At 46.1% G+C, this 285713-nt stretch overlaps 3 protein-coding genes and 1 long non-coding RNA gene across 6 annotated transcripts; 3 read left to right on the top strand and 1 right to left on the bottom strand.

The window, feature by feature from the left end:
• Window positions 1-3049: 3049 nt before the first annotated feature.
• LOC137305446 (leukocyte antigen CD37-like) lies at window positions 3050-36225 on the top strand. 2 transcript variants are annotated; one of them, XM_067974266.1, is made up of 7 exons: window positions 3050-3113; window positions 5725-5849; window positions 9659-9733; window positions 10209-10316; window positions 23791-24000; window positions 26026-26109; window positions 34372-36225. In XM_067974266.1, exons 1-7 carry the CDS (start codon window positions 3056-3058, stop codon window positions 34447-34449), a joined length of 738 nt encoding a protein of 245 aa, XP_067830367.1. In that variant the 5' UTR covers window positions 3050-3055; the 3' UTR covers window positions 34450-36225. The 2 variants fall into 2 exon arrangements, with proteins under 2 accessions (XP_067830367.1, XP_067830368.1); XM_067974267.1 differs by lacking the exon at window positions 34372-36225 and adding an exon at window positions 30476-30501.
• A 23695-nt stretch (window positions 36226-59920) lies between these two features.
• On the bottom strand, window positions 59921-137185 carry LOC137305444 (transcriptional enhancer factor TEF-1-like). Of its 2 annotated transcripts, XM_067974264.1 has the most exons (15): window positions 137017-137185; window positions 136656-136778; window positions 104108-104361; window positions 86269-86333; window positions 85603-85665; window positions 82111-82122; window positions 78391-78522; window positions 75943-76007; window positions 71025-71089; window positions 70430-70563; window positions 69431-69604; window positions 67952-68092; window positions 65295-65447; window positions 61794-63065; window positions 59921-60052 (listed from the first exon to the last, which is right to left on the bottom strand). In XM_067974264.1, exons 3-14 carry the CDS (start codon window positions 104253-104255, stop codon window positions 62952-62954), a joined length of 1266 nt encoding a protein of 421 aa, XP_067830365.1. In that variant the 5' UTR covers window positions 104256-104361; window positions 136656-136778; window positions 137017-137185; the 3' UTR covers window positions 59921-60052; window positions 61794-62951. The 2 variants fall into 2 exon arrangements, with proteins under 2 accessions (XP_067830365.1, XP_067830366.1); XM_067974265.1 differs by lacking the exon at window positions 82111-82122.
• Window positions 137186-142726: 5541 nt separating this feature from the next.
• LOC137305308 (dickkopf-related protein 3-like) lies at window positions 142727-185113 on the top strand. The gene is made up of 4 exons (XM_067974153.1): window positions 142727-142976; window positions 150175-150309; window positions 153300-153383; window positions 184909-185113. The coding sequence occupies exons 1-4, from the start codon at window positions 142911-142913 to the stop codon at window positions 184936-184938; spliced, it is 315 nt and encodes a 104-aa protein (XP_067830254.1). The 5' UTR covers window positions 142727-142910; the 3' UTR covers window positions 184939-185113.
• Window positions 185114-256945: 71832 nt separating this feature from the next.
• On the top strand, window positions 256946-259355 carry LOC137305438 (uncharacterized). The gene is made up of 3 exons (XR_010958713.1): window positions 256946-257025; window positions 258362-258418; window positions 259295-259355. It is a non-coding gene; the product is annotated as an uncharacterized lncRNA (long non-coding RNA).
• Window positions 259356-285713: the final 26358 nt, after the last annotated feature.

Here is a 285713-nt window from a genome sequence, read left to right as displayed (position 1 = left end):
TCGGTGTAGTGGGAGTGTTTGATGGGACGGTGTGGAGGGAGTGTTTGATGGGACGGTGTGGAGGAGTGTTTGATGGGACGGTGTGGAGGGAGTGTTTGATGGGACGGTGTGGAGGGAGTGTTTGATTGGACGTTGTGGAGGGGAGTGTTTGATGGGACGGTGTAGAGGGAGTGTTTGATGGGCCAGTGTGGAGGGAGTGTTTGATGGGACGGTGTGGAGGGAGTGTTTGATGGACGGTGTGGAGGGAGTGTTTGATGGGACGGTGTGGAGGGAGTGTTTGATGGACGGTGTGGAGGGAGTGTTTGACGGGACGGTGTGGAGGGAGTGTTTGATGGGATGTGTGGAGGAGTGTTTGATTGGACGTTGTGGAGGGAGTGTTTGATGGGACGGTGTAGAGGAGTGTTTGATGGGCCGGTGTGGAGGGAGTGTTTGATGGGGACGGTGTGGAGGGAGTGTTTGATGGGCCAGTGTGGAGGGAGTGTGTTTGATGGGACGTTGTGGAGGGAGTGTTTGATGGGACGGTGTGGAGGGAGTTGTGAGTGTGGACGGTGTGAGGGAGTGTTTGATGGGACGTTGTGGAGGGAGTGTTTTGATGGGACGGTGTGGAGGGAGTGTTTGATGGGACGGTGTGGAGGGAGTGTTTGATGGGACGGTGTGGAGGGAGTGTTTGATTGGACGGTGTGGAGGGAGTGTTTGATGGGACGGTGTGGAGGGAGTGTTTGATGGGACGTTGTGGAGGGAGTGTTTGATGGGACGGTGTTGGAGGGAGTGTTTGATGGGACGGTGTGGAGGGAGTGTTTGATTGGACGGTGTGGAGGGAGTGTTTGATGGGACGGTGTGGAGGGAGTGTTTGATTGGACGTTGTGGAGGGAGTGTTTGACGGGACGGTGTGGAGGGAGTGTTGATTGGACGTTGTGGAGGGGAGTGTTTGATTGGACGTTGTGGAGGGAGTGTTTGATGGGACGGTGTAGAGGGAGTGTTTGATGGGCCGGTGTGGAGGGAGTGTTTGATGGGACGGTGTAGAGGGAGTGTTTGATGGGACGTGTGGAGGGAGTGTTTGATGGGACGGTGTGGAGGGAGTGTTTGATGGGACGGTTGTAGAGGGAGTGTTTGATGGGACGTGTGGAGGGAGTGGTTTGATGGGACGGTGTGGAGGGAGTGTTTGATGGGACGGTGTGGAGGGAGTGTTTGATGGGCCGTGTGGAGGGAGTGTTTGATGGGACGGTGTGGAGGGAGTGTTTGATGGGACGGTGCGGAGGGAGTGTTTGATGGGACGGTGTGGAGGGAGTGTTTGATGGGACGGTGTGGAGGGAGTGTTTGATGGGACGGTGTGGAGGGAGTGTTTGATGGGACGGTGTGGAGGGAGTGTTTGATGGGACGGTGTGGAGGGAGTGTTTGATGGGATGTGTGAGGGAGTGTTTGATGGGACGGTGTGGGAGGGAGTGTTTGATGGGACGGTGTAGTGGGAGTGTTTGATGGGACGTTGTGGAGGGAGTGTTTGATGGGACGTTGTGGAGGGAGTGTTTGATGGGATGTGTGGAGGGGAGTGTTTGATGGGATGTGTGGAGGGAGTGTTTGATGGGACGGTGTGGAGGGAGTGTTTGATGGACGGTGTGGAGGGAGTGTTTGATGGGATGTGTGGAGGGAGTGTTTGATGGATGTGTGGAGGGAGTGTTTGATGGGACGGTGTGGAGGGAGTGTTTGATGGGACGTTGTGAGGGAGTGTTTGATGGGATGTGTGGAGGGAGTGTTTGATGGGATGTGTGGAGGGAGTGTTTGATGGGACGGTGTGGAGGGAGTGTTTGATGGGACGGTGTGGAGGGAGTGTTTGATGGGACGGTGTGGAGGGAGTGTTTGATGGGACGGTGTAGTGGGAGTGTTTGATGGGACGTTGTGGAGGGAGTGTTTGATGGGGATGTGTGGAGGGAGTGTTTGATGGGACGGTGTGGAGGGAGTGTTTGATGGGACGGTGTGGAGGGAGTGTTTGATGGGACGGTGTGGAGGGAGTGTTTGATGGGACGGTGTGGAGGGAGTGTTTGATGGGACGGTGTGGAGGGAGTGTTTGATGGGACGGTGTGGAGGGAGTGTTTGATGGGACGGTGTGGAGGGAGTGTTTGATGGACGGTGTGGAGGGGAGTGTTCGATGGGACGGTGTGGAGGGAGTGTTTGATGGGACGGTGTGGAGGGAGTGTTTGATGGGACAGTGTGCAGGGAGCTGTGTTTGATGGGACGGTGTGGAGGGAGTGTTTGATGGGACGGTGTGGAGGGAGTGTTTGATGGGACGGTGTGGAGGGAGTGTTTGATGGACGGTGTAGTGGGAGTGTTTGATGGGACGTTGTGGAGGGAGTGTTTGATGGACGGTGTGGGGGAGTGGGAGTGTTTGATGGGACGTTGTGGAGGGAGTGTTTGATGGGATGTGTGGAGGGAGTGTTTGATGGGACGTTGTGGAGGGTGGGGAGTGTGTTGATGGGATGTGTGGAGGGAGTGTTTGATGGGACGGTGTGGAGGGAGTGTGTGATGGGACGTTGTGGAGGGAGTGTTTGATGGGATGTGTGGAGGGAGTGTTTGATGGGACGGTGTGGAGGGAGTGTTTGATGGGACGGTGTGGAGGGAGTGTTTGATGGGGACGGTGTGGTGGGAGTGTTTGATGGGATGTGTGGAGGGAGTGTTTGATGGGACGGTGTGGAGGGGTGAACTCGGGGAGGTACAGTTTCCACGGTCACTGTCTGCCCACCTGGTGAGTGATATTCGTTCAGGTGGCATCACAGACTTGGCCATCCCGTTCTGGACTGATATCCATAGACGCACATTCCCGGAGCTCTTCCCCTCCCTAATTCGGACGCTGAGTTGAGCACCGCATTGGATGTTGGGATCTTCCTCGTCTGATTGGATCAGCCCTGTTGGTGAAGCTCATTCCGTGGATTGAAAGCTGTAAAAATTTCCATAAACGCTGCTTTATTGCATAGACAGCACAGGTTAGGAGTAATTAGAGAAGAAATAATATAATGTAATTGATGAACTTTGTGTTTCACCTGTTGCAGTGTTTGGTGGAGTCATGTTGGCTTTGGGGCTTTGGATCCTGTTTGACAAAAACAGCTTCATCGCAGTTCTGGGTAAGTCTGATTTCCAGCCCATCAGTGCCCGGTGTGGGACTGAGACCAGGAGCAGGAGAGCAGCGCCCGGTGTGGGACTGAGACACGGAGCAGGAGAGCAGCGCCCGGTGTGGGACTGAGACACGGAGCAGGAGAGCAGCACCCGGTGTGGGACTGAGCCCACAGTGAACAGCGCTCAGACTGATAGCCCAGTCATATTCACTCATTCTTTCCATTTTCATAATTATCTTAATACTCCATTTCTGTTTTTGTTTAAAACTAATTTTAAGTTGTTACAAAGATTGTATTCTGAGCCAGTCAGCCTGGTCAGGGTATGAACACAAAGCAGAAACAGACTCCACATTAAGCACTGTGTCCTTTCGAGAACAAAACACCTGACAGGCTGAGAGCGAGAATGGGAGTGTTAATTAATGGAGAGAGACATAGGGTAAGAGTAAGAATGGGAAGTATAGGAGGGAGACGGGGGGAGGGAGGAGGGAGACGGGGGGAGGGAGGGAGACGGGGGGAGGGAGGGAGACGGGGGGAGGGGAGGGAGACGGGGGGAGGGGAGGGAGACGGGGGGTGGGGGGAGGGAGACGGGGTGGGGGAGGGAGACGGGGTGGGGAGGGAGACGGGGCGAGGGAGGGAGACGGGGGGAGGGAGGAGGGAGACGGGGGGAGGGAGGGAGACGGGGGGAGGGGAGGGAGACGGGGGGTGGGAGGAGGGAGACAGGGTGGGAGGAGGGAGACGGGGGGAGGGGAGGGAGACGGGGGGTGGGAGGAGGGAGACGGGGTGGGAGGAGGGAGACGGGGTGGGGGAGGGAGACGGGGGGGGAGGGAGACGGGGTGGGGGAGGGAGACGGGGTGGGGGAGGGAGACGGGGGGGGAGGGAGACGGGGGGAGGGAGGGAGGGAGACGGGGGGAGGGGAGGGAGACGGGGGGTGGGGGGAGGGGAGGGAGACGGGGGGTGGGGGGAGGGAGACGGGGTGGGGGAGGGAGACGGGGGGAGGGAGGGAGACGGGGGAGGGGAGGGAGACGGGGGGTGGGGGGAGGGAGACAGGGTGGGGGAGGGAGACGGGGGGAGGGGAGGGAGACGGGGGGAGGGGAGGGAGACGGGGGGGGAGGGAGACGGGGGGGGGAGGGAGATGGGGGAAGGGAGAGATCACATGGGCAAACCCTGCTATCAGGGATTGTAGAAAGTGAAGACTGGAATTTTGAACTTGGAACAGAAGCTGCTGGAAATAAGCAGAGGTTAGTTTGTCCCGGAGAGCGATCGCCAGGCTGCATTGAGCTGTGTCCCTTCCTCTCTGTCAGAAACTGAGCTCCCTGCGTATTTCCAGCATTTTCTGTTTAGGAAGTGACTGTTGAGAAATAAAGTTTGTCTTTAACCATGGGAGGAATCTGAAGTTTGTTGGTTCTCGAGAGGAACAAAGGGCAGGAATGGAGAGAGTTTGCTCAGGAAACACTCTCCCTTATCAGCGACTCACAGTAAGGAATAAACGCAACAGCCCTTCCTGTGAGCAGGAACTGAGCTCCGTTTCTGCTCTCATTTAACGTAGATTTTAAATTTGAAGCTTCTCCAGGAGGGAGGAGGGGTCAGAGACCCTGATATGGGGAGGGGGAGGTGTGGCAGAGATGGTGATAGACCTCCTGTATCTCTTTACTCCCCTCCTCTCCCGAAGGCCCCGATCCTACCTGGGGTGCAGATTCCATGTCTGACCCGCGCCATCAGTAGTTCAGCCCGGGGCCCATTCCTCACCTGTGAGCCCAGACAGGCTGCAGGTTACAGGACTGAGTGAGGCCCACCCGCCAAGGCCAAGCTCAGTCCCACACCAGGCGCTGCTCTCCTGCTCCGTGTCTCAGTCCCACACCAGGCGCTGCTCTCCTGCTCCATGGGGCTCAGTCCCACACCGGGCGCTGCTCTCCTGCTCCGTGTCTCAGTCCCACACCGGGCGCTGCTCTCCTGCTCCGTGTCTCTCAGTCCCACACCGGGCGCTGCTCTCCTGCTCCGTGGGGCTCAGTCCCACACCGGGCGCTGCTCTCCTGCTCCGTGTCTCTCAGTCCCACACCGGGCGCTGCTCTCCTGCTCCGTGTCTCAGTCCCACACCGGGCGCTGCTCTCCTGCTCCGTGTCTCAGTCCCACACCGGGCGCTGCTCTCCTGCTCCGTGTCTCAGTCCCACACCGGGCGCTGCTCTCCTGCTCTGTGTGTCTCAGTCCCACACCGGGCGCTGCTCTCCTGCTCCGTGTCTCAGTCCCACACCGGGCGCTGCTCTCCTGCTCCGTGGGGCTCAGTCCCACACCGGGCGCTGCTCTCCTGCTCCGTGTCTCAGTCCCACACCGGGCGCTGCTCTCCTGCTCCGTGGGGCTCAGTCCCACACCGGGCGCTGCTCTCCTGCTCCGTGTCTCAGTCCCACACCGGGCGCTGCTCTCCTGCTCCATGGGGCTCAGTCCCACACCGGGCGCTGCTCTCCTGCTCCATTAATCATGTAACGGCCCCTCAGTCTGGTTCTATTTCATAAATCCTCGTGGGCACACTGGTGTGCACGGATACAAACATGTACAGAGGTAAATCTCTGGCCACGTGTGTTGTGGGGTTGGGTGTGTGTTTTGACTGGACCTGTTTTGTGTGTAGAGACGGCCTCAGCCCCCCTGAAGATGTGGTCCTACCTGCTGTCTGGACTCGGCACTTTCACTATGATGATGGGCTTCCTTGGCTGCCTCGGGGCCCTGAAGGAGGTGAAATGCATGCTAGGAATTGTGAGTATCAGCTTGTGGTGGAAATCCAGGCAGAATCCGGTTGCTATGGAGATCACGCGCAGCACGGGATTCACAATCGGGAACCCCAGCGTTGAGCAATGGGTGATGGGATCAGTGACATTGGGGAGTGAATCTGTCCGACTGTTAATATTTCACTCTGTCGCTCTCATCTTTCCAAGCTATTGGGTCTCTCTCCCAATTGCAATTCAGTTTCAAGTATAAACCATTGAGAGAAGAGACCCTGAGGGACATCAGGAGGGGTAAAGGACATACTAAAAGAAAGATTTCTTATCAGTTTAAATAGAAAGTTGGTTTAAGTGTCCGATCTCCACTGTTTGATCTGAGAACCACGGGTTATCGGTGTAGCAGCTTTAAACAATAATAGTTTTGGTGACTTACCTTGAATCAGACTCGATGGGGGGGTGTGTTCCTCCCTTGGGGCGGGACTGAGCTCTCACTGCCCTCTCAGGTGGGTGGAAAAGATCCCACGGCAGTACTGGAAGAAAAGCAGAGGAATTCTCCCCAGTATCCTGGGCCAATATTTATCCCTCAACCAACATCACTAAAACAGATTATCTGGACATTTTTCTGATTGCTGTTTGTGGGATCTTGCTGTGCGCAAATTGACTGCCATGTTTCCTACATTACAATAGTGACTACACTTCAAAAAAGCTTTGGGACGCCCTGAGGTCGTGAAAGACGCTATAGAAATGCACGTTTGTTCGTTCTTTTCACTGGTCCTGTGCTGGCTCTGATTGCTCTCCAGGAAAGTTTTTAATGAGGAGCTGTGATTCTCCGAGCCTCGTGCAGTTTGAGGAGTAAATGTTTTGTTCCATACTGAGAGGAGTGACACTGGTGAGGCCCATTGCTGTCTCACCAGATGGTGTTGAGCGGTTTCACTGAGCTCCTCAGAGACTGGTTACACCCGAGTCAACAAATGGGCCGGCCACACAGCAGCAAACAACAGGATGCTGGACAGCAGCTCCCCTCCCCCTCCCCCTCCCCCACACCTCGCGTACTCTCCCTGCAGCTGCGTTACCAGAAAGGGTGGGGGGGGTGTCGAGGGTCACGCAGGGAGGGTGGAGGAGATTCGGGAATTCTCGTCGGATGGTTGGAGGGGGGGGTGCAGCTCTCAGCTTGGGAGGGTGGGGGTCAGAGATCTCTCAGTTTTCATACTGACGACCTTGGTTAGGACAGAAGCTTCGAGCTGGCACATTATTTGAGGGGCTTTGAGAAGCACCAGTAACGGGTCTGAGGGAATCTCCTTCTCTCAAGGATCGGGTGAACTCAGGAACCTGCGAGAAGGAGAGGTGGTCTGAGAGGGAGATTAAAGAGATGGTTTTGGGTTAGGATTAAATTTGGGAACAGGCTGAGATCGGCTGAAAGGAATCTGATCAGGAGCTGAGGTCCTGCAGAGATTAAACAATTAAACAGACATGGGAGAGGTAAACATTGAACAGAGTGGGGCAAAGGAGGAGAGGATTATTGAAATTACAGGTGAAGGCAGCTCTAGGTTATTGTCGGTTTTACTGAGAGAATTTCCCAGTAATGGGTGGGTGACTGTCACAGTTTCAGTGTGTAAACACCCAGATATTTATAGGCCAGTCCAGCACTAAATAAAGGAACAAAGACCAGTACTTAAAACATCTGCTTCTGACAACAGGCCCCAAATCTGCCAATCATCTCGGTATAAAATATCAATTTTCTCTTCTAGAAAAAAATATACCCCGAGTTTTGCATAAAAGAAATGGCAGTTTCTGAGAAACTGATGGCGACCCTGAGTGTTCGAGCCGGATACAAACTGTCCTTGCTGCTCACCATCTCCTGTCAGTCTGAGCCCAGCCACACTGCTCCTCAGTCTGTTTCCTGCAGGAGTTCGAGTAAAATGACAATTTTGGCCCAGTTCCTAGTGGATGTGAGACCACAACACAAGACTGGCGATAAAATGGCAACTTCACCTGAGTCCAGAGCACGTTGGGAAGTGGAGATGTCACATTGCTGCAGTGAGAATTTGGGGGTCACAGCATATTTCATGGGACAGTGTAAAGAGATCTTTACTCTGTATCTAACCCATGCTGTACCTGCCCTGGGAGTGTTTGATGGGACAGTGTAGAGGGAGCTTTACTCTCTATCTAACCCGTGCTGTACCTGCCCTGGGAGTGTTTGATGGGACAGTGTAGAGGGAGCTTTACTCTGTATCTAACCCTGTACCTGCCCTGGGAGTGTTTGATGGGACAGTGTAGAGGGAGCTTTACCCTGTATCTAACCCTGTACCTGCCCTGGGAGTGTTTGATGGGACAGTGTAGAGGGAGCTTTATTCTGTATCTAACCCTGTACCTGCCCTGGGAGTGTTTGATGGGACAGTGTAGAGGGAGCTTTACTCTGTATCTAACCCTGTACCTGCCCTGGGAGTGTTTGATGGGACAGTGTAGAGGGAGCTTTATTCTGTATCTAACCCTGTACCTGCCCTGGGAGTGTTTGATGGGACAGTGTAGAGGGAGCTTTACTCTGTATCTAACCCTGTACCTGACCCTGGGAGTGTTTGACGGGACAGTGTAGAGGGAGCTTTACTCTGTATCTAACCCTGTACCTGCCCTGGGAGTGTTTGATGGGACAGTGTAGAGGGAGCTTTATTCTGTATCTAACCCTGTACCTGCCCTGGGAGTGTTTGATGGGACAGTGTAGAGGGAGCTTTACTCTGTATCTAACCCCTGCTGTACCTGCTCTGGGAGTGTTTGATGGGACAGTGCAGAGGGAGCTTTACTCTGTATCTAACCCTGTACCTGCCCTGGGAGTGTTTGATGGGACAGTGTAGAGGGAGCTTTACTCTGTATCTAACCCGTGCTGTTCCTGCCCTGAGAGTGTTTGACGGGACAGTGTAGAGGGAGCTTTACTCAGTATCTAACCCTGTACCTGCCCTGGGAGTGTTTGATGGGACAGTGTAGAGGGAGCTTTACTCTGTATCTAACCCGTGCTGTTCCTGCCCTGAGAGTGTTTGACGGGACAGTGTAGAGGGAGCTTTACTCTGTATCTAACCCGTGCTGTTCCTGCCCTGAGAGTGTTTGACGGGACAGTGTAGAGGGAGCTTTACTCAGTATCTAACCTGTGGTGTACCTGCCCTGGGAGCGAGTTACAGGCTGGAATTTAATCGAGCGGTTCAGTTGGTTTTAACACAGATAAAAAATGGTGTCCGTGGCATGGGGTGTTAGAACTGGTGTCACTAATCAAATTTATCCCTGCCCCCCATCCTTCGCCCCCACCTGTACTGATTCGATCGTTGTACGAGGGCAGATGAGGGGACGATGCTCTGGGCTCACTAATCGAAACAGGCCAAATGATACATTTCCCTTTTTAAATTGTTTGGAAATATTTGCTGTGGTTTTTCGACTGGTCACGTTTACTATTTTAATCTTTCATTTTGTTTACACTTCACTTTTCTGCCGATCCGCTGTTCCTCTTTTTAATGATGGGGGTGAGTGGTTCAGTAAACAGACTAGAGTGGAAACTGCCTCTGATCAGGAGCAAAAACCCAAATCCTCTTCCTTTGGTCTCTGGTACTTAGTGACTTAGAACCCAGTTTAGATGAAACTGACCCTGTCGGGGGTTGGGCTCCGTCGGCGGGGTCGGGAGTCAGGTTGTGTCACCAGGGTTGGGATCCGTTGTCAGGGTCAGTGATCATGCTGTGTTGCTGGGGTCGGGCTCTGGGGTCGTGTGTCGGGCTGCATCTCAGTATTGCTGTCTCTCAAGCAAAGGTGCTGAAATGACTCGAGCTCCATCCCTTACATTGAATTATTTTGTCTCTTTCCCAGTACTTCACGTTGCTCGTATTCCTCCTGGCGTCACAGATTACCATTGGCGTTCTCATCTACACACAGAGGAACATGGTGAGGTTTAGTAAATGTGAGTAATGTATCAGGGAGACAGGGCTGCTTCACACAGATCCAGGCTGTTAGACTATCATTGATGGGAGGGGGACGTGGTGATGGGATGTGGGACATGGTGATTGGGTCTGTGCCTGCAATTCCCCCACATGATGAGGTCCTGATTTCAATACCTGGCTGTAGGTAACTGTTACAACTGGAGTGAGGCATTTCCCCCCTGGGACAGACAAATATCTCTCCATTCGTTCTACTGTCTTTGGGTCTTTTTCATTTCTCTACAGATGCTGGGATAATTCAGGAATTAATCTTGGGACCTTCCTGTTCTCTGTTTACTTGAGCGTTTTTCCAAGTGATCTTAATAAAAACTGTGGGATTGACCCTTTCTGAAACAAAGAGCTGTGGAAACCTGGACCTAGTGACTTTCTGGTTCTTGTGTTTCTTACAGTTTCGTTTACAATTCCATCTCGTTTTTCTTCAGATTGAGAAACAACTGAGCTTTGCCGTGAAGGACTTGATTGAAAAGTACAACCAGAACGATGAGATACAACGGAGCCTGGAGGAAAGCTGGGACTTCATCCAACTCCAAGTGAGTGGGTAGAAATTCAACAGCAGCGCTCATTCCTTAAAGGCACAGTGTCATCACATCCAGGAAGATTTAGGAACAGATAGTCTGGGACACGTCTGAGACAGCAGCACGTTTGTGGCACTGTAACTGTTAATATTTAGGGTTTAATGGGTTTTGGTAAAGGGTTTGATTTCCTGAAAAAGTGTTTGATAATTAACCAGTCTAGATTAACTTTAGACAGAGGGTGGTGAATGTAAGGAGCAGACTCTCCAAAGAAGACACAGGAGGTAGATAGTATTAGGGAAATTTAAGAGGATTCTGGATAGATCTTTGGCAGAGAAAGTGATTGAGACTATGAGAGAGAGAATAATGTATTGCATTTCTCAAATTGCAACCAGGTGGACTGCAATAGTCTCTTCTGAACCTGTATATTCCTATATTCCTTTGAATTCAGCACAGATCAGCACTGCACAGGTTGTTGTCCAGTCTTCGTCTGTTCTTAAACCTTTGCTTTGGGAATGAGAATAAAGAGTATTTCAGAAATAGGAGGGATCAGATAGGGGGGAAATGCGAGGCAGACTAAGATGGGTTTAGAGTGCATGTGCTTAAATGCACAGAGCGTGGTAAATAAGGTTGGTGAGCTTTAGGCACAAGTAGCTACATAGGATTATGATGTAGTGACAATAACAGAGATCTGGCTCAAACAAGAGGAGGACTAGGCACTTAATATTCCTGGCTACAATGTATTCAGGAAAGATAGGGAAGAAAAAAAAGGAGGGGAGGTGTCAGTATTGATCAAAGATACTGTTACAGCACTAGAAAGGAATGATGGATTACATAGAATGTACAGCACAGAAACAGGCCATTCGGCCCAACAGGTCTATGTCGGTGTTTATGCTCCACACAAGCCTCCTCCCTCCCTACGTCATCTAACCCTGTCAGCACATCCTTCTATTCCTTTCTCCCTCATGTGTTTATCTAGCTTCCCCTTAAATGTATCAATGCTATTCGCCTGAACTACTACTTGAGGTAGCAAGTTCCACATTCTAACCACTCTCTGGGTAAAGAAGTTTCTATTGAATTCCCTATTGGATTTATCAGTGACTATCTTATATTTACTGCCTCTAGTTCCGGTCTCCCCTGCAAGTGGAAACATCTTTTCTCCAATCAATCCCTTTCATAATCTTAAAGACCTCTCAGGTCACCCCCTATGTTCTTGAGGGGTCAAAGACAGAATCTATTTGGTTAGAGTTAAGGAACAATAGAAAAGCTATTACATTGCTGAGTGTATACTATAGGCCACCAAATAGTGGGAAGGAGATAGAGGAGCAAATTTTCAGGCAAATTGCAAGAAAGATGCAAGAACTATAGAGTAGTGATAATGGGGGACTTCAATTATCCCAATATAGACTGGGACAGTAACAGTGTAAAGGGCAAAGAGGGGGAGGAATTCCTGAAATGTGTACAAGAGAATTTTCTTGATCAGTGTGTTTCCAGCCCAATGAGGAAGGAAGCAATGCTGGATCTAGTTCTGGGGAATGAAGTGGGGCAAGTAGACCATGTTTCAGTGGGGGAGCATTTGGGAAACAGTGATCACAATATCATTAGGTTTAGAATAGTTATGGAAAAGGACAAGGGAAAATCAAATGTGAAAATACTCAACTGGAGGAGGGCTAATTTCAGTGAGTTAAAAGAAATCTGTCCCAGGTGGATTGGCATCAAAGATTGGCAGGTAAAACAGTAAACAAGCAAAGGGAGGCCTTCAAAGAGGAAATAATTCGGGTACAGAGTAGACACATTCCCACAAGGGAGAAAGGAAGGACATCCAGAGCTAGAACTCCCTGGATGACTAAAGATATAGAGATTAAAATGAAACAGAAAAAGGAGGCTTCTGATAAATGTAAGATTCATAATATAGCAGAGAATCAGGCTAAATACAGAAAGTACAGAGGAGATCTGAAAAAGGAAATAAGGAGGGCGAAGAGAGAGTCTGAGAATAGATTAGCTCTATATCTTTAGTCATCCAGGGAGTTCTAGCTCTGGATGTCCTTCCTTTCCCCCTTGTGGGAATGTGTCTACTCTGTACCCGAATTATTTCCTCTTTGAAGGCTTCCCATTGCTTGTTTACTGTTTTACCTGCCAATCTTTGATGCCAATCCACCTGGGACAGATTCCTGTTCATCTCACTGAAATTAGCCCTCCTCCAGTTGAGTATTTTCACATTTGATTTTCGTAAAAGGGTAGTCAAAGGAAGAATGGGCCAATTAGGGACCAAAAAGGAGATCATCTTGTGGAGGCAAAGGGCATGGCCGAGGTATTAAATGAATACTTCACATTGGCAGCATCCTCTTTAGTGAAGGCCAATGTCACAGTAAAGGAATAATCTTACAACACCAGGTTATAGTCCAACAATTTTATTTTAAAATCACAAGCTTTCGGAGATTATCCCCTTCGTCAGGTGAATGAGTGGAAGGTTCTCAAATCGCATATCTTATACTATGTTGGGACAGCATCACACCAATCAAAAGGTGTCGTTGTTGTTCAAACAGGCCAGTCACGGAGAACAGCACGTCCCAGTACCCTGGATATACATTGTGTCAATTACACAGACAGAAAGAAAGAAACTCAAATGGCAGAGAGAGAGAGAATATTAAAACGCATAACTTTTTTTTCCCCTTTTTGCTGGTGGGGTTACGTGTAGCGTGACATGAACCCAAGATCCCGGTTGAGGCCGTCCTCATGGGTGCGGAACTTGGCTATCAACTTCTGCTCGACGATTTTGCGTTGTCGTGTGTCTCGAAGGCCGCCTTGGAGAACGCTGACCCAAAGATCGGTGGCTGAATGTCCTTGACTGCTGAAGTGTTCCCCGACTGGGAGGGAACCCTCCAGTCTGGCGATTGTTGCGCGGTGTCCATTCATCCGTTGTCGCAGTGTCTGCATGGTCTCGCCAATGTACCATGCTCCGGGGCATCCTTTCCTGCAACGTATGAGGTAGACAACGTTGGCTGAGTCACAGGAGTATGAACCATGTACCTGGTGGGTGGTGTCCTCTCGTGTGATGGTGGTATCCGTGTCGATGATCTGGCATGTCTTGCAGAGGTTGCCATGGCAGGGTTGTGTGGTGTCGTGGACGCTGTTCTCCTGAAAGCTGGGTAATTTGCTGCGAACGACGGCGAGGAATCACTGAAGAGACTACACGATAACATCAACAAGTTCCATCCCACCATCAAACTCACCATGGACTACTCCTCAGAATCGGTTTCTTTCTTGGACACACAAATCTCCATCAAAGACGGGCACCTCACTCTACCGCAAGCCCACGGACAACCTCACGATGCTCCACTTTTCCAGCTTCCACCCCAACCACGTCAAAGAGGCCATCCCCTATGGACAGGCCCTGCGAATACACAGAATCTGCTCAGACGAGGAGGAACGCGATGGACACCTACAGACGCTGAAAGACGCCCTCGTAAGAACGGGATATGACGCTCGACTTGTCGATCGACAGTTCCGACAGGCCACAGCGAAGAATCGCATAGACCTCCTCAGAAGACAAACACGGGACGCAACCAACAGAGTACCCTTCGTCGTCCAGTACTTCCCCGGAGCGGAGAAACTACACCATGTTCTCCGCAGCCTTCAACATGTCATCGATGACGACGAACACCTCGCTAAGGCCATCCCCACGCCTCCACTACTCGCCTTCAAACAGCCACCCAACCTCAAACAGACCATTGTTCGCAGCAAATTACCTAGCTTTCAGGAGAACAGCGTCCTCGACACCACACAACCCTGCCACGGCAACCTCTGCAAGACATGCCAGATCATCGACACGGATACCACCATCACACGAGAGGACACCACCCACCAGGTACATGGTTCATACTCCTGTGACTCAGCCAACGTTGTCTACCTCATACGTTGCAGGAAAGGATGCCCCGGAGCATGGTACATTGGCGAGACCATGCAGACACTGCGACAACGGATGAATGGACACTGCGCAACAATCGCCAGACTGGAGGGTTCCCTCCCAGTCGGGGAACACTTTAGCAGTCAAGGACATTCAGCCACCAATCTTCGGGTCAGCGTTCTCCAAGGCGGCCTCCGAGACACACGACAACGCAAAATCGTCGAGCAGAAGTTGATAGCCAAGTTCCGCACCCATGAGGACGGCCTCAACTGGGATCTTGGGTTCATGTCACGCTACACGTAACCCCACCAGCAAAAAGGGAAAAAAAAAGTTATGTGTTTTAATATTCTCTCTCTCTCTCTCTCTGCCATTTGGGTTTCTTTCTTTCTGTCTGTGTAATTGACACAATGTATATCCAGTGTACTGGGACGTGCTGTTCTCCGTGACTGGCCTGTTTGAATAACAACGACACCTTTTGATTGGTGTGATGCTGTCCCAGCCTAATATAAGATATGCGATTTGAGAACCTTTTATTCATTCACCTGACGAAGGGGATAATCTCCGAAAGCTTGTGATTTTAAAATAAAATTGTTGGACTATAACCTGGTGTTGTAAGATTCCTTACATTTGTCCACCCCAGTCCATCACCGGCATCTCCACATCACAGTAAAGGAGGACATAGTAGAGAAATTGGAGAGGATAAAAATAGATAGAGGTACTAAAAAGGTTGGCAGCACTCAAAAAGAAAAGTCACCCGGTCCAGATGGGATGCATCCTAGGGTTGCTGAGGGAAGTAAGGGTGGAAATTGCGGAGGTTCTGGCCACAATCTTTCAATCCTCCTTGAATATGGGAGTGGTGCCAGAGGACTGGAGGATTGCAAATGTTACACTCCTGTTCAAAAAAGGGGAGAGGGAAAAACCCGGCAATTACAGGCCAGTCAGTCTAACGTCGGTGGTGGGGAAACTTTTAGAGATAATAATCCAGGACAAAATTAATTGGCACTTGGAAAAATATGGGTTAATAAATGAAAGCCAGCATGGATTTGTTAAAGGCAAATAGTGTTTGACTAACTTGATTGAGTTCTTTGATGAAGTAACGGAGAGGGTTGATGAGGGTTGCACGGTTGATGTTGTGTATATGGACTTTCAAAAGGTGTTTGATAAAGTACCACATAATAGACTGGTGAGCAAAATTAAAGTCCATGGGATTAAAGGGACAGTGACAGCATGGATATGAAATTGTCTAAGGGACAGAAAGCAGAGAGTAGTGATGAACGGTTGTTTTTTGGAGTGGAGGGAATTATACAGTGGTGTTCCCCAGGGGTCAGTATTAGGACCACTGCTCTTTTTGATATTTATTAATGACTTGGACTTGGGTATACAGGGTGTAATTTCAAAGTTTGCAGATGACACAAAACTCGGAAATGTAGTAAACAATGAGGAGGATAGTAACAGACTTCAGGAGGACATAGACAGACTGGTGAAATTTGATGCAGAGAATGTGAAGTGATTCATTTTGGTAGTAAGAATGAGGAGAGGCAATATAAACTAAATGGTACAATTTTAAAGTGGGTGCAGGAACAGAGAGACCTGAGGGTGCACATACACTAGTCTTTGAAGGTGGCAGGACAGGTTGAGAAAGCTGTTAAAAAAGCATACGGTATCCATGGCTTTATAAACAGAGGCATAGAGTACAAAAGCAAGGACGTTATGCTAAACCTTTGTAAAACATTGGTTAGGCCCCAGCTGGAGTATTGTGTCTAATTCTGGGCACCACACTTTAGGAAGGATGTCAAGGCCTTAGAGAGGGTTCAGAGGAGATTTACTAGAATGGTGCCAGGGATGAGGGATTTCAGTTATGTGGAGAGACTGGAGAAGCTGGGATTGTTCTCCTTAGCGCAGAGAAGGTTAAGGGGAGATTTAGTAGATGTGTTCAAAATCATGAATGATTTTGACAGAATAATTAAGGAGAAACTGTTTCCAGTGGTAGAAGGGTCGGTAACCAGAGGACACAGATTTAAGGCAATTGGCAAAAGAACCAGAGGCGACATGAGGAAACATTTTTTATGCAGCGAGTTGTTATGATCTGGAATTCACTGCCTGAAAGGGTGGTGGAAGCAGATTCAATAGTAACTTTCAAAAGGGAATTGGATAAATACTTGAAGTGGAAAAATTTGCAGGGCTTTGGGGAAAGAGCAGGGGAGTGGGATTAATTGGAGAGCTCTTTCAAACAGCCAGCACAGGCGCAATGGGCTGAATATCCTCCTTTTGTGCTGTATGATTCTGTGAAGCCATGATGTGGAGATGCCGGTGATGGACTGGGGTTGACAAATGTAAGGAATCTTACAACACCAGGTTATAGTCCAACTGTTTTACTTGAAAATTGAAAATTTTCAAATAAAACGGTTGGACTCTAAGCTGGTGGTGTAAGATTCCTTACATGATTCTGTGAAAGAAGAAGCAAATGAAGAATAAGAAGAGGTAGCCCATCATTTTTCTCACTGGTTAAATGCAAGTGACAGAATGATGTCTTTTGACCTGAATTCATGCTGATGTATCAATTGTAAATGGCTGATCTCGTTTCCTCTTTATGACCCTAACCAGTTGCCATCGGCGATGGTAAAATGAATCATACGGCACATTATCCTGGTGGCAACGAATCCCTTTAGTTGGGGTGTTTTGCAGCTCAAATCTCCCTTTGAAAGTTAATTCCCTAAGAATTGTAAATGCCCGATGGCTGATTGGGAGACACTCGGGGCCCTGGACCCAGCTCGGGGCCTCGGGCTAGGGAAGGGAGAATCATCCAGGGCTCCTGCTCCTGATCACTATCCAGATATTCCTGTGCGTGTGGGGACAAGGGTGTGGGCAGGTTCGGGCTGGGCTGTGATGTCCTCTACAGTCAAATGGCCCGACTGTACCCACTGATTGGGCTCACGTGCAAAGAGTAGCCACTTGGTGAGGTACCCAAGGGGGCCTGGGCACCAGCCTGGACTCAATGGAAGATCTACGGCTGCAGTGCCACTACCTTTCTGCTGGTGGCGCTGCCAAGCTTGGCGATGCTGGTATTCAGCGCCACCAGGTGGCTCCCCCGGGTACTGCAGTCTGAATTTCCAACCATTAAAGGGACCAATAGAATCAAAAGCAAAAATACTGCAGATGCTGGAAATCTGAAATGAAAACAGAAAATGCTGGAAAAGCTCAGCAAGTCAGGCAGCACGTGTGGAGAAAGAAGCAGAGTTAACATTTCAGTTGATGACCCTTCATCAGAACTGGAAGAGGTTGAAGATTAGACAGTTTTTAAGCAAGTAAAGAGCCCGGGAAAGAGGAGAAGGGGTGGGGGGGGGGGGAAGGAAAGAACAAAAGGGAAAGTTTGTGATAGGGTGGAAGGCAGGAGTGATTGAATGACAAAATGGATAATGGTGCAAGGCAAGGAGGGTGGTAATGGGACAAGTTAAGAACAAAAGATGGGTCTAGAGGAGCTGTAAATGGCAACAGCAGATCCATTCCCAGCACCTGCTGCCCAAAAAAAAATGGGAGCAGTGGTTATGATCTGAAGTTATTGAAATCAATGATGAGTCCAGAAGGTTGTAAAGTGCCTAATGGAAAGATGAGGTGCTGTTCCTCGAGCTTCCGTTGAGCTTCATTGGAAGAAGGAGGCATATGACATGCATAGACAGCTGGGATCAAGTGGATCCCTTGAAGAGCATAGAGATTGCCGGAGTAGAGTTAAGAGAGAAATCAGGAGGGCAAAAAGGGGACATAAGATTGATTTGGCAGATAAGGCAAAGGAGAATCCAAAGAGCTTCTACAAATACATAAAGGGCAAAAGGGTAACTAGGGAGAGAGTAGGGCCTCTTAAGGATCAACAAGGTCATCTATGTCACAACATTCAAGTAGCATTTGGATGAGCACTTGAAATGCCATAGCATACAAGGCTACGGACCAAATGCTGGAATATGGGATTAGAGTAGACAGGGCTTGATGGCCGGCGCGGACACGATGGGCCGAAGGGCCTCTATCCGTGCTGTATAACTCTATGACTCTATGACTCTCTGAGACGGGTGAGATCCTGAATGAATATTTCACATCGGTATTTACGGTTGAGAAAGGCATGGATGTAAGGGAACTTGGGGAAATAAATAATGATGTCTTGAGGAGTGTACATATTACAGAGAGGGAGGTGCTGGAAGTCTTAACGCGCATCAAGGTAGATAAATCTCCGGGACCTGATCAGAGGGACGGTAGCATAGTGGTTATGTTACTGGGCGAGTAATCCAGAGGCCTGGACTAAAATCCAGAGTCATGAGTTCAAATCCCGCCATGGCAGCTGGCGAATTTGAATTCAATTAATTAATTCAATTAATTAATTAAATTCAATTAATTAAAATTAAAATCTGGAATTAAAATACTAGTATCAGCAATGATGGCCATGAAACTACCGGATTGTCGTAAAAACCCATCTGGTTCACGAGCGTCCTTTAGGGAAGGAAGCCTGCCGCCCTGACCCGGTCTGGCCAAGATGTGACTCCAGACCCACAGCAATGTGGTTGATTCTTAATTGCCCTCTGAAATGGCCCAGCAAGACACTCAGTTGTAAAATCTCGCTACGAAAATTCATAGTAAGAATAAAACCGGACGGACCACCCGGCATCAGACCACTAGGCACCGGACACGACAACGGCAAAACACCAAGCCCAGTCGACCCTGCAAGGTCCTCCTTACTAACATCTGGGGACTTGTGCCAAAATTGGGAGAGCTGTCCCACAGACTAGTCGAGCAACAGCCTGACATAGCCATACTCACAGAATCATACCTTTCAGCCAACGTCCCAGACTCTTCCATCACCATCCCTGGGTATGTCCTGTCCCACCGGCAGGACAGACCCACCAGAGGTGGCGGTACAGTGATATACAGTCAGGAGGGAGTGGCCCTGGGAGTCCTCAACATTGACTCTGGACCCCATGAAATCTCATGGCATCAGGTCAAACATGGGCAAGGAAACCTCCTGCTGATTACCACCTACCGTCCTCCCTCAGCTGATGAATCAGTCCTCCTCCATGTTGAGCACCACTTGGAGGAAGCACTGAGGGTAGCAAGGGCACAGAATGTACTCTGGGCGGGGGACTTCAATGTCCATCACCAAGAGTGGCTCGGTAGCACCACGACTGACCGAGCTGGCCGAGTCCTGAAGGACATAGCTGCTAGACTGGGCCTGCGGCAGGTGGTGAGCGAACCAACACGAGGGAAAAACTTACTTGACCTCGTCCTCACCAATCTACCTGTCGCAAATGCATCTGTCCATGACAGTATTGGTAGGAGTGACCACCGCACAGTCCTCGTGGAGATGAAATCCCGTCTTCGCACTGAGGACACCATCCAACGTGTTGTGTGGCACTACCACCGTGCTAAATGGGATAGATTCAGAACAGATCTAGCAGCTCAAAACTGGGCATCCATGAGGCGCTGTGGGCCATCAGCAGCAGCAGAATTGTATTCCAGCACAATCTGTAACCTCATGGCCCGGCATATTCCTCACTCTACCATAACCAACAAGCCAGGGGATCAACCCTGGTTCAATGAAGAGTGTAGAAGAGCATGCCAGGAGCAGCACCAGGCGTACCTAAAAATGAGGTGCCAACCTGGTGAAGCTACAACTCAGGACTACATGCATGCTAAACAGCGGAAGCAACATGCTATAGACAGAGCTAAGCGATTCCACAACCAACGGATCAGATCAAAGCTCTGCAGTCCTGCCACATCCAGTCGTGAATGGTGGTGGACAATTAAACAACTAACGGGAGGAGGAGGCTCTGCAAACATCCCCATTCTCAATGATGGCGGAGTCCAGCACGTGAGTGCAAAAGACAAGGCTGAAGCGTTTGCAACCATCTTCAGCCAGAAGTGCCGAGTGGATAATCCATCTCAGCCTCTTCCCGATATCCCCACCATCACGGAAGCCAGTCTTCGGCCAATTCGATTCACTCCACGTGATATCAAGAAACGGCTGAGTGCACTGGATACAGCAAAGGCTATGGGCCCCGACAACATCCCAGCTGTAGTGCTGAAGACTTGTGCTCCAGAACTAGCTGCGCCTCTAGCCAAGCTGTTCCAGTACAGCTACAACACTGGCATCCACCCGACAATGTGGAAAATTGCCCAGGTATGTCCTGTCCACAAAAAGTAGGACAAATCCAATCCGGCCAATTACCGCCCCATCAGTCTACTCTCAATCATCAGCAAAGTGATGGAAGGTGTCGTCGACAGTGCTATCAAGCGGCACTTACTCACCAATAACCTGCTCACCGATGCTCAGTTTGGGTTCCGCCAGGACCACTCGGCTCCAGACCTCATTACAGCCTTGGTCCAAACATGGACAAAAGAGCTGAATTCCAGAGGTGAGGTGAGAGTGACTGCCCTTGACATCAAGGCAGCATTTGACCGAGTGTGGCACCAAGGAGCCCTAGTAAAATTGAAGTCAATGGGAATCAGGGGGAAAACTCTCCAGTGGCTGGAGTCATACCTGGCACAAAGGAAGATGGTAGTGGTTGTTGGAGGCCAATCATCTCAGCCCCAGGGCATTGCTGCAGGAGTTCCTCAGGGCAGTGTCCTACGCCCAACCATCTTCAGCTGCTTCATCAATGACCTTCCCTCCAACATAAGGTCAGAAATGGGGATGTTCGCTGATGACTGCACAGTGTTCAGTTCCATTCGCAACCCCTCAGATAATGAAGCAGTCCGAGCCTGCATGCAGCAAGACCTGGACAACATCCAGGCTTGGGCTCATAAGTGGCAAGTAACATTCGCGCCAGATAAGTGCCAGGCAATGACCATCTCCAACAAGAGAGAGTCCAACCACCTCCCCTTGACATTCAACGGCATTACCATCGCCGAATCCCCCACCATCAACATCCTGGGGGTCACCATTGACCAGAAACTTAACTGGACCAGCCATATAAATACTGTGGCTACGATAGCAGGTCAGAGGCTGGGTATTCTGCGGCGAGTGACTCATCTCCTGACTCCCCAAAGCCTTTCCACTATCTACAAGGCACAAGTCAGGAGTGTGATGGAATACTCTCCACTTGCCTGGATGAGTGCAGCTCCAACAACACTCAAGAAGCTCGACACCATCCAAGATAAAGCAGCCCGCTTGATTGGCACCCCATCCACCACCCTAAACATTCACTCCCTTCACCACCGGCGCACTGTGGCTGCAGTGTGCACCATCCACAGGATGCACTGCAGCAACTCGCCAAGGCTTCTTCGACAGCACCTCCCAAACCCGCGACCTCTACCACCTAGAAGGACAAGGGCAGCAGGCGCATGGGAACAACACCACCTGCACGTTCCTCTCCAAGTCACACACCATCCCGACTTGGAAATATATCGCCGTTCCTTCATTGTCGCTAGGTCAAAATCCTGGAACTCCCTTCCTAACAGCACTGTGGGAGAACCGTCACCACACGGACTGCAGCGGTTCAAGAAGGCGGCTCACCACCACCTTCTCGAGGGCAATTAGGGATGGGCAATAAATGCCGGCCTTGCCAGCGACGCCCACATCCCGTGAACGAATAAAAAAAAAAAAAAAAAATGTATCCCAGGACGTTATGGGAGGTTAGGGAGGAAATTGCAGGTACCCTAGCAGAGATATTTGAATCATCGACAGCTACAGGTGAGGTGCCTGAAGATTGGAGGGTAGCAAATGTTGTGCCTTTGTTTAAGAAGGGCGGCAGGGAAAAGCCTGGGAACTACAGACCGGTGAGCCTGACATCTGTAGTGGGTAAGTTGTTAGAGGGTATTCTGAGAGACAGGATCTACAGGCATTTGGAGAGGCAGGGACTGATTAGGAACAGTCAGCATGGTTTTGTGAGAGGAAAATCATGTCTCACGAATTTGATTGAGTTTTTTGAAGGGGTAACCAAGAAGATAGATGAGGGCTGTGCAGTAGACGTGGTCGACATGGACTTTAGCAAAGCCTTTGACAAGGTGCCGCATGGTAGGTTGTTACATAAGGTTAAATCTCACGGGATCCAAGGTGAGGTAGCCAATTGGATACAAAATTGGCTTGACGACAGAAGACAGAGGGTTGTTGTAGAGGGTTGTTTTTCAAACAGGAGGCCTGTGACCAGCGGTGTGCCTCAGGGATCGGTGCTGGGTCCGCTGTTATTTGTTATTTATATTAATGATTTGGATGAGAATTTAGGAGGAATGGTTAGTAAGTTTGCAGATGACACCAAGATTGGTGGCATTGTGGACAGTGAAGAAGGTTATCTAGGATTGCAACGGGATCTTGATAAATTGGGCCAGTGGGCCGATGAATGGCAGATGGAGTTTAATTTAGATAAATGTGAGGTGATGCATTTTGGTAGATCGAATCAGACCAGGACCTACTCCGTTAATGGTAGGGCATTGGGGAGAGTTATAGAACAAAGAGATCTAGGAGTACAGGTTCATAGCTCCTTGAAAGTGGAGTCACAGGTGGATAGGGTGGTGAAGAAGGCATTCGGCATGCTTGGTTTCATTGGTCAGAACATTGAATACAGGAGTTGGGATGTCTTGTTGAAGTTGTACAAGACATTAGTAAGGCCACACTTGGAATACTGTGTACAGTTCTGGTCACCCTACTATAGAAAGGATATTATTAAACTAGAAAGAGTGCAGAAAAGATTTACTAGGATGCTACGGGACTTGATGGTTTGACTTACAGGGAGAGGTTAGATAGACTGGGACTTTTTTCCCTGGAGCGTAGGAGGTTAAGGGGTGATCTTATAGAAGTCTATAAAATAATGAGGGGCATAGATAAGGTAGATAGTCAAAATCTTTTCCCAAAGGTAGGGGAGTCTATAACGAGGGGACATCGATTTAAGGTGAGAGGGGAGAGATACAAAAGGGTCCAGAGGGGCAATTTTTTCACTCAAAGGGTGGTGAGTGTCTGGAACGAGCTGCCAGAGGCAGTAGTAGAGGCGGGTACAATTTTGTCTTTTAAAAAGCATTTGGACAGTTACATGGGTAAGATGGGTATAGAGGGATATGGGCCAAGTGCAGGCAATTGGGACTAGCTTAGTGGTATAAACTGGGCGACATGGACATGTTGGGCCGAAGGGCCTGTTTCCATGTTGTAAACTTCTATGATTCTATGAATGCAAGAGGCCGAGGTCAGGGTGGGAGTGGGACGGGGAATTAAAATGGCAAGCAACCGGCAGGTCAGGGTCACACTTGTGGACTGAGCGGAGGTGTTCAACAAAGTGAACCAACAGTCTGCTTGATCGTTTCAGTGGGAGTAAAGCTGCACGAAACACAGGCTGGGGCTGCGCATAAGTCCGTGAGTTTGAAGAAGGGGAGATTCCGACCAATGGCAACAGTGAACAGAGCAGGGACTGAGATCCACTCGGATGTCTCCGTGAGGGACTCTGCTCCAAGTTACACCCCATCCATATCTTAGTTTGATATTTGAATATTTATCCCCTTTATTCTGTCCACAAATATTAATATAAAATTCAACTGCTGTCACATTGTACAGTAACTCAGCTGGCCTTGGAATGTGATGTTTAACACCTCCTTCCTATTATCCTCCATCTTTTCCAGTTCTCTTGTTGTGGTTGGAATAGCTCTCGGGAGTGGATGAAAAACCCAAACATCAGGCGGAATGATTCTCGAGGATCAACGGAAAACAATAACTATCCTTTTCCCTGCTCCTGTCACAAATCTTTCTTCCAGAATATCACATTCTTCAACATCACCCAACAAACGGGATTCTGCTCTGCTTCCATCAACCCACTGACTGAAACGGTGAAGGTACGGTTCCCTTGTGTGTTGGCTGCTTACAGCCCTCGCCCTTGAGACTTGTACCTAGGTATATCTTGCACGTCATGTCCCGGGGAGGGGCCGAGGCCCAGGGGAGGAATATAGGTACAGGAGTAGGCCATTTAGCCCCTTGAGCCTGTTCTACCATTCAATGAGATTGTGGCTGATCCAAATACCTGCCATAGCCCCATATCCCCCAATACTTTTGGTTAACAAAAATCTATCGATCTCGGTTTTAAAATTAACAATTGAGCTAGCATCAACTGCTGTTTGCGGAAGAGAATTACAAACTTCTACCACCCTTTGTGTGTAGAACTGTTTCCTAACTTCGCTCCTGAAAGTCTTTTTTAGGCTGTGTCCCCTAGTCCTAGACTCTTCAACCAGCAGAAATAGTTTCTCTCTATCTACTCTATCAGTTCCCCTTAATATCTTGAAAACTCCGATCAAATCACTCCTTAATATTCTAAATTCTAGGGAGTACAACCCTAGTTTGTGTAATCTCTCCTTGTAATTTAATCCTTGGAGTCCAGGTATCATTCTAGTAAATCTATGCTGCACTCCCTCCAAGGCCAATATATCCTTCCTAAGGTGCGGTGCCCAGAACTGAACACAGTACTCCAGGTGTGGTCTAACCAGGGCTTTGTACAGCTGCAGCATAACTTCTACCCCCTTGTATACTAGTCGTCTAGATATAAAGGCCAGCATTCCATTATCCTTGATTATTTTCTGTATCTGTCCAAGACATTTTAGCGATCTATGTACATGGATTCCCCCCTCTCACCCCACCACCAAGTCTCTTTGGACCTCCACTGTTTCGAACATTTCCCCATTTAGAAAGTACTCTGATCTATCCTTTTTAGGTCCAAAGTGGATGACCTCACACTTGCCTACATTGAAACTCATTTGCCACAGTTTTGCCCATTCACTTAATCTATTAATATCTCTGTAATTTTATGCTTCCATCTACGCTGCTTACAATGCTGCCTATCTTTGTGTCATTGGCAGACTTGGATATGTGGTTCTCTATCCCGTCATCTAAGTCATTAATAAATACAGTGAATAGTTGAGGCCCCAACACAGATCCCTGTGGGAAACCATTAGTCACATCTGCCAATTTGAGTACCTGCTATTATCCCTACTTTCGGCCTCCTGCCGCTCAGCCAATTTCCTAACCAGGTCATTAACTTGCCCTCAATTCCAAGAGCTTCAACTTTAGCTAACAGTCTCTTATGTGGGACTTTATCGAATGCCTTCTGTAAGTCCACATAAACAACATCCATAGACATTCCCCCATTCACTGCTTTAGTCATTTCTTCAAAAAATTCAATCAGGTTTGTCAGGCATTAGGGTTAGGGTTAGGGTTACCCTTTACAAATTCATGCTGGCTCTCTGATCAGCTAAAAATTTTCAAGATGTTCAGTCACTCTATCCTTAATTAGACTCTAGTAATTTCCTGACAACAGATGTTAGGCAAACTGGTCTGTAATTCCCTGATTTCCCACTCTCACCTTTCTTAAATAGCGGAGTGACATGAGCAATTTTCCAATCTAAAGGAGATTATAGTTAGGGCCTGTGCAGTGTTTTTACCTACTTCCTTTAAAACCCTGGGATGGAAACCATCTGGACCTGGAGATTTGTCACTCTTTTGTGCCATTATTTTCTTCATTACTGTTAATTTGCTTACGTTAATTATGGTGAGTCCCCGTCCCTGATTCAAAATTACTTTCCTTGGGGTATTCAGCATACTATCCTCTTCCTCTACTGTAAATACTGACGAAAAGTAATTATTTAACATGTCCGCCATTTCCTTATTTTCATTTACAATATCACCATTATCTGTTTTTAAGGGAGGGGCCGAGGCCCAAGGTCAGGGCCCAGGGGAGGGGTCTCACCAAGCTTGGAAGAATAGGTTAGGCAACGCCTGAGGTAGGCCGAGAGCAGCACAACTAACAGGCAGAGAATGTAAAGCTGCTGGGACTGACTGACTGAGAGTTTCTTTTGCTGTTCTCTCCCCAGAGCTGCAAGTATAAGGTGTTCGAATGGATGCAGGATAATATCATCAGCATCATGATTGTCTGCATTGGCGTCAGCTTAGTGGAGGTGAGTCAGATCAAGAATGCAGAGGAGTCCTGAGCCAGCCAGTGCGATCCAGTGGCGGGCAGCCCTGAGCCAGCCAGTGCGATCCAGCGGCGGGCAGCCTTGAGCCAGCCAGTGCGATCCAGCGGCAGGCAGCCCTGAGCCAGCCAGTGCGATCCAGCAGCGGGCAGCCCTGAGCCAGCCAGTGCGATCCAGCGGCGGGCAGCCCTGAGCCAGCCAGTGCGATCCAGCGGCGGGCAGTCCTGAGCCAGCCAGTGCGATCCAGTGGCGGGCAGCCCTGAGCCAGCCAGTGCGATCCAGTGGCGGGCAGCCCTGAGCCAGCCAGTGCGATCCAGTGGTGGGCAGCCCTGAGCCAGCCAGTGCGATCCAGCGGCGGGCAGTCCTGAGCCAGCCAGTGCGATCCAGCGGCGGGCAGCCCTGAGCCAGTGTTTGGGCCCCGTTTGGGTTGAGTGTCAAATTTGCAACTTTTAATCTGGTTTGCCGTTTTTCTGATTTTCTCTAAATGAAAAACAACCCGAAGGTTATTCCAACACCGGGGCCCCATGGACTGGGAAGGGGGGGGGGGTTTAATGGGTTCTGATTGGGGGAGAGAGAGAGGCCACAGGGCAGGAGAGGGCTGCTCATTTGAACGGGTGGAGGGGAATCCGTGGCGAGTTACTGAGCTTGGTGAATAGAGCATTGAGTGGAGTGGGACTGCCCCCCTCCCCCGGTGCTCCGGAGTGGGACTGCCCCCCTCCCCCGGTGCTCCGGAGTGGGACTGCCCCCCTCCCCCGGTGCTCCGGAGTGGGACTGCCCCCCTCCCCCGGTGCTCCGGAGTGGGACTGCCCCCCTCCCCCGGTGCTCCGGAGTGGGACTGCCCCCCTCCCCCGGTGCTCCAGAGTGGGAGCATCCCCCCCCCCAAGCAGTGGGATATCAGATGGAAACGAGGGCAGGCATCGTGTGGATGCCCTCCATGGTGGAATATCCTGCTGACACATGCTGTCCTATTTCAGACGTGAAGGATGGTGACTTGTGACAATCAGTGTTCCAGGAACTTTCTCCACAGAGAGGGCAACAATTCTTTTTAACTATTGGGGAGGGTAGCGGGCCTTTTTTTATTCGTTCATGGGATGTGGGCGTCGCTGGCGAGGCCGGCATTTATTGCCCATCCCTAATTGCCCTTGAGAAGGTGGTGGTGAGCTGCCTTCTTGAACCGCTGCAGTCCGTGTGGTGAAGGTTCTCCCACAGTGCTGTTAGGAAGGGAGTTCCAGGATTTTGACCCAGCGACGATGAAGGAACGGCGATATATTTCCAAGTCGGGATGGTGTGTGACTTGGAGGGGAACGTGCAGGTGGTGTTGTTCCCATGTGCTTGCTGCTCTTGTCCTTCTAGGTGGTAGAGGTCGCGGGTTTGGGAGGTGCTGTCGAAGAAGCCTTTGCGAGTTGCTGCTGTGCATCCTGTGGATGGTACACACTGCAGCCACCGTGCGCCGGTGGTGAAGGGAGTGAATGTTTAGGGTGGTGGATGGGGTGCCAATCAAACGGGCTGCTTTGTCCTGGATGGTGTCGAGCTTCTTGAGTGTTGTTGGAGCTGCACTCATCCAGGCAAGTGGAGAGTATTCCATCACACTCCTGACTTGTGCCTTGTAGATGGTGGAAAGGCTTTGGGGAGTCAGGAGGTGAGTCACTCGCCGCAGAATACCCAGCCTCTGACCTGCTCTTGTAGCCACAGTATTTATGTGGCTGGTCCAGTTAAGTTTCTGGTCAATGGTGATCCCCAGGATGTTGATGGTGGGGGATTCAGCGATGGTAATGCCGTTGAATGTCAAGGGGAGGTGGTTAGACTCTCTCTTGTTGGAGATGGTCATTGCCTGACACTTGTCTGGTGCTAATGTTACTTGCCACTTATCAGCCCAAGCCTGGATGTTGTCCAGGTCTTGCTGCATGCGGGCACAGATTGCTTCATTATCTGAAGGGTTGCGAATGGAACTGAACACTGTGCAATCATCAGCGAACATCCCCATTTCTGACCTTATGATGGAGGGAAAGTCATTGATGAAGCAGCTGAAGATGGTTGGGCCTAGGACACTGCCCTGAGGAACTCCTGCAGCAATGTCCTTTGTGCTAGATATGACTCCAGCCACTGGAGAGTTTTCCCTCTGATTCCCATTGACTTCAATTTTACCAGGACTCCTTGGTGCCACACTCGGTCAAATGCTGTCTTGATGTCAAGGGCAGTCACTCTCACCTCTCTTCTGGAATTCAGCTCTTTTGTCCATGTTTGGACCAAGGCTGTAATGTGGTCTGGAGCCAAGTGGTTCTGGTGGAACCCAAACTGAGCATTGGTGAGCAGTTTATTGGTGAGTAAGTGCTGCTTGATAGCACTGTCAATGACACCTTCCATCACTTTGCTGATGATTGAGAGTAGACTGATGGGGCGGTAACTGGCCGGATTGGATTTGTCCTGCTTTTTGTGGACAGGACATACCTGGGCAATTTTCCACATTGCTGAATAGATGCCAGTGTTGTAGCTGTACTGGAACAGCTTGGCTAGAGGCGCGGCTAGTTCTGGAGCACAAGTCTTCAGCACTACAGCCGGGATGTTGTCGGGGTCCATAGCCTTTGCTGTATCCAGTGCACTCAGCCTTTCCTTGATATCATGTGGAGTGAATTGAATTGGCTGAAGACTGGCTTCTGTGATGGTGGGGATATCGGGAGGAGGCCGAGATGGATCATCCACTCGGCACTTCTGGCTGAAGATGGTTGCAAACGCTTCAGCCTTGGCTTTTGCACTCACGTCCTGAACTCCGCCATGATTGAGGATGGGGATGTTTGCAGAGCCTTCTCCTCCCATTAGTTGTTTAATTGTCCACCACCATTCACGACTGGATGTGGCAGGACTGCAGAGCTTTGATCTGATTTGTTGGTAGTGGAATCGCTTAGCTCTGTCTATAGCATGTTGCTTCCACTGTTTAGCATGCATGTAGTCCTGAGTTGTAGCTTCACCAGGTTGGCACCTCATTTTTAGGTACGCCTGGTGCTGCTCCCGGCTTGCTCTTCTACACTCCTCATTGAACCAGGGTTGATCCCCTGTCTTGTTGGTAATGGTAGAGTGAGGAATATGTCGGGCCATGAGGTTACAGATTGTGCTGGAATACAATTCTGCTGCTGCTGATGGCCCACAGCGCCTCATGGATGCCCAGTTTTGAGCTGCTAGATCTGCTCTGAATCTATCCCACTCTGTCCCTGTAGCCTGTCCTACAGTGAGCACTGAGCCTGGTGGGTATTACACAGTCAGTTTGTCACATCATGGGCTCCACTCAGCTTCTTGCTCTTTTCACTGTTGGTAGCAAAGTTGTAAATGTGAGTATGTTTTAAATAAAAAAGGTTCCAAATCCACTCCATAAATAACAGGTGAACTCTCCCCATGTGGGGGTTTGGGGGTGGGGCGAGTGTGGGGGTTTGGCGGGGGGCAAGTGTGGGGGTTTGAGAGGTACCTGATAATAAACCCCATTCTGTTTAGTTCCTCCAGCTGCTTGGTATCGTTCTGCGATGTACCCAGACCCAGACACTGAGCAGAGGTTCCTCCGTTGACATCCTGTCCATTCCTGTCAGGTGCCCATGGTTTCTGTTTTGAGTGGAGTGGACTCTCCAGAACTAGTCTGAATTGAGCTGATAGTAGACGTTGTGCAGGTGCAGGGGGGCTGGAGATGGGCGCTCCACTATTTGTAAAAAAATTGTGAATGGAAACCAGCTCCAAGCCATCCCTGGGTAGCTGTAGAATCTGGTGTAGCACCAAGGAGGGCAGCTTTGATTAACCTGCTGTCTGGGGTCATACAACAACAAATTCCATTCACATTGTGTCTTTAATGTAAAAACAAGTCCCAAGAGGCGTCATGGATGAGAATCAAACCAGAGTGAGCGATTCAGAGGGGGATCCGAGAGCCTGGTTGGAAAGATCGGTTTTGAGAAGGTTTTTAAAGTAGAGGAGAGAAGGATTTAGGGAAGATGTTCCAGGGGCTAAGGCTCTGGAAACACCCATCCCCCGGCACCTGGGTTACTCGACGATGCACCAACATGTGTGTGTGGCCTGGTTAGGCTGCCCCTGTGTACTGGTTCCCTCTCAAGATTGCAGTGTTTCAAATAGAGGGAGAAAACTACTCTGAGCGTTGTGCGGCGTGTGAGCGGACGGTGTGTGAGCACGCAATGCATGGTGTTTGTAGCAGGTTAGTGGTGTGCACTGTAGCAGACTTCCAATTCCCCTCCTGTTGAGAATTGCCTGAGTTTGTTGATGATTCCAGAGCTTTAATGATGAGGTTTGTGTAAGGTGATTGGCAACATCTGACTGAACTAATCTAATTTCCTTTGGTTTGGATGTATTCTGCTCCCAGGGATTTCTACGTTGAACATTGGCAAGGTAATTTCCGTATGTGCTCATGAATGTGAGAGTGTGCGCTCGTGAATGTGAGAGTGTGCGCTCGTGAATGTGAGAGTGTGCGCTCGTGAATGTGAGAGTGTGCGCTCGTGAATGTGAGAGTGTGCGCTCGTGAATGTGAGAGTGTGCGCTCGTGAATGTGAGAGTGTGCGCGCGTGAATGTGAGAGTGTGCGCTCGTGAATGTGAGAGTGTGCGCGCGTGAATGTGAGAGTGTGCGCGCGTGAATGTGAGAGTGTGCGCTCGTGAATGTGAGAGTGTGCGCGCGTGAATGTGAGAGTGTGCGCTCGTGAATGTGAGAGTGTGCGCTCGTGAATGTGAGAGTGTGCGCGCGTGAATGTGAGAGTGTGCGCGCGTGAATGTGAGAGTGTGCGCGCGTGAATGTGAGAGTGTGCGCTCGTGAATGTGAGAGTGTGCGCGCTGGTTTTTGGGTTTTAACTGATCACTGATCTATTTCAACATGTTACAGTTAACTTAATTGCTGTTGATGAATTGACTAAATTCACCATTCAGCAGATGTGTCCACTACAGTGAGAGTCAGTGTCTGTGGGGCTGTACCCCAGCGAGAGTCAGTGTCTGTGGGGCTGTACCCCAGCGAGAGTCAGTGTCTGTGGGGCTGTACCCCAGCGAGAGTCAGTGTCTGTGGGGCTGTACCCCAGCGAGAGTCAGTGTCTGTGGGGCTGTACCCCAGCGAGAGTCAGTGTCTGTGGGGCTGTACCTCAGCGAGAGTCAGTGTCTGTGGGGCTGTACCTCAGCGAGAGTCAGTGTCTGTGGGGCTGTACCTCAGCGAGAGTCAGTGTCTGTGGGGCTGTACCTCAGCGAGAGTCAGTGTCTGTGGGGCTGTACCTCAGCGAGAGTCAGTGTCTGTGGGGCTGTACCTCAGCGAGAGTCAGTGTCTGTGGGGCTGTACCTCAGCGAGAGTCAGTGTCTGTGGGGCTGTACCCCAGCGAGAGTCAGTGCCTTCAGGAGATGAAAAGAAAATGTTGCATTAGCAAAAATGAAAACACATTGAATTGGAGGCAATCTATTGTCATAGGTAGGTAATTGATTTGGTGGTAGAAGATAGAGAGTAGGGATAATGTCTAGAGGTGTCCTCCTGAGATCTATACTGGGGCCTCAGCTTTTCACTATATTTTTAACAATGACTTATTTGAAGGAATAGAGAGCCGTATATTCACGTTTGCTGATGACACTGAGTTAGGTGGCACAGTAAATAGTGTAGATGGGAGCAGAAAGTTTTAAAGGAACATTGATAGAGTAAGTGAGTGGGCAAAACTGTGGCAGATGGAGCTTAATGTGGGAAAGTGTGAGGTTATCCACTTGGGACCTAAGAAAGACAGATTACAGTATTTTCTAAATGGCTAGAAGCTAGGAACTGTGGATGAGTAGAGAGATTTAGGGGTCCAAATACAGAAATCACTTAAAGCTAGTGGACAGGTACAAAAAATGATTAAAAAGGCTAATGGAATGTTGGCCTTTATCTCAAGGGGGCTGGAATACAAAGAGGTGAAAGTTATGTTACAGTTTACAAAGCTCTGGTTAGACCACATCTGGAGTACTGCATTCAGTTTTGGTCACTGTACCTCAGGAAGGAGATATTGGCTCTGGAGAAGGAGCAGTGCAGATTCATCAGAATGATACTGGGGCTAAAAGGATTAAATTATGAGGTTGCATAGACTAGGCTTGTGTTCCCTTGAATATAGAAGATTAAGGGGTGATCTAATTGAGGTGTTTAAGATGATTAAACAATTTGATAGAGTACGTAGAGAGGAACTATTTCCTCAGGTGGAAGAGTTCAAAACAAGGGGGCATAACCTTAAAATTAGAGAGAGGCCATTCAGGGGTGATGTCAGGAAGTACTTCTTCGCACAAAGGGTAGTGGAAATCTGGAACTCTTTCTCCCCCCTCCCCCCCCCCCGCAAATAACAATTGTTGAGGCTGGGGGTCAATTGGCAATTTCAAGACTGAGATCGATAGAGTTTTGTTGGGTAAGGGTATCAAGGGATATGGAACAAAGGCGGGTAAATGGAGTTAAGATACAGATCAGCCATGATCTAATTGAATGGCAGAACAGGCTTAAGGGGCTGAATGGCCTCTTCGTTTTTCTAAAATTAAATTATGAATGCACCAACTTTATTGCAAAAGGCGGAGGATCCTGCACGGTGAAGGAGAGAGAGGCTCTCCTTGAACCTCTGTCTGATTTGCCAGCAGTTGATTATAAAACAGCTTGGGGGAGGAGGTGACGAGGGGACTGGGAGCCAGAGATGGTGTGTAATGGAAAATGAAACAGAGGAATTCGTGAAAAGGATATTAAACGTGGGCTTCTCTACTGAAATAAAACTGCTTCAGTGAAGCCAATTAATTTTGTGTCGCATGATATCTGTTCTCTTTCCACCATTTTTCGATCAATCCTGCCTCGCCTTTCCTGCCTTCACTTCTAGCTGGAACTCCTCGTACTCTCCTTCATTCTGTGGTTCAACCAATTTCAGGCCAGTGTTGAGACCAGGCAGCTACAGATTTTAAGACCATCCGCAACCCCCTCTCGCGTTTTAGTAGATGTGCAGCAACGAGGAGAGAGCGCAGAGACAGCCTCAGACCTGTCCAGTATAACAGCACAGACTCAGGGACAAGGAGAGAGTGGAGATTCAGGCACTGAATCACCCAGTACTGCAGCACAGACTCAGCGACAAGGAGAGCGCGCAGAGACAGCCTCAGACCTGTCCAGTACTGCAGCACAGACTCAGCGACAAGGAGAGCGCGCAGAGACAGCCTCAGACCTGTCCAGTACTGCAGCACAGACTCAGCGACAAGGAGAGCGCGCAGAGACAGCCTCAGACCTGTCCAGTACTGCAGCACAGACTCAGGGACAAGGAGAGAGTGCAGAGACAGCTGCTGAACCACCCAGTGTAACAGCACCACCTCAGGGACAAGAAGAGATGGCATGATATTTATTACTGACTGGACAGGTCAGTGAGTTGCTTACAAAGTTGAGATCTTGTCTTTTGAAGCTGTAGATCTATATTGTACCCAATAAAAACAAAGAAAAGAGGCAGAACTAAAGAGCTGCTGCATTGTGGGTTTGTGGTGTGAGAAGAGCCTGGAATCTAACCACAAAGTGAGTATTATGCAGCAGCTGCTGGCTGGCTCCTGAATCGATGAATGTCTAATGTGGTAGCAAAGTGTTTAGCCTGAGGGTCTATGGTTTGATTGCTGGTTTATGCTGATTGGCAGTTGGCTGAATTGGCTTCAATGCCCTGAATTTGGGAGAGGAAAGATCACTCCCATCCAAGGTGCTGGGATCTGCGAATGGAGGAGCACTGAACTTGGCTGTGAAGTCTTTTGCAATTAAATGCCCTACGAAATTCAGTCTAGGTTCACACCTGACAAATGGCCACTTGGGTGAGTAGCAGCCAGCTGTGGAACTGCACCCAGTGAGGAGTCATGAGAGAACTGAGGGTAACATCCACTAGTTCACAGATGGAGTAATCACACTTCATAGTACAGTGGCTGGAAATGTGATCAGCTGGACATACAGCCCTGGATTTTCCACTTGCAAGTCAGACAGACTTGGGCAGGCGATTCTGTCCCACCAGCACCTCACTCCTTCTCTACTTCTAAGAGTGACAGGACATGTACATCCATATGTATATGGGTGCTCACTGTCACTGAGTATCTGTACACAAGGACTGGACTCGCTCTCCATATGGGGACAGTGCTCATTATCACTATGGATATGTATACGTGGGGACGGTACTCACTGCTGTATCAGGCCATGCTCAACTGTGCCAGTCTGTATTGGGTGGTGTGTATATGATATTCATACTCTCACTCTTGCTCTCTCTCCTTTCCCACAGCTCTTTGCGATGACATTATCGATGTTATTGTGTAGGAATATCGACCCAGATTACGACAAACTCATTCGCTTTCAGTAACCGCAAGGTTTGCATGCAGGTCTGGAAGGATGGAAAGCAACGTGTTTATTTTTCTTTGTTTATAATTTCCTGCAGTAACTTTACTTCCAGTTTGTACTTAATCCCTTTTGAGGATTGCAGCTGGGACTGGCATCTACACTTCAGGTACTGAACCATCAGAGGAGCAGTCATTATTCAATGTTGGCACTTGACCGTGGAAATCAACTATCGATGGACAACCTAAACCCACTCAACATCAATTTCAATCCAACCATTTTTACCCAATGCCAATCTCAATCCAACCAATTTTACTCAATGCCAATCTCAATCCAACCAATATACCCAACACCAATCTCAATCCAACCATTTTTACCCAACACCAATCTCAATCCAACCATTTTTACCCAACACCAATCTCAATCCAACCATTTTTACCCAACGCCAATCTCAATCCAACCATTTTTACCCAACGCCAATCTCAATCCAACCAATATACTCAACACCAATCCAGTCAAGACTCATGAGCCCAAAACGAACCCTGGGTTTTATTAATTCTTGCCTCTCAGAGTAGAATTAGCCCACTACACATGCACTGGGTACTAGTGGGCTACTCCATGTTGGAGAGGTGAAAAAGGTGCAAAGGACAAACCCAGGCCTTCACTAAGGAATCATGCCACCTGCATGAGACACCAGCCTCTTCATGGCAGGCTTACTATGGAGGTTGGAAAATGGTGACAGCTAGCAAGAAACCTTGTAAAAGTAACTTTCTTGGGGTTTTACTGAATGTGGGCTCACTTTTGAGGTTTTTTTTAATGTCAGTGCCCGGATTTGTTTGAGTTTATTTGTTCTAGGGCTGCGTGCTGGCAGAGTGACCAGATAGATAGTAACTCTCTCCTGGTGCGGGAAGGGCAACTTGGGTAATTGTTCGTGGCTCTGGTTTATTGGGAGTGCAACACACGCACAGTGGCTGTAACTACACAACTAGGCCATCCAGGACTATCCCAAAGACTCGGGGATTAAATGCAGTGTGATACTGAGTGATTCAGACCCAGATGGGCTTGGGTTCAATCCATGGTCAGTGCTGATCTGAGCCTGTATGGTGGTAAGGATGCTACAATTTGCCTCAGTGTCCTTGAGTTACAGAGAGGAAAATTAGCCAGGGGACCTGCTCTTGACCACTGTCCAGTATCTGCTGCTGGCAAGTGTAGGCGTCTGGTGAGGGCACGAACAGGCTCAGCGTCTGGTGAGGGCACGAACAGGCTCGGCGTCTGGTGAGGGCACGAACAGGCTCGGCGTCTGGTGAGGGCACGAACAGGCTCGGCGTCTGGTGAGGGCACGAACAGGCTCGGCGTCTGGTGAGGGCACGAACAGGCTCGGCGTCTGGTGAGGGCACGAACAGGCTCGGCGTCTGGTGAGGGCACGAACAGGCTCGGTTGAGATGTCCCCTATGGTGGAATATTCCACCAACACTCACTGATGAGGCTCAGACATGAAGAATAGCCAATTGGATGAGATACTGGAGGAAAGCGGGTGTCCGTGGACCTATACCCAGCGAGAATCAATGCATTAGATTAGAGCCTAAGGTACTTTTTTGGGCTCATGATTTAGTTGGGGAGCTTGCAGTTTTAAGTGAACAATTTCAAAACCTCCTTTGGCCCACATCCCACTGATGATTTTCCATATTTATCAGCGTATTGTAAATATAAACAGACCCAGAGCTGTCTGCACCTCCTCAGAACCCGATTTTTTTCTATGTCTTCCATCCAAGGGCTGACCAGCACTGGCCAAGTGGGGGGGAGGGGGGGAAACCAGCACTGGCCAAGAAGGGGTGGAGGTTGGAGGGAGGGAAGCAGCGCTGGCCAAGGAGAGGGGGGGGAACCAGCGATGGCCAAGGTGGGGGGAGGGAAGCATTGCTGGCCAAGGAGAGGGGGGGAACCAGCGATGGCCAAGGTGGGGGGAGGGGGGACCCAGCGATGGCCAAGGTGGGGGAAGGGAAGCATTGCTGGCCAAGGAGAGTGGGGGGGGAACCAGCGATGGCCAAGGAGGGGCAGGGGGAGGGAACCAATACTGGCCAGGTGGGGGGAACCAGCATCTTCATGACAGGAAGGCAGGAAATTAGTGAGTAATAAAATAGTTGTTGGTGCAAAAGGTACAGGAAGTGCTCCACACGCAGCCCATGTAGGACCTGCCATTGTTACTTAATTTACCTGAACAAATTCAAGTTGTGAGCCGAGGTTATGGTGCCATCTGTGTATAACCAGCACCCAACCGTTCAGCTCCTCGGTCTCTGCTGCTTGGTGTCCATAACTTGCCAAAATGACTTGACATCTGGTGGCAATTCCTGGTAACTGTAACCCTGCCGTCTATTTGCCCTGTAATCCTGCCGTGCAGGTTTACACACTTACAGGGGAATAGAAACTACTTTTTGCTGGAAATATACTGCAGCTGTGTCAACATCTGAAAGCGGAAATACAGGTTAATATCTCAGTTGGGATCTGATGTAGGATTGGCTGCAGACTGATCTGCACTTTGTGTTTATTTGCTCCATTCTCTCTACCTTCTCACCAGTCTCTTGAGGTCCTTCAGCAGGGTCAGGCTCGTGGGGAGTGGGATTTTTAATCCTTGTTAGTACAGTAGGTGTTGAATTGGGAAAAGACGCAGTGTGTGATGAATTCTACAACTGAAGAGGTGAAGACGATCACCAGTGAAGCATGATGCCTGTCCAGAGCAAATCAAGACTCCGGTGGTTGTCATTGAGTGAAGTCTGTCTCATTTCTACATTTTATATATATTTTGAAAGTTTTATCATACTCTGTGCCCTGGTATTAGATTGTGGAAGAAAGTCTCTATTTCAGCAAAAAGTGGTACAAAATGTCACTGCGTTATGTCACCGCTTAATTCCATTTTCACCTCCTCATCTTGACCTCCTCATCTTGCTCTCCTCTAGACCATTCCCATTTTGATCTTGTCTGTATTGTAGAGAGCACCACTGACAGCTCAGTGCGAGCATTCTCTCCTCTGAGTCAGAAGGTGTGGATTCAGCCCGCCAATCCAGACTTGGGCACATGATCCAGGCTGACGCTCCAGCACAGTACTGAGAGAGTGCTGCACTGTCGGAGGTGCCGTATTTCAGATGTTAAACCAAGGTCACGTCTGCCTTCTTAGGTGGACATAAAAGATCCCACGGCACTATTCAAAGAAAAGGGGAGTTCTCTCAGTGTCCTGGCCAATATTTATCCCTCAACCTACACCTAAAAACAGATTAACTGGTCAGTCATTCATTAACTTTGTGTAGGATCCTACAAAACAACAGTAACTTCAAATCTAATCCATTGGTTGTGAAGAGTTTGGAAAATCCTGAGGATTTGAAGGGCATCTTATAAATGCAAGTAATTCTTTTTAACTGTAAATTTCACGTCAGTGAAACTGTTGTGGTGGGTCGGGGAGCAGGCACTGTGGGAGCTCGTAACCGGCTCGAGCTTTGCTGTTGCATACGGTTTCAGGACTGTCTGTGGATGCTGTGTAATTCATCTATAATGTGACGCTCGGTGCATTTAAAGGTAGGGACCAGTGTTCAGTGCCAGGTACAGCTGGCATAATGAAACCACCAAACAAAAATCACAGTGTCTTCTGATCTAAAAGTACCGCCCTGCTCCTGGGGACCTGTTAAATGTGATTAGCAGTGCGATGTAATTTGTGATCAGTTCTGGCCCCTTTAATATATCAGAGCACTGTGGAGGCTATATCTGTATTCCTGTATTAAAGTCCCAGGACCCCATTCTGATCTGATTTATATCTAATAAAAAACCTCAATGGATGTGTCAGACTCTATGCTTTCTGTTTTTTCCAATATTTGAAATTTCAGATCAAATTATAGGGGGAAAAAAATCTGTTCATGTTTTAGGGTTTCTGACTTTAGGGAGTAACCAGTAAACCTTGACAGACACCCAAGGGGTCAGCAAGTTATCTAGACCCAGGTCCAGTGCCCGGTCTCTGTTGGGTTAGCTCTCAGCTGGGGTGGGGTGGGGAGGGGGGAATAAATCAGCCAGGGTTCCTGCTCCTGATCTCTCTGCAGTACCCCTGCTGGAAAGTGTGTTTGGGGATGGTAGGTTGGATTGTGCTTTGAATGTGATGCCCCATGGTGTTAAATACCACAGAATGGCCACTTGGACAAGGTACCTGAGCTAGCCTGGGGCAGGTGTGAAATTCAGGTAGCCAAGTTCAGCTTGGCTAGTAACTCGAACTGCTCCACTGCCCTGGCAAAGGAATTGTAAACAATTTTACAACACCAAGTTATAGTCCAACGATTTTATTTTTAATCCCACAAGCTTTCGGGGGCTTTCCCCTTCCTCAGGCAGTGTGGAAAAGACAATTTCGAATCCTTTGCATTTTAAGATCACAGAACAAAGCCTGGTGATTACTGCCCGTTGCCAAGGCAATCACAGTGAGCAGACAGAAAGGTGTCATCTAAAAGGCCACTGAATATACAACCCCCCAAAAAAAAGATGTGGAGATGCCGGTGATGGACTGGGGTTGACAATTGTAAACAATTTTACAACACCAAGTTATAGTCCAGCAATTTTATTTTAAATTCACAAGCTTTCGGAGATTTTCTCCTTCCTCAGGCAAATGTTTCAAGAACTCCTTGAAGCCTACGCATTTATACATATAGAACAATACATGGTGTTTACAGACTGCCCCTGCAACTGCCCGTTGCCAAGGCAATCACCGTGTTCAGACAGAGAGGTGTCACCTGCAGAACCCCCGAATACACATTCAACAAAAAAACAAACAGGGAAAAAAAACAGAGAAAAAAAACACAGAGAGAGGCAGAAACATCCGGAAGGCAGAGAGAGCCAGCAAATGACCCATTATATTAAAAACAGATAACATTTGTTCGCTGGTGGGGTAACGTGTAGCGTGACATGAACCCAAGATCCCGGTTGAGGCCGTCCTCATGGGTGCGGAACTTGGCTATCAATTTCTGCTCGACGATTTTGCGTTGTCGTGTGTCTCGAAGGCCGCCTTGGAGTACGCTTACCCGAAGGTCGGTGGATGAATGTCCATGACTGCTGAAGTGTTCCCCGACTGGGAGGGAACCCTCCTGTTTGGCGATTGTTGCGCGGTGTCCGTTCATCCGTTGTCGCAGCGTCTGCATGGTCTCGCCAATGTACCATGCTCTGGGGCATCCTTTCCTGCAACGTATGAGGTAGACAACGTTGGCCGAGTCACAGGAGTATGAACCGTGCACCTGGTGGGTGGTGTCCTCTCGTGTGATGGTGGTATCTGTGTCGATGATCTGGCATGTCTTGCAGAGGTTACCGTGGCAGGGTTGTGTGGTGTCGTGGACGCTGTTCTCCTGAAGGCTGGGTAATTTGCTGCGAACGATGGTTTGTTTGAGGTTGGGTGGCTGTTTAAAGGCGAGTAGTGGAGGTGTGGGGATGGCCATAGCGAGGTGTTCGTCGTCATTGATGACATGTTGAAGGCTGCGGAGAACATGGCGTAGTTTCTCCGCTCCGGGGAAGTACTGGACGACGAAGGGTACTCTGTTGGTTGCGTCCCGTGTTAGTCTTCTGAGGAGGTCTATGCGATTTTTCGCTGTGGCCCGTCGGAACTGTCGATCGATGAGTCGAGCATCATATCCCGATCTTACTAGGGCGTCTTTCAGCGTCTGTAGGTGTCCATCGCGTTCCTCCTCGTCTGAGCAGACCCTGTGTATTCGCAGGGCCTGTCCATAGGGGATGGCCTCTTTGACGTGGTTAGGGTGGAAGCTGGAAAAGTGGAGCATTGTGAGATTGTCCGTGGGCTTGCGGTAGAGTGAGGTGCTGAGGTGCCCGTCTTTGATGGAGATTCGTGTGTCCAAGAAAGAAACTGATTCTGAGGAGTAGTCCATGGTGAGCTTGATGGTGGGATGAAACTTGTTGATGTTATCGTGTAGTTTCTTTAGTGATTCCTCACCGTGGGTCCATAGAAAGAAAATGTCGTCGATGTATCTGGTGTACAGTGTTGGTTGGAGGTCCTGTGCAGTGAAGAAGTCCTGCTCGAACTTGTGCATGAAAATGTTGGCGTATTGGGGTGCGAATTTGGTCCCCATGGCTGTTCCGTGTGTTTGGGTAAAGAACTGGTTATTGAAGGTGAAGACATTGTGATCCAGGATGAAGCGGATGAGTTGTAGGATGGCGTCTGGAGATTGGCTGTTGTTGGTGTTGAGTATTGATGCTGTCGCAGCGATGCCGTCATCATGGGGGATACTGGTGTATAGTGCCGAGACGTCCATCGTGGTGAGAAGTGTTCCTGGTTCAACAGGTCCGTGGGTACTGAGTTTTTGTAGAAAGTCTGTAGTGTTGCGACAGAAGCTGGGGGTTCCCTGCACGATGGGTTTCAGGATGCCCTCGATGTATCCAGAGAGGTTCTCACACAGGGTTCCATTGCCTGATACGATAGGACGTCCGGGTGTGTTGGCTTTGTGTATCTTTGGGAGGCAGTAGAAGTCTCCCACGCGGGGAGTACGTGGGATGAGAGTGCGTAGGATGTTTTGAAGGTCTGGATCGAAGGTCTTGATCAGTTTGTTGAGCTGATGGGTGTGTTCTTTGGTCGGGTCTGCGGGTAACCGTCTGTAGTGTTCCTGGTTGTCCAGTTGTCGGTATGCTTCTTTGCAATAGTCCGTTCTGTTCTGTATGACGATGGCTCCTCCTTTGTCCGCTGGTTTGATGACGATGTTGCGGTTGGTCTTGAGAGCTTTGATGGCGTTGCGTTGTGCTCGGGTGACATTCTGGACTGTCTTCCGAGTGCGGCTGATGAATCTGGCATAGACGCATTTCCTAACAGCTTGAGCATACATGTCAAGCTGAGGGCAGCGACCCTCTGGAGGAGTCCAGTGAGACTCTTTCCTCTTCGGTTGCTGTATCGCGGATCCCTCTGTCTGCTGTTCCGGATCATTGATTGTCTCATTGGGTTTGCTGCTGAAATTTTGTGGTTTGTGGTAGAATTCCCGGAGCCTCATTCTCCTGATGAATTCCACTGTGTCTGCCGCGAGACTAGTGGGGTCCATTTTGGTAGTGGGGCAGAAATTGAGCCCTCGGCTGAGAACTTCGATTTCGTCTGGTTGAAGGGTGTGGTCGGACAAATTGACGATAGACTTCCCTGTGGTTGCAACCGTGGACAGGCCCTGCGAATACACAGGGTCTGCTCAGACGAGGAGGAACGCGATGGACACCTACAGACGCTGAAAGACGCCCTAGTAAGAACGGGATATGATGCTCGACTCATCGATCGACAGTTCCGACGGGCCACAGCGAAAAATCGCGTAGATCTCCTCAGAAGACTAACACGGGACGCAACCAACAGAGTACCCTTCGTCGTCCAGTACTTCCCCAGAGCGGAGAAACTACGCCATGTTCTCCGCAGCCTTCAACATGTCATCAATGATGACGAACATCTCGCTATGGCCATCCCCACACCTCCACTACTCGCCTTTAAACAGCCACCCAACCTCAAACAGACCATCGTTCGCAGCAAATTACCCAGCTTTCAGGAGAACAGCGTCCACGACACCACACAACCCTGCCACGGTAACCTCTGCAAGACATGCCAGATCATCGACACAGATACCACCATCACACGAGAGGACACCACCCACCAGGTGCACGGTTCATACTCCTGTGACTCGGCCAACGTTGTCTACCTCATACGTTGCAGGAAAGGATGCCCCAGAGCATGGTACATTGGCGAGACCATGCAGACGCTGTGACAACGGATGAACGGACACCGCGCAACAATCGCCAAACAGGAGGGTTCTCTCCCTGTCGGGGAACACTTCAGCAGTCATGGACATTCAGCCACCGACCTTCGGGTAAGCGTACTCCAAGGCGGCCTTCGAGACACACGACAACGCAAAATCGTCGAGCAGAAATTAATAGCCAAGTTCCGCACCCATGAGGACGGCCTCAACCGGGATCTTGGGTTCATGTCACACTACACGTAACCCCACCAGCGAACAAATGTTATCTGTTTTTAATATAACGGGTCATTGACTGTCTTCCTTATCTCTCTCTCTCTTTTTTTTGGGGGGTTGTATATTCAGTGGCCTTTTAGATGACACCTTTCTGTCTGCTCACTGTGATTGCCTTGGCAACGGGCAGTAATCACCAGGCTTTGTTCTGTGATCTTAAAATGCAAAGGATTCGAAATTGTCTTTTCCACACCGCCTGAGGAAGGGGAAAGCCCCCAAAAGCTTGTGGGATTAAAAATAAAATCGTTGGACTATAACTTGGTGTTGTAAAATTGTTTACAATTGTTAACCCCAGTCCATCACCGGCATCTCCACATCCTGGCAAAGGAAGTACTAGGAGAATCCAGGAGCAGCAGCTCAAATCCAGGTAAACTAAAGCACGGAGAGAACACATCAGAGGTAATGTGAGCTAATGATAGGGGACAAAGTAACTGAGAATAATACAGTGGGCAGGGCTGGCTCTCAGACCTCAGCAGTCCAACGGGTAAGAAAAGCCATTTGTTCAACGGAAGGATCAGCTTCTCAGCTGTCTGAGAGAATGTAAATTTTTTAAAATTTTTTTATTTGTTCACGGGATGTGGGTGTCGCTGGCAATTAAGAATCAACCACATTGCTGTGGGTCTGGAGTCACATATAGGCCAGACCAGGTAAGGACGGCAGGTTTCCTTCCCTGAAGGACATTAGTGAACCAGATGGGTTTTTACGACAATCCGGTAGTTTCATGGTTATCATTACTGATACTAGTATTTTAATTCCAGATTTTTATTTAATTAATTGAATTTAAATTCACCAGCCGCCGTGGCGGGATTTGAACTCGTGACTCTGGATTTTAGTCCAGGCCTCTGGATTACTAGCCCAGTAACATAACCACTACGCTACCGTACCCAGGCTTCCAAGTGCCAACCAAGGCCACCACTTCCACCTCCTTCCCCATCCCGCCCCCGCAATATGGCATCCAATCACAGGCCAGCCTATAAACGGATGCTTGCAATTGGGGTGGGAGCTGTGGGAGTAAAGACTGCAGAAGTGGCAACATTGATTTCTGTTTTAAAAATTGGACTTTGCAAATCCAGTTCACAAATTTCCACAGCCCAATGTGATACATCAAATCTGCTTTTAACTGTCAAGTTCAGGGGAACTGTAACCCAGTGAGAGTCAGCATCTTCAGGGGAACTGTACCCCAGTGAGAGTCAGCATCTTCAGGGGAACTGTACCCCAGTGAGAGTCAGCACCCCCGGGGGGAACTGTACCCCAGTGAGAGTCAGCACCTTCAGGGTAACTGTACCCCAGTGAGAGTCAGCATCTTCAGGGGAACTGTACCCCAGTGAGAGTCAGCACCCCCGGGGGGAACTGTACCCCAGTGAGAGTCAGCATCTTCAGGGGAACTGTACCCCATTGAGAGTCAGGACCCCCGGGGGAACTGTACCCCAGTGAGAGTCAGCACCCCCGGGGGGAACTGTACCCCATTGAGAGTCAGCACCCCCGGGGGAACTGTACCCCATTGAGAGTCAGCACCCCTGGGGGGAACTGTACCCCAGTGAGAGTCAGGACCCCCGGGGGGAACTGTACCCCAGTGAGAGTCAGCACCCCCCGGGGGGAACTGTACCCCAGTGAGAGTCAGCACCCCCCGGGGGGAACTGTACCCCAGTGAGAGTCAGCACCCCCCGGGGGGAACTGTACCCCAGTGAGAGTCAGCACCCCCCGGGGGGAACTGTACCCCAGTGAGAGTCAGCACCCACAGGATGGGAGAGAAGATTGGCTATAATTTAATGCTGGATACACTACAGATTTTGGATATGCAATACGGTCAGATATTTGGATGAATGATTACTTGGGGTTCATCAAAAAATAATTTGCAGATTTATCACATTAAAATTCACCAGTTGTTTGTGTGTGCAGTGTGCATAGTAATGTCAGTGAATGGGTTACATGAAGCTCGGTGCAGCTGCAGGTACAATTTGAAAAGGTCGAGCTGCTTTGTTCTACACGATTCTTGGTGCTGATTTTGTGAGCTGACACAGTTCAGATGAAGTGTAAGAGTGTGTTGGAGGGAGAGTCCACAGCTTTGAAATGTATTAGCCGGCGTTGACACTCGCTGAGACCCAGCTGGGCTTACTCGACATGAGAGGCCTCATGAAATCTTGCTGGACTACTCAGTTCACTTGAGACACCTGTGGCCCCACTTGTGTCTCTTGTGCAGCTCGTCTGTGTGTCACAAACCGCATTAACAGGAAGAAAGAGCTGGCTTTGAAAGTGTAATGAGATGTGGAGGAAAAGTTTAACCCTGTATGTGTGAAGTCAGCCTGTTCCCACCAGAGGGGTTAACCCTTTCATCACCTTTTCTTATTTAGAGCAGTCATTTTACTGCTTTATACACTGTGATGTGATTGGCTCAAGTAAAGGTGCCTTTTCCGGGACAGATACACCCTCGCGACCGGTAACAGAGGGTCACGACCTCGCGACCGGTAGCAGAGGGTCACGACCGCTTGACCGGCAAAAGAAACATAGAAAATAGGAGCAGGAGTAGGCCATTCGGCCCTTCGAGCTTGCTCCGCCATTCAATATGATCATGGCTGATCTTCTATCACAATTCCGTATTCCTGCTCTCTCCCCCTACCCTTTGAAGCCTTCTGTATCTAGAAATCTATCTCCTTAAATATATTCAGTGACTTGACCTCCACAGCCTTCTGTGGTAGAGGGTGGTGAATCTGTGGAATTCTCTGAGTGAAAAAATTTCTCCTCATCTCAGTCCTAAATGTCCTACCCCGAATCCTGAGACTGTGACCCCTCGTTCTGGACCCCCCATCCAGGGGAAACATCTCCCTGCATCCAGTCTGTCTAGCCCTGTCAGAATTTTATATGTTTCAATGAGATCCCCTCTCATTCTTCTAAACTCAAGTGAATACAGGCCTAGTCGACCCAATCTCTCCTAATACGACAGTCCTGCCATCCCAGGACTCAGTCTGGTGAATCTTCGCTGCACTCCCTCTATGGCAACTATATCCTTTCTTAGGTAAGAAGACCAAAACTGCACACAATACTCCAGGTGTGGTCTCACCAAGGCCCTGTATAACTGCAGTAAGACATCCTTGCTTCTATTCTCAAATCCTCTTGCAATGAAGGACAACATACCATTGGCCTTCATAACCGCTTGCTGCACCTGAATGTTTGCTTTCAGTGACTGGTGTACAAGGATACCCAGGTCACTTTGTACATCAACATTTCCCAATCTATCACCATTTAAATAATACTCTGCCTTTCTGTTTTTCCTTCCGAAGTGGATAACTTCACATTTATCCACGTTATACTGCATCTGCCATGTATTTGCCCACTCACTCAACTTGTCCAAATCGAATTGAAGCCTTTTGCATCCTTCTCACAACTCACGATCCCACCTCGTTTTGTGTCATCAGCAAACTTGGAAATATTACATCTGGTTCCCTCATCCAAATCATTGATATATATTGTGAATAGCTGGGGCCCAAGCACTGATCTCTGCGGTACCCCACTAGTCAACGCCTGCCACCCCGAAAAAGACCCATTTATTCCTACATTCTGTTTCCTGTCTGTGAACCAATTTTCAATCCATGCCAGTATATTACCATGCCAGTCTACTCTCAATCATCAGTAAAGTGATGGAAGGTGTCATCGACAGTGCTATCAAGCGGCACTTACCAATAACCTGCTCACCGATGCTCAGTTTGGGTTCCGCCAGGACCACTCGCCGCCAGACCTCATTACAGCCTTGGTCCAAACATGGACAAAAGAGCTGAATTCCAGAGGTGAGGTGAGAGTGACTGCCCTTGACAGCAAGGCAGCATTTGACCGAGTGTGGCACCAAGGAGCCCTAGTAACATTAAAGTGAATGGGAATCAGGGGGAAAACTCTCCAGTGGCTGGAGTCATATCTAGCACAAAGGAAGATGGTAGTGGTTGTTGGAGGCCAATCATCTCAGCCCCAGGACATTGCTGCAGGAGTTCCTCAGGGCAGTGTCCTAGGTGCAACCATCTTCAGCTGCTTCATCAATGACCTTCCCTTCATCATAAGGTCAGAAATGGGGATGTTCGCTGATGATTGCACAGTGTTCAGTTCCATTCGCAACCCCTCAAATAATGAAGCAGTCTGAGCCCGCATGCAGCAAGACCTGGACAACATCCAGGCTTGGGCTGATAAGTGGCAATTAACATTCGTGCCAGACAAGTGCCAGGCAATGACCATCTCCAACAAGAGAGAGTCTAACCACCTCCCCTTGACATTCAACGGCATTACCATCGCCAAATCCCCCACCATCAACATCCTGGGGGTCACCATTGACCAGAAACTTAACTGGACCAGCCATATAAATACTGTGGCTACAAGAGCAGGTCAGAGGCTGGGTATTCTGCGGCGAGTGGCTCGCCTCCTGACTCCCCAAAACCTTTCCACCATCTACAAGGCACAAGTCAGGAGTGTGATGGAATACTCTCCACTTGCCTGGATGAGTGCAGCTCTAACAACACTCAAGAAGCTCGACACCATCCAGGACAAAGCAGCCCGCTTGATTGGCACCCCATCCACCACCCTAAACATTCACTCCCTTCACCACCGGTGCACTGTGGCTGCAGTGTGTACCATCCACAGGATGCACTGCAGCAACTCGCCAAGGATTATTCGACAGCACCTCCCACACCCGCGACCTCTACCACCTAGAAGGACAAGAGCAGCAGGCACATGGGAACAACACCACCTGCACGTTCCCCTCCAAGTCACACACCATCCTGACTTGGAAATATATCGCAGTTCCTTCATCGTCGCTGGGTCAAAATCCTGGAACTCCCTTCCTAACAGCGCTGTGGGAGAACCTTCACCACACGGACTGCAGCGGTTCAAGAAAGCGGCTCACCACCACCTTCTCAAGGGCAATTAGGGATGGGCAATAAATGACGGCCTCGCCAGCGATGCCCACATCCCATGAACGAATTTTTAAAAAATTACCTTCAATTCCATGTGCTTTAATTTTGCACACTAACCTCTTATGTGGGACTTTATCAAAGGCCTTCTGAAAATCCAAATATACCACATCCACTGGTTCTCCCTTATCTATTCTACCAGTTACATCCTCAAAAAAGAGGGTCACGACCGCGTGACAGGTAACAGAGGGTCACAAGCGTGAGAACCATACCAGAAAGCACCAATAATTACTGTCATTGAGTTTTGGGCTGGTCCTCACGTGAGAACCTCCTGTGATTGCTCCGTGTGTCTCTAACATCAGTGGTAGGAAAATTATTGGAAAAAATTCTGAAGGACAAAATTAGTCTCCACTTGGAGAAGCAAGGATTAATCAGGGATAGTCAACATGGCTTTGTCAAGGGAAGATCATGTCTGACTAATTTGATTGAATTTTTTGAGGGGGTGACTAGGCGTGTGGATGAGGGTAACGCAGTGGATGTGGTATACATGGATTTCAGTAAGGCCTTCGATAAAGTCCCGCACAGGAGACTGGTCAAGAAGGTACGAGCCCATGGAGTCCAGGGTGCCTTGGCACTTTGGATACAAAACTGGCTTAGTGGCAGAAGGCAGAGGGTGATGGTCGAAGGTTGTTTTTGTGACTGGAAGCCTGTGGCCAGTGGGGTACCACAGGGATCTGTGCTGGGGCCCTTGCTGTTTGTGGTCTACATTAACGACTTGGATATGAATGTAAAAGGTATGATCAGTAAGTTCGCTGATGATACAAAAATTGGTAGGGTGGTAAATAGCGAGGAGGATAGCCTCAGTCTGCAGGACGATATAGATGGGTTGGTCAGATGGGCGGAACAGTGGCAAATGGAATTTAACCCGGAAAAGTGCGAGGTGATGCACTTTGGAGGGACTAACAAGGCAAGGGAATACACAATGAATGGGAAGACCCTAGGCAAGACAGAGGGTCAGAGGGATCTTGGTGTGCAAGTTCACAGATCCCTGAAGGCGGCGGAGCAGGTAGATAAGGTGGTAAAGAAGGCATATGGGATACTTGCCTTTATTAGCCGAGGCATAGAATATAAGAGCAAGGGGGTTATGATGGAGCTGTATAAAACACTGGTTAGGCCACAGCTGGAGTACTGTGTGCAGTTCTGGTCGCCACACTACAGGAAGGATGTGATCGCTTTGGAGAGGGTGCAGAGGAGATTCACCAGGATGTTACCAGGGCTGGAGCGCTTCAGCTATGAAGAGAGACTGGGAAGATTGGGTTTGTTTTCCTTGGAGCAGAGGAGGCGGAGGGGGGACATGATTGAGGTGTACAAAATTATGAGAGGCATAGATAGGATGGATACTAAGGAGCTTTTTCCCTTTGTTGAGGGTTCTATAACAAGGGGGCATAGATTCAAGGTAAAAGGCGGGAGGTTTAGAGGGGATTTGAGAAAGAACTTTTTCATCCAGAGGGTGGTTGGAGTCTGGAACTCACTGCCTGAGAGGGTTGTGGAGGCAGGAACCCTCACAACATTCAAGAAGCATTTGGATGAGCACTTGAAATGCCATAGCATACAAGGCTACGGACCAAATGCTGGAATATGGGATTAGATTAGACTGGGCTTGATGGCCGGTGCGGACACGATGGGCCGAAGGGCCTCTATCCGTGCTGTATAACTCTATGACTCTTCCTGCTCCCTTCAGCAGCCATTCTAACCTCTCCTCAACGTACAACTCAAGGTCCAGGGAAGCCGATTGCAGTCCTGGTGTTATAACTGTGATACACTTGGATGCCCATCTCCCTCACTAAGGTCAAGTACTCCAACATGGACAACTTCAGACATTATTTTCATATTTAAAGCAGTTTTACTACTCAAGTCATTTCTCTGTTTTTGTCTCGAGTACATATACCGTGACACCAGCAGCACCAATTCTTTAAACTCACCTGCGGGTGGAGGAATTTAGAGTACATCATTCCAGGAGTGCGCAGGGGGGGGTGGGGTGGTGGCATTCCCGGAGTGCGGGAGGGGCGTCACTCCCGGTGTGCAGGGGGTCACTCCCGATGCGGGAAGGAGGTGTCACTCTCCACTTGCCTGGATGAGTGCAGCTCCAACAACACTCAAGAAGCTCAACACCATCCAGGACAAAGCAGCCCGCTTGATTGGCACCCCATCCACCACCGTAAACATTCACTCCATTCACCACCGGCGCACAGTGGCTGCAGTGTGTACCATCCACAGGATGCACAGCAGCAACTTGCCAAGGCTTCTTCAACAGCACCTCCCATACCCACGACCTCTACCACCTAGAAGGACAAGAGCAGCAGGCGCATGGGAACAACACCACCTGCACGTTCCCCTCCAAGTCACACACCATCCCGACTTGGAAATATATCGCCGTTCCTTCATCGTCGCTGGGTCAAAATCCTGGAACTCCCTTCCTAACAGCACTGTGGGAGAACCTTCACCACACGGACTGCAGTGGTTCAAGAAGGCGGCTCACCACCACCTTCTCAAGGGCAATTAGGGATGGGCAATAAATGCCGGCCTCACCAGCGACGCCCACATCCCGTGAACGAATAAAAAAAAACTCCTGGTGCCGGGTGCGGGAGGGGGCATCACTCCCGGTGCAGGGGGGGGGCGGCATCACTCCCGGTGCAGGGGGGGGGGGGGGGGCGGCATCACTCCCGGTGCAGGGGGGGGGCGGCATCACTCCCGGTGCAGGGGGGGGGCGGCATCACTCCCGGTGCAGGGGGGGCATCACTCCTGGTGCAGGGGGGGGGGCCATCACTCCCGGTGCCGGGGGGGGGGGCATCACTCCCGGTGCGGGGGGGACAGATCAGGCACAGAGGGTGTGACAATGTGCGAGGATGTGGTGGGACACATCCCCATTGTATTTTCTTCCCCTCCTGTGCCAATCCTCCGAGGAATTGACGGAGGGTGGAAGATGTTGCCCTCCGTGTGTAAGAAGTATTCAGTGTTTTATTGGAATGAATGATGTGTGAACTGGATAAAGGAATCTGATTCCTGTGCCAACCCCAATTGCGCTGATTCTCGCTGGCCTTTGATTACCTCCCCAAGCGGCCATTCTGCCTTTAATAAGTTACTCCAGTATAATTTTAACAGGATGTTTGTGTACAACATACTCAGTCGCAGTCGACTAGTGCACTAACCCTGTGGAACAGAAGGTCGTGGCCAGGTTTGCTCTGCTAATTGCCACAATCAAGTTCCCGTTCTGGAAAGGTCTGTGATGGATGTTCTTTCACTTTGTCGCAGCTGAGGAAAATATCTGTGCTCGTCCTTTTGATGGAGAAGTGAACACAACACTGCGGTAGAAGGGAGTTTAATAGAAACACCAACTAGACAGGGAAAAAAAAAGGGACCAGGGCTGAGGCACGGAACAATAGGGAACATTATCCCAATATGCAGCGTGATAATTTGACAGCTGCTGAGAGATCCGCCTCTGATGGAGGTTTGCTCCACCTGTCGATTCATCGTACCTCTCCAAATAAATAGTGCAGCAAAGCTGGAATCGACACGAGTCCCAAAGAAGACGCCAGTGAAAAGAATTCCTGGAAGAGAAACAGACCAATTCTCAAAGATCTCCAGCTGCTCCAAGGCGTAAAGGTAAAACTTGTTTGCAATATTTTTCCCTCCTCTCCTGATTGCTCTAGCTCACGCAGGAGTACGGGTTCCAAAGGCACTGGTCGTCCTTTAATACCTCATCCGTGGCCGTGTTTCAGGTGAGCTGGGACAGTGACCGCTGGCAGGCTATTCGTCCATAGAGGCTCTCATAGTGATCCCGATCTCCCAATCACTCTCAGTGATCCCGATCTCCCAATCACTCTCAGTGATCCCGATCTCCCAATCACTCTCAGTGATCCCGATCTCCCAATCACTCTCAGTGATCCCGATCTCCCAATCACTCTCAGTGATCCCACATAGATATCCATGCACTTTTTAAGCAGGATTCACGTATAATGATCATGAGTAGGAACCCTGGCCAGGGGTACTAAGGTTTATTATCATGCTTGCACTGTTGCACAATAGTGCTTAAAATAAAAAACAAATTGGGAGAGCAGTAGAGACGGGGCAGACAGCTAAAGATGTTCAGAACGATTTAGATTAGTTAAGCATTTGGGTAAAAATTAAGTGACACGAGTCTACAATGAATGGAGTAGAATTACGCAGGGAGGGAGCAGGAGTTATCAATGTCCAGATATTGGCTGTAAAGCGCTTTGGGACATCCTGAGGCCGTGAAAGGCGGTATATAAATGCAAATTCTTTCTCTTTCAATGTAATAAAACAATTAAAAAAAGCAATCAGTATGTTGGATGTGTAGGCAGAAAGTTTTACAAGTCATAGAATCATAGAAGGTTATAATACAGAAGGAGGCCATTCGGCCCATCGTATCCACCCAACAAAAAAGAGCTATCCGGCTTAATCCCACTTTCCAGCACTTGGTCCGTAGCCCTGTGGGTTTCGGCACTTCAGGTGCACATCCAAGTACTTTTTAAATGAGTTGAGGATTTCTGCCTCTACCACCCTTTCAGGCAGTGAGTTCCAGACCCCCACCACCCTCTGGGTGAAAAAATTTCTTCTCAGCTCCCCTCTAATCCTTCTACCAATTACTTTAAATCTATGCCCTCTGGTCACTGACCCCTCTGCTAAGGGAAATAGGTCCTCCCTATCCACTCTATCTGGGCCCCTCATAATTTTATACATCTCAATTAAATCTCCCCTCAGCCTCTTTTGTTCCAAAGAAAACAACCCCAGCCTATCCAATCTTTTCTCATAGCTAAAATTCTCCTCGTAAATCTCCTCTGTACCCTCTCTAGTGCAATCATATCTTTCCTGTAATGTGGTGACCAGAACTATACGCAGTACTTAAGCTGTGGCCTAATTAGTGTTTAATACAGTTCTAACATAACTTTCCTGCTCTTATATTCTATGCCTCGGCTAATAAAGGAAAGTATCCCGTATGCTTTCTTAACCACCTTATCTACCTGTCCTGCTACCTTCAGGGATCTGTGGACATGCACTCCAAGCTCCCTTTGTTCCTCTACACCTCTCAGTATCCTTCCATTTATTGTGTACTCCCTTGACTTGTTTGCCCTCCCCAAATGCATAACCTCACATTTCTCTGGATTGAATTCCATTTGCCACTTTTCTGCCCATCTGACCCATCTGATATCTTCCTGCAGTCTACAGCTTTCCTCCTCACGATCAACCACACGACCAATTTTTGTATCATCTGCAAACTTCTTGATCAAGCCCCCCACATTCAAATCCACATCATTAATATATACCACAAAAAGCAAGGGACCTAGTACTGAGCCTTGCGGGACCCCATTGGAAACAGCCTTCGTCACAAAAACACCCGTCAACCATTACCCTTTACTTCCTGTCACTGATGATGGTAAGAATATGAGAGTTGAAATTCAGCTCAGTGTTGAACATGATTCCAAAGCTTTGCATAGTTTTGTTCAGCCTGAGCAACTAGCCAAGGTGGGGACGGAGTCAGTGGCAACGGAATGGAATTTATGGCTGGCGCTGAAAATCATGGCTTCCATCTTGCCAGCGTTCAGCTGAAGGAAGCGGTGACTCAATCAGGACTTAACAAGGAGACAGGTGGACTGGTTGCAAGATCAATACAATTGAGAACAGATAGAGCTGAGTGTCACACTTTTGGAAGCTGGCTTCATGCTTGTGAATGACAACAACTTGCATTGATATAGTGTGCTTAATGTATTGAAACAACCCAAGGCATTTCACAAATAGGCTTAAGGAAATGGACATTGAGGCATGAAGGGAGAGAATTACAAGAGGTGACTAAAATCTTAGACAAAGAGAGCAGTGAAGAGGCAGAGGCATTTAGGGAGGAAACTCCAAAGAGTAAGGCAGAGGTGGCTAAGGTTCTGCCACTAAAGGTAGGGTGGAGGGAGGGGAGTCTACAGTGGTTATGCTATACAATGTACTTGGGACTGAGTTCAATTCTGGCCACATACTACAAAAAGGAGGCACATGAATTGGAGAGGGTGCAGATATGAACAACAGGAATGATTCCAAGTGTAAAGGGGCTGAGCCACGAGGTAAGGTTAGAGAAGCACAAGCTCTACAACCTAAAGAAAAAGGTGAAAGGGGCACTTCATCAAGCCATATCAAATAATAAATGGTATAGATTTATAAGGTAAAGCTAGGATACTACTTGAAAGTAAGCCAGGCTAATAGGAATTTAAATGAGTGGAAAAATAAATTTAAAACAGAAATTAGAAATGCAGTTGGGTGTCAGGGTGGCAAGAGTTGGGGTACTAGAGAGGGGCTTTGATGGGAGAGTTGGGGTACTAGAGAGGGGCTTTGATGGGAGAGTTGGGGTACTAGAGAGGGGCTTTGATTGGATGAATGGCCTTTCTGACCCCTGACCTGATTCTCGTGTTACAATGCACCTTGATCCCAGCTGGACCAATCTCCACTAAAACAAACAGAAGTGACAGGTTCTGACACTGAGACTATTTAATCTGTTCCTGTACACTGAATGTCCATGATATTGGGTTAAGTTGCAGATGGGAGCGATGATACACATTAAAATAGATAGAGTTTCAGAAGTGCTGACACCAGAACTGCTCGGACCAGAAGCACTGAGACTAGGATTTCTGGGGTCGGAAGCACTGGGATCAGGAGTCCTGGGAGCGCTGGCATGAGGAGCTCCCAGTTCCATAAACTAACTGTAAATATTCAAGAGGTGGATGAAAAGTTTAAACCCTCCACTGAGGCGTGTTTGAATATTTACAGCAGCCAGTACTATTGCTCAATGACACTTGTGTACAATATTTGATGAGGTTTCATTTTGGAAGGGCCTAAGGGACTGCCACAAACATGTAAGAAAGATTTTAGGTGCAGGTCATGTTGCTGATGCCCATCTATTGGGGTGGATCTGGGGACATTATTTAATCTGACATAAAACATTTTTAACAGCAAATTCATATAATGAGACACCATATCTAATTTTAGAATCTATTCAGCCCATTTATTTGACCATAGTTTTGTGTTTTTATTTCCAGGCGTGGCTGTCATGCGGTTTAACCCGTTGTGCATGATCGGAATCCTTGTCGGAATCCTTGGAGTTTTCACAGGTGAGAAACCACCTGACCAAATGGCCCAGTGAGACCCTTTGTGTGGAGCAGCAGAAGGATGGGAGGGAGGTCAAATCTAGAGAGGCTTTTCTTCAATCCCAGGACATCTGGTCACTCCAATCTGCCTGCTACAGTGGGGCAAATTTATCAGTTTACCTCCCAGCCGTTTTAACACAGACAAATCACTGCAGATAGGAGGTAAACTGACATGACTCTCACAAACCATTCAGAAGCAGAGACCGGCGGTCCCGTGAATTCCCTCTCTCTGCCACCGAGATCACATTGTAATGATATGAGGAGTGGGGACTGAGCAGTAACCCAGTGTATGAGGAGTGAGGAGAGGGTAATGCGCAGTAACCCAGTGTGTGAGGAGTGAGCAGTAATCCAGTGTGTGAGGAGTGAGCAGTAACCCAGTGTAAGAGGAGTGGGTAATGAGCAGTAACCCAGTGTAAGAGGAGTGGGTAATGAGCAGTAACCCAGTGTAAGAGGAGTGGGTAATGAGCAGTAACCCAGTGTAAGAGGAGTGGGTAATGAGCAGTAACCCAGTGTAAGAGGAGTGGGTAATGAGCAGTAACCCAGTGTAAGAGGAGTGGGTAATGAGCAGTAACCCAGTGTAAGAGGAGTGGGTAATGAGCAGTAACCCAGTGTAAGAGGAGTGGGTAATGAGCAGTAACCCAGTGTAAGAGGAGTGGGTAATGAGCAGTAACCCAGTGTAAGAGGAGTGGGTAATGAGCAGTAACCCAGTGTAAGAGGAGTGGGTAATGAGCAGTAACCCAGTGTAAGAGGAGTGGGTAATGAGCAGTAACCCAGTGTAAGAGGAGTGGGTAATGAGCAGTAACCCAGTGTAAGAGGAGTGGGTAATGAGCAGTAACCCAGTGTAAGAGGAGTGGGTAATGAGCAGTAACCCAGTGTAAGAGGAGTGGGTAATGAACATGTTGAACTAATTGACATGGTCACTGGCAATGACTGTTCTCACTTTCTGTAACATTACAGCTGACACCATTTCCATTAGTCTCCATTATGTCTCTGGTCCAGTATCACTGACTAATGTGTACAGGAAGGTTCTCTAAAGATTCATTTACCAGCATAGATGCATTTAAGGAGAAGCTAGATAAACACATGAGGTAGAAACGAATAGAAGAATATGCTGATAGGGTTAGATGAAGTAGGGAGAGAGGAGGCTCGTGTGGAGCATAAACAGCGACATGGGCCGAATGGCCTGTTTCTGTGCTGTACATTCTATGTAATTCTCTAAGGTTTATTTGCTTTTATCTAGAGGCCCAGCTGCCTTCAGTGATGACACAAAATTACTGTGCTGGTTTGCAAAATTCACACGTGAGTATTTGTTTATTAATTTAACACTTTTTGGTGGAAAGATAAATCTTAGCCAATTAAGAGGCAACTTGAAATCTGGAATGAAATTGACCAGAATCCTTTTCCACAGGACTCTGGCTCACAGCATTCCTGGAGCCCAAGGTCCTTGGGGTAAAAGATCGATGTTATAGTACACCGAGTAAAGCCACAGTGGAAGAGCGGAGCAGCTTTCCATCATTTGAAGGCACATTTCGGTTTAAAATGCAATATCATTGAAAAATAAAGTCTTTCTGATCATAGGTCTCCTTCCTGACATTTTCCTTATGCAGAGAGAGAGAGAGATATCCCTGTCCTTCCTATCTGTAGGCATTGGGCTTAGTGCCACAGTGCCAGGCCCCGACCAGTACATCTTCCACACAGACATTCCTTGTGTGTCAGCCCAAGGACTGCCAGTCACATATTCAACCAAGGGATCCATCAATCAGCCTGATCCTGTCCAGTAGGATTCACTGGATAAAGATAGGAAGAAAGGACCAGGGGGAGTGAGATTAATTGCACCATCCCTCCCCTGCCGTCCCACTGAGGTTAATTGCACCATCCCTCCTGCCGCCCCACTGAGGACAGCTAACTCGCTATAGACCAGTGATGAAATCTGGGATTTTCTGATCGGCATGATGCAGTAACCTGGGGAATTGAGGAGTTTGAATGTTAAAACCTAGTCATAATCCAATTCCTAAAGTGAACTTAATAGTGGGACCACCTATTTAATGGAGGGTTTGCTGGTGGGCTTGCCTCTTTATTGGGGGTCCTGATGAAGGAGTATTTAATCATTTCCCACAGGCGCTGACTCTCGCTGGGGTACAAGTCCCACAGGCGCTGACTCTCGCTGGGGTACAAGTCCCACAGGCGCTGACTCTCGCTGGGGTACAAGTCCCACAGGCGCTGACTCTCGCTGGGGTACAAGTCCCACAGGCGCTCTGGTACCTTACACAAGTGTCCATTCTTCATGCGTGAGCCTAGATGATGAGTTTTGTCAACATAGTCCACCATGGAATGCATCGCCAGCACATGATCTAGCCTTCACCCATACCGTGCACTTTCCTGCAAGCATCACTGGGTAGTGAGCAGGAGCAGGAACCCTGGCTGCCTTTTCCCTTCCTTACCCAGGGTCCCTGACGCCAAGTATAGGGTCTGTACCCTTGCCTTGGCTACAATCGGCAGAACATCAGTCTGTTCCTGTAGTTCAGGTGAATGTTAAAGATTCCATGGCCCTATTCAAATACCAGTGAGTTCCCTAGTGTCCTGGGACCAACATTCCTCCCTCAAACAAAACCACCAAAAACAGATTAACTGGTCATTCACTTTATTGCTGTCGGTGAGATCTTGCTGTGTGCAAAATGGCCACCACCTATGCTTACATAACACTTACAATCAGTTACGTTGGAGTGCAGTATGTGTTGTGCTAGATGGGATGTCTCTGAGCAGTGCTAAATAATTGTAAGGTTTTCTTTCCCTTCCCTTCCCTCTCCCCTAATTCTGAATGTTTCTGTCCCCAGCTCCTGCTGTGTGAGGCATGGAATCGTGATCAGAAGCGAGCACTGAAGGAATCTGGCAGGCGGAAGTTACCTTATATTCTGAAACGGCAGCTGAATTTCAGCAACAAATGGCCTTACATCCTATGGCGCCTCCTTGGGCTCCCGCTCTCGCTCCACTGACGCCTGCTGCAGTTCCATGAATGGTGAAGCCTCCTACTGTGTAAAATCACCCGCAAAGCAAAACATTAAATAAAATCACTTCATGGATGTAAATGAGTCATGTTGGAGCAGAGACAGTATTCTCTGTAACACTGAGAAGACAATCTGTGCACCGATGAAGAACTGGTTAATGGTTAAAATGTTTTAATCATTAACCGCCGTGATACGGTGTGGGTCCTCGTGTCCCATTAACAGCCGTGGTATATCAATCAGATCAAGTTTGCACCCTACTCATATAGTACAGAGCAAGGTGGGCACAGGTTCCATCCCTGGTCTATGTTGAGCTAGCTGACTCCAGCGAGGGAAGTAGTTATGGTGCCAGTTAGATTCAGTAGCCTTGGAATCAGCCAGTGATTCCTGCTCCTGGCCGCTATCCAGTGATTCCTACCTGTACCATCAGGTACTGCTCTGAATCAGGCACTCCAGCGGAGGGAAGGTGAAAGAAGATGAGGGACTCCCACACGGTACTTACTTACCTGGGAACAAAGAACTTAATACAAGTCAAACTTTTAAACATCTTAGATTCTGGTTTCTATTAGCTAATGCCATCAGAACCACAGAAAGCTACTTGAATGGTGCACTATTGCTGTAAGGAATTGACATGAAGGGCCAGCACTGGCCCTCCTGTCTGGTTAGGGAACAGGAATGGCACTGACCCCTGTCTGGTTAGGGATCAGGATGGCACTGACCCCCCCCCCCCCCCCCAAGTCTGGTTGTGAGCTACGTACTTTAAATGACAGTTTTACATTGTTGTGGTCTTGTCTCTTTAACAAAAAAAAATTCAAAAATTAAGAAAGCCGACCGTGTCCGACGGTACGAGCCCAGACAAAAGCTCTACCAGCCCAATTCCCAGTGCCTACCTGTCACCAGGACATCTGTGCCTCTGTGTAGGAGTCCTGAGGGATGATAAGACATGTAAACCAAGGTTTCATTCTCTTCCAAAAACACTGTCTCCTTTGAAACAAAGTTTCCCAAACTCTGCAAGGGAGATTTCCCAGCGACCTTTCTAATTCATGGAGAGAAAGAGAAATGACGAGTGCCAGTCTTTAGAGATCAGCCTTATTCACTCTGCTCACTAGTAAAATAGCATAACTGATGATCACCACTGCACATGCACACAGCTGGCATGATTGCTTGGTTTTTACATTTTTCTCCATAGTTCTCTCCTCCTCTGCTGAAGGCACGTGTGTGATAGTGAGTATTGGCAGGCTTGCTGACTAAGGAGGGGCATCACAACCAAGCCTGATCACCAAGCATCCACACTTTCTAGCAGGGTTGGTTGGTTAGTAATCAGGAGCAGGTGCCCCGGCTGATTTTTTGCCCTCCCTAGCCCTGGGGCACGGATGTCTAGTTCAGTACCCCATCATCATCCTGCCTAACAGCAAAGACTAGAGATCACACCAAGAATCAGAACATTCTTTACAACCAGTACTGAATGCAGGGTCACTCACTTCCAAATCTCCACGGCAGTGCTGTGAGACAACGCAATCGACAGTGGCCTCTCTCCGTGCATCTGATATCAAAGTACGTCCTCATGTTGAAGTTATCAGATTTAAAACAAGTTATCCACAGCCCGAGTGATCCAGCATGCACCAACACTGTAATCCACACTTGTACTCTCACACCTGGAATTTCAGCGGAGTTCCCCAAAGTTACAGGGGGAGATTGGGGAACACAGACATTCAACCTGTCAGTCTGCACGTGCTTCAATAATGAAGGGCACAGAAAGTTGAACAGAACAGCTTTGAGAATTCAATGCTGGTAATTTCAGGACAATATCCTGGTCCCATTTTAACCAGTCTGCCCTCTCTCACGAAAGTAAGAATGTGTTTATCGTGTGCACAGCCCATCCAGTCTCCCACCAAACTGATTTCTGGATGAGTTCAATCCTCCCATAAACACCTCCTCCCCCCCCCCCCCCACACCCCAAGTTCACAAATTTGAGATAGGCTCAGTTTGCTGAGCTCTCATTGTCTGGCTTCTTATTGGAAGGGAAATGAAATGAGACACAGAGATCCTGACTCCAGAATGATTAAACCCTGTTCAACAGCATCGACACGTGGGAACTAAAGAGGTGATTCTGGTGATTCTGGAGGGAGTCACACCTTAAGGGAGCACAGGTCAGAGACAAGGCCACAACATCACAGCCCAGATTCTCTGACCTGCGTTACCTTTGAGCGAGGCTTGGTGTTGGGAGTGCAGGATCACAGAATCATCCCTTGTAAGTACATGGCACTGCTGCATGGGTCATACAGCGGGTTCAGCTCTTGTACACAGTTTATAATGTTAGAAAACTTAAGGGGAACAGGAGACTACAACAGATTTACTGGAAGTAAGCAGTTTGATGCAGTTAAATTTGTTTTAAATAGGTTTTAATTTAACATTTTCCCAAAGCCATTTGCGTTGTGAAGTGTGTGATAGAGAGTATGGCCGAGACTGGTTGTCCTTCATGGTGCATTCTGGGAATGATGACCTCACTGTGGCTACCTTATAATAGATAATAAAAAACTCAAGTAAGATGGGTTCATTTCAATAATACTTAAAAATATCCAACATTATACGGAGAGTTCTACAGCAGCGATACAGATCAACTAGTCACAAAACCACTCTTTAAAAAGGGCATAAGGCCAATCTAAGAAACGGCGAGAGAGACGAGAGCCAGCCGGCGAGCGCGCGCGCGCGGGAGACGGAGACGAGAGCGAGCGCGCGCGGGAGACGGAGACGAGAGCGAGCGCGCGCGGGAGACGGAGACGAGAGCGAGCGCGCGCGGGAGACGGAGACGAGAGCGAGCGAGCGCGCGGGAGACGGAGACGAGAGCGAGCGCGCGCGCGGGAGACGGAGACGAGAGCGAGCGCGCGCGCGGGAGACGGAGACGAGAGCGAGCGCGCGCGCGGGAGACGGAGACGAGAGCGAGCGCGCGCGCGGGAGACGGAGACGAGAGCGAGCGCGCGGGAGACGGAGACGAGAGCGAGCGCGCGGGAGACGGAGACGAGAGCGCGAGCGAGCGCGCGGGAGACGGAGACGAGAGCGCGAGCGAGCGCGCGGGAGACGGAGACGAGAGCGCGAGCGAGCGCGCGGGAGACGGAGACGAGAGCGCGAGCGAGCGCGCGGGAGACGGAGACGAGAGCGCGAGCGAGCGCGCGGGAGACGGAGACGAGAGCGCGAGCGAGCGCGCGGGAGACGGAGACGAGAGCGCGAGCGAGCGCGCGGGAGACGGAGACGAGAGCGCGAGCGAGCGCGCGGGAGACGGAGACGAGAGCGCGAGCGAGCGCGCGGGAGACGGAGACGAGAGCGCGAGCGAGCGCGCGGGAGACGGAGACGAGAGCGCGAGCGAGCGCGCGGGAGACGGAGACGAGAGCGCGAGCGAGCGCGCGGGAGACGGAGACGAGAGCGCGAGCGAGCGCGCGGGAGACGGAGACGAGAGCGCGAGCGAGCGCGCGGGAGACGGAGACGAGAGCGCGAGCGAGCGCGCGCGGGAGACGGAGACGAGAGCGAGCGAGCGCGGGAGACGGAGACGAGAGCGAGCGAGCGCGCGAGACGGAGACGAGAGCGAGCGAGCGCGCGAGACGGAGACGAGAGCGAGCGCGCGCGGGAGACGGAGACGAGAGCGAGCGCGCGGGAGACGGAGACGAGAGCGAGCGCGCGGGAGACGGAGACGAGAGCGCGAGCGAGCGCGCGGGAGACGGAGACGAGAGCGCGAGCGAGCGCGCGGGAGACGGAGACGAGAGCGCGAGCGAGCGCGCGGGAGACGGAGACGAGAGCGCGAGCGAGCGCGCGGGAGACGGAGACGAGAGCGCGAGCGAGCGCGCGGGAGACGGAGACGAGAGCGCGAGCGAGCGCGCGGGAGACGGAGACGAGAGCGCGAGCGAGCGCGCGGGAGACGGAGACGAGAGCGCGAGCGAGCGCGCGGGAGACGGAGACGAGAGCGCGAGCGAGCGCGCGGGAGACGGAGACGAGAGAGAGCGCGAGCGAGCGCGCGGGAGAGGGAGACGAGAGAGAGCGAGCACGAGAGATGGAGATGAGAGAGAGAGCGCGAGAGATGGAGACGAGAGAGCACGAGAAAGAGACTGGATAAAGAACGAGAGAGAGGGAGAGATGGATAAAGAGTGAGAGAGAGATGGATAAAGAGTGAGAGGAGAGGAAAGAGAGATGAAGAGAGACAGAGTGATAGATACAGAGACAGATGCACACTCTCTCTGGTTGGGCACTTTTAAAACAATATAAATACCTTATTGTGGAGCAGGGGAATGGACATGGTTCCCTCTAAGTACTGGCTGGATCATGCAGCTTCCTAAACACTGTAGCTGAACCTCTAGAATACCCAGGAAAGATATTTCCCATAAATAGAACCTGAAAAATGAACAGAACGTCTCCTGATTCACAGCTTGTGTGAATGAAGTAAAAGTTTGGGTGTGAGTGGAAGCAGTGTCTCAGCCCCACTGCAGCCTCTCTCCCTGGCTCAAATCAGCTCTCCAGCTGGGCAACTGTGGAAACCATCAATGGTCATCACTGCGATACCCATGGCCATGCATTATCCAGCCACTGGTAAGGGAAAGTACGAGGCCAGGGAGGAGAAATAAATTTATGCACATACACCTGCTTCTCTAACCTGCCCAGAGTACTCAAAGGGCTAAGGGCATTCTGCAAACATTACAATAATCATCACTGTATCATAACAATGCAGTGAGAAATAATATATATAAAAATATATATCGAAGCAATGATCAACTGTCCACTTTAGGCAGGTAGGCGGTGCTGGTTCTAGATGGACGAAGCTGATGCAGGTTGGAAGGATCACTTTCAGTCGATTTATTTACCGTTCCCACACCAAGGTTCCCTTTGAGAACATTTTCTAAACATCATGTGACCACACCAACTTGCTAGTGTGGATAAGTCAAAGCACACAAGTTTTAACCATTACAGAAGGGAGAATGTCTGCTTAATCTTCCACTCTGATAGGCTCAGGTATCCTCTCTTCCGATTTTATCTCCAAGTTTGTTTAAGTAGTTGATATCATTTCTATCAGCAATGAAGAAAAAGAGAACATTGATCAACAACAAATGCCATATGACCTGACCCTAAGGGGTAACACACGTACACAGCTCCTGGCTCCTCCTTTGACCCATTTAAATTATGGTTATGATTTGGTTAAAGCCAAACATGTTGTCATTTTCACTCAGCATTAGACAGCCTTAGTGAGAACCTTCAAATTGCCGCTATCATTGCCACTAGATTTTTTTTTTGTATCGTACAAAAATCTGGCCTCAATGAGACCTGGTTGGGTTTCCAGTGGGTGAAACTTCAGAATGGTGCATGGGAAAAGAAAGCACCAACAGCCGATCTCAAACCCTCCTCGTATGTACGTGTTTGAGTGTAAGGCTTCGGCCTAGTCCTTCACTAGTCTATAGATGTGGTGTTGAGCTCCATGTTCACTGGTCGAGACCTCGAAGACGTATGCAACACACAAGAGTAGTTCCTGTGTGTCTCTGTTGGTTACCACCTGGAAAAGATCAAAGAATGTCAGGGTAATCATTCAAATGGAAGCTGAACAGGAGATAGTGAGGCACAGACAGGGAATGTTGCAGGATACTGGGCTGTGGAGTGAGAGCAGGAGACAGTGAGGCACAGACAAGGAGTGTTGCAGGATACTGGGCTGTGGAGTGAGAGCAGGAGACAGTGAGGCACAGACAGGGAATGTTGCAGGATACTGGGCTGTGGAGTGAGAGCAGGAGACAGTGAGGCATAGACAAGGAGTGTTGCAGGATACTGGGCTGTGGAGTGAGAGCAGGAGACAGTGAGGCACAGACAGGGAATGTTGCAGGATACTGGGCTGTGGAGTGAGAGCAGGAGACAGTGAGGCACAGACAGGGAATGTTGCAGGATACTGGGCTGTGGAGTGAGAGCAGGAGACAGTGAGGCACAGACAGGGAATGTTGCAGGATACTGGGCTGTGGAGTGAGAGCAGGAGACAGTGAGGCATAGACAGGGAATGTTGCAGGATACTGGGCTGTGGAGTGAGAGCAGGAGACAGTGAGGCACAGGTGGTGAGGGAAAGAGAAATGGGGTTGCACAGCACAGATCTATAAAAATAGAATTGCAAGTGGAAAAAGTAGGAAAAAGGCTCAGCAGGAATCCAGATTTATACATGTTATAGGCATGAATAGTGCAACAATGAGGTGGTAGTGAATTGGTTAGTGAAAGTGCTGTGTGCAGTTTTGGGCATCCCATTATGTAAAGGATATTGGAGACATGGAAAAGATGCAGTACAGATTCACTGGGACGATACCAGGGACGAGAAGTTATGGTTATGATGAGACACTTGAAGAACTAGGGCTGTACATACTTGAGCAGAGAAGGTTAAGGGAAGATCTAAGTATTCAGAGTTTGGAAAGCAAACTGAAATGTTGGCCCAGGGTTTGCTGTAGTCGGTCAATGAATGGTGCTCGCCGTGAGTTAGAGATTAAACAGGCAAGGGCAAGTCTATGAGATCTTGCACTGGAAGTTGCTGTAAGTGTGAGAAGGAAACGGCATGGTGCCCTCTACAGGGCATCTGGGATCTTTGTGAACAGGGCAAGCAATTATGTATCTCTTTAACCAGATTAAAGGATTGTTAAATAAATAGTGCAAGGTCTGATCAAGGAAGTGTAAGTTAGAATAGTGAATTCATCATCAAATCAGGTACAGAAAGAGGAATAAAGAGAAGGAAAGAAAGATTGGATTAAGAGAGGGAGAAAAAAGTAATAGTAAAAAAACATTTTAATTTTTAGTTTTTAAAAAAAAATCTCCAACAATTAAAACCTGAAGCAATGAGACTCCACACTTGTAATAATTAATTTTCAGTGCCAGAGAGGTTGACTGGCAGTAATTAACACTTACCACGCCATTAAAAAGGATACTTAGACTGAAATGGACAAGCTCTAACTTCCTTTGGCGAGTTTAGTTCGTATCTACCACACAAATACAGGAACTTCACGCTATTTAATGCATTTCAATGGTGAGTCAGACAGTGAGATGCCGTTTTTGCGCAGCTAATGGCGGAGCAGCGCATCTCGGACAGCAACTTCCGGATTTTCGCGTTTAACCGCGCATCTGCCCTTGCCTGAAGTTGCGGTGCGATTTGCGCATAAATAACGGTGAGTGCCATTAGCCTCACTGTTATTTTGACAGCAAATTCTGGGCTGTTATTTCTACTGGTTGATGAATTTGTAACAAGGGACTAATAATAAAAAACATTACAAATTCACACAACGGACTATTAAATTATGGCAAAATCAAAAGCAAAATACTGCGGATGCTGGAAATTTGAAATAAAAACAGAAATTGCTGGAAAAGCTCAGCAAGTGAAGCAGCATCTGTGGAGAAACAAACAGAGTTAACGTTTGTTTCTCTTTAACATCTTACAGTTCTGACGAAAGGTCTTCGACCCGAAACGTTAACTCTGTTCCCTTCTCCAAAGATGCTGCCTCACTTGCTGAGTTTTTCCAGCATTTTCTATTTTTATATTATATTTGCCATAATTTAAGTGGCTATTGAAGCTAATTTACTCACAATGTTCAAGACAGTTGAATAATCACTTGAAATAGAAAAAAATATTAAAAGGTTATGGGGAAAGAGCAGGAAAATGGGACTTGAGCAGATGTCTCCAGTGAGATGCTGGCAGTGGCACAGACATAATGGACTAAATGCCCCCCATCTCTGCTTAAATTTTTATAACTGACAACAACCATACCTGCAGAATGGTGAAATTCTCCAGGACACTATTCATCATGTATTTCTCCGGGAGTTGCTTGAGTTTATGGATAAAGTTAATCAGATACTCGCACATCGGAGAACGATGGATTCGGTACAGAAAGCGACCATTCTCAAACCGGGCATATTCTGTCTGCAAAAGGAAAATAAAAGCACTTTTCGACAAGAACCTGGAGCATTGAGGAGGAATGGAACTGAGGAGATGGAAACAAACTGGCACGTACTGTCCCGACCAACAGCAGCAGCGTGGTAGAAACGAGAGGAGAAAATCTCTAGACCCAAAAGGGTAAAGTCGGTTAAAAGTATCAGGAGCACTTTCAGTATGAAATCCTTCACCATCCGTAGGACATGGAGAACAACACATGTAAACACCTCTGGGAGATAGCACTGATTTTACAATTTGATTTTCCTCCTACAGAGCCACAGCATATTAGGGGCCCGATATTAGGAGGGAGATGGGTTGGCAGAGGGGGTAACGCGCCCAGTGAAATCGGTGGGTTCCCCATGCGATCATAAGTAAATTGAAGCCACTTACCTTGGCTTCTGGGTTTTGCGCTGGAAAGCTGCGCAGCGGGTGGACTGTGCACCCGCATCATAGGCTGTCAGCTGGAGGAGCCCTATTTAAAGGGGCAGTCCTCCACTGACTGATACTGCAGAAAATAGGCAAAATTACAGGATGCTCCTAGGTTTAATGATGCCTCACTCCAGGTCTTACTGGATGGGGTGAGGAGGAGGAGGAGGAAGAGGAAGAGGAGGGAGATCTTCCACCCAGCAGACGGGAGGAAGCGGCCTGCCTCTGCCACCACGAAGGCCTGGCTTGAGGTGGCAGAGGAGGTCACCTGCACCACCAACATATCGTCCACCTGCATACAGTGCAGGAGGCGCTTCAATGACCTAACCAGGTCAGCTGAAGTGAGTACTCTTACTCATTCCCCTACACTCCGTCTGCCACATCACCGCTCCCACCCCACATCTCCTTCTGCACTGCCAACACTACCGTATCACATCACTCCTCACACCCACTGAACCCTCATCCTCATCTTACCTGCACTTCCTCACCTCCCCAGTACTCATCCCACCACTACCACTCAACCTAATCCTCATACAATCTCATGGCTCTGTCTCATATTCACCCTCTCATACATCTCTTTCATGGTCAGCCTCACCCAACCTGCCACTACCTGTGCCGCAGCCACAGGGCATGCATCACGTATGTGTAGTAGGAAGCGTAAGGCAAACGTGTCTGAGCATGAAGGGGATGCACAAGGGTGTTTGAGGGTTTGTCATGATTTTTACTTATATTTGATTTCTGATCAACTCACATCACATATTATATTATCACCACTACTGCCACGTCTTGGCCATTCTTGACTGGCTTGTGCAATAAGGCCCTTTCATGAGATTCTCCATGATGCCACCCATTGGGTCACCCTACAGTGGGTGTATGTGTAGTTGCATGACGACCTTGTGCAGATGCCTGTGTGCAGCACTGTGTTGTGTAGCTCCACATGGCGGAGGTGGACGGCGTGCCTGGTGAGGCTGGTGAGGCTGGTGATGTTGCTCGTCCTCCAATGGAGTGATGAACGCATCTATGGAACTACCGCCACTCTCCTGACGGTGTGAGTGTGAGGGGGTCCGCAAATTAGGTAAATGTGTTTGGACAGCAGAGTTTAGGGTATGATGTAATAATTTTGAGTGTGGAGACAACAGTGTGGCAGGCAAAACTTTGTCTGAGGTGACAGAGTGCCCTGCTGCAATGAATGAGGTTTTCCCCCCAACTGTCAAGGAATCCTCTGCATCTCCCAATGGCTGCTGACTGAAACACGTCTGCAACAAGGAGTGTTTCCCACAGCATGGGAAACACGTTGAGGAGAGTCCAAAATCACATCCCTACTAAAATCTCTTCCCAGTGAGGTCTGTCAACGACCTCAAGTACCTCCCTAACTATCTAAACTGTCATCCCGCCGGCTTTAATTGCCAGTGGGAGTCCCGCATGCGGGGGCTGCGCGCGCAGCTATCCGCGTCATTGGGGAACCCGGAAGTGGACGGGTTAGAGCCGGGCTCCGGACCCGCTCCGGGAACCCCAATTTTAGGAACCCCCCACCACGAACACACCTGCTCGGCCATCCTAAAATTGACCCCTAGGTCTCCACCTGCACCTGGTGCTGCCTTCTGTGACGCAGGTTATGGGGTAGGTTAGAGGTACTCACAGAGGGTTTATAGGGTAGATACGAACATACGAGTTAAGAGCAGGAGTAGGCCATTCGGCCCCTCGAGCCTGCTCAACCATTTGATAAGATCATGGTTGATCTGATTGTGACCTCAACCCTACTTTCCCGTCTACCTACTATAACCTTTGACTCCCTTGTTAATCAGGAATCTATCTAACTCAGCCTTAAAAATATTCAATGACCCTTCCTCCACCGCTCTCTGGGGAAGGGAGTTCCACAGACTAATGACCCTCTGAGGAAAAGAAATTCTCCTCATCTCCGTCTTAAGTGGGAGACCCCTTATTTTTAAACTGTGGCCCCTAGTTTTAATCTCTCCCACAATTAGGGGCATGTGTCAGGCAAGGACAGTGCAGAACACTGGCACATCTACCAGAAATCTGCCAAATCTAAGAAAATGTGGACTTACTTCAACCTTTTCCACGACTTGTTTTCCAAAGGAGCAGACCTTGGAGGAGCAGGTGATGGTCATGTTCTCAGTGCTTTCATACTGGCTGGTAACTCCATAGAACATGCCTGCTTCATCCTGGATATTAATACTAAGGTCAGCCTACAAGAGAAAGAACAAAGTATTAGAGTCTGGTCAGTTTCATAGAATCATAGATATAGCACAAAAGGAGACCATTCGGCCCATCACGCCTGTGCTGGCTCTTTGAAAGGGTTATCTAATTACTCCCACTCCCCTGCTCTTTCCCCATAGCCCAGCAAATTTTCCCCCTTCAAATGACTTTTGGAAGTTAATATTGAATCTGCTTCCACCACCCTTTCAGGAAGTGCTTTCCAGATCGCAAAAACTCGCTGCATAAAAATTTTTTTGCTCATGTCGCTTCTGGTTCTTTTGCCAATGACCTTAAATCTGTGTCCTCTGGTTACTGACCCTTCTGCCACTGGAAACAGTTTCTCCTTATTTACTCTATCAAAATCCTTCATGATTTTGAACACCTCTACCAAATCTCCTCTTAACTTTCTCTGCTCTAAGGAAAACAGCCCCAGTTTCTCTAGTCTCTCCACGTAACTAAAGTCTTTCATCCCTGGTACCATTCTAGTAAATCTCCTCTGCATCCTCTCTAAAGCCTTGACATCCTTCCTAAAGTGTGGTGTCCAGAATTGGTCACAATACTCCAGCTGGGGCCTAACCAGGGTTTTATAAAGGTTTAACATAACTTCCTTGCTTTTGTACTTTACGCCTCTATTAATAAAGCCAAGGATCCCATATGCCTTTTTAATAGCCTTCTCAACTTGTCCTGCCCCCTTCAAAGACTTGTGTATATACACCCCCAGGTCTCTCTGTTCCTGCACCCCCTTTAAAATTGTACCATTTAGTTTATATTGCCTCTCCTCATTCTTCCTATCAAAATGAATCACTTCACACTTCTCTGAGTTAAATTTCATCTGTCATGTGTCCACCCATTTCACCAGTCCGTCTATGTCCTTCTACTCTCTGCTTTCTGTCCCTTAGCCAATTTCGTATCCACGCAGCCACTGGCCCATTAATCCCATGGGTTTCAATTTTGCTAACCAGTCTACTATGTGGTACTTTAGTCGCTTTTTGAAAGTCCATATACACAACATCGACTGCACTATCCTTATCAACCCTTTCCGTTACTTCATTAAAAGGAAAACTAAACACATTCCTCCTATGTTCTCTGGAATGTTTCTCAGTCATTTCTTATCCCTCTGGCCACAGCACTTTGAGCAAGGGTTGTCATACCAATTTCTCATGCTGCTAAGTATGGGTAAATGGTGAAATTGTAAACTCAGAATGCCTCTGTAAAGTTCAGCTCTTATGAAGTTATTTTTATTACGCAAATCACACTGATGCCACATGAGAGGAAGGCCTCAGCCTTGCATACAGGAAACAAAGGTCCTCATGATAATTTTTACTGACCCAGAATTTAACAAGGAAAAAGGTGTTTGGTGTCCCTTTCTCAAACAGCTCCTTCAGGCCCCCTTTCTTCTCTGGAAATTTATCATAGATTTGGCGAATGTCAACCGACTCGAGTAGAGCATCGCTGTAGGATGGACTTGATTGACCGATGTGGACAAAAAGGTGTTTATTGTACTGCAAAGGAAGATCAGAAAAATGCAAATATTTAGAACACTCAAAAAGATAAATTTCAATTAGAAACTGAGTAGAAAACTGCTTAGGTCTGCCAATGATTCTAGACCAGGTCAAAGGCTAAGGGGAGACCATGTACTTCCCCACAGAGAGAGGGCAGAATCCAGAAGATTACTCTTGGAATACCCCAAAATCCCCAATCCAATATCAGCCAATCCAAGAGCAGCACTGATAGATTCTAAAAGCAGGCTACCTGCTGCTTGGCTGGGAATGGTGCACAGCACAGGATGGGGAGGGTGATAGAGGAGGAAAAGAAATCAGGAGACTTGTAACCTGGGGTTGGAACATTAGGAATGATTACACTTCTATTACAAGCTATTCAGATGTAAGTATCACATGCATGCCCAGATATGAGCACGCCGCACACATGAAAAATACATCACTACACCTATCAAGTATGGGTGTTGCCATGATTACTGTCTCAATACTAATTCTCCCCACCCCCCCAAAACTCAGTGACCCCAATTTTCAACAGTAAATCCAACCACAAATCCACAGCTGCACTGAGCTGAGTGAGGGGTGACTGATACAACATTATCAAATGGAGCAGAGAGATCAATGATAAACTCTGCAGGCAATAGGCAGCGCTGGAGTAGAGAAAAGAGGGCAATTGGTGCCTTAATAATCAAAGTGTAGCAACAAATGATATAAACACATCATCACTGCATCATTAATGTCCTTACACATTCCCAAAACCCTTTGTATAGGCCAGACTGTAAATCTTCTCTAACCTGCAGGTTGCAAAATGACTAACACCGAGGCACTTACGGTTTCTGGATCCCTTTGCTGTTCCATGAAAGCCGAGAATTCTACAAGCCTGATTTTTGGAGTTCCAATGCAGCGGCCCTGCCAGGCTGGACTGGAGGTGGCTGGGGAAAGGCCCACAGAGGCACTGTCATAACCTGGGAGGGAGAATCACAGCTTCAAATGTATTCATTCATGTCACAGGTGACCTACTATATGCAGTCACTAGCATGAAGTGTTCTATCGTCAGCACCTGGTATTATACACTGCTTTAGCAATTCATCCATCATTTTCTAGTAGCCAGCCAGCCTGGCTTTGTTAGTCAGGGGCTACCACCTGACTGTAAAACTTTGATCTGGATGAGGGAAATTAAGATGATGCACTGTGCACCAAATTGGTAAGAGAATCTCCTGGTGTAGAATTAAGCCATGCACACCAGCAAAGTTCCTGATCCCCCAGTCTGTGCTGAGTTAGTTGATCTCAGCCAATTGCAGTAAAGATGCTACAGCTGGCCTTAGTTAATCAGCCAAACATCTAGGAAAAGTTTGTGCTCAACAGCATCACCACACAATGCCAGCACCAACCCAACACTGCACAACAGCAAATCGATTCTACTTACCTGAGATTGGAGCATGGCTTACACTTGGCTGAAGAGCAAATGGCTGTTGAATGAAAGGTTTCACACTGCAAGATAAAGATATATGTTCATTAAAAAAACAAAATGACACTATCAGTGACCCTCATCCCAGCACAGCTTCCTGTGAAAACATCAAGAGGTTTGGGAGTCATTCATTCCCCTCACATGTGGACTCCATTCCATGGACAACAGGTCACCATCAAATAAGAGTTTTACAACTTTCTTCGATGTAACTTTTAGCTGGGACTTCAAAACCCTGCTGCTAATGTTCCTCCTACAGTCAGCCAGCAGAAGGCACGAGCTACCTGAGGGTATGACTCTCCCTTCGGGATGAGATTCTGGTCAGTGTCTCCCCACTCAGCACAACTTACATCAGAAACTAAGTGGAAAGAAGATCAAATATATGTCTGTTCCATGTCATGCCACTGTGTACCATTGCTTTGAGCCTCAGCAATTAGATGTAAAAACTGTGCTAGTGTATTTACTTAAATCTGCAGATAATGCAATTCACTACAATAAGTAACCTGATGAGAGGCTGAGCCAGACAGACCAGGAAGGTCCCGAGCTCCATCCTTGGTCTGGGTTTATTTAGCTGAACTCAGTTGGTACAGAATTTGTGTTGCTCATACAGACCTCAGTGCCCTGGATTAGGATAGGGAAAAGTCAAGCCGGGTTCCTGCTCCTGATCATTACCCAGCGACTCCTGCTGGAAAACGCACGCGTAGATGTTGGGTGAGGACAAAACTGGACTTGGATGTGATACCCTCCACTTTCAAATAACCTGCCCAAGTTCGCTGTAGAAGCTGACTAGGTAAGGTACCAGAAACCCAGTGAGAGTCAGCATCATCAGGAGAGAAGGGGACCCGTACCCCAGTGAGAGTCAGCATCATCAGGAGAGAAGGGGACCCGTACCCCAGTGAGAGTCAGCACCTTTAGGGGAAGAGGGGACCTGTACCCCAGTGAGAGTCAGCACCTTCAAAATATGATTAGGCAGAATCAAGATGGTTTTATGAAAGGGAAATCATGTTTGACAAATTTATTAGAGTTTTTTGAGGATGTAACTAGCAGGGTAGATAAAGGGGAACCAGTGGATGTAGAATATTTGGATTTTCAAAAGGCATTCGATAAGGTGCCACTTAAAAGGTTGTTACACATGGTAAGGGCTCATGGGATTGGGCGTAATATATTAGCATGGATAGAGGATTGGTTAAAGGACAGAAAACAGAGAGTAGGGATAAACGGGTCATTTTCAGGTTGGCAGGCTGTAACTAGTGGGGTGCCGCAAGGATCGGTGCTTGGGCCTCAGCTATTTACAATTTATATTAACGACTCAGATGAAGGGACCGAGTGTAATGTATCCAAGTTTGCTGATGATACAAAACTAGGTGGGAAAATAAGCTGTGAGGAGGACACAAAGGGCCCTATGTTAGCAGGGCTGCGGGTTCTCGGCGGGGGGGGCTATCGGGCGCGTGGGTAACGCGCCTGGTGAAATTAGTCAGTTTCCCGCGCGATTGTAGGATCCAATCCACTAATTGGATCCACTTACCTTCTCCTCCGGGTTCCCCACTGCTGATCTGCGCGTCGGGCGGGCTGCGCATGCGCAGTAAGCTCTGTCAGCTGGAGGAGCTCTATTTAAAGGGGCAGTCCTCCACTGACAGATGCTGCAACAAATAGCAAAAATTACAGCATGGAGCAGCCCAGGGGGAAGGCTGCTCCCAGGTTTAATGATGCCTCACTCCAGGTATCAATACATGGGGTGAGGAGGAGGGGGAGGACAGAGATCTTCCTCCCGGCGGGCGGGAGGAAGCGGCCTGCCTCTGCCACCAGGAAGGCCTGGCTCGAGGTGGCAGAGGAGGTCACCAGCGCAACCAACATATCGCCCACCTGCATACAGTGCAGGAGGCGCTCCAATTACCTCAGTAGGTCAGCCAAAGTGAGTACATGGAGTTCTTCCCCTACACTCCGTCTGCCACATCACTGCCCCCACCCCACATCTCCTTCAGCACTGCCAACACAACTCTGTCACATCACCCCTCATACCCACTCAAACCTCATCCTCATCTTACCTGCACTTACTCACCTCGCCAGTACTCATCCCACCACTACCACTCAACCCAATCCTCATACAATCTCATGGCTCTCTCTCATACTCACCCTCTCGTGCATCTCTTTCACGGCCAGCCTCACTCAACCTGCCACTACCTGTGCTGCAGCCACAGGGCATGCATCACATATGTGCAGTAGCCATGATGTGGAGATGCTGGTGATGGACTGGGGTTGACAATTGTAAACAATTTTACAACACCAAGTTATAGTCCAGCAATTTTATTTTAAATTCACAAGCTTTCGGAGGTTACCTCCTTCCTCAACACATTTTCCACATCGTTCACCTGAGGAAGGAGGTAACCTCCGAAAGCTTGTGAATTTAAAATAAAATTGCTGGACTATAACTTGGTGTTGTAAAATTGTTTACAATATGTGCAGTAGGCAGCGTAAGGCAAACGTGTCGTGAGCATGAAGGGGATGCACAAGGGTGTTTGAGGGTTTGTCATGGTTGTTACTTATATTGAATTTCTGACGAACTCACATTACATCTTATATTGACACCACTACTGCCATGTCTTCGCGAATCCTGTCTGATTTGTGCAATAATGCCCTCTCCTGAGGATCACCATGAGGACCCACAACTGATGCCACCCATTGTGTCACTGCAGAGTGGGTGTAGGTGTATTTGCAGGGCTCTTTTGCGCAGACGGCTGAGAGACGTCGGTGATGTCCCCGGTTGCACCCTGGAAGGATGCGGAGGAGAAGTGCGGGAGGGCAGTGGTGACTTTGACAGCGACAGATAAGAAGATGGTGCTCGGGCCAGCCAGGAGCAGCTCGGCATGAAAGAGGCTGCAGATGTCCACGACTACATGTCGAGTGACTCTGAGCCTTCGTGTGCACTGCTGCTCAGAGAGGTCCAGGAAGCTGAGCCTCGGTCTGTGGACCCTGTGGCGAGGGTAGTGCCCTCTGCGACGCATCTCTCTCTGCGGTAGCCCTCCCTCCTGCTGTACAGGTGGATGTGTCACAGCACTGTGTTGTGGAGCTCCACGTGTCAGAGGTGGACGGCGTGGATGGCGAGGCTGGTGAGGCTGGTGATGCTGTTCGCCCTCCGAGGAGGTCATGACTGCAGCTACGGTAGCCCCCATCCGCAAGATGTACATCTGAGGGGGTCCGCAAGGTAGGTACATGTCTCTGGACCCCGGGGTAAGTGTGCAAGTTGGTGACTTTGACTGTCAGGAGGAGGGTGGTGGAGGCCAAACTTTGTCCCAAGTGACAGAGTGGCCTCCTGCAATGGGTGAGGGTCTCCCCCCACCCACCTGTCAAATGGACCTTTGCAGCTGCCACAGGCTGACAGCTGCAACAGGTCCATTTGACCTGGGAGTGTTTCCCCCAGTGTGGGAAACAGTCCCAGTTTGCTCTAAAATCCCACATAATCCTTTAATCAGGTCAGTTAATGACCTGAAATACCTAAATAAATACCTTCAAGTGGAACCCCGCTGGCTTTAATTGCCTGCGGGATTCCCACCAGCGGGGGCTGCGCGCGCACGCCGGCGCGTCAGCGGGGAACCCGGAAGCGCACGGGTTCCGGTCCTGCTCCGGGATTCCCCGATTTTCGGAGCCCCCCCCCCCCGCCAGGAACGCACCCGATAGCGGGTGCTAAAATGACGCCCAAAGGGTCTGCAAAGGGATATAGACAGATTAAGTGAGTGGGCAAGAAGGTGGCTGATAGAGTATAATGTGGGGAAATGTGAGGTTATTCACTTCGGTAGGAAGAATAGAAAAAACAGAATACTTTTTAAATGGTGAGAAACTATTAAATGTTGGTGTTCAGAGAGACTTGGGTGTTCTCGTACAAGAAACACAAAAAGTTAGTATGCAGGTACAGCAGGCAATTAGGAAGGCAAATGGCATGTTGGCCTTTATTGCAAGTGGGTTGGAGTGCAAGAGTAAGAAAGTCTTACTATAGTTGTACAGGGCATTGGTGAGACCACACCTGGAATACTGTGCACAGTTTTGGTCCCCTTATCTAAGGAAGGATATACTTGCCATGGAGGCGGTGCAACAAAGGTTCACTGGATTAATTCCTGGGATGAGAAGGTTGTCCTATGAAGAGAAGTTGAGTAGAATGGGCCTATACTCTCTGGAGTTTAGAAGAGTGAGAGGTGATCTCATTGAAACATATAAGATTATGAGGGGGCTTGTCAGGGTAGATGCTGAGAGATTGTTTCCCCTGGTTGGAGAGTCTAGAACCAGGGTGCATAGTCTCAGGATAAGGGGTCGGCCATTCAAGACTGAGATGAGGAAGAATTTCTTCACAGAGGTTTGTGAATCTTTGGAATTCTCTGCCCCAGAGGGCATTGAGTATACTCAAAGCTGAGACCGATAGATTTTTGGACTCTAGGGGAATCAAGGGATGTGGGGATCGGGCAGGAAAGTGGAGTTGAGGTTGAAGATCAGCCATGATCCGATTGAATGGTGGAGCAGGCTCGAGGGACATATGGCCTACTCCTGCTCCTATTTCTTATGTTCTTATGTTCAGGGAAGGAGGGGAGAAAAGGAGTGAGGATAACATTACAACTATTTCAAGCATAATAGAGAACACACCCAGCAAAGAGTAAACTAGGGGAAATTCACACCCAACAAAGAGTAAACTAGGGGAAATTCCTGCAGTAAAAAGAACCAGTGCAGTGAGTGAATTTCAGACTGTATCCCAGTGTCAGGGTTTAGGTAACAAACCTAAACTGTATGAGCTTTGAACTGCAGTTTATAAAGTAATTTGAATATCCAGTTGCAGTGTGCAATGCTGAATGCAGCCCTCCCAACAATCTCTGCTCTCCTCTGGAACTGCACCTACTCTTGGGAGGAGCCTGCTTCCCCCGAAGTTACAGCACCCGGCCAAAACTGAAAGAACTCGGTAGTCTGTGGAAAGAAAACAAACAGGTAAGGATATAAATAGGAGGAAAATGTTGCTATGCAAATGTATTTCTTCTCAATATCAACTCTATCCCACTATAGGATCTTTTTCTGGTTTGAAAGCAGAATGAACTACCATGCCAGCAAGTCTGGTAGTAAGTGGAAGCGGAACAAACAGTCTGGGCAGATTTCCATCTTTACCGCCTGGTGTCTGGGCAGAGTGCAGACAGGAAGACCTGGTGAGGAGAATCACATGTCCCTTACAGACCACCCCCCACCTCGGATTTCCCATCAGTTACTGGTGTGTGAGCCTCTCCGCCAGATCTCCCTTTCTCTGCTCCGCCCAGATGATGCTCAACACCCAAGAGCTAAAGATCTACCCCACTGTGTCTTGTGCCCATGAACTGAAAGGCAATTAACAAAGAAAAATTGTTGGTTACGGCCTTGATAAAGACTAATTGTGATAAAATTGTTCAACTCAATGCAGGGGGAACAGAAAGACTGAACTCCCACTCAGAACAGGGTTTAGTCACGTGAAAGAAACCAAGATGTGTCGGCACAGCCGATACTTACTGTTGAAGAATAAATCAGTGATGGATTTAAGGAGACACATCCCCTTATTAACCCAGTCCTGCTGGCAGCTTCAACCCAACTCTCACTGGCAGTTCAAACACCCAACAAAACACCATAGGTTCATTCATTTGAGTATGGGAGCTGCTTACAGCTGACTAGTTACCACTCTTAATATGGAGAAGCAGGACAGGTATGAACGGTGAGGTTATAAAAGTGTCAGATTTTTGAAGATATGAATGAAATAAATGAAATATAAGCACAAGATAAATTAACTTAAAGTTGGCAAGTCAGCCACAGCCTCACTCAGCATCTACCCACTGACTGAACAATTGAGACTGAAAATGGTTATGTGACAAAATATTGATATGAATCCATACACTTTCAGTCAGTGGCATGCTGCATTAGTGAACCAACCTATAGCATCCCTAAGGCACCTGAGTGGAAGGTGTTTAAAAATTTGACTAAAGTAACCCTAGCACACACAGGTTATATAAAGCCAAGTGTTATAGTCGGCCTAATCATAGCACCGTTACAAGTTGTGCAGCGCAGGAAGCTCCAACATCATAGTGACATCCGTCTCATTTTCTGGCCCTATAGCTGACTGGACATCGGTGTTAAAGAGCAACCATGGGAAGTAAGCGTTAGGCTGGGCTTTAAGATCAGATGATCTTCAAAGGGCCAGTCAGTGATTTTCACTTACCGTTTGGGGCATTAAATGAGATTATGTAACAACTTGTTTAGTAAAGCAGGGCTGCTCTGTTTTGGGGCGGGGGGGGGGGGGTGGGGGAAGTGATTTTGCTACTGACAGAAACCCCCTACTTTCAGTGAGTGTCGAATCTGAGAGGGTAAATAAAGAAAGACTTGCATTTCTATAGCCTTTCACAAGCTCAGGATGTCCCAAAGCGCTTCACAGTCAATGAAGTGCAGTCACTGTTGTAATGTAGGAAAATGCAACAGCCAATTTGCACACAGCAAGGTCCTACAAACAGCGATGAGATAAATAACCAGATAATCTGTTTTAGTGATGATGGTTGAGGGATATATATTGGCCAGGGCCCCAGGGAGAACTCCCCTGCTCTTCAGAACTGCAGTGGAATGTCAGCCTAGGTTATACGCTCAAACCTCTGGAGTGGGGCTTGAACCCATGACCATCTGACTCAGAGACGAGAGGGCTACCACTGAGCCAAGGCAGACTAGTAGTCACCTGGTGTCCTGCCAGCACTGGCCCAAGACATTTCAATTAGTAGTATCCAGCAACACACCCAATTTACACTGAAGTGAATGGGGGATCAGTTCCAATTACGCCTCTATACCCTTCTTTCCTAATATTATCAGCAATCACAGCTGTAAAAAGTCTGATGGGGCATTGGTCACATCATAAGGATATTTTTCAGGGGCTGACGCTTGCTGTAATTATTGAAGTCCTTCATTCCAGGATTTTTGAGAGCCTTCAGTGGGAGATGCAGGAGGCAGTGAAGGAAAAACATTCCTGATACATCTCCATTCTGGAACATGCCTCCGCTCGAACTGGTGCTGGCTACAGTCAGCATGCTCCTAATGTACAGTGCCGAGGCACAGGGAGGGAGACAGTTCCTGTAGCAGTCTGCACTGTCCTGCACAAGGATGAAATGTACTGGGATCATTTGTTTGCACATTGTAAAGTGCACTAATTTACCAACAAAATCTATTATAAATTTAATCACAAAAACAGCAGCTCCCTTATGCACAAATGGGACAGGAAGCTATGTGTCAGCGGCAGCTCCCACAGTTCCTCACTTTATCTCACCCTGTCCCCAACAGAAATATCATTACCTACCCCTGATGTCACGGGAAAAGAGCGAGACATATTTGGCATTCCCAGTTTGTTTTGAATTGTAGTCGCTGATACGATCTGCGCTGACGACATGGCTGCCATACTGGCCAGGGCTTTGTCCTTTGCTGACTGATCCTAAAGGACAAGAGAAGAGGGTGTGTGAGACAGAGCAACAAACTATTACAGGGGAAACTTGTCATCAGGATTCAATAACTGCCCATTAAACCCCAGCAGTGAAACCACTCTTCTCATCGAATCACTCGCTGCTCGCCCTGTAAGGGTCTCCAGCATGATGGACGCAAGGGGTTCCATAGTTTTGAGGTTCTGGGAAAGACTGAGTTACATTAGGAGATCCACTTTGGATCAAAAAAGGATAGAACAGGGTACTTTCTAAATGGTAAAAAGTTAAAAACAGTGGATGTCCAAAGGGACTTAGGGGTTCAGGTACATAGATCATTGAAGTGTCATGAACAGGTGCAAAAAATAATCAATAAGGCTAATAGAATGCTGGCCTTTATATCTACAGGACTGGAGTACAAGGGGGCAGAAGTTAGCTGCAGATATACAAAACCCTGGTTAGACCGCACCTGGAGTACTGTGAGCAGTTCTGGGCACCGCACCTTCGGAAGGACATATTGGCCTTGGAGGGAGTGCAGCGTAGGTTTACTAGAATGATACCCGGACTTCAAGGGTTAAGCTACGAGGAGAGATTACACAAATTAGGGTTGTATTCTCTGGAGTTTTGAAGGTTAAGGGGTGATCTGATGGAAGTTTATAAGATATTAAGGGGAACAGATAGGGTGGATAGAGAGAAAATATTTCCGCTGATTGGAGATTCTAGGAGTAGGGGGCACAGTCTAAAAATTAGAGCCAGACCTTTCAGGAGCGAGATTAGAAAACATTTCTACACTCAAAGGGTTGTAGAAGTTTGGAACTCTCTTCCGCAAACAGCAATTGATACTAGCTCAACTGCTAAATTTAAATCAGAGATAGATAGCTTTTTGGTAATCAAAGGTATTAAGGGATATGGGTCAAAGGCAGGTATATGGAGTTAGATCACAGATCAGCCATGATCTTATCAAATGGCGGAGCAGGCACGAGGGGCTGAATGGCCTACTCCTGTTCCTATGTTCCTATGTGCAGTGGAATTAATTTTGGTTTCAAAGTGAGGATGTAGGGAGGAGGAACAACAGATAGGATGGGGTATTTGGAGCTTGGGAGGAAAGAGAGTAAAGTTCAGAGTAGCTAGGACCATAGAAGTATTGATAGAGGAAGGACACAATGGTGAGAACAAGAATGAGCAGGATAGATGTTACAGAGCATGACCATAACACCGAGAATGACAGTGCAATATGGAGTGAGAGAAAGGAAGAGTGAGAGAGAACGAGAGCAAGACAGCGGGGAAAGAAAAAGAAAAGGAGAGAGAAAAAGAGAGAAAGAAAAAAAAAGGGGAGAAAGAGCAAAAAGAGAAAGAAAGAATTAGCATGCACAGAGAGAAGGAATGTGCAGTGACAGCAGAGAGAGAGTGAGCGAAAGAGCTTACATGCAGAGAGCACAAATGAGTGCATGCAGATCGATCAAGAGCAGGCGCAATGTGAGAGAAGAGAGGATGCAGCAAGAGAGAGAGCACATACACATGTGCAGAGAGAACGCAAGGGCAAGATTATTAAATGTGTTGCCCATTCACAGTGTATCTCCATTCTAAAGTACATGTTTACAATTCTACTTATTCCATTAACACATTTACAACATCAGTACACCGGGTAACGGGAGGAATTTTTAGCCCAGAATGGTAGCTGCTCCAGTGATAATATTCTCAGGACTGGCAACTGAAGATCTCAGGTGCTGGCCTGACACACGGACTGCAACGCTGTTTAACCAGGGATCTTAGCAGGGGGTAGAAAATGTCCTGGGAATCTGCATCATCGATACAAAATACTCGGTATAGCAATGTGAAACTGCTGGGAACTACCCATGGGAACCTATATATTAATTAAAACATGTTTGTTGAGGACTCTGCTACAAGAGCATACCAGGGTGACCCTGGAGCGTGTTCACGTGATCAATCATGGGCAGTGGAGTATTGGTAATGTAATGAACAAGGGGGGGTGGAGTAATGCAATGAAAGGAATCAAGTTACCACTGGAGTTTGATTTGTTGGAGAAACACTGACAGTCACCATCGGAATCCCTTTAAAACAGTTGATATGGAACGAGTCAAACACCTGTTCCTTTCCATTGACGTCTCATTCCCAGTACTTTTTAAACAGGAAGGACTGATTGCATCAACAGGGAATCTACCAAACAAGGTTCCTTACAGCCCCCACCCCTTCTTGCCAATATCAGCATGCCCATTGAGAAGTATTTCAAATCACAAAACATTCAGAAACCGTGCTTGAGGTTGCAATAATGTTTCCTCTGATGGTTTAAAGGGTTCTTATGGTGACCATCGTCACAGTTTCCAGCTAAGTTAAACAGTGCACCCGAATTAAACAGCCCCCTGCAAACAAAGCCGCAGCCAACACTGAGCGAAGGGCAGGTTAGTAAGAACGATAAAAAACAGGTCACACAGCCCGAGAGCACAGCTTGAACTGGTCACTCTGTTGGGGTTGGGGGCAGCCCTGAACAGAGAGAATCCTGCAAGTAGGGCAACTTTACAAACTTTCCATGGTTCTCCCCTCCTTTCCTGAAAGTGTTGGCTCTTGTTTATGGTTCCACAGGTACCACTCACCCTCCAGTACCTTAGCCAAACGGCCATTCTTCAGCAGCCAGCGAGTTTCAAAAATGCTATTTGACCACAGTGGACATCACAGCTGAGCCCGATTTTGTCGTCACACAATATTCGCACAGCAGGGGTCACTGAATAGTGATGGGGTGTGAGGACACTGGCTGAGCTCATACTGTATCTACTACAGAGAACAGAAGACACTAGCAGCATGTTGATGCTGTAATGGGGATCATAAGGTTCAGGTGATATTCAAATACTATTTAAGCTCCTGGTTTACAGAATCACTCTGAGCATATTACAGTCTTGTAACATCTCCCAGCTATTCTCTAAATACTTAAAATTTTAAAAAATCCAAAAATAAGAATAGTTTACTGGCTGGGAGTGGATGTGGACAGATTCCTGCATCTTTATCGAGTTGATACTGAGGTCAATTCAGTGACAGAAAGTCACATAGATATGTCATATCTCAGGAAGCCAGTATTTATACTGAACTGAAGAATGCTGCTTATAATCCGCAGAGAGATGCAATACTCCTCAGAAGGGTTTTATTTTTCCTGATACTAAACATGGAAACAGCAGCAGGTGGCAGAATCAGCAATCACGAACATTTTCCACATGTTTCTCAGCACCAATCCATGCAATGGGAACAATTCATCAAATCTAAAATTGGACAGGAGGTGGGAACAAGGCTTGAGTTCTGAGGCTTGTTTTGCTGATGAAAATTCATTGAAAACCTGAAAAACTAAATGTATCCATATCACAAGGCTGAAATAATTGGGGAAAATGAGTGATTTAAAAACACAGACTATTGGTATCCAGTTTATATTCGAGCAATTTCCTGACAACTCTCTCAAAAACCAGACAGTTGATTCCAATTGAGTAGTGGGCGACCCTGGGCATTGCATTAATTGGAAACATGAGTCTTTACAGCAGCGGAATATCAGCACAAAGCAAAAAAGCCATTTCAGAAAACCAGCGCTTTTTCCAAGTGCTCACCATATTGATTGCCTGGAAACAAAGAGATTGTCATCCATTCCAGTCACCAAATTAGCACAGTCCATTCAAAATAAAAATAAATTAAAAAATTAATCACTCTTAAAAAGCATTTACTGATGGAGGAGATAGTTCCTCCACATCCCCACATCCCCCTCCACCTTTCATCTAATTTAACAGTTTAACCAATGCACTAGTAACCTATCCCCAACTAATGGAACCTGCTTATATTGCCCTCAGTCACACCAGACCCGCCCTGTTCACAGACTGAGAGCAGGAAGTGAAAGGCAGGAGGAGGGAGGGGAGGAAACACAAGCTTGTCTAGTTACAGAGACACACAAAAATATCAGGCTGCTTAAGAAAGAAGAATTTAAAATCTTAACGGTAATGCTGGTTTTTCTCAGTCCTTCTCTCAGGGGGATATCTGTACACTGACTGGTGTCTCTCAGTCCTTTCTGTAGATTTAGCTCTTCAGTAATATTCTGAAGTTCTGCTTCAGTGATATCTTTAACCGGGATCCCTCACGATGCTCCCTGGACTGGAATCCCCCAGGTCGCTTTCTCTTTCTGGGTAACTACTGTTGCATCACCTCATTGTTAGACACTTAGGGTTTCCACGCATTAGATGAGGTTGAAGGTTGCATTCCAGAGTGACATGTGAGCATTCCCCCAATGCACCAAGTTGAATTACTGTCTGCCCCCCTTACCCTGCTCCATCCACAGACTCTAGCTCCCTGTCTGTGTTTTTTGATCATCTTTCACATTACAACAGTGACCACACTTCAAAAGTACTTCATTGGTTATAAAGCGCTTTGGGGATGCCCTGAGGTCGTGAAAGGCGCTGTACAAATGGGAGTTCTTTCTTTTTGTTTCTCTACCTTGTAATGCCGTTGCTATAAAATAAATGGTGAATCACTTTTAAGCTTATTTATTACAATGAAAGGGCAGAAACAAGTAATAAACAGTTAAAGGAGAATATATTTTACTTGCTGCGGATTGTTATTCAGTAGCACACACAGTCACACGAAAGGAAACTAACCATCACACTGAGGCATAAATATGTTTTCTTACCTGATGATTCTACTACTTTTCAAGCACAATCAAAATTGATGGTGGTTAATTCATTTTACTTTGGTTTCATGTGTGCAGATGATAATTGTCGAAAGTGTGTGCAAGAAATGGGAAGAACAGGGACTTGGGAGAGAGAATGAGAGAGAAATGGAGGAGAATGGGAACGTGGATAGATAGTTGGGCAGATTGGCAGGCACTCATGGCACAGGATGGAAAATCCGTGCAGGAGCAGCCTGGGAACATGGCCAGAGAAGGATGTGGCAATAGATGGGAACAGAACGGGAACCGGACTGGGTCTCCTCTTTAAACTTCTGCGCCAAACCAGATGTCTGGCACTGTTGTCTCCTACTCTCGCATTAATTCAATGATTTGTCGGTATTTTCAAACCCAGGAAGTGGCTGCAAACTGGGATTTTAAAGTCAGATTTGAATTTATGCTCAAATTCACAGAAAAAAAACAAATTTTTGACTGGATGCTCACCCTGAGCACAGGGAAACCGTACTCACCGGGGGACAAGGGGCCGTTACAGGGAAACCGTACTCACCGGGGGACAAGGGGCCATTACAGGGAAACCGTACTCACCGGGGGACAAGGGGCCATTACAGGGAAACCGTACGCACTGGGGGACAAGGGGCCGTTACAGGGAAACCGTACTCACCGGGGGACAAGGGGCCGTCACAGGGAAACCGTACTCACCGGGGGACAAGGGGCCGTCACAGGGAAACCGTACGCACTGGGGGACAAGGGGCCGTCACAGGGAAACCGTACTCACCGGGGGACAAGGGGCCGTCACAGGGAAACCGTACTCACCGGGGGACAAGGGGCCGTCACAGGGAAACCGTACGCACTGGGGGACAAGGGGCCGTCACAGGGAAACCGTACTCACCGGGGGACAAGGGGCCGTCACAGGGAAACCGTACTCACCGGGGGACAAGGGGCCGTCACAGGGAAACCGTACTCACCGGGGGACAAGGGGCCGTCACAGGGAAACCGTACTCACCGGGGGACAAGGGGCCGTTACAGGGAAACCGTACTCACCGGGGGACAAGGGGCTGTCACAGGGAAACCGTACGCACCGGGGGACAAGGGGCCGTCACAGGGAAACCGTACTCACCGGGGGACAAGGGGCCGTCACAGGGAAACTGTACGCACCGGGGGCAAGGGGCCGTCACAGGGAAACTGTACGCACCGGGAGGCAAGGGGCCGTTAAGGGGCAGGAAGCAAAGGGTAATGGTCGACGGGTGTTTTTGCGACTGGAAGGCTGTTTCCAGTGGGGTTCCGCAGGGCTTGGTACTAGGTCCTTTGCATTTTGTGGTATACATTAACGATTTGGACTTAAACGTAGGGGGTGTGAATAAGGAATTTGCGAAGACACAAAGATAGGCCGTGTGGTTGATAGTGAGGAGGAAAGCTGTAGACTGCAGGAAGATATCAATGGACTGGTCAGATGGGTAGAAAAGTGGCAAATGGAATTCAATCCGGAGAAGTCTGAGGTAATGCATTTGGGGAGGACAAACAAGGCAAGGGAGTACACAATAAATGGGAGGATACTGAGAGGTGTAGAGGAAGTGAGCGACCTTGGAATGCATGTCTACAAATCCCTGAAGGTAGCAGGACAGGTAGATAAGATGATTAAGAAGGCATATAGAATGCTTTCCTTTATTACTGAGGCATAGAATATAAAAGCAGGGATGTTATGCTGGAATTGTATAAAACACTAGTTAGACCACATTACAGGAAGGATGTGATTGCACCAGAGAGGGTGCATAGGAAATTTACGAGGATGTTACCAGGACTGGAGAATTTTAGCTATGATGACAGATTGGCTAGGCTGGGGTTGTTTTCCTGCAACAGAGGAGGCTGAGGGGTGATTTGATTGAGGTGTACAAAATTATGAGGGGCCTGGATAGAGCCCTATTTCCCTTGGCGGAGGGGTCAATAACCAGAGGGCATAGATTTAAAGTGATTGGTAGAAGGATTAGAGTGGAAATTAGGAAAATGTTTTTCACCCAGAGGGTGGTGGAGGTCTGGAACTCACTGCCTGAGAGGGTGGTAGAAGCAGAAACCCTCAACTCATTAAAAAAATACCTGGATGTGCACCCGAAAAGCTGTGACCTGCAGGGCTACGGACCAAATGCGGAAAAGTGGGATTAGGCTGGGTGGCTCGTTTCTCAGCCGGCGCGGACATGATGGGCCGAATGGCCTCCTTCTGTACCGTAAATTTTCTATGATTCTATTTTAAAGGGAAACTGTACTCACCAGGAGAACTAAAGAGTTAAATAAAGATTTAAAACACTTAAGTTCTTTCAAAATCATTAACCTGTGACTCATTCTTTCAGCTGTTAATGAGAAGGATTAAGGGTCACAATGTATTACCATGGTAACCAGATAAAGCAATAAATCTTCAGAGCAGGTGAGCCCTTACCTTTAACTTGCTGTGAATCTCACGTGACTTCCTTCGAGCAAGAACCTGAATGTGACTCGATACCTAACGGGGAGAGTAGAAAGAAAAGGGACTTATAGGAAGTGTTTCACATCGTTTTTTAAATCATGGTCATCAGGAAGAAGTGCTGGGACCAGGTGCATTTGTGACATTCCTCCTGTCATCGCCTGGAGGTGTTCCTTAAAACAGGTCGTGACTTTCTCCTAAATATGAACAGAAAGTGAAATGAGCCCCCCAGGTCCATAAAGCCCACCATCCAGTCAATGTCTCAACCACTCCCATTGTTCACCCACACCCGAACCCCACAATCACAAATACACTGCAGCTAAGATAGGTAAAACTCTGGGAATTCCTCTCCAATTCCCCAAGGTGATCAAAATACTATTACCATTTTCACAAATTGCACTCTCTTTGGGCATATGCCTGTGAGCAGGGCTCCTGTGACACCACCCGGGGGCAGTGTACTCACTGGTAATTTCCTCCACACTTGGGGACCTGAGGAAACACTCCACACACACACACACACACACACACAGGGAGGGGGAGGAGGAGCACAGGAAAGAGGAAAGGAGGAGAATGAGGAGTTTAGGGAGCAAAAAACACGAAAACATAAATAATGAATTAATAACAAAATCTTTATTAACAAACCTGTTTCCGTGTCCGCGTTTTTCCTGTCCGCAGCTTAATGTATCTGGCAATTAACTCATTTCGTCCTGTGGAAGGGAGAAAAAAGAGTCACTAACTGATAAATTAGGCAGTTTAAGGAGAACTGTACAAACTGAACTTCTATATAGATAGACAGGTGCCTGCAATATTCCTTCCCTTCAAGAAAATACAAGCATAGTAATTTATTAACTGCGTGTTGGGAATACCCACATGGAATATAGCATAGTCTCCAATCCCTTCCAGTGCACTGACCCCCCTCCTGGAAAATGAAGTTATTTGATGAGAGAATTAGCTTTGGTTCAACAGAGAGCCAGCACCTTCTTACAATACCTCGCACGCGCACAGTCCATTATCTACAAAAAATAATTTAAAAGGCTGATGGAATGTTTGTCTTTATCTGAAGGGGGCTGGAATACAAAGGGGTTTGAGTTATGTTACAGTTACATAAAGCTCTGTCATACAATTGTACAGAGGTCCAGTCAGACCCCATCTGGAGTACTTCATTCAGTTCTGGGCACCGCACCTCAGAGGATATATGGCTGCATAATGACACCACTATTCACGGCTGGAATGGAGATGATTGGTTAATTCCCCCATCAATCACGCCTGGAGCCTGAACTGCTGTAAGTGACTGGGATTGATTTTCAGTTCCTCTCCCCTGGAGCCAGAAATTTGTTTCCAGTCTGCAAGCTTCCCTCACCAAATAGCAATTAAACTCTGATTGATCACAGGCTGTGTTTACCTACAGCAAATATACTTGGTGGCCGTTAAGGGACAGACTAGATCAAACCCAGCTCCATTTTAGCAGCAGAATGACCCATTGCTCGTTACATGGTAAAATGTTCCTGTCTTTATAAAACTGTGTATCATTTGACATCTAAGCAGTTCAGGCTCCAGGCGTAATTGACGGGGGAAATTAACCAATCATCTCCATTCCGGCCGGGAATATGGTGTCGCTCTATGCAGCCATAATTGTCTCCTTTTTTAAAAATCCTTTTGGCACTTTTGAATTTTGACAGATGGTCTCAAATGTTATATGGAGGGATAGAGGGCAAGAACACAAAACAGTGCCATGAACAGGTTTGAAATGAAGAAAGATTAGTCAACATGCCTTAATTTTTGAGATACTCAGTTGAATGTCATTGGGTTATAGTTACTGATCTGGGCAGGTCCCCAAATGACAACTATAACCAAATAATGGCCAATTCCAAAGGTGGCAATTGGATAATGTCTGTTAGACAGCTGCCAATCCAGAGCTGCTTAGCTGTTTAAATCATCACGGAGTGGTGCTGAGAGCATGCACTGTGATGAAACTGCAAATTAACTGATTTAATTTAACATTTAACTTTTAGATTCATTCAGTGCCCTTTATTCAAATACAGTGATTCTTTGTGCTCTTTGTAACAGTACTGGTAGTTTAAGAAGCACATCAGGGATTTAAACAGCTGATGCGCTACTGAAACTGACATTAACAGAGTCTCCAAACTTTATTCATGTAACGAGACTTAATTCACTTGGTAACTGTGGGGAATGTGTGGGAGAATGCGGGAGACTTGCAGGGTAGGGGAGGGGGGAGGGGAGGGGAGGGGCCAGGTGGCAGTTGCAGTTAAATTGTGAGGTAATACATTTTGGGAAATAAACCCCAAGTGGTAAAACTCTTGGAGGGGGGCGGGGGCGGAGCGACGGAGGGGGGCGGGGGCGGAGCGACGGAGGGGGGCGGGGGCGGAGCGACGGAGGCGGGCGGAGCGACGGAGGCGGGCGGAGCGACGGAGGCGGGCGGAGCGACGGAGGCGGGCGGAGCGACGGAGGCGGGCGGAGCGACGGAGGCGGGCGGAGCGACGGAGGCGGGCGGAGCGACGGAGGGGGGCGGAGCGACGGAGGGGGGCGGAGCGACGGAGGCGGGCGGAGCGACGGAGGCGGGCGGAGCGACGGAGGGGGGCGGAGCGACGGAGGGGGGCGGAGCGACGGAGGGGGGCGGAGCGACGGAGGGGGGCGGAGCGACGGAGGGGGGCGGAGCGACGGAGGGGGGCGGAGCGACGGAGGGGGGCGGAGCGACGGAGGGGGGCGGAGCGACGGAGGGGGGCGGAGCGACGGAGGGGGGCGGAGCGACGGAGGGGGGCGGAGCGACGGAGGGGGGCGGAGCGACGGAGGGGGGCGGAGCGACGGAGGGGGGCGGAGCGACGGAGGGGGGCGGAGCGACGGAGGGGGGCGGAGCGACGGAGGGGGGCGGAGCGACGGAGGGGGGCGGAGCGACGGAGGGGGGCGGAGCGACGGAGGGGGGCGGAGCGACGGAGGGGGGCGGAGCGACGGAGGGGGGCGGAGCGACGGAGGGGGGCGGAGCGACGGAGGGGGGCGGAGCGACGGAGGGGGGCGGGGGCGGAGCGACGGAGGGGGGCGGGGGCGGAGCGACGGAGGGGGGCGGGGGCGGAGCGACGGAGGGGGGCGGGGGCGGAGCGACGGAGGGGGGCGGGGGCGGAGCGACGGAGGGGGGCGGGGGCGGAGCGACGGAGGGGGGCGGGGGCGGAGCGACGGAGGGGGGCGGGGGCGGAGCGACGGAGGGGGGCGGGGGCGGAGCGACGGAGGGGGGCGGGGGCGGAGCGACGGAGGGGGGCGGGGGCGGAGCGACGGAGGGGGGCGGGGGCGGAGCGACGGAGGGGGGCGGAGCGAAGGAGGGGTCATTGCAGCGGGGAAAAACCATCTAAAGGGCGAATGGGAGTCTGTGCTTTTCTGTAGAGAATACAAAAGCAAGAAGCTGGTAATGAGTCTGTACAAGGCATTGCTTACCCAGAGTCAGAGTATTGCTTGCAGTTTTGGGCACCCCATTACAGAAAGGATATTGGAGGGGTGAAAGGTGCAGCAAAGATAGCAGAGATGAGAGGATATACGTTATGATGTGCTAAATACCTGGGCTGAATAACTAGAGCTGTATTCACGGAAGCAGCAAAGCATAAAAGATCTAAGATGAAATTTTTCACTATTTACTATCTCAAAATTAACACAGGTCGATGAATCACTAACAAGTGGGGCATAACTTTGATTAATACTGAAAGTGTGAAATGGGCAGGTTAGAAGAATTTTTCACACAATGGGTTATTAGAATATGAAAGCATTACCACTATTGAAATCAAGTCATCCGCAGCATTTAAGACAGCATGAGATAGACACTTGGAGGAGAGATATTAAATACAGAATACGGGGAAAGTGAGGAAACAAGAATAAAGTGGATGGCTGCCATTTGGAGCTTGCACTGGCACTGGCACAGGTGTGATGGGCTGAATGGCCTCCATTTCACTAGCAGGTCAGCAGGGTTTACTGAACTGAAGTGTGAACCTGTCTCTGTGTCAGTTTCATTGCAATACAGTACGAGAATTCTCAGGGTCTCAGCTGGGGCATTGATGCTAGTGAGGGGAAAGCTGGCTATGGTTCTCACTCCTGCTGTTGAGTGACCCCTGCCCTGTGGGCATATATGTGCACATTGGGCGAGGACACTACTGAGCTTGAATGTGATGCCCCCCAAATTGAATAGCCGATGGACACGCACTGTCTAAATGCAACTATGAAGAATGTTCATATCGAAAGAGTACTGGAAGGTGACCAGCACTCCTGGAACTGTACTCCAGCAAGAGTCAGTGAGAGGAGTGAGCAATTTGGGCAGGGCAGCAGGACAGTGGCAGAGGAAAGAATGTTTGGCTGAGTGTGGGGAGGCACTTACATCAGCATGGAGATTACTTGTAATGCAGAAGAGAATCTTCAAAATAGCAGCATTATTGCAAAGCAACAGGAGTGACCATAAAGTCTGAGTGGGCTTTTGAAAAACAGGGGAAACTTAATTTTTAAAAATAAAATCTGTGTGTTTATAGAACTCTAATTTTAAACATTAAAGTTTCAGTTTTATTTGTGTGTATGTATTATTTGCTACATATGTATTCAAAATAGAGGGCAGAGAAGAAACATTCGACCGTACCAGGTGCCAAACACAGACACGTAAACATGTGGCTCCATTGTGATATTAAACATGTCTGAGGGGCTGAGCTACATGAATAGCAAGGCCATGGAGGGAGGTCCCAGAATCACTAGGCCTTGCTTATTAGACCTCTTTTTAATAACGTCTTTGCGCTAGTTCAGCTGACCCTTTAGAGGCCTTTTGTGAACTAAGACAGGCGTGTGTAAATGGTGCTTGGAGCTGAAAGAGAGAAGGAACGAAACACACCCAGCAGCTGCTCAGAAGGGCAGAGGTCTTGCTGATCCCCAGCACGGTGAAAGACTGTGCACCTGCCAGGGCCTGAGGGAATGAGTCTAGAATTCTCTGCAGTAGCGTGCAGAGTGGCATTCAGAAATAAATTGCAGGAACTCTGAAAAATGGAACAGAAAAAGAAAACAAGGCTAGAGCTTGAAGTAGTTGCTTAGTAACAGAAAAGAGCAGGCCGTATTTAAGTTTGAATGTTGGCAGGGAAGCACATTATTGCTGTTTTGCAATTATTTTAAATGCGTAAAGAGAGCTGAGCTAATTTAACCTAAAAATCCCTTGACTTTATTTTATATGATATTTGAGTAGAGTCCTGCTTCAATAATTCAGTTGGGCATTTGAACACTGGGTGTGGAGACACCTGCTGGTTCCAAGCTACCAACTCCAAACTTGGTCACTTGGTTTTAAAAGGGGCACAAGGTGATCAGATTTATTTTGAAATCCAATCTCTTGGTGTGGTAACTCAGGCTGTGCACGTGTGGAGTGCTGCTTACACCAGGAACATAGGAACAGGAGAAGGCCATTCAGCCCCTTGAGCCTGTTCCGCCATTCAATTAAATCATGGCTGATCTGTATCTTAACTCCATTTACCCTTGGTTTCATAACCTTTACCTAACAAAAATCTATGAATCTCAGTTTTGAAACTTTCAATTGACCCCAGCCTCAACAGCTTATTTTGGGGGGGGGGGGGGGGGGAAAAAAGAGTTCCAGATTTCCACTATACTTTGTGTGAAGAAGTGCTTTCTGACATCACCCCTGAACAGCCTAGCTCTAATTTTAAGGTTATGCCCCCTTGTTCTGGATTTTCCCACCAGAAGAAATAGTTTCTCTCTATCTACCCTATTAACTTCTTTAATCATCTTTAAAAATCTCAATTAGATCATCCCTTAATCTTCTATACTCAAGGGAATACAAGCCTAGTCTATGCAACCTGTCCTCATAATTTAACCCTTTTAACCCCGGTATGATTCTGGTGAATCTACGCCGCACCCCCTCCGAGGCCCATATATCCTCGGGCGGAAAGTCTATTGATACCACTGTGTCAACCAATGAGTTCGGGGGGCGGGACTTACAGCAAACAGAACATATGACCGAAACTGCAGCAACTTCTCCTGATAAAAGCATGGTGATTTCTCTAGCAAAATGCAGTGAGTGGAGGATAGTTACAAATTACGTGCGTGAGATCAATCCCAGTCACTTACAGCAATTCAGGCTCCAGGCGTGATTGATGGGGGAATTAACCAATCATCTCCATTCCATCCGGGAATAGTGGTGTCACCATATGCAGCATTCACAGGGGTGTCAAGCCAAAAAATTATGAAGAGGGGTGACCAAAAGCTTCATCAAATGGGGTGCGATTTAAGGAGGATCTTAAAGCAGCAGAAAATGCAACTTGTTAGAAAGTTTTGGGCATTCTCAAAGTTTAACTGAAGGAAATTGCAGTCCTCCAGGACCGGATGTTGGACAAGCAGACTGGCAACACAGAGGCAGTGGACAGGTCAAGAGAGGTGCTGGAGAGATAGAGTTGTATTGAGTAGGCAGCTGGGATATAATTAAGGCTCAGGAGTTAAAAAAGCCCAGGCTTCAAATTGAGTACTGCTGTAGAATATACCGGAGCCCGCGGTGAATGTAGAATATACCGGAGCCCGCGGTGAATGTAGAATATACCGGGATCCCTGCTGCAGCCCTTCTTGCTTCAAGAAACCAGATTATTGAGTCTACCACAGAGGGTCGACTCAGTGTACCCTCAGGATTGTGTAGACCACAGCTCCAGCTTACTGCAACTTCCACTTCCTCTGCCTGACAATGGTTTGCATCGCAAGCCACAAGAACCCAGTTTTCAGAGCCAAACAGAACCTTCCTGAAAACTCAACCAAATGGGCTAATTATCCATTACCAGCTCACATGTACCGTATAAACGGTCAATAAAATTATAGAATGCAAAGAGTTACAGAGAACTCTTGCCTTTGTGAAAGCTGACCTCTTCCCCCAAAATCACATGACTTATTGCTTTCTTTCCTTGATGATGAGTGTTTCTTTCCATTTTCTTTCCTTCCCCTTCCCCCTCCCCCACCCCCACCAATACCCAACAGACATCTGAGATCACCCATCTCAGACACAAAGGATTACGTTCAGTGATAGGAAAACTGAGTCAGGCAGAGTGACGCTGACTCGCACAGTTCCAGTAACTTCTCTCGTGCTCGGCTCCAGCCTTACAGCTGTTTCTCATCAAATGTCTACTGTAATCTTTATAGGCTAGAAATTACCATCAGGTTAATACTTCTATTACAAGAGCAGAGAGAGGAACCTACTGCAAGCATGTTGGGTTCGTACATTACTCGCAGTAAATTCCAGGCTTATATCTCTTCACTTCTGTTTGTTCTTCTGCTAAGAGCTGCTGTGAAGAACACAATGGTTGCAACAAGTGATTTCTCCTGTTAGTCACAGCCTCTCCTTCAACAATCGCATATGTAGTGCACAAAATTAATAAACCAGAGGTCAGACATATACGACAAGCCTCATTAACACACAGTTGTGGGGTTCTGATGAGAAAATACAGGTGCCAAGGTCATCTCAACACCCAGAATGCTGCACAGGTCATAACATGTCCCTTTTATTGTGTACACATATCTGCAGTGAGTACGCTAGCTCCACCAGCAGCAGAATCATATTGACCAGTCGGCATATATGCAGACTTTAATCTACATATAGACTGGCCAAACCAAATTAGCAATAATACTGTGGAGGATGAATTCCTGGTGTACGAGATGGTTTTTTAGACCAGTACGTTGAGGAGCCAACCAGGGAACAGGCTATTCTAGATTGGGTATTGTGCAATGAGAATGGGTTAATTAATAATCTTGTTGTGTGGGGTCCTGTAGGAAAGAGTGACCATAACATGATAGAATTATTCATTAAGATGGAAAGTGGAGTAGTCCAATCTGAAACTAGGGTCCTAAATCTAAACAAAGGAAACTACGAAGGTATGAGGAGTGAGTTGGCTATGATAGATTGGGAAGCTTCATTAAAAGCCATGACGGTGGATAGGCAATGGCTAACATTTAAGGAACAAATGCATGAATTGCAACAATTATACATTCCTTTCTGGCGCAAAAACACAAAAAGAAATGTGGCCCAACCATGGCTAACAAAAGAAATTACGGATAGTATTAGATCCAAAGAGGAGTCATATAAAGTTGCCAGAAAAAGTAGCAAGCCTGAGGATTGGGAGCAGTTTAGAATTCAGCAAAAAAGGACCAAAAGACTGATTAAGAGGGGAAAAATAGAGTATGAGAGTAAACTTACAAGGAACATAAAAGCAAACTGTAAAAGCTTCTACAAGTATGTAAAAAGAAAAAGATTAGTGAAGACAAATGTAGGTCCCTTACAGTCAGAAATGGGAGAATTTATAATGGGAGGAACAAGGAAATGGCAGAGCAATTAAACAAATACTTTGGTTCGGTCTTCACGGAAGAGAACACAAATTACTTCCCAGAAATGTTAGGGAATCAAGGGACTACTGAGAAGGAGGAATTAAAGGAAATTAATGGGGCTGAAAGCCGATAAATCCCCAGAACCTGATAATCTGCATCCCAGAGTACTAAAAGAGGTAGTCATAGAAATAATGGATGCATTGGTTGTCATCTTCCAAAATTCTATAGAATATGGAACAATTCCTGCAGTTTGGAGGGTGGCAAATGTAACCCCACTATTTAAAAAAGGAGGAAGAGAGAAAACAGGGAACTACAGACCGGTTAGCCTAACATCAGTAGTAGGGAAAATGCTAGAGTCTATTATAAAGGATGTGATAACAGGACACTTAGAAAATATCAAACTCAACATGGAATTATGAAAGGGAAATCACGTTTGACAAACCTACTGGAATTTTTTGAGGATGTAACTGGTAGAATAGATAAGGGAGAACCAGTGGATGTGGTTTATTTGGATTTTCAGAAGGCTTTTGATAAAGTTCCACATAAGAGGTTAGTGTGCAAAATTAAAGCACATGGGATTGGGGGTAGTATACTGGCATGGATTGAAAATTGGTTAACAGACAGGAAACAGAGAGTAGGAATAAATGGGCCTTTCTCGGGGTGGCAGGCAGTGACTAATGGGGTACCGCAGGGATCAATGCTTGGGCCCTGGCTAGTCACAATAAATATCAATGATTTGGATGAGGGAGCCAAATGTAGTATTTCCAAGTCTGCTGATGACACAAAACTAGGTGGGATTGTGAGTTGTGAGGAGGATGCAAAGAGGCTTTAAGGCGATTTAGACAAGTTGAGTGAGTGGGCAAATACATGGCAGATGCAGTATAATGTGGATAAATGTGAAGTTATCCACTTCGGAAGGAAAAACAGAAAGGCAGAGTATTATTTAAATGGTGATTGGGGAATGTTGATGTACAAAGGGACCTGGGTGTCCTTGTACACCAGTCACTGAAAGCAAACATGCAGGTGCAGCAAGCAGTTAGGAAGGCAAATGGTATGTTGGCCTTCATTGCAAGAGGATTTGAGTACAGAAGCAAGGATGTCTTACTACAGTTATACAGGGCCTTGGTGAGACCACACCTGGAGTATTGTGTGCAGTTTTGATCTCCTTACCCAAGAAAGGATATAGTTGCCATAGAGGGAGTGCAGCGAAGGTTCACCAGACTGATCCCTGGGATGGCAGGACTGTCATATGAGGAGAGATTGGGTCGACTCGGCCTGTATTCACACGAGTTTAGAAGAATGAGAGGGGATCTTATTGAAACATATAACATTCTGACAGGGCTAGACAGACTGGATGCAGGGAGGATGTTTCCCCTGGCTGGGGAGTCCAGAATGAGGGGTCACAGTCTCAGGATACAGGGTAGGACATTTAGGACTGAGATGAGGAGAAATTTCTTCACTCAGAGGTTGGTGAACCTGTGGAATTCTCTACCACAGAAGGCTGTGGAGGCCAAGTCACTGAATATATTTAAGAAGGAGCTAGATAGATTTCTAGATACAAAAGGCATCAAGGGGTATGGAGAGAGAGCGGGAATATGGTATTGAGATAGAGGATCAGCCATGATCATATCAAATGGCGGAGCAGGCTCGAAGGACCGAATGGCCTACTCCAGCTCCTATTTTCTATGTTTCTATGTTGACCAGGAGGTTCCGGGTGCAGTGCTTAGTGAACTGCCCTTGAACCCCATATCCTAGCATAAGTCAGCGTCTTCTAGCGGTAAAGGGAGATACTGGGGAAAAAAGATTACAGCTTCTGGTATCGGTTATGGGTTACATTACAAGCTATTCTGTTGCGCAATTTTGGGGCTTTTTCAGTGTTGGATGCCAGCACGTTTTGTCTGGTGGAACGATGTCAACAAAAGGGAACTAGAAGAGTGATGGGCCTATAGTTTAACAGAATACAATACACAAGGAGTATGTGTTACACACTTCATTCACACACACTCGCTTTATACACTCTCACAGGTGTTACATATTCTCTCATACAGAGTTACACACACTCAACGTAAACTTTAGAAGATTTTGAAATTCATTCTCTAGCTTTTCATCAAATAATTTTGGAAAAACTCAGTAGAAACTGCAGGAAGCAAAACAGAAACATTCCAGCATTGGCTGGACTAAATGCTACTGATGCATCCTGGGAAAGCGTGCCCACCGTCTCCGAATCCAGACACTGGGCTCCTGCCCACCGTCTCCGAATCCAGACACTGGGCTCCTGCCCACCGTCTCTGAATCCAGACACTGGGCTCCTGCCCACCGTCTCCGAATCCAGACACTGGGCTCCTGCCCACCGTCTCCGAATCCAGACACTGGGCTCCTGCCCACCGTCTCTGAATCCAGACACTGGGCTCCTGCCCACACATGCTCTCCCAGGTAAAAACAATAAAATATGAATTTTGTGGTACCCTAATGTTATATTGATGAAGGTATCACCGGTAAGTTTAGTCAGATGACCCCATTCTGTTCTGCGATATAGAATTTTATAACCCAGCCTCCCCGCAACCAATGACATGAACACAGGCATTCAAACTTCAACTGGAAAAATCAAAAGTAATTTTTATTTTCTAGTGAGAGTTGACAGTTAATTCTGCAACACCCTCATGTGGAGTAGTGTATCAATCAGTTAGCCTTAGTATTTTTGATGTTCGTGAGCCTATTGCAAGGCAGTTGCATACTGATGATAATTCTTTGAGTAAGTAATCTTTATTACTCACTGCAGGTGTTAGTGCTAGTCCCAAAATCTTGTAACACAACTGTCAACTGCATTCACCATTTCAGCAAAAGGCTGTAGCTAATCATCACCCAACAGTCCGCTCTGAATGAAGGGGACTGGAATGGGTTTGAAAGTATCTCTTTTCGATAGGAAGACCAAAGTCTCCATACTGACAACAAACAACTGTGCAACTAAACTCACGCCAGAGCCCTGCAACTTATGCCACATCTGCACAGAGCTATGAACATCTGGGAAATGTCAGGAATGACATCTACAGTCGGCAAGAAAGGCATAGATTTCAAACCCATTTAAACACATGGAGCCAGCCATACGCAGCTGGAGGGGTGGTGTAGGTGCTACAATTCACCTCAATGGCTTTGGGTTCGGGAGAGAGAAAAATCAGCCAGTGTTCTTGCTTCTGATCACCATCCAACCACACCTACTACAAAATGCACGTGAGCGGATGTTGAGTGACGGTAGGTTCAGTCCCGGCTGTGAAACCTCCGACGGTTGAATCTTGCTCACACTCACTGCCTGGGCTCACACACAAAGAGTGGCAGCAGCCACCTCTCAATTGTATCCCAGCAAGAATCAATGCCTTCAGCGTAGCGGGTGCAATAGGGAAATAGAAACCATTGTATTTCTTTAACTTGGAATCCTGATGTACAAGGTCAGGAGGTGAGATACACCTGAGATCTGATCTGCACCTATTAACAGTGCAAGATGAAGTAAGAATTTCAAAAATAACCTTGTACACCTGCCCATGCAGTGACCTTGCACACCAGGGCCAGTGACAGCTGATATCGATCACAATCATCTGCTGCCCAAGCAGTGACCTTGATGCTGAAGGATTGTGCAGTGTAAGGCGGGATCTTCCAGCATGCTCTGCAGATTCTGAATATTTTAAATGACTGCACGGTTACGTTACTGGGAGCCAGGAATCCAGGCCATGTGGCTGCCTGGAATTTGGACATGGAAGCAAAAGAAGCATGGGTCAAGAAGGATACTAGGACAAATGGTTTATAATTGACCTGTTTTTTTTTAAAAAATGGCTGTGCTGACTCTTGCTAGGACAGTTTCCAGGGGTATCAACTTCTCCAGTCACTCATTCTTCGCATACGAACTCAGAGAGTGAGTGAGCATTGGCAGCATGTTCACATAAGGACACCACCTGATCCTGACCTCAATGAGGCCTGATCCTGACCTCACTCAATGATCTCTCACATATGCTTTCCGGCAGGAGTCACTGGATAGTCATCAAGATTAGGATCCCTGGGGTTTCTCCTCTTCCTAACCCAGGGTGCTGAGGCCAATTGCAGTCCTTAACTGAGATCAATATGGACTGAGGGACACGCCGGCTCGGCGCCGGCCCGAGGGACACGCCGGCTCGGCGCCGGCCCGAGGGACACGCCGGCTCGGCGCCGGCCCGAGGGACACGCCGGCTCGGCGCCGGCCCGAGGGACACGCCGGCTCGGCGCCGGCCCGAGGGACACGCCGGCTCGGCGCCGGCCCGAGGGACACGCCGGCTCGGCGCCGGCCCGAGGGACACGCCGGCTCGGCGCCGGCCCGAGGGACACGCCGGCTCGGCGCCGGCCCGAGGGACACGCCGGCTCGGCGCCGGCCCGAGGGACACGCCGGCTCGGCGCCGGCCCGAGGGACACGCCGGCTCGGCGCCGGCCCGAGGGACACGCCGGCTCGGCGCCGGCCCGAGGGACACGCCGGCTCGGCGCCGGCCCGAGGGACACGCCGGCTCGGCGCCGGCCCGAGGGACACGCCGGCTCGGCGCCGGCCCGAGGGACACGCCGGCTCGGCGCCGGCCCGAGGGACACGCCGGCTCGGCGCCGGCCCGAGGGACACGCCGGCTCGGCGCCGGCCCGAGGGACACGCCGGCTCGGCGCCGGCCCGAGGGACACGCCGGCTCGGGGCCGGCCCGAGGGACACGCCGGCTCGGCGCCGGCCCGAGGGACACGCAACAATCTACAAAACTTAAAAGCTGAAGAACTCAAAAAAACAATGTACAACTGCAAAACAATCTTGAGGTTTGTCCAGTTAAACTCCAGCGGTAAAGAAGAAAGAACTTGCATTTATATAGCACATTTCATGATCTCGGGGCTTCCCAAGGCACTTCACAGCCAATGAAGTACTTTTGACGTGTAGTCACTGTTGAAATGTGGGGAAATGCGGAGCCAATTTGCCAACAGCAAGGTCACACAAACAGCAGAGAGATAATTATCAGATGATCTGTTTTAGTGATGTTGGTTGAGGGATAAATGTTGCACAGGACATTAGGGAGAACTCCCCTCCTCTTCTTCGAATAGTGCCATGGGATCCGAGGGGGCAGGTGCGGCCTTGGTTTAACGTCTCATCCGAAAGACGACCCCTCCGACAGTGCAGCACTCCCTCGGTGCTGCACTGGAGTGTCAGCCTGGATTACATAGAAACATAGAAAAATTCATGGCACAGAAGGCGGCCATTTGGCCCATCATGTCTGTGTCGTAAAAGAGCTACCCTGCCTAATCCCACTTTCCAGCATTTGGTCCATAGCCTTGTAGATTACGACACTTCAAGTGCACATCCAAGTACTTTTTAAATGTGATGAAGGTTTCTGCCTCTACCACCCTTTCAGGTTGAGTTCCAGATCCCTACCACCCTCTGGGTCAAAAGTTTTTCCTCAGCTCCTTCTACCAATCACTTTAAATCTATGCCCCCTGGTTATTGACCTCTCTGCTGAGGGAAATAGGTCCTTCCCGTTCACTCTATCTAGATCCCTCATAATTTTATACACCTCAATTAAATCACCTCTCAGCCGCCTCTGTTCCAAAGAAAACAACCCCAGTCTATCCAATCTTTCCTCATAGCTAAAATCCTCCAGCCCTGGCAACATCCTCATAAATCTCCTCTGCACCCTCTCTAGTGCAATCACATCTTTCCTGTAATGTGGTGACCAGAACTGTACGCAGTACTCAAGCTGTGGCCTAACTAGTGTTTTATACAATTCTAGCATAACCTCCCTGCTCTTATATTCTGTGCCTTGGCTAATAAAGGAAATATCCCGTATGCCTTCTTAACCACCTTATCTACCTAGCCTGCTACCTTCAGAGATCTGTGGACATGCACTCCAAGGTCTCTCTCTTCCTTAACACCTCTCAGTATCCTCCCATTTATTGTGTATTCCCTTGCCTTGTTTGACCTCCCCAAATGCATTACCTCACACTTCTCTGGATTGAATTCCATTTGCCACTTTTCTGCCCACCTGACCAGTCCATTGATATCTTCCTGCAGTCTATAGCTTTTGTTCTCACTATCAACCCCACGGCCAATTTTTGTATCATCTGCCAACTTCTTAATCACGTCCCCTACGTTTAAGTCCAAATCATTAATATATACCACAAAAAGGAAGGGACCCAGCACTGAGCCCTGTGGAACCCCACTGGAAACAGCTTTCCAGTCACAATAACGCCCATCGACCATTACCCTTTGCTTCCTGCCACTGAGCCAATTTTGAATCCAATTTGCCACTTTCCCTTGGGTCCCAAGGACTTGTACTTTTTTGACCAGTCTGCCATGTGGGACCTTGTCAAAAGCCTTGCTAAAATCCATGTACATCAAACGCACTTTCCTCATCGACCTCCTGGTTACCTCCTCAAAAAATTCAATCAAGTTAGTCAGACACAATCTTCCCTTAACAAATCCATGTTGATTGTCCTTGATTAATCAGTGTCTTTCTAAATGACGGTTTATACTGTCCCTCAGAATTGATTCCAATAATTTGTTAAATTATGGGCTCAATTCTTTGGAGTGGGATTTGAACCCACAGGAACATAGGAACAGGAGGAGGCCATTCAGCCCCTCAAACTTATTCCGCCATTCAATGAGATCATGGCTGATCTGTGACCTAACTCCATATACCCGCTTTAGCCCCATATCCCTTAATACCTTTGGTTAACAAAAAAATCTATCAATCTCCAGATTTAAAATTAACAATTGAGCTAGCATCAACTGTTGTTTGCGGAAGAGAGATCCAAACTTCTACCACCCTTTGCGTGTAGAAATGTTTCCTAACTTCATTCCTGAAAGTCCTGGCTCTAATTTTTAGGCTATGTCCCCTAGCCCTAGACTCCCCAACCAGTGAAAATGTAAATGCAAGTTGTTGCATTCCATATGGGACAAATCTGCAACACCAGCCTGCTCACTTTTACTGTGTTGAGATGACTACAGGGACAAAGGGTCGGGTAGAGCGAACTATCTGAAAAGAAAATCTGAATCAATCAGGCGAAACATCAGAGCTCTGGTAATCAACATGGACAATGCACAGTTCAATAGAACGTCAAATGACATCATGGTGCCTGTGAATTCCCTAACACCAGGCTGTCAGAATCAAACACTAACCACACGCAAATCTGATACTTTTCATGTTTGGGGCTAAACTGGCCTCAGTGTAGAACTGAATTGGTTTCACAGGCTAAAAAAAGCAGGGCATCATGTGAATGATGCAAAGAACACCCAGATCATAAATGACTGAACCCAAATGTTTTCTGAAACGGGGATGCAGGCCTCTAAGAATTTATTTAAAAATAGGGCCAGTGACACACCCCTTACCCCACCAGGCTGCCTGCTGTGAGGGATGGATTGAGTTTCCTCTTCGTGACCAAGGATGTTTCTGTGTTCAAACGACCTTGAGACTAAACCATGAGTCAGGGAAATGTTATAGCAGGTCACCCTGACCCTGCTTTTTAATCCAAACCACTTCCTTTCCTCACCTGTACGCTTTTGACATTTGATATCTGACCTTCTCACATTCACATTAAAGTTAACCAGTGCTTCTGCTCAGGTTCCAGCACTCCTGTTGTACATTTAACATCAGTGTCAAGTAAAGCTGTGTTGATTGTTCAATGACAAAATCTTACGCTACTGTGGCAGTCTTGACCAAATTTTAATGTTGACCTTACATGTGATATACTGAACAATCCGACCCCTGAACCGGGGGGGGGGGAAAGAAACTGTCTTTGAGCCCCTCCCACATACCAGCTGGTTATGTAGTAATACCGGCAGAGAATTGGCAGTGGCTTAGAACCTCAACCCAGCAGGCGGGGGAGGGGTGGGAACAAAGCAACTAAAAGCCAACAAGAAAAAATGCAAGAGAAATTCAAAACACACGAGCAAATCCACTGAACTGAGGCGCTTTATATTTTAAAAGGAAAATTAAATGAAAATCTAATTTTGTTCCATCTGCCACCCCAAGGGCCAACTGGAAACCTGTGGCTGTGAAGTTTCCTTCTCACCATCAGGCTAGGGGCAAGTCTGGCATTTTAACCTCTCAGAACAGGCCCACATTTGGCTCGGTCATTTGGCTTGATTACGCAGCAGCTGCTGATTCAGTGTCAGAGCAAATCCGCAGCTGCTCCATTTTATACATGTATCCTGTCTACGAGTCCTCCACATAGACAGACAATTTCTGTACACCAAACCCCAGAGGCACAGCATCAGGACTCAAACTCCATCATGCTGTCTCTTGCATTTTCCCTTTGTATCTCCTTCCAGTTTCTAGTCAGAGAGACATGCAGAAGGCCCACTTTCATGCCTTTGCCAATGCCAACATCAAGTCAGCCAAGTCACAAGTGTGATCTTGTGTATCAGGAGCAGTTTCGGGTATGGTAGTGTGGTGGTTACGATGCTGGATTGATAAGCCCGAGGTCAGGAGTTCAACTCCACCAGAGCACATTCTGAGTTAGCTGTGGGGGAAGAAGTGACCATGAAAGCTGTTGCTTTTGTTGTATAAACCCAACTGATTCACCATCGTCCTTCATGAAGGGTTCCTGCCACCTCTACCCTGTCTGGCCTGCCTGTGACCCCAGTGCACACTATATGGTTGGCTCTTAATACCCTGAGGGCAACTAGGGATGGGCAATAAATGCAAACTTCCCAGCATCACGCCCACCTCCCCCCAACCGAACAGAGAACAATGTGCACTTTCCTCCTCTGTGGCCATCCCCACAGTGTAAATGGGGTAGGTACCCAGTACAAAGCAAGACTGTGTCTAGCAGAGGTGGTTCTGAAACATAGATAAGACAGAAAATCAATGAGAAAGACCTATAACCTGTTCCACCCCTCCCTGTAACATCCAAATCAGACACCCACCCCTTGCAGTAATCACATACATCCTCTTACCCCAAGACACAGTTGCCTGCACCTGCACTAATCTAAACAACGGGAATTAGACTCATTAGGAACTTTTATATTGGGTTTAGTGGGGTTAGGGCCATTGCTCCCCTTGCATGGATCACACACAGCTCGCAGCAATCCCAAAGAACATTTGCTGGATTCTCTAAGACCAGCGGCTGCAACATCTCCTAAACCTAATATAAAAGCAGCTATTGAAACAAACAATCTTCTCTCCATTTTCCCCTGATCTCATACAAACAACTTTTTCCCTCAACACAAACAAGCTCATCAGCTCCTTCCCACTGACCTCATGGAGATGGGAAATTTGGCCATCAGCGCCCATTTTTCTTATTGCAATTATTTTCCTATATTTTTTTCCTCTGCCTTCTCTTGCTGGGTACGATTCTACCAGTGCTGGCACCTTGCTCAAATAGCCATTCTTCATGTACGAGCCCAAATTATGGGCGTCAGCAGATTATTTGACTACAGGGGCATTACACAGTGTCTGTCCTCACCTGACATCCACACAGATACGCTTTCCACAGAGTCACTGGATAAGGGGAACCCTGCCTGAATTTTCCAGGGGCACGAAGGTCAATTAGTGAAACCCAATTGCAACCAGGTAGAAAGTAAGAAAACGTTGATAGAAATGTTGTAATTTATAAAATGGTGCACCTAATGGTAAATCTCCTTTTCACAAAGGCAACAGTGTGGGAAAACTCCCCCTTTATAGCGGAAGGGAAGCTCAGAGAAGGCATTAACTGCTCATTGACATCATCGCAAAAATAAAATGCGAATCACAGATTTGTTACCTTTTAAAATTCGAAACCTTCAGATCTGCCTTGCTGGAGGTCCCTCACATCAAGTCTCCTTCCATCCCCCATGAAAACAGAGAATGGATCAGCTGATGTTACTGACAAGGTGCAGCAGCTTCATGCTTGAGCGGCTCCATTTATTTTAATGGAGAGCATAAATATGGACTGGCCTGGGAGCCAATCTTGAGACAACCAAACTCAAAGAATGCCGTATACACAGTATCAGCCTGAATTCGTCCACTGAGCTACAGATTGAGTGCACTCAATGAGGCTCGCAGACTGGGCAACTTTCAATCTCAATGGAAACAAAACAGACTGAGGAATCAGTGTTCAATGTTAACGTACAACCCATGGTCTGCTCCTCCTTGAAATGAAAGTGTCTGTCACTCACCATACATTTTTCCTTCATCTGACAGGATAATTTTCCGCCTGCCACATGGTGGGTAGATGGCCAGTGCCTCCTGGAAGCTCTGCTCGATGTCAGGACTCCACACTCCCTCTGCATCGCTGTCCAAACTCTTGTCGATTGAATGGCTCATTGTTTCGGAGCCGTGGTCAGGGCTTGCGCCCTCACTCCAGCCGTTTGTCTCTATTTTACTTGTTATGGGGTCTCCAAGCTGCAGCTTGGAGGGCAGCACAGGACGGCTGAGAGAAAAAAGAAAAACAATTTCAGGAACTGATAAATGAAGTTGAATAGATGCAGTTCAACATCAAAAGGGCTTGTGCCATCTCATTGGGGTTGCTGGGGACATAATACTCATCTCAGGGCTCGGCTAGTCCAGCTGCTTACATCCCCATTTGTAAGTTATTTTTATTCCTTCTCCTTTGACCTCCATCTTCCCTTCCCACCTACCCTTTATGATGAGGTTCTGTAATTAACTGGCAGGAGGAGCACAAGAGTGGAAGAGGGGAAAACTCAGAGACACTGATTGGGAGGGGCAATGGAACAGTGAGAAAGAGCGATTTGGGTAAGAAAGAGACACACACCCAGACACTGGATTGGCAGGTGAGAAATGATCAGTGAATTAATGGTTCTTGGAATAATTTTATACTTTTGCCCTAAACATCTACCTTCCTGATCTTCATCACAGGCCACTGCAGGCCACTTTTCAATAGCTGTGTTTTTATGTTGACACGGAGGAGTTTGCACAGCCCTCTGTGAAATTTCACACTTACACGTGGAATTCCAAAGCTGCAGCCTGAAGCAGCACCAGACTCAGGATGGGAAAATCATCCAACATATCAAAAGCATGTCAACAAAGTACATGGACATATCCCCACACACTGAGTGTAGTATTCACCACATACACAGGGAATCTCAAGGAAGGGGAAAGGATTTCTCCATTAGAGTTAGGGGTTTCTGAGTATATATAAAAATTAACTAACCCAGGAGGGTGGCGAGTCTGTAACCTTTCAGGCCTGTATGGCTTAGTCACACTGGGCAACATCTTTGTCAAATGAGCCAACAGGGAACCTGTTGCGGCGAATGTTGCTGCAAGTTCATAGAATCATAGAAGTTACAACATGGAAACAGGCCCTTCGGCCCAACATGTCCATGTCGCCCAGTTTATACCACTAAGCTAGTCCCAATTTCCTGCAATTGTCTTGAGTTTATTTTAGTTCTCCCCACAGTATATCATTTTAAATAATGGAAACCTGCAAGAGATCTAGTGAAAGATTTGGCCACTTCACAACTTAAAACTTTTGATCTCAAAAGTTCATGATTTTGTCTGATTTTTAAAATTTAGTTATTATCCTGTAACACTGTTCCTATTTCTATCTATCTATCCACTATCACATATTCCCAAGTGCTCAGCTTCTTGGAGGCAATGTTTGTCCCATTTGAGAATTTCCATGACAAGTGTTTACACAGGGCCCTTTGGTTTCCTGCGACATTCATGTCATTTATTTTAATGATGAAAGGTGAATGGAATTCCTTCAATGAGATTCAAACCAATTGTGCAGCAAAGCTTGGCCATTGCCATTCCATCATCAAAATGCTGTAACAGACAATCATATCCATTGACTGCAACACAAAGGCAGGATTGACTGTCAAATGTGAGACAAATAGTTTCAGCACTGTCTGCAGACTGGCATCAGTTGGCAACAGTCTTTAGTGAGTGGCATCAGTGGGTAAGAGAAGAGAGATAGTCTACACTAAACTGGTGAAAACAAACACTCTCATTTCCATAGACATCAGGGTCAAGGGTGTCTGTAACATGCTATGATTCTATGCAACACATGCACACAACTGTTGACACTTCTCAGCACATTGAATGCAGCACTTGGCACCGGTGTGAGATGACTAGTTCATAACCAACCACCAGAATACGACATGCTGACAAAACAGAAGCCAATGGTTATTCTCTCCCACCGCCTCACCCATTTCTTTTGGGTGGGAAAATTCATTAAACGTTTTCTCCCTACAATTACAGCAGAAATGAATCACTGCAGATGGCACAGAAGAGGTAATGTATAGATTTTGATGGGCAAGCAGCACGCTTGTGGCTGGACTGTCCACATCCTGAATTTCAAAAGAATTTTTAAAGGTTTCCACTTTGAAAACAAATCAACTTGGAAAACAAATTTTTACACAGAAAAGGTTTGAATAAGATTTTTAAAAATATATATGTTGCTTTTCAAACTACAGTGTATCCACGTAAGTTTTAAAAAGTCACTGCGATGATAGGTGGTTAATATGCTAATGAGCTAGATTTGATGTTGTTTCCTCATGGACTGTAAATAATAAGCAATAGATGAGCCTGTCTCAGCAAGTGATAAACATCTCATACCCATTGTGTTGAGAGCTCTCAACTTCCTTTTAGCTGAGAACGGAGGGAGATTTTTAAAAAAGTGACCGAGATACAGACACAAGAAAAGGTCACTCGCTTTTTTAAAATGGAATGCTGCAAGGTCAGGACCTGTAAAGGAGTTAGAATACAGGAGAGTAGTTAAAAGTTACTTTGTTTAAGTCAAAACAAGATGACACACTGATCTGGGGAAGTTTAGCGTGTTCATTATTTTGTATTATTACATGAAGACAAGTTATACTGGTTGAACTATGTGAATCTGATCATAACTGTTGCTTTATATATTCACTCACTATGAAATAAAGCAGCTTAATCATTCATATGTGATTCATCTCACCAAATATTTTCTCAATCTGCCTTCAAAGAGGTTTAAGAAACATAAATGCAAATGACTCGAATATTCGGTTAGGATCACAAGGGGGATAACTACTGTTACATCCCTGGGTTACATGGTTGTATAGTTAGACATTGAGCAGTACAGGTACAGGCTAAACGCAAGATGCCCAGACCGGCTATGGGAGTGGCCATACTGCTGTACAGAGACAATATCTAAAACAAGACTTGAAATTTGTAACACTCCATTAGATTTCACTGGAAGTAGACATTTTTTAAAAAAATTAAAAACTAAATTTCTAAACTGTGATTGCACTTGAATATTTCAAAAGAAAAGTAAACTGATTTGGAAGATACTTTGAATGTTAGCCATACATAGACGAGGTCGGTGGTGGGGGGAACTTTACTGCCAAAAACAGGTGGGTTGGGGGCGGATGGGTAGTTAAATATTTGACTTTTGGAGCGGGACCGCATCCCAGCTCCAACGTGCCCTCTTCCAGGTTTAATGGAGGAGTGCTTGGATGCAATCGAGTAACCTACTCACCGCATTCGAGATCTTAGTTAGTTCAAGCAGGCGGGTAGTTATCAGAGCAATTAACGTCCTTATGAGATGTTAATCAGGACTTTTAAAATTGATTTTAACAGACCTTTGAATGTAACGTCTCCAGCACGGGTTTCCCGGGGCCCGTGAATCTCACCAGTGAAACAGAGGCGAGAAGGGCTGGATCGTGAGGTAAGTGCCTTTGTTGCACTGCTTGTGGGCCAGGAGCAGGAGTGTTTCCTCCAGGCCCAACAGGCTTACCTGTCGCGATCAGCCGAACCCCCCCGCGATGTCCGACAACCACCCCCCAACCCCCGATGTCCGAGACCCCCAACCCCGATGAACGATTTTTCACCTCCCCAATGATCATTGACTGCTCACCTTCTTCCCCCCCACCACCGCGATAGCCCCCCAATCCAACCCCCAAATATCACAATCTCTCCCCGACAAACCCCGAAGACTCTGGTCTCTCCTCAGCTACTTTGCTACCCAACAGGCAGTCAGCCTGTCAATCATGCTGGCTGCGGGGCATGAAACCCAGAAGTAAAATTTTTATCCTTCAATTAAGTTGCAATCACAGATTCCGACCCGCTAACTCCACTTCCAGGTTTCGTGTCCGATAAACTTCCTCCCCGCTCTCTTCCCAGCTCCATGTTAAAATCCCGGCCGAGGTGTTTTGTGACTGACTCCCCTCCCTCTTCTCTATCTGTACACAGAATAGGAGAGGCAGGGCAGGCCATAAACAAACAGGGCTCCAGCTGCATTAACATTAGCTTTTTCATTAAAGGAGTGCAGGCTCTACCTTCACCAACTACATTCTTTAGTATAAATACCCAAATGCTCAAGGAACTGATGGTATTGTAGACCTTTGGAATTGGGGACTATGAATATACTAGTCAAGTAAATAGAGCTGGTTCTAGTAAATGTGGTGAGGCACGTCTTGTTTATATTGTCTGGTGCAGTGCGGCGATATGCAACACTGTCTGGATGTACTCTGGGTGGGGGACTTCAATGTCCATCACCAAGAGAGGCTTGGTAATACCACTACTGACCGAGCCCTGAAGGACATAGCTGCCAGACTGGGCCTGCGGCAGGTGGTGAGCGAACCAACACGAGGGAAAAACTTACTTGACCTCGTCCTCACCAATCTACCTGTCGCAGATGCATCTGTCCATTACAGTATTGGTAGGAGTGACCACCGCACAGTCCTCGTGGAGACGAGCAGCTCAAAACTGGGCATCCATGAGGCGCTGTGGGCCATCAGAGCAGCAGAATTGTATTCCAGCACAATCTGTAACCTCATGGCCTGGCATATTCCTCACTCTACCATTACCAACAAGCCAGGGGATCAACCCTGGTTCAACGAGGAGTGTAGAAGAGCATGCCAGGAGCAGCACCAGGCATACCTAAAAATGAGGTGCCAACCTGGTGAAGCTACAACTCAGGACTACATGCATGCTAAACAGCAAAAGCAACATGCTATAGACAGAGCTAAGCGATTCCACAACCAACGGATCAGATCAAAGCTCTGCAGTCCTGCCACATCCAGTCGTGAATGGTGGTGGACAATTAAACAACTAACGGGAGGAGGAGGCTCTGCAAACATCTCCATCCTCAATGATGGCGGAGTCCAGCACGTGAGTGCAAAAGACAAGGCTGATGCGTTTGCAACCATCTTCAGCCAGAAGTGCCGAGTGGATGATCCATCCCAGCCTCCTCCCGATATCCCCACCATCACAGTCTTCAGCCAATTCGATTCACTCCACGTGATATCAAGAAACGGCTGAGTGTACTGGATACAGCAAAGGCTATGGGCCCCGACAACATCCCGGCTGTAGTGCTGAAGACTTGTGCTCCAGAACTAGCCGCGCCTCTAGCCAAGCTGATCCAGTACAGTTACAACACTGGCATCTACCTGACAATGTGGAAAATTGCCCAGGTATGTCCTGTCCACAATGGGCAGGACAAATCCAATCTGGCCAATTACCGCCCCATCAGTCTACTCTCAATCACCAGCCAAGTGATGGAAGGTGTCGTGGACAGTGCTATCAAGCAGCACTTACTCACCAATAAACTGCTCGCCGATGCTCAGTTTGTGTTCCGCCAGGACCACTCGGCTCCAGACCTCATTACAGCCTTGGTCCAAACATGGGGAAAAGAGCTGAATTCCAGAGGTGAGGTGAGAGTGACTGCCCTTGACATCAAGGCAGCATTTGACTGAGTGTGGCACCAAGGAGCCCTAGTAACATTGAAGTCAATGGGAATCAGGGGGAAAACTCTGCAGTGGCTGGAGTCATACCTAGCACAAAGGAAGATGGTAGTGGTTGTTGGAGGCCAATCATCTCAGCCCCAGGACATTGCTGCAGGAGTTCCTCAGGGCAGTGTCCTCAGCCCAGCCATCTTCAGCTGCTTCATCAATGACCTTCCCTCCATCATAAGGTCAGAAATGGGGATGTTCGCTGATGATTGCACAGTGTTCAGTTCCATTTGTAACCCTTCAAATAATGAAGTAGTCCGAGCCCGCATGCAGCAAGACCTGGACAACATCCAGGCTTGGGCTCATAAGTGGCAAGTAACATTCACCCCAGATAAGTGCCAGGCAATGACCATCTCCAACAAGAGAGAGTCTAACCACCTCCCCTTGACATTCAACGGCATTACCATCGCCGAATCCCCCACCATCAACATCCTGGGGGTCACCATTGACCAGAAACTTAACTGGACCAGCCATATAAATACTGTGGCTATAAGAGCAGGTCAGAGGCTGGGTATTCTGCGGCGAGTGACTCACCTCCTGACTCCCCAAAGCTTTTCCACCATCTATAAAGGCACAAGTCAGGAGTGTGATGGAATACTCTCCACTTGCCTGGATGAGTGCAGCTCCAACAACACTCAAGAAGCTCGACACCATCCAGGACAAAGCAGCCCGCTTGATTGGCACCCCATCCACCACCCTAAACATTCACTCCCTTCACCACCGGCGCACTGTGGCTGCAGTGTGTACCATCCACAGGATGCACTGCCGCAACTCAACAAGGCTTCTTCGACAGCTCCTCCCAAACCCGCGACCTCTACCACCTAGAAGGACAAGAGCAGCAGGTACATGGGAACAACACCACCTGCACGTTCCCCTCCAAGTCACACGCCATCCCGACTTGGAAATATATCACCATTCCTTCATCGTCGCTGGGTCAAAATCCTGGAACTCCCTTCCTAACAGCACTGTGGGAGAACTGTCACCACACGGACTGCAGCGGTTCAAGAAGGCGGCTCACCACCACCTTCTCGAGGGCAATTAGGGATGGGCAATAAATGCCAGCCTCGCCAGCGACGCCCACATCCCATGGACGAATAAAAAAAAATGCCACACTGTCTGGTGCAGTGCAGTATATCAGAGTTGGACAGGGATATTATAGAAAGCGTGCTTTATACACATGGCTGAGCTTGTTTGGCTAATCAGTACCACTACTGGGGGGGGGGCGGGGGGGGGGGGAAATCCTCGAGACCAATACGCTTTAATGTTTTGTGATGCTCTTAATTTATTCCCTCAAACTGTTCCTACCCCCCAGTGACCGACCTGTCCCCACCAGTATGTCACCCTGGTGTTATATAACCCAAAACGTTCTCTTCAGAGACAGAGTCTAAAGTTGTATTGCTGAATGCTTTTCACGGTATGAAATTTTCACACACTCACCATACCCTTTACTGAAACCCTAGTTACAGCATATATCTGAGTGTTCCAGCAAGACCCTAACTGAATAGTTCTGAAGGGCATTGTGAAGAAATTATTTTTACAGTCAGTCCTTCTTTAGCATCTCTCTCGTTTAGAACAGCTGCTGTCCAGGCTCACACCACCTGTTGCAGATCTTAATGGGCACGGTAAAAGCAAGGCCTGTTGAGTAGGCTGACAACTGGCACAGACCCACATCTCCCATCGAGCATCAGGACCTCACACCGACAGCTGCCTGCTGATGTCATTTGCTTTCTTTACGTGAAAAAAAACCTCAATGACTTGTTTAAAACTTGTAGAAAATTCTTAAATAAAGATTAAAGTAAATGTAAAAGCATCTTTTTTTAAAGTGCTGGCAGAGAAATGGGCATTGAACTTATGGGGTAGATGCGCTACAACTGTGGGGTATACAAACAACTGAAAACAGCTCTGATTATATAACTGCAATTCAGAGTATTTGTTTGGAAATGTGTTGATGTAATAATTGATGTGGATAAGTGCACAGCCACAATCTAACAGAGGCAAGGGTATCTGGTAAATTGCCTTGTAGGACATTTTTGCAGTTTAATAAAAATATACCAGTCATGATGTCACTGTCCCATCAACCAGACTAATCACCTTTGAAAAAGGTTGTCTGAAATATTGCCAAAATCTAAACATCCCATTGATAAAGTTCCACAGACAGCTGCTGGATCAGTTCGATGGTTACAGCCCTGTTTTCAGAGCAAACAGTTGCTACCTGTACTAGGAATAGAGCCGTTCTGAAACTCCTGCTGATGACAATAAACATTTTATTTACTACTGCAGGGAAGGGAAAATATTACAGCAGGCGTTGATTGTCTGCCTGTTTGTCCCTCCTTTCTTTCCCTCCCAGCTCCAACACACAGCCCTGCTCCTGCCCCAGCACACCGGCCCTGCCCCTGCCCCAGCCCCAGCACACCGGCCCTGCCCCTGCCCCAGCCCCAGCACACCGGCCCTGCCCCAGCCCCAGCACACCGGCCCTGCCCCTGCCCCTGCCCCAGCACACCGGCCCTGCCCCAGCCCCAGCACACCGGCCCTGCCCCAGCCCCAGCACACCGGCCCTGCCCCAGCCCCAGCCCCAGCACACCGGCCCTGCCCCTGCCCCTGCCCCAGCCCCAGCACACCGGCCCTGCCCCTGCCCCTGCCCCAGCACACCGGCCCTGCCCCTGCCCCTGCCCCAGCACACCGGCCCTGCCCCTGCCCCTGCCCCAGCACACTGGCCCTGCCCCTGCCCCTGCCCCAGCACACCGGCCCTGCCCCTGCCCCAGCACACCGGCCCTGCCCCTGCCCCAGCACACCGGCCCTGCCCCTGCCCCAGCACACCGGCCCTGCCCCTGCCCCAGCACACCGGCCCTGCCCCTGCCCCTGCCCCAGCCCCAGCACACCGGCCCTGCCCCTGCCCCAGCACACCGGCCCTGCCCCTGCCCCAGCACACCGGCCCTGCCCCTGCCCCAGCACACCGGCCCTGCCCCTGTCCCTGCCCCAGCACACCGGCCCTGCCCCTGCCCCTGCCCCAGCACACCGGCCCTGCCCCTGTCCCTGCCCCAGCACACCGGCCCTGCCCCTGCCCCTGCCCCAGCCCCAGCACACCGGCCCTGCCCCTGCCCCAGCACACCGGCCCTGCCCCTGCCCCAGCACACTGGCCCTGCCCCTGCCCCTGCCCCAGCACACTGGCCCTGCCCCTGCCCCTGCCCCAGCACACTGGCCCTGCCCCTGCCCCTGCCCCAGCACACCGGCCCTGCCCCTGCCCCAGCACACCGGCCCTGCCCCTGCCCCTGCCCCAGCACACTGGCCCTGCCCCTGCCCCTGCCCCAGCACACCGGCCCTGCCCCTGCCCCTGCCCCAGCACACCGGCCCTGCCCCTGCCCCTGCCCCAGCACACTGGCCCTGCCCCTGCCCCTGCCCCAGCACACTGGCCCTGCCCCTGCCCCTGCCCCAGCACACTGGCCCTGCCCCTGCCCCAGCACACCAGCCCTGCCCCTGCCCCAGCACACCGGCCCTGCCCCTGCCCCTGCCCCAGCCCCAGCACACCGGCCCTGCCCCTGCCCCAGCACACCGGCCCTGCCCCTGCCCCAGCACACCGGCCCTGCCCCTGCCCCAGCACACCGGCCCTGCCCCTGCCCCAGCACACCGGCCCTGCCCCTGCCCCAGCCCCAGACCTCCTTCCATCTTTTCCTGCATGCTGCATAACTAGCTGTTCACATCAGAACTTCGATTCCTCAATCAGCTCACAATCTACGGGGTACGGTAGCATAGTGGTTATGTTACTGAACTAATAATCCAGAGGCCTGGACTAATAATCCAGAGTCATGAGTTCAAATCCAGCGATGGCAGCTGGGGAATTTAAATTCAATTAATTAAATAAAATCTGGAATTAAATACTAGTATCAGTAATGGTGGCCATGAAACTACCAGATTGTCGTAAACACCCATCTGGACTAATGTCCTTTAGGGAAGGAAACTTGCCGTCCTTACCCAGTCTGGCCAAAATGTGACTCCAGACCCACAGCAATGTGGTTGATTCTTAATTGCCCTCTGAAATGGCCTAGCAAGCCACTCAGTTGTAAAATCTCACTAAAAAAAAGTCACAATAAGAATAAAACCGAACGGACCACCAGGCACCGGACACGACAAAGGCAAACCAAGCCCAGTCGACCCTGCAAAGTCCTCCTCACTAACATCTGGGGACTTGTGCCAAAATTGGGAGAGCTGTCCCACAGACGAGTCAAGCAACAGCCTGACATAGCCATACTCACAGAATCATACCTTTCAGCCAACGTCCCAGACTCATCCATCACCATCCCTGGGTATGTCCTGTCCCACCGGCAGGACAGACCCACCAGAGGTGGTGGTACAGTGATATACAGTCAGGAGGGAGTGGCACTGGGAGTCCTCAACATTGACTCTAGACCCCATGAATCTCATGGCATCAGATCAAACATGGGCAAGGAAACCTCCTGCTGATTACCACCTACCGCCCTCCCTCAGCTGATGAATCAGTCCTCCTCCATGTTGAGCACCACTTGGAGGAAGCACTGAGGGTAGCAAGGGCACAGAATGGGTGGTGGGACTTCAACGTCCATCACCAAGAGTGGCTTGATAGCACCACTACTGACCGAGCTGGCTGAGTCCTGAAGGATATAGCTGCCAGACTGGGCCTGCGGCAGGTAGTGAGTGAACCAACATGAGGGAAAAACTTACTTGACCTCGTCCTCACCAATCTACCTGTTGCAAATGCATCTGTCCATGACAGTGTTGGTAGGAGTGACCACCGCATAGTCCTCATGGAGACGAAGTCCCGTCTTCGCACTGAGGACACCATCCAACATGTTGGGTAGCACTACCACCGTGCTAAATGGGATAGATTCAGAACAGATCTAGCAGCTCAAAACTGGGCATCCATGAGGCGCTGTGGGCCATCAGCACCAGCAGAATTATATTCCAGCACAATCTGTAACCTCATGGCCTGGCATATTCCTCACTCTACCATTACCAACAAGCCAGGGGATCAACCCTGGCTCAATGAGGAGTGTAGAAGAGCATGCCAGGAGCAGCACCAGGCGTACCTAAAAATGAGGTGCCAACCTGGTGAAGCTACTCAGGACTACATGCATGCTAAACAGCGGAAGCAACATGCTATAGACAGAGCTAAGCGATTCCACAACCAATGGATCAGATCAAAGCTCTGCAGTCCTGCCACATCCAGTCGTGAATGGTGGTGGACAATTAAACAACTAACGGGAGGAGGAGGCTCTGTAAACATCCCCATCCTCAATGATGGCGGAGTCCAGCACGGGAGTGCAAAAGATAAGGCTGAAGCGTTTGCAACCATCTTCAGCCAGAAGTGCCGAGTGGATGATCCATCTCGGCCTCCTCCCGATATCCTCACCATCACAGACGCCAGTCTTCAGCCAATTCGATTCACTCCACGTGATATCAAGAAACGGCTGAGTGCGCTGGATACAGCAAAGGCTATGGGCCCCGACAACATCCCGGCTGTAGTGCTGAAGACTTGTGCTCCAGAACTAGCCACGCCTCTAGCCAAGCTGTTCCAGTACAGCTACAACACTGACATCTACCCGACAATGTGGAAAATTGCCCAGGTATGTCCTGTCCACAAAAAGCAGGACAAATCCAATCCGGCCAATTACCGCCCCATCAGTCTACTCTCAATCATCAGGATGTGGAGATGCCGGTGATGGACTGGGGTTGACAATTGTAAACAATTTTACAACACCAAGTTATAGTCCAGCAATTTTATTTTAAATTCACAAGCTTTCGGAGATTTTCTCCTTCCTCAGGCAAATGTTTCAAGATCTCCTTGAAGCCTACGCATTTATACATATGTATAAATGCGTAGGCTTCAAGGAGATCTTGAAACATTTGCCTGAGGAAGGAGAAAATCTCCGAAAGCTTGTGAACTCAATCATCAGCAAAGCGATGGAAGGTGTCGTGGACAGTGCTATCAAGCGGCACTTACTCACCAACAACCTGCTCACCAATGCTCAGTTTGTGTTCCGCCAGGAGCACTCGGCTCCAGACCTCATTACAGCGTTGGTCCAAACATGGACAAAAGAGCTAAATTCCAGAGGTGAGCCGAGAGTGACTGCCCTTGACATCAAGGCAGCATTTGACCGAGTGTGGCACCAAGGAGCCCTGGTAACATTGAAGTCAATGGGAATCAGGGGGAAAACTCTCCATTGGATGGAGTCATACCTAGCAGAAAGGAAGATGGTAGTGGTTGTTGGAGGCCAATCATCTCAGCCCCAGGGCATTGCTGCAGGAGTTCCTCAGGGCAGTGTCCTGGGCCCAAACATCTTCAGCTGCTTCATCAATGACCTTCCCTCCATCATAAGGTCAGAAATGGGGATGTTCGCTGATGATTGCATAGTGTTCAGTTCCATTCACAACCCCTCAACCGAGCCCGCATGCAGCAAGACCTGGACAACATCCAGGCTTGGGCTCATAAGTGGCAAGTAACATTCGCGCCAGACAAGTGCCAGGCAATGACCATCTCCAACAAGAGAGAGTCTAACCACCTCCCCTTGACATTCAACGGCATTACCATCGCCGAATCCCCCACCATCAACATCCTGGGGATCACCATTGACCAGAAACTTAACTGTACCAGCCATATAAATACTGAGGCTGCAAGAGCAGATCAGAGGCTGGGTATTCTGCGGCGAGTGACTCACCTCCTGACTCCTCAGAGCCTTTCCACCATCTACAAGGCACAAGTCAGGAGTGTGATGGAATACTCTCCACTTGCCTGGATGAGTGCAGCTCCAACACTCAAGAAGCTCAACACCATCCAGGACAAAGCAGCCCACTTGATTGGCACCCCATCCACCACACTAAATATTCACTCCCTTCTCCACCGGCGCACTGTGGCTGCAGTGTGTACCATCCACAGGATGCACTGCAGCAACTCGCCAAGGCTTCTTCGACAGCACCTCCCAAACCCACGACCTCTACCACCTAGAAGGACAAGAGCAGCAGGTACATGGGAACAACACCACCTGCACGTTCCTCACCAAGTCACACACCATCCCGACTTGGAAATATATCGCCGTTCCTTCATCGTCGCTGGGTCAAAATCCTGGAACTCCCTTCCTAACAGCACTGTGGGAGAACCTTCACCACACGGACTGCAGCGGTTCAAGAAGGCGGCTCACCACCACCTTCTCAAGGGCAATTAGGGTTGGGCAATAAATGCCGGCCTCGCCAGCGACGCCCACATCCCATGAATAAATTTTTAAAAATCTATTTTGACTCGGCCCAATTTTCACCTTTCCATTCCCGAAGGAATTGATTTACAGCAGGACATAATTTGATGGGTGTTGTCTGCCCTCCGATACCTCACACAATGACCATTCTTTGTATGCAAGCCTAGACAGTGAGAGTTGGGCTCTCAGCGGAGCCCAATTCTGTCCTCACCCGATCTTCATTCGAGCACTTTCCAACAGGAGCCACAAGACCCAGAAACCTGGGTGACTTCTCCTTTTCCTAACTCAGGGGAACTGAGGTCGATTGTAGCTCCCCTAGTGCTCCCTCAGCTGTGATCAGCTCATCCAGCACAGATCAAGGATCTAATTGATGTTTTGAAGACTTTCCTGCGCACATCCTGCACAACTAGCGCCAAGTCAGCCCATAAATAAAAGCCAATCATGTTTTGTTATTTAAAATATTGTACATTAGTTAACATAAATGTTCTCTAACATACTTGTGGGGGGTTACTGTACTGAGAGTACGGTAGCCTCGAGTGACCAGGTTTGGAAATGTGTATGTTTGGCTACTGCTCACCAGCTGCTGAACAGATTTGGAATCTTATCTCTTTCTAAGACTTTACCAAACAGGAAACAATTTAAAGTGAGGAGGAAAACACTGGAGATTACTGCTCACAATTCAATACCAACAACTTCCTCCCTTCTCCATGTGAAGCAGAACATGGCAAAAACCTCCCCAAGGGGCAGCCTATTAACCACAAGTATACCATACAACTCAAAATGTTCATGCAGCTTAATCTCTGGAAATTAAAATGGAAAAGATTTACAATGTATTCCCAGTATATAATACTACCATGTATCAGAATTATTAGTAAAGCACATTTAAAAAATGATTTTGGTGAATTTTGTGATTATCAAACGGAGAGTCATTCCTTAGGGACAGGGAAACCTGGAATGCTAGAAAAAGTTGATCAGCAGCTTCAAAGGAAGCCGATTGCTCAAAAAAAGCCCTGAATATAAGTTTAGAATCATAGAAAGGTTGCAGCATGGAAGGAGGCCATTCGGCCCATCAAGTCCACACCAGCTCCATGCAAGAACAATCTAGCTAGTCCCACTCCCCCGCCCTTTCCCTGTAGTCCTGCAAATTTTTTCCTTTCAAGTACTTATCCAGTTCCCTTTTGAAGGCCATGATTGAATCCACCTCCACCACACCCTCGGGCAGTGCATTCCAGATCCTAACCACTCGCTGTGTAAAAAGGTTTTTCCACATGTCACCTTTGGTTCTTTTGCCAATCACCGTAAATCTATGTCCTCTGGTCCTTGACCCTTCCACCAATGGGAACAGTTTCTCTCTATCTACACCCTTCATGATTTTGAATACCTCTATCAAATCTCCTCACAACCGTCTCTGTTCAAAAGAGAACAACCCCAGCTTCTCCAGTCTATCCACATAACTAAAGTCCTTCATCCCTGGAATCATTCTAGTAAATCTCTTTTGCACCCTCTTTAAGGCTTTCATATCTTTCCTGAAGTGCGGTGCCCAGAACTGGACACAATACTCCAGTTGTGGCCGAACCAGTGTTTTATAAAGGTTCATCATGACTTCCATACTTTTGTACTCTATGCCTCTATTTATAAAGCCCAGGATCCCATATGCTTTTTAACCGTTTTCTCAACCTGCCCTGCCACTTTCAACGATTTGTGCACATACACCCCCAGATCTCTCTGTTCCTCTACCCCTTTTAGAACTGCGCCCTCTAGTTTATATCGCATCTTCTCATTCTTCCTACCGAAATGTATCACTTTGCATTTTTCTGCGTTAAATTTCATCTGCCATGTGTCTGCCCATTCCACCAGCCTGTCTATATCCTCTTGAGGTCTATCACTATCCTCCTCACTGTTTAATACCTTTCCAAGTTTTGTGTCATCTGCAAATTTTGAAATTGTGCCCTGTACACTCAAGTCCAACTCATTAATATATATCAAGAAAAGCAGTGGTCCCAGCACTGACCCCTGGGGAACAGTGCTGTACACCTCCCTCCAGTCCGAAAATCAACCGTTCACCACTACTCCCCGTTTCCTGTCCCATCGCAAATTCTGTATCCACGTTGCTACTGCCCCCTTTATTCCATGCGCTGCAATCTTGATGATAAGCCTACCGTATGGCACTTTATCAAACGTCTTTTGAAAGTCCATATACACCTCATCAACTGCATTGCCCTCATCTACCCTCTCTGTTACCTCATCAAAAAACTCTATCAGGTTAGTTAAACACGATTTGCCTTTAACAAATCTGTGCTGGCTTTCCCTAATCAATCCATCCTCGTCCAAGTAACTGTTAATTCTGTCCTGGATTACCGTTTCTAAAAGTTTCCCCACCACTGAGGTTAAACTGACTGGCCTATAGTTGCTGGGTTTATCCTTACACCCTTTTTTGAACAAGGGTGTAACATCTGCAATTCTCCAGTCCTCTGGCACCATCCCCGTATCTAAGGATGTTTGGAAGATTATGGCCAGTACCTCCGCAATTTCCACCCTTACTTCCCTCAGCAACCTAGGATGCATCCCATCCGGACCAGGTGACTTATCTACTTTAAGTACAGCTAGCCTTTCAAGTACCTCTTCTTTGTCAATTCTTAGCCCTTCCAGTATCTCAACTATATCTTCCTTTACTGAGACTGTGGTCAGCATCTTTTTCCTTGGTAAAGACAGATGCAAAGTACTCATTTAGTACCTTGGCCATCCCCTCTGCCTCCATGAGTAGATCTCCTTTTTGGTCCTTGATCAGCCCCATCCCTCCTCTTTCTGCCCGTTTACTGTTTACATGACTGTAAAAGACTTTTGGATTCCCTTTTACGTTGGCCGCCAGTCTATTCTCATACTCTCTCTTTGCCCCTCTTATTTCCTTTTTCACTTCCCCTCTGAACTTTCTATATTCTGCCTGGTTCTCCATTGTGTTATCAACCTGGCTTCTGTCATACGCCCCCTTTTTCCGTTTCATCTTGCTCTCTATCTCTTTTGTCATCCTGGGAGCTCTCACTTTAGTTGCCCTACCTTTCTGCCTTGTGGGAATGTGCCTAGACTGTACCTGAACCATCTCCTCCTTAAAGGCCGCCTACTGTTCAGTTACAGTTTTGCCTGTCAATCTTTGATCCCAATTTACCCTGGCCAGATCTGTTCTCACCCCATTGAAATTGGCCTTCCTCCAATTGAGTATTTTTACTTTAGAGTGGTCTGTGTCCTTTTCCATAGCTATTCTAAACCTTATGATACTGTGATTGCTGCTCCCTAAATGCTCCCCCACTGACACTTGCTCCATTTGGCCCACCTCAATCCCTAGAAGCAAGTCCAGCAATGCCTCCTTCCTCGTTGGGACGGACACGTACTGGTTAAGAAAGTTATCCTGAACACATTTCAAAAATTCCTCCCCCTCTTTGCCCCTTATATTACTGTTGTTATCCCAGTCTATATTAGGATAGTTGAAGTCCCCAGTTATCACTACTCTATAGCCTTTGCACCTCTCTAATTTCCCTGCAAATTTGCTCCTCTATATCCTTCCACTAGTTCTTGGCCTATAGAATACACCCAGTAGTGTAGCGGCACCTCTTTTATTTCTTAACTCTAACCAAACAGATTCTGTCCTTGATCCCTCCAGGACATCCTCTCTCTCCAGTACTGCAATATTCTCCTTAATCAATACTACCACCCCCCCACCACCACCCCCCTCCTCCTTTCTTTCCTTCCCTATCTTTCCTGAACACCTTGTATCCAGGAATATTTAGTACCTAATCCTGCCCTTTTTTGAGCCAGGACTCTGTTATTGCCACGACGTCCTATTCCCATGTGGCCATTTGCGCCTGCAGCTCACCAACCTTGTTTACCGCGCTTCGTGCATTTACGCACATGCACTGCAAACCAGTCTTCGACTTTCTTGTACTGTCTCTTAATCTGATCCCACCTAATACCGTACTATTACTTGCTCTAGTGCTATCATTCTCCCCTAATCCTTTGTACCCCTTGTTTCTCCTTTCCATTGCTATATCCTGGTGCAAAATTAGTTTAAACCCTTCCCCACAGCACTGGCGAACCTCCCCGCGAGGACATTGGTCCCAGCTCCGATGAGGTGCAAACCGTCTGGCCTGTACAGGTCCCACCTTCCCCAGAACTGGTCCCAATGCCTCATGTCCTGTTTGGAAAGGGACTATTTTTACCACTGTTGCCTCATTGGAGAATAAATCATGAATCAGAATACCAAGGTCATTTAGTATGTGCAGCTTGAGATCTATGCAAATGAATGTGGGTAGGGATTAAAACGTGGTGTGTGAGGCCCCACGATATGTACCCATGTGGCTCATGGAGAGAAAACCTTGGACACCCCATCCTGCAGGATCTTTATTTGTTGCATTTTGGAGCCTCTTGTAATTCTGCCTTTCAAGACAAAATAATTTATTTTGGAAAGGTTACAGATATTTTAAATATGAGAATAAAAGCAGTTGTAGCAACTTCAGTACAATTTTACAGGGTCCACTCTCTTTTCCTTACCTTTTACAACACAATAATCCCAACTTGCAGTGCATTCTAGGTTCTAAGAAAAAAAACAGACTCACCACCGCCAAGGGGCAGGCAGGGATCATCTGGACTGAGCATGTGCTGACGTAACGATTTTGAATATACAATGTGATTTTCAAAAGTAGTTTCAGACATGATAAGAATATAGAAGCACTGGAGAAAGTGCAAAAAAGATTTACAAGGATGATACCAGAATTGAGAGGTTATAACTATCAAAAAAGACTGACCAAGTTGGGGCTCTTTTCTCTAGAAAAGAGAAGGCTCAGAGGTGACCTGATAGAGGTTTTAAAATTCTGAAGGGGTTCAATAGGGTAGACGTAGAGAAGGTGTTTCCACTTGTAGGGGAGGCCAAAACTAGGGGCCATAAATATAAGAAAGTCACTAATAAATCCAATAAGGAATTCAGGAGAAACTTCTTTACCCAGAGAGTGGTGAGAATGTGGAACTCGCCACTACATGGAGTAGTTGAGACGAATAGCATAGATGCATTTAAGGGGAAGCTAGGTAAATACATGAGGGAGAAAGAAATAGAAGGATAGGGTGATAGGATGAGATGAAGTAAGGTGGGAGGAGGCTTGAGTGCAGCATAAACCTGGCATAGACCAGTTGGGCCGAATGGCCTGTTTCTGTGCTGTAAAGAATGAATCAATATCTTATAACTAAGTTTAGATGAAAGTCCACACCCAAAAATGAACCTCTCTTTTCCTCAGATGTTCACCATCCTGCTGTGCATTTCAAACCTTAAAATACATGAAGCTCGAAATTACTGTTGCCGACAGTATCGAATCAAAGCTTAATGCAATCGTATGACGTTCTTATGTCCACTATTTTAAAAGGAAGCATTATCCCATTGAAAATAAACTAGATAAAGCTTCCATTAACGTGTGGACAGAGGCGTGTCGTATCAACGTGCTTGGTAGCTCTTATTGTTGCCAATAGTAATTTCTAACTTGATATATTTAAAATAAACCTAGAAGTGCACTAAAGCATGATTTGCAGAATGTCACGGGGAGCTCATTTTTGTGCTCTCAAGTAGGTTGACTGCCTCTACTCTGGGGTTTGTAATCTATTAAATTGTTATTAATGTTACTTGTCATATTTCCCCATGAATGGGTGGGTTCTCTCCCTGATTGCTGCATATTACGAAAGGGACCGCCGCCATGAGCATGTGCTGAACTAAGAAACAATCACATCACAGCAGTATATGGTCATAAAATCTTAAATATGGAAACTCTGTCATTATTTAAATTAAGTAAAATTCATTACCACTCCAACCCATTCTCGATTTTATTTCCGAGCCCTGGCAATGCAAGTACAGTGATAGGAATATCAAATAAAGCCAATAAATGCATTCACACCAGGGAACAGGAACATCCTCCATGTCTCAAACATGAAGCTGCGCCCCAGAAAATAAAACTTCACATAAGACAACACATGTCCCTGTGATCCCACTGCAAAAAATTACACTTTTGAAAGCTACATATTACATATTAGATATATTTACACACACACACACACACACACACACACACACACGGTACAAACATTAAATAAACTAACCTGTAACTGCAACTCCCTAAAATTCTAGAAACACCCAAAACCTTTCCTGCCTTATTTGTGTACAAAAGCAAAACGTTAGTGTTACACCTGTATAAATAGTTGGTTGAGCCGCAGTTAGAATATTGTGTCCGGTTTTTGGGTAGGAACATAGGAACAGGAGTAGGCCATTCAGCCCCTCGTGCCTGCTCCACCATTTGATAAGATCATGGCTGATCTGTGATCTAACTCCATGTACCTGCCTTTGGCCCATATCCCTTAATACCTTTGGTTACCAAAAAGCTATCTATCTCACATTTAAATTTAGCAATTGAGCTAGCATCAATTGCCGTTTGCGGAAGAGAGTTCCAAACTTCTACCACCCTTAGTGTGTAGAAATGTTTTCGAATCTCACTCCTGAAAGGTCTGGCTCTAATTTTTAGACTGTGCCCCCTACTCCTAGAATCCCCAACCAGTGGAAATAGTTTCTCTCTATCCACCCTATCTGTTTCCCTTAATATCTTATAAACTTCGATCAGATCACCCCTTAACCTTCGAAACTCTAGAGAATACACCACCAATTTGTGTAATCTCTCCTCGTAACTTAACCCTCGAAGTCCGGGTATCATTCTAGTAAACCTACGCTGCACTCCCTCCAAGGCCAATATGTCCTTCCGAAGGTGCAGTGCCCAGAACTGCTCACAGTACTCCAGGCGCGGTCTAACCAGGGTTTTGTATAGCTGCAGCACAACTTCTGCCCCCTTGTACTCTAGTCCTCTAGATATAAAGGCCAGCATTCTATTAGCCTTATTGATTATTTTCTGCACCTGTTCATGACACTTCAATGATATTTGTACCTGAACCCCTAAGTCCCTTTGGACATCCACTGTTTTTAACTTTTTACCATTTAGAAAGTACCCTGTTCTATCCTTTTTTGATCCAAAGTAGATGACCTCACATTTGTCTACATTGAATTCCATTTGCCACAGTTTTGCCCATTCACCTAATCTATCAATATCGCTTTGTAATTTTATGTTTTCATCTACACTGCTTACAATGCCACCAATCTTTGTGTCATTGGCAAACTTAGATATGAGACTTTCTATGCCTTCATCTAAGTCTCCTACATTAGGAAGAATGTCAAGTCCATGGAGAGGGTGCAGAAGAGACTCACTAAGGTGGCACCAGGGAAGAGAGACTTCAGTTGCGAGGATAGTTATCAGTGGGGTCGGGGCAGGTGGATGGTTAAAATGACAATTGGCCACTTCCGATTGTTTACCCAACGCATTCGCACTCACTGCCTTTTTAACCGCCAGGTTTTCAGCAGTGTCAAAGCTGCCCGCCACAGGCAGGCGGGAATCTCAATTATTTAAAAGTTGGGGTCCGATGACACGATTTTAACTGCCAATCGTGGCAATGACACTCAGTGCCAGATCTGTCAGTGACCTGGCAGCATGCAGATTCGGGGCCAGAAGAGGTCCAGGTAAGCTCCCTAAGGCCTTCACTTCCTTCCTATATATACACACGTGTATATACATTCCCACTGTCCTCCCACGTTTAACTGATTTCCATTACTCCCCACCCTAAAGGGTTATTTTCTAATCAGTGCTTTTTTAAATGCGCTGCGCCTGCTTAGAATAGTATTTGTAGAAATGTAGTATGAACAAGCTCAGTGTAACTGAAATTTACTGATCAGAAAATATGCTTCTTCATGTTTAACTGGTTTCCAGTATATTTGATTAAAAGACAAATACATTTTCTATTAATTGCAGTGCTCCTACTGAGCTCAGCTCAGTACAGATCAACGATCGCACATGGGGATTCTGGACCGTACTACAAGTGAGTGCAGGTGGCCTGTGATTCCCTCCACGGATAACTACCTTCTGACACTAGCTGCTTTTATACTGCTGGGTTACTACCACTGGCTCCCGACATGTGCGTAGAGGCAACCATAGCGTCATCTCACTGGATTCACCAATTCACTTGGAATGGTACTGGACCACCTCGAGCATCTGTGGAATTATACAAGCAATGACTCGGCATCTTCAGGAAAGGAGAAATTGTGGGGGATGCCATGGAGAATTAAAAAAAAGTGGGGGTGGGGAAAAGAAACACAAACACACTCTCAGGTCCATCGCCCAACTTAAATCAGACATCCTGTGAGACATGTTGAAGCTGCACAGATGGTGGTCACTGGTCTAGAGCCACACACAGCTCAGAATGTCTCAGTGAGACAATGTTAAGTGGATTACAGGAGAATGGGCGGTATTTACTAAAAGAGAAGGGATGCAGTGAGTTGCACTTTCCTTGGTAAGTGGTGCTTAAGGTGTTTGAATACAGCTGAGAGACAGCACACCTGTCAGTAAACCTAATGAACAGATCAACTAAGGCTCCATGGAAACGGCTCTCACACCTGCATACGTTGGGAGAGATGACAAAGCTTATTCCACTCTACCCTCCAGCTATGATTTTCCAGAGTTGGTTCTAATCATTTTAATTAAATGAGAAGGATCCTTTTCCTTGGTTCAGTGAGTATTGAAGTACATTAGTAGAAATACTCGGCCTGTATTCACTCAAGTTTAGAAGATTGAGAGGGGATCTCATTGAAACATATAAAATTCTGACAGGGCTAGACAGACTGGATGCAGGGAGGATGTTTCCCCTGGCTGGGGGGTCCAGAACGAGGGGTCACAGTCTCAGGATACGGGGTAGGACATTTAGGACTGAGATGAGGAGAAATTTCTTCACTCAGAAGGTGGTGAACCTGTGGAATTCTCTACCACAGAAGGCTGTGGAGACCAAGTCACTGAATATATTTAAGAAGGAGCTAGATAGATTTCTAGACACAAAAGGCATCAAGGGGTATGGGGAGAGAACGGGAATATGATATTGAGATAGAGGATCAGCCATGATCATATTGAATGGGGGAGCAGGCTCGAAGGGCTGAATGGCCTACTCCTGCTCCTATTTTCTCTGTTTCTATAAATACTTAGAATCAGTGGCAGGGGTTACCTCTGACAGTGCTGTGATACGCACTAGACTCCAGTTTTAGCAGTACTATGAAGGGTAAGTTCAGAACAGAGGCTATGGAGGAAAATAGATAGAAGAGGAATCCCTTTAGTCAACTTTCATGAACCTCCCGACGTCTCTGGTTGTGAAGAATGTCGATAGATGAAAGGGCCCAGAGCATCTTGTTCATCTGCACTCTCAGCTTGGAGTGTGTTCCAGTTAAGGGTTAAGAGTCGGGTACAATCGCTGATGATTGTTGGTTTTAATGTCATGTCCTGGAGCTGGCCATGTTGCGACGGGTGCAGAAATGCAAACCTCAGTGCCGATGCAACACCCAGTTACACTGATCCAGGAATATTCTCCCCAGGGTCCCGATGCCACATGTACTGGAACATGCCGCTGATTTTTCAGAAGTCACTAGTTTGGCGTCAGTGGCGAGACAATCAGGATTTATACCAACAGGAATTTACAGTCTAAAGACTTAAAAATGATCAGGAGCACTCAGTACGGCCTTCAGAACATCTGTTAGCAGAGGGCTAACTGCTTAGCAGAGGCCACTGAGGGCAGCTATGTACTTGTATCTAAAGTACACACCTGTACAACAACAATTTGCATTTATATAGCACCTTTAACATGGTAAAATGTCCCAGGAGGGTTATCAAACAAAGTTTGACACCAAGCCACACAAGGAGATATTAGGACAGGTGATCAAAAGCTTGATCAAAGAGGTAGTTTTTAAGGAGCGTCTTAAAGGAGAGAGAGGCAGAGATGTTTGGAGAGGGAATTCCAGAGCTTAGGGCCTAGACAGCTGAAGGCACGGCCGCCAATAGTGGAGTGATAAAAATCGGGGATGCGCAAGAGGCCAGAATTGGAGGAGTGCAGAGTGCAGGGTTGTAGGACTGGAGGAGGTTACAGAGATAGGGAGGGGCGAGGCCATGGAGGGATTTGAAAACAAGGATAAGAATTTTAAAAGAATTTAAAAAGAGAATTTTAGGGCTCTGCTTTCCCAGACTCAAGAACGTGCGAGCTGGAAATATAATCTTGGCTGCTGACTGTAATCACCTAGGGCGGTATAACTGGAGCATGAACATTCACCATCATTCACTCAAGCCTCGGGGTATCACACGAGTGCAGGATCAGTTTACTGTATTTCAGAGGAAAACCCATTGAGATGATAATGACAACATTTTGGAGTTTTTGACAAACTAAATGACCACCCCACCCCCAATGTTCAATAATCCTTCAAGATCCATTTCTAAAATGTTCGCATTCCAGTCAAAGGTTATGCCAATCAGAATTCATGGCAAACAATGCTCATTGTGATCGATTCTCTTCACAATGACGTTGATCTTAAGGAGAATCCGATTAGGAATTCTTGGGGCCCTAAGCACAAGAACATTTTAGGCACTTCCGCACAACCCTACTCCCCAATCCATTAAAACACAAATGTGTAGTAAAATGCATGAAGAAATAGGCTCATAGAATGACACAGGATTGATAATAAAAAAGAAAAAGTCTTGCATTTATATAGTGCCTTTCACGACCTCAGGTAGTCCCAAAGCGCTTTACAGCCAATGACATACTTTTGAAGTGTAGTCACTCTTGTAACGTGGGAAATTAAATCAGTAATAAAGCAAATCATATTACAATATACTATGCTTAAATGAATCTGCCCCCTGGCGGGGGCCCCATGTTTGGCAGGGGCCCCTGGGCATGGGCCCCATGCGTCAATCTGCCCCAATCACAGGTACTCAGCATTTAATTAGGCCATCAGAATTATCTGCGTGGAAGGAGGTACAGCTCTCATCCTGCACTATGCTGAAAGGGTGTAATCCAGTTCAGCATTTAAGGTAGGAGTGCAGTTTACTGTAGCACTGACCAGCAATTCAGCAGATCTGTTGCCTTAAGAACCATACCTTTAGCTGCTGGTTGGCAGTGCTGACGGGATTGTATAATACTATAGTACGTTGATATCAATTCAATTCAACGCAGCTGGAAAACTGCATTTCACTCCCCTCCCCGATCCCTTGATGACTTGGCTGCAGTTAGGAATTCGTTTTGTGGTAAGTGATCAGACGTATTAGGAAAATCATACGGAAGATAGCACCCCATCCTATGGTAAAATGATACTGGCAAACAATTTGTAAGCGGCTTCCCAATGACCCCCAGTCCCGATGCTATGGAAATGCCCTCAGGGCTCTCCTAATGTCCTAGCAGAGGCACTTCCATGGTTTAGATGGAAGGAGAACAGCGTTTGTGCACCAGCTCCTTGCATTTACATTGCCATCCTGGGTGGCAGAATTGTTGACGCCCTCTGACAGCAGGCTGCTTGGTATTTAAACTGCAGGCTGAGCTCAAGCTGCAGTCCAAGGCACAGCTGAAATCTACTCACTTCAGTGGCGCGCATTGCAGTGAATGGCAGCAGTGCTGCTGCAGTTAACTGCGAGGTTTGTTGCTGCCAGTGGATGGGGATAGGAGCGAGCTTGGAGCCTGGCTCTGATGTTCCCTGGGGGGTGGACTGGCCTGCCAACATTCACTGTCTGTGCTCACACATGAAGAACGGTCACTTGGGCAAGATACTGGAAGGCGTCGTGCCCGTGTGAAAATATACCCTAGCAAGGGAAGGGCGGAAGAAAAGAAAACAAAACAGCAGTCAGAGAATTTGCTGGGCTCAGTGTAGAGATTTTAAGGATTAAACCAACCAAAAGCTGCAACCGTAAGCAAGTATAAACAGCCCACTGTCCCATCAGAGCACTTGTAACATAGCAGCTTCTGCCAGCTTCCAGCTTCATACAATGGTAAAGTACCAGCAGAGGTTGCGTAGAAGCTTATGATGTCAGCATTTTGTCACTATGGTGCCACTGTTTAGTTCTGGATCTGATGTTTGATGTGCAATTGCCATGGATTTACTATCTGTTAGTAATGGTTTGGAATCAGACAAAAATTGGCTCAGCCTTGCACACATTAAACAGAACTGAAGCCTGCACTGGGGCTAAATCTAACTCATCTCTCAAAAAATACTTTATTAAATGTCAATAATACTTAGCAATAGGTCAGGGCACATTTATAACCTGTAACCGAGTCAGTACTTTTGACCTTAGCCAAAACAGGACAGTGGGCAGAATAAGGGCAGATGGAGTGAAGGTTAAGGATATTTGCTCCACTGATGGTGAAAAACAATTGAAAATTCTAGTAACTGATACATGCACATCAGAATGTGCATTTGCATTTTAAAAAGTCAGTTTTGAGGCAGGATTTTCCATTTTCCATTATTATAACACCGATTGGAAAATCTAGGTTTTGGTGTCTAGTTTATATGTTGGGAGATTTTAGACACACTCAGAAACTGGACAGTCCAGTCCACAATTGGACGTGTGGCCCCTACTTGTTGTATCAGGATTTTATATTGCAAGATTTTCATCTTGGCTTCTACTTATTCCCACTTTGTGTAATTTAAGTTGAATATTTCCAAGCTTTAGCACTGGCCTGTACTTTTCCAATTCGAATTAGATTGGGGGGGATAAAAGATGGGTGCAGAATTCTGACTCTCGTACAGAACCACTCCTTTTCCTCCAAAAGAGAAGTTAAGGGCAAAGATATAATTTCAACCTGGAATCTGGATGCCAGCTTCTGCAATTGTGGAATTCTACAATTCTCTAAATTTGAACTCTGAACTAATGTGCACCTTAACAGCTTTCGCAAAGTACTGACCAGCAAGGGGAGTATTTTCGGGGTAATGTATCATTATCATTATCTTCATATATTCTTATTCCTCATCTGCTGTATTGTTAAATTTTAATATCAGATTTCTTATGCCCAGTTTATTGAATTTTTGGATTAATATATTCCTTATTGCCCATTTACTGTATAATTGGGCTATCATGCTAATTATTGGTTACTGAATTTTCAGGGTAATATACTAATTTCATGTATTATTGGCGTAATATACTCTTTATTCCCATTTATTGTATTATCACAGTAATATGGTCCTTATTGTTTATATTATTGGAGTAATTATTCCCCATTCACTATTATTGGGACAATATACTTCATTTATAGAATTATCAGAATAATATACACTTTATTCTATGTATCAGAGTAATATGCTTAATAAAAAATCTGAGGATGTCACCTGTTATGCTGCTGCCAGTGTCCAGGGCAGTGTCAAATTTGGAAGGACAGAATCTAGAACTGTATTGCTGGCTGTTTTACATTCAAGCGAAAAAAGAATGAAAATCTCACGCACCACCAAAGTTACACTTTACTGAAGTTCCAGTGATAACTGAACTGTAAAATACATGTTCATATCCAACTATCACAATTACTAAAGAAAAGTTATATTGCTAATAAAAAAATGACACATTGTGGGGGTGGACAATTACAACATCAGTCAGAAGACTGATACAAATGAGGAAGGTCATTCAGCTAGTCCAAGCACATCCACCTAGATCTCTAGTCTCCCCAGTCACTGCATCCAGCTGACTCTTAAATTATTCAAAGGCTTTTGCCTCCACTACACTAAAGTTGTTCTCGGTTTGTATAATGCAGACCTTCTTGACATCAGTCCTAAATTTGCCTATTGAGTTTGAACCTGCCTCTTTGTCTTAAACTTAGTGGTACGGTAGCATAGTAGTTATGTTACTGGACCAGTAATCCAGAGGCCTGGACTAAAATCCGGAGTCATGAGTTTAAATCCCGCCACAGCAGCTGGCGAATTTAAATTCAATTAATTAAATAAAAATCTGGAATTAAAAAAAACTAGTATCGGTGGCCATGAAACTACCGGATTGTCGTAAAAACCCATCTGGTTCACTAATGTCCTTTAGGGAAGGAAACCTGCCGTCCTTACCCGGTCTGGCCGATATGTGACTCCAGATCCACAGCAATGTGGTTGATTCTCAATTGCCCTCTGGAATGGCCTAGCAAGACACTCAGTTGCAAAAATCTCGCGACGAAAAGTCATAATAAGAATAAAACCGGACGGACCACTAGACACCGGACACGACAACGGCAAACCAAGCCCAGTCGACCCTGCAAAGTCCTCCTCACTAACATCTGGGGACTTGTGCCAAAATTGGGAGAGCTATCCCACAGACTAGCCTGACATAGCCATACTCACAGAATCATAGCTTTCAACCAACGTCCTAGACTCTTCCATCAACCATCCCTGGGTATGTCCTGTCCCACTGGCAGGACAGACCCACCAGAGGTGGCGGTACAGTGATATACAGTCAGGAGGGAGTGGCACTGGGAGTCCTCAACATTGACTCTGGACCCCATGAAATCTCATGGCGTCAGGTCAAACATGGCCAAGGAAACCTCCTGCTGATTACCACCTACCGTCCTCCCTCAGCTGATGAATCAGTCCTCCTCCATGTTGAGGGTAGCAAGGGCACACAATGTACTCTGGGTGGGGACTTCAATGTCCATCACCAAGAGTGGCTCGGTAGCACCACTACTGACCGAGCCCTGAAGGACATAGCTGCCAGACTGGGCCTGCGGCAGGTGGTGAGCGAACCAACACGAGGGAAAAACTTACTTGACTTCGTCCTCACCAATCTACCTGTCGCAAATGCATCTGTCCATGACAGTATTGGTAGGAGTGACCACCAACACAGTCCTCGTGGAGACGAAGTTCCTTCTTCGCACTGAGGACACCATCCAACGTGTTGTGTGACACTACCACCATGCTAAATGGGATAGATTCAGAACAGATCTAGCAGCTCAAAACTGGGCATCCATGAGACGCTGTGGGCCATCAGCAGCAGCAGAATTGTATTCCAGCACAATCTGTATCCTCATAGCCCGGCATATTCCTCACTCTACCATTACCAACAAGCCAGGGGATCAACCCTGATTCAATGAGGGGTGCAGAAGAGCATGCCAGGAGCAGCACCAGGCGTACCTAAAAATGAGGTGCCAACCTGGTGAAGCTACAGCTCAGGACTACATGCATGCTAAAGAGCGGAAGCAACATGCTATAGACAGAGCTAAGCGATTCCACAACCAACAGATCAGATCAAAGCTCTGCAGTCCTGCCACATCCAGTCGTGAATGGTAGTGGACAATTAAACAACTAACGGGAGGAGGAGGCTCTGCAAACATCCCCATCCTCAATGATGGTGGAGTCCAGCACGTGAGTGCAAAAGACAAGACTGAAGCGTTTGCAACCATCTTCAGCCAGAAGTGCAAAGTGGATGATCCATCTCGGCCTCCTCCCGATATTCCCACCATCACAGAAGCCAGTCTCCAGCCAATTCGATTCACTCCACGTGATATCAAGAAACAGCTGAGTGCGCTGGATACAGCAAAGGCTATGGGCCCCGACACATCCCGGCTGTAGTGCTGAAGACTTGTGCTCCAGAACTAGCCGCGCCTCCAGCCAAACTGTTCCAGTACAGCTACAACACTGGCATCTACCCGACAATGTGGAAAATTGCCCAGGTATGTCCTGTCCACAAAAAGCAGGACAAATCCAATCCGGCCAATTACCGCCCCATCAGTCTACTCTCAATCACCAGCAAAGTGATGGAAGGTGTCATCGACAGTGCTATCAAGCGGCATTTACTCACCAATAACCTGCTCACCGATGCTCAGTTTGGGTTCCGCCAGAACCACTCAGCTCCAGACCTCATTACAGCCTTGGTCCAAACATGGACAAAAGAGCTGAATTCCAGAGGTGAGGTGAGAGTGACTGCCCTTGAAATCAAGGCAGTATTTGACCGAGTGTGGCACCAAGGAGCCCTAGTAACACTGAAGTCAATGGGAATCAGGGGGAAAACTCTCCAGTGGCTGGAGTCATACCTAGCACAGAGGAAGATGGTAGTGGTTGTTGGAGGCCAATCATCTCAGCCCCAGGACATTGCTGCAGGAGTTCCTCAGGGCAGTGTCCTCAGCCCAACCATCTTCAGCTGCTTCATCAATGACCTTCCCTCCATCATAAGGTCAGAAATGGGGATGTTCGCTGATGATTGCACAGTGTTCAGTTCCATTTGCAACCCTTCAAATAATGAAGCAGTCCGAGCCCGCACGCAGCAAGACCTGGACAACATCCAGGCTTGGGCTCATAAGTGGCAAGTAACATTCGCGCCAGATAAGTGCCAGGCAATGACCATCTCCAACAAGAGAGAGTCTAACCACCTCCCCTTGACATTCAACGGCATTACCATCGCCGAATCCCCCACCATCAACATCCTGGGGGTCACCATTGACCAGAAACTTAACTGGACCAGCCATATAAATACTGTGGCTACAAGAGCAGGTCAGAGGCTGGGTATTCTGCGGCGAGTGACTCACCACCTGACTCCCCAAAGCCTTTCCACCATCTACAAGGCACAAGTCAGGAGTGTGATGGAATACTCTCCACTTGCTTGGATGAGTGCAGCTCCAACAACACGAGGGAAGCTCAACACCATCCAAGATAAAGCAGCCCGCTTGATTGGCACCCCATCCACCACCATAAACATTCACCCCCTTCACCACCGGCGCAATGTGGCTGCAGCGTGTACCATCCACAGGATGCACTGCAGCAACTCGCCAAGGCTTCTTCGACAGCACCTCCCAAACCCGCGACCTCTACCAACTAGAAGGACAAGAGCAGCAGGCACATGGGAACAACACCACCTGCATGTTCCCCTCCAAGTCACACACCATCCCGACTTGGAAATATATCGCCGTTCCTTCATCGTCGCTGGGTCAAAATCCTGGAACTCCCTTCCTAACAGCACTGTGGGAGAACCTTCACCACACGGACTGCAGCGGTTCAAGAAGTCTGCTCACCACCACCTTCTCAAGGGCAATTAGGGATGGGCAATAAATGCCGGCCTCGCCAGCGACGCACACATCCCATGAACGAATAATAAAAAAAAACTTACCTTGAAGCAATAGACCACGATTTGATAGTAAAAGCAGAGCTTATATTTATACAAATTTTCAAAATAAAATTGGAATTGCAAACCTTAGTGAGTGTAATGGACACAACATCTGCTGAAATTCAAACTGCACTAATGCCATCATGTTGAGTTTCGGTCAAAAAAAGTTTTTCAAGGTGTCCAGCCTGACTGGAAAATTTCCCAAAGGAGACTCCATTAACCCATTAAATGTAACATAAACAGTGTATCCAACACCTCCATCAGCATGTGCTGTAGAACCTTTGGTATAAATACACAAAGGATATTGGACACTTTCCTGAAGACATTGCAAGGATCCACCCAAGGGGTTCAGGCAGCAACACAAAGAGTGAAAACTGAATAGTTTGTTCATCAGCTGCACCCCAAGATCCTACTTCTATTCAGTGTAAAATAATGGAATCAATGATTAGGAGCAAACCTGATTAGGAGCAATCAGCATGGATTCGGAAGGTGAAGATCCTGCCTGACTAACCTCCTTGATTTCTTCAAGGAAGTGACAACCCAAGTAGACTGTGGTAAGCCCTTTGATTCGGAGTACCTGGACTTCCAAAAGGCATTTATCAAAGTTCCATACAAAAGGCTTCTGGTTAAACTCAAAGCATTAGGATTCAGGGTAAACATGGGATCGGAAATTGGCAGAAGAGTAGAAAACACTGAGTATTGATTAGAGGAGTTATAACTGGGTGGGGGTGTGGTGGGTGTAGGGGAAGTATGGAATTGGGGGGGCAGGGCTTGGTGTTGGGATCACCATTGTTTCTAATGTACATCAATGATCTGGATTCAGAAACTCAATGCAAAGTAGGCGATGGATTCAGAGCAAGCAGCTCAGAAAATACACAATTAGTTGGATAGAATACGTATGTGAGCAGAAAAATGGCAGATGAAATTTAATGTAGAAGAACAAACTTGTATTTATATTGCACTTTTCAGGATGTCTCAAAGCACTTTGCAGCCAATGAAGTACTTTTGAATCATAGTCACTGTTGTTTTTTGTAGTCATACAGAACTCACAAACAGCAGTGAAATAAATGACCAGTTAATGATGTTGGTTGAGAGATGAATATTGTCCAGCAAACCAGGAGAACTCCCCTGCTCTTCTTCGACAGTACTACACTGGAGTGTCAGCATGGATTATGTGTGCAAGTTTGTGGACTGGGACTTGAACTCACATCCTTCTGACTCAAGAGGTGAGAGTGCTACCTCTGAGCCAAGGCTGACAGCTAGATAGACAAATGTGAAGTACTGGACATAAGCAGAAAAAATAAATGACACATATACTCCATAAATGGCATCAAAGGGCCAAGGCTAAGACAAAAGAGGCTTAGGAGTCTTAGAAGATTCAAAACTCAACATGGCCAACAAAGGATGGATCAACTAAGATGGGCCGAATGGCCTTCCTCACCCGTAACTATCTTGTGAAGACCTGATTACAGCTGTAAGCCTGGCATGACTCCTACTACTTGAGGCCCTCTGCATGGCTCAGTGGGTAAATGCAGCACCTAGTGGATAGTATGTACCTCACATACCATTCCCAGATAGTGCTAACTTAGTAGATCTCAACTGGTGCAGAGGTAAGGATGCTACAATTAGCACCAGCTCCCCTAATGAGGGAGGGCTTTCTATTACTGATCATTCTCCAGATGCTCCTGCTGGAAAGTTTGTGATTGGACATCAGGAGAACAGAATCAGGGTTGGCTGTGATGCTATCTATGTGAATCTATCTATCAAATAGCCTGCCAACACTTACTTTCTAGGCACACACATCACAAATGGTCACTATGTGAGATACTGGAGAGCCACTGCCACCCTCAGAACTGTACCCAGAAACAAAAGTAGACTGTGGATTAGTGCTGAGTGACACAGGAGATTCCAGGATGTCAGATTATGATGCAGGACCCTGAAGGATACCTAGATTACATTTTAGATAATGATACATTCACCGGCCCTGCATAGCGTGTAAAAGAAATACATGGGACAGAATAGAATAGAAAGACATAGGATAGAATAAAAAAGGGAAGCAACAGGATAGGGTACAAATGGAAGAGATGGCATGGGATATACTGGTTAAAATACCCATAATTTGAGACTAAGCTGTGATTGCTCCTCAGGACAACTGGCCCTTAAACACAAGAGGAAGCTGATGCAAACATCACACTTCAACAAACTAGGAGAGAAATCTGATCCACGCAGGTCAGTGGAAGGGGCAGGGGGGTCAGAATCAGGACATATTTGAAATGACCAGATCAATTCCCAACAAAGTATTTATTATTTCACCGCACTCTGAATTCTATAAAATACAAAATATGAAAACATTTAATAATAAAGTTAAAGTTGGCTCCTTAAATCAAACATCTTGTGTCAATTTAAAAAAAGTTCTTCCAAAAATACCCACATGGATTTTTTGTTTTTGAAATACAAGTTAATAGTTTAAAACCCCTGCAGTTAGAAATATATCTATATCTAAAGAGCTTGGATAAAGAGCTATTTGTATGGTCCTCGTGTCAGGAATACAACATACTAAAATGCACTACATTGCATCTAAATGCACATTCTGGCGTTTGGAAAAGTACCAGGAAAGTTTTAAAAGTTTTTTCTGCTTGTTTTGTGTTCGAACAAGGAAAGAGATCCCGTCACATTGGCGGGTCAGATTTCGCTTAGCCAGCTCTTCTCACCGCCCCCTCCCCTCGCGGACGGGTATACAATAATACACTTAAAAAACTTCTTAATAATTAATATAAAACAAACGTTACTTACAAATCAGAAATATTTGATGAGTAGAGGCAAAAATCTCAGATGCTGGCCTGGTTTGCACAACCCTTTGTGTTAATTTTTTTAACAAACTCTGACGGGTGAACAAACGCGTTTTGCTTCCTCTCCCTAAACAAAAATAACACATGAATCTTAAGTGAAGAGAAAAGGAATTTAATATTTATTTAACCATCAACTCGCAGGCTATGAGTCCAGAGAGATGGAGCTGAGATTTATTTCTTAAATGCGGAAGTTCGAGCACAAAAATGTCAGAAATGAGAGCGATCCCGAGCCACCCACATTTCTGCCTTTGTCTCAGCAAAGCAACAACTGGGAGCGAAGAAAGTTTGAGTGAACCCAAACTTACCTTTAATAAACGGAGAGGCAGCTCGCCGAGAGCCGGGCACAAGCTGGCCGCTTTTGGGGGGCTGTCTAGGGCGTTTTTTCCAAGCTGGATTTTTGTAGATGAAGTATTTTGGAAGCTGGATGGGTGACAGGTTCAGGAAAAATTTCAGGAATGAGCGGCTGGAATGAAATTAACGCGATGAGTCAGTGGAGGAGGAGCTGCCGGCTTCACCTACCCTCCTCGGGGAGAATTTCACTTTCTAATTCACTAAAAAGCCGCAAACTTGAAGACAAGAGGGATCCCTTAATAGAAGGCGATGCTTCTGGTGAGGATTTGTGGGTTTAATATCAATTTATTGGGATTTTCTGAGGATTGAAAGGGATTAACACAAAAATATGCCTAGAATGTTGGATGAGAGTCTATTTTCTCCTTACTGTGTGGAAACTTGAGCGCTGGGTTTACAGGTTGCTGTGAGGTAGAGAGAGAAAATAAGACATGAGTGGAAGGAGAGAGAATGAAATGAAGCTATGAGACGAATGAACTAAAATTGAATCCTCTCCCGAGGGAACCGGGCCTGCCTGGGGTGCAGATTCCATGTCTGACAGGCACCATCCAGTATCTCAGCCAGGGGCCCATTCTTCAAGTGTGAGCCCAGACAGGCTATTTGACTGTGGAGGACATTTGAAAAAATACATAGAATGTACAACACAGAAAAAGGCCATTTGGCCCTACAGGTCCATGCTGATGTTTATGCTACACAGGAGCCTCCTCCCTCCCTATTTCATCTAATCCCATCAGCATATCCTTCTATTCCTTTCTCCCTCATTTATCCGGCTTCCCCTTAAATGCATCTATGCTAGTCGCCTCAACTACTTGTGGTAGCGACTTCCACATTCTAACCACTCTCTGGGTATAGAAGTTTCTCCTGAATTCCTAATTGGATTTATTAGTGACTATTTTATATTTATGGCCCCTAGTTCTGGTCTCCCCCACAATTGGAAACATCTTCTCTACATCTACTCTATCAAACCCTTAATTTTAAAGTCCACTATCAGGTCATCCCTCAGTCTTATCTTTTCTAGAGAAAAGAGCCCCAGCCTGTTCAATCTTTCCTGAGAGGCATAACCTCTCAGTTCTGGTATCATCTTAGTAAATCTTTTTTGCACCTTCTCCAGTGCCTCCAAATCCTTTCTATAGTATGGAGGCCAGAACTGTTCACAGTACTCCAAGTGTAGTCTAACAAAGGTTCTGTACAAGTTTAACATAACTTCTCTGCTTTTCAATTCTATCCCTCTAGAATGAACCCCAGTGCTTAGTTTGCTTTTCTTATGACTTTATTAACCTGCGTCGCTACTTTAAGTGATTTGTGTATCTGTACCCCCAGATCCATCTGCTCCTCTACCCCATTAAGATTTACCTTCCATGGAGTATGTGGTCTCCTTATTCTTCCTACCAAAATGTACCACCTCACACTTATCTATATTGGAATTCATTTGCCAATTCTGCAAGTTTATTAATGTCTTCCTGTGTTTTGTTGCAATCTTCCTCAGTATTAAATACAGCCCCCAATTTGATGTCGTTTGCAAATTTTGAAATTGTACTTCCAATTCCTGAGTCCAAATCATTTATGTAAATGGTGAACAACAGTGGTCCCAGCACTGATCCATATGGAACACCACTTCCCACTTTTTGCCAGTCTGAGTAACTACGTTTAACTCCTACTCCCTGTTTTCTGTTTTGTAGCCAGCTTGCTATCTTTTCTGCTACTTGCATCCATTTTTACTTACCCCCTTAAGTAATAGCCCAATCATTGCCAAACAACACTCCCTAAATGAGGGCAGACAAAGATTTAATGGTGGGCCACCAACAACGTCTCCTCCCAAATAACCTCCCTCGACTGCTGGCAATCACCGTCGCACTCCACAAATGAAGATTGATCACTCAGGCCAGGTACTGCACCTATACTTCACATGACTGAAATCAGGATCCCACTCTCATCAAGGAATGTTACACAGACAGAGAAACAAGTATAAACACACTATCACCGAGACATACCCACAGAGTCAGATAATCACTGCCCCCAGACATACCCACAGAGTCAGATAACCACTGCCCCCAGGCATACCCACAGAGAGTCAGATAACCACTGCCCCCAGATATACCCACAGAATCAGATAATCACTGCCCCCAGACATACCCACAGAGAGTCAGATAATCACTGCCCCCAGACATACCCACAGAGTCAGATAACCACTGCCCCCAGATATACCCACAGAGAGTCAGATAACCACTGCCCCCAGATATACCCACAGAATCAGATAACCACTGCCCCCAGGCATACCCACAGAGAGTCAGATAATCACTGTCCCCCAGATATACCCACAGAGTCAGATAATCACTGCCCCCAGACATACCCACAGAGAGTCAGATAATCACTGTCCCCCAGACATACCCACAGAGAGTTAGATAATCATTGTCCCCCAGACATTCCCACAGAGTCAGATAATCACTGCCCCCCATTCATACCCACAGAATCAGATAATCACTGCCCCCCATTCATACCCACAGAATCAGATAATCACTGCCCCCCATTCATACCCACAGAATCAGATAATCACTGCCCCCCATTCATACCCACAGAATCAGATAATCACTGTCCCCAAATATACCCACAGAGTCAGATAATCACAGTCCCCCATTCATACCCACAGAGAGTCAGAGGTAAGCTTTTGTCCCTCAGATCGGTAGAGCAGCAGACTGACTGATATGAATGAGTATATAATGTACCCTTCTTAAAAGAAACCTCTATAATCTTTACTAGAAGATTTTACATTGCTAAAATATGTAAAATAGTAACAGAAAATATCTTTGTCACGTGTCAGGATTTCCCACTTCCGTTAAAAGGAACAGAAAATATGGAGGAAAATTAAGAAATCTGATGCTATTCTTCCATTTTCAGCAAAATGATCTCTCGGAATAAAAGTGCATGTCGAAAATGCAAAAGAAATTTGTTTGTGAAAATAGTAAAAAGATCTTCAAACAACGTGAGAAAAAAGCCCTTTAATTCGGCTTCAGGTGCAATCGGCTAAGGGAATTTGTCAAATGGGGGAAAAAAGAAAGATATACAAAACTGGAGCTAAAAGAGAAAGTGGAATATTGAGAGAAAGAGTAGAGGTAAGTAAGAGAGATGGATGGACAGAGATGGAGATGGAATTATCAAATAAGCTAAACAGAAAGAAATGGAGAGCAAAGAAAAGATAATGAAAATAGAAAAGGGGAAAGAGCAAGTCATAGAAAAGGATAATAAGTAAGGAAAAAAAGCAAAATTCAAGGAGGGTGAAGGTTTCTGAGTGGGAGAAGTAGAAAGGGGAATAGGTATGGAGGCATGAACAGCAACTTGATAACTGGAGCCGCTGAACTGCAGGCCAGCCGTGAGTTTGAGTGCCCGAGCTGCTGTCACTCACACTCTGGCATTGATTGCCACCGCTGTGACACATCTTACCCAGACCACTGGAGGGAGCAGTAGGTCAAAGTTCAAAAATCAAGCAAGCGGTTAGGAAGAAGTGAAGGAAAGCCGAGCCAGGTGAATGTGTACTATTGTACACTCTTCCACACATGCTAGAAAATCAATAACTTTATTGGAAATTTGATTTTTATTTTTCCTGCAATATTCCCAGGCAATGCCACCCCAAGCCTCCATTAATACCCTTGGGCTAGTCTCATGCAAGGAGAGACCCCATGGGCTGGTCTCACACAGGAAGACACCCCCATGGGCTAGTCTCAGACAGGGAGAGACCCTCATGGCTAGTCTCACACAAGAGACCCCCAAGGGCTAGTCTTACACAGGGAGAGATCCCCATGGGCTAGTTTCACACAGGAAGATATCCCTAAGGGCTAGTCTCAGACAGGGAGATGCCCCATGGGCTAGTTTCTTCCACACACTATCCTGGATGCCTAGGGAGCAATATGAGTCAAACTTTGGGACAGATGTCCCTTGTATCTTCCAATCAATACCTTCAAGATCCACCTAGAACTCTGCAAAACAATAATACCGGTCATACTACCATCTCATAGTAGTAATTTTGCATAGTATGGTGCAGCACAGGAGGAGGTCATTCAGCCCATCATGCCTGTGCTGACTCTTTGAAAGAGCTATCCAATTAGTCCCATTCCCTTGTTCTTTCCCCAAAGCCCTGTAAATTTTTTCCCTTCAAGTATTTATCCAAATCCCTTTTGAAAGTTACTATTGAATCTGCTTCCACCACCCTTTCAGGCAGTGCATTCCAGATCATAACAACTAGCTGCGTAAAAAAAAGTTTCCTCATGTCGTCTCTGGCTCTTTTGCCGATCACCTTAAATCTGTGTCCTTTGGTTATCGACCCTTCTACCACTGGTAACGGTTTCTCCTTATTTACTCTATCAAAACCATTCATGATTTTGAACACCTCTACCAAATCTCCCCTTAACCTTCTCTGCTCTAAGGAGAACAACCCCAGCTTCTCCAGTCATCCACATAACTGAAGTCCCTCATCCCTGGTACCACGCTAGTAAATCTCTTCTCCACCCTCTCTAAGGTAATGACATCCTTCCTAAAGTGTGGTGCCCAGAATTGAACACAATACTCCAGCAGCGGCCTAACCAGTGTTTTATAAAGGTTTAGCATAACTTCCTTGCTTTTGTACTCTATTAGTAAAGCCCAGGTTGCCATATGCTTTTTTAACAGCCTTCTCAACTTGTCCTGCCATCTTCAAAGACATGTGTACATACACCCCCAGGTCTCTCTGTTCCTGCACTCCCTTTAAAATTGTACCATTTAGTTTATATTGCCTCTCCTCATTCTTCCTACCAAAATGTATCACTTCACACTTCTCTGCATTAAATTTCATCTGTCATGTGTCTGCCCATTTTATCAGTCTGTCTATGTCCTCCTGAAGTCTGTTACTATCCTCCACATTGTTTACTACATTTCTGAGTTTCGTGTCATCTGCAAACTTTGAAATTACACCCTGTATACCCAAGTTCAGGTCATTAATATATATCAAAAAGAGCAGTGCTCCTAATACTGATTCCTGGGGAACACTACTGTATACTTCCCTCCAGTCTGAAAAACTCCTACTGGTCCGTATACTATTTATATAATTGCTGCAAGTAGTTACTGTGTAAACTTTTTCCTTGATAAATGTCTATGTGCACATTTATAATGGAGACTGCATATACAAATTTGTCATGCTGTAATGATACCCTCCTGCCAGTGGCGGGGCTGCAGTGCCTTGGTTTGGTGTCTCCCAGCTCCTCTTACTCCCACCTTGCAACCAACTCCACTTCTCCGCTTCCCAAATTGCCCTAAGTTTTGTCAAAGTATTATAAAAATAAGGACAGAATATATGACTTTAAACTAGGGACTCAATTACATCTATGCACTCTGGTCCAATTATCCCCCACCCCTTTTTACTTGAAGATAACACTTGGTCTTCATTCCCTCCTGTGCAACACCTCAGCAGATCGATTAATATCTACTTATTATAATAAATACATAATATTCTTTACCCTGTAATCGAAGTCCCTGCAAACTAAAATAAAATGCAACTGACAAGAGATAAAGGGTACAAGATATGGGCAAAGATATGGACAGATCAGTTAGTTAGTCTCCTCTGCATGATTTGCTGTTTGATCTCTTTTGTGTGTATGGTTGTTGCTAGGAGACCTGTTGAGTCCCTCCTCTGTCACGTCAAGCCCGGCCTGGAGGGAGGAGAGATCTGCAGAGACGGGGGACGGGCGGGAGCTGTCAGCTTCTCTTCTGTTTAATTCTGGAACCCAGACCAAGGTGCATCATTCAAACCCGGAGAAAAGCCACGCGAAGTGCTGAAGTAAACAGACACTCGTGTACCTCTGGTAACTCTTTTGCTGGACAAGCAATGATGCTGTATTTGGCTCTATTTCTCTGCCTGCCCTTCTTCGCTACAGCCGCTCCTGCCGCCTTGGTAAGTGAAAGGGAAGCAGGGAATAAAGATTTTTCTGATGGACACAGAGAAGACGGCGGGACAGAAAGAGGTGAGCCGGAGACGTTTCAATCTTTCTACCGTTATCTGTAGGAATAGTGCTGTGAAGGTCAGGATGCCGAAATTGCTGTGGCGTGGGGTGCAAGAAGAATGGAGCAGCAGGGCTGTAATGTCTCCTCAGTGGAGTACCATTTGCTCTACAGTATTATTACAGCTATCGTCATCCCAGGGCATAAATCGAAAGTAACAAAATCTGTCTCAGGAGTGAAATAACAATTACAATTAAAACCAAAATCAAGGACTTTACCATATAGCTGAGTGACTTAGATAACATTTGAAAGGGGTAGTGACTCAGTCTCTATACTATAAATCATATTTTAAATCTTGGAAACAAACGCATTGAAAGCAGAACAATCAGTTTCTGGTTTTGGCAGTCATGTTTAATGTTTGGAAGGATTTACTCCCAAATTGCTGCTATGGTTAACCTTAGTATAGTACTATTACTATGTTATGCAATAATCTGAATTTAATTTAAGCACTGTTGACATCCATTTTTATTTTGTTTTACAGATATGGGGAAGGAGAGCATCATTTCCACTGAGAGGGCTCCTATAGTTAACAACCTTGTTGGAATCGTTTATTACCTCAAGCCTCCCACCTATCTCCCTTGATTAGACCACGAGTCATCATTTTTCAGTTAAATCTAAACTGTCGACAACAAAATCCACTTTATGACCTCGCAATAGCTGCTCCAATGTCACGGCAGCTTCCCCGTGACATCATAAAGCAGCTGGGCCGTCCTACCACGACTATCACTATTGTTACCGTTAAATAGCTACAAAAACAAACTATTTGTTTTAAAAATCAGAATGAGGGTGAACAAAATCAGTGTGCCCAGTTCATAATAACATGAGCAGTACATAGATAGCCCACTGTTTTAAAAGTCTATTTATTGTCACTAACTTTAAGATACTGAAGCGGTGCTTAGTGAGTTAGACAATAGTGCTTATTCAAGGGTTCAAGTGATGTAATGGTGTAATAACCTCCATAACATAGCCCGTCTCCGCCCCTGCCTCAGCTCATCTGCTACTGAAACCCTTATCCATGCCTTTGTTACCTCTAGACTTGACTATTGCAATGCTGTCCTGGCTGGCCTCCCATCTTCCACCCTCCACTAGCTTGAGTTCATTCAAAACTCTGCTGCCCGTATCCTAACTTGCACCAAGTCTCATTCATTCATCCATCACCCCTCTGATCGCTGATCTACATTGGCTTCCAGTTCAGGAATGCCTCGATTTTGAAATTCTCATCCTTGTTTTCAAATCCCTCCATGGCCTCGCCCCTCCCTATCTCTGTAACCTCCTACAACCCTCCGAGATCTCTGCACTCCTCCAGTTCTGGCCACGTGCGCAGCCCCAATTTTAATTACCCTACCATTGGCGGCCGTGCCTTCAGTTGCCTAGGCCCTAAGCCCTGGAATTCCCTCCTTAAACCTCTCTGCCTCTCTACCGCTCTCTTTTCCTTTAAGATGCTCCTTAAAACATACCTCTTTGACCAAGCTGTTGGTCACCTGACCTAATATCTTGTTATGGGGCTCGATGTTAAATTTTGTTCGATAATCGTTCCTGTGAAGCGCCTTTGGATGTTTTACTATGTTAAAGGTGCTACATAAATGCAAGTTGTTGTTGCTGTGTGAACTGGCTAAGAGACAGAAAGCAGATAATAGTGCTGAACGGTTATCGGTCTGGAGGGAAGTCCCCCAGGGGTTGGTATTAGGACCACTGCTCTTTTTGATATATATTAATGACCCGGACTTGGGTATACATGGCATAATTTCAAAGTTTGCAGATGGAACAAAACTTGGAAATGTAGTAAACAGTGAGGAGGATAGTAACAGATTGCAGAAGGACATAAGCAGAATGGTGAAATTCGCAGACACAGGGTAGATGAAATTTAATGTAGAGGTGTGAAGAGATGCATTTCGGAAGGAAGAATAAGGAGGCTACCATTTTAATAGGGGTGCAGGAACAGAGAGACCAGGGGGTTCACATACACAGATCTTTGAAGGAGTCAGGGCAAGTTGATAAGTCTGTTAAAAAAGCATTTAGGATCCTTGGCTTTATAAACAGAGGCATAAAGTACAGAAGCAAGGAAGTGCAAGACCTCAGCTGGAGTATTGTGTCCAATTCTGGGCACCACACTTTAGGAAGGATGTCAAGGCCTTAGAGAGGGCGCAGAGAAGATTTGCTAGAATGGTACCAGGGATGAGGGACTTCAGTTATGTGGAGAGACTGGATAATTTGGGATTGTTCTCCTCAGGGCAGAAAAGGTTAAGTGGAGATTTAATAGAGGTGTTCAAAATTATGAAAGGTTTTGATAAGAGTAGATAGAGAGAAACTGTTTCCAGTGGTAATCTTAAATCCAATGGATTTAAGATAATTGGTGAAAGAACCAGAGGGGAAATTAGGAGAATTTCTTTTACGTAGCGAGTTGTTATGATCTGGAATGCATTGCCTGAAAGGGTGGTGGAAGCAGATGCAATGGTATCTTTCAGAAGGGAATTGGACATATACTTGAAAAGGAAAAATTTGCAGGGCTATAGTGAAAGAGCAGGAGAGTGGGATTAATTGGATAGCGCTTCCAAAGAGCTGGCACAGGCACGATGGGCCGAATGGCCTCCTTCTATGCTGTAAGATTCTATGAAATTAGAGCAGTTTATGATGGTCATCTGAAGTCTGAGATTAGAAACATAGAAAATAGAAGCAAGAGTAGGCCATTCGGCCCTTCGGGCCTGCTCCGCCATTCAAAATGATCATGGCTGATCGTCTAACTCAGTACCCTGTTCCCACTTTTTCCCCATATCCCTTGATCCCTTTAGCATTAAGAAATATATCTATCTCCTTCTTGAATGCATCTAATGACTTGGCCTCCACTGCCTTCTGTGGTAGAGAATTCCACAGGTTCACCACCCTCTGAGTGAAGAAATTTCTCCTCATCTCGGTTCTAAATGGCATATCCCGTATCCTGAGACTGTGACCTCTGGTTCTGGACTCCCCAGCCATCGGGAACATCCTCCCTGCATCTAGTCTGTCTAGTCCTGTTAAAATTTTATATGTTTCGATGAGATCACCTCTCATTCTTCTAAACTCTAGTGAATATAGGCCTAGTCGACCCAATCTCTCCTCATACGTCAGTCCTGCCATCCCAGGAATCAGTCTGGTAAACCTTCGTTGCACTCCCTCCGTGTCAAGGACATCCCTCCTCAGAGAAGGAGACCAAAACTGCACACAATACTCCAGATGTGGTCTCACCAAGGCCCTGTATAACTGCAGTAAGACATCCCTGCTCCTGTACTCAAATCCTCTTGCAATGAAGGCCAACATACCATTCACCTTCCTAACTGCTTGCTGCACCTGAATGCTTGCTTTCAGCGACTGGTGTACAAGGACACCCAGGTCTCGTTGCGCCTTCCCTTTTCCCAATCTATCACCAATTCAGATAATAATCTGCCTTTCTGTTTTTACAACCAAAGTGGATAATCTCACATTTATCCACATTATACTGCATCTGCCATGTTCTTGCCCACTCACCCAACTTGTCTAAATCAAATTGGAGCCTCTTTCCATCCTCCTCACAGCTCACATTCCACCCCAGCTTTGTGTCGTCTGCAAACTTGGAAATGTTACATTTAGTTCCCTCATCTAAATCATTGATATATATTGTGAATAGCTGGGGCCCAAGCACTGATCCCTGTGGTATCCCACTAGTCACTGCCTGCCACCCGGAAAAAGACCCGTTTATTCCTACTCTCTGTTTCCTGTCTGTCAACCAATTCTCAGTCCATGCCAGTATATTCCCCCCAATCCCATGTGCTTTAATTTTGCACACTAACCTCTTGTGTGGGACCTTATCAAAAGCCTTCTGAAAATCCAAATACACCACATCCACTGGTTCTCCCCTATCTATTCTACTAGTTACATCCTCAAAAAACTCCAGTAGATTTGTTAAGCATGATTTCCCTTTCATAATCCCATGCTGACTTTGTCCAATCCCGTTAATGCCCTCCAAGTGTTCTGTTATCACATCTTTTATAATAGACTCTAGCAATGTAGACATAGAAATACGGCAGGGGGACTGTGATATACTCGAACATATTAACATCGAGCGGGAGGAGGTATTGGCGGTTTTAGCAGGCCTAAAAATGGATAAATCCCCAGGCCCGGACGAAATGTATCCCAGGCTACTGTGTGAGGCAAAGGAGGAGATTGCGGGGGCTCTGACACATATATTCAGAACCTCTCTGGCCACAGGGGATGTGCCAGAGGACTGGAGAACCGCTAATGTAATACCATTATTCAAGAAGGGGAGTAGGGAAAAACCGGGGAACTACAGGCCAGTGAGCCTAACATCAGTGGTAGGAAAATTATTGGAAAAAATTCTGAAGGACAAAATTAGTCTCCACTTGGAGAAGCAGGGATTAATCAGGGATAGTCAACATGGCTTTGTCAAGGGAAGATCATGTCTGACTAATTTGATTGAATTTTTTGAGGGGGTGACTAGGCGTGTGGATGAGGGTAATGCAGTGGATGTGGTATACATGGATTTCAGTAAGGCCTTCGATAAAGTCCCCCACAGGAGACTGGTCAAGAAGGTACGAGCCCATGGAATCCAGGGTGCCTTGGCACTTTGGATACAAAACTGGCTTAGTGGCAGAAGGCAGAGGGTGATGGTCGAAGGTTGTTTTTGTGACTGGATGCCTGTGGCCAGTGGGGTACCACAGGGATCGGTGCTGGGTCCCTTGCTGTTTGTGGTCTGCATTAATGACTTGGATATGAATGTAAAAGGTATGATCAGTAAGTTCGCTGATGATACAAAGATTGGTAGGGTGGTAAATAGCGAGGAGGATAGCCTCAGTCTGCAGGACGATATAGATGGGTTGGTCAGATGGGCGGAACAGTGGCAAATGGAATTTAACCCGGAAAAGTGCGAGGTGATGCACTTTGGAGGGACTAACAAGGCAAGGGAATACACAATGAATGGGAGGACCCTAGGCAAGACAGAGGGTCAGAGGGATCTTGGTGTGCAAGTTCACAGATCCCTGAAGGCGGCGGAGCAGGTAGATAAGGTGGTAAAGAAGGCATATGGGATACTTGCCTTTATTAGCCGAGGCATAGAATATAAGAGCAAGGAGGTTATGATGGAGCTGTATAAAACACTGGTTAGGCCACAGCTGGAGTACTGTGTGCAGTTCTGGTCGCCACACTACAGGAAGGATGTGATCGCTTTGGAGAGGGTGCAGAGGAGATTCACCAGGATGTTACCAGGGCTGGAGCGCTTCAGCTATGAAGAGAGACTGGGAAGATTGGGTTTGTTTTCCTTGGAGCAGAGGAGGCTGAGGGGGGACATGATTGAGGTGTACAAAATTATGAGGGGCACAGATAGGATGGATACTAAGGAGCTTTTTCCCTTCGTTGAGGGTTCTATAACAAGGGGACATAGATTCAAGGTAAAAGGCGGGAGGTTTAGAGGGGATTTTAGAAAGAACTTTTTCACCCAGAGGGTGGTTGGAGTCTGGAACTCACTGTCTGAAAGGGTTGTGGAGGCAGGAACCCTCACAACGTTCAAGAAGCATTTGGATGAGCACTTGAAATGCCATAGCATACAAGGCTACGGACCAAATGCTGGAATATGGGATTAGAGTAGACAGGGCTGATGGCCGGCGTGGACACGATGGGCCGAAGGGCCTCTATCCGTGCTGTATAACTCTATGACTCTATGACTTTCCCCCACTACTGATGTTAGGCTAATTGGTCTGTAATTCCCGTTTTTTTCTCTCCCTCCTTTTTTAAATAGTGGGGTTACATTTGCTACCCTTCAATCTGTAGGAACTGTTCCAGAGTCTATAGAATGTTGGAAGATGATCACCAATGCATCCACTATTTGCAGGGCCACTTCCTTTAGTACTCTGGGATGTAGGCCCTGGGGATTTGTCAGCCTTTAGCCTCATTAATTTCTCTAGCACTTTTTTTTACTAATACTGGTTTCCTTCAGTTCCTCCCTCTCACTGGACCCTTGGTTCCCTAACATTTCTGGGAGATTCAATTGCTGTGTGATTTAATTTTGGTCTCATTGAGGCAACCTGTAAAACTTGCCTTTAGCACTTTTCAGCACCAGGATCCATTTTTAAAATCATGAAGGTTGCTATGGTGCTATCATATGTGCAGGATGGGCTCACATACCTACCTGAAACCCTAATCCAAACCTGTCAATATTAGTGAGCAATGCCAGGTCAAAGTTATTTAAAGAATGATTATAATGTAAGTTAACACGTATGAGGGATTTCACCTTTGGACTATAACAAAATTATAAACTATTCCTTACAGGTAGAGGAAATCTTCCCTCTCTTCAAACAGGTTCTGAAAAAGAGATAAAGTTTTGGCCATTTTAGTTCTCCCATATAACTTCTTTAATTTGGAAAACTCACCGTTAAGCCTGAGATGCCTGGCCGGCTGCATTTTCCAGTGTGTGTTATATACATCACTGTATATAGAATTCTTATGGTTTCACTTTCCTGGATCATAATTTAACAGTAAATAGTTCCGTTTGAAGTGTTACGGCCCTGAGGATACAGAACGTACAACAAAAATATTAGTCAAAAAATGAGAGTTTTGATTGATTTTCATTTCCCTGTGGAAATGTAAAAAAAATTGTGACAGAACATTGTGTGTGGAGTTGTAGAACATAGATGAGATGCTCCATGCCACTGAGTCCCAATCTCAGTTGTGTTGCTAGGGGGAGATGCTGAGTGGAAACTTGCTCAAAAGGAGGAAACACTACTGGGATACAAATCCTAGACCATGTGCACGCACTTCCCAGTGATCAGGAGTAGCTTGTCTACATGCCTGTTAGTTGTGTGGCTCAGAAATGCTACTCAAAACAAAACGGGGAAAATAGAGTGAGTTTATCCTGTTGTGTATTTAAGACTCTGCATGTTTGTTTAAAAAACTGTGCTGCTCTCTATGTTCAATAAGATGGGTGTTCTTTGCACTCAGTTTTGGCTTTTAAGGATTCACTAAATACTCTATCATCTTTAATTATTAATGTCAAATTTGCAGTGATATCACAGACAATAAATATGATTCAATACTAATTGTTGTGTGAATATTGTGCAATATTTCAGGAGGCTAAAAGTGACTCAGATGGTTTTGTGAAGGTGGTTGACTTTGACAGCCTGCCCTTGAATTACCATGATGAGGAGAATGAAGAAGAACTGGTTGGAGACAAAATCTTCCACAAATACGAAAAAATTGACAAGGTAAAAAAAGATCATATTGATGTAATGGGTGAAAGGTTAACACTAGGGCTTCTTAAAACAAAATAAAGGCTGTTATGTTCGGGATTGTAGGTATTGCACAGATTTATAATATAATGTGTGATTTGTGATCAGTAGCCAGGCTCTGCCTGTGAAACATCCGCATATAGTACAATGGGCTTCACAGCGCTAGACTCAAAAGTCTTATTCAAGATTGTATTTACTAGAACAGGAATGAATTTGAAAAATTGGGCAGAAAAGTGGATGGGAAAATATTTTTCAGTATGACAATGGAACTTCAAATTGTTAAATGAATTTGAATACTGTCCGCTTTGGATCTCCTGCTGTTTACACTTATCACAAACAATGTGGGAGATATTTACAATATTATCAAACTTACTGAATATGAAGCCAGATGTCTAGTATAGGGAGGTGTAGACTAATTAAGAGCATGCTAGACTAATGAATGGCAGATGGAATTTAATGTATAAATGTACGGCAATGTACATTGGTGTAGGAAATATAAAATATGTGTGTGTAGTTATTTGACACTTGTTTAAAATGGGCTGTTACTTGTAGAATTGAGTGAATGACAAAAGGGAGACTTACAGCATCTGGGGAATGATTTCCTGGATGGGTATAACTCAGCCTTCACCTGCAATAGGCTCAGGCTCAGTCTTGTTATGCAAAAGAAAGAGGAGCCGGCAATACTGACCCTCTCACCTCAGTTTCTGATATGCCCAGCCGTGCTCTTGGTTCCTGATGTTGGAAATTTTCTTGCTGCTGCTGGAGGGTAGCAGCTAGAAGTCCCAAAGGACCCAAAATCCCACTGTTGAAGATTGAAAAGGTCTTACCTTCAGCAAAGCTCCATCTTTGGGATGCACCTGGCAGCCCCCACAAACTCTCCAGTATGTGGAGGGTCCTGGCACAAGCCCCCCACCAGGGCATTTATTTGTGAATAGAAACATGTTGTAATATTATTTGGAATACCAGATGACCTCTCATTGTTCACGAGTAGTCTAGCATCTGGAGCATAGTTGAGACTTTTAACTGCCAAACTGTAGCTGTGTTTGATTGTGGCATGTTGTTTAAGGCCATAAAGTATATTCCCTGTGGAGAACTGCTCTAAATAGTCAATTAGAGGCTAATTACTGTTGTTGAGGGAAGTTTTTGTAGTTTGGCAGCTGCTTGTAAATTTCTCGCTCCTCCCCTTGGAGAGAAAACAAGTTATTAAGGTCGCAGAAACCAGCAGGAAATGATTGGTTTTCTTTCTCTTTTTTAAGATTATTCAGTTGTGATTTGTTGCTGTTTCATGATATTTTGGCCAATTAGGCGCAAGTGTGAGACAGACTTTACATGTGCAGCACTTTCAGGTGTGGGAGGCTCTTGAAGCAAGAGTTATGGATAAAGGTAGATAAAAATTTCAGGCATGATACCTTTTATTAGATGTTTTGGAGAGGGTTCAAAGAGGAGATAGAAGGATGGTTCAGGGACTCAAAGTGCTAAAGTTATGAAAATAATGTAAACATTTTTGACTTGTTCTTACATGGTGAAAAAAAATGGAGATTGGCAGGTAGCATGACACTGGTGTTGGTGAAAGGTACAGAAAGTGTGGATCTAACCAGAATTATGAACCAATTGTGAGCAGAGCTAGGGACATGAGTAGAAAACTGGCAAAGGTCACATGAAACTAGAGTTGCCACCTATACACGCAAGCAAATGCGCAGTATATGGAGTAGAATCACATTAGGGGCAGTTAACAGTGTGCTGATTGAAAACTTTAAGCGGGATTGAAGACTATAAACATTGACGAAATACTCTTAAGAACATAAAGTATGGAATTAGAAAATGTCATTTGGCTCAATCCCACTCCTTTCACAGACATTATCATGGACTCTACCCATCCATTTATTCTCCTGCAGGAAAGTTCTCAATCAGCACTCACTGACCCCCATATATAACCAAGAAAAAAATTGGAATATTCATCCATCCTCACAGATCTACTATTCAATACTGGCCTACTACTCCACACAAGTTGGGTCTTCTAGTAGTAATTATTTGTACAAATAAATGGCTTGTTAGGCTAGTTCAGAGGGCATTAAGAATCACAGATTATGGACTAAAGTCATATATAGACAAGATTGTGTAGAGGTTCCCTTTTGCTGAAGAACAATGTGAACCAGTTGGAATTTTACAATCAAGCAACTTTAATGGTCATTGTTTATTGAATTCAGTTTTATAACTTGCCATAGTGTGATCTGAACTCATAACCCCTGGTTTACTAGTCCAGTACCATAACCACTACACTACTGTGACCAAAGTTGGATGTCTTATTAGTGGTGACTAACCTCTCTCAGGAGAAACCTAAGCAATTTAAACCCATTAGAACGAACAAGCTCAATGTACTGAGTGGCATCTGCTAATTCTGTGCTTTCTAATTTTCACCGTCTGCATCCAGTCCAGAATGAAGGGGATGGAACTCTTTGCTTTTTGCCAACAATAAGGGTCATAAGTGTTTTGCAGCTCATCCAATTTTCATGTAGCATTAATGTGCCAGTCTTATTCATTGAGGCATAAGGATGGCTGGTATGGGAAGTGGAAATGACTGGTACATAGGTTGAAGCATCTTGCAGAGCAGTATAGAGGTGACTGTAACTGTATCAATTTGTATTTGATCACCTGCATGAGGAAAAACTTCACTGCCTACCTCTTAAAAATGATATCGCATGGTTGTAGCTCAGAATTTGTATGGCTCATTTACAAACTCGTGTTTCCAAGTTATTTTAAAGGTGACAGAAATTTCGATTTGTTTTGCTTTTCTACCTTTTATCTGGATCAGATGTTAATGCCAATCCCATTACACAATCTCTTTGCTGGCAAGATTCCAGTTGTCTGGTCCTCTGATTTGAACCAATGATATGGGAATTTGACACAAACCTCTTGTGTGTTATTCTGTCAGTAACATTCTAAGCTTCTTTTGTATTTTATTTTAGGAAACTGATGACATCACTGGAGATACAATCCTTTCAGAGAGGGAGGTTATCGAGGAGGACGATGACGATTTTCCTGAAAGAAGGGTTTGTACACCAGTATCATTTATAATAAGCAGTGAATAACCTGTTTAATGTATTGCACTCAGCTTCTGGCCAATGAATAACCAGTTTAAAGTAACTCATTAAGCTCCTGGCCAATGAATAAACAGTTATTGTAATACATTCAGCTGCTGTCCAATGAATAACCAGTTTAACCAGGGCCTATACTTTGGAGTTTAGAAGCATGAGAGGTGATCTCATTGAAACATATAAGATTGTAAGAGGGCTTGACAGGGTAGATGCTGAGTGGTTGTTTCCCCTGACTGGAGAGTCTAGAACTAGAGGTCATAGTCTCAAGATAATGGGTCGGACATTTAAGACTGAGATGAGGAGGAATTTCTCCACTCAGAGCGTTGTGAATCTTTGGAATTCTCTACCCCAGAGGCCTGAGGATGCTCAGTCGTTCAGTATATTCAAGACTCAGATCGATAGATTTTTGGACTCTAATGGAATCAAGGGATATGGGGATTGGGCGGGAAAGTAGAGTTGAGGTTGAAAATAAGCCATGATCTTATTGAATGGTGGAGCAGGCTCGAGGGGCCATACGGCCGACTCCTGCTCCTATTTTTTGTGTTCTTATGTTTCATAGAATCATAGAATCATAGAAGTTACAACATGGAAACAGGCCCTTCGGCCCAACATGTCCATGTCGCCCAGTTTATACCACTAAGCTAGTCCCAATTGCCTGCACTTGGCCCATATCCCTCGATACCCATCTTCCCCATGTAACTGTCCAAATGCTTTTTAAAAGACAAAAAGACAAAATTGTACCCGCCTCTACTACTGCCTCTGGCAGCTCGTTCCAGACACTCACCACCCTTTGAGTGAAAAAATTGTTTCTTAATGTAATGCAATAAAATTGTACTTGGGAGTACAGGGCACAATTTCAAGATTTGTGGATGACACAATACTTGGAAAGGTAGTGAACAGTGAGGAGGATAGTGATAGACTTCAAGAGGATATAGACGCTCTGGTGGCATGGGCGGACACGTGGCGGATGAAGTTTAATATGGAAAAATGCAAGGTGATGCATTTTGGTAGGAAAAATGAAGAGAGGCAATATAAACTAGAGGGCACAATTCTAAAAGGGGTGGAGGAACAGAGGGATCTGGGGCTATATGTGCATAAATCGTTGAAGGTGTCAGAGCAGGTTGAGAAAGCGGTTAAAAAAGCAAACGGGGTCCTGGGCTTTATAAATAGAGGCACAGAGTACAAAAGCAAGGAACCTTTATAAAAACACTGGTTTGGCCATAACTGGAGTATTGTGTCCAATTCTGGACACCGCACTTTAGGAAGGATGTGAAGGCCTTAGAGAGGGTGCAGAGGAGATTTACTAGAATGATGCCAGGAATGAGGGACTTAAATTATGTGGATAGACTGGAGAGGCTGGGATTGTTCTCCTTGGAACAGAGAAGGTTGAGAGGAGATTTGATATAGGTGTTCAAAATCATGAAGGGTCTAGACAGAGTGGATAGAGAGAAACTGTTCCCAATTGGCGGAAGGGTCAAGAACCAGAGGGCATAGATTTAAGGTGATTGGCAAAAGATATGAGGAAAATCTTTTTTACACAGCGAATGGTTAGGATCTGGAATGCACTGCCCGAGGGAGTGGTGGAGGCAGATTCAATCATGGCCTTCAAAAGGGAACTGGATAAGTACTTGAAATGAAAAAATATGCACGGCTACGGGGCTAGGGCAGGACAGTAGGACTAGCTGGATTGATCATGCATAGAGCCGGCGTGGACTCGATGGGCCGAATAGCCTCTTTCCATGCTGTAACTGTCTATGATTCTATGATTCTAACTCCTGGCCAATGAATAACCAGTTTAATGTACTCATTAAACTCCTGGCCAATGAATAACCAGTTTAATGTACTCATTAAACTCCTGGATAATGAATAATCAGTTTAAAGTAACTCATTAAGCTATTGGCTAATGAATAACCAGTTTAATGCAATGCACCTAACTGCTGACCAGTGAAAAGCCTATTTGATGTGATGCCACATAATGTATTCCTGACCAGTGAATAATCTGTTTGCCACAACGTTTTGCTCACTAATTAGGGGTTTATAGAAAATGGTTAGGGAATTCAACTTTTATTTCAAAGAAATATTAACATAACTAACATGAGACGCTGACAACACCTAGCTCTACCTCGCCACCTCCTCTCTCGACCCCTCCACTGCCTCTCATTTGTCACGTTGCTTGTCTAACATCCAGTATTGGATGAGAAGAAATTTCCTCCAATTAAATATTGGGAAAACCAAAGCCAGTGTCTTTGGTCCCTGACGCAAACTCCGTTCCCCAGCCACCGACTCCATCCCTCTCCCTGACCACTGTCTGAGGCTGAACCAGACCATTTGCAACCTCACCGTCCTATTTGACCCTAAGCTGAGCTTCTGACCCCATATCCTCTCTATCACCAAGACCGCCTACTTCCATCTCCATAACATTGCCCGTCTCCACCCCTGCCTCAGTTCATCTGCTGCTGAAACCCTCATCCATGCCTTTGTTACCTGTAGATTCAACTATTCCAATGATCTCCTGGCTGGCCTCCCACCTTGCACCCTCGATAAACTTGAGCTCATCCAAAACTATGCACCAAGTCCCATTCATCCATCACCCCTGTGCTCGCTGACCTACATTAGCACCGAGTCCGGCAACGCCTCACTTTTAAAATTCTCACCTTTGTTTTCAAATCCTTCCATGGCCTTGCCCCTCCCTATGTTTGAAGCCTCCTCCAAGATCTCTGCACTCCTCCGATTCTGGCCTCTTGCACATCCCTGATTTTCATCGCTCCACCATTGGTGGCTGTGCCTTCAGCTGCTTAGGCCCTAAACTCTGGAATTCCCTCCCTAACCCTCTCCGCCTCTCTACTTTTTTAAGATGCATCTTAAAACCTACCTCTATGATCAAACTTTTGGTCACCTGTCCTAATATCCCCTTATGTGGCTCGGTGTCAAATTTTGATTGATATCGCTCCTGTGAAGCGCCTTGGGACATTTTACAACGTTAATGGCGCTATGTAAATGCATATTGTTGTTGAGTGATCGCCCAAGGCTCAGCGAGTTTATTCAGTAAACAGCTCAGCCACATACAGACTAGGAAACTTTTAGTTTTGATCCTCAGTTTGTGCTGAGTTAGCTGATTTTAGGTAGGGCAGCTTTATGAGTGCTTCACTGGGCTCAGCATTCCTGGCCTAGGAAGGGCAAAATCACACATGGTTCTTGCTCTTGAACACTATTCAGTGAACCAATGGAAATGCGCATATGTGAACATTAGGTGAGGACAGCATTGCACTTGGCCTTAAAGGTCCCCGCTGTCAAATAGCCTGCCAACACTCTGTATCTAGGCTTAAACACATGAAAATTGTCTGTTTGGATGAGGTATTAGAGGGCAGTAATGTCAGTAGAACTGTACCCCAGCAAGAGCCACCCCCTTTTGTTGTCTGTTTTCTTCCCACTCCCCTTCTGTGAAGTATCTTGGGATGTTTTGCTATGTTAAAAGTGCTAAAAAGTGTAGGTTGTTATTGAGGCGAGAAAAAAAAACACAATGAAAAAATCAGGACTGTATTGTAGTAATGGAAATCTGACAATTAATGTAGGTGGGAAATAGAGTTCTTCATCTGTATAAGATAGGTAATAGTATGGAAAAGGTAAATCTACAAAACTATCATGACTAAATTGCAACAGTAAGACAAAGAGACACAGGTTCAAGTCAGACAACAGCACAGACATCAGGAAATTCTCCTTTGTACAAAGAGTGATCAACGTATGGAATGGACTCCTAGATAGAAAAGTGGAGGTGAAAACCCTGGAATCAATTGGGAATCAGCTAGATGCCGCAATGGGGGGCTTTCGGGTCTTTCTGGAAAGATAAACCAAGATGGTGGAAGATATGATCAGTGACACAATTAGATCAGTGCTTCACCAACATTGTCATTCCACACTTGTATATACAAACCTGGTAAAAGAACCTGCAAGTAACTTTACAGGATGACAATGTTCCTTTAACACTGAATGTTGGCTATCGCCAAAGATACATTCGGGATTTTAAAACAGCTGTTAATTAGTGTCAAAGTTTCACGGGCAGAAGCCAGGGAAGCCTGGAAGCTCTGGTTTTTCAAGTCACAATCGGATTCAGAATGGTTACAGCACAGAAGGAGGTCACTCAGCCCATCAAGTCTGTGCTGGCTCTTTGTAAGAGCAATCCAGTTAGTCCCATTCCCCCCGCTCTTTCCCCGTAGCCCTGCAAATATTTTCCCATCAAGTATTTATCCAATTCCTTTTTGAAAGCCATGATTGAATCTGCATCTATCACCCTTTCAGGCAGCGCATTCCAGGTCATAACTACTCGCTGTGTAAAAAAATGTTTCCTCATGTCGCCTTTGGTTCTTTTGCCAATCACCTTAAATCTGTGTCCCCTGGTTCTCGCCCTTCCACCAATGGGAACAGTTTCTCTTTATTTACTTTATCCAAACCCTTCAGTTATCCCCGGAAGAAGCAAAATTGTAATTGAAGAGAGGTTCCGATTAGAAGACTTGAAATTGGAAATGTTACTGAGAAACAGAACTGAGAAAAATGAATAGAAACAATGGTTTTGCAGCCCCACTGAATAAATGGAGGTTTGTTAGTAAAAATCAATATTCAATTCTGACAAATTGTAAAGGCATATAATGCAGAATATGCAGTGAGGATGGTTGTAATACAAAAAAATTACACATAGATTTCTCTTTGTTTGCCACATAACAGTGATTCCATTTATACCACTGAAATGCTGATAAAAGTCCACACTTTCAGCATTTGTTTTTTCCTCCCTTTACCCGTCTCTTCCTAAGGCAGTGGTTTCTGCTGAGGTACAGTTTCTCGACTAAGTAGCTAGTCTTCATTTAAGAACTTGAACAGTGAGCTTTAGCGGGCTATGGAATCAGTCGAGCCTGACCATGTCCTCAACCAGATGTAGTAGAAATAACTGAAATATGGCTACGTAAAGAACAGGACTGGCAACTAAATATTGCAGGTTATAACATAATCAGAAAGGATACGGAAGGGAGAAAGGGGTGGAGTAACTGTATTAATTAGAGATAACATAATGGCAGTAGAAAAAAGGGACATAACTAACAGAAGGATCAACACCACCTGTACGTTCCCCTCCAAGTCACACACCATCCCGACTTGGAAATATATCGCCGTTCCTTCATCGTCGCTGGGTCAAAATCCTGGAACTCCCTACCTAACAACACTGGGGGAGAACCTTCACCACACGGACTGCAGCGGTTCAAGAAGGCGGTTCACCACCACCTTCTCAAGGGTCATTAGGGATGGGCAACAAATGCCGGCCTCGCCAGCAACGCCCACATCCCATGAACGAATAAAAAAAAAGGATAACAGAGGGACATCTGAAACCAGCTTGAAAGGATATTGGAGAGGGAGGGGGAGGATCCAGTCGTTGTGGTCCATGTTGAGACCAACAACATAGGAAGGACCAGGCAGAGGTCCTGTTCAGCAAGTACCAGGAGCTAGAAGCTAAATTTAAAAAAACAGAACCTCAAGGGTTATAATCTCTGGATTATTACCCGAGCCACGTGCAAATTGGTGTAGGGATAAGCAGATTAGGGAGGTGAACACATGGCTGAAGGAGTGTTGTGGGAAAAAGGGGTTCCATTTCATGGGACACTGGCATCAGCATTGGGACAGGAAGAAACTGTACTGTTGGGACGGGCTCTACCTGAACCGGGCTGGGACCAGGGACCTAGCGGAAAGGATAAATAGGGCGGTCACAAGGACTTTAAACTAGTAAATGGAGGGGGGAGGGCTCAGGTGGCTAAGGTAGTATAAATAATAATTCTAAAACAAATGAAAAGAAAGACAGTACAGTAATAGTCAGAAATTAGGCACTACAGGTAAAGGGAAAACTAAAAGATGTAAAGTAATTAAATCAGGAGAGAAAAATGAGAAATGTGTGAGAAAAACAACATTGGAGCAGAAGTGTGGCCCAAATTAAGTGTTCTTTATACAAACACATGGAGTATAAGGAACAAATTGAATGAATTGCAGGTGCAAATTCAACTTAGAGGGTACAACCTGGTAGCCATTTCTGAGACGTGGCTGCAATACGGTGAGGACTGGGAACTGAATATACCAGGTTATAAGGTCTACAGGAAGGATAGGGAAACTGGTAGAGGGGGAGGAGTAGCGTTAGTGATCAAGGATGAAATTACTTCGATGATAAGAGAGGTTATAACGAAAGGTAAGCAGGCAGTGCAGACTTTATGGTTAGAATTAAGAAATGGAAAAGGATTTAAGACTGTAGTGGGAGTTGTGAAGTGGCAGAATGTATAAATGCAGAGATTAGACAAGCATGTAGCAAAGGCGCAATGGTTTTAATGGGGGATTTTAACTTTCATTTGGATTGGGATAAGCAGACGAGCTCATGTCAGAAAAGTAGTGAATTTCTTGAGTGTGTTCAGGACAGCTTTCTGCAACAATGGGCTTGATTTTACAACGGTGGCGGGGGGGTGGAGGTGCGTGGCAAACCCGCATGAACAAAACTTACCGTTTCCGACACGATCGCATGTTGATTGATGATGATTAACGTCCTCTCCAGGTTTCACGCCCAGCAGCCAGCCTGTCAATCAGGGGGGTGGGGGGTGGGGAGAATGAAGAGAGAGCGAGACGCCATCTGGCACTGGAATGGAAGACCGGGGTGGGGGGGGAGAATGGAAGATCCGGTGCTGGACTGGAAGACGTGGGTGGGGGGGGGGGGGAGAGGGGAAGATCGGGGGGACATCCGGAGGGTGAAGAGGGGGACATCGGGGGAAGATCGGGGGGTGAAGAGGGTGACATTGCGGGGGGGTGAAGAGGGGGAGATTGGGGGGTGCAGGGGGCCATTGGGGGGAGATTGGGGGGGGGGTGAAGAGGGGCACATCGGAGCGGGAGACATTGGACACCGGAGCAGGGTGCAAAGGTAGGTTCATTTAGTGTTTTCACTTCCTTTCATGGTTTTTTATTTATTTTAATTTATTTTTAAATTTAATTTATTTTATTTCTTGTTCCCTGATCCGGCCTTTCACGCCTGGCTTCAATTGCTGGCGGGACTTCCGTTTTTGGGTCGCCTGCGTGCACACAAGTGGGTCCCTGGGAAAATCGGAAGTCGGCGGGTTGGAGCCGTCTTCCGAACCCGAACGGGCTTTCCGCGATTTTCGGAGCCCCCCCAGCCCAATGCACCCGCAATTGCCTCCTAAAATCACCTCTAATATGTCCTAGAACCAACAAGGGGGCAGGCCATATTAGATTTAATAATGAGTAATGAGCTAGATTTAGTTAACAGCCTAACGGTGCGTGAACATTTATCCAATAGCGGTCACAGTATGATCGACTTCAACGTTGTGTTTGAAAGGGAGAAACTCGTATCGGCTGCTAAGATTCTAAATTTAGGAAAGGCCGACTTCAACGGGATGAGACAGAAACTGTCCACAGTAAACTGGGCAAATCTGTTAATGGGTAAAATGACAGAAGATCAGTGGGAGGTGTTCAAAAAACAAATCAACGTGATACAAAACCAGTTTATACCCCTAAGGGGCAAGAGCTCTACTTGCCAAAAGAAAAGGCAGCAAAAGAAGTAAGGAACAACATAAAACTAAATGAATAAACATGCACAAAATAGCACAGATCCTGGCGACTGGGAGAGATACAAAGAACAGCAATCGATGACTAAACAGATAGTAAGAGCTACAAAAAGAGAGTATGAAAAGAAATTTGCAAGAGATATCAAAATCAACACAAAAATGTTTTACAATTATATTAGGAAAAAGAGGATGGTTGAGAGCAATGTGGGCCTCTTAAAAACAGATAATGGTGATATTGTAAATGAAAATAAGGAAATGGCGGACATGTTGAATAATTACTTTTCGTCAGTATTTACAGTAGAGGAAGAGGATAGTATGCTGAATACCCCAAGGAAAGTAATTTTGAATCAGGGACGGGGACTCACCATAATTAACGTAAGCAAATTAACAGTAATGAAGAAAATAATGGCACAAAAGAGTGACAAATCCCTAGGTCTAGATGGTTTCCATCCCAGGGTTTTAAAGGAAGTAGGTAAAAACACTGCACAGGCCCTAACTATAATCTCCTTTAGATTGGAAAATTGCTCATGTCACTCCGCTATTTAAGAAAGGTGAGAGTGGGAAATCAGGGAATTACAGACCAGTTTGCCTAACATCTGTTGTCAGGAAATTACTAGAGTCTAATTAAGGATAGAGTGACTGAACATCTTGAAAATTTTTAGCTGATCAGAGAGCCAGCATGAATTTGTAAAGGGTAACCCTAACCCTAACCCTAATGCCTGACAAACCTGATTGAATTTTTTGAAGAAATGACTAAAGTAGTGAATGGGGGAATGTCTATGGATGTTGTTTATGTGGACTTACAGAAGGCATTCGATAAAGTCCCACATAAGAGACTGTTAGCTAAAGTTGAAGCTCTTGGAATTGAGGGCAAGTTATTGACCTGGTTAGGAAATTGGCTGAGCGGCAGGAGGCCGAAAGTAGGGATAATAGCAGGTACTCAAATTGGCAGATGTGACTAATGGTTTCCCACAGGGATCTGTGTTGGGGCCTCAACTATTCACTGTATTTATTAATGACTTAGATGACGGGATAGAGAACCACATATCCAAGTCTGCCAATGACACAAAGATAGGCAGCATTGTAAGCAGCGTAGATGGAAGCATAAAATTACAGAGATAGTAATAGATTAAGTGAATGGGCAAAACTGTGGCAAATGGATTTCAATGTAGGCAAGTGTGAGGTCATCCACTTTGGAACTCCACTGTTTCAAGCTTTACACCATTTAGAAAGTACTCTGATCTATCCTTTTTAGGTCCAAAGAGACTTAGGGGTCCATGTAAATAGATCAATAAAATGTCATGGACAGGTACAGAAAATAATCAAAAAGGCTAATGGAATGCTGGCCTTTATATCTAGAGGACTAGTATACAAGGGGATAGAAGTTGTGCTACAGCTATACAAAGCCCTGGTTAGACCATACCTGGAGTACCGTGTTCAATTCTGGGCACTGCACCTTAGGAAGGATATATTTGCCTTGGAGAGAGTGCAGCATAGATTTACTAGAATGATACCTGGGCTCCAAGGGAATTTAGAAAATTAAGGGGTGATTTGATTGAAGTTTTCAAGGTAGTAAAGGGAACTGATAGGGTAGATAGAGAGAAACTTTTCCATTGGTTGGGGAGTCTAGGACTAGATGACATAGCCTAAAAATTAGAGCCAGGACTTGCAGGAGTGAAGTTAAGAAACACTTCTACATGCAGAGGGTGGTAGAGGCTTGGAACTCTCTTCTGCAAATGGCAGTTGACGCTAGCTCAATTGTTAATTTTAAATCTTTGAGATTGATAGATTTTTGTTAACCTAAGGTATTAAGGGAAATGGGGCTAAGGTGTGTATTTGGAGTTCGGTCACAGATCAGCCATGATCTCATTGAATGACAGAACAGACTTGAGAAGCTGAATGGCCTACTCCAGCTCCTATATTCCTATGTAGAATCTGCAACAAATAGACGGGGTCCAAATTATCTCCTCCAACTAGGGCTATTCTCATACAATACATCCTAGTGGCTGCAAATAGATGGGTAAATTCCCTGATTCTACGCCTTCAGTGGGGAACCAAATTGGAAGAGTGTTGGAAAATAGGTACAACAGAGCAGTGTGGATTCGCAAAGATCTTTTTGATGATTATAACACAAGGGCCTGAGCATTGTAGCTATTCAGAGAGAAGACGTGAACAGATCATCTAACTTGCTAATAATCCCTGATTTTACATCATAAAATTATTACTAGCTTTTTAAAAAAATTGAATTGATATTATCCTCTGCTCAGAAGGAGCCCTTTTTCAATAGCCACGTGTTTATTATTTAAAAAAAATAATTAAGTGCTTGCTTTTGAGCGTGACTTACTGGTGGGAGTGTGGGATCAGTGAATTTATCCAAGAGTAACAGAGATGTGGAGCCAATTATGTGCCTGAATTCTTGGGGAAAGCCGTGCAGGGACTGCCTGCCTGCAGTGCGCTGCCTGAAAGGATGGTGGTAGCAGATTCAATAGTAACTTTCAAATAGGAATTGGACAAATACTTGAAAGGAAAACATTTACAGGGCTATGGGGAAAGAGCAAGGGAATGGGACTAATTAGATAGCTTTTTCAAAGAGCTGGCACTGGCATGATGGGCTGAATGGCCTCCTCCTGTGCTGTACCTACTACGATAGAAACAGAATCCATATGGACTGAGATAAAAGATACGAAGGGATCAATCATGCTAATAGGGGTATACTACAGACCACCCAATAGTGGAAAGGAGGTGGAGGAAGAAATATGTAAGCAAATATGTGAAATGAGTAAAGGACATAGAATAATAATCATGGGAGAATTTAACTACCCTAAATAAACTGGCAAGAAGAGGTAGGTAAAGGGGTACAGGGAATGGAGCTTTTACACTGTGTGCAGGACTCCTTTCTTACCCAGTATGTTAAAAGCCCAACAAGAGAGGAAGCACTACTGGATCTAGTAATGGGAAATTAACCACAACAGATAAGAGAAATAAGCGTTGGGGAACATCTTGGCAATAGTGATCACAACATAAAAGGTTTAAGATAAAGATTGAGAAGGACATAAGTAAGACAAAGACCAAAGTAATAAATTGGAAAAAAAAGCTGATTTTAAAGGGATGAGAATGGAACTAGGGAAAATAAACCGGAAAAATTTACTGATAAACAAAGAAATAGAACAGCAGTGGGAAACGTTTAAAACAGTGATCAATAGAGTCCAGGAGAAATATATCCCACTAAAAAGCAAAAACAAACTAGCCAGTAATGACACACCATGGATGAATAAAGAAATAAGGGCAAAATTGAAACTAAAGAAAAAGGCATACTCTAAGTACATAGATAACAAAGGAGAGGATGACAAAAGGGAATACACAAAGGTTAGGAAAGAAGTCAAAAAAACAATTATGAAGGCAAAGTGAAACTACGAAATAAAATTATCAAGGTATATAAAAAGAAACAGTAAAGTATTTTACAGACATGTAAATAACAATAGAAAAATCAGGATAGGATTAGGGCCACTAAGGGATACACACGATAAACTCACAGGTAATGATAGCGAAATGGCAGAAATATTAAACAATTATTTTGCCTCAGTATTTACCAGGGAGACTAACATGGAGGGCATGACATAGAAGAAGAGATCAAAAAAGATATAAAGATATTTAAGTTAGAAAGGAGGAGATAATTGATAAACTAATCAAACTTAGAGAGGATAAAACCCCTGGTCTGGATGTATTGCATCTGCGCATATTAAAATAAGTTAGGGAAGAGATAGCAGAGGCACTGTTACATGTATATAAAAATTCAATAGAAAAGGAAATAGTGCCAGAGGGCTGGCGGACAGCTGATGTGATTCCTATATTTAAAAAGGGAGACAGAACAAGTCCAGGGAAATATAGACCAATTAACTTAACATCGGTGGTAGGAAAGATAATGGAATCCTTACTCAAAGATGTAATAGAGAAACATCTAGAAACCGAAAATATAATAAAGAATAGTCAGCACGGATTTCAAAGGGGAAGTCCTGCTTGATCAATCTTATTGAATTCTTTGAAGAAATAACAGACAAGGGTAATGCAATAGATGTAATATATTTGGATTTTCAAAAGGCCTTCGATAAGGTACCGCATAGTAGACTCATGAATAAGGTCAGAGCATGTGGAGTCAGGCAACAAGTAGCCAAACGGATAGCAAGCTGGCTACAAAACAGAAAACAGTCTGTAGGGGTTAAAGGTAGTTATTCATACTGGCAAAAGGTGGGAAGTGGTGTTCCACAGGGATCGGTGCTGGGACCACTGTTGTTCACCATTTACATAAACGATTTGGACTCAGGAATTGGCAGTACAATTTCAAAATTTGTGGAAATTGGGGGGTATAGTTAATACTGAGGAGGACTGCGACAAGATACTAGAAGACATTAATAAACTTGCCGAATGGGTGTATAATTGGCAAATATAGATAAGTATGAGGTGGTACATTTTGGTGGGAAGAATAAGAAGGCCACGTAGTCCTTGGAAAATAAGTGTGTAAATGGGGTAGAGGAATCTGGGGCTACAGATACGCAAATCACTAAAAGTAGCGACGCAGGTTAATAAGGCCATAAAAAAAGCAAACTAAGCAAACTAACTTGATAGAATTTTTTGATGAGGTAACAGAGAGGGTAGATGAGGGCAATGCAGTTGATGTGGTGTATATGGACTTTCAAAAGACGTTTGATAAAGTGCCGTACGGTAGGCTTATCAAGATTGTGGCCCATGGAATAAAGGGGACAGTAGCAACACGGATACAGAATTGGATAAGGGACAGGAAACAGAGAGTAGTGGTGAACGGTTGATTTTCGGACTGGAAGGACGTGTACAGTGGTGTGCCCCAGGGGTCAGTGCTGGGACCACTGCTTTTCTTGATATATATTAATGACTTGGGCTTGGGTGTACAGGGCACAATTTCAAAATTTGCAGATGACACAAAACTTGGAAGGGTAGGGAACAGTGAGGTGGATAGTGATAGACTTTAAGAGGATATAGACAGGCTGGTGGCATAGGCGGACACGTGGCAGATGAAATTTAGCGCAGAAAAATGCAAAGCGATACATTTTGGTAGGAAGAACGAGGAGAGGCAAAATAAACTAGAGGGCACAAGTCTAAAAGGGGTACAGGAACAGAGAGATCTGGGGGTATATGTGCACAAATCATTGAAGGTGGCACGGCAGGTTGAGAAAGCGGTTAAAAAGCATACAGGATCCTGGCTTTAAATAGGGGCATCGAATACAAAAGTATGGAAGTCATTATGAACGTTAATAAAATACTTGTTCAGCCACAACTGGACTATTGTGTCCAGTTCTGGGCACCGCTCTTCAGGGAAGATGTGAAGGCCTTAGAAAGGGTGCAGAAGAGATTTACTAGAATGATTCCAGGGATGAGGGACTTTAGTTACATGGATAGACTGGAGAAGCTGGGGTTGTACTCCTTGGAACAGAGACAGTTGCGAGGAGATTTGATAGAGGTATTCAAAATCATGAAGGGTTTAGACAGAGTAGATAGAGAGAGAAACTGTTCCCATTGGCGGAAGGGTCAAGAACCAGAGGTCATAGAATTAAGGTGATTGGCAAAAGAACCAAAGGTGACATCAGGAGAAACTTTTTTTACACAGTGAGTGGTTAGGATCTGGAATGCACTGCCTGAGGGGGTGGTGGAGGCAGATTCAATTATGGCCTGAAGGAAAGGGAACTGGATAAGTACTTGAAAGGAAAAAATTTGCAGGGCTACGGGGAAAAGGCAGAGGAGTGGGATTAGCTGGATTGCTCTTGCATAGAGGCGGCGCGGACTCGATGGGCCGAACGGCCTCCTTCCGTGCTGTAATCTTTCTATGATTTTATGATTCTAATTTCTTTAATCCCTCTCAGCACAATTGTTTGCAGTTATGATTGGTATTATATTGGGAGTGAATAATAAGGATGGAATTTAATTGAGAACTTCAGATGAAGTCATAAATAATGAGAGTAGACCTTTGCTCTAAATATTATAAGAATATTGGCATATTTACTCACTCTCTATAGATAAGGTTTGCACCTCAGTATAGATCATTCATTGACAGTGACAATTTAAGTTAGCGCAGTAAAATACTGTTCCTCAGGGATCTCAATCAGGGATGAGTTGCACCTCTTATTTGCAAAATATAAGATACAGGTCCGCACGGAGTTTGAACATCGATCAGACATCGCATACGTAAAAGACAGATGCAGGTCCCATCCCTATATTTACAAACTGTTGAGTTATGTTAAAACATTGAATAAAGGTTGCGCACTACTAAATCCCACATCCTCCAATCTGCACGTCAGACCTCAAAAATCTGCCGATCTGAGTTGGTACCAGGCCTGCGAGAGAACGTGTACCAAGGTTCTCTGCTGATGCACTACAGGCCTTGGTGCAAGAGATGGACAGAAGGAGGGGCATCCTATATCCACAGCGGGGGGCGGGAAAGAGGCCCTCCAGACAAATGCTCCTGAGGCAGTGGGAGGCAGCGGGGGATGAAGTCAATGCTAGGAGCATAGCAACATGAACATGGATGCAGTGTAGGAAGAAGTTCAATGCTTTGACATGAATGGTCAAGGTGAGTGAGGTCAACTGTCAAGTAGCATCTCCTACCAACTGCGCCACTAGCTGCATCCACTGCACCCCCCATCACCCACGTACCAACAGATTCTTTCAATCAGTACTCAACTCTTCCAATCAGATGCTTCCTCTCACCCTCACACATTACCACTGTTGTAAGCCGCATACCCACAACTCTCAGGTCACATACACTGGCAGCTATTCAACCATTACAGGCACATCACCCAAACATCCTGCAGGACACTCACCGACACACGTCCCGCTTTCTTGCAGGAGAAGGTGGCGCATAACAGGAGGCAGTGGCTCCATGGAACATGAACCTGCTGTCCCCTCTCAGGTTTACAGCATTCCTGTGCCAACCCTTCCCCTCTGCCAGTGCCCTTGCTGTCAGCTAGCCAGCCCACTCCCTGTAGAGTACTGAAACTTTATTATCGGAACATAGGAAGATAGGAACAGGAGTAGGCCAGTTAGCCCCTCAAGCCTGTTCCGCCATTCAATGAGATCATGGTTGATCTGTGACCTAACTCCATACACCCACCTTAGCCCCTTATCCCTTAATACCTTTTGGTTAACAAAAATCTATCAATCTCCGATTTAAAATTAACAATTGAGCTAGGATCAACTGCCGTTTGAAGAAGTGCGTTCCAAACTTCTACCACCCTTTGCATGTAGAAGTGTTTCCTAACTTCACTCCTGCAAGTCCTGGCTCTAATTTTTAGGTTATGTCCCCTAGTCCCAGAATTCAAGTGCAAGAGACCTCCAAAAACAGGTACAAATGTATCAGCAGCCAGAAGCAACCATGATCCAGCAACTAACCTGTAAATCCTGCATGATCCCTTTAAATAGCACTGGTGGGGAGGTCCTCCATGCTATTTACAACCTGTTCAGCTGTGCGAGGGTAAGACCGTGCGTTGGCTGGAACGTTGAGTTCCAAAATCGTATCTGTCCCTTTAAATCAGCATTGCTCACTGATCTGACGCATATTCTCCTTACTTTACATGCTGCTGGTGTTCTTTATCTGCGTGTGCAAGATGGCGTCCAGCGCACGTCACGCTAGAAGCGTGCGCGCGCATTCCAGACACCATTTGGGGTCCTTAGGGGGCCGTGTCGCACCTACAAAACAGGCGCTATGCGGCCCAATTTATAGCCCCTTATGTGTAACTTAAGTAAAAAAAAAGATGTGGTTCTGGTTACTATGGGCTCGATTTTACCAGCGGGTTCCGGGTGCGTTCCCGGCGGGGAGGCGTCGAAAATCGCGATATCCAGGTGCGTCACCGGAGCGCGCCTCGATCCCGCCCACTTCCGGGTTCCGCGCTGACGTGCGGGGCTGCGTGCGCAGCCCCCGCTGGTGGGAATCCCGCAGGCAATTAAAACCAGCGGGATGCCACTTGAGTGTATTTACCTTGCTTGTTGAGGTCATTAAATGACCTGATTCAGCTGTCTTAATAGGAAGTGTGGGATTTTACCTTCAACCGAGACTGTTTCACACACTGGGGAAAACAGTCTCACTCCAACCGGACGTGTTGCAGCCAGCAGCCTGTGGCAGCTGCCAAGGTGCACTCCACAGGTGGGGGGAGAGCCCTCACCCACGCAGGAGGCCACCGCGTCACATAGGGCAACCCCTGCCCTCCACCACCCCCCTCCAAGCCAGAGGAAACACCGACGTGAAACCGCAGCCCCACTGCGAAGAAACACCTACCTACCCTGCACAACCCCTCAGACCAACACCTGCCAGATGGGTGGTGCGTTGACATCCTCGGAGGACGAACAGCATGACCAGCCCCAGCAGCCTCGCAGTCCACGCTGTCCGCCTTAGCGACGTGGAGCCCCCCAACACGGTGCTGTGGCACACCCACCTGCACAGCAGGAGGGAGGGCAACCGCAGAGAGAGATGCGTCGCAGGAGGCACTACCCTCCGCACAGGGTCTACAGACCGAGGCTCAGCTTCATGGACCTCTCCGAGGAGCAGTGCATACAGCGGCTCAGAGTCAATCGCCAGGTAGTCGCCGACATCTGCAGCCTCCTTAACGACGAGCTGCTCCCGGATGGACCAAGCAGCATCATCTTACCTGTCGCCGTCAAAGTCACCACTGCCCTCAACTTCTTCGCATCCGGATCCTTCCAGGGTGCCACCGGGGACATCACCGGGGTCTGTCAGTCTTCTGCACACAAGTGCATAAGGCAGGTCACCGATGGGTTGTTCCGCAGGGCCTCGCACTACATCAACTTCGCCATGGACGAGCGCAGCCAGATGGAGAGGGCGGTTGGATTCCATGCCATGGCTGGCTTCCCACGGGTACAGGGTGTAATCGATTGCACCCACATCGCAATACGGGCACCTCCGCATGAGCCAGGGCTGTTCATCAACAGGAAGGGGTATCACTCCATGAACGCGCAGCTCATCTGTGACCACCGCCAGAGATTCCTACACGTGTGCGCCAGATACCCCGGCAGCTGCCACGATGCCTTCGTCCTCAGGGAGTCCACCATCCCGCCCCTCTTCCACGCACCCAACACCGGCAACGGCTGGCTCCTCGGCGACAAGGGGTATCCCCTACACACGTGGCTCATGACACCTCTGAGGAACCCCATCACCGAGCCGGAGCGTCGGTACAATGACAGCCACACTGCTACCAGGTTTACAATTGAGCAGACCATAGGGCTGCTCAAGGTGCGCTTCAGGTGCCTCGATCGTTCTGGGGGAGCGCTCCAATACACACCATTCAGAGTGGGACGAATCATAGTTGTCTGCTGTGCCCTGCACAACATGGCCCAACAGAGAGGGGTGCCGCTGGAGGAGGCCCCATCCACACCCGCCACCCACATTGAGGACGGTGAAGAGGACGAGGAGCAGGTGGAGGAGGAGGAGGGGGAGGAGGAGGAGGAGGATGCGCCAGAGGATGATGTACGACCCATGCGCCGAACACCGGCTCACCGGGATGCTCGCCGGGCCAGGGAGGCACTCATACGTCAACGGTTCTCCTAGAGTCAGACAGTGCGAGGCCTTCGCATCTCCTCACCTGCAAATGCGAGGGGCCATACCAGCCCCCTCCACTGAAGTGTTGCCAGTACTCCTGCTCCCACAGCAGTGTGCCCAATGGGCGGCAGCAGGTGTTCGCCGTCATGATGGGCTGCACAGAACGCACCTATTGCACAGGCCGCAGAAGAATGGACGAGAGGTGGCAGGAGTGGTGAGAACAATAGTGTTTAATATGTACATGGTGCAATACCATAAACAAAAAGTGTACAAATTAACAGACTCCCTGGTGCATTCCCTTTGTGCTTATAACACCTTTGGATTTCTTTTGCGGGTACCCCTACGTGGTGCTACCCCTGTGTCTCCAGCAGAGGTAGTGGCAGGTTGCTCCTGTTCTTGCCCTGACTGGGTAGATGCTTTGGGCCGACGGCCCCTGGGTTTCGGTGCCCGTGAGGGCACCTCCACAGACTGCTCCTCCTGCACCTGTGCAGGGGCAGACACGGCCACCTGGAGAGGAGGCACCATTGCGGGTACTGGTTGAGAGGGGGGCAGCGGGTGGGACGTGGGGGCACCTTGAGAAGCGTTCCCGCTTCCATGTCCCCGTTCACCATCATCCCTCTCGTGGCCTCGGCCCACATCACCCCTTCCACCCTGCTGGACGACGGTTTGGATGGCATGTGTGAGGCCTTGCAAGGCCACCCCTAGTGTATCCGTCAGCCTGTTTATGGCGGCGGAATGTTGCTCACCCTGAATCCGTACAGCTGTTGTCAGGGCCTGCACGGACTCGATGTGGAGCTGTGCGTGACGCTCGAGGGAGGCTAGCCTGTCCTCCACCGCAGACGCTCCCGCACTTACCCGTGACACTGTGTCGCCGGTACCCTCCTGTACCTGCGCCACCAATGCCCGCATGCAGGAGTTGGACTCCTCCATCACCTGCGCAATTGTGGACAATGCGCGCGGCACCTCTCCCAGTACCTCGATATTTAGCTGGTGCCCCTCGACGACTCTCCTTTTGACTGGTGGCCCCCTGGGTTCAGCATCTGGGTTCGGCTGAGCAGAGCCTGGGGATGAGTGCTCCCACCGATGCGGACCCTCCGCGGCCGCCCCTGCCACCAGGGTCTGCTCATGCTCACACGTGCGCGGTGAATTACCACGTGCAACCCCAACTAGTTGGCGAGGGGGACCCACCGAGGTGCGTGTCTCTGCACTGGTGGATGGTTGGCTCATATGTGACGATGCACCCTCAGAGACCGGCATGTCCTCTGAGGAATCGCCCTCCTCGCACACAGCGCTCGCAGACGGCCCTGCAAGAGAACAGAGGGCACTATGAGGCATGTGCACAAACGTTACGGTGCGCCTGATGCCAGGTGATGATACGGTCACTCGCGATCATGAGTGTTGAGTGTCAGCTTTCCCTTACCGGCCGTTTCTGCAGCGCCAGACTCGCCATCCGCCACGGAGAGGCAATGTTGCGTGCCGGCGAGGTCGAGCGCCTCCACCTCTGCATCCGTCAGTTCGACCACGTGCGGCGGGCCTCCTCCGGTGCGGGCCCTTTCTCGGTTGTTCTTGCATCTCTTCTCCTGTCAAGGCAAAACACAGATACGTGATTAAGTGATGATTGCATAGTGAGAAGCATCAAGCATCGGTGTGGGTGGGTTGAGCGTGGGGCAGATGGATGGGAGGATGCATGTGCCACATGCCCATCCCATTGCATGGGGATTGGGGTGTGTGGTAGTGCTTGGGTGGGGACAGGGACAGTGGGTACTTGCGGGCACGGCGAGGATGGTGAGTGAGTGGCTGTGAGGATTGCTGCGGGAGCGCTGTGGTGGCTCTGCAGGAGGGGTTGTGATATGTTTGGCGTGATGGTGGGGACGGGTTGTGGGAGGGTGCGTTGGTGTACTCACCTTGCCGGACCTAGTGAGGTCATTGAACCGCTTGCGGCACTGCTCCCATGTCCTGGGGGTGTTGGCCCTGCTGCTGACCTCCACCGCCACCTCTGCCCATGCCTTCCTGGTGACGGAGCCAGGGCACTTGCGTCCGTCCGCCGGGAACAGCGTGTCCCTCCTCCTCCTCACACCCTCCAGCAGCAGCTGCAGCGCGAGGTCGGAGAAGCGTGGCGCAGCCTTGCCCCTGGGTTGCGCCATCCTGTGTTGCCTCTTGCCTGCAGCAGGAGGGGCTTTGGGGGACTGCCCCTTTAAGTGGAGCTCCTCCATCGCGATAACGTTAGTGCGCATGCGCAGCCCGCCGGCACGCAGCTGGGGAGCGGAGAACCCGGAACCACGGCTTAATGTGATCAATTATCCCGCGATTGCGCGGGGGGCGCACTCAATTAGCCGTCCGCGTTTTCCACGCTCCCGAAGGACCACCCGCTGGGAACCCGCAGGCCTGCTAAAATCGGGCCCTATATTTCAATGCTCCATAAATACAGTGGTTTAGTTGTTTAGTTGAAGACTAAGGGATCATAAATTTAATCCCATGATTGAGAAAGGAGACATGCCATGGTTGGTGTAGAAGTAGCTAAAGGTCAAGCAGAAAGGGATTTGGGTGTAATAGAGTCAGCACTTAACATGTAAGAGTACAATATCTAAGTTGGAAGATGTAATGCCAAAACTGAACAGTGCTCCGGTCAGAATGCACTTTGAATGTTGTATTGCATTTTGGTCACCAAGATGTAAGCGAAACATTCAAGTCCTGGAGGTGGTGCAGAGAGCCACCAGTCTAACCCCTGGCATCCGGGGTTAATCTGGTGCACTACTTCAGGGCATGTCAGGATAGTAGAGCAAGGGGGCACAGGTTAAAACTTTGATGAGGTAAGTTTAGGACTGATGTCAGGTAGAACTTCTTTAAGCAGAGAGTGATCAACATTTGGAATGAACTTCCGGGTAGGGTAGTGGGAGTGAAAACCTTCGACTCATTCAGGAGTCAGTTAGAGGATGGAGGAAGGTCGGTCTTTTATTCTGGATGGATGAGCTGAATGGCCTCCCTCATCTGGATCTATCTTGTGATCAATGTTCACCCAAATATCACTGAGCATATAAAGAGGAATCACCTTCATCAAGGCTTAAATTAAACTAAAAGAGACATATGCCAATACATGGATCTTCAATTTTCAGATACGTTGATTCTCAGACTTTTAAATAAATTAATGCCAAATTAGGCAGCTGGATTGGCATGGTAATAGAAAGCAGAGGGCAATGATAAATGAACAAGGCATTGTTGTAATGACTAGTGAATTTCCACAGAAGTCTCTTCCCAGCTCCTACTATTTATATTATTTATAAGTGCTATGGAAAAAGATGCTCCTAGTATGTATTGCTGATGATGCAGTGCTGTGTAGCTTGGTGACTGGTGTATGGAAGATCCATCCAGATCATTTTTAGAGTGATCTGGATGGATATTTGTTGGCTTAGGTGGAAAGGAAAACCTGGATGTGAGAGACTATTCACTGAAAGTAGCCAATCAATGTGAAGCTGTAATAAACATGAATAATCAAATACTGAGATACATCCAAAAGGTGTTTTGAAACAGATTACTTTAACTGTATAGTTCACTGGCAAGGCCAAATTTGAAATATTGGATGCAGTTTTGGTGCCCACTTTCTAAACGACATTGAAACATTGGCGAAGGTTGAGAAGAGTAATAAGGTCCTATCACAGGATAGGAATATAGGAATGTACAGGACCATAAGAGATGATAACATTCCATGAGGTCGATCCCACATTATGGGAGTAATTTTAACCCCCCCCAGGGCGGGTGGGGGAGGAGACAGGTGGGGGGTTAAAAATAAAAAAATGGGCAACCCATCAATCTGGCTGGCTGTCGGGCGGGAAACCTGTTGAAAAAATTTAAAACAGGTCCTGCTGTTAATTTCAGCAGGACCTGCAGGAAACCCTTTCTTCCAGGTTTCCTCTCCGAAAATCCTCCCCTTACCCGGCTCCGAGTTATTATCGGGCTCTATCTCTTATTTCCCTCAATGAAACTCTAGAGCAAGACTTCATTTTCAAAAAAAAGGGTTAAATGCTTATTTTTACATTGTAATTTAAGGCACGATAATTTTAGGAATGGGTGGTTCTGAGAATGTGATTTTCATTGGCAATAGAAATGATCCTCTGAAGCAGGTAATGAGACAGTTAAACAGTATAAATGCCAGAAAGTCTGTTAATCCAACAATGGAGTGCCCAACTTTTGGAAAGCAACAAAAATAGAGATAATCTTGTTTTACTCACAAGGCCTTGCATGTGCTCAGGAATATAGATACATCCTGATTTTCTGGCTGAAGAACAATTTAAGCACATGAAGTACATTATAGTGTTTGAGAGCCAGCCAAACCCTTAATATAACAAGTGAGATGTTAGAACTGAGATTTTTTTTTTCATTCTCTGTCAATTTTATACAGTTTCTCTTCTCCCAGATTTGTCCAACACATCTGGGCTCCATAGTGTCCCCATAGTCTAAATGTCAGTCCGTGCTCCGGAAAATGTCAATCATTACATTATCGTTTTGGGGGACAGTTTTTGATGTCTCTGTTGTATGGCTCCTAGTCATGTACTCTGCATCCTAGAATAGTACTTTAATTAAAAGTGTTGTAACATTATTTGATTCAATGATTGTAAATTTGAGGAGAAAATGAGCTCAGATGGGTCAATGCAGTTAATATAAAACGATGGCAGGAATGTTTAGTTTAAGAAAGAGAGAATAAAATCAACTGTGTCATTGAAGTGGTTAAATTGGATTTAAATTTGTCATAATTATATTTTTTTCAATATAAATAAAACAGCCTAGTAATAATTTAATAAAAAGGTTTTGAAAAATATCCATTGTTTTGGGTCCAGTTTATTTAATTATATTTTACAGTAAAATGGAATCATTATAAAATATTTCTTCAAATAGATTAATGTTTTTGCAGTTTAAAACCTAAACTTTTCTCCATCTTGTCTTGAAGATATTTTTGTCAAAGTTTCAGTGAGGAACTACCATAAGGAAATTATGACTAAAGCAAGAATATTCCAATTTAAGATCTTTGTCTTTTTTAAAAAAAAATGCACTAATTAGGCATTTAAATACTCTTAATGGAAATATTTTATTTGGGGAAATACATGGAATTATATATGTAATAACTACCAATAGCTTTACTATAATTCCAATCCCTAATCAAAAGACTTCTGACATTCCTGTGACATTTGCATCCTCCAGTACCCACAATTTTAATTCATTAATAATTTATCTTATAGGTATTGTATTTCCATTTCTATCCCCAGGGGAAAAAGGTGACACTTTTTAAAATTCTAAATTAAACACATTTTCATACCAATCATATTCCGTTATATAGGAGAGTGATAGTTGGTTTCTTTAATAAGAAATGGGGGCATGCATTTTTCAACAGTTTAAAAATATGCTTCTCCTCAATTTCTCCCTATTTTACAAAGCAATTTTTCATCTTCAGAAAACAATATTTTTCCCTTTTTACTGTAGTCATCAGAAGCTGATAATAAATTGTTATCTGTCGCTCACGGAACCTGGAGGAGAATAACTGATCAGAGAAAGAATCCAAGTAATTTGGCCCTGTCCTATTCAATTCCATTGCTACTGTGGTGATACTTCAAAATGTTCCCATTCATAAAGCTTGCTAGTGGCAGAAGGGATAGACTGGCTTTATGGGAAACCAGGAAATTTCCCAAGTGCCCCTGTGAATGGTTCCATAAGTCTCTCAGCTGTTCTATTTCTTATAAATGCTACCTAAAATCACCTCACATTATATTTCTGTCATGAATGTGGGATATAAGTCAAGGTACAACAATGCAGATTGTAATGTTGGACTGCAGGGTATCAGTCAGGGTTTATTAATGCAGATTGTAATTTCTCCCCATTTACCCTCTTTTAATCTCTCTTTGCCATGTGCCATGCCTGATTCAAGAAAATGTGCAGCTGACTTCTTCGTAGGTCTCTGCTGATACCTCATTATAACCAGCTTCTAGGAATTGCCTGAGCAGTCCAAACATATAGTCTGCAACTACATGCCACAGCTCCCATGGACTGTAGATCCTCACCACTCTAAATATGGTTAAATTCAATAATAGATTTAAATGAGGGTGACTGTAATTTAAAAAATATATATTTCGTTCCACCAGGCGCTTAAGCTACATTTTACAAGAGTTCTGTTTGAGCAGTCAATTGTTCGTCGTAGTTCAGTTCTCATTCTTTGCTTAGTCATTGGTGCATTGAAGAGAGCAACTGTCGTGTTATATTAAACCTCTAAAGCAACAGATGGTCGAATTGAAAAACAAACAGTGAATCATTGCAGAAAAAGACACAGTGGCCAGACTGATTGTGCTGGATAATGAGAAGACATTTCCATAGTGACAATATTTATATTTTTTTCTTTGATAACTGATTCAACAATCATATTTAATCTGGATGGGTCTAATGGTCTTATCGCTTTTGATAACATTTGCTCTTGGTTGGATTCTGGCAGCTATATCCTAGATTGGCAGCATAGTAACCAATAATGATTGCTACCAATACTTAAAGGGCACTAAATTGGGTCGGGTAGCGCCCGTTTTTTTCGGCGCTACACGGCCCCTCCAACATCCAAGATGGCATCTTGGATGCACACGCACATTTCCTGCGTGACTAGCGCCAGACGCCATCTTGGTATAGGAGTTAGCGCATGCACTAACCCCGAACGCTGGAAGCATGTAAAGTAGGGAGAAAATGGCTGCAATCAGTGTGCAATGCTGATTTAAAGTGATATACACAATTTTGGACCTTAACGCTCAACTCAACGCACAGTCTTGTCCCTAACCATCTAAACGTTTCTAACAATGCCTGAAGGAACCCCCACCGGCGCTATTTAAAGGGCCATGCAGGTGTTGCAGGTTAGTTGCTGGATTATTGCTTCTGGCTGCTGGAGGAGTAGGAAGTGTTTTTTTTGAAGCTCCCTATTCTTATTCAGAGTTCCTACACTACTTTTGAGAGTGCTTTGGCAGGTATTGCCTTACGGGTTGGGAAACTACAACCCTGGTGGAACAACATTCCTGGCGACCATGGGTGGACTGCTAGGGCTCCCGTTGGGCATTGAGCATGACTGGGAGCATGCTGAGAGGCCACGCCTAGAGGGTTAAGCTGCGAGGAGATGGAGGACGAGGAGGCGCAGGGCACTGAGCAGGAGGCCCTACCCAATGAGGGCCTTCAGGGATCAATTCTCTTACCTCAACATGACCGAGGAGGATTGCATCCGACGCCTGAGGTTCACCAAGGAAGCTGTCACCGAGATCTGTCAACTGGTGCGGCCACAACTGCAGCCTCAGAGCAGGGCGAGGACAGCATTGCCTGTGGCTGTGAAGGTCACCGTGGCGCTGAATTTCTAGGGCTCAGGAGCATTTCAGGCCTCTGCTGGCGGCATGTGCAACATCTCGCAGTATGCAGTGCACTGCTGCATAAGGGAAGTCACAGACGCACTGTACCACATGAGGAACAGGTTCATTACCTTTACTCTCGACAGAGACAATCAGAACTGCAGGGCTCCTCCAGACCGGTCTAGGCAGCGGAAGCGTTGTTTGAGGAGGCCTATGGTGTGCTCCATGATGTTGCATGTGGCAGCATGGCTCTCATTATAGGCCTGCTGTGCACGTGTGCGTGGATTCCTGACCAGTGTCATGAGCCACATCGTGAGGGGGTTCGCTCGCATTGCTGGCTTCCTCATGGTGCAGGGTGCCATGGACTGCACACATATTGCCTGCGTGCCCCGCATATCAACTCGGCTGTCTTTGTAAACCGAATGGGCTTCCACTCCCTCAACATGCAGCTGGTGTGCGACCACACGCATCGTATCTTGGCGGTCGATGCCCGCTACCTTGGGAGTAGTCACGACTCCTTCGTCATGCGGCAGTCCAACGTGCCAGCTATGTTTCATCCGACTCGGCAAGTCAAAGGCTGGCTAGTGGGTGACGAGGGCTATCCCCTCACGATGTGGCTCATGACACTGGTCAGTAATCCACGCGCACGTGCACAGCAGGCCTATAATGAGAGCCATGCTGCCACATGCAACATCGTGGAGCACACCATAGGCCTCCTCAAACAACGCTTCCACTGCCTAGACCGGTCTGGAGGAGCCCTGCAGTACTCCCCTGAGTGGGTGGGCAGATTTGTGGTGGTCTGCTGCATGCAGCACAACCTCGCCATCATGAGGGACCAGCCTTTGCCACCAATGACTGCAGAAGATCCTGAGCCAGAGGTGCAGGAGGAGGAGGAGGAGGCTGAGGAGGAAGAGGCGGAGGTGCAGGAGGAGAAAGAGGCTGAGGAGGAGCAGGAGGAGGGGGTGGAGCCAGAAGAGGAAGTGGAGGAGGACGCAAGGGTGCAGCAGGAACCACATGCCTTGTCTGCAAGGGCTCTGTGTGCTCGCCTGATCCGTGCCCGGTATCAATAATTGGAACTACATCCCCCAACTCACCAACAGTCCTACATTCCCCACCTTTCCCCTCCCACAAGACAATCAAATCGCCCTCCATCACATTACACATTGGTGCCCCTCTCAGCTCATTGCATGAATAAAAACCACCACCAAATGCAAAATCAAGCTCTCATTTATGGATTAATAAATGAAAATATGCAAATGTAACAGAACTATTCACCCTTGTGCATTCCCTTAGTGCCTATTGTCCGTGTGCCTTTACCTATCCTAGTGCTCCTACGAGGTGCTTCCCCAGTGGCTGGAGCGTGGGTGGTGGAATTCTGCTGGCTTTCAATGGAGGAACGTCCAGATGGCCTTGGAGGATGACCTCGAGCAGCTCTGGGCCTGGAGGGCCCAGCTTCAGACTGCACCATCTCAGCAAGGGCTGCAACAGTCTGCCCTGGCTGGCCGACAGGCAACAACAGGGGCACTGGCAGTGTGGCAGGAGTGGGAGCAGGAATGCTGTCGTCCTGAGAGAGGACAGCAGGTCCGACTGCGATGGCGCCACTGCCACTCTCCCGGGGCGGCGCCTCAGCACTCCTGATGATCGGCTGGAGAACGGATTGCTGGAGTGCTATGATGCCCTGGAAGCCCCGTTCTACAGTGGTCCCCAGAGCCACGATAGCAGCGGTCTGAGCTTCCAATGCAGCAGTGTGAGTTGCAAATGCAGCAGTCAGACCTTGGATGGCAGATGTTTGTGCTGCAATGGATGCTGTGACATCAGTCATCAGAAGCTGCATCGTGGTGAGTTCCACAGGGGCGCTGATGGAGGTGACCACCCGTTCCATGTTGGAAAGGATGGGCTCCAAGCTCTGCGCAAAGCCCTGCGCCAAGTTGGAGCTGGACTCCTCCATGCCCCTTCTTATTATGCGCGGGCTTTCCAGTGCCCCAAGGATTTGTTGGTGTACGCCCATCAGCCGTCTTCTGTAGCCTGGCCCATTGAAGTCATCATCTGACTCCTCTGCAGCAGAACTAGTGAGCGACCTCGTCCTCCGGCATCCATTCCCTCCGCCCCGGCTCCTGCGCACTTGTGCTCGGTGTCTCACCACGTGCTGATCCCTCCTCTAACCTAAACCTCTAAAGGACGCGCAGTGTCAGTCTCTGAGCTGGTGGAAGCAAGTGTCAGATCAAGTGTCAGATCGAGTGACGGTGTAGCTTCAGTGTCCTCTTCCTCCCCCTCCTCCTCCTCGGGTGCCGCCACGTGTTCTTGGGTATCTGCAATGACAAAGGGAAACAGGTTGAGTTGTGGAGTGGGGAGAGGAGCAAGTAAGAGGTGTGTGCTGGCAGCATGTGCAGCACATGAGTCAGAAAAGATTATGGGAGGAGGGAGATGTGGAAAAGGAGAAGGATCATTAGATATGCAGAAACCCCCTTGACCGGGACCTCCAGCGCGGCACGTTGTGACGACTGCAGCGACGGCCCACCCAATGATGCTGAGCGCCGTCTCCTCTGGGGGGGTGAGGACGTGTAGACGTGCCCGTCCAGCCTCTGGTCCCTCCTGCTGGAGGGTGTTATACGCCACCTTCTCCTGCAAGACAGAGGACAGTGTGTCAGTGAGTGTCCTGCAAGGTGTGTGGGTAATGTGCCTGTCATGGTCGAATAGCTGCCAGTTTGTGTGACTTGAGTGGTGGTTGTGTGGCCTGCAAGTGTGGTATTACGTGCGTGTGAGATGCAGCATTGTGTATGGATGGGCAGTGTTTGTTGGTGGGTGGGTGGATGACCGGAGGTGTCGTGCATGGATTATTTGTCCAGTTGGTGCTACTTGACACTTGACATGTGCCACTTGACACTTGCATTCACTCACCTTGACCACTCGTATCAAGTCATTAAATTTCTTGCGGCACTGCACCCACGTGCGTGCTGCAATGCTTCTCGCATTCACCTCCTGTGCCACAGTCTGCCAATGCCTACGCAGCTGTAGTCTAGATGGTCTCCGGCCACCCTGCGGGTGCAATGCTGCCCTCTTCTGGTCCACCCCTCCATCAGGGCCTCCAGAGCATCATACGAGAATCTTGGTGCCCACTCTCTTGCTGGTGCAGCTGCTCGTGATGCCATTCTCCCTTCTCCTCCTTGGCTGTGTCTCTGCCATTAGAAATGTGCCTGCACCTTTAAGTAGTGCAGGCAGCTGATGACGTGCACTGGCCACGCCCCATTTTCAACGTCCTCATTCTCCATGCAGCCTCTCAGCAGCGAGGGCTGCGCTTGCTGCACGGAGATTTCAGGGTAAGTAGCAGGCAGCACGAATTTCACGTGCTGCCTCCGGAGGGTCCATTCGGCGCTACTATCGCTCAGAATGGACCCGTATCCAATTTTTCCCCCCAAAGAGATTTTTTGTAAAAAAAACTTGGGACTGCATAAACAATGAACTAGCGAGCATTTTAGTTAGAAAACTAACTAATAGCACACTAAAGGTTTTACTTCTGCTCTTCTGGCACATGCCAGGTGTGCCTAGCAGGAAATTTTGCATCCCAGCCTGTGATTTTCCATTAATTTTAAGATGCAGAAAATTTATGCTTAAATGTTTTAAGGCAGGAATGGTGTGTCGATGGGGACAATTGTGGTGAGGGTGCTTAAGGGCACAAAAGTGGTTGTGGATTAGTCACGGGAGGAAATTTATAGGTGGGAACACATTGGGGGAGGGGAGGGGGTTGAAATCAGGGCCTGGTGGTTCAAAAGGGGGTCATGGCATTTTGTCCCATTCCCCTCACACCTGCTCCCCAATACTGCCAGTTTCTAAAAATCCCCAATACTGGTAGACAAAATCAGAATCTAAATTTAAATTCTGAAAATCCATTTCCTCAATATACTTGTGACTACTTCACATTGTCAAAAATAGTTGGAGGAAAGATAATATGAGTAATTGTAATCTTGGCAATAAAGATGGTTTTGAAGCTGTCAGTTGTAGCTGGCCACTGTTAGATGGTACCAAGCAAGAGTTAGTTGTCCCTGTGTTGAATGTAGAAGGATTGCACTTCAATCTTTATACTGGGTGCATTTTCAAGAGTGCTTACTTGTGTTGGGTACACTTTCACAGGTTCTGACTAATATTGGGTACAGTTTTATGGCCAACAGTTGCCCTCCAATACTTGATGTAAGTAGTCATTCCTCATGTATAAGCCAAGACAGTGAGTGTCATCAGGGTATGTACTGTGGGCCTATCACACCTGACCATGAACCTGTTCTCACCTGATGTCCACATATTTGCACTTTGCAAGGGGAATCACTGGAAAGTGATCAAGAGCATAAACTCGGGCTGATTTATCCCTTCCTAGTCAAGGAATGTTGAGGGCTACCTGCTACCCTAGCTACATTCAAGTTGCTTACACTTGTTACCTTTGATCCTAATGTTAAATTATTTTCTTAAATTCACAGACACCATTTAGTATAATGCAAAGGATTATACATTTTTAATGTAAAACCAGGCTTTGCAGGCGGGATGATGACAGCTGATTCGAGAAGTAAAGGGAATTAGGGGTTATGGGGAGCGGGCAGGAAATTGGACATGAAGCTGAGTTCGGATCGGTCAATGCCCTGTGGGTGGCGGAGAGGGCCCAGGGGCTATGTGGCCGGGTCCTGCTCCGACTTCTTGTGTTCTTTAGATTTGTGGTTGGGATCAGATCAGCCATGATCTTATTGAATGGCGGAGCAGGCTCGAGGGGCCGATTGGCCTACTCCTGCTTCAATTTCTTATGTTCTTATGTTCTTATGTTCTTTAACGTTGTTTATGTACTAATAATAGTGCCACTTGAAGTAGATGAATAAGATACAGACATCGTAAAGTTTTCCTTATGAGCAAGATCACTAGATTATTTTGGACAGTCAATTACAGAAACGTCCCCTATCCATTATATATTATATACATATTATATTATTATACTTTGATATTTATGGAATGTAAAGACAAGTCACCACAATGGGTTCTAATTTCTTTTTATTTAAATCTGCCCATAGCACAATTGAGAGGTAAAAGTCATAATACGCTCTAATAGGACTCGCTGTGAATTGGGACCAGACCAGTATGTTAATACATTGTCTTGTCCACAGGTAACCCACCTTCACTGACATCAGTGAGCAGCGAGGGTCAGTGCCAGCAGGCTTAGAAGAACGGCCTAAGGGTTATAGCATAGACTATAGCCAGTAAAGAAAGAAAAGAAAGACCTTGCATTTATATAGTGCCATTCATGTCTCAGGATGTCCCAAAGCACTTCACAGCCAATTAAGGACTTTTGAAGTGTAGTCACTGTTGTAATGTAGGCAAACACAGCAGCCAATTTGTGCAGTAGAATATATGTAGATGTGTATATGTATCCAACATATTCAGGATGAAGGAATCCACTGTTTTTAATAATGGATATTTATTGAAAAATAAAATTTACTCTAGCAAAAGATGTGGCATGTGAGCACTTTTTAAGTATCTGGTTTTCATTGAAGTAAACTCTCATATCTCAAATATGGGAGTGGTGCCAGCACAGGGATCAAAATAAACAGTGTTGATGGTAATGCACCTTGAAATAATATTCATTCCTATGTCAAGTCTGAATTATCTCAATGATGGATACATTACTGATCACACTCCGAAGGGGTATATTATACTGAATAAATCATATCACACTCCAGCATGTGTAGGATATGGTGTTTTACATTACATAATTTGCACATCATATTTCAGGTATAAGAGTCTCTCTATTATATCAGACAAATCAAAAAATTGACAGGCAACATTTCAAATAACTGCAGTCTTGGGGCGAAAGGAATCTTTTTGGTGTTGGTAAAATCTTCAATCAGTTTCTGCTGGGTGGGAATTAAGAAACTGGGCAAAGAACCTGAGCTTTGCCTGCAATTCTTTCAGGCCAAATCATCCATCCTATGTTTGTTCAGGCAGAAATGTTATTTTCTTCACAATTTCAAAATCTGTCAATTTAGCCCATTATTAGGGGGCAGATCGAATCGAAACAGTGGCTGGCTCGATCATCTAATATTCCAAAAGTCTTTCATCTTATTTGGAATTTGGACCTATTGGGATTAGGTTTAAAACTGCATTGCTTACAAGGCAGTACAAAAAAAAGTATTTGTTCTCATAATGTAACACTTATAACATTTATTCTTTCCATTAAAAATGCTTACAAGAATCTAAGGTTCTGGCAGACATTGCCAAGTGCTACAATTTTATGACATAAACAATGTCATTATTATAATCACTCCCTAATGTGGAAAAATCATCTGTGCAAATGTATGAAAATTTATCAGTATGACAAATAATTTATTTTTGAATTGATAAAATCCAAAATATATGCTATATTAATATGTAATTAAGGACTCAGAGTATAAAACAATAGAACAGATCAGTTCAGAAGTGAAATTCAGCTTGTACTGCCATGTTGGAAATTTAGATACCACTGGTGAGATAAAATACGAAGGAAGTCACTCAAATAAATGCATGGAATGTGCACATTTTCTCCAGCACTCATGGCAGCCATTTATTGTGGCTGGCTATACGAGATGGTGGAAAGTCTGCCCATGTTCCAAATAAAGGCATATTTAGCAGGAGTAAAGTATCTTCTTGATCCCCTTCCCAAAATGCCAATTGAGTGTGAGTGGAATCCTATCCCATTGAACACAGAATTCTATTAGTTGTGCTTGAGAGGGATTTGAAAATATATAGCTGAATAAACCACTACAGCAGTAACTGGCTCAATCTCTGGGATATTTTGAAACGGGAAAATAGAGAGCAAAATTGATACTTGGATGATTAAAGCGTGTCCTCAGCACAGTGAATAGGTAACAGTTGTAACAAGCTCTAATAGGACTTGATATGGATTAGGATCAGACCAGTATGTTAATAGATTGTCTTGTCCACAGGTAATCGAGCCTCTTCACTGGCAGCAGTGAGCAGCGAGGTCAGTGACAGCAGCCTAAGAAGAACAGCGTAAAGATTATAGAATGGACTAGAGCGAGTGATTTTTTACTTTCATTTATATTCAAGATACTCAGGATGAAAGATCCATCCGTTGTTATTTTATAATAGGTAACATTTGTTAAAAATAAAATTTACTCTGGAACAAGATATGGCATGTGAACACTTTTTAAATATCTGGTTCTCAGAGAAGCAAACTCTCATAACCCAAATATGAAAAGGGTGGGAAAGTCAAAGTGTGATGGAGGTGCTAGGTCAAGAATCAAAATAAACAGCATTGATGCCAATGAACCTTTAAACAATAACATTCGTTCCCAAGTCACTAGTAAGTTATCTCAATGATGGATATGTTGCTGAGCACACTCCAAGGGGTAGATATCTGTATATTATGCTGAATAAATCAAATCACACTGCAGCAAGTATTGAGTGTGGTATTTTCCATTAGATAATTTGCAAATTGTACTACAGGTATAGGAGTCTCTGTAGTATATCAAATAAATCACAAAATGCACTTGACTCAGTATTTGGAATAACTTTGGAGGGTGGAAATGCATCAGGTGTAATGTTTGTTTGGCCAGATTTTTTTGCCTGCATTTACCATTTACCTTTACCATTTTAATCAATTACGAATGTTAACTCTAAAGTACAAATTGGCTGGGTTTATCATAGCTAAAGTTGTTTGTCATATGTGAAACTGAGACCATCTCAGATTTGGTGTGAAATAGCCCTGTTTGCAAGCCAGCACAGGAAAATATTTGTTTTCATAATGTAACATTAATAATATGTATTGTACAATTTTTTATTTTTCTATTATAAATACCTATAATGCTAAATCAATGATTCATGATAAAATGTTATAACATAAATCATATCAACTTTTTGATATATATTAATGACCTGCATATACAGACGTCAGAAAGACATAGACAGACTGTTGAAATTCGCAGACACAGGGCAGATGAAATTTAATACAGAGAAGTGTGAAGTGATGCGTTTTGGAAGGATGAATGAGGAGAGACAATATAAACTAAATGGTACAATTTTAAAAGGGGTGCAGGAACGGAGAGAGCTAGGGGTTTATGAACATAAATCTTTGAAGGTGGCAGGACAAATTGAGAAGGCTGTTAAAAAAACATATAGGATCCTTAGTTCTATAAACAGAGGCATAGAGTACAAAAGCAAGGACGTTATGCTAAGCCTTTATAAATAATTGGTTAGGTCCCAGCTGGAGTATTGTATCCAATTCTGGGCACCACACTTTAGGAAGGATATCAAGGCCTTAGAGAGGGCGCAGAGGAGATTTACTAAAAAGGTACCAGGGATGAGGGACTTCAGTTATGTGGAGAGACTGGAGAAGCTAGGGTTATTCTCCTTAGAACAGAGAAGGTTAATGGAAGATCTAATAGAGGTGTTCAAAATCATGAAGGGTTTTGATAGAGTAAATAAGGAGAAACTGTTTCCAGTGGCAGAAGGGTCGGTAACCAGAGGACACAGATTTAAGGTAATTAGCATAAGAACCGGGGGGAGATTAGGAGAATTTGTTTTATGCAGCGAGTTGTTATGATCTGGAATACATTGCCTGAAAGGGTGGTGGAAGCAAATTCAATGGTAACTTTCAAAAGGAAATTGGATATACACTTGAAAAGGAAAAAATTGCAGGGCTTTGGGGAAAGGGCAGAGGAGTGGGACTAATTGGATAGCTCTTTCATAGAGCCGACCCAGGCACGATGGGCCGAATGGCCTCCATCTGTGCTGTATTATTCTATGATTCTATGAATATATTTATTTCACTCCAATAGGTGGAATGAAGGCCTGTGCAAAATATAACAATTAAATATATGGTAAGGAGAAAGAGTGCAGAGCAGGGCCACAAGATTAATTCCCGATTTAAAACACTTTAGTTACCCAGATAGGCTCAACGAGCTGGGTCTCTATACTTTAGTGAAACATAGACTTGGGGTGATTTGATCGAGGTTTATAAAATAATGAAAGGATTAGATTGCATTTATGTAGACCAAATATTTCAACTAAATAGGGTAAGGTGGACCGGGGTCATGTTTAAGATGTAAGAGCAGAACGAGGTTGGATGTTAGGCGGTTCCTCTTTTCTCAGAGAATAGTGGACTGGTGGATCAGATTGCTGGCTTGTGCAGTGAATGCTGATTCGCTGCATTCTTTCAGGTGAAAGCTGGACCGGTTTCTGGCTGGGGTGGAGATCACCTTATACAAGAGATAGGTATCCTGCAATGTAAATCAGGGCCAATATGATGTCCTGGACTAGTTTTGATCACCTAAGGGGACGTAGAGGAATTTGCCAGTTTTTTCCCCCTAATTGGCCTGGGTTTTGTTTTATTCTCTTTTTTTTGGCTCTCCTGGGAGATTACTTGGCTCCGGGGGCAGGTGGGGAGTCTATGTATTGTGATGCATAAGGCATTACAACTGTGTGGGACAGGCTGGATGGACCAGCAGGTCTCTTTCTGTCTGTTATTTCCGTATGTTTGTACATATATGATTGTACAATCCAAACCATAAACTATATCAATACATAAATGAAGGCAGCACCAAGAGTATACAAGGAACCATGTGGAAAAGATGATTCCAGACGCTCTTCCAGAAATATAGCTTATGTTCTACTGTCAAGTTGGGACTATTACGCAACTTTAAATGAAAATGCATCATGGCCAATAAAAGATACACAGAAGTGATTGATATCAACAATTTTATTTCAAAGAGCAAAGACAGGATTTATGGTAAGTGAAATATTATTGTTTTATAAAAAATTCTTTAAAGTGGAGGTTTTGGAGGAAGTCACCGCACCAGGCTATCCTTACTAAAATTAGGTTGGCCAGAAAGAGCCTTGCTATGAAAAAGGATCCCAACATTTGATTTTAAATGTATTGCAAATTAAGGAATGTTCAATTCACTAAGTAATTAATAATTGTAAAACACCATAAATATTTAGTCACATTTTAAAGTTCTAAAGTAGTACAATATAATTAGGTGCAACATCTGGAACAGTATAAGAACTTCTGAGATAGATAAACTTCACACATAAAACCTAAGCAATAGTGATACCCACCATAAAGTCACCCTCAGGTTGGATGCCAGACTCATCAGCCATAGTACCACTGGTTGATACCTTAATACTCTCCTCAAAATAGCCACTAATCAACTCTTATATATGAATGACAATTAAGGTATGGTAAGGAGGAAGATTGGTATCATCTTACAAGTATGTGCATCACATTGACCAGAAAGACAAGATGCTATGACTGCCAACCTCCTACACCCCTTTGCAAAATGTGCTCGCATCATTGAAGCCCCATGAGCATAGTTGAAGCCACAGTGCTGTCATAAATGCATCTAGCCTCTACTGTTTATAGTTAGGTCCTCCATCATCCATACCTTTGAATTGTGGTGGGGAAGATGGAGGTACAGAATATACACACTCTAGCTGATGTCTCTCTCTGACCTGTCTTTAGTCTCTGTGCCATACTCCTCACAAAAAACTGTATCCTAACAGCCATTTTTCTGGGAAACATTGGCCCTGATATTTACAGGGAGGCGGGGTGGTAGCGGGAGAGCCTGTTTATGGGGGGAAACCGGGAAATGCCGGGAATGCAGACGTACTGCCGAATTTAACAGCAGGACCTCATCATTGTTTTTTTACTCCGTTTCCCACCCAGCAGCCGGCTAGATTGACAGGCTGGCTGGCGGGAAAGCCAGTGGTAGAAGGCCACAGCTGGGGAACATCGCAGGTTGGTTTGGGGGGGGGGGGGGGAGGTTGGATCGGCAATCGGGATGGGGGGGAACCGGGGAACATCACGGGTTTGGAGGGAGGGGGTTATCCGATCGCGGTAGAAGATTTGCTCAAGGGATCGGGGGAGCACTCCTGCTCCTCCTGGCCCACAAGCAATGCTATAAAAAGTACTTAACTGCTGGATCCGGCTGCTCCCACCTCCCTTTAGCTGCTGGGATTCCCAAGCCCTGGGAAACCCGGCCGGCCAGCATTAAATTTAAATCGCTGCCAAAACATCAGGAATGGAATCTCATATACATATTATAATTACGGACCCGTCTCTCCAGAGCAGGTTACTTGGACACCCCGAAACCCACCGCAGTTAAAACAGAAGCAGGCGTGTTCGTGGTGGGTTGGGGTCGGGTTTCGCAAATTTGCCGATTTAACCCCCCCCCACCACCAACCCTCTCCCGCCTGTCATGGGGGGATTAAAATTCCCCCCATTATTTGTACAGATCAAGTGTTTTATTTCTAGTAGGTAAGGGAATAATACTTAACTGCTGCATCTGATTCACATAAACTGTTGGGCAAGTGATTTTCTATAAATTAGTTGTCGGGACAGAATATAAGGAGTGTAGCTGGTTCATGCTGCACCTGAATGGGGAATGCTTGATGTTAAGCAAAAATGGGAAAGTGCTCCATTCCTCAACACAGACATTCCTTACCTTATGCACAAAAAAAAATCACATACACACAAAAATTCTACAAGCAGGGTCGGTGAGCGGCGGCAAAGAGCGAGACCAGAGCGGGGATAAAAAGAGCGCAGAGAGAGCGAGAGTTCAGTCGGTGAGCGGCGGCAAAGAGCGAGACCAGAGCGGGGATAAAAAGAGTGCAGAGAGAGCGAGAGTTCAGTCGGTGAGCAGCGGCTAAGAGCGAGACCAGAGCGGAGAGAAAAACAGCGCGGAGAGAGCGAGAGTTCAGTCGGTGAGAGGCGGCAAAGAGCGAGACCAGAGCGGGGATAAAAACAGCGCGGAGAGAGCGAGAGTTCAGTCGGTGAGCGGCGGCAAAGAGCGAGACCAGAGCGGGGATAAAAACAGCGCGGAGAGAGCGAGAGTTCAGTCGGTGAGCGGCGGCAAAGAGCGAGACCAGAGCAGGGATAAAAACAGCGCGGAGAGAGCGAGAGTTCAGTCGGTGAGCGGCGGCAAAGAGCGAGACCAGAGCGGGGATAAAAACAGCGCGGAGAGAGCGAGAGTTCAGTCGGTGAGCGGCGGCACAGAGCGAGACCAGAGCGGGGATATAAACAGCGCGGAGAGAGCGAGAGTTCAGTCGGTGAGCGGCGGCACAGAGCGAGACCAGAGCGGGGATACAAACAGCGCGGAGAGAGCGGGAGTTCAGTCGGTGAGCGGCGGCAAAGAGCGAGACCAGAGCGGAGAGAGCGGGAGTTCAGTCGGTGAGCGGCGGTAAAGAGCGAGACCAGCGGCAGAGTTCGGGGTGACGTCACCAGTCAGAAAGTGACGCGGCACAGGAGAGGCAGCTGATTGGTGAGTAGGTTCAGGTGAGTATTTCTACCATTTTACTGTAAGTAAAGTAATAAGAAAGGGAAGGTCTGCAGGTTTTATAGCAGGTAGTGTTTTTTTTAGTGAACCTAGGTCCCTAGTATAGTTAACATTTTCTAATTTCAACGTAATTTAAAAGGGGTAACTAAGCTAAGGCAAGTCATGGCAGCAGATCTCGCACCCGTGATATGCCCCTCCTGCAAGATGTGGGAAGTCATGGACACTACCAGTGTCCCTGCCGACCATGTGTGCGGGAAGTGTGTCCACCTGCAGCTACTGACCGATCGTATCTTGGAGCTGGAGCTGCGGGTGGACTCACTGTGGAGCATCCGCGATGCAGAGAAACTCGTGGATAGCACGTTTAGCGAGTTGGTCACACCGCAGGTAAAGGGTATACAGGCAGGAAGTGAATGGGTGACCACCAGGAAGAGTAAGAGGTGCAGGCAGGTAGTGCAGGGGTCCCCTGTGGCCATCCCCCTCTCAAACAGATATGCCACTTTGGATGCTGTTGGGGGGGGGATGACTTATCAGGGGAAGGCAGCAGCAGCCAACTTCCTGGCACCACGAGTGGCTCTGCTGCACAGGCTGGGAGGAAAAAGAGTGGAAGAGCTATAGTGATAGGGGACTCAATTGTAAGGGGAATAGACAGGCGTTTCTGCAGCCGCAACCGAGACTCCAGGATGGTGTGTTGCCTCCCTGGTGCAAGGATCAAGGACGTCTCGGAGCGGCTACAGAACATTTTGGAGGGGGAGGGCGAACAGCCAGCTGTCGTGGTGCACATAGGCACCAACGATATAGGTAAAAAAGGGGATGAGGTCCTAAAAGCAGAATATAGGGAGTTAGGAGGTAAATTAAAAAATAGGACCTCAAAGGTAGTAATCTCAGGATTGCTGCCAGTGCCACGTGCTAGTCAGAGTAGAAATAGGAGGATATTTCAAATGAATACGTGGCTAGAGGAATGGTGCAAGGGGGAGGGATTCAAATTCCTGGGACACTGGAAACGGTTCTGGGGGAGGTGGGACCAGTACAAACCGGACGGTCTGCACCTGGGCAGGGCCGGGACCGCTGTCCTAGGAGGAGTGTTTGCTAGTGCTGTTGGGGAGGGTTTAAACTAAAGTGGCAGGGGGTTGGGAACCTGAGCAGGGAGACAGAGGAAAGCGTAACAGGAAGGGACAGAAGGTATGGAGTAATAGGTAAAGTGTTAAAAAAGGAAAAAGCAGGAACTAAGCGTCACAAAACAGATTTGAAAGTTCTTTATCTGAATGCACGTAGCATTCGTAACAAAATGGACGAGTTAACGGCACAAATAACTACGTATGGGTATGATCTTGTGGCCATTACAGAAACATGGCTGCAGGGTGACAACGACTGTTAAATACCCTGGCATATTTAATTCCCAATCAGGAAGGACAGGCAGGAAGGAAGGGGAGGTGGGGTGGCTATGTTAATAAAGGAAGGAATCACTGTAATACAGATAAATGATATTGGGACAAAGCATCAAGATAATGAAACAGTTTGGGTGGAGATAAGGAATAATAAGGGGAAAAAAACACTCGTGGGCATAGTATATAGGACTCCTAATAGTTGCAACTCTGCTGGAAGAAGTATTAATCAGGAAATAGTCGGGGCATGTAATAAGGGAACAGCTATAATTATGGGGGATTTTAATTATCATATTAACTGGACAAATCAAATTGGGCAGAGCAGCCTTGAGGAAGAGTTCATTGAGTGCATCAGGGATGGATTTCTTGAGCAGTATGTAACTGATCCTACAAGGGGGCAGGCAACCTTGGACCTGGTCCTGTGTAATGAGTCAGGATTAATTAATAATGTCCTAGTTAAGGATCCCCTTGGAACGAGCGACCACAACATGGTTGAATTCCATATCCAATTAGAGGGTGAGAAGGTTGATTCTCAAACAAGCGTACTGAGCTTGAATAAAGGAGACTATGATGGTATGAGAGCGGAATTGATTAAAGTGGACTGGGAAAATAGATTAAAGGGTAAGACAGTACATGAGCAGTGGTGTTCATTTAGGGAGTTATTTTACAACTTTCAAAATAAATATATTCCACTGAGGAAAAAAGGGTGTAAAAGAAATGACAGCCATCCGTGGCTAAAGAAATCAAGGATAGTATCCGACTAAAAACAAGGACATATAAGGTAGCCAAACTTAGTGGGAGGATAGAAGATTGGGAATTCTTAAAAAGACAGCAAAAAGTAACTAAAGGATTGATTAAGAAAGGGAAGTTAGATTATGAAAAGAAATTAGCAAAAAATATAAAAACAGATAGCAAGAGTTTCTACAGTTATATAAAAAGAAAAAGGGTGGCTAAGGCAAACGTCGGTCCCTTAGAGGATGAGACCGGGAAATTAATGGTGGGAAACATGGAGATGGCAAAAATGCTGAACAAATATTTTGTTTCAGTCTTTACAGTAGAGGACACTAAGAATATCCCAACACTGGACAAACAGGGGACTCTACGGGGGGAGGAGCTAAATACGATTAAAATCACTCAGGAGATGGTACTCAGTAAAATAATGGGACTCAAAGCGGATAAATCCCCTGGACCTGATGGCTTCCATCCTAGGGTCTTGAGGGAAGTGGCAGTAGGGATTGTGGATGCTTTGGTGATAGTTTTCCAAAATTCCCTAGACTCAGGAGAGGTCCCGGCAGATTGGAAAACTGCTAATGTAACACCGTTATTTAAAAAGGGTAGTAGGCAGAAGGCTGGAAATTATAGACCAGTTAGCCTAACATCTGTGGTGGGTAAAATTTTGGAGTCTATTATTAAGGAGACAGTAACGGAACATTTAGATAAGCATAATTTAATAGGACAAAGTCAGCATGGCTTTATGAAGGGGAAGTCATGTCTGACAAATTTGCTTGAGTTCTTTGAGGATATAACGTACAGGGTGGATAAAGGGGAACCAGTGGACGTAGTGTATTTAGACTTCCAGAAGGCATTCGACAAGGTGCCACATAAAAGATTATTACTTAAGATAAAAAATCACGGGATTGGGGGTAATATTCTGGCATGGGTGGAGGATTGGTTATCGAACAGGAAGCAGAGAGTTGGGATAAATGGTTCATTTTTGGACTGGCAACCAGTAACCAGTGGTGTTCCACAGGGGTCGGTGCTGGGTCCCCAACTCTTTACAATCTATATTAACGATTTGGAGGAGGGGACCGAGTGCAACATATCAAAATTTGCAGATGATACAAAGATGGGAGGGAAAGTAGAGAGTGAGGAGGACATAAAAAACCTACAAGGGGATATAGACAGGCTGGGTGAGTGGGCGGAGATTTGGCAGATGCAATATAATATTGGAAAATGTGAGGTTATGCACTTTGGCAGGAAATATCAGAGAGCAAGTTATTATCTTAATGGCGAGAGACTGGAAAGTACTGCAGTACAAAGGGATCTGGGGGTCCTCGTGCAAGAAAATCAAAAAGTTGGTATGCAGGTGCAGCAGGTGATCAAGAAAGCCAACGGAATGTTGGCTTTTATTGCTCGGGGGATAGAATATAAAAACAGGGAGGTATTGCTGCAGTTATATAAGGTATTGGTGAGACCGCACCTGGAATACTGCATACAGTTTTAGTGTCCACACTTAAGAAAAGACATACTTGCTCTCGAGGCAGTACAAAGAAGGTTCACTCGGTTAATCCCAGGGATGAGGGGGTGGACATATGAGGAGAGGTTGAGTAGATTGGGACTCTACTCATTGGAGTTCAGAAGAATGAGAGGCGATCTTATTGAAACATATAAGATTGTGAAGGGGCTTGATCGGGTTGATGCAGTAAGGATGTTCCCAAAGATGGGTGAAACTAGAACTAGGGGGCATAAATCTTAGAATAAGGGGCTGCTCTTTCAAAACTGAGATGAGGAGAAACTTCTTCACTCAGAGGGTGGTAGGTCTGTGGAATTTGCTGCCCCAGGAAGCTGTGGAAGCTACATCATTAGATAAATTTAAAACAGAAATAGACAGTTTTCTCGAAGCAAAGGGAATTAGGGGTTATGGGGAGCGGGCAGGAAATTGGACATGAAGCTGAGTTCGGATTGGTCAATGCCCTGTGGGTGGCGGAGAGGGCCCAGGGGCTGTGTGGCCGGGTCCTGCTCCTACTTCTTGTGTTCTTTAGATTTGTGGTTGGGATCAGATCAGCCATGATCTTATTGAATGGCGGAGCAGGCTCGAGGGGCCGATTGGCCTACTCCTGCTCCTATTTCTTATGTTCTTATGTAAGCAGTTTGTTTGCCAATGTGCTGGGTGCCAATATGTTGTACCAGAGTGGTTTGTGATTTCTTATGCAGTGGTTTCTGGATTTCAGTCAGCACTTTGGTGGTTGAGTGTTCTGGACCTCATAATGGCGAGTTACAGATCTTTGAACAGGTTGAGTGCAGCAGTGTAATCGTTATGGTACTGGACTAGCAACCCAGACATTGCGAGTTCTAAATCCCACCATGACAAATTATGAAATTGAATTTAATAAATCTGGAGGTTTGTGGGCTAGCACCAGAAAAATGAGCACAAAATCTGCTGGATTGTTGTAACACCTGACACATTAATGCCCTATCATCTTTACCTAGTCCCACACTACATGGTTGACTTTTAATCCCCTCTAAACAGTCTAGCACGCCATTCAGTTGTACAAAGAAGGCGGCCCACTACTTTCCCAGGGACAAATAGACTTGGACCTTGCCAGTGTCACCCAAATCTTAAGAACAAATAAAAAAGGTGGTTTGCCCACATATTTTGGATTTGTGGGAAAGGAGAATATATCAAAAAGGAAGAAAATAAATTGATGACAGAAAAGAAAAACAATTCTGTTAATGTTGATAAATAATGACGTTTGTCTGAGGTTACAATAGGTACAGATTCTGAATCAGCACCAGTACTGGTTTGACATGTAAAATGGCAGGCACTTGCAGCACAGAGTTAAGTGTACACATCTGTAAATCACTGCAGCACCACTGCCATAATTTCAGAGAAGAAATGTGATTAGGAATATCTGTCTTGCAAGCTGGAAGATACAAGATTCAAAATAATGTGCAAGCTGCAGTGTGTTACAAGGGAATAACATTTTAAAGGATTCAGATGGCACTATATTAATGTGATTTCAATGCTGCAATGCGTTACATGCTTGGCGCACACTCCTGCCTGTGATAACATACAAGTGCAGTGCATGGGATCATTTGCTCTATTTTTGGCAAGATTTTTTTTAACAGTACGTAGTGATGATACCAAATTGCACTAGTTAAATGAAACTGATACTGCACCATATGATTTATCTTTCAATGGTGAGGGGACTGTACTCAAGTCTTAACTCTCTATAAGTTCCAACTCTATCCAAGACCTGAATGTTGTTCCCATATCTGTAGTGTCTCTTCCAGCACCTCTCTTGCACTTCTGGACAAGACACAAGTAAACGTTTATCATCTTTCACTTCTACCCTCTCTCCATCACAACCTTTCTTCTTTCTCTCTATCCTACCAATATTACTTTGGCCAGTACTTCTTTGAACGTTCTTCTCTTGTTCCTCTTAAGATCCAAATAAAGCATCCCACACGGTCTTCCTCTTCCCCATCTCCTCTGTGTTGAAATCCCACGATGTCCTACTCTATTTCATTCTTTGCTCGGATCACAAACTGTGGACTTCCTTACTTTCCTCAGTCTTGCAATCTACAAGCTTTTAAAATCAGCAAATTACAATTTATCTCCTTTTTTCTCCTACTCTTCAACTTTAGTTGTCCTACATCTGTTGGGCCGAATGGCCTGTTTCTGTGCTGTAGATACTATATTATGTATTATGGGCTTTGGTCCTTCAACTAGGTTTCAAAATGTAAAGATAATCCAGGTTACATGGTAAAAAGGTGACACATTAGAAATTTATGGAAGGTGCCTTTATTGAGGAGAGTATGTTAAATTCAAAGGATCTGCAAAAACAGGAATTGCTTCTGTCATTCTCTAGTGGCCCTGATAATGTGATAAATGGAATATTTCAATCTGCAAAGGAAATTAATAGAGGCAAAACATTGAGTTATGTATTATATAATTAAATTATAAAAGAGTTTATATATTACAGGGATAAGATTGAATGAGGTGAATATCCATTTATTATACCTGACTACTTTTGTTCTTATAACACTTTACAATAACGTGTTGCAATCACCTACACAGGAAAGTGCTGATACACTCAACATTTCAAAGCCACTCACTGACATTAACGCACTGAAATAATCGTAACACTCAGCGACAATGTGCTTTATATATATATCACCCGTCCTGATACTGCGAATTCTGTACAAGAACCAAAGGTGACATGAGGAAAAACTTTTTTGTACACAGCGAGCGGTTAGGATCTGGAATGCACCGCCAGAGGGTGTGGTGGAGGCAGATTCAATCATGGCCTTCAAAAGGGAACTGGATAAGTACTTGAAAGGAAAAATTTGCAGGACCACAGGGATTGGGCGGGGGAGTGGGACTAGCTGGATTGCTCTTGCATAGAGCCAGCACAGACTCGATGGGCTGAATAGCCTCCTTCCGTGCTGTAACCTTTCCATGATTCTATAATTCTATTTGTGATGGCTGAAAATGCCACTGTTATCCCCTTGCAGCTTTGCTTGACAGATTGGAACTGTGGCAATGATGAATATTGCTCATCCCTGACTATACTGAAATGCCAACAATGCAGAATTGAGGATGCTGTAAGTATGAGCTGAATATAGTTTTGTGTCGTGTCATGTTATGAAGTTCACATCTCCAGGCACCTTTAACAGTCCACATCCTATGAACCTTTCCACCAAGAATGGAGAGGCACCTGCTACCTGATATCCTTATACCCCCTAATATTTTCTTCTGTGCGTTAGTTTTCGCAAATTTATGGGTGTGGTGTGATAAATGAATGGCAATCTTGGTACAATAAGGAAATTACTGTAGAAGTCTAAAGAAGATGAGCCTTAGCAGCCAAACTGAAGCGCTCCTATCTCCAACAAAACCTGTTAGCAGTCTGCAGCCAGGCATCCTGGAATCATTGACACCAACAAAATGAAACTTCTACATACAGATGATATTAGTAGCTTGAATAGTTAACTTTAATCTCAGAACTGAGAGGATTTCATCATAAGAATTGGAAACAGCGTAATGCAGTGTTGTGGCTGATGGTCACAATTCCAAGCAGTGCTTTGCTTGAGGGTTGCTCACACAAACCCACCACAAGCTTATTTTTAATAATATAGCCACACATTCTTCTCCCTTCCTTCCCCAAATGCTACCTCATACATTTGAAGGTAAGCAGTGATTGAATGCCGCTATCCTCTTTTGCAGGAAGACCTGTAGTTGACCCAACTTGTATCATTTTAGGTTCAGAGTTTATTTGGCAATCAACTTGAAGCTGCATCCTGTAGTTCTCAGAATTCCAAATGTTGGTGCATTGTATTTTTCAACTTATCGATTTTGTGCGCACCTGTAGAGTTTTCCAATGGATTACTCACATACTTAGCAATGGAGCATAGGCATGCATGGAATCACATACATGGCTGCAACAGTACAAAGCGATACAGTGGATATAAAGGAGTAAACTGGCTAGATTTTTTTCCCAAATTTTCTTTGCCAATATTCTCTCACTTCCTCTACTGAAGGCAATAACCCCCTTGCTGGGGTATGGGTCCACAGGCACCGGTATCTTGTCTAAATAGCCATCATTCATTTGAGCCTGGACAGTGAAGGGCGGCTGACCAGCTATGTGTGTGAGCAACCCATTGCTCCCTCCAGCGGGAGGCCCAGTCCATTTTGAGAGCAGAGCCTCATTTACATGTTACCGGCTAGCTACACACCCTTAATTGACGTCCTGCTGCAGCTCACCGGCTCCAGGTCGCTGCAGTATCATGTGGATCGGAGGCTGACCCAGCTGGCAGAAAGGTAGGTCCGGGGCGGAGGGCAATTGTGGAGGGGAGCCTGAGGTGGCAGCGGCCCACATTATTCTTGTGGAACCTGGATGAGCCCTCGTGCTCCTCTGCCCCACAAAAATAATTTTAGATTTACCTTTTTGGGGCCTCTTTCTCTTGAATGCCAGGTTTTGCTGAGCAGAGCATCCACAGTGTGGCCCCCTATATTGCATCAGGTCCTATGTAAGTAATAGAACTCCAGTTTGCATGGATTATTGAGGCTCTCCTGATTCAGGTGGGCGCCTGGGCCAGCCAGTGGAAGACCCAAGTTGAAATCAGCAGGAATGCGCTGGTAAGTCAATCACCTTGATTTTAACTCTGCCACCGTCCCATTTCTGCTGGGCTGAGGGAGTTAAAATCACCCCTTAAGTGCCTTCACAACCTTCCATCAGGGGTCGATGGGCAGTGATCAGAAGCAGGAACCCCTGTGGACTTTCCCCTCCCTAACCCATAGGCAGTGAGGCCATTTGTAGCATCACAACTGCTACCATGGGAAGAGATCTACTGCCTCAGCAGACTAGGAAGTGAACCTGGTCTGTATGGCTCAGTACTCACTGTGTAAACCTGCTTAGCTAACACCAGAATCCTTTGGCTAGATTGCTAATTAAGAAACTAAATACATATTAACAGACATCCACCAGTAATTTAGTCCCCTGGTTGTCTCTCTTGACATGTAAATATATTTTTTCCCCTCAAAAACCTTTCATTTAAATTTGACCTTATAAGGAAACACTTAAGGTGATCAGCAAGGCAATATGAGGAAACTTTTTTTTACACAGCGAGTTGTAATGATCTCGAATGCACTGCCTGAAAGGGCGGTGGAAGCAGATTCACTAGTAACTTTTAAAAGGGAATTGAATACTTGAAGGGAAAAATTTACAGGGCTATGGGGAAAGAGCAGGGGAATGGGACTAATTGGATAGCTCTTTCAAAGAGCTGGCACAGGCAGGATGGGCCGAATTGGCTCCTCCTGGCTGTACCCGCTATGATACTATGATCAACAGTGCCAGTCTTGGTGGAAGAGGGAGCAAGATTGGGATGAGCAGTGGGAATAAAGTAAAATGCAATAGAAAAAGGCTGGGTTGAATCTTATCCATGAAGATAACACAAGCTGGTGAGGGCCACAGTTGGCCAATAGACAATATAATAAATACCTCTAGCTCTAAGGGAAAAGGAATTACATGGTGTAGTACTAAGGCATACAGACCAGAAGTCCTAGATTCAATTCTTAGTTTGTACTTAATTAACAGACCTCAGCCAATCTTAGCGCTCCTGGATTCAAATTATATAGATATTAAAGGTATAGCTAACTCAGATTATTACTTCAAAACATGCCAAGAAAGTATTACTAGTGAATATGAATGGAAAGTGTAAATGAGATAGAATTGACACAAAAGAAACCAGCATGTATTACTTGCAAATAGGCATGACAGCCTACTCCCTATGGACCTGCTTGGATGGTTTCTGAGAGGAAGTGGTGCTCAGGGCTCCAGCGAATGTCCTACTTTTTCAGTAGTGAACAATGATCCATTTAACACCAATTCTGCATTGGCTGACTTGCCTCCATCTTGTCTCAGACTCCAATTTAAAATTATTTATTTGGAAATGGCATACAGGGGAGACCAATTAAATATTCCACCCATTGGCTCGCTGATCATCTATCTAGTTAAGACAGTGAATAGACAGGAAGGCCCCAGATTCGATCCTGGGCATATGCTCAGCTAGTTGGTCTCGGCCAATGTGGAGGCGGGGCACTACAACTGCCCTTAGCACGGGGAAGGGGAAAATCAACCATAGTTCCTAGTCCTGATCGCTATGTGAGAACAAGATCTGTCTTGGCTATGATGTCCTCTGTGATCTAACAGCCTGTTGACACTCACTGTTTTGGCCCACACGTAAAAAATGGCCTTGGATGAGGGATTGGAGGGCAGCCATGAAAGTGTATTCCAACAAGAATCAATGCTCATGATGAGGAAGGGAGCAGGAAAATTGGTGGGGAAAAATCCATCTTTTATCTGTGTTTGTACCTTTGTTAGAAGTGTTCCTGGAATGTGAAGTGCTGCCTAGGATATTTACATGTGTGGGGAAAGTGCACAGCTGGCACATTCAGAGGTGAGGCTGGAACGATTTGCGCTGGACAGCACGACTGTGACATGGGCCTGTGTTGCACCAAACAGATATGTAAATAACAGTTTGCTTAGTTTACTTATATTTCTTAAAAGTCTTTTTTCTTTTCTTCCCTTCTCTCTGGACTCCTGGGGCCACACACTATCTGCAGCTAGGTGAGCCATTGCCTTCCCTCCTATGCAATGATGGGTGACCCTCCCTCTAATTTTTCCTTATTGTGGGATTATGCCTGCCTTTGAATCTGTGCCTTCCATGATGGGTTGGCTGAGATTGGTAACTCATAGGGCACCATTTTAAAAGAAATCTGCCAGTGCGTTGGCAATTAAAGCTGGCGGGACGATATTTAAAGCAGCAATTCAACTAGTTAAAGTAGTTAAAAAATCCATACATGCAATTAACTATGAAGGCAAGCGATTTCAACGCTGCCTCAACGTGTTTCCCGTGCTGTGTGAAACACGGCATTGGAAAGTAGTCGGGTTTCAGCCGGCAGCCATTTGGACATTTAAATCCCCGTTTGACAGATGGGGATAAAAGGTGAGTTATTGCAGCAGGGCACTCAGTTCTCTCAGACAAAGTTTTGGCTGGGAGATCTTTGTGTTTAGACTGAAAATTTTTGGTTTCCACTCAGAATTGTTCTATTCACACATATTTACCAACTTTTCGGACCCCCTCAAACTGACACCATCAGGATGGGGGGGCACGATGGCTGCATTCTTCAGTGCATCCGAGGATGAGGAACATCACCATCCTTGCTAGGCATGGCGTGCACTTCCACCACTTGTAGCTCCACAACACAGTGCTGCGCCACAGGCACCTGCACAAGAGCACTTAGGGGAACAACAGAGGGACCAACGTTGCAGGAGGCACTACCCTCATCAGAGGGTCTACAGACCGAGGCTCACTTTCCTGGACCTCTCTGAGGAGCAGTGCATACGGAGACTGAGAGTGAGTCGCCAGGTGATCGCAGACATCTGCAGCCTCCTTCATGCTGAGCTGCTCCTAGCTGGGCCTGGCGGCTTCTCATTACCCGTCGCTGTTAAAGTGACCACTGTCCTCAACTTCTTCACCTCTGGATCATTCCAGGGTGCCACTGGTGATGTCGCCGGGGTCTCTCAGTCGCCTGCCCACAAGTGCATAAGGCAGGTCACTGACTGTTTGTTTCGCAGGGCCTCATAATATGTCAGCTTCCCCATGGATGACCTCAGCCAAACGGAGAGGGCAGTGTAATTCCACTCTGTGGCTGGCTTCCCACATGTATAGGGTGCAATCGATTGCATGCATATAGCAATCCGAGCACCTCCACACGAGCCAGTACTGTTCATCAACAGAAAAGATTATCAATCCATCAACGCTCAGCTCGTTTGTGACCACTGCAAAAGATTTCTTCACGTGTGTGCGAGATTCCCTGGCAGCTGCCGTGATTCGTTCATTCTGAGGGCATCAAACATCCCGGACCTCTTCCATGTACCAAACAGCCTTAAGGGCTGGCTCCTTAGGGACAAAGGATACCCCCTGCACATGTGGCTGATGACACCTCTGAGGAACCCCATCAGTGAGCAACAGCGTCGATACAACAACAGCCACGTTGCCACCAAGTCTGTAATTGAACATGTGATAGGACTGCTGAAGATGCGATTTCGTTGCCTCGATCATTCTGGGGGAGCGCACCAGCGAGAGAGGGTCGCATTATTGTAGTGTGTTGTGTCTTGCACAACATGACGCAGCAGAGAGGGGCACTGGTTAATGAGGCCCATGCCCTCATCCAGCAACCACATCTGCAATGAACATTGAGGAGGGGCAGGAGCAGCGGCCCATCTGGCTGCACATGAGGCCTGGGAGTCACATGTGAACGGTTCTCATAAAATCACAGTGAGACTAGTCCAGTCCCCTCACCACCTGGAAAGAGCAGTGCCAACACCAGCCCCCCTGCCACCCACCCCCCCCGCACAAAACAGTCCTGCAACTACACATACACCCACTGTAAAGTCACTCATTGGGTGGCATCAAGTGTCACCTTTCATGATGAAGCACATGAAAGGGCGCTATCACAAAAGGCAGTCAAGAATGGGCAAGACGTGGCAGTAGTGGTGAGAATGATAACATTTAATGTGACTTTAACAAAAACCAAATTTAAATGAAAAACATGACAGTCTTTCAGACATCCTTGTGCATAACCTTCATGATCACAAATCCTTAGCCTTTCTCTTCCTACTACTTCTAAGTGGTGCATCCCCTGTGGCTGCAGCAGAGAGTGGCAGGTTGCTCATGTCCATGCCTGGACTGCTTAGATGCTTTTGGCCTACGCCCTCTGGATTTTGGAATCCGTGAGGGCCCTGCCAATGACTACTCCACCTGCACCTGTGCAGGGGCAGACTCGGCCACCTGGAGAGGAGGCAGAATTGCAAGTACTGGTTGAGAGGGGGGCAATGGGTGAGACGTGGGAGCGCTTTGAGTGGCGTCCCCACGTCCATGTCTCCTTTCGCCATTATCCCTCTCCTGGAGCAGGCCCATATTACTCCTACCACCCTGCTGGAGAACAGTTTGGAGGACATGTATGATGCCTTGGAAGCCCAGTTGTAAAGTTTCTGTCTGCCTCCTTAAGGCGGCAGAATGTTGTTCACTGTAAGTCCGAATGGCCGTTCTCAGGGCCTAAATGAACTCATTTGTGAGGCATGCTTGAAGTTCAATGAAGGCTAGCCTTCTCTCCATCGCAGACATTCCTGCACTTACCTGCGACTCTATCTCAGACACATTTCTTTTATTCGTTAATGGCATGTGGGCGTCGCTGGCAAGGCCAGCATTTATTACCAATTCCTAATTGCCCTTGAGAAGGTGGTGGTAAGCCACCTTCTTGAACCGCTGCAGTCCGTATGGTGAAGGTTCTCCTACAGTACTGTTAGGTAGGGAGTTCCAGGATTTTGACCCAGCAGCGATGAAGGAACAGCGATATATTTTCAAGTCGGGATGGTGTGTGACTTGGAGGGGAACAGGCAGGTGGTGTTGTTCTCATGTGCCTGCTGCACTTGTCCTTCTAGGTGGTAGAGGTCGCGGGTTTGGGAGGTGCTGTCGAAGAAGTCTTGGTGAGTTGCTGCAGTGCATCCTGTAGGTGGTACACACTGCAGCCACACTGCGCCGGTGGTGAAGGGAGTGAATCAAGCAGGCTGCTTTGTCCTGGATGGTGTCGAGCTTCTTGAGTGTTGTTGGAGCTGCACTCATCCAGGCAAGTGGAGAGTATTCCATCACACCCCTGACTTGTGCCTTGTAGATGGTGGAAAGGCTTTGGGGAGTCAGGAGGTGAGTCACTCACCGCAGAATACCCAGCCTCTGACCTGCTCTTGTAGCCACAGTATTTATGTGGCTGGTCCAGTTAAGTTTCTGGTCAATAGTGACTCCCCAGGATGTTGATGGTGGGGATCTAGCGATTGTAATGCCGTTGAATGTCAAGGGGAGGTGGTTAGACTTTCTCTTGTTGGAGATGGTCATTGCCTGGCACTTGTCTGGCGTGAATGTTACTTGCCACTTATCGGCCCAAGCCATGTTGTCCAGGTCATGCTGCATGCGGGCAGGGACTGCTTCATTATCTGAGGGGTTGCAAATGGAACTGAAGACATTGCAATCATCAGCGAACATCCCCATTTCTGACCTTATGATGGAGAGAGCGTTACTGATGAAGCAGCTGCAGATGGTTGGGCCTAGGACACTGCCCTGAGGAATTCATGCAGCAATGTCCTGGGGCTGAGACAGTTGTCCTCCAACAACCACTACCATCTTCCTTTGTGCTAGGTATAACTTTAGCCACTGGAGAGTTATGCCACTAATTCCCATTGACTTCAATTTTACTAGGGCTCCTTGGTGCCACACTCGGTCAAATGCTGTCTTGATGTCAAGGGCAGTCACTCTCACCTCACCTCTGGAATTCAGCTCTTTTGTCCATGTTTGGACCAAGGCTGTAATGAGGTCTGGAGCCGAGTGCTCCTGGCGGAACACAAACTGAGCATCGGTGAGCAGGTTATTGGTGAGTAAGTGCCACTTGATAGTACTATTGATGACACTTTGCTGGTGATTGAGAGTAGACTGATGGGGCGGTAATTGGCCGGATTGGATTTGTCCTGCTTTGTGTGGACAAGACATACCTGGGCAATTTTCCACATTGTCGGGTAGATGCCAGTGTTGTAGCTGTAATGGAACAGTTTGGCTAGAAGCGCGTTGGGGAGAGTTATAGAGAGTTATAGAACAAAGAGATCTAGGAGTACAGGTTCATAGCTCCTTGAAAGTGGAGTCACAGGTGGATAGGGTGGTGAAGAAGGCATTCAGCATGCTTGGTTTCATTGGTCAGAACATTGAATACAGGAGTTGGGATGTCTTGTTGAAGTTGTACAAGACATTAGTAAGGCCACACTTGGAATACTGTGTACAGTTCTGGTCACCCTATTATAGAAAGGATATTATTAAACTAGAAAGAGTGCAGAAAAGATTTACTAGGATGCTACCGGGACTTGATGGTTTGACTTATAGGGAGAGGTTGGATAGACTGAGACTTTTTTCCCTGGAGAGTAGGAGGTTTAGGGGTGATTTTATAGAAGTCTATAAAATAATGAGGGGCATAAATAAGGTAGTCAAAATCTTTTCCCAAAGGTAGGGGAGTCTATAACGAAGGGGCATAGATTTAAGGTGAGAGGGGAGAGATACAAAAGGGTCCAGAGGGGCAATTTTTTCACTCAAAGGGTGGTGAGTGTCTGGAACGAGCTGCCAGAGGCAGTAGTAGAGGCGGGTTCAATTTTGTCTTTTAAAAAGCATTTGGACAGTTACATGGGTAAGACGGGTATAGAGGGATATGGGCCAAGTACAGGCAATTGGGACTAGCTTAGTGGTATAAACTGGGCGACATGGACCTGTTGGGCCGAAGGGCCTGTTTCCATGTTGTAAACTTCTATGATTCTAATCAGAGTACAAAGAATTGAAACGGCTGGCGGATGATATTGGCCTTCACTTCAGACCAGAATATTTCTAAATTATTTGTGTTTTAAGGAAAGCTTACAAAAAATGTTTTGGCATTTCTAATCCTAATTCATATTACTATCATCATTTCTGATTCATCTGAATTCTGTTGAATAAGAATTTTGCATGTATAGAAGTGATTGTACTTAGGAACATAGGTAAGTCATTCAGCCCCACAAGCTAGTTCTGCCATTTTTGTTAGCCATTGCAGCTCTATCTTTTTAATCCCATTTCTTTGGCTTTTGTCCACAACCCTTAATATCTTTACCTTCCAAATAGATATCCATGTCCCTTTTAAACATCTACATTGATTTTGTATCTATTGCCTGCTGGACAGTGCATTCCATATTCTCATAACCCTTTGTGTGAAAAAGATTTTCCTGGGTTTTATTTTAACTGGATTTGCTCAAATAATAAGATTACATCCTCTTGTTCTGGATTCCCCTATTGGAGGCGAGTTGTTACCTATCTACCTTGCCAATTCCCTTTATTATTTTTTGCACTTCTATCAGATTACCCCTTAACGTTCCAATCACTAGGAAATATAACCCCAGTTTACCCAGTTTCTCATTATAGCTCAGCCCTTCAGCTCAGGTATTGTTCTGATGCACCCTCCATAGACTTTTTCCAAAACCATTACATCCTTCCCAGGGTGAAGTGCCCAAAACTGAATACAATATTCCAAATGAGGTCTGACCAATATAGTGCTGTAGTAATATGCCCTCGCTTTTATATTCTAAACCTCTGGTGCTGAAACCCTGCATCCCATTAGCCTTTTTGATCTTGTTTTGCACTTGAAAGCTAGCTTTTAATGAGCTATGTACCTGGACCCATCTGCCATCTACATATTTACCTTTGATTCCATGAAGGACATAGCTGCCAGACTGGGCCTGCGGCAGGTGGTGAGTGAATCAACACGAGGGAAAAACCTACTTGTCCTCACCAATCTACCTGTCGCAGATGCATCTGTCCATGACAATATTGGTAGGAGTGACCACCACACAGTCCTCATGGAGATGAAGTACCGTCTTCACACTGAGGACACCATCCAACGTGTTGTGTGGCACTACCACCGTGCTAAATGGGATAGATTCAGAACAGATCTAGCAGCTCAAAACTGGGCATCCATAAGGTGCTGTGGGCCATCAGCAGCAGCAGAATTGTATTCCAGCACAATCTGTAACCTCATGGCCTGGCATATTCCTCACTCTAACATTGCCAACAAGCCAGGGGATCAACCCCGGTTCAATGATGAGTGTAGAAGAGCATGCCAGGAGCAGCACCAGGCGTTAGCTGCTGCTGCTGCTCCTCCAAACTGTTTCCTAGTGGTATTGCAGGTAAGTTCTTTTGATTTAATATTTCTTTCTTTCCCGTGTTTCCTCCACCTAAGTTTAATTTTACAATGATTTAACTTCTAAAGGTTACCTACTTTTATCCGCTGCTCTTGGGCCTGTCTCAAGCCTTCCCACCTCATCCCCTTGCTGTTCTTCCTGTCTGCTTCCACTTGATGTCACTGCCCTTCAGGGCCTTCATGTCCACTTCCCCTTGCAACCAACAATGGGCCTTTACATCAGCTTCCCGCCCTGCTGTTGCTCTTCATTGGTTTCTCCAATTTATTATTTAAAGCACTCATTGCAAATTAACTCAATTTATCACAGTGTAAGCAAACCAGTTTAAACATATTTTGCTGTATATTGAAAGAATGAAGATGACAAACAAGTGACAGTCACACAAGATAATAAGAAAAATACAGATGAGGAAGGTTTTTTGGGCCATTTTGGCTTATCTGTCCAGAATGAAAAACCTACACTCTCCCCCCAATTTATCTGGCTCTTGAATAACTTTAGATTTTTGTCTTCAGTGTCCTACCTGGAAGTTTAGTCCAAGTATTCATTATTCTTTGACTGAAGAAATTCTTCCAGACATCAGTTCACTTTTCACTAGTTTAAATCTATGCTTCTTTGTCCTGTCATGGCTCATCTTGAAGCACGGCTCTAGATTTGTTTTCTGTCTAGTTTAATATCATATACTTCTTTAAAGTTCTCACCTCAGTCACATTCTTTCAAGGCTAAAGAATCCCAGTTTCTCTTCCCTCGTAGCTCAAATCTCTGATGGTAACTGTCCAAATGAAGGGATAAGATGTTTGGGCTTAATCGAAAGTCACAGGATACAAAAACTCCTTGAGCAATTTCTCAGTCAGCTTTTGTTCCAACACTAATATATTATCTCAAGATTGTTGCATCTACCTTCAGGGCAAAGTTTAAATCTGGTTCTGTGCACTTCATTTTAGCACTGTCACTGCAGCAAAGGTAGTTTTTATTCTGTATTGTACCCATTAAAAAAAATTTGTACCTGGGATATGGGTGGTGCTGGCAAGTCCAAATTTTACTGCCCATTCTCAGCTGCCCTGAGAAGGTGGTGGTGGGTCTTCTACTTGAACTGCTTTTTTTTCTAGCGATGAAGCTCTCACAATGGTGTTGGGTACAAAATTCTAGTGATGAAGGAACAGCAAAACATGTCCAAGTCAGGATGGTGTGCGACTTGGAGGGAAGCCTGAAGGTAATGATGTTCCCATGGTGTTACTGCTCTTGTCCTTCTTGGTAGGAGAGAGGCATTGTCAAAGTAAGCTTGATAAGTTGTAGTGCTTCCTGTAGATACTACATATTGCAGCCACAGTGTGCTGGTGATGCAATGGGTGGATATTGAGTCCAGTGGTACAGGAGAACTGATCAAGCAAACTACTGTGTCCTGATGGTGTCGCACTTCTTAAGTGTAATTGCGACTGCACCCATCCAGGCAAGTATTCCATCACATTCCTGAAGGGCTTTGTAGATGGTGAAGAGGCTTTGAGGGATCGGGGTGAGCAACTCATTGTACAATATTACATAGTATTTATAGCACAGAAACAGGCCATCCTGCCTAACAAGTCTATGCCCCACATGAGACTCCTCCCACCAACTCTATCAACATGTCCGACTTCTGACCCCCTCTTGTAAACAGTTTTGATATGGATGATCCTTCTGGTCAATGATGACACCCCCTCCCTCCAAGATGGTAATAGTGGGGTGTGATGCTGTTGAAACTCAGGGGTAGTTGGGCATTTTCTTGTTAGAGATGATCATTGTCTGGCACTCATGTTATTTGCCACTTGTTAGCCCAAGCCTGGATGTTGTCCAAGTCCTGATGTAGGCTGGCATGCGTTGTTTCACTTTAGGAGCTATGAATGGAGATGAACACTTTGGAATCATCAGCAAACAGCTGCACTTCAGATCTTATGATGAAAGGAAGATCATTGATAAAACAGCTAAGATTTTTGGGCCTCTGACACTTCTGAGGAACTCCTGCATCAATGCCCCATGGCTGCAATGTATGGCCTCTGTCAACCACAACCATCATTCTGTGTGTCAGATATAACTCCAGCCACTGGAGGGTTTTTCTTTTGACTCCCCCAATTGACCTCAGTTTTGCCAGGGCTTTTTAATCGCATGTTGTCTTGCTCTTGCATCCCTACCTGGATCAAGGCTGTAATAAGGACCATAGCTTAGTGGTTGTGACTGAACCTGAACTAAGCAACAGTAGAAGTGTCACTTTGTGGCACCATTGATGACTCCTTCCATCACTTTACTAGGATGGAAGGAGTCATCAATGATCAATTCTCGCGGCGGACACAGAGGAATTCATCAGGAGAATGAGGCTCCGGGAATTCTACCACAAACCCCAAGATTTCAGCAGCGAACCCAATGAGACAATCGACGATCCGGAACAGCAGACAGAGGGATCCGCGGTACAGCAACCGAAGAGGAAAGAGTCAAACTGGACTCCTCCGGAGGGTCGCTGCCCTCAGCTGGACATGTATGCTCAAGCTGTCAGGAAATGCGTCAATGCCAGATTCATCAGCCGCACTCAGAAGACAGTCCAGAATGTCACCCGAGCACAACGCAACGCCATCAACGCTCTCAAGACCAACCGCAACATCGTCATCAAACCAGCGGACAAAGGAGGAGCCATAGTCATACAGAACAGAACAGACTATTGCAAAGAAGCATACCGACAACTGGACAACCAGGAACACTACAGACGGTTACCCGCAGATCCGACCAAAGAACACACCCACCAGCTCAACAAACTGATCAAGACCTTCGATCCAGACCTTCAAAGCATCCTACGCATTCTCATCCCACGTAATCCCCGCGTGGGAGACTTCTACTGCCTCCCAAAGATACACAAAGCCAACACACCCGGACGTCCCATCGTATCAGGCAACGGAACCCTGTGTGAGAACCTCTCTGGATACATCGAGGGCATCCTGAAACCCATCGTACAGGGAACCCCCAGCTTCTGTCGTGACACTACAGACTTCCTACAAAAACTCAGTACCCACGGACCAGTTGAACCAGGAACACTTCTCACCACGATGGACGTCTCGGCACTATACACCAGTATCCCCCACGATGACGGCATCGCTGCGACAGCATCAATACTCAACACCAACAACAGCCAATCTCCGGAAGCCATCCTACAACTCATCCGCTTCATCCTGGATCACAATGTCTTCACCTTCAATAACCAGTTCTTTACCCAAACACACGGAACAGCCATGGGGACCAAATTCGCACCCCAATACGCCAACATTTTCATGCACAAGTTCGAGCAGGACTTCTTCACTGCACAAGACCTCCAACCAACACTATACACCAGATACATCGACGACATTTTCTTTCTATGGACCCACGGCAAGGAATCACTAAAGAGACTACACGATAACATCAACAAGTTCCATCCCACCATCAAGCTCACCATGGACTACTCCTCAGAATCAGTTTCTTTCTTGGACACACGAATCTCCATCAAAGACGGGCACCTCAGCACCTCACTCTACCGCAAGCCCACGGACAACCTCACGATGCTCCACTTTTCCAGCTTCCACCCTAACCACGTCAAAGAGGCCATCCCCTATGGACAGGCCCTGCGAATACACAGGGTCTGCTCAGACGAGGAGGAACGCGATGGACACCGACAGACGCTGAAAGACGCCCTAGTAAGAACGGGATATGACGCTCGACTCATCGATCGACAGTTCCGACGGGCCACAGCAAAAAATCGCATAGACCTCCTCAGGAGACTAACACGGGACGCAACCAACAGAGTACCCTTTGTCGTCCAGTACTTCCCCGGAGCGGAGAAACTACACCATGTTCTCCGCAGCCTTCAACATGTCATCGATGAGGACAAACACCTCGCTATGGCCATCCCCACACCTCCACTACTCGCCTTTAAACAGCCACCCAACCTCAAACAGACCATCGTTCGCAGCAAACTACCTAGCTTTCAAGAGAACAGCGTCCACGACGCCACACAACCCTGCCACGGTAACCTCTGCAAGACATGCCAGATCATCGACACAGATACCACCATCACACGAGAGGACACCACCCACCAGGTGCATGGTTCATACTCCTGTGACTCGGCCAACGTGGTCTACCTCATACGTTGCAGGAAAGGATGCCCCAGAGCATGGTACATTGGCGAGACCATGCAGACGCTGCGACAACGGATGAACGGACACCGCGCAACAATCGCCAAACAGGAGGGTTCCCTCCCAGTCGGGGAACACTTCAGCAGTCATGGACATTCATCCACCGACCTTCGGGTAAGCGTACTCCAAGGCGGCCTTCGAGACACACGACAACGCAAAATCGTCGAGCAGAAATTGATAGCCAAGTTCCGCACCCATGAGGACGGCCTCAACCGGGATCTTGGGTTCATGTCACGCTACACGTTACCCCACCAGCGAACAAATGTTATCTGTTTTTAATATAATGGGTCATTTGCTGGCTCTCTCTGCCTTCCGGATGTTTCTGCCTCTCTGTGTTTTTTTTTCTCTGTTTTTTTTCCCTGTTTGTTTTTTTGTTGAATGTGTATTCGGGGGTTCTGCAGGTGACACCTCTCTGTCTGAACACGGTGATTGCCTTGGCAACGGGCAGTTGCAGGGGCAGTCTGTAAACACCATGTATTGTTCTATATGTATAAATGCGTAGGCTTCAAGGAGCTCTTGAAACATTTGCCTGAGGAAGGAGAAAATCTCCGAAAGCTTGTGAATTTAAAATAAAATTGCTGGACTATAACTTGGTGTTGTAAAATTGTTTACAATTGTCAACCCCAGTCCATCACCGGCATCTCCACATCATTACTAGGATGGTAATCGGCAGGGTTAGATCTGTCCTACTTTTTGCAGATAGGATATACCAGAGCAATCTTTCACATTGTCAGGTAGATGCCAGTGTTACAGCTGTACTGGAACAGCTTGGCCAGAGGGGCAGCTAGCTCTGGTGTGCGGCTCTTCAGTCAGGATGTTATCGGGAACTATAGCCTTTGTTGTGACCAGTGCAGCTGACCTGTGTTTTAAAAAAAATTATACTCTTTTCTATTGTATGGTCCCACAGTCCCTCCCCTCCCACTCCCTCAGAATACAAACTAGTTTCCTTGCAGCCATGCCACACGTGAGGCATGATTTTACCGTAGTTAAAGGTCGTAATCTCACATCTGCCTCAGGAAATAACTCCACAAAATAGCCACTAGCCTGAATTTGTTTGAACAGTGCCACCTCCATTTGAGTTCTTGCTGGCTACTCGAGTACTGCTTAAGTGGGCCAACATGGAACAGTCTCACCTCGCCGTTATAAGTCTTAACACCGGTCAACTGAGCCCGACACTGAAAACCCTCACCGCCACCGCAACCAGGCTCCGTGCAGGAGCGGGAGCGCCTCGCTCACACAGGCAGCTTCCTCGACACTGATTGGCTTATTCCGTGTCACTCCAGAACAAACCCCGCCTTTCTCGTCAGCCGGATACTGATTAGCTGAACAAGCCGTCAGGCTGCGCGGGTCCCGCCCCTTTGCCGGTTGGCGCGCTTTGCTGCTTTCGCGCGTTGGAAAGTGCGAGTTCTCATCGAAGCTTCTGGAAGTCCGGAGACAGAACGACGTCGTTACTGGTGTGAACTGGGTATCTGATCAAATAAAACACTCTGCAAGGAGTTTATTTTTAAATTAAGTAATTTCACGCCTGTCGGACTATTTGAGGAACGAAATTTCGCCAAAACTGAAGTAAGTGGCAGTGATTGCAAACAAAGTGACGCCCGACACTGGTCTGTTTTTTTTCCTCACAAACTATTGTTTTGTTTAAATTTTTGTTAAGACAAAGGTTGAGAGACAATTGAGGGGAGGGAGATTTGGCTGAATTCAAAATTCGGTACAAAAAGGATGTTTGGCCGGAAGGGCCAGGACTGGTAAGTAAGGGGCTTTTTCCACGAGCAGTACTTGTTTCCAGAGCAGCCCGGCGATGGCTGATGCTGAGCCGGTGATGGTGATGTGTGAGGCATGCGTGATGTGGGCCTTCTGAATCCACACTGTGTCCAGGGAGGAGTACACAATGTGAAGAGCACTGAATAACCGGGTCTGCCACTTCTTCCAAATAAAACTCTAAGCTTGGTTGATGAAATACTTACTGTTCGCCTGACTAGAGGGCAGCCGCAACAACACACAAGAAGCTCAACGCCATCCAGGACAGAGGTGCCCGTGTGATTGGTGCTCCCATCGTTGGACTCGGCAACCATTGCATCCACTACTGGCACACTGGCTGCAGTAAGTACTCACTACAGAATGCAGTGCATCAACTCACCACTCCAACAGTACATCCCAGCCTTGTGATCTCTAGCACTAAGAAGGACAAGAGCAGCAAAATTATGGGAACACCATCACCTTCAAGTTCCTCTTCAAGTCACACACCATCCTGAGCTGGACATATACTGCCCTTCCTTCATGCTTGCTGAGTCAAAATCCTGCAATTCCCTGCATAACTTGATTATGGGAGTTCTGTCAGGACTGCAGTGATTCAAGGAGAAAGCCTACCACCACCTTCTCTAGGAACGAGGGACAGGCAAATAAAATGCAGTATTGGCTGCATTGCCCACATCCTGGGAACGAATAATAAAAATACATTTAATAATAACCAGTAACAATGATACCTATCAGCAATAATATTCACCTTCAGAATCTTCTGAGTTTTGCCTTGTATATCCAGTTTCCCTCTCTGCTTCCCTAGGGTGAGAGGAGATACAATATGTATGAAATGAGAGACGGTTGTGTTGCTTGTGCAGTGAATTGCTGAGCTCAAGCATCAATTGACCACAACGGCAAGAAGCAACGGAAGGCTCCTGGAATGTATGTTCTGAAAGGTGCTCGCCCCACAGATTGAAAGGAATAGAGAAGCAAAGGAACAGATGACCATCTGTAAGAGAGATTGTAAGAGACCATTGTGAGTCTTGATTTGTCTAATAGGTATATTGTGCTTCATACATGAGGCAGATAAAGAAGGTAGCATAGGTGTAGGGTACCCACGAGCAATACCACGAAGCAAGTAGTTACATGGGATGAAAACAGTAACATTAATGAGGAGAACAGGTTAGTGGTGGATTCCATAATTAGAGGATAGGGAGCTTTTTTGCAGGGACTACTGGGTGTTCAGAATGGTGTGTTGCCTCTCAGGTGCTAGGGCAAGGGATGCAATGGAGTGAGTGGAACAGTGTTTGAAAGAAAAGGTAATCAACCAGAACTTGTGGTTCATCTTGGAACCATTGACATAGAAAATAGAAGCAGGAGTAGGCCATTCACCCCTTCGAGCCTGCTCCGCCATTCAGTGTGATCATGGCTGAACCTCTATCAATACCATATTCCCACACTCTCCATACCCCTTGATTCCTTTTGTGTCGAGTAATCTATCTATCGCCGCCTTAAATATATTCAGTGACTTGGCCTCCACAGCCTTCTGTGACAGAGAATTTCACAGGTTCACCACCCTCTTGAGTGAAGAAATTTCTCCTCTTCAGTCCTAAATGTCCTACCCCGTATCCTGAGACTGTGACCCCTCGTTCTGGACCCCCCTCCCCCATCCAGGGGAAATATCCTCCCTGTGTCCAGTCTGTCTAGCCCTGTCAGAATTTTATACGTTTCAATGAGATCCTCTCCCATTCTTCTAAACTCCAGTAAACATAGGCCTGGTCGACCCAATCTCTCCTCATACGATAGTCCTGCCATCCCATGAATCTGGTGAACCTTCGCTGCACTCCCTCTAAGGAGACCAAAACTGCACATAATACTCCAGGTGTGGTCTCACCAAGGCCCTGTATAACTGCAGTAAAACATCCTTGCTCCTGTACTCAAATCCTCTTGCATTGAAGGCCAACATACTATTTGCCTTCCTAACTGCTTGCTGCACCTGCATGTTTGCTTTCAGTGACTGGTGTACAACGGCATCCAGGTCCCTTTGTACATCAACATTTCCCAATCTATTACCATTTAAATAATACTCTGCCTTTCTGTTTTTCCTTCAGAAGTGGATAACTTCACATTTATCCATGTTATACTGCATCTGCCATGTATTTGCCCACTCACTCAACTTGTCTAAATCGCCTTGAAGCCTCTTTGCATCCTCCTCACAACTCACGATCCCACCTAGTATTGTGTCGTCTGCAAGCTTGGAAATACTACATTTGGTCCCCTCATCCAAATCATTGATATATATCGTGAATAGCTGGGGCCTAAGCACTGATCCCTGCAGTACCCCACTATTCACTGCTTGCCACCCTGAAAATTTTATTTATTCCTACTCTCCTGTCTGTTAACTAATTTTTAATCCATGCCAGTATATTACCCCCAAACCCATGTGCTTTAATTTTGCACACTAACCTCTTGTGGGACTTTATCTAAGGCCTTCTGAAAATCCAAATAAACCACATCCCTGGTTCTCCCTTATCTATTCTACCAGTTACATCCTCAAAAAACTCCAGTAGGTTTGTCAAACACTATTTCTCTTTCATAAATCCATGTTGACTTTGTCTAATCCCGTTGAAATTTTCTAGGTGTCCTATTATCACATCCTTTACAATAGACTCTAGCATTTTCCCTACTACTGATGTTAGGCTAACCGGTCTGTAGTTCCCTGTTTTCTCTCCCTCCTTTTTTAAATAGTGGGGTTACATTTGCCACCCTCCAATCTGCAGGAACTGTTCCAGAGTCTATAGAATTTTGGAAAATGACAACCAATGCATCCACTATTTCCATGGCTACCTCTTTTAGTACTCTGGGATGCAGATTATCAGGCCCCGGGGATTTATGGGCTTTCAATCCCATTAATTTCTCCAGCACTTTTTTTACTAATACTAATTTCCTTTAATTCCTCATTCTCACTAGACCCTTGATTCCCTAGCATTTCTGAGAAGCTATTTGTGTCCGCTTCTGTGAAGACAGAACCAAATTATTTGTGTAATTGCTCTGCCATTTCCCTGTTCCCATTATAAATTCTCCCATTTCTGACTGCAAGGGACCTACATTTGTCTTCACTAATCTTTTTCTTTTTACATACTTGTAGAAGCTTTTACAGTTACTTTTATGTTCCTTGTAAGTTTACTCATACTCTATTTTTCCCCTCTTAATCAACCTCTTGGTCCTTTTTTGCTGAATTCTAAACTGCTTCCTATCCTCAGGCTTGCTACTTTTTCTGGCAACTTTATATGACTCCTCTGGATCTCATACTATCCTTAATTTCTTTTGTTAGCCATGGTTGGGCCATTTTTCCTTTTGTGTTTTTGCGCCAGAAAGGAATTCAATTCATGCATTCATTCCTTAAATGTTAGCCATCATCTATCCACCATCATGCCTTTTAATGAAGCTCCCCAATCTATCATAACCAACTCGGTCCTCATACCTTCGCAGTTTCCTTTGTTTAGATTTAGGACCCTAGTTTCAGATTGGACTACTTCACTTTCCATCTTAATGAAGAATTCTATCATGTTGTGGTCACTCTTCCCTAAAGGACCCTGCACAACAAGATTATTAATTAACCCCTTCTCATTGCACAATACCCAATCCAGGATAGCCTGTTCCTTAGTTGGCATCTCAAAGTACTGATCTAAAAAACTATCTCGTACACACTCCAGGAATTCATCCTCCACAGTATTATTGCTAATTTGGTTTGGTCAGTCTATATGTAGATGTATATGCATCTCTAATTTCCTGTTTGACGTGTCCCCTTCATTACCACTACTGTTTGGAGGCCTATAGACAACTCCCACCAGTGTTTTCGACCCCTTGGTGCTTCTTAACTCCACCCAGACTGATTCTACATCTTAATTTTTCTGAGCCAATATCCTTTCTCACTATTGCTCTGATTTCATCCTTTACTAACAACGCCACCCCACCTCCTTTTCCTTTTTGCCTGTCCTTCCTAAATATCGAATACCCATGGATATTCAGCTCCCAGCCTTGGTCATCCTGCAGCCATATTTCTGTAATCGCAATTATATCATATCCGTTTACATTTATTTGGGCTGTTAATTCGTCTACCTTATTACGAATGCTTCGTGCATTCAGATACAGTGCCTTTAGATTTATCTTTAACATTTTTAGACATCTTAACATTTTTTGTACTATGACCCTATTTGTCTTATTACCATTTTTTCTTACCTGGACCCTATTTGTTAGTGCACCCTTGTTTGTACGCTCTGTCCCTTCCTGACACTATCTGGTTATCCTTACCCCAATCACTTTCCTGCACTGCTTCCTTGTCTTTTCTCTTTAGCATTCTAGATTTCTCTCCACCGGGACCCTCTCCCCCTCCCCTCCCCCCTTATTTAGTTTAAAGCCCTTTCTACCGCCCCAGTTATTCGATTTGCTAGAACTCTGGTCCCAGCATGGTTCAGGTATAGTCCATCCCAGCGGAACAGTGCTCTCTCTCCCCAGTACTGGTGCCCAGTCCCCCTCTAATCAAAACCTACTTAAAGAATCACTGGATTGGGGATAATATTCTGGCATGGGTGGAGGATTGGTTATCTAACAGGAAGCAGAGAGTTGGGATAAATGGTTCATTCTCGGACTGGCAACCAGTAGCCAGTGGTGTTCCGCAGGGGTCGGTGCTGGGTCCCCAACTCTTTACAATCTATATTAACGATTTGGAGGAGGGGACTGAGTGTAACATATCAAAGTTTGCAGATGATACAAAGATGGGAGGGAAAGTGGAGAGTGAGGAGGACATAAAAAACCTACAGGGGGATATAGACAGGCTGGGTGAGTGGGCGGAGATTCGGCAGATGCAATACAATATTGGAAAATGTGAGGTTATGCACTTTGGCAGGAAAAATCAGAGAGCAAGTTATTATCTTAATGGCGAGAAACTGGAAAGTACTGCAGTACAAAGGGATCTGGGGGTCCTCGTGCAAGAAAATCAAAAAGTTAGTATGCAGGTGCAGCAGGTGATCAAGAAGGCCAACGGAATGTTGGCTTTTATTGCTCGGGGGATAGAATATAAAAAGAGGGAGGTATTGTTGCAGTTATATAAGGTATTGGTGAGACCGCACCTGGAATACTGCGTACAGTTTTGGTGTCCATACTTAAGAAAAGACATACTTGCTCTCGAGGCAGTACAAAGAAGGTTCACTCGGTTAATCCCGGGGATGAGGGGGTGGACATATGAGGAGAGGTTGAGTAGATTGGGACTCTACTCATTGGAGTTCAGAGGAATGAGAGGCGATCTTATTGAAACATATAAGATTGTGAAGGGGCTTGATCGGGTGGATGCGGTAAGGATGTTCCCAAGGATGGGTGAAACTAGAACTAGGGGGCATAATCTTAGAATAAGGGACTGCTCTTTCAAAACTGAGATGAGGAGAAACTTCTTCACTCAGAGGGTAGTAGGTCTGTGGAATTTGCTGCCCCAGGAAGCTGTGGAAGCTACATCATTAAATAAATTTAAAACAGAAATCGACAGTTTCCTAGAAGTAAAGGGAATTAGGGGTTACGGGGAGCGGGCAGGAAATTGGACATGAATTTAGATTTGAGGTTAGGATCAGATCAGCCATGATCTTATTGAATGGCGGAGCAGGCTCGAGGGGCCGATTTGCCTACTCCTGCTCCTATTTCTTATGTTCTCCCACACCACTCTTCGAGCCATGCATTCATCTCCCTGATCCTATGCCAATTTGCTTGTGGCTCAGATAATAATCCAGACATTATTACCTTTGTAGTTCTGCTTTTTAATTTAGTCCCTAGCTGCTCAAACTCTCTCAGCAGAACCTTTTTCTTAGTCCGATGTTGTTGGTGCCTAGGTGGACCACGGCAACTGGATTCTCCCTCTCCCACTCCAAGTTCTTCTCCAGCCCGGAGGAGTTGTCCTTAACCCTGGCACTGGGTAGGCAACATAGCCTTTGGGACTTATGTTCCTGGCCGCAGAGAACAGTGTCTATCCTCCTAACTATACTGTTGCCTACTACAACCACCTTCCTTTTTACTCCCCCCACTTGAATGGCTTCCTGTACCATGGTCAGTTTGCTCATCCTCCCCACACTCACCCACAAGGGTTGCAAGAATCTCGAGTCTATTGGACAAGTGCAGGGACTGAGGCTCTTGCAATACTACCTCCTGGATCCCCGTATCTGCCTCACTCGCAGTCACACCCTTCTGTCCTTGAGCACATGTCAATTCTAAAGTATTTAGTCTCAGGGGTGTGGCTGCCTCCCAGAGCAAAAGGTCCAGGTAGCTTTCTCCCTCCCTGATGTCTAGCAATGTCTGCAGCTCAGACTCCAGCTCCTCATCTCAGACAAAAATGTCCACAAGCTCCCACATATTGCAACAGCAACACATCTCCTGTTCTCCCATTATTTTATTTATTTAATTAATTAGTTTAGTGTTAATCAAATTATTTACTTCATCTAATTTATTCAATTAAGTTTAGTTTTTAAAATTTATTTATACACTATATGTTAACTTAAAACTTAGCCCACAGTCACTACCGATCACTTACCTGCCTCACCTGTGACATCACACTGCAGTTCCCTTGTTGTTGCAGGCCTGCTGCTGCTTTTATCCCCGCTCTCGGGCCTCGGTCTGCTGCTGCTCAGGTCCGCTGCCGCTCTGCGGAGAAAGTTAGGGAAAGGAAAGGAAAGGACCACTTCCATCCCCAAACTCCCAAGTTCACTCTGTGCCCACTGCACTCACAGGCCCCTGTATTTATACTGTTTGTGACTCAGATGAGTCAGCACTGCTCTGCTACTGTCTCAGGAACCAGTATAATCTAGCTAACTAATTAACTAACTACAGCAGCTCTCCAGTCGGACAGCTTGCTTGTTTGTCTCTGCTTAAGCCTGACAGAAACTTAAAAATTTAAAGTTTAAAATTTAACTTAAACAGTTGACATTGAAAACCGTACAATAAAGATCTTGCAGACAGAGTTTGAGGAGTTAGAATGTAAGCAAAAGAGTAAGATCACAAAGGTAGTAATCTCAAGATTGCTCCATGTGCCATGGACTGAGCTACCTAGGGATGAGAAGATTAGAGACCTCGATGTGTGAATTTAAAAATGGGTCAGAAGGAGAGTTTCAGAATTCTGTGCATTGGAGCAAATTCTGGTAAGGGCAAAAACTACAGAAGAGATGGCCTTCACTTGAACCAAAATAATACCAATGTTCTTGCAGAGAGAATTAATTGGATAGTTGGGTAGAATTTAAATTGGTAAAGTGGGGGAGGGACAGGCAAGTCAGACCAAAATCAGGGAAATTGAGCTGTGAGGCTCCCAAGAAGTTAGCGACAGGAAGCTTGAAGAGTAGCAAAGGGGAGGGGGAAATAGGCCAAAAAGGAAAGAAAGCGAAGAGCATAGGAGGGCGGGATAGAGGGGTTTGCCTTAGAATGGACAAAATAGGGACAACAAACAATATGAGGAAAAAGAAAGAAAGTAGTGAAGGACCAACAGTTACTAATAGCAGAAAGGAAAAAGGGCTAAAATATATGTACACTAATTCAAGAAACACAAGGGAACAACTGGGGAACTGGAAGCAATAACTACAGTAGACAAGATGTGGAGATGCCGGTGATGGACTGGGGTTGACAATTGTAAACAATTTTAATTGACAATTGACGAGACAATTGTAAACACTTCTCACCACGATGGACGTCTCGGCACTCGACACCAGTATCACCCACGATGACGGCATCGCTGCGACAGCATCAATACTCAACACCAACAACAGCCAATCTCCAGACGCCATCCTACAACTCATCCGCTTCATCCTGGATCACAATGTCTTCACCTTCGATAACCAGTTCTTTACCCAAACACACGGAATAGCCATGGGGACCAAATTCGCACCCCAATACGCCAACATTTTCATGCACAAGTTCGAGCAGGACTTCTTCACAGCACAGGACCTTCAACCAACACTATACACCAGATACATCGACGACATTTTCTTTCTATGGACCCACGGCGAGGAATCACTGAAGAGACTACACGATAACATCAACAAGTTCCGTCCCACCATCAAGCTCACCATGGACTACTCCTCAGAATTGGTTTCTTTCTTGGACACACAAATCTCCATCAAAGACGGGCACCTCACTGTACCGCAAGCCCGCGGACAACCTCACGATGCTCCACTTTTCCAACTTCCACCCTAACCATGTCAAAGAGGCCATCCCCTATGGACAGGCCCTGCGAATACACAGGGTCTGCTCAGACGAGGAGGAACGCAATGGACACCTACAGACGCTGAAAGACGCCCTCGTAAGAACGGGATATGACGCTCGACTCATCGATCGACAGTTCCGACGGGCCACAGCGAAGAATCGCATAGACCTCCTCAGAAGACTAACACGGGACGCAACCAACAGAGTACCCTTCGTCGTCCAGTACTTCCCCGGAGCGGAGAAACTACGCCATGTTCTCCGCAGCCTTCAACATGTCATCAATGACGACGAACACCTCGCTATGGCCATCCCCACACTTCCACTACTCGCCTTTAAACAGCCACCCAACCTCAAACAGACCATCGTTCGCAGCAAATTACCCAGCTTTCAAGAGAACAGCGTCCACGACACCACACAACCCTGCCACGGTAACCTCTGCAAGACATGCCAGATCATCGACACAGATACCACCATCACACGAGAGGACACCACCCACCAGGTGCACGGTTCATACTCCTGTGACTCTGCCAACGTTGTCTACCTCATACGTTGCAGGAAAGGATGCCCCAGAGCATGGTACATTGGCGAGACCATGCAGACGCTGCGACAACGGATGAACGGACACCGCGCAACAATCGCCAGACAGGAGGGTTCCCTCCCAGTCGGGGAACATTCAGCAGTCAAGGACATTCAGCCACCGACCTTCGGGTAAGCATACTCCAAGGCAGCCTTCGAGACACACGACAACGCAAAATCGTCGAGCAGAAATTGATAGCCAAGTTCCGCACCCATGAGGACGGCCTCAACCGGGATCTTGGATTCATGCCACGCTACACGTAACCCCACCAGCGAACAAATGTTATCTGTTTTTAATATAACGGGTCATTTGCTGTCTTTCTCTTCCTTCCGGATGTTTCTATGTTTCTGCCTCTTTTTTTTGGTTGTTTGTATATTCGGTGGCCTTGTAGGTAACACCTCTCTGTCTGCACACTGTGATTGCCTTGGCAACGGGCAGTTGGAAAGACTATCTGTAATCACCAGGTATTGTTCTGTGATTTATAAATGCGAAGGGTTCGAGGATTTCATTTCCACAACATTCACCTGAGGAAGGAGGAAACCTCCGAAAGCTTGTGAATTTCAAATAAAATTGTTGGACTACAACTTGGTGTTGTAAAATTGTTTACAGTAGACAAATGTGACATCATTGCTTTAACTGAAATTTGTTGTTACAAATTCATGAATCTACAGTAGATATTCTCTTGGTCAATCCCATAAGGGGACTTTGCATCTTCTACGATCTGGAGAGCATTGTTACTGCCCAATATCTAGTTAAATGATAGCATGATCTTGGAATTGTAACAATAGCCCCGTTGTTGTACTGGATACTATGATATTGCACGTACCACTGTGTGTGTTCTATCTTATCAGAAAATTAACTGAAATGTACCGTAGTGAGACAGGGCCGATTGTGAGTTAGACTGTCTTTTCCAGAGATAAGTCGAGAGACAAAAGACTCCCCGAGCTCGGTGTCGAAGAGTGGCTTGCAAAGGTGCCAATTAAAGTTACCACCTTGAATGAGAATTGCCCTTATAAGCGAGAGTATACAATTTTGATGTCTGTTTTGTCTGGTATTTGACCTAATTGTCCTAATCAACATTCTAGATGGCTCTGTGTATCTCTGGGAGCTAATCTTTTGTAAATTAAACCTGACTTTATTTCAGTAACAAATCTTAAACCAAAGTCCCATCAAGGCCATAGGTAAAACTCCCAATATATTACACTTGGCTTTACCCAAGACGTGACTGGGAACTAAACATTCTGAATTATAATATTTCTACAGAAAGGAAGAGAATAATTGAAGGTTGAGGCAGATTGCTTGTCCAATATCCAGTCTTGGATGCGCAGTAACTTCCTCCAGCGAAACATTAGGAAGTTCGACACCACCATCTGCAGCCTCCACCACAAGCTCCATACCCTTGCTACTGAATCTGCATCCCTCCTTGGCTACTGGCTCAGGCTGAACCAGACTGTTTGCAACCTTGGCATCCTGGTTGACTCCGAGCTGATCTCATATCCTGTCCATTACCTTCTTCCACATCCGTAATATCTCCTGTCTTTGCCTCCACCATTTATGTGTTTATCACTTCCAGATGGAGTGGCCATTTGCCCGATAGCGTGCTTAAGAATCTTCCACCCTGCGTAAGCTTAGAAAATTTCACCTGACCCTGATAGATGAGTGCTGTTGGAACAGTGGTCACAAGGGCACAACAGCTGAGGTTGATCCTGTCTACACTCAGCTTCTAGAACTGTGCACTTTCCAGCAGAGATCATTTGATAGTGATCAAGAGCAGGAACCCTGGGTTATTTTCCCCTCCCTAACCCAGGAGCATTGAGACCAGTTGTGGTGCTCCTACCAGCATCCTGGCTGAGATCAGCTAACTCAGCCCAGACTGGGGATCAAACTTGAGAACTTCCTGATCCGTATGACTGCACCACAGTTACTCTGAATGATCTGGGAGGTAAGCTATCTGTCCTCCTTGATTATAGAATGGTCCAAGGGGAAGAAAAGGTTGAAAGGAAAGAGGATTATCTTGCATATATAACATGTACTTACATTCACCTTGTCTAGCTTTTCTTATTAATTTCATTAATTTTCTTATTTATTTTCTCCTTTTACCCTGCTTTCTACTATTTTGCTCATTTTTGTATTAATTTTGTGTTTTATTTACATATTTTTAATAGCTGTCTATCATACTGAGTTGATTATTTGGAAGGAGCATTAAAGTCAGCTTTAAATTGATAAATTAGCTTGGTGATGGAGCCAGGAAAAGGAAAGCACAATAACGTTCTGTATCATCTTACGAGGAGCTGCTCCTCTGACAGCTTTTTCCAGTGCAGATGGACACGAGAAGCAGTGTAGTGGATTAAATGTGAAGTGGCGTAACAGTCGCGACAGCTTGATGTGTAATTAAGAGCAGCACTCCACATTAAGTGATGCTGCAGGAAAGAGGACTTTTTATTCCCATCAATGGGTACACATGGTAAGTTTTCCCTAGCAGTGATGCAACCCATGTATCAGCTCTCATTCTCACTTTGTCCTTTCCATCTTTCTCCTATATTGCTTCAGCCAGGCTCAAACTCTAAGAGCAGTATCATCATCTTCATAGACACCCTCCAGCTTTTGGTCTGAACATTGCCTTCCTCAGAGTATTTGTGATGAAGGGTCAAACCTGAAGCATTCACCTTTCTTTCTCTTTTAAGAGCTGACTGACTTGTGCATTTGCTGTTTTAACTTAGTGGGTGTTAGTGCCACTGACTCTCAATGAGTGAGTCTCATGCACTGGCAGCAGCCGCAGGGTAAACTAGCTGGATTTACTACTGCAGGCTGCTGAGAAAACAGTGTAAAACATAAAGGGTTTATGTGGAGGTAGCATTAGTGAATCTGGCAAGTTTACTTTAGGGTTACTCCTGGCCGTGCAAGCACTTCACTGAGCTCAGTACAAAGTAGTAGCTGGATTTTTGTCAGTAGGAATCGTTCACATTCATCTGGTTTCCCTTCCATTTTGGAGCTGTACCTGACCCCTTTGCATTTCAAACTGTAGCGTATCTAACTCTCGTTTGCGATCTATGTTTAGTGAATAGCACTTTGCATCTCTTTCCAGGATTTAAAAATCTTTGAATAGGCTATTAAATCCCTCATCTGCATCTTTGTGAAAGTACTTAGTAGATTTTAACTCTTGATCTGTGCCTGTTGTTAATTAGTGCACGTAATTACAAAACCTGCTGAGGCATTTAGGTATTTAATTTCTTCTGGTAGCACTGTTCTTAACATGTTTGTGTAAACATATGAGCAAAGGAAAATGATGGGAAAAGACCAGCCCCATACAACTATGGTGCAGCCACGTACCCCATTAATCTGCCTTTCAGACTCAAGTCATACAATCACCTGGGTTAGAAGAAAAACTGGCGAAAGAGAATCTTTGGCCATTTTGAGGAAAACTCTGGAAAATTCCCTCTGACTCCTTAAGACAATCAAGCAAGCTACAGGAGACCGTGGCAACTTGTAACCCATTATTCCCAACTACCCTGTAACTTTTATAACTTGAAATGCCCTCTTTCAGGAACTTGTTCTGCTCCCTTTTAAAGGACTGCAGGGAATCCATAATCACCGTATGCTTTGGTGATGATCCTGTGGAAAATAGTACTTCCTAATGTTTAACCTATCTCTTCGTATGTATTTTATATGCATGCCCCCAAGTTTTCCATTCCTATCTCAAATAACCTATCTCACTGAATCTAATGCATTCATCATTTTAAAAACTTCAATCATATCTTCTCTAAGGCAGCATCTCGCTAATGAAAATGGATAGCTTCTTGAGCCTATCCTGAAATCTGGGTATACTTTTGGATGTTTTCCTCTGTACCTTCTTCAGGGCCTCCATTTCCGTGCTATGTGTGGGGAACAAAACTGGACACTACTGCCATATGCATTGTAAAGCCTAAGTATAATGGCCTAGAATTTCCGTGTAATTTTCAGTGTAATTTCAGCATTAATCGGGGCAATTATTAAAATAAACTTGTTAAGGTGTGTTATTCAAAGCACTACTAGAAGTAATATAAACACCATAGAGAATTAAGGGTGCTTTATTCATTGTCATGAGTTATTTCTTATGATAGAAAGAGATTTAAATATTTTTTGCAGCTGTCTTATCCTGGGAGGTACACTTAAGAGGAATATGTATAAAGAATGTTATAGTGTTGCAGAATGACATAGTGACACTAATAAGAAAGTTTGAAATGAAAATTCTTTTATTTTTAAAATTTTTTGATTCCTCTTTTAGTTCATTGTCCTTCCTCACCTGCAACACCTGCCTTGCCTATTCACTGACCAAGATTGGAAGATATTAAAAAAAATATGAAGGATGGCCACTTGGGAGGTTGCTGGTGCTTGTGAAGTTCAATGTCAACACATGTCCCTGCTTTCCAGAGGAAACTGGAAGGGGTATTTTTAATTACAATGATAGCACAGCTTAGAGGAGAGATGTGAAATGTAATTATTAACCGTGAAGTTTTTCGTCAATAGTAGAAACAGCAATGAGACAGTTTTATTTTGTTGTCCTGATGCTTTGTGGACTATGTGATTCTGATGGAAAGCATGTTCCTTGTTCTTTCAGAACTGGCGTGTGAAGTTATAGCAAAAGACTACATTGAGAACTCAACTGAGATGAGTATCTGCTCAGAGGAAGATGTTCTAAATTGCACATTTGAATCCTGTGATACTGAAGGGAAAGGTAACATGTCACTTGCTTGGAGTGATTACTAGGCTGTAATCTAATCAAAGAATTTAGACGATGCCAAAAACTTGAGTACAAGTCTGCAGAGGTTATACTATACAATATACTAGTTATACAGTACTTGGAACTGCATTAAATTCTGGCCACAAATTGCAAAAAGGAGGTACATGAATTGGTGAGGATGCAGATATGAACAACAGCAATAATTCCTAGTATGAAGGGGTTGAGCCATGAGGTAAGGTTAGAGACGCACAAGCTCTACAACCTAAAGAAAAAGAAGGTTAAAGGGGCACTTCATCAAGCCATATCAAATAATAAATGGTATAGATTTATAAGGTAAAGCTAGAATACTACTTCTAAGTAAGCCAGGTTAATAGGAATTTAAATGAGTGAAAAGTAAATTTAAAACAGATATTAGAAGAACTTCTTTATTCAGAGGTAGATAAATGTTTGGATAATTCGCCAGATAAGTTGATGGAGACAAAGGGACATTTAAAATGAAGTTGGAAGTTAGGATGCAGAGTGTTGGGGTCCTTGGGAAAGGGACTTTGATGAGAAAGTTGGGGTTCTAGAAGGAAGCGCTTTGATGGACCAAATTACCTTTTTTCAAACTAGACTATTATGCTCCTGTGTAAAGTCTATTTTAAACCTGCTGTTTTTCAGTGGTTAATTGAGCCCGGCCTTGACTGTCCCTCTTGTCTGTAGGGGAAGTATACGTATCCAGAATCATTGGCTATCTGGAAGATGTAATAGATCAAAGCTGTGAGAAAGGACAGCTAAGGTTGCTGCACAAAATGCTGGATCCTGAAGAAAGGGGCATTGCTGTGAATTTAGGAACCTTCCACAACATCATGAAGCAGTGGATAGCTGAATGCAGACAGGAGAGGTAACTACCATAGTTTACACTTCGGCTGTGTTTATACCATTGCAAAATGGTGTTAAGTGTATTGTTAGAAGCTTTAATAAATGTTAAAATACTGTTATGAAGTTTAACATTTCTGACATGGGATGAATAATTCACTAATGTATCCGAGTTTAATCTGAATTTGAATTCATCCCAAAGAAGGCGGTGAGGTGAGAGTGACTGCCCTTGACATCAAGGCAGCGTTTGACTGAGTGTGGCACCAAGGAGCCCCAGTAAAATTGAAGTCAATGGGAATTGGGGAAAACTCTCCAGTGGCTGGAGTCATACCTCGCACAAAGGAAGATGTGGTGGTTGTTGGAGGCCAATCATCTCAGCCCCAGGACATTGGTGCAGGAGTTCCTCAGGGCAGTGTCCTAGGCCCAACCATCTTCAGCTGCTTCATCAATGACCTTCCCTCCATCATAAGGTCAGAAATGGGGATGTTCGCTGATGATTGCACAGTGTTCAGTTCCATTCGCAACCCCTCAGATAATGAAGCAGTCCGTGCCCGAATGCAGCAACACCTGGACAACATCCAGGCTTGGGCTCATAAGTGGCAAGTAACATTTGCACCAGACAAGTGCCAGACAATGACCATCTCCAACAAGAGAGGGTCTAACCACCTCCCCTTGACATTCAACGGCATTACCATCGCCGAATCTCCCACCATCAACATCCTGGGGGTCACCATTGACCAGAACCTTAACTGGACCAGCCACATAAATACTGTGGCTACAAGAGCAGGTCAGAGGCTGGATATTCTGCGTCGAGTGACTCACCTCCTGACTCCCCAAAGCCTTTCCACCATCTACAAGGCACAAGTCAGGAGTGAGATGGAATACTCTGCACTTGCCTGGATGAGTGCAGCTCCAACACTCAAGAAGCTCGACACCATCCAGGACAAAGCAGCCCGCTTGATTGGCACCCCATCCACCACCCTAAACATTCACTCCCTTCACCACCGGCGCACCGTGGCAGCGTGTACCATCTACAGGATGCACTGCAGCAACTCGCCAAGGCTTCTTCGACAGCACCTCCCAAACCCGTGACCTCTACCACCTAGAAGGACAAGAGCAGCAGGCACGTGAGAACAACACCACCTGCACGTTCCCCTCCAAGCCATACATCATCCCAACTTGGAAATATATCGCCGTTCCTTCATCGTCGCTATGTCAAAATCCTGGAACACCCTACCTAACAGCACTGTGGGAGAACCTTCACCATACGGACTGCAGTAGTTCAAGAAGGCGGCTCACCACAACCTTCTCAAGGGCAATTAGGGATGGGCAATAAATGCCGGCCTTGTCAACGATGCCCACATCCCACGAACGAATAATAAAAATATGAGAATGGATTTTTTTTTTTGCACCCTCCGCCGGATGCTTGACAGACACAGTGTATCTGAGATGCGCTGTGCTTGTTCGAGGGGAGTTGCCCATAAATTTTCTGTGCCAGGCCATTTGCACGGATTGCAGCAGCCAGAAGGCTGCATATCATCTGTAGAGTGGGGAGGGGTTTAAAAATGAGGAATCCACTTGCCTGCCAAAATCTACAGACTGTCCCCAGAACCCTTGCAGACTCTTTGGAATGTGGGAGTCCCAGCATAAGCATTCATGCCAGCTTTCTATAGGTGCCCCTCAGCCTAGGTGCCCAACGGTTGGCTGAGGAGGAAAATGAAGCGGGTTTCATTTTTCTCTTCATCTTTACACTGGGACTGCACCTATTCCAGGAATTGGGGATGGAGACTTGACATAACAGGTTCCTCTCCTTTTTTGTCTTTGTTGCGCCTGAGAACTAAGGCCTTGATTTTAACCTAATCCGCCTGGTGAGAATGGGATAGATTCGGGACAGATGCCTGATTTACATCCCACCCGATTTTACGCTCCATTGACTTCAATCTCCAAGGAGTTCCAGGAGATAACAGTGACCATGAGGTACATTACCCAAAATCCCACCTACCTTTTCTATGCAGCAATATCAGCCTCCACCAGGAACTTATCCAGCTCCCTTTTAAACGTTTGCAGAGAATCTGCATCCACTGTGTGAGCCAGAAACCTATTCCAAAAGTCAATTAATCTCTGGTGAAAGAAAAACCAAGACCCCCATTAAAACTGACTTATTCGATCAAACTTTTGTTCATCATTTTAACAACTCTTTTTGTCTTTTCTTTGATTATACCTCTCTAAAGCACCTTGGGACGTTTAGCTACATTAAAGGTGCTATATAAATTCAAGTTATTATTGTCTGTGAACCGCTTTGGGATGTTTCCACAACATATGACAAGGTGCTATACAAATATTTTTTAGATGTTCCTTCTAGTGGTCAAAATGGATTAAAGCTAACTGTCAAGTCACCTTTTGGGCATTTTGCACTATCACTAATTAGAGGAAAAGAGCAGGAAGTCTGTCTGTATGGAAAGAAAGGATAGGGTTAGGCTGCAAATACTTTTCTTCCATTTACCTTATCAGCACCCAACTCCTCACTCCGATAGCATTTGAGAACATAGCTGGAGATCTGGCTCTTTCAAGCAGCCCCACGGTATTCCTGAAGAAAAAACTGTTTGTAATAAATAATAGAAAATACGAAGTGCTCTAATGGTTCATTGGTTAAATGCATTTTTTAGTGATACTGAGCCATATAGGTTAGGAAGGTCCCTGGTTTGTGATGAGACTTGGTGGTATACACTTTCTAGTGTTTAAGTTGTAAAGAAGATAATGGCTTGATTATTGAAAATGTAATCTCTCTAGGCTCTCCAGTGGGAAGAATGAAGAGGCCACATCCATAGAAAACATTTGTATTTTGCAGACAGGTTTGTATGATGACGTACCAATCTTTAAATGTTAATTGGTGAAGAGGGGGTAATGAAGTTGATATTTTCAGCTATAGGGGTTTGTTTCCACTGGCCAGTGAAGGCTTGAAGCTCTGCTTATAATGGGGAAACAAGATTACGGATGTCTATAGCAATAATATTCAAAAATTAGACATGGTGAATTTTCTGAAATTACGTTATAGGGCTAATTCTGCATTCCCAGCATGTAGCTGTGCTCACAGGGAGCATAGGTTGGAGAATCAGGGCTGCCATATTCTATTTCTGACCCATTTCTCTTTGAGTATGGCTTCTCTTCTGAAATCATGGGATTACGGAATTAACATTTGTGTTTAATGATTATTGGCTATTAACCAATTTTAAAAAATAATGTTTTTCCAGATAAGAAATCTGATACAACTTCAGGGCAACTGGAAGGGTATGGAGGTGATGTGAACAGAGGAAACCTGTAAGTATCTATGTAACTATCGGACTTGAAATTAGAAACAATGAAACTAGTTTTTTGTGAAAGCTTTATTTTACAAACTGACTATGAACAAATATGTGTGTATGTGGTACATAAGAACACAAAGGACTGTCACCTCTACCCATTTTTCCTCTCCGACGTGTGCTCACTATTGTAGGTGGGCTGCCAGCACAATTAGCACCATCTATTGGTAGCCCACCTCTGGTAGGAAGAAAACCATGTGCTGCTGCTGCAGCATTGAAGTGACTACAGTCGCTTCAAAATCTAGTGCAACCATTTTGATCTTAAGTCAAGTTAGAGTACCAGAAAATGTCAGTCAAATTATTTGGGCCAGAGAGTCACAATTTTCAGAGGCATAGTGGAAGTCTTGCTGTCAGATTGCAGTAGAGGAGGAATCAGATTTTGGGAATGAAGGGGAGGAGCCCCATGAAGGCTGTAGTGATGGCCCATTGGAATGAGTTGGCTGTGGCAGTGACTGCCCATCAACATGCAAGCAATGCCAGGAGGAGTTCAATGACCTCATAAAGTTGGCCAGGCTTAAAAGATACAGTACTTACTTCAAACAAGACTTTCTTTGTAGCAGATTTGCCTTTAGTACCAATCTTGTCCTCTGTGTGTGCCACACAATGTAGTTCATCCATGAAATGCCCATGAAGAAGCACAAGACCCTTAACATCCCTGTCTCTTCCTGCAACTATTCCTTTGCTTACAGCCTCATAATCCTGGATGAATTGAAAGACCCTGTTCCCACGTTCCTGCACCTGTCCATATACCCATTAAGGATGCTCACTCACACTTGGATTCAATTCTATAAGCTGGCAATCCAAATGCATTCACTCTGTCAACTATCTGTTAAAGGAGAAGACTGCTTTCAATCCCAGGCAATGAAGTACCACCAGGGGGAAGGCTTCAAGGGTGCCATTCTTTTGCCCCACTTGAAGAGGAAACCTGAAATTGCTAGCAAAGAATTGAGCAGCAGTTGGAGATGGAGAAATAGGAAGAGAGGTGCCAGCTGCAGATTGATCAGGCTACAACTGTACTCTATTGCAACTGCTCAAATGTAATTTGACAGTCCAATTTGTTCTGAAAGTGTTTTGGCCACTGGCCACCTATACAATTCCTGCTGACCTCTCCTCTTTTTCTGTCACCAGAGGGAAACCCCAGCAACAAGCAAAGGAAGACTAGTGGAGTCCGCAGGGATCTGTCTTGGGGCTTCAATTATTCACAATATTTATTAACGACTTAGATGAAGGCATAGAAAGTCTCATCTAAGTTTGCCGATGACACAAAGATTGGTGGCATTGTAAGCAGTGTAGATGAAAACATAAAATTACGAAGGGATATTGATAGATTAGGTGAATGGGCAAAACTGTGGCAGATGGAATTCAATGTAGGCAAATGTGAGGTCATCCACTTGGGATCAAAAAAGGATAGAACAAGGTACTTTCTAAATGGTAAAAAGTTAAAAACGGTGGATGTCCAAAGGGACTTGGGGGTTCAGGTACATAGATCATTGAAGTGTCATGAACAGGTGCATAAAATAATCAAGAAGGCTAATGGAATGCTGGCCTTTACATCTAGAGGACTAGAGTACAAGGGGGCAGAAGTTATGCTGCAGTTATACAAAACCCTGGTTAGACCGCATCTGGAGTACTGTGAGCAGTTCTGGGCACCGCACCTTTGGAAGGACATACTGGCCTTGGAGGGAGTGCAGCGTAGGTTTGCTAGAATGATACCCGGACTTCGAGGGTTAAGTTACGAGGAGAGATTACACAAATTGGGGTTGTATTCTCTTAGAGTTTAGAAGGTTCAGGGATGATCTGATCGAAGTTTATAAGGTATTAAGGGGAACAGATAGGGTGGATAGAGAGAAACTATTTCGGCTGGTTGGGGATTCTAGGAGTAGGGGGCACAGTCTAAAAATTAGAGCCAGACCTTTCAGGAGTGAGATTCAAAAACATTTCTACACACAAAGGGTGGTAGAAGTTTGGAACTCCCTTCCGCAAATGGCAATTGATGCTAGCTCAATTGCTAAATTTAAATGTGAGATAGATAGTTTTTTGGCAACCAAAGGTTATTAAGGGATATGGGCCAAAGGCAGGTATATGGAGTTAGATCACAGATCAGCCATGATCTTATCAAATGCGGAGCAGGCTCGAGGGGCTGAATGGCCTACTCCTGTTCCTATGTAAGATCAGGTAACGGAAACGAGACCCTGATATTTATCAGCTTCCATTCCACAGTCACCCATCCCATCATTGTCTCACACCCATACAAGCACCAGCACAGATAACCATCCAGGATGGCCTAGGCAGTGAGAATAAGGGGCAACACATGGTGAAACACCAAGCACAGCTACAACAACAACTTGCATTTATATAGCACCTTTAATGTAGTAAAACGTCCCAAGGCGCTTCACAGAAGCATTATCTAAACAAAATTTGACACCAAGTCACATAAGGAAATATTAGACAGGTGACCAAAAGCTTGGTGAAAGAGGTAGGTTTTATGGAGCGTCTTAAAGGAGGAGACAGGTGGAGTGGTTTAGGGAGGGAATTCCAGAGCTTAGCGCCTAGGCAACTGAAGGCAGGGCCCCTAATGGTGGAGCAATTAAAATTAGAGATGCGCCAGAGCCAAGAATTGCAGGAGCGCAGAGATCTTAGAGGGTTGTGGGCTGGAGGAGGTTACAGAGATAGGGAGGAGCGAGGCCATAGAGGGATTTGAAAACAAGGCTGGAATTTTAAAATAGAGGCATTGCCAGACCGGGAGCCATTGTCGGTCAGCGAGCATAGGGGTAATGGGTGAATGGGACTTGGTGTGAGTTAGGATACGTGCAGCAGAGTTTTGGATGAGCTCAAGTTTATGGTGGAAGATGGGAGGCCGGCCAGGAGAACATTGGAATAGTCATGTCTAGAGGTAACAAAGGCATGGATGAGGGTTTCAGCAGCAGATGAGCTGAGGTAGGGGCGGAGACGGGTGATGTTATAAGAGGTGTAAGTAGGCGGTCTTGGTGATGGCACAGATATGTGGTCGGAAGTTCATCAGGGTCAAATAGGACACCAAGATTGCAAACTAGTCAGGAGGGGATACAGGTGGCACCTGAGGATATAGATGTTGCTGGAGAGGCAGCAGACATATGCTGAAGAGCTCAGGGCCCAAAACTAATCCTGCTGCCCCGCTGTCTTCCCATGGTCTTTTATCATCATCTGCTGTGTGGATGGGTGCTTCATACCTTTGCTGTCACTTCTGACAGATACACATAATTGGCATTCTGATGGGTGGAGATGTGGCCCAATGTGTATGGGCCCACCCTAGTACCATCTGGGATCAGGCGCAATGGAATTAGAAGATGTAACTCATTGTGTTTCTTTCTTGTGGACCAGTGATTTCTATCAACTGCAGCTCCTACGTGTCTGGCAGCTCACATTTTTCTCAAGCCATATAATTATGGGTCAGTAGATGAAGACAGAAAGCTTTGAAGCAATCAAAGGATGAGGGGAAATAAATGCATTCCTAAAGTGAGGAAGTGGTTGGCTTGAAGCTTCAGTACTGTACAAAGGTTTGGTACAGCATGGTTCGAGGTTTGCTCTCCTCTCCTGAGAGTGCGGATTCTTGGCAGGGTGAGATTCCATTGGTGCCTGCAGCCATCCAGTAACTCATTCAAGTCGCCATTCTTCAGTATGTGTCAAAAGGCTATTCAATCTTTTAAAAAAAAAACTTGCTTTTATACAGCATTTTTTACATCCTCAAGATGTCCTAAATGCTTCACAGTAAATGAATTACTTTGAATTATAGTTATTGTTTTGTTAGCAGATACAACAGCCAATTTGCACACTGTAATGTCCCACAAAAAGATAAATGAGAGGCTAATTTTTTTTTGAAGTTGTTGATTGAAGGCTAAATGTTGGGCAGGACCCAACATTATCTGAATGCACGTAGCATTCGTAACAAAATGGACGAGTTAACGGCACAAATAACTACGTATGGGTATGATCTTGTGGCCATTACAGAAACATGGCTGCAGGGTGACAACGACTGAATTAAATATGCTAGGGTATTTCACAATCAGGAAGGACAGGCAGGAAGGAAGGGGAGGTGGGGTGGCTATGTTAATAAAGGAAGGAATCACTGTAATACAGAGAAATGATATTGGGACAAAGGATTGGGACAATGAAACAGTTTGGGTAGAGATAAGGAGTAATAAGGGGAAAAAAACACTCGTGGGCATAGTATATAGGCCTCCTAATAGTTGCAACTCTGCTGGAGGAAGTATTAATCAGGAAATAGTCGGGGCATGTAATAAGGGAACAGCTATTATTATGGGGGATTTTAACTATCACATTAACTGGACAAATCAAATTGGGCAGGGCAGCCTTGAGGAAGAGTTTATTGAGTGTATTAGGGTTGGATTTCTTGAGCAGCATGTAACTGATCCTACAAGGGGACAGGCAACCTTGGACCTGGTCCTGTGTAATGAGCCAGGATTAATTAATAATGTCCTAGTTAAGGATCCCCTTGGAATGAGTGACCATAACATGGTTACATTCCATATCCAATTAGAGGGTGAGAAGGTTGGTTCTCAAACAAGCGTACTGAGCTTGAATAAAGGAGACTATGATGGTATGAGAGCGGAATTGATTAAAGTGGACTGGGAAAATAGATTAAAGGGTAAGACGGTACATGAGCAGTGGTGTTCATTTAAGGAGTTATTTTACAACTTTCAAAAAATATATATTCCACTGAGGAAGAAAGGGTGTAAAAGAAATGACAGCCATCCGTGGCTAAGTAAAGAAATTAAGGATAGTATCTGAATAAAAACAAGGACATATAAGGTAGCCAAACTTAGTAGGAGGATAGAAGATTGGGAAGTCTTCAAAAGACAGCAAAAAGTAACTAAAGGATTGATTAAGAAAGGGAAGATAGATTATGAAAATAAATTAGCAAAAAATATAAAAACTGATAGCAAGAGTTTCTATAGTTATATAAAAAGAAAAAGGGTGGCTAAGGCAAACGTAGGTCCCTTAGAGGATGAGACCGGGAAATTAATGGTGGGAAATGTGGAGATGGCAAAAATGCTGAACAAATATTTTGTTTCAGTCTTTACGGTAGAGAACACTAAGAATATCCCAACACTGGACAAACGGGGGGAGGAGCTAAATACGATTAAAATCACTAAGGAATTGGTACTCAGTAAATTAATGGGACTCAAGGCGGATAAATCCCCTGGACCTGACGGCTTACATCCGAGGGTCTTGAGGGAAGTGGCAGTAGGGATTGTGGATGCTTTGGTAATAATTTTCCAAAATTCTCTGGACTCGGCAAAGGTCCCGGCAGATTGGAAAACTGCTAATGTAACACCTTTATTTAAAAAGGGTAGTAGGCAGAAGGCTGGAAATTATAGACCAGTTAGCCTAACATCTGTGGTGGGTAAAATTTTGGAGTCTATTATTAAGGAGACGGTAGCGGAACATTTGGATAAACATAATTTAATAGGACAAAGTCAGCATGGCTTTATGAAGGGGAAGTCATGTCTGACAAATTTGCTTGAGTTCTTTGAGGACATAACGTACAGGGTGGATAAAGGGGAACCAGTGGACGTATTGTATTTAGACTTCCAGAAGGCATTCAACAAGGTGCCACATCAAAGATAATAATCTTTGATGTGGCAAGATAAAGAATCACTGGATTGGGGGTAATATTCTGGCATGGGTGGAGGATTGGTTATCTAACAGGAAGCAGAGAGTTGGGATAAATGGTTCATTCTCGGACTGGCAACCAGTAGCCAGTGGTGTTCCGCAGGGGTCGGTGCTGGGTTCCCAACTCTTTACAATCTATATTAACGATTTGGAGGAGGGGACCGAGTGTAACATATCAAAGTTTGCAGATGATACAAAGATGGGAGGGAAAGTAGAGAGTGAGGAGGATATAGACAGGCTGGGTGAGTGGGCGGAGATTTGGCAGATGCAATACAATATTGGAAAATGTGAGGTTATGCACTTTGGCAGGAAAAATCAGAGAGCAAGTTATTATCTTAATGGCGAGAAATTGGAAAGTACTGCAGTACAAAGGGATCTGGGGGTCCTAGTGCAAGAAAATCAAAATGTTAGTATGCAGGTGCAGCAGGTGATCAAGAAGGCCAACGGAATGTTGGCTTTTATTGCTCGGGGGATAGAATATAAAAAGAGGGAGGTATTGCTGCAGTTATATAAGGTATTGGTGAGACCGCACCTGGAATACTGCGTACAGTTTTGGTGACCATACTTAAGAAAAGACATACTTGCTCTCGAGGCAGTACAAAGAAGGTTCACTCAGTTAATCCCGGGGATGAGGGGGCAGACATATGAGGAGAGGTTGAGTAGATTGGGACTCTACTCATTGGAGTTCAGAAGAATGAGAGGCGATCTTATTGAAACATATAAGATTGTGAAGGGGCTTGATCGGGTGGATGCGGTGAGCATGTTCCCAAGGATGGGTGAAACTAGAACTAGGGGGCATAATCTTAGAATAAGGGGCTGCTCTTTCAAAACTGAGATGAAGAGAAACTTCTTCACTCAGAGGGTAGTAGGTCTGTGGAATTTGCTGCCCCAGAAAGCTGTGGAAGCTACATCATTAAATAAATTTAAAACAGAAATCGACAGTTTCCTAGAAGTAAAGGGAATTAGGGGTTACGGGGAGCGGGCAGGAAATTGGACATGAATTTAGATTTGAGGTTAGGATCAGATCAGCCATGATCTTATTGAATGGCGGAGCAGGCTCGAGGGGCCGATTGGCCTACTCCTGCTCCTATTCCTTATGTCCTTATGACCCTTGGAGCGTTGGCTGCTTTCCTTTGAATAGTAACGTGAAAAGCTATATTCTCTTTCATGATCCTGCTTGAAATGTGGCGGGATAGCAGTGGATAATGAAGCATTTGTGGTGGTCAGGCCTACCGCTACCTCATTGCCCTAACCTCAGTTTTGTTCCCCCGTCCCATGGCCAGGACCGCTATTTCTTCCCAGCCCGTTGCATGCAAATGCTAGTGGGGAGCAGGCCTCAGGTTCCCTCCCATCCATCCCAGTTACCGCTACTTCCCAGGACTGCCATGTGGAAGGTGGTGGTAAGCCAGGATGGTGGCCCCAAGGTCAGCAATGGAGGGAGAGGGTTGAGGAAAGGCTTCCTCTCCCTCCACATACACCCTCACTCACTTACCTGTATAGGCCTTGGTATCTGCCGAGGCCTACAAGGTTGAAGCTGTATTGGTCTTTAGGGCTCAATAGTCCCTTTCAATGCCCAGCTGTCTCTTTTGGTGCTGCAGTGGCAATTCCACTGCAGAACCATTAGGAATGTTCAGTGGCTGGCTCCCCTTGCCACAATCCTGCCAGGAGCTCGCTATGCATATCCAATGACCCTGGACCCAGGGAAATGGGTCGGGGCTGGGGAGGAGTCGGAGTGGTGGGTGGAGGTCCAATCTCGTTACTACTGTACGCCAAATAGGAGAAACCTGCCTAGGATCTTTTACGTCCATCTAAATAGGTAGATTGAGCCTGGGGTTAACATCTGATCCAAATGTTGGCATGTCCAGCAGTGCAGCTCTCCCTCGGCACTGCACTGAAGTGTTAGCCTAGATTTTGTGCTCAAGTCCTGGAGTGGGCCTTGAACTCAATGAATTTCTGATTTAGACAAGAGTGCTACTGTTCTTAATCAAGCTTTCATGGAGAATATTAGAGCTGAGCCCAATCATGTTCTCAGCTGATGTCCATGCATGCATACTTTCCAGTAAGGGTGACTGAATAATAATGTTTCCCCTTCCGTAGCCCTGAGGCCAGCTGTAGTGCCTCCATTGCCACCCTAGCTAAGATGAGCTAACTCACCAGAGACTGAAAATCAAACTGAGGGTCTTCTGATCTGTGTGACTTAACTATGTCACTTGAATTTGGGGCTAGTAGGAAAAGCTATATTTTACAGATTTGAGATGATAACTCATGTTGTACCATATCCTAGTGGGGAAAGGGGAAGGCAAGAATGCTCTGGGCATTTGCAAATAGATTTGTGTATGTGAATTGGGTGGATATTCCTCTGGTTTTTATTCCTTGAGTAATTACTTTCTTTTGTTGGGACAGCGGAGTTCAGGAGCTCTCTGTGGAATCCCAGATAGAAGCCTATGGGGGCTCAATTGGGCCACGTTGTGCCCATTGTGTAGGCGTTATGCGGACTCCGAGGCACCAAAAGTGACATCTGAGATGCACGCAGACTTCCGGCATGACGTGCGCAAGACACCATATTGCTAAAGGCACTTAACGAACGCGGGCAGCATGTAAAGTAGGGAGATTACGTGGTAGATCAGTGGGCAACGCTGATTTAAAGGGACATATACGATTTTAGAACTCCACTCTCCAGCCAATGCACTGTCTTAACCTCACACAGCTGAACAGGTCTTAAATGGCACGGAGGACCTCCTGACCCCACCAGTGCTGTATGAAGGGATCATGCAGGAGTTACAGGTTCGTTGCTGGATTATTGTTTCTAGCTGCTGATGCATTTGTACCTGTTTTTGGAGGTCTCCGATACTTAAATACTAGGATGAGGGGACATAGCCTAAAAATTAGTGCCAGGACTTTCATGAGTGAAGTTAGGAAACTCTTCTACACGCAAACAGCAGTTGATGCTAGCTCAATTGTTAATTTTAAATCTGAGATTGATAGATTTTTGTTAACCAAAGGTATTAAGGGATATGGGGCTAAGGCTGGTATATGGAGTTAGGTCACAGATCAACCATGATCTCATTGAATAGTGGAACAGGCTCGAGGGATTAAATGGCCTACTCCTGTTCCTATGTTCCTATAATGTTTCATTACTCTAAAGGGAGTGCTGGCTAGCTGACAGGCAACAGGAAGGGCACTTGCAGAGTGGCAGGGGTGTGACTAATGCTGTCATCCTGAGAGAGGACAGCAGGTTCATGTTCCATGGAGCCACTGACACTTGCTGCCTCCTGTTAATGCGCCACCTTGCAGGACTTGTGTTAGAGTCCTAGAAGGTGTTTGGGTGATGTGGCTGTCATGGCTGAATAGCTGCCAGTGTGTGACCTGAGAGTTGTGGGTGTGCGGCTTGCAACAGTGGTAATGCGTGAGGGTGAGATGAAGGCCCCGATATTAGCGTGGAGGCGGGATGGCAGCGTTGGGGGGCGGGTTATTACTGGTAACCCGCCCAATAAAAAATGTCCGTTTCCCACGCAATCGCAAGTCAATTGGAGCCACTTAACATGGCTTCCGGGTTTGCCGTCTGAAAGCTGCGCAGCGGGCAGACTGCGCACCCGCATCACAGGCTGTCAGCTGGAGGAGCTCTATTTAAAGGGGCAGTCCTCCAATGGCTGCTCCTGGGGCAAACACCCACACAACACAATGGAACAGCACAGGGGCAAGGCTGCTCCAAGATTCAGCGATGCCTCACTCCAGGTGCTATGGATGGGGTGAGGAGGATGAGGGATGTCTTCTACCCAGCAGACGGGAGGAAGTGGCCTGCCTCTGCCACCAAGAAGGCCTGGCTCGAGGTGGCAGAGGAGGTCACCAGCAGCAGCAACATCTCCCGCACCTGGGTCCAGTGCAGGAAGCGCTTCAATGACCTAACTAGGTCAGCCAAAGTGAGTACACTTACTGATTCTCCTACATTCCGTCTTCCACATCAGCGCCCCGATCACCCAACTCATTCTGCACTGCCAACACTATACCACATCACTCCCCACACCCACTTAAGGTTCATCCTCAACTTATCAGCACTTCCTCACCTCCCCATTAGTCATCCCACCACTATCAACCCAGTCCTCCTGCAATGTCATAGCTCTGTCTCATATTCACCCTCTGAAGCATCTCTTTCACGGTCAGCTGCACCCAACCAATGCATTCATCGGTTGGCCACGTGACCATCACTCACTCAAGCGTCTGTACTTTCTCCCCTTATAGGAGGAGAGCCCAGAATGCACGGGAGAGGGCGAGGACCGGAGTGTGGGCTCAACAAATCGTCGTTCTCACAGACGCGGAGAAGGAGGCGCTGGAGCTCAGCCAAACCCTCAAGTGCCTGTCCATCGGGGACGCCGAGACTGGCATCCGACAAACGTCTGGTGACATAACTTTAACATTCAGCACACACAATGTGAATTGATGTTAACATGCCTTGCCATCTTCAGCACCTCAGTATGCTCATCGCAACATGACACATCTGTGATCATGCTTAATATTGCCTTCTGTTCTTTTACAGGGCCATCAGCGACCACTGTGACGGCAGAGGGTGATTCCTCAGAGGACCTGCTGGCCTCTGAGGGTGCACCGTCACATCTGAGCGAGCCATCCACCAGCGCAGATACTCACACCTTGGTAGGTCCTAGTCCTCAGTTAGTTGGGTTGGCACTTGGTAAGTTACCACACACATGTGAGCACGAGCAAACACTGGTGGCAGAGGCAGCTGCGGAGAGTCTGCGTCTGTGGGAGCACTCTGCTCCAAGCTCTGCTCAGCTGGACGGAGATGATGAACCCTGGGGGCCATCCTTTAAAAGGAGAATGATCGAGGGACAGCAGCACAATTTGCGAGGTGCTGGAACAGGTGCCACACGCACTCTCCACAATACACAGAGGATGGAGGATTCCAACTTCTGCATGAGTGGAATGGTGGCACAGGTACGGGAGGGAATCTCTGAGATACTGTCACAGGGACGTGAGCAACTCCGTGAGATACTGTCACGGGTAAGTGCGGGAATGTCTGCGATGGAGAGAAGGCTAGCCTCCATTGAGCTTCAGGCACGGCTCACAAATGAGCCCATTCAGGCCCTGACAACGGCCGTTTGGACTCACAGTGGACAGCATTCTGCCGCCTTAAACAGGCAGGCAGATACACTAGCACTGGCCTTACAAGGCTTCACACATGTCGTCCAAACTGTTGTCCAGCAGAGTGGTAGGAATGATGTGGGCCTGGCCCAGGGGAGGGATGATGGCGAAAGGGGACATGGAAGTGGGGACGCCACTCAAAGCGCTCCCACATCTCACCTGTTGCCCCCCTCTCAACCAGTACCCGCAATGTTGCCTTCTCTCCAGGTGGCCGAGTCTGCCCCTGCACAGGTGCAGGTGGAGCAGTCTTTAGAGGGGCCCTCATGGGCACCAAAACCCAGAGGGTGTAGACCCAAAGCATCTAATCAGTCAGGGCATGCACAAGAGCAACCTGCCACTACCTCTGCTACAGCTACAAGGGTTGCACCACGTAGAAGTAGTCAGAAGAGAAAGGCGAAGGTTTTGTAAGCACTAAGTGTATGCACTAGGATGTTTGACAGTTGGTCATGTTTTTTATTTCTATTAGCTTTTTGTTATTAAATATTATTATTGTCACCACTACTGCCAATTCCTGCCCATTCTTGACTGCCTTCTGTAATGGGGCCCTTTCATGAGGTTCACCATGAACGGTGACACTTGAGGCCACCCATTGGGTCACTCTACAATGGGTGCATGTGTAGTTGCAGGCCTGTTTTGTGCAGAGAGGGCTGGGGGTGGGGGGGGGGTTTCTGGTGTGGGTGTTGCTCTATCCAGGTGGTGTGAGGACTGGCCCATAACACTGTCTGATGTTAGGAGAACTGTTCACATATCAGTGACTCTGGCATCATGAGCAGCCAGATGACTGCTGCTCTGCCCATGGGTTGCTGTTGCTCCTGCTCCTCCACCGCCTCCTCCTCCTCCGGCTCCTCCTCAACGTGGGTGGCATATGTGGATAGGGCCTCCTCAAGTGGTGCCCCTCTCTGTTGTTTCCCTCTGTGCTCTTGTGCAGGTGCCTGTGGCGCAACACTGTGTTGTGTAGCTCCACGTGGCGGAGGTGGACGCCGTGCCTGGTGAGGCTGGTGATGTTGTTCGTCCTCAGATGTAGTGGTGAATGCAGCCATGGCGCCCCTCCCCCCCATCCTGACGGTGTGAGTTTGAAGGGGTCGAAAAGTAGTTCAATATGTTTGAACAGCAGGATTTTGAGTGGAAAGTAAGAATTTTCAGTGCAAACACAAAGATCTTGCAGCCAAAACTTTGTCTGAAACAACAAGAGTGCCTTGCTGCAATAAGTGACCTTTTCTCCCCACCTGTCAAATAAGCATTTGAATCTCCCACTGGCTGCTGGCTGAAACACATCTGTCGCGACATGGAGTGTTTCCCACAGCATGAGGAACACTCTGAGGATGCTTCAAAATCGCAACCCTGCCAAAATGTGGAGAAAATTAAGTACTTCAAGTACTTAAACTACCTCAACAGCTATGTAAATGATCATCCCACCGGCTTTAATTGCCGGTGGGACTTCGGCATACAGGAGGCGCGCGCGCACGCATGCAGACGTGTTAATGAGGAACCCGGAAATCTGTGGGTTGGAGCCAGGCTCCAACCTTTCTGCCCCCAATGCACCTGTTACTTCACTGGAAAATCGAGCCTGAAGCATCTGATTAGAAGAGTTGAGTACTGATTGAAAGAGTTTGTTGGTACATGGGTGATGGGGGGTGTAGTGCGTGGAGCAGTGGATGCGGCTACTGATGCAGTTGGTAGGAAATGCCATTTGACGGTTGAACTCACTCACCTTGACCTCTCGTGTCAAATCGTTGCACTTCTTCCTGTACTGCATCCACCAACTTCCTGTACTGTTATACTACTGGCATTGATTTCGTCCCCCGCTGTCTTCCACTGCCTCAGGAGCATATGTCTGGAGGGCCTCTTGCACCCTATGTGGAAATAAGCATGCCCCTCCTTCTATCCACCTCTTGCACCAAGACCTCTAGTGTATCATCAGAGAACCTTGGTGCACACTCTCTCACAGGCCCAATACAAACTCAGATCGGTAGATTGGCAGGGCCTGGCATGTAGATTGGAGGATGTGGGATGTAGTTGTGAGCTATCTTTTTTCAATGTTTTGAAAGAACTCAACAGTTTGCAAACATAGGGATAGGACCTGCATCTGTGTTTTACCTGTGCGATTTCTGATCTCAGTTCAGATCCGTATCTGATATTTTGAAAATGTGAGAGTCCCGCAAACTTTCAGCAGCCAAGTTGTTGCTCATTAAAAATTCCAGAGTTCCCATCGTCACCATGCTTCACTATATTGTGGCACAGATCCACTTCACCATTGAGTCCCACAGCTTTCTGCAGCCTCAGTGCACCTCCCCTTTAAGAGGTGCAGACTGCCTTTAAGTGGTGCTAGCCACTTGCAATATCTGGGCCCCCTCCTGGTTAGCAGCCACTCAACAGCGTAGGTAGTGCTGGCTGCACGCAGCAATCATGTAAAACAGCAGGCCGCACGAATGTTAAGTGCTGCCTGCGTCTCATCGACCAGGCGCAGGTTAATCACGCACCGCGATTCAGGTGCCCATTTTCGGGGGTTAATCAATTTAACCTCGTATGTCTTCCATTAGGATGTTGCCTTTGAATACCAGTGTTCTACTCTGCCATGCTTCCTTGCATTCATTTATTAAAATAATATTAACTTATGAAAAATAACCACTTTAGTGAGGTACCAGAAGGCAAGTAGCTTGCCTGGAAGCATACCCCATTAAAGAGATGTTCAGACAATGAGATGAGGGGAGAAAATTGGGTGAAACAATCTATCAAATGTGGAATACTTGTATTCATTAACATCACACATCCTGATATGAGAGTGAGGGTCTTCAAACATTGCCTTTGAAAATATCTTTTAAATTTAACTTTTTTTCTCAAGAGAGACTACTGAGCTGATCAATGACATTGAGTGTCTGGGATACACAAACAGGAAGTTGGTGGATCAAAATGCAAAACTACAGAGATCAGTGGAGGGGCTTGAGGAAGCAAATGCACGTCTGACTGAGGAAATCTTTGAACTGAAAAGCAAACTCAAAAGGTAGCTTGAAATAGAATGGCTAAAAAGTCTGTACTGTGGCAGGGTGAAAAAGTATCAAGCCTAAGGTCAGAAAATATCAGTATAAAGCACATGATTAAATATCAGTATGATTAAATATCAGTATGATTAAATATCAGTATCACAAATGGTTGTTAGTTTAAAATATAGTCTAACTTCACTATAATGAACACCTGGTTTTCAGTGATCAGAATGGCATTCAGCCCAACTACAATGAGCACTTAGGCAGGGTTGACCACACCGACGCGGATACAACGATGGAATTCATGCTGAGGGCTAATTGAAAGATAACCAATTGTAGTGCGAGTCTTGCAAGACGTATGCATTCACTACTTGCACACAAACTGCAACGAGGCAACTACAGCCAGGCAACGTAGTGAAGATGGCGAGTAAGAGAACATCTTTGTCTCTGAAAAGAAAACTTGAAATCATCGATGATTTGGGCCAACAAGGAAAATCGCAAGCCACAATCTGCAAAGAACTCGGCTTAGCAAAGAGTTGCAGCCGTGTGGGCCAACAGAGGAAAAATCAAGTCTGCATTTGTTGAATGAAACGCTGATCCAGAGAAAACAAATCCTTATTGCGACTCACAAAGATCTTGATGAAGGAGTCTATCGCTGGATTAAAACAGCCAGAGAGAATAGAATTACATTCCACTGCTGGGCGATGTGTTACGTGCAAAGGCCGAAAAATTTGTTCTTTAGGCATCGAAAACTTCTCACTTTATGCAGCGGCATGATTGAAAATTTAAGACAGTCCCTTCCTGACACAATGCTTGTTTTTATCCAAATTGCTACTGTGCTCTACAGCCTTAACTTTTCTTTTTAAACTGGTAAAATTTAAACCGGGCGGGCAACACAGCCTTCGGGACTCCCGGTCGTGGCTGCAGAGAACTGTATCGATCCCCCTGACTAGGCAGGTAGAGCAGGAGTCCCCTGGGGCCATCTCCCTCTCAAACAGATATTCTGCTTTAGATACTGTTGGGGGAGATGGCTTATCAGCGGAAAGCAACAACAGCCAGGTTCGGGGCACCACGGGTAGCTCTGCTGCACAGGAGGGGAGGAAGAAGAGTGGCAGGGCTATAGTGATAGGGGATTCAATTGTAAGGGGAACAGATAGGCGTTTCTGCAGCCGCAAACGTGACTCCAGGATGGTATGTTGCCTCCCTGGTGCTAGGGTCAAGGATGTCACGGAGCGGCTGCAGGGCGTTCTGAAGGGGGAGGGTGAACAGCCAGTAGTCGTGGTCCATATTGGTACCAACGACATAGGTAAAAAAAAATGGATGAGGTCCTGCAAAGTGAATTTAAGGAGTTAGGAGATAAATTAAAAAGCAGGACTTCAAAGGTAGTGATCTCAGGATTACTACTGGTGCCACGTGCCAGTGAGTATAGGAACAGGAGAATAGACAGGATGAATGCGTGGCTGCAGGGATGGTGTAGGAAGGAGGGATTTAGATTCCTGGGACATTGGGACCAGTTCTGGGGAAGGTGGGACCTGTACAAGCGTGACGGGTTACACCCGAGCAGGACCGGGACCAATGTCCTCGTGGGGGTGTTTGCTAGTGCTGTTGGGGAAGGTTTAAACTAGAGTGGCAGGGGGATGGGAACCTGAGCGGGGAGTCAGAAGAGAATAATGTTGAGAGCAGCAAGAGAGGGGAAGACCCAGGGGAAATCTACAATACAAATAGTACAAACAGTTGTTCAAGAACAAGTGAAAGGGAAAAGCGTAGAGCAGCGGAAAGAAAGTGTACTTTAGGCACGACAGATAAAATAAAAACTAGAAGGCGTAAGGCGATTAACCCAGCATCAAAGCTGTGGCAGGGGGTTGGGAACCTGAGCAGGGAGACAGAGGAAAGCGTGTCAGGAAGGGACAGAAGGTATGGAGTAAAAGGTAAAGTGTTAAAAAAGGAAAAAGCAGGAACTAAGTGTCACAAAACATATTTGAAAGTTCTTTATCTGAATGCACATAGCATTCGTAACAAAATGGATGAGTTAACGGCACAAATAACTACGTATGGGTATGATCTTGTGGCCATTACAGAAACATGGCTGCAGGGTGACAACGACTGGGAATTAAATATGCCATGGTATTTAACAATCAGGAAGGACCGGCAGGAAGGAAGGGGAGGTGGGGTGGCTATGTTAATAAAGGAAGGAATCACTGTAATACAGAGAAATTATATTGGGACAAAGGATTGGGACAATGAAACAGTTTGGGTAGAGATAAGGAATAATAAGGGGAAAAAAACACTCGTGGGCATAGTATATAGGCCTCCTAATAGTTGCAACTCTGCTGGAGGAAGTATTAATCAGGAAATAGTCGGGGCATGTAATAAGGGAACAGCTATTATTATGGGGGATTTTAACTATCACATTAACTGGACAAATCAAATTGGGCAGGGCAGCCTTGAGGAAGAGTTTATTGAGTGTATTAGGGTTGGATTTCTTGAGCAGCATGTAACTGATCCTACAAGGGGACAGGCAACCTTGGACCTGGTCCTGTGTAATGAGCCAGGATTAATTAATAATGTCCTAGTTAAGGATCCCCTTGGAATGAGTGACCATAACATGGTTACATTCCATATCCAATTAGAGGGTGAGAAGGTTGGTTCTCAAACAAGCGTACTGAGCTTGAATAAAGGAGACTATGATGGTATGAGAGCGGAATTGATTAAAGTGGACTGGGAAAATAGATTAAAGGGTAAGACGGTACATGAGCAGTGGTGTTCATTTAAGGAGTTATTTTACAACTTTCAAAAAATATATATTCCACTGAGGAAGAAAGGGTGTAAAAGAAATGACAGCCATCCGTGGCTAAGTAAAGAAATTAAGGATAGTATCTGAATAAAAACAAGGACATATAAGGTAGCCAAACTTAGTAGGAGGATAGAAGATTGGGAAGTCTTCAAAAGACAGCAAAAAGTAACTAAAGGATTGATTAAGAAAGGGAAGATAGATTATGAAAATAAATTAGCAAAAAATATAAAAACAGATAGCAAGAGTTTCTATAGTTATATAAAAAGAAAAAGGGTGGCTAAGGCAAACGTAGGTCCCTTAGAGGATGAGACCGGGAAATTAATGGTGGGAAATGTGGAGATGGCAAAAATGCTGAACAAATATTTTGTTTCAGTCTTTACGGTAGAGAACACTAAGAATATCCCAACACTGGACAAACGGGGGGAGGAGCTAAATACGATTAAAATCACTAAGGAATTGGTACTCAGTAAATTAATGGGACTCAAGGCGGATAAATCCCCTGGACCTGACGGCTTACATCCGAGGGTCTTGAGGGAAGTGGCAGTAGGGATTGTGGATGCTTTGGTAATAATTTTCCAAAATTCTCTGGACTCGGCAAAGGTCCCGGCAGATTGGAAAACTGCTAATGTAACACCTTTATTTAAAAAGGGTAGTAGGCAGAAGGCTGGAAATTATAGACCAGTTAGCCTAACATCTGTGGTGGGTAAAATTTTGGAGTCTATTATTAAGGAGACGGTAGCGGAACATTTGGATAAACATAATTTAATAGGACAAAGTCAGCATGGCTTTATGAAGGGGAAGTCATATCTGACAAATTTGCTTGAGTTCTTTGAGGATATAACGTACAGGGTGGATAAAGGGGAACCAGTGGACGTATTGTATTTAGACTTCCAGAAGGCATGCGACAAGGTGCCACATCAAAGGTTATTGCTCAAGATAAAGAATCACTGGATTGGGGGTAATATTCTGGCATGGGTGGAGGATTGGTTATCTAACAGGAAGCAGAGAGTTGGGATAAATGGTTCATTCTCGGACTGGCAACCAGTAGCCAGTGGTGTTCCGCAGGGGTCGGTGCTGGGTCCCCAACTCTTTACAATCTATATTAACGATTTGGAGGAGGGGACTGAGTGTAACATATCAAAGTTTGCAGATGATACAAAGATGGGAGGGAAAGTAGAGAGTGAGGAGGATATAAAAAACCTACAGGGGGATATAGACAGGCTGGGTGAGTGGGCGGAGATTTGGCAGATGCAATACAATATTGGAAAATGTGAGGTTATGCACTTTGGCAGGAAAAATCAGAGAGCAAGTTATTATCTTAATGGCGAGAAATTGGAAAGTACTGCAGTACAAAGGGATCTGGGGGTCCTAGTGCAAGAAAATCAAAATGTTAGTATGCAGGTGCAGCAGGTGATCAAGAAGGCCAACGGAATGTTGGCTTTTATTGCTCGGGGGATAGAATATAAAAAGAGGGAGGTATTGCTGCAGTTATATAAGGTATTGGTGAGACCGCACCTGGAATACTGCGTACAGTTTTGGTGACCATACTTAAGAAAAGACATACTTGCTCTCGAGGCAGTACAAAGAAGGTTCACTCGGTTAATCCCGGGGATGAGGGGGCAGACATATGAGGAGAGGTTGAATAGATTGGAGTTCAGAAGAATGAGAGGCGATCTTATTGAAACATATAAGATTGTGAAGGGTCTTGATCGGGTGGATGCGGTAAGGATGTTCCCAAGGATGGGTGAAACTAGAACTAGGGGGCATAATCTCAGAATAAGGGGATGCTCTTTCAAAACTGAGATGAGGAGAAACTTCTTCACTCAGAGGGTAGTAGGTCTGTGGAATTTGCTGCCCCAGGAAGCTGTGGAAGCTACATCATTAAATAAATTTAAAACAGAAATCGACAGTTTCCTAGAAGTAAAGGGAATTAGGGGTTACGGGGAGCGGGCAGGAAATTGGACATGAATTTAAATTTGAGGTTAGGATCAGATCAGCCATGATCTTGTTGAATGGCGGAGCAGGCTCGAGGGGCCCATTGGCCTACTCCTGCTCCTATTTCTTATGTTCTTATCCCCTACCACTACCACATTGCTTTTCACTCCCCCCACTTGGATGGCCTCCTGTACCACGGTGCCATGGTCATTTTGCCCATCCTCCCTGTCTTTGATTTGATCCATACCGGTAGCAAGTTCCTCGTACCTCGTACCTGTTGGACAACGTCAAAGGCTGAGGCTCCTCCATCACTGCATCCTGGGTCCCCATACCTGCCTGACTCGCAGTCACATCCTCATATTCCTGGCCTCTGACCAAATCTCTTATGCAGAACTACAGTCCAAGAGACATTTATAATGTTGACGAATCAACTCTTTCCCAATAAAACTCTGGCCAATGCTGGTGATTCTTGTGCTGGCACTAAACAAAGCAAATAACGAGTTACTCTTCTACTATGAGGAAACGTGGATGGAACTGATCGTCTGCCCCCTTTTTTCACTGGTAGAGTAGCAAATCCAAGGTGTTTTAAAAATGGAAAGACGCTGCCAGTAATTTCCAGGAACAACAATAAGGCCAGGATGTCCGGAGACACCTGGACTGAATGGATTAGATCGTTGGACAGAAAAATGCAGTCTCAACGCTGTAAAGTGCTGCTGGTCATCGACAGTATCCCGCACATCTGCAAGTGAACGACTTGGACAGTGATAAAAAAATTCAGGTCGACATTCTGGAAGCCATGCACGTCACACACAAAGCATGGGAGCAGGTGTCAGAAATGCGTTTTGTGAACTACTTTAAACATGCTGGATGGTTTGCAGAAAATGGTGATCAAAAGAAGGTGATGCCATCTGTTAGAGAGGAATGCGATACACTAGGAATTTCAGAAACAAAAGTACAGGAATTGGTAGAAACCAAGCCTCTATGTGAGCATCTATGAGTGATGAGACATTACTGAATTCAGTCTGGGAGAGGATGAGGAAACTTCTGGTGATGAGGACTTGGAAGGCACAGAACCAATTATCCCTTCACCGGATGAGTTCAGAAAGACAATCAACTGTGTGAAGACAGTCATTACCTGGAACTGAGAATCTTTTTGGACTGGTTAACAAGGTAGAAACAGCGTACATTGAGAAAAGCATGAATAATATGAAGCAGTGTGCACTGTATAATTTTTTAAACAGAACAAAATGATGTTCAATTTAAATTGGTCGTTTCTTCATTTTTCTGATGCAGCAAATCGCCAACCCTACTATAGTGATATAACGATCTTTTCTGTCGGACCCGAGGGGTTTGTTATAGTGAAGTTCAACTGTATAGTTTAGAAGGAGATCACTGATTTTAATTGATAATGAATGGATTGGTGAAATGACAGAATTGTTCATTTCTTGAATGAACTTACACATTTGCATTATATTTGGTAACATGCAGATAGAGCAGAGTAATGTTGACAAAAATATATTAAGCTGCTTTTATAATGTTCTAGTGCCATTGGTTCCCAATGTGCAGTTCTTGTACAGCAAGAAACAAGTCTTTCTGGTTGCTAATCCAACACTTTTACATTGGTGTTACTGCCTGCTGCGCAAGACCATTGTGCCAGGAGCCGGCGGCATTAGAGGGACTCGATAAAATTAACATAAGTAAAGCAACAGTAATGAAGAAAATAGTAGCACTAAAGAGTGACAAATCCACAGGACCAGATGGTTTCCATCCCAGAGTGTTAAAGGAAGTAGGTGAGCACATTGAAAATGCCCTAACTATAATCTTTCAAAGTTCTCTAGATTCAGGAACTGTCCCACTAGATTGGAAAATTGCACATGTCACCCTGCTTTTTAAGAAAGGAGAGAGAGGGAAACCAGGGAATTATAGACCAGTTAGCCTAACATCTGTTGTGGGGAAAATGCTGGAGTCCATAATTAAGGATAAGGTGACTGAACACCTCGAGAATTTTCAGTTAATCAGAGAGAGCCAGCATGGATTTGTGAAAGGTAGGTCGTGCCTGACAAACCTGATTGAATTTTTTGAAGAGGTGACTAAAGTAGTGGACAGGGGAATGTCAATGGATGTTATTTATATGGACTTTCAGAAGGCATTTGATAAGGTCCCACATAAGAGACTGTTAGCTAAGTTAGAAGCCCATGGAATCGAGAGAAAAGTATGGACTTGGTTAGGAAGTCGGCTGAGCGAAAGGCAACAGAGAGTAGGGTTAATGGGTAGGTACTCACATTGGCAGGATGTGACGAGTGGAATCCCGCAGGGATCTGTCTTGGGGCCTTTATTATTCACTATATTTATTAACGACTTAGATGAAGGCATAGAAAGTCTCATATCTAAGTTTGCCGATGACACAAAGATTGGTGGCATTGTGAGCAGTGTAGATGGAAACATAAAATTACAAAGGGATATTGATAGATTAGGTGAATGGGCAAAACTGTGGCAAATGGAATTCAATGTAGGCAAATGTGAGGTCATCCACTCTGGATCAAAAAAGGATAGAACATTGTACTTTCTAAATGGTAAAAAGTTAAAAACGGTGGATGTCCAAAGGGACTTGGGGGTACAGGTACATAGATCATTGAAGTGTCATGAATAATCAATAAGGCTAATGGAATGCTGGCCTTTATATCTAGAGGACTAGAGTACAAGGGGGCAGAAGTTATGCTGCAGCTATACAAAACCCTGGTTAGACCGCACCTGGAGTACTGTGAGCAGTTCTGGGCACTGCACCTTCGGAAGGACATATTGGCCTTGGAGGGAGTGCAGCGTAGGTTTACTAGAATGATACCCGGACTTCAAGGGTTAAGTTACGAGGCGAGATTACACAAATTGGGGTTGTATTCTCTGGAGTTTAGAAGGTTCAGGGGTGATCTGATCGAAGTTTATAAGATATTAAGGGGAACAGATAGGGTGGATAGAGAGAAACTATTTCCACTGGTTGGGGATTCTAGGAGTCGGGGTCACAGTCTAAAAATTAGAACCAGACCTTTCAGGAGTGAGATTGGAAAACTTTTCTACACACAAAGGGTGGTAGAAGTTTGGAACTCTCTTCCGCAAATGGCAATTGATACTAGCTCAATTGCTAAATTTAAATGTGAGATAGATAGCTTTTTGGCAACCAAAGGTATTAAGGGATATGGCCAAAGGCGGGTATATGGAGTTAGATCACTGATCAGCCGTGATCTTATCAAATGGTGGAGCAGGCACGAGGGGCTGAATGGCCTACTCCTGTTCCTGTGTTCCTATAAGAGCTTTCTACAGGATATTGTATTTACTTCTATATTGTGGGAAGCTGCTTGTATTTTTGAAGTGCAGTGTCGTTAAGCATTGCTTGCTCAAGAATCCATATATAAGTGTTCAAAAGCAATCTTGTATGCTAATTGGTGAGTATAAGTCATCAAGGTAGCAGTGTTAGCTCAGTTGTAGCACTCTGGTCTCTGGCTCAGAAGGTTCAAGCCCCATTCCAGAGATTTGCTTATATAATCTAGGCTGACACTTCAGTACAGCACTGAGAGTGTGCTGCACTTTGAGTTGCTATCTTTCAGTTGAAATGTTAAACTGAGGTCCTATCTGCCCCCTCAGTTGGGCATAAAATATTCCATTGCACTATTCAGAAAAGGGCAGGGGAGTTCTCCCAGTATTCTGGCCAGCATTTATCTCTTAACCAACATACTTAATACAGTTTATGTGGTCATTTATCTCATTGTTGTTTGTTAGATCTTGTTGTCAGCAAATTGGTTGCTGAGTTTCCCAACATTACAGAAATAACTACACTGCAGAAGTACATTTGGGATGACCTGAGGTTATGAAACGTGTTCTCTCGTTGCAAGTTCTTTATTTTCTTTCCAATCCCAGGCCCTTATTCCCATTGGTGTTTGGTGCTTCACCCAGTTAAAATCCTTTTGACTCACTAATTACTTCTTCCTAAGTAGGTGTCTCAGGCAGCTACTGGAACAGGTGAGATGCCATGATGGAGAGGATGAGCAAGAGTTGAGGAATTTGATAAGCCTGGTTATTCATTTGAGCGACTGGCTTCTTCCTCTAAATCACCCTCTAGCAAAAGCTTACTTAGCTGTGTGAGCACACGGCTCCTTAAAGAAATAATGACATGGGCATTGCTATACTTGGACAATTCACATATAGCTGAAACCACCTGTGCTCCCCCTTATTCTGCCTTTACCAACCTGACCTTGGCACCTCACCTCCAGCCTCTCCTGTTTGTCTTCCGATGACTCCAAAGTTTCCTCCTTGTGTGAACTTAAAAGTTTTCAAAATTGCTGTTCCTCCTCCAGTTACCGTACTTCTCGTTATGCGCTACCTTTTCCTTTTATAATGAGAGAACGCAGTTAAAGGAATGTGACTGGCAAGGACATTTTTCATCCATATGTCTGCGTGCATTCAGTAGGCAGTATTACTGCTATAAATCAGCATCAGATACAAAATTAGATCCTTTTTTTAGGAATTTTGAACAGGTTGCCGGTGGTGTCAGATGAGTGGGTGGATATCTCACTTCACTGCTAACCTGCCAATGAAGTAAGATCCAGTCTTATATTAACAATGTTTTCTAGACTTGGTGGGGGGTTGGGGACTGTAAAAACTTAGTGTGTTAACCAGATAGGACATTTTAACTGTGTACTTTTATTTGACCATGCATCGTCAGGAGTTGGGGCTTCAGTTACACATAGATGTTAGCAGCAAGGCTATGGTGAGTGATTCATTAGATTTCAAGATTTTCCTCTTCGGTAAATTGTGTACCCCCACCCAGCCTGTGATTTTCTGTCAATTATGGGTGGAAAATCACGGCATGCATCAAGGTTCAGAATAAAGTTTCCTTGTGCAGAACAGAATCCTATTAGCACATTTGAAGGTAGCTTCCACGTGGCCCCCCCTTATGAAATTCAAACCATGTTCTCAACCCAGATCTGCCTACTGCTGATTGTTAAATAATGATGCTTGTTATCCCCTGCAGCTCTCAACAAGTGCTGCTGCATGCAAAATTGCTAGAGAATGAACTGGAGGATTTAAAATCCATTGTGAAGAACTTGGAGGACAGAAATTATAAGCTACAGGCTCAAAACAGACAACTGGTATGTATCTATAAGCACAGTTTGGGTTTAAGATTGAATTTCTTTTTTTAAAACATTGAGGCTAGGTGACGTTTAAAGTTCTTGCCTGGTTTAAATTTATTTGTAGCTAATTGAAAACAAATACCTCCTTCCCGTTTCCTCCCCCCTCTGTTTCACCCTCTCCCACTGATTCATGCGTGGGTACGATACCATAGATAACAGCTATTCTTCATGTGTGAGCCTTGATAGTGATTGTTAGCAGGTTATTCTACAGTGAGGGGCACCACAGCTGAACCTGATCCTGTCCTCACCTGGCGACAACAGGCACACTTTCCAGCAGTGGTCACTGGATAGTGATTGGGTGGCTGAACCCTGAATGATACTTTTTCTCCTTGCTAGCCCAGGTGTTCTGAGGCCAATTGTAGGCGAAGAGCAAAGCCTCAACTGAGATAAAAGGAACATACTCCCCAAAGAAGACACAGGAGGTAGATAGTATTGGGGAAATTTAAGAGGATACTGGATAGATCTTTGGCAGAGAAAGTGATTGAGACTATGAGAGAGAGAATAATGTATTGCATTTCTCAAATTGCAACCAGGTGGACTGCAATAGTCTCTTTTGAACTTGTATATTCCTATATTCCTTTGAAATCAGCACAGATCAGGGATCAAACCAAGTTTCAGATCAGCACAGCACAGGTTGAATTTAACCCCAGTCCTTAAAAAAAGAAAAGAAGTCCTTGGAGAACATATACCATTTGCTCCATCTGGACTTGATCTATAACCTGGTGTTGTAAGATTCCTTACATTTGGACTGGATTCAAACACAAGGTCAATGTGGAAGAAGTGACCTAACTGTAGAGACTTTCATTACTTTTGTCTTAGCTGGACTTCAACTCAGGCCTCAGTTTGAAGGACAGTGTTGTAAGAAACAGCACAACAACAATAACAGCAACTTGCATTTATAAAGCACCTTTAACGTAGAAGATCATCCCAAAGTGCTTCACAGCGTGTATTCAAAAAAAATGGACGCCAAGCTGGAGGAAATACTAGGATAACTAAAATGTTGATCAAAGAGGTGGTCTTTAAGGAGGATGTTAAAGGAGGCGGGGGAGGTGGAAAGGTGCATGGGTTTCAGGAGCGAATTCCAGAGCATGAGGCCTAGGTGGCTGAAGGCACAGTTTCCAATGCTGGGGCAAAGGGAGAGGGGGATGCACAAGAAGCCAGAATCAGAGGGATGAGTGAGGGGGAGGGGGGAATGCGGTGTGTGTAGGGCTGGGGAAGATTATAGAGATGAGGAGGGAATTTAAGCTTGAGGATGAGAATTTTAAATCTAAGTTAATGGTGGACCAGGAGCACATGTAAGTCAGCAAGGATAGGGGCGATGGGTGAGTGGGACTTGATGCAGGAAAGGATATGTGCAGCAGAGTTTAGGATGAGCTGAAGTTTACAAAGCTTAGATTTAAGGTGAGAGGGGAGAGATACAAAAGGGTCCAGAGGGGCAATTTTTTCACTCAAAGGGTGGTGAGTGTCTGGAACGAGCTGCCAGAGGCAGTAGTAGAGGCGGGTACAATTTTGTCTTTTAAAAAGCATTTGGACAGTTACATGGGTAAGATGGGTATAGAGGGATATGGGCCAAGTGCAGGAAATTGGGACTAGCTTAGTGGTATAAACTGGGCGACATGGACATGTTGGGCCGAAGGGCCTGTTTCCATGTTGTAACTTCTATGATTCTATGATGGGATGCTGGCCAGAAGAACATTGGAATAGTTGAATCTGGAGTTGACAACGGCATTTATTTTATTGAGAAACAAAGGTGAAGGACTGATGTCCGTCATCAATATTACTATGGTCAGTGCTCCTTTCAACTTTCCTCTTGTTTCTCCTAAACTGAAAATAAGCAGTCCTACATGCTTTTCCTCTTCACCATTTCCTCACTGTGTGCAGATCAAAACTCATCAGCCATCTACTCATTCTTTCCCAGGTCCTCAAAACTGTGGAAATCCTGACTTCTATCAGTTAGGCCTTCCTCTTACAAGCTACAGACTTTTTAAAGCTTGGCATTATCTGACCACTACTTTTTGATTTATTTCATCTTCTATCCTATTGTTTACAACCTTGGTGGGGTCCTTCATTATGGGCTTTGCCTTTACCTAGGTTTCTCAATGCAAAGCTAATTTAAGCTTTCAGAATTGAAGTAGATAGGCTAAGGTCTAGCTTGAAAATTACAGAGATGATTGGAATTATTCCACAGTATTTTAATAAAATATGATGGAAAAACATGGTTTTCTCTTGACAGGAATCTAATCTTTTTTCAATAGGAAAAGGAGCATCAGAATCTGAGCACAAGAATTTGTCAGCTTCAGGAAGAGGTGAGCTCCTGGAATGGGGAGATGCAGTTGTAGGAAAAAATATATATTATTCACGTAGATCTATTTGTCTGTATACTAGCCCATCTCCTGTGCTCAGGATGAGTCGGAGGATATGCTGTTTTATAACAATAAGGATGATAGGTCAAATAAAGCAAAATGTATTATTAATAGGACTATGGATTTATTGTGACTGAATAATTTTGACTTTGTGCAAAGTACTGACCCTAATTCCACCATTACAATGCATTATGTACTGTAATCAGTGGCCTGTTATTTACCGACAGGGAGGGAACATTTGACAGTTGAGTCACCCCTCACCACTTTCATGCCTCTATTAACTGGCCAATCATCAAAAACGCTTGAAATCTGGGAGTAAATCACCTACCTGTCATTTTGTGTTTAAGAATGATATAAATAACAGAAGGAACCTAACAGAGGTAGTTAAAAAGTAAGAGGGGCCAACATAAATTAAATAAAACGAGAAGAGAATTTTATATCTGATGTTGAAATCTGGTACAATATCAATATATTAAAAAAAATTATACTTTTCTTGCATCTAATGCAGAATGGGAAACTAACAGCTGAGAAGGACTACGCACACTGGAGAACTGAAGAGCTGGTATCAGAGAAGATCGAGCTGAAGGTATCTCACTACAGTGCTAGAAAAAGTACAAAGAATACTTTCTTTTTGGCAGTTTCTTGAATTAACTTTGATTCTATGATTCTCTGATCATGTTTTGTTGCCAGAAAGTCTTGCATTGTAGTGCCATTTCACTTCAAGATTCTGCTGCTCCTGATGAACTGGATTCTTTTACCCTTAGTCTGGTTCAGCAAACACTGAGTCGAATACACCTTTAAAGTTCAACACAATTTTATTAGCTGCAGCTGACCTATTCTACAGAATCGATTTCAACTCTGATAGAGTCTTGTCAATCTCATAGAACAGGCAAAGTTACATACGAAGATCCATACAGTTATACATTTTCAGAGAGGGGAGGGACATGATTAGCAAGGGGTTAACACCAATCATAAGCCGAGTCTGGGCAAGCCATGCTAAATAACATAATGGCCGACCACTCACAGATAATACCCGTACTTGCGTACGCCAAGGAAAAGGGAGGCTTCCTTATCGTTGGCTTGGTGTGTTCATTAATACAGCTGCACAAGATCCCCACACCAGAATTCAGCTTTATCACATCTCTTCGCTTGATTAACACAAAGCAGGCTTATACATAAAGAAAATTTAATAATGTAGACAGGTGGCCAAAGAAAAAGTTCATTGTTTCTAATTCTAGCTAGCAAAATGGGCTACTTAATTAACCCTTAGTTCACCACACTGCTACTTGCTATGGAGGTATCTCACTGAACTACTGAAAGCTTACCACATATGCATTTTCATTAGAGGGGGCACCACTTGCTGGATTCTCACTCCTCCAGTGATCTTTGCTAGAAAGTATAAATGTCAGGTGAGGACAGGATTGTGCTTGGCTGTGATGCCCTGCATGGTCTATTGTGAGGATGTCAGAGCAAATTGTAGTAACCTGGTGCTGTCCTGGCTGAGGCCAGCTAACTCAGCACAGACAGAGGATAGAAACTAGGAACTTATTGTCTGTGTGGTGTGTTTATAATTAATCACAGTACTGATTTAGGGTCTCACAATATCAAATAGTTTATTTTCTGACTCCCAAAGCTTAAAAATATACTATTGCTCTTTATCCGTTCCAGGTATGTGAGCTGAATTTCTGCGGGGGTCCTCCCGATTGTCCACCATAACTTCGGCAGATGAATCGCGGATGCCCTGGAGAAATGGTGTTTACGCCGTTTCTCGGGGTTTTGCTGGATCATTCGCTGAAGTCATGGTAGATGATCAGGAGTACTCCTGTGGAAACTCAACCCCCATAGTATTCAAATCTTTTCCACAAGGTGCTGCTGGAGAGTCTAGTACAAATATCTAAAATGTTAATGCTCTTGCTTTTTAGAACCAGATGTACGAAGCCAAGAGACTCATTTCTGCTAAGGATGTCTTACTAACTGAGGTGGGTGTAGAAATGACATGGGTTTGTTTCACACTAATGTACATTCTCTTGGGTTGCTAATTATATCAAGTTTCCTAAAGTAGATATTGACTAAGCTTTTTAATATTGAGAAATAGATTACAAAAAAATCAACTTACGCCTACCAGTTTTGCATCTGCTGCGCCCAATTTAGGCCAGATCCTATACTGGCTTGGGCGACTTTTAGTTGTTCAGGGCACCAGCCTGCAACAGGCGATGGGTTGCTTAGATATGCAAATTGGCATCCTACGCCAATTGCAGAACCCTGAATGTGAAATCCAGATACAAATGGGTGGAGCTTGTGTTGCACATGCTCTGCGTGGTTGTACTAGGTCTTAAGCGGCCAAACCTTTGGTCTTCAAGGGGACTGCTGGAGGCCGCTCAAAAGAAGGCTCCTCCAGGGCCCACAATAAACCTCCAGCCCTCCACCAGTGCATTCAACGCCTCTCTGGGATCGCCTCTTCCCCCCCCCCCCCCCCCCCGCCCCACACCCCAAGAGTGGATTCAGTCACTGTAGTTGTATTATTACCAACCTGATTCAAACATGTCACATCTCAGCAAATCAATTGTAAGGCTGTTAAATACATCTGTAAGAGGGTTGCAGGAATATTTATCAGGCAAGAGGCATGAAAGAATGGTAAGATGACATTGTATTAATTAGGTAAGAATGGGAATGGAGAACATTGTAGGGAAGTGTAGGTTAAAGAGTAGAATCAAAGATTTACTCATGGGACTCGAATTAGATTTGGGCAGAGTTCAGAGGTTTTGAAGTGTCTTAATTTGGCAATGATCTGGTACAAGTTCCCTAGCATCTGTAACATTGTGTTTCTGAGGCTGCTGTGCATTATTATTTTACAGAAAATAAACCAGGCAGAGGAATTGACATCAACTGTAGATGAATACAATAACATAATTCAGGTAAAATAACCCAAGACACAAAGCTACAACAAGCACTTTAAAAACTGAAATGAAAATGTTTCTTTTACATCAGGACCAATATATTTGCTATTAAAACATTTTGAGACATGTTCAGATGGATAGATGTCTTATTCATACCTGTGAAGGTCCAAAACCAAACTTTTTTTTATTCGTTCATGGGATGTGGGCGTCGCTGGCAAGGCCAGCATTTATTGCCCATCCCTAATTGCCCTTGAGAAGGTGGTGGTGAGCCGCCTTCTTGAACCGCTGCAGTCCGTGTGGTGAAGGTTCTCCCACAGTGTTGTTAGGAAGGGAGTTCCAGGATTTTGACCCAGCGACGATGAAGGAACGGCGATATATTTCCAAGTCGGGATGGTGTATGACTTGGAGGGGAACGTGCAGATGGTGGTGTTCCCGTGTGCCTGCTGCTCTTGTCCTTCTAGGTGGTAGAGGTCGCGGGTTAGGGAGGTGCTGTCGAAGAAGCCTTGGCGAGTTGCTGCAGTGCATCCTGTAGATGGTACACAGTGCGCCAGTGGTGAAGGGAGTGAATGTTTAGGGTGGTGGATGGGGTGCCAATCCAGCGGGCTGCTTTGTCCTGGATGGTGTCGAGCTTCTTGAGTGTTGTTGGAGCTGCACTCATCCAGGCAAGTGGAGAGTATTCCATCACACTCCTGACTTGTGCCTTGTAGATGGTGGAAAGGCTTTGGGGAGTCAGGAGGTGAGTCACTCGCCGCAGAATACCCAGCCTCTGACCTGCTCTTGTAGCCACAGTATTTATATGGCTGGTCCAGTTAAGTTTCTGGTCAATGGTGACCCCCAGGATGTTGATGGTGGGGGATTTGGCGATGGTAATGCCGTTGAATGTAAAGGGGAGGTGGTTCGACCCTCTCTTGTTGGAGATGGTCATTGCCTGGCACTTGTCTGGCGCGAATGTTACTTGCCACTTATGAGCCCAAGCCTGGATGTTGTCTAGGTCTTGCTGCACGCGGGCTCGGACTGCTTCATTATCTGAGGGGTTGTGAATGGGACTGAACACTGATCATCATATAAAATAAAAACAGAAAATGTTGGAAATACACAGCAGTTCCATCTGGAAATACATTTTTGGCAGCACTTTTTTTAAGATTGCAAATTTGTTTGGAGTTCATCCCAAGTAGAAAATAATTTTTTCATTTATATAGTTTTAAAAAAAAATTAGCAGATCTCCCACGGTACTGCTCATGGATATACTGGGATGTGGAGAGCAATATTTCTTGCCAATCCATTTTAACTTACCTGAAGAGCATTGTCAGGCGTGATCTGTCTCTGTCGCCTTTCTTCTGGCTTTCGGGGTAGTCAAGGATTGTTTAGGCCAACCAATAAATTGATTTACGTAGTACGGTTGAAAATGATATAATCTTTTTATTTTTAATAGCCATAGACTTTTCAACCCTCCTAAGTTTCTTTTGCCAGTTTTCCTCCCATCTTTTTTCTCCTCTCCCAAAAACATTAAATCTTACTGGGATGCAGTTCCACAAGTACCTGTCCCCCTTTGGTACCCAATTGACCATACAGTTGTGTGAGCCTAGATGTTGACTGTCTGCAGGATATTCAACAGTGGAAACATTCAAGCCAAGTCTATTGCTGTCCTCATCCAACGCCACACACATTCTAGCAACAGTCACTAGGTAGTGATCAGAAGCGAGAACCCTGGCTAATTTTTCCTCTATCTAATCCAGGGATGTTGAAGCCAATTGTAGCACCCAAATTGCAACCTTGGTTAAGACCAGCTTACTTACCACTAACTAGGGGCTGAATTGGGCACCTTCCTGGTCTGCATTGCTCAGCTTTTAGCTGGATAAACTCATTGAACCATCAGGGCTGCACTTCTAAGTTCTTACCTGCCTCACGAGCGATGAACATGTCCACATGCAAATGTTGGGACATAATGAGCAGTACAATAAACTGTACAAATTTCCTGGGAGGATCCTGGATCCCCAGTGCCAGCTCCTGAATGGAGTTCACCAAAGGAGCTGCAGGGTCAGAGATCTAGGGATGTATGTACACAAGTCTTTGAAGGTGGCAGGACAAGTTGAGAAGGCTGTTAAAAAGGCATATGGGATCCTTGGCTTTATAAATAGAATCGTAGAGTATAAAAGCAAGGAAGTTATGCTAAATCTTTATAAAACACTGGTAGGATGTCAAGGCCATAGAGGGAATGCAGAGGACATTTACTAGAATGGAACCAGGGATGAAAGACTTCAGTTACGTGGCGAGACTAGAGAACCTGGGATTGTACTCCTTAGAGCAGAGAAGGTTAAGGGGAGATTTGATAGAACTGGAATTTGCTGCCCCAGGAAGCTGTGGAAGCTACATCATTAAATAAATTCAAAGCAGAAATGGACAGTTTCCTAGAAGTAAAGGGAATTAGGGGTTATGGGGAGCAGGCATGAAATTGGACATAAATTTAGATTTGAGGTTAGGATCAGATCAGCCATGATCTTATTAAATGGCGGAGCAGGCTCGAAGGGCCGATTGGCCTACTCCTGCTCCTATTTCTTATGTTCTTATATTAACTGTTCAAAATCATGAAGCGTAAATAAGGAGAAACTGTTTCCTGTGGCCGAAGGGTCGGTAACCAGAGGACACAGATTTAAGGTAATTGGCAAAAGAACCAGAGGCGGCACGAGGAAGCAGATTTAATAATAACTTTCAAAAGGAAGTTGGATAAATACTTGAAGGGAAATATTTGTAGGGCTATGAGGAAAGAGCAGGGGAGTGGAACTAATTGGATAGCTCTTTCAAAGAGTTGGCACAGACACGATGGGCCGAATGACCTTCTTCTGTGTTGAATCATTCAATGCCTTAGAGTCGGTGCAACAAAGGTTCACTAGATTGATTCCTGGGACGAGAGGATTGTCCTATGAGGAGCGATTGAGTAGAATGGGCCTATACTCTCTGAAGTTTAGAAGAATGAGAGGTGATCTCATTGAAACATACAAGATTCTGAGGGGGCTTGACAGGGTAGATGCTGAGAGGATGTTTCCCATGGCTGGAGAGTGTAGAACTAGGGGACATAGTCACAGGATAAGGGGTCGGCCATTTAAGACTGAGATGAGGAGGAATTTCTTCACTCAGGGTTGTGAATCTTTGGAATTCACTACCCCAAAGGACTGTGGTTGCTGAGTTGTTAAAAATGTTCAAGGCTGAGATAGATAGATTTTTGGACTCTAGGGAATCAAGGGATATGGGGATTGGGCAGGAGAGTGGAGTTGAGGTTGAAAATCAGCCATATGGCCTACTCTAGCTCCTATTTCTTATGTTCTGATGATTCTATGATTGTGTCGATGGGAACCAGTACTTGTCATACTGAATCCTCTCATGTAGCTTGAGGCTTGTATGGTTGCACAGGGTTCCTGGGTTTAGCACGTTTTTGCCTATTGTTTATTCATTATTGTTTTCTTGGCATACAATGGGTTCACTATCCAATAAATGCCACCCCCCTCAATGAGTTAAGTTTAAAAATTCAACAATAAAATTTACATCACAACTAGAAACCTGCCTGTGTTTACTCTATGGAATTCTGTGCCAGGTAACTTTCTTGGTAATATTCACAATGGGTAATGATTAATATGTGCACTTGGTGTTAAATAATGTTCTTGCTTTTTTCTCAACATAGGGATTGAAAGAAGAAATAAATAGATTACAGTATCATCTCACATGTGAAGATTTGTCATTGTAAGTTGGTTACAGTAATAGACATCAGGGTTTGGAAGTCCCACAAGGCCAGAGTTTTGGCCATGATTTATTTTCATCTGCCTTGGAGGTGGGGGTGGAGTTACCTGGTGAATTTATGTACTACTGGATGAGCCATTACAGAATGGAGCGACCGAAATAGAGTCTTGCAACAGAGTAAAAATGGTCTTAGTGAAAGAAAGTTTATGGAGTGTACTTTTTTTTCAAACTACTTCCCCATTTTGTATTGAAAATATATCTATCTGTCTATATCTATCCATCTATAATATATTAAAAGTTTTCTGTACAGCATGTCCTTCTTTTCCATTTCACACTTTACTTCCTGTGTCACGATTTTTGTGTAATGCTATTTCCGACACTCCAGGCTGTCGAGTCTGGGTATTACTTTTAACCTATAATAGCATTATACCTACCTTTCATTCCTTCCAGTGCTAGATAGCGCGACTACTCCTCCTCCAAGCTACATAGGAACAGGAGTAGGCCATTCAGCCCTTCGTGCCTGCTCCGCCATTTGATAAGATCATGGCTGATCTGTGATCTAACTCCATATACCTGCCTTTGGCCCATATCCCTTAATACCTTTGGTTGCCAAAAAGCTATCCATCTCACATTTAAATTTAGCAATTGAGCTAGCATCAATTGCTGTTTGCGGAAGAGAGTTCCAAACTTCTACCACCCTTTGTGTGTAGAAATGTTTTTGAATCTCACTCCTGAAAGGTCTGGCTCTAATTTTTAGACAGTGCCCCCTTCTCCTAGAATCCCCAACCAGTGGAAATAGTTTCTCTCTATCCACCCTATCCGTTCCCCTTAATATCTTGTAAACTTCGATCAGATCACCCCTTAATCTTCTAAACTTCAGAGAATACACCACCAATTTGTGTAATCTCTCCTCGTAACTTAATCCTTGAAGTCCGGGTATCATTCTAGTAAACCTACGCTGCACTCCCTCCAAGGCCAATATGTCCTTCCAAAGGTGCGGTGCCCAGAACTGCTCACAGTACTCCAGGTGCGGTCTAACCAAGGTTTTGTATAGCTGCAGCATAACTTCTGCCCCCTTGTACTCCAGTCCTCAAGATATAAAGGCCAGCATTGTATTAGCCTTCTTGATTATTTTTTGCACCTGTTCATGACACTTCAATGATCTATGTCCCTGTACCCCTAAGTCCCTTTGGACATCCACTGTTTTTAGCTTTTTGCCATTTAGAAAGTACCCTGTGCTATCCTTTTTTGATCCAAAGTAGATGACCTCACATTTGTCTACATTGAATTCCATCTGCCACAGTTTTGCCCATTCACCTAATCTATCAATATCCCTTTGTAATTTTATGTTTTCATCTACACTGCTTACAATGCCACCAATCTTTGTGATGTGGAGATGCCGGTGATGGACTGGGGTTGACAATTGTAAACAATTTTACAACACCAAGTTATAGTCCAGCAATTTTATTTTAAATTCACAAGCTTTCGGAGGCTACCTCCTTCCTCAGGTGAACGATGTGGAAATGAAATCCTCGAAATGAAGTCGCATTTATAATTCACAGAACAATGCTTGGTGATAACAGACAGTTTTTTCAACTGCCCGTTGCCAAGGCAATCAGTGTGCAGACAGACAGGTGTTACCTGCCAGGTCTCAGAATATACAAATCACCAAAAAAAACAACAAACAAAAAAAAAACAGAGATAGAGAGGTAGAAACATAGAAAAGACAGCAACTGACCCGTTATATTAAAAACAGATAACATTTGTTCGCTGGTGGGGTAACGTGTAGCGTGACATGAACCCAAGATCCCGGTTGAGGCCGTCCTCATGGGTGCGGAACTTGGCTATCAATTTCTGCTCGACGATTTTGCGTTGTCGTGTGTCTCGAAGGCCGCCTTGGAGTACGCTTACCCGAAGGTCGGTGGCTGAATGTCCTTGACTGCTGAAGTGTTCCCCGACTGGGAGGGAACCCTCCTGTTTGGCGATTGTTGCGCGGTGTCCGTTCATCCGTTGTCGCAGTGTCTGCATGGTCTCGCCAATGTACCATGCTCTGGGGCATCCTTTCCTGCAACGTATGAGGTAGACAACGTTGGCCGAGTCACAGGAGTATGAACCATGCACCTGGTGGGTGGTGTCCTCTCGTGTGATGGTGGTATCTGTGTCGATGATCTGGCATGTCTTGCAGAGGTTACCGCGGCAGGGTTGTGTGGTGTCGTGGACGCTGTTCTCTTGAAAGCGAGGTAATTTGCTGCGAACGATGGTCTGTTTGAGGTTGGGTGGCTGTTTAAAGGCGAGTAGTGGAGGTGTGGGGATGGCCATAGCGAGGTGTTCGTCGTCATTGATGACATGTTGAAGGCTGCGGAGAACATGGCGTAGTTTCTCCGCTCCGGGGAAGTACTGGACGACAAAGGGTACTCTGTTGGTTGCGTCCCGTGTTAGTCTCCTGAGGAGGTCTATGCGATTTTTTGCTGTGGCCCGTCGGAACTGTCGATCGATGAGTCGAGCGTCATATCCCGTTCTTACTAGGGCGTCTTTCAGCGTCTGTCGGTGTCCATCGCGTTCCTCCTCGTCTGAGCAGACCCTGTGTATTCGCAGGGCCTGTCCATAGGGGATGGCCTCTTTGACGTGGTTAGGGTGGAAGCTGGAAAAGTGGAGCATTGTGAGATTGTCCGTGGGCTTGCGGTAGAGTGAGGTGCTGAGGTGCCCGTCTTTGATGGAGATTCGTGTGTCCAAGAAAGAAACTGATTCTGAGGAGTAGTCCATGGTGAGCTTGATGGTGGGATGGAACTTGTTGATGTTATCGTGTAGTCTCTTCAGTGATTCTTCGCCGTGGGTCTCATCCGCTTCATCCTGGATCACAATGTCTTCACCTTCAATAACCAGTTCTTTACCCAAACACACGGAACAGCCATGGGGACCAAATTCGCACCCCAATACGCCAACATTTTCATGCACAAGTTCGAGCGGGACTTCTTCACTGCACAAGACCTCCAACCAACACTATACACCAGATACATCGACGACATTTTCTTTCTATGGACCCACGGCGAAGAATCACTGAAGAGACTACACGATAACATCAACAAGTTCCGTCCCACCATCAATCTCACCATGGACTACTCCTCAGAATCGGTTTCTTTCTTGGACACACAAATCTCCATCAAAGACGGGCACCTCACTGTACCGCAAGCCCGCGGACAACCTCACGATGCTCCACTTTTCCAACTTCCACCCTAACCATGTCAAAGAGGCCATCCCCTATGGACAGGCCCTGCGAATACACAGGGTCTGCTCAGACGAGGAGGAACGCAATGGACACCTACAGACGCTGAAAGACGCCCTCGTAAGAACGGGATATGACGCTCGACTCATCGATCGACAGTTCCGACAGGCCACAGCAAAAAATCGCATAGACCTCCTCAGGAGACTAACACGGGACGCAACCAACAGAGTACCCTTTGTCGTCCAGTACTTCCCTGGAGCGGAGAAACTACGCCATGTTCTCCGCAGCCTTCAACATGTCATCAATGACGACGAACACCTCGCTATGGCCATCCCCACACCTCCACTACTCGCCTTTAAACAGCCACCCAACCTCAAACAGACCATCGTTCGCAGCAAATTACCTCGCTTTCAAGAGAACAGCGTCCACGACACCACACAACCCTGCCGCGGTAACCTCTGCAAGACATGCCAGATCATCGACACAGATACCACCATCACACGAGAGGACACCACCCACCAGGTGCATGGTTCATACTCCTGTGACTCGGCCAACGTTGTCTACCTCATACGTTGCAGGAAAGGATGCCCCAGAGCATGGTACATTGGCGAGACCATGCAGACACTGCGACAACGGATGAACGGACACCGCGCAACAATTGCCAAACAGGAGGGTTCCCTCCCAGTCGGGGAACACTTCAGCAGTCAAGGACATTCAGCCACCGACCTTCGGGTAAGCGTACTCCAAGGCGGCCTTCGAGACACACGACAACGCAAAATCGTCGAGCAGAAATTGATAGCCAAGTTCCGCACCCATGAGGACGGCCTCAACCGGGATCTTGGGTTCATGTCTCGCTACACGTTACCCCACCAGCGAACAAATGTTATCTGTTTTTAATATAACGGGTCAGTTGCTGTCTTTTCTATGTTTCTACCTCTCTATCTCTGTTTTTTTTTTGTTTGTTGTTTTTTTTGGTGATTTGTATATTCTGAGACCTGGCAGGTAACACCTGTCTGTCTGCACACTGATTGCCTTGGCAACGGGCAGTTGAAAAAACTGTCTGTAATCACCAAGCATTGTTCTGTGAATTATAAATGCGACTTCATTTCGAGGATTTCATTTCCACATCGTTCACCTGAGGAAGGAGGTAGCCTCCGAAAGCTTGTGAATTTAAAATAAAACTGCTGGACTATAACTTGGTGTTATAAAATTGTTTACAATTACCAATCTTTGTGTCATCGGCAAACTTAGATATGAGACTTTCTATGCCTTCATCTAAGTCGTTAATAAATATTGTGAATAATTGAGGCCCCAAGACAGATCCCTGCGGGACTTCACCAGTCACATCCTGCCAATGTGAATACTTACCCATTATCCCGACTCTCTGTCGCCTTTCGCTCAGCCAACTTCCTAACCAAGTCCGTACTTTTCTCTCGATTCCATGGGCTTCTAACTTAGCTAACAGCCTCTTATGTGGGACCTTATCAAATGCCTTCTGGGAGTCCATATAAATAACATCCATTGACATTCCCCTGTCCACTACTTTAGTCACCTCTTCAAAAAATTCAATCAGGTTTGTCAGGCACGACCTACCTTTCACAAATCCATGCTGGCTCTCTCTGATTAACTGAAAATTCTCGAGGTGTTCAGTCACCCTATCCTTAATTATAGACTCCAGCAATTTCCCCACAACAGATGTTAGGCTAACTGGTCTATAATTCTCCGGTTTCCCTCCCTCTCCTTTCTTAAAAAGCGGGGTAACATGTGCAATTTTCCAATCTGGAGGGAAAGTTCCTGAATCAAGAGAACTTTGAAAGATTATAGTTAGGGCACCTGCAATGTGCTCACCTACTTAATTTAAAACCCTGGGATGGAAACCATCTGGTCCTGTGGATTTGTCACTCTTTAGTGCTATTATTTTCTTCATTATTGTTGCTTTACTTATGTTAATTTTATCGAGTCCCTGTCCCCGATTCAATATTGGTTTTCTTGGGATTTCCGGCATGCTATCCCCTTTTTCTGCTGTAAATACTGACGCAAAGTAATTATTCAACATGTCCGCCATTTCCCCATTGTCAATGACAATATCCCCACTTTCAGTTTTTAAGGGGCCAACACTGCTCCTGACCACCCTCTTTTTCCTAATATATCTATAAAAGTTCTTCGTATTGGTTTTGAGATGCCTTGCAAGTTTATTTTCATACTCTCTTTTTGTAGCTCTTACTATCTGTTTTGTGACCCTTTGTTGATCTTTGCATCTTTCCCATTTGCCAGGATCTGTGCCATTTTTTGCCTTTTTGTATGCCCTTTCCTTATATCTTATACTGTCCCTTACCTCTTTAGTTGTCCATGGCTGTTTTTTTTGGCAAGTAGAGTTCTTGCCCTTCAGGGGTATAAACCGGTTCTGTATCTCGTTAAATGTTTCTTTAAACATTTCCCACTGATCATCAGTCGTTTTACCCATTAACAAATTTGCCCAGTTTACTGTGGACAGTCTCTGTCTCATCCCATTCAAGTCGGCCTTACCCAAGTCTAAAATCTTAGCAGCTGATTCACTTTTTTCCCTTTCAAACACTACATTGAACTCGATCATGTTATGATCACTATTGGATAGATGTTCACGCACAGTTAAGCTGTTAACTAAATCTGGTTCATTACTCATTACTAAATCTAGTATGGCTTGCCCCCTTGTTGCCTCTAGGACATACTGCTGTAGAAAACTATCCCGGACACACTCAAGAAATTCACTACCTTTCTGACAGTTGCTAGTCTGCTTTCCCCAATCTAAGTGAAGGTTAAAGTCCCCCATTAAGACCACTATGCCTTTGTTACACGCTTGTCTATTCTCTGCATTTATACAATCTAGCACTTCAGAGCTGCTGCCAGGGGTCCTATACACAACTCCCACTATGTTCTTAGATCCTTTCCTATTTCTCAGTTCAACCCATCAGGTCCCTGTTGGCTGCTTACCTCTCGTTATATCCTCCTTTATCGTGGAATTGATTTAATCTCTAATCACTAAGGCTACTCCTCTTCTTCCATTTTCCCTGTCTCTCTTGTAGACCCTATATCCCGGTATATTTAGTTCCCAATCCTGACCATCCTGCAGCCATGTCTCAGTGATAACTATCATGTCATACCCTCCAATTTGACTTTGAACCTGTCGTTCATTTAATTTATTCCTCATACTCCGTGCATTTGTATCTAGAACTCTTAGTTGGGCCACACACCCTAGCCTGACCTTCAGCTTTGATGCTGGGTTAATCGCCTTAAGTCATCTAGTTTTCACGTTGTCTGTAGTGTCTAAAGTACACTTTCTTTCTGCTGCTCTATGCTTTTCCCTTTCACTTGTTCTTGAACAACTGTTTGTACTATTTGTATTGTAAATTTCCCCTGGGTCTTCCCCTCTCTTGCTGCTCTCAACTTTACTCCCTTCCGACTCCCCGCTAAGGTTCCCATCCCCCTGCCACTCTCGTTTAAATCTTCCCCAACAGCACTAGCAAACACCCCCGCAAGGACATTGGTTCCGGTCCTGCTCTGGTGTAATCCGTCTCGCTTGTCCAGGTCCCACCTTCCCCAGAACCGGTCCCAATGTCCCAGGAATCTAAACCCCTCCCTCCTACACCATCCCTGCAGCCACGCATTCATCCTGTCTATTCTCCTGTTCCTATACTCACTAGCACTGGTAGTAATCTTGAGATCACTACCTTTGAGGTCCTGCTTTTTAATTTATCTCCTAACTCCTTGAATTCATCTTGCAGTACCTCATCCCTTTTTTTTTACCTATGTCGTTGGTACCGATATGGACCACGACTACTGGCTGTTCACCCTCCCGCTCCAGAATGCCCTGCAGTCGTTCCGTGACATCCTTGACCCTAGCACTAGGGAGGCAACATACCATCCTGGAGTCACGTTTATGGCTACAGAAACACCTATCTGTTCCCCTTACAATTGAATCCCCTATCACTATAGCCCTGCCACTCTTCTTCCTCCCCTCCTGTGCAGCAGAGCTACCCGTGGTGCCACAAACTTGGCTCTTGCTGCTTTCCCCTGATAAGCCATCTCCCCCAACAGTATCCAAAGCAGAATATCTGTTTGAGAGGGAGATTGCCCCAGGGGACTCCTGCTCTACCTGCCTAGTCCTTTTACTCTGCCTGGAGGTCACCCATTTCCATTCTGCCTGTGTAATCTTCACCTGCGGTGTGACCACCTCACTGAACGTGCTATCCACGATAGTCTCAGCATCGCAGATGCTCCACAGTGAATCCACCTGCAGCTCCAGCTCCGAAATGCGCGACAAGTTTACATAGTCACTTCCTCTGTTCCCTACACAGTAAAATTGAAGTCGAAAATCAAGGTGAGTAAATATAAATACTTGTAAAATAAATCTATAAAGAGATTCTTGTTCCTGATGAATAATTAATACAGCATGAGAATTAAAGAGGCTCTTTTTAATTTTGTTGGAAAAAAATACTTTTCTTTTCCATACTGACAGAGCCTGTGGCCTGCAGAGTGTAGAATTACAAAGTCCCACTACTCCTGAAAGAGCTCTAGAACACTCACTACAACTAGAAATAGAAGAGATTCAACAGGTAGGAATGGTCTATAGAACTCAATTAGAGCATTTCATTTTGACATGTACATTTGGTAATCCCAATACCGAAAGGAGGCAAGTCAAGAGGTGGGATCATGATTCAATTTCTCATGTCTGGTCGGCTGCTGATAAAAGTTCATAAAACCCTTAATTAATTCCACCAAACAACAAGATTCAGAAGCGAAATGGACGAAACAAATTTCCAGTTTAAAATCACTGACTTTGGTGTTCAATTTATTTTCTGTACCGCCCAGTGGAAAAACTGATAATCCACTTCCGAACCAATGAGCTTGCATCTTTGTGTACTATCTTAACTAGTCAAAGGTAACTTGACTGATGTTGATTAAAGCTAAAGGAAGATATCTTTGCTTCAGAAACTTTATATTTCATTAAGTTTACATGTCCATTATGTGTTTTGCATTCCTGAAATTGCCTGTGTAGCGATGACTGAATTATGTGCAATACAATAGTATTGGAGCTACAGTACTGCAGTAAAACAGAACATGGTGGAAATACACAATAGATCTGTCAACATTCGAAAGACAAAAGCCGGGTAATGTTTTGGCAATTTGGAGGAAAAGTTTGCACCTGAAATCTTTATGTCCCACATTGTGTGGGACATAAAGGCCTAGGCTTTCTGGCATTGTCCCACCAGATTTCTGACAGATGTCAGGTAGAAATGGATGAAAATGTGCTCTGGGATGCCCTCCACCATAATCTGCCTCCCCCTCTGGAGAGCGGGCCTGACAACATAAAATTCGTATGGGCAGGCACATACAAATGAAATTAAAATGAAGAGGCTGTATTTCGCACCACTTGCCCTGATTGAACGCTGGACCCCAGGGCCATCTATTAGGCACTGATGATCAGTGTTCTAATATAAGTGGAGGGGATTTAATGTTAAATGGAGAGCATTACCTGCATAGGACCCAGGACCTGCATCTGTGGCCAGCCCCTAAGGCATAAGAACATAAGAAATAGGAGCAGGAGTAGGCCCCTCGAGCATGCTCCGCCATTGAATGGCTGATCTTCAATCTCAACTCCACTTTCCTGCCTGATCCCCATATCCCTTGATCCCCTTAGAGTCCAAAAATCTATCGATCTCAGTCTTGAATATACTCAACGTCTGAGCATCCACAGCCCTCTGGGTTGGAGAATTCCAAATATTCACAACCCTCCGAGTGAAGGAATTCCTCATCTCAGTCCTAAATGTCTGACCCCTTATCCTGAGACTATGTCCTTTGTTCTAGACTCTCCAGCCAGGGGAAACATCCTCTCAGAATCTACTCTGTCAAGTCCTCTTAGAAACGTATATATCTCAATGAGATCATCTCTCATTCTTCTAAACTCCAGAGAGTATAGGCCCATTCTACTCAATCTTTCCTCATAGGACAACCCTCTCATTCCAGGAATCAATCTAATGAACCTTCGTTGCACCGTCTCTAAGGCAAGTATATCCTTCCTTAGGTAAGGAGACCAAAATTGCAAACAGTACTCTAGATCTGGCCTCACCAAAGCCCTGTAGAATTGCAGCAAGACTCCCTTACTCTCGTACTCCAACCCTCTTGCTATAAAGGCCAACATACCATTTGCCTTTCTAATTGCTTGCTGTACTTGCATGTTAACTTTCAGTATTTCTTGTACAAGGACACCCAAATCCGTCTGAACACCAACATTTGACGGTTTCTCACCATTTAAAAAATATTCTGTTTTTTTTATTTTTCCTACCAAAGTAAATAACCTACATTTCCCCACATTATACTCTGCCAACTTCTTGCCCACTCACTTAACCTGTGTATATCCCTTTGCAGACTCTTTGTGTCCTCCTCACAACTTACTTTCCCACCTCGCTTTGTATCGTTAGCAAACTTAGATGCATTACACTTGGTCCCTTCATCTAAGTCATTAATATAAATTGTAAATAGCTGAGGCCCAAGCACCGATCTCTGCGGCACCCCACTAGGTACAACCTGCCAACCCGAAAATGACACGTTTATTTCTACTCTGTTTCCTGTCCGTTAACCAATCCCATGAGCCCTAACCTTGAGTGACAACCTCTTATGTGGTACCTTATCGAATGCCTTTTGAAAATCCAAAAATACTCGATCCACTGGATCTCCCTTATCTACCCTGCTAGTTATACCCTCAAAAAACTAATAGATTTGTCAAACTCTATTTCCCTTTCATAAAACTGTGTTGACTCTGCCTAATCATGTTATGATTTTCTAAGTGCCCTGTTAATACGTTCTTTATAATAGATTGTAGCATTTTCCCGACTACTGATGTTAGGCTAACTGGCCTGTCGATCCCTGTTTTCTCTCTTCCTCCTTTCTTGAAAAGCGGTGTTAAAATTACTACCTTTCAATCCATGGGGACCATTCTGGCACCTACGACATTCTGGAAGATCAAAACCAATGCGTCCACTATCTCTGCAGCCACCTGTTTTAAGACCCTAGGATGTCGGTCATCAAATCCAGGGGATTTGTCGGCTTTTAGTCCCATTAATTTTTCTAAAACTTTTTCTTTAGTAATCTTAATTACTATAAGTTCCTCCCTCTCATTAGACCCTTGGTTCCCCACTTTTTCCGGTATGGCCTGCCGCAATAAGTCCCAGATTAGTGTGGTTCCCTGGCAGAGGTGGAGTCCACCTCCAGAATGCAGCTGACCCCCAGGTCCCGTTCCAGCCCACCAGAGATGGCCCCAGTTGGAAATCGTAGGCCAGGATCTTCAATTAGTCGAATACAAATGATTTCTTAATTAATGTGCAGTTATGACACACACTGTTAATATCCTCGCATGTAAGTTATACACCAAAAGCTTACAGAGAGTAGCGATGGCCAAACACACATACAACTGCAATCTTGTGCAATAGGTCAAAAATAAGGTTTAAGGAAACATAAAATAAAACCAGGAGAAATATGAAAGGCAGAAAAGATAAGCAAAAAGGGTGTTTAGGAGGATTGCAAATGTTACACCCTTGTTCAAAAAGGGGAAGAGGGATAAACCCAGCAACTACAGGTCAGTCAGCCTAACGGTGGTGGAGAAACTTTTAGAGACATTAATCTGGGACAAAATTAATTGGCACTTGGAAAAATATGGATTAATAAATGAAAGTCAGCAGATTTGTTAAAGGCAAATAGTGTTTGACTAACTTGATTGAGTTCTTTGATGAATAATGGAGATGGGTAATGCGGTTGATGTGTATATGGACTTTCAAAAGGCATTTGATAAAGTCCCACGTAATGGACTTGTTAGAAAAATTGAAGCCCATGGAATTAAAAGGGCAGTTGCTGCTTGGATATGAAAATGTCTAGGGGACAGAAAGCAGAGAGTAGAGGTGAACGGTTGTTTTTTAGACTGGAGGGAAGTGGTCTCCCCCAGGGGTTGTGTTGGGACCACTGCTGTTTTTGATATATATTAATGACCTGGTCTTGGGTATACAGGGCATAATTTCAAAGTATGCAGGAACTTGAAAATGTAGTAAACAGTGAGGAGGATAGTAACTGCAGGGAGGACATGGACAGACTGGTGAAATGGGCAGACGCATGGCAGATGAAATTTAATGCAGAGAAATGTGAAATGATTTGTTTTGATGGGAAGAATGAGAAGAGACAATATAAACTAAATGGTATAGTTTTAAAGGGGATACAGGAACAGAGAGACCTGCGGATGCACGTACTCAAGTCTCTGGAGGTGGCAGGACAAGTTGAGAAGGCTGTTAAAATGGCATTTGAAATCCTTGGCTTTATAAATAGAGGCATAGAGTACTAAAGCAAGGAAGTTATGCTAAGCCTTTATAAAATACTGGTTAGGCCCAGCTGGAGTATTGCATCCAATTCTGGGCACCATACTTTGGGAGGGATGTCAAGGCCTTAAAGAGGGTGCAGAGATTTACTGAAAGTGATGAGAGACTTCAGTTACGTGGAGAGACTAATATATCTGAGTTGTTCTCATTAGAGCCAAGAAGGTTAAGGGGAGATTTGATAGAGGTGTTCAAAATCATTAAGGGTTATGATAGAGTAAATAAGGAGAAACTGTTTCCAATGGCAGATGGTCGGTAACCAGAGGACCACAAATTTTAAGCTAATTGTCAAAAGAACCAGAGGCGACATGAGGAAACATTTTTTTACGTAGCGAGTTGTTATGATCTGGAATGCACTGCCTCAGAGGGTGATGGAAGCAGATTCAATAATAACTTTCAAAAGGGTATTGGACAAATACTTGAAGGGGAAAAATTTGCAGGGCCGTGGCGAAAGAGCAGGGGAGTAGGACTAATTGGATAACTCTTTCAAAGAGCCGGCACATGCATGATGGGCCGAATGGCCTCCTTCTGTGCTATATCATTCTATGATTTACCCCAGTTTACAATAACTTACATCAGCTCAGCATTCCAAAGACTCGCTGCCTCGGTGGTATCAGTAGATGAAAGTTTCCTCGTGAGTTTCAAGACAAAGCATAAGCTGTCTGTCTCCTTACATGTACTGAAATGGTAAACATATAGTTGCCCTAGGAGATTAACTAGTAAATAATAAGTATCGACAAAGAATCAGAAAACTATCTTATGACGCAGCAAGTTGAAAATCAACCCATCGCGTTCATGAGACAAGGGGAGAAAATTGAGAAAATCCCGCCCCACCCAGATATTTGCAGAACTTTGCCTTTATTAATATAAATGCAAGCATAGACTCTGAATCTGATTGCTAATGTTTCTGGTGTACAGAGTACATCAACAATCTAAATGCAACATATCTAAGTGAAGCAGTTTATAATGCTATGACAGCCAGTTGCATTGTTGTTAGTTGTACCAGTGATCTGTTGCAGGTTTTCACCCTGCCCCAGATTAATACATAGCTTGTATTTGGGTCATAACAAATAAACCTGCTTTTTATTCCCCTGGCAGAAGACAGACATGGCTTCAAATAATTTACCCACGCCCTTGTGTGGCATGGTGCCGCTCCGTGACTCAGCAGGACACATCAAAGACATTCTGTATCACAGATGTTCTCAACTAAACTGGATGGATTTTCAGGCAATCACTGAGGAACTGGTAAGAATTACTGTCACCTCTGATCCTCCTATTCATTATATAGTGGCCTCTAGTGGAAAGTACACGTGTGGATGTTGAGATTGGCTGAGGTCCATCTTCATTGTTCCCCCACCCAATGAGCTAATAGCCTGGTCACACTCGTTGTATAGACTTTCACATGAGGCAAAAACACTTAAATAAGGTACTAAATAGCTTCTGGCACCTTTGGAAGCATACGCAAATGTAAGTGAGTAAGTGGAGAAAATTGGGGGAACGTAAGTCCTTTAGGCATCAACCTCTTTGCTGGAACAAAGCAGGAACTTTCCCACAGTCACTGCTGCTTTGGTTTTATGCCTCCCCTGGAGGCTTATTACAAAGCAACATTGACAAAGGCCTTGATCGAGTGCTAGTGCCCACATTGTTGAAAGGGAAGAGGAGAAAAGTAAAAATTAAGGGGTTGAATTTCCAGAGGGACTCTGCCACTTGTCTGCCATAACTACGGCAGAGGAACGGTGGAAACCCCGGAAAATGGCATTAGCAACGTTAATGTTGTTTTTACAGGATTTCTGCGGCCCCTCTGCCAAAATTATGGCAGACAAGCGGTAGAACCCCTGCGGAAATTCACCCCTAAGTGTTTAGAGAAAGTGTTTTTTAACAAGTTATTTCTTTTCTTTGTTTCCCCCTGAAATCTACCCTAATGCACCTTTTTTTTATTCGTTCATGGGATGTGGGCGTCACTGGCAAGGCCAGCATTTATTGCCCATCCCTAATTGCCCTTGAGAAGGTGGTGGTGAGCCGCCTTCTTGAACCGCTGCAGTCCGTGTGGTGAAGGTTCTCCCACAGTGCTGATAGGAAGGGAGTTCCAGGATTTTGACCCAGCGACGATGAAGGAACGTCGATATATTTCCAAGTCAGGATGGTGTGTGACTTGGAGGGGAACGTGCAGGTGATGTTGTTCCCATGTACCTGCTGCTCTTGTCCTTCTAGGTGGTAGAGGTCGCGGGTTTGGGAGGTGCTGTAGAAGGAGCCTTGGCGAGTTGCTGCAGTGCATCCTGTGGATGGTACACACCAGCCACAGTGCACCGGTGGTGAAGGGAGTGAATGTTTAGGGTGGTGGATGGGGTGCCAATCAAGCGGGCTGCTTTGTCCTGGATGGTGTCGAACTTCTTGAGTGTTGTTGGAGCTGCACTCATCCAGGAAAGAGGAGAGTATTCCATCACACTCCTGACTTGTGCCTTGTAGATGGTGGAAAGGTTTTGGGGAGTCAGGAGGTGAGTCACTCGCCGCAGAATACCCAGCCTCTGACCTGCTCTCGTAGCCACAGTATTTATATGGCTGGTCTAGTTAAGATTCTGGTCAATGGTGACCCCCAGGATGTTGATGGTGGGAGATTCGGTTAACTCCCCATTTCTTCCAATTCCTGCTTGGTGTCCTATTTCCTCTGCCCCCACTTTGTGAAGCATCTTGGGACATATTGCTATGTTAGAGGTTCTATATAAATGCAAATTGTGTTGTTACTGAGTTTAATTACGATGCTGATTACAATTCAAAAGTACTTCATTGGCTGTAAAGTGCTTTGGGACGTCCTGAGGTCGTGAAAGGCGCTATTTAAATGTAAATCTTTCTTTTTAAAGGAAATTAAATCTGTATTATGATCCTATTGATTCTGAGCTAACAAATATAAGCAGGAACCAGACATCTTACTGAATCACATCAAGCAATATGGTGACATCTACAGCACTGGGGAGATGATAGCCAAAACTTGTAAGGCACATTCCCACTGCAAAGACAATATTGCAACATCAGTTTTTAAACACTATGCCAAGAATAGTGTTTGTCTGTCCTGTAATTGAGGATGGGTGGGTCTTTGTGGTCTACATCATGGGGGATTCTCCTCAGTACCAAATTTGGATGGCGAGCAGTACACTATCTAATACAAGCAGTTTATTTAAAACACATGGGAAACAAGCCATTCACTCGATATGAGGCACAAAATACAACTGTATTGCCAGCTATTCAAATACATCAGACTGGATGCTACCGGAACAATACACAATCAGAGGCGTGTTTCTTCTGACTCCGTATGGAATCACAAGTAGGTAAACAAATCTTTGCTCGCTATATTGCAATTCACATATGGCCCAGTAATTATAACATCTTAACCTGACCTCTTTACATACAACAGCATGTACACATATTTCAATTCAGGCTGAACATGGACAAAAGTAACTCTTCTTTTAGTGTGAACTGCCTCAAGTAGAAACATTGTTCACTGATCATCACCAACAGCACATAATGGAAGGGTTCGCTTCATATGCTTGACATTATTGTGTAAATGAGGAAATTACCAACTTACTGATCTCTTAACATACAGGCCACATATAATTTAAGCTTCCCACTTGTATTTGTTTAGGATTATAGTCCCCCTCCCATTCTCAGGCTTCAGAGGTTGTCCTCCCATCAGTGGTTTAAATAAAATAGAACAAGCTTTTGAAATGCATACAAACATACATTTTGGTTTCTTCCATAAGACCTTGTTTGAAGCCAGAGAACACTTCCTGGAAGTGACTAAGACAGTGTAGTGTTGTGAAAACACAGGACTTTTGAGTTGTCTTACCTTGAGAGAAAAGAGAGGGTGGGCAACCGCCCCTTATACTGTAGACTGCATACAGCAAATTCTTTATCAGTCGTTAGTGATTCCCTCTGGCTGTCAATCCACCAGTCTATCTGTCCATTAGGCAACCTTTTTAGAGCTACCTCATTATCTTGCTGCCTTTCAGATTGTTTACTTGTTTGCTGATCTGTTTGTTTATCCATTTCTTTCTGTCTGTCATTCTACCTATCTATTGTGCCTGATTTATCCGTTAGTTCACTACCTATCTGTGCCTTTCTACTTACTTATCATCTTTTACTTACAGATTCTGCAGCAAGAGATTGAAGAGGAGACAAAAGAATTTCTGCAGAAAACCAGCTGCTTGTTTCACACTAAGATTGTCTGGGACATGTATAAGGGGAACCTGGCTCCACAGTTGATGGCAGTCACACAGCACTATCAAACAACAGAGAGAGATTCACATGTTAGGTACCTGGGTTAGCTCCTCAAGGCACAAATATTAATCAATGATATTTTAGTTAGGAGAACATAGGAACAGCAGTAGGCCCCTTGAGCCCACTCTGCCTTTTGATAAGATCATGGGTGATCTGTGATCTAACTCCATATATCTGCCTTTGGCCCATATCCCTTAATACCCTTGGTTGGCAAAAAGCTATCTATCTCAGATTTAAAATTTGCAACTGAGCTAGCATCATTTGCCATTTGTGGAAGAGGGTTCCAAACTTCTGCCACCCTTTGTGTATAGAAGTGTTTTCTAATCTCACTCCTGAAAGGTCTGGCTCTAATTTTTAGACTCTGCCCCCTACTCCTAGAATCCCCAACCAGCCGAAATAGTTCCTCTCTAGCCACCCTATCTGTTCCCCTTAATATCTTATAAACTTCGATCAGATCACCCCTTAACCTTCTAAACTCTAGAGAATACAACCCCAATTTGTGTAATCTCTCCTCGTAACTTAACCCTTGAAGTCCGGGTATCATTCTAGTAAACCTACGCTGCACTCCCTCCAAGGCCAATATGTCCTTTCGAAGGTGTGGTGCCCAGAACTGCTCACAATACTCCAGAGAGACAGAACAAATGGTATTTCATTCTTATTATCTCAGCATACTAATCAGAACTGTGCTTTTCTGTAGAGTGCACATTGTAACATTTTTGAAGTGTAAGCCTCACCATTAGTACCTCACCTTTAGAAAAACCTGTGTCAAAAACATCTAATATAATTTTCGTATTTTTATTTTACTGCCTGGCATCAGTGTCACCTCCTGTACATGCTTAAGTAGCCATGATGTGGAGATGCCGGAGATGGACTGGGGTTGACAATTGTAAACAATTTTACAACACCAAGTTATAGTCCAACAAATTTATTTTAAATTCCACAAGCTTTCGGAGGCTTCCTCCTTTGTCAGGTGACCTGACGAAGGAGGAAGCCTCCGAAAGCTTGTGGAATTTAAAATAAATTTGTTGGACTATAACTTGGTGTTGTAAAATTGTTTACAAAAATGCTTAAGTAGGGTAGTTGTCGATTCACCATGGGCTGTGACAGATGAAGTGCAGCTGAAACTTGAGAGCAGGATAAGTTACTGTAGGGTTGGATTTTAAAAAATTAATTTTATAACATTTTAAAGAAATAGCTTAAGCTAAGTATTTGTACAGTGCATATAATAGACAAGTTTTATCTTTATGTATTCTGAGTATTTTTTCCTCCTCTCCGCCAGTACTGGTCATTCTGAGTCTGGATAGTGATGTCAAAAGGCAACTCAACTGGGTAGGACATCACAGATTAAACATATACTGTTCTCACCTAAAATAAAAACAGAAAATGCTGGAAATACTCAGCAAGTCAGGCAGCATCTGTAGAGAAAGAAACAGAGTTAACGTTTCAGATCAATGACCTTTCGTTAGAACTGGAAGAAGTTGAAGATTAAACAGTTTTTAAGCAGCCCTGGTTCAATGAGGAATGCAGAAGAGCATGCCAGGAGCAGCACCAGGCATACCTAAAAATGAGGTGCCAACCTGGTGAAGCTACAACACAGGAATACATGCATGCTAAACAGTGGAAGCAACATGCTACAGACAGAGTTAAGCGTTTCCACAACCAATGGATCAGATTAAAGCTCTGGAGTCCTGCCACATCCAGTCACGAATGGTGGTGGACAATTAAACAACTAACGGGAGGAGGAGGCTCTGTGAACATCCCCATCCTCAAGGATGCCAGAGTCCAGCACGTGAGCGCAAAAGACAAGGCTGAACCGTTTGCAACCATCTTCAGCCAGAAGTGCCGAGTGGATGATCCATCTCGGCCTCCTCCCGATATTCACAGAAGCCAGTCTTCAGCCAATTCGATTCACTCCACGTGGTATCGAGAAACGGCTGAGTGCACTGGATACAACAAAAGCTGTAGTGCTGAAGGCTTGTGCTCCAGAACTAGCCGCGCCTCTAGCCAAACTGTTCCATTACAGCTACAACACTGGCATCTACCCGACAATGTGGAAAATTGGCCAGGTATGTCCTGTCCACAAAAAGCAGGACAAATCCAATCTGGCCAATTACTGCCCTATCAATCTACTCTCAATCATTAGCAAAGTGATGGAAGGTGTCGTCGACAGTGCTATCAAGCGGCACTTACTCACCAATAACCTGCCCACTGATGCTCAGTTTGGGTTCCGCCAGGACCACTCGGCTCCAGACCTCGTTACAGCCTTGGTCCAAACATGGACAAAAGAGCTGAATTCCAGAGGTGAGGTGAGAGTGACTGCCCTTGACATCAAGGCAGCATTTGACAGGGTGTGGCACCAAGGAGCCCCAATAAAATTGAAGTCAATGGGAATCAGGAGGAAAACTCTCCAGTGGCTGGAGTCATATCTAGCACAATGGAAGATGGTAGTGGTTGTTGGAGGCCAATCATCCCAGCCCCAGGACATTGGTGCAGGAGTTCCTCAGGGCAGCGTCCTAGGCTGAACCATCTTCGGTTGCTTCATCAATGACCTTCCCTCCATCATAAGGTCAGAAATGGGGATGTTCGCTGATGATTGCATAGTGTTCAGTTCCATTCACAACCCCTCAGATAATGAAGCCGATCATGCCTCCATGCAGCAAGACCTGGACAACATCCAGGCTTGGGCCGATAAGTGGCAAGTAACATTTACGTCAGACAAGTGCCAGGCAATGACCGTCTCCAACAAGAGAGAGTCTAACCACCTCCCCTTGACATTAAATAGCATTACCATCGCCAAATCACCCACCAAGAACATCCTGGGGGTCACCATTGACCAGAAACTTAACTGGACCAGCCACATAAATACTGGCTACAAGAGCAGGTCAGAGGCTGGGTATTCTGCGGCGAGTGACTCACCTCCTGACTTGTGCCTTTCCACCATCTACAAGGCACAAGTCAGGAGTTTGATGGAATACTCTCCATTTGCCTGGATGAGTGCAGCTGCAACAACACTCAAGAAGCTTGACACCATCCAGGACAAAGCAGCCCGCTTGATTGGCACCCCATCCACCACCGTAAACATTCACTCCCTTCACCACCGGCGCACCGTGGCTGCAGCATATACCATCTACAGGATGCACTGCAGCAACTCCCAAACCCGCGACCTCTACCACCTAGAAGGACATGGGCAGCAGGCACATGGGAACAACACCACCTGCACGTTCCCCTCCAAGTCACACACCATCCCGACTTGGAAATATATCGCCGTTCCTTTGTCGTCGCTGGTTCAAAATCCTGGAACTCCCTACCTAACAGCACTGTGGGAGAACCTTCACCACACGGACAGCAGCGGTTCAAGAAGGCGGCTCACCACCACCTTCTCGAGGGCAATTAGGGATGGGCAACAAATGCCGGCGTTGCCAGGGACGCCCACATCCCATGAACGAATAAAAAAAAGTACTGGGCCAGGCAATGGGGTGGGGGGAGGGGAGGGAAGGAAAGAACAAAAGGGAAAGTCTCTGATAGGGTGGAGGGCAGGAGTGATTAAATGACAAAAGGGATGATGATGCAAGGCAAGGAGGGTGGTAATGGGACAAGTAAAGAAACAAAAAATGGGTCTAGAGGAGCTGTAAATGGCAACAGCAGATCCATTACCAGTACTTGGTGTCTGAAAAAATGGGAGCAGTGGTTATGATCTGAAGTTCCTGAAATCATTGTTGAGTCCAGAAGGCTGTAAAGAACCTAATTGAAAGATGAGGTTCTGTTCCTCAAGCTTCCGTTGAGCTTCATTGGAACAGTGTAAGAGGCCGAGGACAGGAAGTTCAAAGTAGGAGTGGGATGGGGAATTAAAATGGCACCTACAACACTATAGATTATATCAACTGTGGTGCATAGAAATGTGCATGACATGGGGGATATATATCTTAAATACTGAACAAAAGATAACATGCAACTAGTATTACTGCAAGTCAGTTTGTAATAATGGGGTTGCTGTAGGATATAAAACAAAAAAAGACGTTTTTAAAAATACATATATTTGACTTTCAGAAATGGTGTTGCAGAAGAAAATGAACATCCTGCAGTAGAGGAGTTTTCGAATGCTGTACTACATCTTAGGAGATTAAAAGAGCATCAGTGGAATGATATGTTGGTCACAGAGCAAGAGACTGGAGAAGGCCTGAGTATTCCAGGAAGGTTATTTAAGGAAATAGAGGTTCTGAAAACAGAAACTCACAGAAGCTCACCTGATTGGCGAGTGTTTGAGGATGAAGACTACATGAAGATAAAAAGCACCGGAGCGGCGCAGGAGACTCTGAGCTTTGGCATGGAAAATGCTGCAGGGCAAGCAACTGAAACAGAATGGCAGGTGATGTGAAAATGGTGCTAGGTGGGAAATGGAAATGTTTCTCATCACAATGAAACATTATTTTGTTCTTTCTTTTTTATGAGGATATTTTTAGTTAAATTTCCACCTTTTTTATAAATCTATCCCCGCTGTTCGTCCATCTGGCCTGATGTCTCTGCAGTTGAGAGGGTGGAAGAATGGCCAGTTCCTAGGCTGCTGCTTAACCCCAGTAGCAATCCCACCAGAAGGTGCACAGGCTGGGAGAGAGTCCCATACAAATGGAAGCTAAGCTTACTCATAGCATGTGGAGCATTGTTTTGTTTTATTCTCTTTTTCCTCCCCTTCCCGCCTCTCCTGATGGCATTAGGTCTTGGCTGGGATATGGTTCTACAGATTTCTGTTGCCCTCTGACACCTCGCCGAAGTGAATTTTTTTAATGTGTGAGAATAAACAATGAATATCAGTAGGCTATTTTATCATGGTTAACTGACATTCGCATACATGCACTTCCAGCACAGGTCATTGGATAGTGATCAGCAATGGGCACCCCAGCTGATTTTTTATTTCTTCTCCCTAGCCTAAGGTTGTTGAGGCTAATTGAGCCCACTGCCATCTCTACTGACACTGGCTAGCAGCAGCAGGAGAGAGATTTTACACACAGGAGGTGAGGGTTAAAAGCTGGAAATGGAGAGCTTGGTTCCGACATTTACTCAGCCACGAAGAGAGCAGGGGGGAGGGTTTCCGGACAGAAATCAGAAAGTATGGGTTTCCTGGACGTCCTGACGATTTTGATGTCAGGACGTCCTTTAAATTTTTTCAGCAGGTTTCCTGCCCGACAGGTAGTCAGATTGATAGGCTGCCCGCCTGTTTGGACGGGAAAGCAGCCAGCGAGCGGGTACCAGCAGGTAACATAAGTGTCTGACATCGGGGGCTTGGGGCCTGTCATCGGGGATGGGGGGCATGGCGGCAGTCATCGGGGGAGTCGGAGACATCGTGGTGGGGTTGGTCATCGGGGGGGTTTGGACAACGGGGGGGGTCGGACAGTAGGGGTTTGGACATGGGGGTGGGGGCAGCCGATCACATGTGTGGGATCGTGGCAGATAAGCTTGTTGGGCCTGGAGGAAACACTCCTGCTCCTCCTGGCCCACAAGCAGTAAAGGAACTTACCTGCTGATCTGGCCCTTATCGCCTCTCTTACCTGGCATGAATCAGAAAGCTCGGGAATCCCGGCCCCCGGGAGTTAAAAATAAAAAACTTATTAAAATGGAAGCACGTAGCCTCCTTAAAACATTTTACTGACCGACCCACCTCCTGAGAGCGTGTTGGTCGCTGGCTTCCCAACCCACCTCCGTTAAAACCGGAAGTTGGAGGGTTGGGATCGGGTTTTATGTTCTTACAATTTTTGCCTTTCACCTGCCACAACCCACCTGTCCTTGGGGTTAAAATCAACCCCGCCCCCCCCGTCTCACATACTACCTAGTGGCCAATTATATGAGTGGAGAAATTGAGATGATAAGTAAGTAATAAAATTCAATAAAATAATTCAAGTTATAGGGACTTGTATGATTGCCCTTCACCCCCTGGGTTAGGACCTTGGTCCTGGATATAGGAGGACATAAAATCATTACTCTCTCTCACCCTAGTCGTTCCCCCTGTTACGGCCCCCATCTCCGCTCCCTTAAGTCCGAGGGACGCAGACTTGAATGCTCATGGCGGTCATCTGGTTTAGCTATTCATCGCCAGATCTGGCTGGACCACATAAAGTACTATCAGGTCCTGCTCTCCTCTGCCAAAACTGCTCACTATTCTAGGATTATCCTGGAATGCAAAGATAACCCTTCGCTTCTCTTCACTACAAACTGTCTTCTTAAACCCCTCTCCAATGCCTCCTGCACCCTCACCTCCAACATCAAGTGCGAAGAGCTCATGGACTTCTTTGTCACTAAGATTGAGACCATCCATTTTAGCTGCCTCAGCCACTTCCCTCCCTTCCCCTAGCCCACCAAGCCAAACTTCCCCTAAGGTTCCCCCCCTGTCCTAGCCGTGAACTTGCATCTTTCTCTAGTTTCCCTCCTATCACCCCATATACAATCTCCGAGCTCATCGTGTCCATGAGACCCACCTCCTGCTCCCTCGACCCTATTCGCACCAAACTGCTGACCACCCAACATCCCTTCCTTGCCCCCGTGTTAGCTGATGTTGTTAACGGTTCCCTCTCCTCAGATATTGTCCCCTCACCTCCAAATCTGCCGTCATCACCCCACTCCTCAAAAAATCCATCTTTGACCCCTCTCTTCTTGCAAACTACCGTCTCATCTCCAACCTCCCTTTGCTGTCCAAAGTCCTTGAACGCATTGTCGCCTCGCAAATCCGTGCCCATCTTTCCCGCAACTTTGTGTTTGAACCCCT

This window comes from Heptranchias perlo, chromosome 40, assembly GCF_035084215.1.
Source record: "Heptranchias perlo isolate sHepPer1 chromosome 40, sHepPer1.hap1, whole genome shotgun sequence".
NCBI classification, from domain to species: Eukaryota; Metazoa; Chordata; class Chondrichthyes; order Hexanchiformes; family Hexanchidae; genus Heptranchias; species Heptranchias perlo.
The sequence above is the reverse complement of the archived record's forward strand: the minus strand, read 5'-3'. Positions and strand labels throughout refer to the sequence as shown.

What these genes read in the sequence shown, in the direction of transcription:
- LOC137305446 (XM_067974266.1), top strand. Translation starts at nt 3,056, where the DNA reads ATGTTGGCTTTGGGGCTTTGGATCCTGTTTGACAAAAACAGCTTCATC. An exon ending in TGAAATGCATGCTAGGAATT is followed by an intron (nt 5,850 to 9,658) that starts GTGAGTATCAGC and finishes TCTCTTTCCCAG; the next exon opens with TACTTCACGTTGCTCGTATT. An exon ending in TCTACACACAGAGGAACATG is followed by an intron (nt 9,734 to 10,208) that starts GTGAGGTTTAGT and finishes GTTTTTCTTCAG; the next exon opens with ATTGAGAAACAACTGAGCTT.
- LOC137305444 (XM_067974264.1), bottom strand. Translation starts at nt 104,255, where the DNA reads ATGAGCCATTCAATCGACAAGAGTTTGGACAGCGATGCAGAGGGAGTG. An exon ending in GAAGCAGGCTCCTCCCAAGA is followed by an intron (nt 71,090 to 75,942) that starts GTAGGTGCAGTT and finishes TTTATCTTGCAG; the next exon opens with TGTGAAACCTTTCATTCAAC. An exon ending in AGCAAAGGGATCCAGAAACC is followed by an intron (nt 69,605 to 70,429) that starts GTAAGTGCCTCG and finishes CTTCCTTTGCAG; the next exon opens with TACAATAAACACCTTTTTGT.
- LOC137305308 (XM_067974153.1), top strand. Translation starts at nt 142,911, where the DNA reads ATGATGCTGTATTTGGCTCTATTTCTCTGCCTGCCCTTCTTCGCTACA. An exon ending in AATACGAAAAAATTGACAAG is followed by an intron (nt 150,310 to 153,299) that starts GTAAAAAAAGAT and finishes ATTTTATTTTAG; the next exon opens with GAAACTGATGACATCACTGG. An exon ending in ACGATTTTCCTGAAAGAAGG is followed by an intron (nt 153,384 to 184,908) that starts GTTTGTACACCA and finishes TCTTGTCCACAG; the next exon opens with GTAATCGAGCCTCTTCACTG.